This window comes from Panthera leo, chromosome D2 (assembly GCF_018350215.1).
Source record: "Panthera leo isolate Ple1 chromosome D2, P.leo_Ple1_pat1.1, whole genome shotgun sequence".
Taxonomy (NCBI): domain Eukaryota; kingdom Metazoa; phylum Chordata; class Mammalia; order Carnivora; family Felidae; genus Panthera; species Panthera leo.
In genome coordinates this window covers 10,348,688-10,637,045 of record NC_056689.1, presented here as the reverse complement: position 1 = coordinate 10,637,045, position 288,358 = coordinate 10,348,688, and the positions used below count along the sequence as shown (strand labels likewise).

The following is a 288,358-nucleotide window of genomic DNA, read 5'->3' as shown; positions in this document are numbered from 1 at the left end:
GGACTAGGAAAAGGTATCCTAATGGTCATTCCACTGATGGAGTAGGAAGGGGATGGAAAAAGGAGTTATAGAGGTAAAATAAATTCTTAACATGGTGCTTGGCACAGAATATATTAGGCACTCACAAAAATGCCTCTCTCTTTTCTTCTCCAATGTGGCATTTCTGTCACCCCCTGCATGGACAGGTAGACTAAAGTCACTTGCCATGATTTCAGACTTCATTCTATTTATTTCTTTGGGAATATACAAGTTCACTCTTATGGTCTGAAACCATAAATAGCTTGACACTCAATAAAGGTATGTCCAAAATATAAAATCAATCCTATAGAATTCGCAAAGCAACTCTAGGTCATGTCCAATGAGAGATAAATCTAGAGCCTGGGTTTAGCAATGCTCTGCCACACACCAGAGTTAAAGTGGCTTTCCTTGGAATGCTTACATAGAAAACGTGGCATATCATTCATTCGCTTATTTTCCAGAACCGTGGTGATAATTTCAAATTGTTTTAACTGCTGAGTTGAATTGATTAGTATTTTTGACGCTTGAATAGGTTGCTAGCATGTAAACACCAGGGAAGGAGATAAACCTTGTCATGGATTGTTATGTTTCTGTTTTTGATATATCCTTAATTCTCCTTTATATTTTCTGAAGAAAGCCTCACAGATAATGCTTCTCTCTAAATATAGAATAACATATTGAATTCTGTAAGGACTTCAGAGAATGACTTTAAAGACTGTTGTTCTATTCTACTTTATTTATTCTATTTTATTTTAATATTTTATTTTTTAAAGTGTTTATTTTAATTCCAGTTAGTGAACATACAGTGTTATATTAGCTGCAAGTGTACAATATTCACCACTTCCATACATCACCCAGTGCTCATCACAAGTGCCCTCCTTAACCCCCATCACCTGTTTCACCCATCCCCCAGCCACTCCCCTCTGGTGACCATCAGTTTGTTCTCTGTAGTTACAAGTCTGTTTCTTGGTTTGTTTCTCTTTCTTTCTTGTTTTCCCCCTTTGCTTATTTCACTTAGCATTATACTCTCCATACTAGGTAATATATTTTTTAAACTTTATTTATTTTGAGAGAGAGAGAGAGGGGGAGAGAGAGAATCAGAAGCAGACTCCATGCTGTCAGCAGGGAGCCCGACTCAGGGCTCCATTTCACGATTCCTGAGATCATGACCTGAGCCAAAGTCAAGAGTTGGAGGCTTCACTGACTGAGCCACCCAGGTGCCCCTATGCTAGGTAATATTTTAAATTCTTTTTTAATTTTCAAAGTTGAGTTACTTGTCACTTTATTTACTTTAACATTATTTTAAAATTTACACTTATTCAAAATAAGTCAAAGAAGGAATGCCTGGGTGGCTCAGTTGGTTAAGTGTCCGACTTTGGCTCAGGTCATGATCTTGTTTTTCGTGAGTTCGAGCCCCACGTCGGACTCTGTGCTGACAGCTCAGTCTGGAGCCTGCTTTGGATTCTATGTCTCCATCTCGCTCTGCTCCTCCCCCACTCACACTCTGTCTTTCTCTCAAAAATAAGTAAAGATTAAAAATTTAAAAAAAAGTCAAAGAAAGACTTCAGATTTCACTCATATGTAGGATTTAAGAAACAAAACAGATGAACAAAGGGGGAAAAAGAGAGAAAGGCAAACCATAAAAACAGACTCTTAACTATGGAGAACAAACTGAGGGTTGCTGGAGGGTAGGTGTGGTGGGGGAATGGGTCAATGGGTGATGGGCAGTAAGGAGGGCACTTGTGATAAGCACTGAGCGTTATATGTAAATGATGAATCGCTAAGTTCTACTCCTGAATCTAATATTACACTATATGTTAACTAAGTAGAATTTAAATAAAAACTTGAAATATAAAAATAAAATAAAATAAAATAAAATAAAATAAAATAAAATAAAATAAAATAAAATAAAATAAAATAAAATAAAATAAAATTTAGGCTTATTAAAGAGGTAATGGTGGTCCCACTGGCCAGATACTGTTTCTTGTGGTAGGGACTTCCTTTATATTCCTCCTGCCTTTTTCTTTATCTTCTCTGTCTACATTGCCTCCACATATTTGAAGTGGATTCTGGGGGAGAGTTATTATTCTACGTCTAAATGTGAATAGAGAATTCAGAGGGCAACATCTAGACCTTTCTATATTAGGGATGATTAGAATGGTACACTGCCAACCTGCAAAACAATAAAGAAAGCAATCATAGCCATAGTTCTGAAAGGTCAGGATGCTACAAGGAGGCAAAAAGGAACAATGGCGTAATTCTGCAAGCTAGCTACTGTGACTTTAGCAAGAAACTCCTGCCTTCTGGACCTAGTTTTTTCATCTATAAAGGAAAGCAATTAGAATTGATGATCTCAGAGACTGCTTTTGGCTCTGGGAGTCTATGATTCTCAACTGAAAATGAAAGCCAGTCACTGTTTGAGATTATAACAGGTGAGTTAAACCAGACAGCACGTGTCTTACTGGTGGCGTTTACCTTCAATGGTATCCTCAACTCTTTTGAGTAAATGCTCAAGTACAAACTAAGGTAAATCTCCAATATAATTTGGTTCTATCTAAAATTCTCTTATCTATTTTTTGCTTTTATGACACATAAGCAAAAAGGGGAAAGAAGACCAATTTCTTCTTGCTTTTTATCCAGTCACTGGGGAGAGATTAAACTGGGGACATGGAGACAGTTTGATTAGCAAACATAGTCCATGCCTAACACGCCAACTGGTCTACCCCAGCCTCTTGTGTTTATGTTTCTCTGAAGCAAAAAATTCAACATTGGGCATGTATGTAGGAGATTGAAAATGGTACTCTCAAAGTTATCAGGTCCTAATCCTTGAAATCTGTAAATGTTACCTTATTTGGAAAAAGGGATCTTTCCAGATGTGACTAATGAAAGATACTGAGATGGGGAGATTACTTTGGATTGAGGATGGGCCCTAATGCCATCACAAGTGTCCTTAGAAGCGAAAGGCAGGTTAGATTTTACAAACAGAAGAGGAGAAGGTCATATGAAGATAGAGGCAGAAATTGGAGAGACATGACAAATGCTAACAGGCCCTAGAAGCTGGAAGAAGCAGGGTATGATTTTCCCCTAGATCCTCCAGAGGGAGTGTGGTCTTGCCGACCAGTGATAGGCTCAGTGATACTTATTTTGGATTCCCAGCCTCTGAGACTATGAGAGAGAAATTTTCTGTTCTTTTAAGCCACCAAATGTGTAGTAATTTGTTACAGAGGCCACAGGGGGGAAAAAACATACAACAGATTTGGTGCTAGGAACTGGCATACTGCTGTATCAACTACCAAAAAATGTGGTCTTCAGAATTGGGTAGTGAGCAGATCACAGGAAAAGAAATAGGAATGACAGACCTGACTGAAAAGTCTAGAGACCTTGAATAAATTTAGAAGGAAACGAGGAAATCGTTATTTGACACTGTTACATTGCGGCCAAAAGCCCAGCTGAATTGTGTCCTATGGTTGTGTGGAAAACAGAATGTGTGAGTGATGAACTTGGATATTCAGCTGGGAAGATTTTCAAGCAAAGTGTTGAAGGTACTTCTTTGTTTCTTCTTGCTTCTTACAATAAAGTGTGATAGAAAAGGATCGTCAGACAAAAAGTAACCATCACCTGCTGATATTAAAATTCCGTACCTACGCAGAGTGCAGAAAATGCTAATATTAGGTGCTTCACTGTTAGGAAAGCATGCTCTGGAGGGAAGGCCAAGGATTTGGCTGGACAGCGTTTTGCATGATGAAGGTATTAGGTATGTGACTCATGGACTCAATCAACAATGTCAGCAAAAGCCAGGCATAGAGATGTGATTATCCATGAAGGATCTGTGGAGGACCCTCTTGTCTAATGGGGTAAATTCTCATGACATACACAGCAGAAGCTCAAGGATTTTGGAAATGTTACCTCATCGGAAACATTTGGATTGATTAAGGCAGGGACAAGATGAATTAAAAGAAGACTGTCCAGATTCTAAAATTTTATAGGCATGAAGCAGGTTTATAAAATAATTTTGCTGCAAACATGTGCTGTATATACATCAAAAAAAGGGGGCAACTTCCTAAGGCGAAGTCTTGAGCCCAGATGGTGGAGCTGTTGGTAGAGAGGGCAGAAGGATGAGCCACAGAAGATTTTCCCTGGGACTTGAAACCTAATGGTGCTTTCCCTACTGGATTTTCAAATTGCTTGGGACTGATGACTCATTTCTTCCTTCCATTTTCTCCCTTTTTGAATGGGAATAGAACTCTTGTGCAACACATGTTCCACTCTTGGATTTTGGGAATAAAAAACTTGTTTTCTAGCTTCCGACATCAGCCGATAGAGAAGAATTTTATCCTGTGGTGGATCACACCCAGAGTCTCACCTATATTTGGTTTAATGATTTAGATGATATTTGAGATTTTGGAGCTGATGACATTTGGATGAGATTTTAGACTTGGGTTGATACTATAATGGTCAGAGACTATGAGGGATGCTGGCATTGGGTGAATACATTTTGCATTACAAATGGAGGTGAATCTTTGGAGAACAGATAATAAACTGGCAGGCTGAAAAATGATCCCCTTGAAGTGTCAATTCCTAATCCCTGGAACCTATAAATGTTACCTTATTTGGAAAAATGTCTGTGAAGACGAAATTCAGATAGGTTCTTAAAACAGAGATAGGGAGATTATCCTGGATTACCTGGGTGGCTCCTAAATGCCATTTTAAGTGTCCTGCTAACAGAGAAGCAGAGATCCCACTACACAGAGAAAGGGAGGTGATGTGAAGTCAGAGCAGAGAGATTTTAAAAATAGAAGGATGTGGCATAAGACAAGGGATGCTGGAAGCCACTAGAACTGGAAGAAATAAGGAACAGATTCTTTCCTAGGGCTTCTAGGAGTATGCAGTGTGGCACTTCCAAAACTTCATTTTCAGCCAGTGGTACTTATTTCCAACTTCTGCCTTCCAGAAGCACGAGAGAATAAATTCCGTTTTGTTTTAAGCCACCACTGTGGTGATAATTTGTTATAGCAGGTGTGAGAAACTAACAGGGTGTGAAAAGAAACAAGTAATTCAGTAAGGTTTGACAGAGGATAAATGCTGAGATGAGACAGGACCCCAAGTATACTTCCAATTCCTAAATCTGTACTAGACCCCCCAGGACACCTGGGACCATGTCAAAGGGAAGAGTAAGAAGCAGGGTAGACTGGAATGACCCTTTCTAATTAGAGATATCTTGCCAGTTGTTTGATGGTTCTGGTAGTTCAGGAAACTCTGTGCAGTAGCACACTTCACGGGGTTCTTCTGGGAGTGGCCATCCGTAGTGTGCCAGTTTATGGGGTGTGGGGGGCAGGGTGGGACTACGGGAATGAGGTTTCTGAAGACCAGATGAGAAAGCTTTTTTTCCCTTACATTTCTAGAAGCGAGAGTCTGACCCAAATTCTTAAAAAAATTATTAGACTAGGCTAATTTTTTTTTTATGTGTCTCAGGCTATGTGCGATATATGCAAATAGTTTTACATGGGCTGAAGCAAGTTTTCTATTTATTTTCGAGTGACAACAAATAACCTAAATGAAGGCATATAAATAATCATTTGCTGGTACAATAGAGACTGTTAGCTGTTTACCAGAAACAAAACAAATTTACTTTTTCTTCCTCTAAGAGTGGATTGATTACATTTCCCTGATTTAACTGAAATTGGATGTGCCGTATAACTCGTGTCACTGAGCTCTGTCCGATGGGATGTAAGTGGAAATGATCGGTGTCATTTTTTTTTTTTTTTTGTATCCTTCCCTTGCTGTCTTCTCCTTCTACTGGTTGGATGTGCTTCAGGATGAGTGAGAACTGTAAGGATGCTGGGGTCACCAGGTGGACAGAACATAGGTCTCTAAATCACCATCTGGGGGAAAACCACGCATCACCAGGAACATATGCATCAGCCTATCATAAAGCAAAACATTTCTATTGCAATGAGCTATACACATATTTTAGGTCTATTTGCTCCTACACTCTAATATAGAAAGAGGCATCCTGAAGTAAGATGCTGTGCTAAATGTGATATGAGACGCTGGCCTTACTGTTGGATGGCTGGGACTGTCATATGACACATACTATACTCTGAGAAGTTGACAAAGCTTAGTCCCACATTTAGTAAAACACCCACCGTCCTAACTTACAGGCAGACCTTGTGACTGCCTGTAGCTCTGGGAGAACCATTTGGGAAGTGTTATTATAGTGACTTTATTTCCTGCCTTTGCTTAGATCTTTCACAGAAGGTGAGCTCCAGGAAAAAATCACGGGTTTAAGGACAAATATAGAAGGGAGAATAGAAAGTTGGGATATTGGGGGTTTTATAGTTGGAAAACCAAATGCTCCTAGTTCCCAAGCAGTGGGAGTTAAGGCCCCTTCCTGCTTTGCCCAGCCTGTTGAGATGCCTTTGAGATCACCGCTGTTAAGAAGCAAGCCAGAGAGGCAGAGATAGCGTGAGGAATAAATAGAAGAATGAAGACATAATATATTTCTAGAAAAGTAATTTGATCATGGATAATGGCACGTGGGACTGATTGGAAGCACACAGTTAGGAAACCTACCACACTTTAGAAAGAATTATATTTGCCACAGAGACCACAAGTCTAGCTTCAAAATCTTTTGATTGTTCAGAACTTTAAACAATCCTTAGGCCTCCACACTTGCATAAACTTAACCTGAAGAGCCCCTGAAAGTGCAGATTGCTGGGCTCGACCACTAGGGATTTTAAGGGGCAGGCAGAATAATGCCCCAACCTCCACCTGAAAGATGTCCACCAAAACTGTGATCGTGTGTGGGAAAAAGGACTTTGCAGGGGTGATTAAGCAGAGTGTCTTGAGATGGGAAGATAATCCTGGATCATTCAAGAGGACACCATGAAGTCCCAAGGGTCTTTCTAAGCAGAAGGGGGAGGCGGAAGGGTCAGGGAGAGTTTGAAGATCAGTCCCGATCACATGTTGGCACACTGGACAGACTACTGCTATTATTATGCTTCTTGTGCCCTACAAGATTGGCTCAGGAGCATAGCGGCCCCCAAAAGTACAAAAGGGCCTCATTAGTAGATTCAGGTGCAGCATGATAGGGAAGAGAAATATGGACAAATAAAAGTAAGACAAGGGCCAACTGTGAAATGGGGTGGGATGCTAGAAGAATCATCCTGGGGCTTCTCCCAGCTGTCTGGTTTTATCATCTTTATAAGTGCTTTGCCTCTTGTGAGAGTGTAAAACATTCATCCACTGGAGCTTGCTGGGGGTTTCAGCGGAGGAATGGTGCAAAACGTATAAAACAGTAGATGACAAGTTTCAGTGGATCACATCCAATTATCAACAGTTTCAGAGTGAAGGTAAGAATTGTTGAAAGAAGCACATCCAAGGGAAAATAAGAGTTTTCGTCCATAGAATAGGTATTGTGCCCTGCCTCAACATTTGTAATAAAGCAAAAGGGACTGCTAAGTAAATAAAGTTTCCATTCTTAAGTCCAGATAGAACTTCCCTCCTTTATCTTTTCTTCTTTTTAAAATTTTACTTTTATTTTTACTTTTTAATTTTATTTAAATCCAAGTTAGTTACCATATAGGGTAATATGTTTTCAGGAGTGGAATTTAGTGATTCATCACTTACATACAACACCCTGTGCTCATCCCAACAAGTGCCCTCCTTACTGCCCATCCCCCACTTAGCCCATCCCTCACCCAACACCCCTCCGGCGACCCCCAATTTGTTCTCTGTATTTAAGAGTCTCTTATGGTTTGTCTCCCTCCCTGTTTTTATATTATGTTTGCTTCCCTTCCTCTATGTTCGTCTGTTGTGTTTCTTAAATTCCACATATGAGTGAAATCATATGTTATTTATCTTTCCCTGACAGACTCATTTCGCTTAGCATGATACCCCCTAGTTCCGTCCACATTGTTGCAAACGGCAAGATTTCATTCTTTTTGATGGCCGAGTGATTTTCCATTGTATACGTACATACCACATCTTCTTCATCCATTCATCAGTTGATGGACATTTGGGCCCTTTCTATACTTTGGCTATTGTCCATAGTGCTGCTATCGACATTGGGCTGCATGGGCTTCGAATCAGCATTTTTGTATCTTTTCCCTCCTTTTTATAGAACTATTCTCTGCCTGATGTCCCTATACAACATCTGTTCATGGCATTACTGTATTTTCAGTTGCCCAGGCAGGAATCTTAGAATAATTTAATTTTTATTTCTCGTAAGCCTCTAATATCAGAAAAGCCATCTGTCCCTTAGATCTGTAATAGAACCCCATGCCAAATGCGTTGCATGCGTGTGTTTGGCACATATGCAGACATGCACAGGTTGCCTCTTTGCTTTTCAGCATTCTTATCCAACCTCTTATCACTTTCACGCGGCCTCTGATACAAGCTTCCTGTTTGGTGTCTTACACCAATCTGTGGTTCATGTCGCCACTGGATAAAGCTTGCCGCGTGAGCTGTTTGTTTCACTTAGTGATCTGAAGACTTCAATGACTCCCTCGTGCATATTAACCGAAGACAGCCTTTCGGTCCTACGTTTAGGATCCTCTACCATCCGAATCTAACTCCCTCGTCCAGCTTCATCATAATCATGCCTAAAAATATAGCTGACATTGTACCAAGTTCGATGACTCTCAGATTCAACCAAAATTTCTTTGCTTGCTTTGTATTCCTTGTCGCTTACTCGAATTAAATGTTTTAAATTTTCATTTAACCTCTGGAACGGTACTTGTTTAACTGTCCTAGTTTAGGTCACGCATCCTCCATAATTTTCCAAATTCCATTTATTTGAAAGAAAAGTTCTCCATCCGCACCAGTCAGTGATTCTTAATCATTCTCACTTCCATAGTAGTTGTTTGTAAATTGTCTTATCTCCTTTAATGGATTGTAACCTCTTTTTGGGCAAGCATCAGTCTTAATCATTTAAAAGTCCATCAAGGAGCCTAATGACTTGCACAAAAAGCTTAATAAATATTTGTTGAGTAGGTTAGTTGTTAGATGGGTAAATGAGTAAATGGAGTGAATTTAATGAAAGCTGGAATTTTATATCAGCAGCCTATGCTTATGATTCTCAAATGCAATCAGGCATTATAGTTGTATGTATGTGTGTGTGCATGCATGTGGATACATTATATACATACTCATATATATAGGTAGTTGGATATATACGTATGTATCCACACACATATTTCTGTATATGAACAAATACATACTTGGCTTACATGGAAACACATATATAGTTTTAAAGTGACATGCATTGAAGAAATTCAGATTTTACAGAACTCATATTGCAGAACTCATATATTAAATATTAAATATATATGTATATATATAAGTAATCAGAATTTTTTAATAAAATTTATTTTGAGAATATGCATACTATGCATATGCATTTAAAATTTTATTCCTTTTTTGGATGGTATCTTTAAACACTTATGTAAGGAATCACATCAAACACATTGGAATTGACCATTCTTCCCTGTGTCCTGCATTCTCATTTGTTCTGAATGAGGGCAATGGGACTTATTTATCAATCACCTTTCCCTTCTCTTTGGGGAAAATGCAGCATTTGTAGCAAATCATGATGTATCGGTAACTGAAGCCGAAACAGAACGTATAGCTCATTATGAGTAAGAGTCCAGAGGACAAGTGCAGCCTGATACAATAAGTATCAGATCGTAGTTGTATTGCATCCCGCCAAATGCGAGGTTCAAATTCCATAGGAACAGATGGGATTATAGCTTTGTTTATCACCTTGCCATTTTGTCATTCCATTTACCATGTAACAATTGTCAAATACAATGGGAAAGAGAAAATCTTCCCCTGAGGAATGCCATGCCATCACCCAGCTCTTTGCAGGGAGAGAACAGGATCAGAAGAGGTTATCGGAAGGAAATAGTGCTAATATATATGGGAAGATGGTAAATATATAGAATTTTTTTTGGCCCCATTGCATGAGTAACAGCACAAAACCTCAGGCTTTCCCCCTTGCGGAATGATTTACGTGCATGACTCATTTTTCTGGCAGTGTGTGTCCTATCTCCCCTTGTCTGCTTGCAAACAGATGACCTAAAACAGAAAAACTGGTTATAAGAGGGAGTAAATACATGTCACGATTAAGGAAAGCAAGAAAATTGAAGTAGAAAACAGACCAAGTTTACCCTTGCTTTGAATTGCTATTTCACAGAGATACAAAAATAATTTTACATTGTTTAATATGGAGAAGGAGTGTGAATGATGTGCTGTTTTCTACCAAATCTCCTAGGGCCTGTCGAATTTTACAACCCGTAAGGTATTTACATGCTCTGCCAATCTGATCCAAAACTAGGCCTTCAATCCCTCAGGAAGCATTCATTAGCATTATAAATTAGCCCAGCTCTCAATTTTTGTGTTGATTTACTTGTCTTTTTGGTCTCTCTTTACTTTGAGAGGTAATTTGAAACAATTTACAATATAAACACACATATGGAAGCTAAAAATAAGGACTGAAGTCAAGAAAACATGGAGGGGGGAAACGTATAAGAGAAATTCCAGAAGATGCTAAATTTCACCAGGAAACGAAGCATCTGAGTGAGGGGTCATCTTCTCCTTCTCTGTGGAGGATGCCCGATGGGAGCAGGGTTCCGAGACCTTGGGAGCCAACATATTTTGGTAGAAGCTGAAACGAGAAATTGTTGATGTTTTCTTTTCTCCTTGCTCTCTCTGAGCATTTAGTTAACTCTTGTCATTGAAATACCCAGCACATCCAGGCTTAAGCATGGTGAACCACGGGAATAGCAGTGGTCATGAGATCATGTCAGCACTGTCCAGTCATTGTTCTCTTCCTATCTCCAGAGCCTATTTTAAGATTTAAGTGCAGAAAGTGTGGATTTCCTTATGTTGCTGGAGGCCACCTTCCCCCTTGGGGAGAAAGACAACCACCAAGAGATTGGGAAGAGAGCATTTTTGGCTCAAAGTTTCCTGGTAACCAACATGGAGAAACATAACTTGCTAGAGAGTTTTCTTATCTGGTAAAATACACCAGATAAGTGTATTTTATAAGTGTTTGCTTTAGAAGAGCAAACCATTCCTTGGCTTTACATTCTAAAAGGATCTACTTTACATTTCATTTACTTTATACAGAGGATTTTAAATATCAAATTTGACAATATCTCCAACAGCGGGTTTGCTGGAAAGGCAAACATATTGTTTGATTTTTGCTTCAAACATAATCAAGCCTAGGGTTACGATGTTAGATTATAATTTGCTAACCTCCCCTGCTTTGTGATTATTCAGTATGTCTTAGACCACCTGGTCCTAAAACCATGTGTTTCTCACATACTTTAAATATTTTTTAAGTTCATTTATTTATTTTGAGAGAGAGAGAGAGTGTGTGTGTACAGGAGAGGCAGAGAGAGAGGGAGAGAGAGCATGAGCAGGGGAGGGGCAGAGAGAGAGAGGGGGAGAGAGAGAGAATCTTAAGCAGGCTCCTCACTGTCAGCATGGAGCCTGATGCAGGGCTCGATCTCAGGAACCCATGAGATCATAACCTGAGATGTAACCAGGAGTGGGATGCTTAACCGACTGAGCCACCTAGGCACCCTAGATTTTCCAAATATTTTAAATGGTCTTTCTCAAATATTAATTATGTCAACTCAACTTTGAGACAACCTGTTTATAATGCTCAGAAGAAATCAATTGGAAAATAAACATTTCCTTAATTTTCATAAGGAACATACATAAAAAAAGTATTAGAAAAAATCAGAGAGACACTGATGGGAAACAGATTCTAGTAATATGTACATTTAAATTTTTTGTTGTCCCATGATATCCCTTTCTCCAAGTCTGTTTTTTTTTTTCTGGGAATTTTCCCTGGTATGACATGCTATGAAAGTAATTAATCATAATCATAAGCATAATCATAGGGGTGCCTTGGTGGCTCAGTTGGTTAAGCAGATGACTTCAGCCTTAGGTCATGATATCATGGCTCATGAGTTTCAGCCCTGTGTCCGGCTCTGTGCTGACAGCTCACAGCCTGGAGCTGCTTCAGACTCTGTGTCTCCCTCCCTCTCTGCCCCTCTCCTGCTCATGCTCTCTCTCTCAAAAATAAAAAAACATAATAACAACAACAACAACAACAACAATAGTAATTCCAAAGTGCTATGGACAATATAAACTTTGGCTAAGTGTTGATTATTTTTGAGTGGGTACTTCCTTATTATATTGGCTCTTTCTATCACTATTTTCTGAAGCCCATTTAGATGAATATTCTTTCCTTTGATTCCCTAAAGTGAGCTGCATTAAAATGTAACAGTCCTCCCCCCCCCCCCACTTCTCCAAGAGTCTCTACCAGGTGAGCATAAATAAAATCAATTTAAAGGGTAATCAATTCAATTTCATGGCTTAGACTCTCTTTTGTATCAAACTTTTATTTCTTAAAGACCATAAATATTGCAGTGATCATAGTTAACAATTATTTGGTAAGGGCCGAGATGTTATGCTTTTGATATAGCCTGGGGTTAATGACAATATTATATAAAAGTTGTCAAAAAAGAAAACCAAATTTATTGTCAGAGTTGATTCTCTCTCATCCAGACATCTCCTAATAAATTTCGTTTTCCCTGAAGAGAGCAGTAGGATACTAGTTCCACACTAATTTTGATTTTGATTCCTCTATACCATTAATTTGTTCATCAGCAGTGACATGCCCTAAACTTCAGAGTGAATCTAGAGGTCTCCAGAGAATGAGTTAGTTAGGTCAGCAGAAAGGAGAGTATGTAAGGCTGAGTTTTCCAGCTTCTTTAAAATAGTGATAAACTCTTAATTAAGCTCATTCATTTTAAGGATACTAATATCCTCATTTTTACTTTGTAGATAGATTGCACAATGTGTTCTTGAAACAGTTGGAATAATTGTTGTTATTTCTTTCCAAAATCCTCCCAATAAAGGATATTTTTACGAAAAGGTAGCATTTACAGAAGTTGTTGTCAGAGGCTACAATAAACAGCATTTTGCTTTTGTTCATTTTTTTCTGCCAGTGGACAATATATGACTTCTGAATGGGCTTCAGTGTGAAAGATTTGGGTATAGCTCTCTATGTGTATGTATGTTTGTGTGTGTGTATGTGTGTGCATGTGCATTTAACCTTACACATGGAGAGCTTTGGCCTTTGCCTTGTTTTTTTTAAGCTTATTTATTTATTTTTGAGAGAGAGAGAGAGAGAGAGAGAGAGAGAGAGAGAGACACTGAGGGAGGGGCACAGAGAGAGGGAGAGAGAGAATCCCAAGCAGGCTCTACAATGACAGCTTGGAGCCTGACACATGGCTCCATCTCAAGAACTGTGAGATCATGACCTGAGCCGAAATCAAGAGTCAGATGCCTAACCTACTGAGCCACTCAGGCATCCCTTGGCCTTTGCCTTTGACCCCTGTTAGGTAATCTCTAAACCCTTGGAATGTCATTCCTTGATGTGAGTGTAGCAATACAGTTGAGAGTGGGGTTTGGTCATACCAGGCAGTCTAAGAATGTGATTTGGGGTAAGAGCTTTGGGTCACTCTTTCAACTTGACCTTTAGAGTAGCTGGAGACTGAGATGAGCCATGTGGACAATTAACCATACCTAAGTGATGGAGCCCCAATAAAGTCTCTAGACACCAAGACTTGGGTGAAGCTTCCTTAGTTGGCATCGCTCCATGATTATTGTCACACAGTGATACTAGAAAAGTAAAGATGCCCATGAATCCACTGAGAGGACAACTGGAAACTCCACATTTAGAATATTCCTGGACTCTGCCCTATGTTCCTCTTCCCTTGGCCAATATTAATCAGTATCCTTTAGCTGTAATAAACTATAGCCCGGTGTATAACCAATTTATGGAACCCTCTATTATTAACTAAAAGCCATGCCTAAAGGTATATAATTTGACTCTAAAATAATCTTTGGTTTGGATGAGTATTGTTGAAACACTTCTATTCCTACCTCAGCAAGTGTCATAAACTAAAGATTAAAAAGAATGGCTTTTAATCTTATAGCCATTAACATTTCTCTTATAGCAATTTATACTTATGGAAAGTAATACCTTCAGTGGAAGCAATGAACATTGGGATTCCAGACATAATTTCAGGCAAATGAGAAGAGGTAGGAGATACTTCTGGTATTTGTGCTGTTTGTCAAATATTCTTGGTTTTTCTTCTTCTAAACACATGGGTTTGTTTTTTTCTCTGCCTATTGGGGTTAGGCGGTCCTGTGTAGCAGTTCTGGCTTGAGTTGTGCATTAAAGACTCGTGTGTCACTTCTCAGCAGGAGCTCTTAGTTACTAGGGAAACCCAGCAGAACTCTGTCTCCCTCTTAGGTGTTGGCTTCTTCATCATTGTGGGTCCCTGAGGAGCTATAATGAGCAGCACACCCCTTCATCCCTGCAATAAACTGAAAGTGGGGACAAGAACAAGCTTTTTGACTCTGTATAACCCAGCCTATCCTGACTAATAGTGTGCGTGGGTGGGTGATGTGGTGGTTGGGGGTGTGTTTAACCTCTCAGAAAGTCCGATTCCTCACCCAGGAAATGGTGGTAGCGATCCTTACCTGGCTAATAGAGCTGGTGAAGGGGTTAAATCATCACAATGTGTATGAAATGCTTAACATGGATCTCAACACATGCAAGTAATCAATAAATAGTAGTCATCAGTATGGCACAATTTGATACTATAGCAACTCTTTGTGGATAAACTATCACGGAAAGTTTATGCCATACATCCAATCATGCATTTAAGAGAAATTCATCATTTTCTACTATCATAAAATCAGTATTTTTTTCTGAGGAAGTGGGGAGAGGGAAAGGGAGATAGATAATCTTAAGCAGGGCTCTATCTCATGACCATGAGATCATGACCTGAGCCAAAGTCAAGAGTCACATGCTTACCCAAATGAGCCACCACAGAGCCCCAGCAAATTTTTAAATATTAACGTTTGGCTAAGAAAGCAGTACTAAGTAAGTAAATCTGTTGAAAACAGTCAGATTTTCTGTGCTTTATGGACGGGTTTATGTTTTGAATCATCCACACTCATTCTCCTATTCCAGTGAATACACACTCATTCACTGGAAAAGAGCAAGACAAAGTTGAAATTAGAAGCTTCAGAACCAGGCATTCAGATTCAGCTCCCCAAATTAATAGTTTTGTGATGCTGGACAGTAAACCTAAACTCTCTGACCATTAGGTTGCTCATTTCAAAAAAAAAATGGCTAACACAATTTGGCTGACGAATAATGTATTTTGAGGGAGATATAGATATAGATATAGATATATAAATATAATCTATGTAATGTAATATGCATAATATATGTAATTATATATATTACATATACTAATATATTCAATATAATATAGGGAATAATATCTCAATATTTATCTACATCTATCTAATCTATCATCTATCCGTATCTATCTATCTGTCCATCTATCATCTGTCTATGCAATAGATATCTCTTTAATTTGCCAAAAACATCTCCTTTCTTCTGAAAGCAACAACTCTCATATCACTTTTGGGGAACGATTCCTGTTCTTAGCCCAAGCAGATGACCCCAGTGGGCCCTGCCAGTCCCAGAAGGTGCTCCCATCTCTCCCTCTCCCACCCCATCCTGGCCATGGAGATGGCACTTCCCCCCAGATTATGCAGTCTGCTTGGGATTTCACATTAGAGCCAGTAATGGAAGAGAGTCTCCTCATATCTGATTATAGAGCTAGAAAGATGAGCCAGTAGTTTGTGGCAGCCAAGTCCTAACTTCATGGGAAGAACTGGTCAGAGGATAAAGTCTTCAGATCAAGGCCAGAGGGAGAGATGGAGAATGGCCTGATGATGTGTGTTTTTAAATTTTCAATTATTCTTGAGTTCTTGTGATTTCCCTAATCTGACCTCAGTTCGTCTTTGTGAACCAGTACAATCCCTTTTTGCCTTAGCTAATTTGTCAGTTTTTGTTTTGTTTACCTGTTTTCATTTTTTGATCATTTTGAACCAAATGAACTCTAATACTCTTTAGTTCCTAACATATAGTGGTTGCTCAATGAATATTATTTTTTTCTTCTGTTTCCTGTCTTCTATCTACTGCATAATTGTATATAGAATAGAAGTTCCAAAATATGATACCCAAGACTCTTTTTAGGACGTTCAAATCAAAACTGGGAATTATTTTCTCTTTTTATGACATTGGCATTTGTGCCGATGGTTCCGAAACAATGGTGGTTAAATCTGCTGGTGCCGGAGCACAAATCAGGGCAGTGGCACCAAGCTTTACAAGGAACAATTGTATTTTTTCCCTCCATACACTTATAGGGGGTAAAAAAAAAAAGGTAGTTAGCTAGTTTCATGTAAGAATGTCCCCGATGAAGCAGCAAAAAATTACTAATTTTATTAAATCTTGACTCTTGAGTCATGCCTTTTCAATATTCTGGATGATGAAATAGGAATCACACAGTGAGTATTTCTGGTCTTCTTGAGAAAAAAACATTTGTAAGCTTGAGCTACAAGTTGCACTTGCTGCTATGTTCTGTCGGAAGAATGACTGACAGACTGACTTCAGGTATGCAGGTTTGGCTTCTTGCTTTAAGGACAATGACCAATAAAACTCAAGATTTCCAGCAAAAATTGGAATTCCAGAAAACTTGTATCTACCGCTGTGGACCTTCATCATGGGATTAGTGGTAATACGAACAGATGTAAAGTTTAATATTGTGTGATAAAAAGTGTCAACATTTAGAAGAGCTACATGACTTAGTGAACCGATATCTTCCAAACTGCCAACATACGATGTTACAAAATCATTCATCGGTAAGAGGTTCATTCACAGGCAAGACAGATCAATGGATTTTAAGGTAACCAAGTATGAAAAGTCTATTAGTATAGTCAGATTTGTCATCGCAACAAACGTTTAAGAAAGGACCGCTTACTGAATTTTTTGTGTAGTACTAAAGAAGAATATCTACAATTATCTCTAAAGGCTATTGAAAATTTCATTATTTTTCCAGTTACCTATCTGTGTGAGGCCACATATTTTTTTCATATACTTCAGGCAAAACACTATAGTGCAGCTGGTTGAATGGAGAAATAGATATAAAAATCTAATGGTGATCCAGCAACCCAGAAATTAAAGAATTATTCAGAAATACAAAAACCACCTTCTCTACTATTTTATATTGTTTAGGACATGTAAGTATTTTCATGCAATATTTATGTTAGCACGTTATGTGTGTCCTTTTTAAAATGTTTATTTATTTTGAGAGAAAGTGCAAGTGGGGGAGGAGCAGACAGAGAGAGGGAGACAGAGAATCTGAAGCAGGCTCCAAGCTGTCAGCACAGAGCCTGACTGTGGGGCTCAAACCTACAAACTGTGAGATCGTGACCTGAGCCAAAGTCAGACGCTTAGCCGACTGAGCCACCCAGGTGCCCTGTATGTGTCTTTTAAAAGAAATTAATACATAAATATTTTAAAAATATCTCAGTTTAAATTTCAAATATGGTGAATACAGATAAATAAAACCTACATAAAAGAAGCTCTTTGGGTTTTTCAATAATATTTAAGAGTGTAAACGCGTTTGAGACCGTGGAGTTTGGGCACCACTGACTTTGAATGTCTCTTCTCTGTCTGTTCCTTCATTTGATGCATGTCTAATGCCTACAAATGTATTTTTATACCTGCATATATTTGTTCCTGCTTGGAATAATACTTCCTCATTTGTGTGGCTTAATGAATTCTTTTGATCCTTAAAGACTCGATTAACAACTTGTTTTTCCACATTCTACCCTATTTTCTTTCATAATTATTTATAGAAATATATGATAGAACTTGCTACATTTAATTATTTTTTCCATGTCTCATGGCTCACTAGTCTGTGAGATCTCGAAGAATAGGTACTCTCTCAGTCATTTGTGCATCCACCTAGAAAAAGGTCCAAACCATCATGGGTACTCCACATCAATTTTATTCTCGAAGGACTGAAGTTTTAGGCTCAAGAACTCCATGCTCTTTTGTTCCTCTGCCGCAGAGCCCAGCTGATGACCATGACATTGGCAAAGTCATGTACCAACACCCAGATGCCAGGAATTGAGGCTCATGGCCAGACTTCAGAAGGAAACCCGTCACAAAAGGACTCACGCCATATTGTGGCAGGAGGGAAGCTGGACATCTTTAAGGATTTCCAGCACTTCTCAGGTGCCTGTCCTAGGCAGCATCCACTTTCCATTGACAGCCTTTACCCACGAAGTTACAACAAACAGGAATTATTCGGAAGCGCTCAGTCCAGTTAATGAAAAGAAAACCGCCAACTGGCATTATCTGCTGGAAGGGACACAGACACATGGCATGAGGGCTTTTCCAAAACTTTCTAATTGGATGAAAATGGGAACATTTCTCAAGATTAATAAGGGTGTCAAATCATGTCCAGCTGGCAGCTCTAGGAACTCACCGAGTGTTTAATCACACGACATGCAACCGTCACGGCCATGTTAAGTAGCACCCTGTAAACTTTGTTTTATGGAAGGCAGTTCTCCCAGAATGCTGAGCCTACTTCCACCTGTGATTGCTGACCGCTACCTAAGGCTGAAACCGATGGGAAATAGCAATCCTTTTCTGCGGAAGGCTTATCCAAAAGAAGCAAATATTGCTTAGAACCACAAGCCAATCTGACATCTTCCATGCTGTTCCCATCTGTTTCATATACTCATACTGGACAGTTTTCAAATGACAACAGATGTCCCCGCTAGAAAAAAAAAATTAATCAGCTGAAAAGTATGTCATTACCTAGCTAATTTTATAGTTCCAGAAGCCAGAAACTGTAGTGCTTTTGGTTATTGCCCTGATTCCTCGATTTAAAACCAACGCTCCTGTAAAAGAATGGTGTCTGCTTAGCTAGCTACCTAGAGTTTATTATATGAAACGTCTTTTAAACATAACTATCCAGATACGAAGGTTGCATCAAAAATTTTGGTCTTTAAATAGCCTAGTGATCAACGGTAGATAACACTCTATTTATGTTCATCCACCATCAGCCAATTTGCATTCTGTATAAAATTAAAGGGAGCATTGATAGGCAAAGCTACTTTATGCCCCCACCTCACCTTTTTTTCTCGCATCAGATTGGGTAAGTCAGGTACAATGTAGCAGTAGATGCCAAGCCTACCTGTGAGCATGTACTCAGCCCTGATAACCTGATGTCAGACTATCACTGCTGTGTAACTGAGGAAAAATCTAAACTATCTATGAGTTGGCTATCAGCTTGCGGTCTGCTAACTGGCAGGGAAGACCACCATACTTTTTCCATCAAAATAGTGAAAACCTCAGAATGTATATTCTTTTCAAGTGCACGCAGGAGTGTTTGCCAGTACAGAATAATATCCTGGGCCAGAAAAGTCTCAAAACACTTGAAAGAATTGAAATCATACAAAATACGTTCTTGGATCACAGCAGAATTAAACAATATTTTCTCCCAGGAGTTTATGGTGTCAGATCTTACGTTCAAGTCTTTAATCCATTTTGAATTAATTACAGTGACTGGTGTAAGACAGTGGTTTAGTTTAATTCTTCTGCATGTGACTGTCCAGTTTTCCTAGCACCATTTATTTATTTACATTTATTTATTTTGGAGAGACAGAAAGAGACAGAGCACAGGTGGGGGAGGGGCAGAGAGAGAATGAGACACAGAGCTGTAGGCACAGAGCCCAACGCAGGGCTTGAACTCACAAACCATGAGATCGTGACCTGAACCGAAGCTGGACACTTAACCAACTGAGCCACCCAGGCGCCCCTCCTAGTACCATTTATTGAAGAGACTGTCTTTTTCCCATCTATATTCTTGGCTCCTTTATCATAAATGAATTGACCATGTATGTGTGGGTTTATTTCCAGGCTTTCTGTTCTTTTCCATTGATCTCTATGTGTTTTCATGCCAATACCATACTGTTTTGATTACTATAGCTTTGTAACATAGTATGAAATCAGGGAGCATGATGTCTCCAGCTCTTTTCTCTTTCTCAAGCTTGCTTTGGCTCTCTGGGGCCATCTGTGATTCCATACAAATTTTAGGATTGGTTGTTGTTTTGGATTGCTTAAGACCCATTCCTCAGTTTGCCACAGCCTTGCAGGTCTCATGGTGTGAGCCCATTGTTCTTCAAAGCCAGATGTTTTGGGAGCTCATCTCTCAGGTGCTGGTCTTAACGTTGGGGCACCCAATGTGGGTTTGGAATGCTTTGCTCTTCAGGGAGAAGCTCCAGGTTTTGAGTTGCCTCCCAGTTGTGGGTCACTGTACCAGAGGAGGAGTCCATGGGCGGATTGTGTCTAAGCCTCTCCTATGTGCTTCGATATGGTTTCCCTGTCATTTTCCTGTTGAGAAGAGGCTGCTCCTCCAGTTTAAGCAAAGCCTAAGTTTAATCTAGCCTAGTACTTGAAATGTTGTCTAGGACTAGCAGCATAAAATCACTTGGGAGATGGTTAGAAGTGCAGGATCTCAGGCCCCATCCAGGCCTCCTAAAGTAGAATCTGTATTTTATCACGGTGCCCTAGGAGAGGGATGAAAATCAGACCTAAGAATTATTTTTAGAGAGGGTGAATAATTGCGGTTCTCTGTAGATAGATAGGGCTCAGCAGTGCTTAGGAATGTGCATCCCTCAGGCTTTACCTGTTCTCTGCCCACTGAGCATGGTCCATCCTTCTGCCTTCCAAGTTTTTGAGAGAGTAGCTACATTCTGTTCTATTTTCTTATTTCAAATTCCCTTATCCCTTTTAATATATTTAAAGGAATTTAAAATCGCTGGTCCCTTTGCTGCAGAGACTCATTTGATAAAAAAGCTGAATAAATTACTCCCTATCCTACAGATACACTTCTCCTTCTGGGATAAAATTGCTCACAAAGACTTTGGTGGTGCAAAATCATTTGAACAAAAAAAAAGTCTTCAAGATTACAGATTTGAACAGAAGCAGACATATTAGAACAGATGGACCATGTGTTTTAAATAGAATTAAAATAAACTAAAAGAGATTTATGCATCCAGCAATGAAGGAATACACATTTATTTCAAGCACACATTGAACATTTATAGAAAATGATTATTAGGATGTTGAAAAAAAAAACCCTCCATATACTTTAAAAATAGATCTCATACAGATCAAGATCTTTGATATCAAGATCTTTGACCACAAAATCATCAATGTAGAATTAAGTAATGAAAAGTAAGCTACAATAACAAAACCCTGAATATTTTGAAGTAAAAGTGAAACCTTCTGACTGATCCATGGGTTTATAAAATAATAAAAATATAAATTTAAACATTATTTAGGATTGAATGACTATGATAACTATTTGTATCGATGGGGGGGTGGGCTGTAATATCGTATGAAGGTACAAAGTTATAGCTTAAGTACTTTATAAAGAAGACTGCCTCAAAATTAATGATCTCCATCTATTTTTACATTTACATTGAAAACCCTAAAGAATATATAGATAAGTTATTTGAAACAGTAAGACAGTTTACAATATCAGTTGGATATAAGGTTAATGTAGAAATCTATTTATCAGCAGTAAATAATTAGGAAATATAATAAAGGGGAATATATTACTTATGAGACTATCAGACTATATATTAAAGAATCAGGAATAAATATAACAAAGCATGTTTAAGATCTTTACTGGGAAAAACTTTACTGAGACATACTGAAGAAGAATAAACGGATGGGCAGGTAAATCATGTTCATATATAGGAGGACTTGGTATTATGAAGTTGTCATTCTTTCTAAATTGATCTTTACATCGCATGCAATGTTGAACAGGATTTGTCAGGGAGCCTACACATAATTCTACAATGTCCAAGCAGTGTGTGTGTGTGTGTGTGTGTGTGTGTGTGTGTGTGTGTGTGTGTGTGTTTGTGTGTACACATATATGTATGTAGAGGTAGAATAATTACTTTGACTTTTTATTAAGTGGCAGCATATGTGACTGGTTTTTGCTCAAGAAAAGCAAACTAACCAATAGGATACATCAGAGACTGACTGATGCACGTAGGTAGAGATATTAAATATATGCCAAAGGTAGTATGTCCGATGAGTAGGGAACGCATGAAGAGATGTTTCAATAAATTGAGTTGGAAAAATAACTTATGTGGAAAAATGTTGGAATTGGATTCCTACCACACACCATTAAAACACTCACCTCCAGGTGTGCCTGGGTGGCTCAGTCATGATCCCAGGGTCGTGGGATCAAGCCCCCTGTTGGGCTCTGTGCTGAATGTGAAGTCTGCTTAAGATTTTCTCTCTCCCTCTGCCCCCTCCCTCCCGCTCACACTCTGTTTCTCTAAAATAAAAAATGAAATAAAATGAAATGATAACCGCCCTATAGATTTAGGAGTAAATCTAAAAAACATAACATTTGAGCACTGAAAAAAATTGTAAATGAATATTGTTAGAGCTCAGAATATGGGTATTGTCTTGAATAAGGCATGGTTCAATTTTCTATAAAAGACAAGTTTACTAAACTTAAAATACCAAGACTAATCACTTTTGTTCATCAAATACTAATTTTCATATTAAAGAAATTTCAAACCTAAGTTACAAACCAGAAAAAGATATTCACAATACACATAACTAGATTAGTATCAAGAATATATGAGCACAGGTAATCCATCAGGAAAAAAAGGCAAGGGAATAAATAAATGGAGAGAAGTTCAAGATTATTGGTCACCAGGGGAATGTAATTCAAGACCATAATTAAGTAGCATTTTATAACCATCCTATTGGCAAAATGAAAAATTTTGTTAATACCAAGTGTAAGAGAGATGTGGGTCCCTAGAATCTGCTATACTTTGCTTGTGGGAAAGTAAATAGAAATCTAAACTCACTGTGCAGACACTATGAAAACATTTTTTGACATTGCCTCCTAAAGTCAAGCATTTATATATGCTATGATTTAGCTGTTCAGCATCTAGGTACATGTCTAAAAGGAACTTTTGCCTTAATAGGAGACATGTATAAGAATATTCATGGAAACACTTTAAAAAAAAATTAATGTTTATTTATTTTTGAGAGACAGAGACAGAGCATGAGCAGGGAAGGGGTAGAGAGACAGAGAGAGAGAGGGAGGCACAGAATCTGAAGCAGGCTCCAGGCTCTGAGCTGTCAGCGCAGAGCCTGATGTGGGGCTTGAACCCACAAACAATGAGATCATGACCTGAGCTGAAGTCAGATGCTCGACCGACTGAGCCACCCAGATGCCCAACACTGTTTTCATAAAAACAGAAACAACTCAATTCTTCTATGTGAGAAAATGGAAGAATAAACTGTGTTATATTCCTACAATGAAATATTATACAGGCAGTCAATATGAGTAAGCTACAATGAGACAATGTATGGTAAATCTTACTATCAGAATAGTCAGTGGAAAAACTCCAAAAGGAGTACAGAATGATATCCTTTTTATAAAGCTAACAGTATGCAAAATATACTCTTAACTATATAGATAGACATGATAAAATTATATATCTAGAGAACAATGAAATAAGCATGAAATTCAGAATGATGCTACATCAGACAGGAAGACGAAATATTTAGATATAGGTGAAGATCTTGGCTTTGTGTTTTGGTTGGAGGGCTTAGGTCTGTTTGCTATATTATTTAAAATAACTTGGTAACTAGCTAAATAATTAAATAGGCACATGAATGGATTAATGATGAGATTGTGTCATGAAAACAGGATTATAAGGAATCTAACTAGGTCCTGATTAAGTCCAAAATAACAACAGAAAAACAACCACCTCCAATTAGAAAGAATCCATTGACAATGAGAGTTTGAATGTGCAGGAAATCGAAGCGATTAACAGTAGGGTAAGATCCTTCCTTGAGATGGCAAGAGAGGGTTAGATACTAAATGCCATTTTTGGTGGGACCAGTGCAATCCACTTTATTGTGGCAGAAGGGAGGGAGAGCAAGATGTTCTTAAAATTGAATAGGTTTGGCTGTTTGGCGTATGAAGATACTGAAATGCCCATTACCAGAGACTGGAAGTTTAGGGTCTCCACTACATAACAAATTCGTTCTCAATCACGGAGGTGATGGGATAGTCTGTGTACTTTTGGTTGGTTTGTGATACCATGGGTCTCACCAGTAAAGAAATGGCATTATCAATGCATGTACATAACAAAAATGTACTTGGTGGGAAAGAAAGGGTTTAAAATTAAGAAATATGCATATATACATTTTTTTTGGTTAAATTTAAACTTTTAGGAGAGAATTATTTAAATTACCTTATTGCAAAGAAGATCATTTGAACTAGGATTTTTGAATATGAAATAGCACACAAATATTTGCATATAAATTGAAGAGGTAAAAAATAAGATATTGAATGTGTATTTTATATATTAAAAGGGGAATGGCAAGGCTTCAGGCCATATGATTTTTACTTTGAAACTTTTATAAATATTTATATATTAAGGAGATAAGGTTATCTATAAAATTAAGACTTTTAAAAAGTTAAATTAGTTCAATCAATATTCTCAAAATCAATCAGGCATTAAAGCAGACATGCAGATTGAAAAGAGGGAGACAAAATTTTTTCAAAATGATTTTAAAGAAGGCAAAGACTTATTAACATTATAAGACATCTTGGTACTTATTTTTTTAAAAATTCCGACCAAAAATATAACAAGTTTACTGCATATTATTAAAAAGTATCTTCTCAAGATGTGACAAATTCTCTAATATTTTGGGATACTTTGTTTATTTGTTTAAAATGACAAATGTCACATCATACTTAATTTAGGAGAATTTTATTCCTCACTATCTCTTTTTAGGTTCATTACCAATTATATCTAATCAAGATTATTACTCTATTGGAGGAAAAAAAGGAATCTTTGTTGAATGACATCTAGGCCAGGGGTTGGCAAACTCTTTCCTAATGGCGATATCGTGATTGCCATCTCTTTTGGAACACTGCAGTATTCAAGAATGACTTTATAAATCAAAATCAAAATAGTAGTCTGACATATGGAAATTCAAATGCCATTGTCCCTAAAGGAACTTCTATTGGTACATAGCCCTCCCCATTCATTCACAACTGATGGCTCCTGTTTTGCTACTAGGGAGTAGTTGAGACAGAGACCATGTGACGTGCAAAGCCTCAAATATTCGTTCCATGGCCCTGTACAGAAAAGGTTGGCCAACCCCTCATTGAGGGGATTCAAAATTTAGATATTGTGCCTAGAAAATGTTAAATTTCTGATTGACATTCTCTAGGACAAAGCAGATTCTGTTTCGGAAAATAAAGTTATCCTATTATTTGTTTGTAGAATGCCCTTTAATCCCTTAAGTTGCTGAACTTTGATGTCACAGCCTCGCAGCCACCATTATGTTTTAGACTTTATACAGAGAATTTTATATAAATACTTCCTGAATCCATTTTTCCACCCCAAATACTTGCATCTGTTTTTAACCACCTTCCCACTGTTCAGGCCACTACACAAATTTTTCCTCCCTTAGCTGTACTTATTACCATTCAAATGCAACCTCGTTTAGCAAACATCTGCCATCAGCTGGCATTTCCTATCTCCTCCATTAACGTCTTCATTCAACAACTAAGTGCACACCTAAATCTTTCTTTTTTCACATCCTTTTACTAAGAATTCATGACATCTAAAAATAGAATTATAATCATGACCACACATTTCTTATTGGGACTTTAACATACATGTGATATCAGTTGCCGATTGAACTCTCAGAATGCCCTGAAGATACTGTTCACTACATTATAATATTCTTTTTTTTTTTTTTAATGAGACAGAGCACATGTACAAGCTGGGGAGGGGTAGAGGGAGAGGGAGAGAGAGGATCTTAAGCAGGCTCCCTGCTTAGCACAGAGCCTGATGCTTTGAGATTATGACCTGAGCAGAAATCAAGAGTCCAATGCTGAACCAATTGAGCCACCCAGGCGCTCCCAATATAGTATTCTTTTAACAAAAAGTTCCTAAAATAAACATCTTACTCCATACTGGAAATAGTTGCGTTTCTACTTAGCAGTTCATCTGTTTTAGCCTTCTGCACACTGTTAAGTACCTAATTTTATTTCCTTTTTTGCTTCGACTGCTAGAAAGTGTATGGGTTCATCTTACATCTGTTCTGCTAGAAAACTTCATTTCTAACATCTTCCACTCATTTTTATTTTGATGTATTTTATATATATTTATAAACCACCATGTGTTCTTGCTGGAAAAACTTACATTGTAAATAAACAATTTAAAGCATACATAAAAATTATTTATTGAGTGCCAATAATGTGCTAGGAATTTTCTATAGGCTGCATAATAGTAATGATAATAATCTCTATCATACATTAGACAAACTCACAAGTTTTGTGGGACCTAAAACTTATTTAGGGGACCCTTTTAATAAAGTGAATATGAAAAGTACGCTACTTGTGTAAACATTCAAAGATGCCAGACCATATTATCCCGTTGATAGAGACCCCCAATGCCTTGGAAGGCGCATTTGCGAGTGAGGGGCCCTGACTTAAATTTTGTTAGCTCAAGGTTAGTCTGCCTCTGCATGTATTGATGGTTTATGCTGTGTGAGTCACTTGTCATACACTGTACCATGTAATGTTGGAATAAGTTTACAGGGAAATGGTCTGAGAGAGTGGGATGGTTGCTTTTATGTGTCAGTTTGACTGGGCTAAAGGATGCCCAGAAACCTAGTAGAACATGATTTCTAGGTGTGCCTGTAGGTGTCTCTTGAATAGGTTAGTATTTGAATTGGTAAACTGAGTAAAGAAGATCCTCTCTGGGGCATCTGGGTGGCTCAGTCAGTTAAGCATCTGACTTTGACACAGGTCATGATCTCATGGTTATGAGTTTGAGCCCTGTGTCAGGCTCCGTGCTGACAGCTCAGAGCCTGGAGCTGCTTCAGATTCTGTGTCTCCCTCGCTCTCTGCCCCTCCCCACTCATTCTCTTTCTTTCTCAAAAATAAACATTAAAAAAAAAGAAGATCCCCTTCACCAATATGTGGGCATCATCCAATCTGTTGAGAGCCTGAACAGAATACAAAGGCACAGGAAGAAGGAATTCTCACTCTCTCATCTTTCGCTCATGGCCATCCATGTTCCTGGCTCTCAGACCTAGTCTTGGAGATATTTACATCACTGGCTCCCCTGTTTCTCAGGCCTTAGGGTTTGGACTGGGGCTACACCACGAGCTTTCCTGGGCCTCCAGCTTGCAGACGGCAGACTCTGGGACTTCTCAGTCTCCACAATTCTGAGCCAATCCTTCATAATGAACCTCTTTCTATATATCCAAATATACCTACTAATTCTGTTTCTCCAGAGAACCCTCACTAATACAGGGAGGTAACATGATTTTTCAAGGTCAGAGGATTGGTAGATGTGTATTGGAACACTGATCTGTTTGGATCACAAGCCCATTTATTTAAACCATATTTTTTGAGGACCTTACTTACCAGAAAGGCTGCTAAGCTTGGGGATGCTGTGACAAAGCAGATGGCTGTGGTCCCTGTTCTTATAAAGTTTCCTGGGCTATTATTTCTATGACAGGAGCTGATCATTCAACAACTCATTTATTCTTAACCTTCGTGTTAAAAAAGAACAAGGTAAGATACACTTTAAAGATTTCTGTTCAACTAAAATTTAGTGGACATTTTACACTTCATTGGCTTTGCTGAAATAACTGAAAGAGAAACACTCATTTCCTTTTGTTAATTATCAGCACAGATTGGTATTTTATGGATCTAAGTATGATCGTTAAAGATATATAGATAATTGTTCATGAATAGAATCTATTTTGTTTTCCAAGTATTTGACTTTTCAATTGGACTCAGAAGCTGATGAGTAGTGTGATCTTTCTTGTATGGTTAACTATTTTTTATCATCTTTGAGTACACTATAGAAAGTGATTAAAAAGATCTTTAGAATCAAACGTCATGTCCTGAATCCTGGTTTTCACTTCTTCTCCTTACTTGGGGAGCTCTTAGCTTAAGCTCCTTGCAAGGCAGTAGGACTAAGATGTATCCAGAAACCTGGAAAGCCTAGAAACTCAGATTCCTGGATCCGCGTCCTAGACCACCGGCTCAGATTCCTGGAGACGGAGCTGAATTTTAAACCAAAGTCTTAGGTGACTTTGATGCGTGTGGACCACATTCCACAGTGTGCAGAGCTCAGCTTAAAGATAGTCATGAGTTCAGAATTATTGTGAAATTTCAGGGTAAAAACCAAAAATCCGATGATTTGAATTTAAAATTATTAACTAATTTGATCAGATCGAGAGGCTGTGGAAAGCTTCCATCCTCTCCTTTCTGTGCATTTTCTCTTTCTTCATTTGCACATCACTGTTCTGTCCTCGACCCCTCTCTGTAGTCGCTCACTGCGCACTATGTATTGGTGTTTCCGGGGATCCACTCTCCCTTCCTATATTTTGTCACTATCTTTGGACAATCCTGTCACTCCTCTGAGTGCTCATGGGCTACTGCTCAGAGATTAGATCCACGGTTTCTGACATTTGACTTCTAGTCAGTTCTGTGATGGTTTGAATGACTCCAAACCTCAAACCCGACCCTTCCAAAGTTGAAATTAATGTCGACCTGCCAACACAAAAATTTATTCCTTCTTCTAAATTGTCTGTGTCAGTTTTAATCAACTCACCACGGTGCATCCATTCTGCCCAACGAGGAAGTTATTTTTTTTCCTTCATAGCCTCTCACCCTTTATGTCAAATCCATTGGAAAAATCCTATCAATTCTTGTTCTTAAGAAAACAAAACAAGACGACAACAACAAAAAAACACTCATTTTTTTTTCACAGTTTCCACCACATCTTATCGAAGGCCTCATAATTTCTTACTGATGTTACTGTAATGGTTTCTTGTTCTGGCAACTTTTTGCTGGTAATGTGTGCCTCAAAACCATTCTCCACACTGCTGCCAGGTTGATCTTCCTAAAATGCAATGCTGATCACTTATTCCATTGCTTAAAATTCCTAAACAGCTCTCCAATGCTGCCAGGATAAATTCATCCCCCCTGGCAGGACACTGTCTACCTGCTGTGTACCTGTCTGGTCTCATTTCTCACTATTCTGCCTTTGACACTCACTGAATTCCTGGAAGGTTATATTCAGAATGCACTACATTTCAGATCGTTACACATTTTGTCCACGTTGCTGTGATTGCCCTTACCCTTTTCTCCGACTGCCCCTTATTTTGCTACTTATGCGTGGAGGGGAGGTATCCCACAGCAGGAGACAGTTAGGTGTGGGGACCACCATCTAGAAAAGGAGGAGGGCAAAACTCCCAAAGGGGAGGAGCTTTTGCATCTAGGTGATGTTGCTCAGCACCCTGGCCGGGACTCTTCTTTTCAGACAGCTCTTAATGGGGGTATCTGCTTGGGACTTGTGGGTTTATCCTATCTATGGGTAGCAGGCATAGGGTACAGTTATGCAAGGTTTACAAAGCAGGGAGACTCTAAATGGCTAAAAATCTGCTTGAGTGATGTTTAACAACTGATATATAAAAATTTGAATTTGTCACTGGTGGGCAAATAGGTCTCAGAGCACTGTAAAGAAATACCCAGCCAGAGCTCCTGGGGGGGCTCAGTAGGTCAAGCTTCCGGCTCTTGGTTTCAATTCGGGCTATGATCTCACAGCTTGGGAGTTCGAGCCCTGCCTCGGGCTCTGTGCTGTTCGTGCAGAGCCTACTTCAGATTTTCTCCCACTCTCTCTGTGGCTCCCCTGCTCCTGTGTGCTCACTCTCTCTCTTTCTCTCAAAGTAAATAAATGAACTTAAAAAATATAAAGAAATACACAGCCAAGGGTTAGTAGACAAGGGCAAGCTTTGGCTCCTTTGTATGAGTGTCTCTGATATGGCAACACCTTTATCACACTGTACTATTATTAGATTTTACCTGTTTATGTCTCTGATAATATGAATTCCTTGAGAGTAGAAATGACCTTTTACTGTTTCTAATGTGGACTTCGTAGGACCTAGAGTAGTGTTTGATATAAAGTGAGGCACTGACACATGTCTGTTTCATGAAGAATTTTATGTATCACTGAATTCCTCCAGAGGTGATCATCCATCTGGATGTCACCAGAAAGTTTCACCTATGTGGAAACACATGATTTAAGCTAGTGAAAGATTTGTATTCATGCAAGACTTGGTGATTTAATTCCAATAAGTTGAAATAAAAGCAGTTCTTTCCTAAAATACAACTTGCTTATAGAAATAACGTGTTAAACTCAGAATATATGCTAAGGGACCGAGAATATTTTATTCAGATTCCAGTCCTTCTACACTCCAGAAGAGAATGCCTAGTATGCCCTACGTGGGGCTTGATTCTACGACCCTGAGATCATGACCTGAGCCGAACTCAAGAGCTGGACGCTTAACCAACTGAACTATCCAGGTGCCCCTATCAGTATTTTATTTTTATTTTTTAATTAATTTTTAAAATGTTTATTTATTTATTTTTAGAGAGAGAGAGAGAGAGATCACGTGCATGTGAATGAGTAGGGGAGGGGCATAGAGAGAAAGAGAGAGAGAGAGAGAGAGAGAGAGAGAATCCTAAGCAGGCTCTGCACTATCAGCACAGTCTGACATGGGGCTCAAACTCACAAACCATGAGATCATGACCTGAGCCCAAGTCAAAGAGTCAGACACTTAACCAACTGAGCCACCCAGGCACCCCTAAATAACCTTGCTCCCCAAAGCAATTTATACATTGTGTCTTTTATCTTGTCCCTCAAATGATATTCTAAGCACACTGGCTTTTTATGGATGAAGTTAAACTTCATTACAAGTCCAATCTCATCTTAAATTTGAAATTTGTGTTATCTCAACAAAATCTGGTTTAATTTGAGACATGCTAGGTATAATAATATCCAAAGAAGAACTCATTAATTTGAACTCGCTTCCAAATAGTGGTAATGGCTAGCTTATTTCCAAACTAGCTCAAAGTTAGGTTTTTTTCATCAGAGAGATATATTTTAATCATCTAGTCTAAGAAAAATCTCCTTATATCTACCTTTATTTCATTTCTTTATTAAAGTTCATATTACTTATCAGTGCTTTTTCTCTAAATCTGTAGTGCTTAGTTTGTGATTTCTCCCTCCTTCCCTCCCTTGCCTCTCTTCCTTCTTCCCTGCCTTCCTTTCTGCCTTCCACCCTGTCTCCTTTTCTCCCTCTCTCCCTCCCTCCCTCCCTTCCTTTCTTCCTTCCTTTCTTCCTTCCTCTCTTCCTTCCTTCCTCCCTCCCTTCCTTCCTTTCTTCCTTTCCTCCTTCCCTCTTTTCCTTCCTTCCTTCCTTCCTTCCTTCCTTCCTTCCTTCCTTCCTCCTTCCTCCTTCCTTCCTTCCTTCCTTTGGTCTCCTACTAGAATGTAGGTTCCATCTGTCTTACCCATGGGCACATTTCCAGCACTCAACACAGTGCCTATCCCATCGGACACCCTCATTAATATTTATGAAGGGAGCCCACTGCATTCCCTTTTCGTACTTTATTGTCATGCATCCTGCTTGACCATGGCTATGTAAGTAGTGGACCAGGACTCAGGTTATACAGGTTATACTTATTCAACAGAGAAAAGTTCACACAAGGCAAGGGGCTGAGACCTATGAGTGTAGTGCTCTTGCATTTAGTTTTAACCAACTGAGTCAACCTCCACTGACATTTATAACTATCAGCTCTGAACAATCCAAGGAGGAACATCTTATGTGAGAATGGAATGTATATCTCACTTTAAGTCTGAACGTATGAGGAGAAATCATCTTAGAAATTGCAACTTTGCATTTGAAATATTAGAAGCCTGTTTAGTTACTGGGCTAAGTGTCAAGAAAGACACACACACACACACACACACACACACACACACACACACACACAAAATTATTTTATGTTCGGAAGATGTGTAATATAGCCAGGATTTGACAATCCCATTCTATCTGATTCTTCTGTCTTTTATCAGTCCTGTCACATTTTATTTCACCATTTTATTGGAACAAATATATGCAAGATCGCTTTCAACATCTGCATGACCTTGTTGAGCAGACAAACATTGAGGAAAAATGGAACCTTGACTTTCTAGATGAAATGAGCTTATTGTAGCTATTTGTATTATGGTAGTTCTTTTTAAGAGAACGTGTCACCCTTTATTGAATGAAAATGAGCTGCATGAATAATGTTCACATCCAAAAAAAAGATTAATGTCAATAGAGGCAGCTTGATTATATCTAACTTTTTAAAATTTTTTTCCGAGATTTCTTTGGACAGTAGAAAACTTTTATTTTTGAAATATCTCCTTCTGTCTATAAGGGCAGAACAAAAAGTGTAAATGTAAGAATATAAATTTCATAGAAGCAAAATAATTTTGGGGGGGGAGAAATTGGGAAGCAGATGAAGCCAATGATGAGATATTTTAGTGCCCGAAAGAAGTAAGATTATAAAATAAAATTCTCCCTACCTAAAAAACTAAGAGCATAAAAGAAAGAATTTTCCCTAATAATTCTATGCTGAGCCATATAATCTAGTTAGAACCTGAATATATAGTTGTATTTACTAATGAAAAAGTGTCACCTTTTAAATCCCTTCTTCCTTACTGACTTGCATGCTTAGAATTTAGTACTGATAATATCATAATACTTCAGTCATATTAATCAGCAGTGGAAGACACACAACAAATTGTGTTTGTATAATGGATGGCATGGAAGACAGTTTCTATCTTATTTGATCCTCCAGCCATTGGCAACACAGATATTACCCTCCTTTCATTACATACAAAGAGATGAACGGTCAGAGAGGGTAAAAGATGTGCCCGAAGTGACAGTGGGCATGAATCTCGAAGTTCTGATTTTGGAGTCCAGGGCTCTTGTTCCCACGAGTGGTGCTGCTTTCCTTCTGGACGAAGCCATACGTGTTAGAAGCAGCCTGGGATGCCCTGCCTTTCCAGTATCACATTCTGCCTGCTGTGTGGACACCTACCTCTATGACGGTTTTATGTTTTATTCCAATTTGTCTCTCGCACACTGCATTGTCTTAGAACATTGTCCATGTTCTAAGACACCATTTCCTGGCCCTCTGGAAGATGTAACAGTGGCCATAGTGAGCCCCTGTGTGGTACACACCTTGTTTTCTCCTGCTCTGCACTTTACCGCTACGAGTAATCCTTTCGTGTTTGCCCTACCGAAAATAAGGTCTACGTGATTTGTATTTTTGCATTTAAGAAAGCAACAAATGGTATCATACTACACATAAGAAAGAGCTTTTATTCCATCATAAAAATTATCAGATAAAATATAGGCTGCCCTGGTCAATGTGAATTTCAAATAAAGCAGCAAATTTCTTATTTTTTAAAATATTTTTTAATGTTTGTTTATTTTTGAGAGAGAGAGAGAAAGTGAGAGAAAGAGCGAGCGAGTGAGCACGAGTGGGGGAGGGGCGGAGAGAGAGGGAGACACAGTGTCTGAAGCAGGCTCCAGGCTCCAAGGTGTCAGCACAGAGCCCAATGCAGGACTGGAACTCATGAAACATGAGATCATGACCTGGGCTGAAGTCAGCTGCTTAACCGACTGAGCCACCCAGGTGCCCCCAGCAAGTTCATTTTTTAGTATATGTATATCCCAAACATTCATGCTTATACTGAAAAATGATTGTTTATTTGGGATGCGAATATAACTGTGTGTCCTTTTCTAAATCTAACAAATCTAACAAATCTAAAGGAAGTAGGACTGTTTTCCAAGTCACCTCAGATCTCATTTAATAGTTTTAGTGTCGGAGAATCTACAGATAGGATTAGAATATGTGAGAGCACACAGAGGGATATTCATGAACAGCATTTTACATGTCAAAAAAGATCTTTGCTTCCGATCCAGCAGCTGATGATTTGAGAATTCACCAAGACCACACGTTGAAGCCGAAAGCTGTATTATAACAGATGGGACATTAGCCTGCTTTCCATTATTAAACTGGGAAGTGAGTATGCTGTGTAGTTGAAAATATCTGCGATAAAATAAAAGTACGTTTCTGTGCCTCAGTAGATTTCAAATTAAAAAATTTATATTACGACCTATGGCAGCTTTCCTGTTAACATATTACTGTTTTAAATTACCGGGTATGCTTTACTATCAACTTGTGACTTCAGCAAAGAAAATGTGCACATTATTGGTTGCATCTCAGACTGCCCTACATTAATCCAGGGCACTTGTGTGGTACTTCTCACGTGCATGACCCCGGGCAGGCACCGTGGTGGGTGCAAGGCTGAGGTTCATTATGGACTCATAACCAAAAAAGTACGGTCTTTGTCAAATAAGGTGTCAATTGAATACCCGATTTTCATAGTCTCTCTTTTCACTTTCCACAAATTTTCACTTTTTGGCACCTTCGGTTTTGTGTGTTTGAGCACCCCATTTCTGTCTTCCATAGCTACAGTTCTCATTCTGCTTCTTAAAAAGTTTCTTCACTTGAGACGTTACTTTCTTCTCATGCTTGTCTGCACACCCTTTCCTGCATGCCCAGCAGTATCCATTCTCCTTTGTGCAACTTCCCGTGTGGCTTTTATTTCTGTGGGGATTATTCTCGTACTCTAATTCAATCAATTTTACTTAGTAAGACTGACTGCTTCCTCACTTACTGAGTAAGGTATTCCTACTTGGCGTATCTATTGTTGTTAGGCTGAACAGACATTTCTAGCCATTAAAAATCTGAAGAACTTGTGTCAATCATATTTAAGTAATCTTATGATTATCACCAAGAAAGATCAGTGACATAGTGTTTCCTTGAGGGCATTTGTAGGTGTGAGTTAACGTTGCTTTTTCAAAATGTGGGGATGTGGTAATTTAATTACATATTAATATTTGTTGTTGCCTTAAAGGGATATTTAACAGACTAAAAAAATAAGCCACTTAAAAAAATTTTTTTAATGTTTGTTTGTTTGTTTGTTTATTTGAGAGGGAGAGAGACAGAGTGTAAGTGGGGGAGGGGCAGAGAGAGGCGGAGACACAGAATCTAAAGCAGGCTTCAGTCTCCGAGCTGTCAGTGCGGAGCCCGATGCAGGACTCTACCCACAAAGCGTGAGTTCATGACCTGAGCCAAAGTTGGACGCTTAATGGACTGAGCCACCCAGGCATCCCAATGAGCCTCTTTTTACTTGGCCATTATAGAATTAAATGCATTAAATCCCAGACTTGGGAGGCATCTTAACAGAAATTTGAGTCCACAAATGACAAAAACCGGGAAGTCTACTCATTATTACATTATTAGTTCTGTTAGGGCTAATTCATTAGCACTCCATATTAGTCAAGATTCTTCAAAACAAGAGAACCGATAGGATATATATTTATATTAAAATATGCAAATATTTATAATTTATATTTTAAAATAATCATATAATAACATATATACAAAAAGTGTGTATGGATGTGTATTTGTAGTTACAATTTTATGTAAATATCTCCAGTAATAGGAATCATGTGATGTTCTTGGGCCAAGATAATCTCAACTCCCTGAAATATTAAAATACAGATCCATATTTCCCCAACCAAATGCATTCAAAGGCACTGCATTGCATAAAATAATACATGAAGAATATATTTAAAAATTGACCTGCGGGGCACCTGGGTGACTCAGTCAGTTAAACATCTGACTTCGGCTCTGGTCATGATCTCATATGAACATGATCTCACATTCAAGCCCAGCGTTGGGCTCAGTGCTGACAGCTCAGAGCCTGGAGCCTGCTTTGGATTCTGTGTCTCCCTCTCTTTCTGCTCCTCCCCACTCATGCTCTCTCTCCCTCTCTCTCAAAAATAAATAATAAAGATTAAAAATAATTAAATAAATAAAAATTGACCTGGGAATCTTTAGGCAACATTAGTCATTGCAGAACTTATAGAGGGTCCTCCTCCAAAAAAAAAAAAAAAAAAAAAAAAAATTAAAAATACAAGTACAATATTAAGTACAGAAGAAGTAAATATTTACTTAAAATAAAAGCCACAATGAAGTGCTGATTTTGAAAAACTGCCAAATTCTACAAACATCACTGAAATCCAGAAAATAACAATAATTTCATTAATTGCCTGACTCATCTCTATACACTTTGTTCTACATTTCTGGAGCACATGTATTTTATCGGCCTCTCTGTGCAACTGTGATGGTCTGATACCATTCTGGTGGACAGAACAAAATGATCACTCAGTCTTTAGCATAGTTGATCAGTTATCGTCTCATTAATGGGAGTTTAGAAAAGTTTCACCTTTACAACTCAATGTCAGTAAGTGTTGCAGCCAAATTTGGAAAAACATGTATCAAGTTTTTCTCATATATAAGTAGTATGAGGGGTTTCGGGGCATTACAAGATTTTGCCCTGAGAACTATCATAAATATTTTTTCAGTTATCTACATCCATTAATCATCAGTATCCTTGGTGTAGGGATACATTATGAATTTTATGTTATTTTCATCAGTGTTGGATGGGTGAAGGGTATTAAGGAGGGCCCTTGTTATGATGAACACTGGGTGTTGTATGTAAAACCAAAAATTCCACTATAAAATTTCCTAAACCCCAAATTATACTATATGTTAATGAACTATAACATTTTGGAAAAAAAAAATAACCTTTTTTATTGTGTTCATATGATTCATTCTTGTCTGTTAATTGGATTTATGGAAGAAGCCAAAGCCTAGTCATTATTTTGTTCACAATTTATCTCTTGTTTGTAATGCATTGCTGCTTTTGGTATGACCTGAAAAAAGAATATCTTGTTTATAATTGGCTTCTTGATATCAGACCATTTGTTTTAATTTCATCACCCATTTTTATTACCTTTATTTCATCTTCTACTTTTTCATCAGAATTTTGTCTTTGTTCTGTAATAAATACATTTGAGGATGACAAACCTCTTAAATTTCTCACATTTAAAAAAATGGAAATGTCCCAAATGTCCTTCTAAATTGTAGTTAAAATGGCATATTTCCCATTTCCCTTTAGCTGGATTTCAGAAATGCTTCTGGCTACTTCAAAGCCTCTTGATATGAGGGAAGTAGAGAAGGGGAAAGTCAAAATAAAAAGAGACAGCGGCATTAACCAATTGCAGCAAAAATATCTTAGCATTTCAATTTCACAAAAACATGAGCATGTGAACCTGCTAAGCTTCTTCCAGGGTCTTGAAAGAAGCCCTCACAAATGTGGAGGCCTAAAGGCTAAGCTTCATTAGCTTCATGGAAAATCTGCTCTGAGTGAGACACTATACTTAAAGAAGACAAATTCTTACACATTATTTACTTATACCTTGAACTGTTCCTGAGAAAAAAAGAGGCCACAATTACCATTCCTGCTTCAGTCTAGATTCAAAAGAAGTTGCTAACACCTGCCACACTCCAATCACAAAAATTAACTCAAAATGGGTTCCAGCCTAAATGTGTAAGACGTGAAACCATACAGATCTTACAAGAAAACAGTGGTAAATCTTCATGACCTTAAATTTGGAAGTGGATTCTTAGATATAAGGTCAACCGCATGGGAAACAAAAGAAAAGATAGATGACCTGGACATCATCAAATTAAAAATTTCTCTGCATAAGCATACATTATCAAGAGGGTGAAGGGGCAACCTACAGAATGTGAGAACATTTGCAGATCGTATCTGATAAGGGTTTAATATCCCAAATGAATAACCACTCCTGAACAAAACAAAGCAAGACAACCCCCCCAAAACAATGGTTAAAGGATTTAATAGACATTTCTCCAAAGTGTACAGGGGGCCGATGGCACATGTGAACATGCTCAACATTATTAGTCATTAGGGAAGTGAAAGTCAAAACCATGACATGCCATTTTTTGATGGCTATGCTTACAAAATATAAATATGTAATTTTAAAGAAAGAACATCACCGATTTTGGCAAGAACGCAGAAGAAATGGAAACTTCATGTGTTTCTAGGGAAAATGAAACATGGCACAGCCACTGTGGAAAATACTTGGGTGGTTCCTCAAACACTAACCACAGAATTACCATAAGATTCAGCAAGTCAGTTCCTGAGTGTATTCCAAAAGAATAAAAAATGTTGCTTCAATGCAACATTACTCACAATAGCTAAAAGGTAGAAACAACCCAAATATCCATTGACAATCGAATGGATAAACAAAATGTGATATATGTATATGTGTGTATATATATATATGCAATAGAATATTATTTGGCCATGGAAAGAATGAAGTTCTGATACACACTACCACATGGATGAACCTTGAAAATATCACGCCAGGTAAAAAAAAAAAAAATAGCCAGACACAAAAGGACAAATATTACATGATTCCATGTAAATGAAATATCTACAATAGGCAAATTCATAGAGACAGAAAGTAGAATCAAAGTTTCAAAGGGCTGGGAGAAAGGGGGAAGGAGGGGAGTTATTGATTAGTGGTTACAGGGTTTCTATTGAGGGGAGGATGAAAAAATGTTTGAAACAGTGATAATGATTCCACAACATTGTAAATGTACATACTCCTGAATTATAGACTTCAAAATGGTTAAAATCACAAATCTTATATATATTTTACCACACCAAAATTTTTTTAATATTTTTTTTTGAGACACAGAGAGAGAGAGGGGGAGGGAGGGAGGGAGAGTGCAAGTAGGGGAGGTGCAGAGAGAGAGAGGGTGACAGAGAATCCAAAGCAGGCTCTGGGCTGACAGAAGGGAACCCAATGCAGGGCTCGAACTCACAAACCATGAGATCATGACCTAGCTGATGTCAGATGCTCAACTGACTGCGTTACCCCAGGCACTCCCCACCAAAATTGTTTTTGAAGAACTTTGTTGATTGACAACTTATGAGCCTGTAAATACTTTGTGTAAAAATATACTGAAATACCTCACTTTGATTTTACCTTAAACGAGAATCAAGTAAGGGGCCTAGATGTGACCCATGGGACTTGTAGAGTCTCTAACGGTGGCTTCAGCCATCAACTGTGACTGCCTCTGTCTCACATTCAGCTGCCGTCACCTAACACCGTATTCTTTTTTGCCACAATGTTGTCATGGTTTTAAAGAAAGTGCAAAGTTTCAAATGTTCTTGATATTCTTTTTGTCTTACCAAATTTTTATGATTCATAGAAAGTTATTTGGTTGAGTCTGTCTCTGAGTCCACATCTGAGTCTCTAATTGACAATTCACTACAGTCTCTTTGTGAAAAAAATGAAAGCGAACAAATCAAGAAACACCCTTTCTTATTTTCCTCTGAGCCTGATGTATGTTTTCAGAGTTGTAATATATAAAAGTGTTATCTATTTTATATACTTGTGACAGTGACAAAATAATGCAACTAGAATATAATTCATACACACCCCCAAAGCAACCACCCCTTACTTTGACTATTAAATACCTACACGTGATAAAAATTATTGTTACCTGATATATTTTTATTTTTTTATTGTTTATTTGAGAGAGAGAGAGAGACACAGTGTGAGCAGGGGAGGGGCAGAGAGAGAGGGAGACACAAAATCCAAAGCAAGCTCCAGGCTCTGAGCTGTCAGCGCAGGGCTCAAACTCACGAACTGCAAGGTCATGACCTGAGCTGAAGTTGGACCCCTAACTGACTGAGCCATCCAGGTGCCCCATTAATATATTTTGAAAGTGAAGTCCTTCTTATTTTATCTAGTTTTTATTTGATAAGAATCGGTACATGTCCACCCTCGATAGAAAGCCATCTCCCCAGGCCCATGTGCTGGGTTAGGTAAATCACCATGACTGCCTACATATGTTTAAACTTTTTATTTGTGGGGTTTGTATATTTTCTTTTCTTTCAATTATGTGATACTTGAGATCAGGGTGATGTGTTTGTCGTTCATCTTTATATACCCATATCACACCTCAGATTAAATAGAGAATAGATTTGAAGTAGGCGTGAATCCACTCACTGAAAATATTTAATATCTATTGAAGTTCTTTTTTTCTATACTTTTTTTTTTTTACAATTTTTCCTATGTTAAGAAAAAACAGCTCATAAACCAAAGCTTTCCTCAGAAAAAAAAAAAATTAGAGGCTTATATGGGTTAAAATGAAAATATGAGGATTATTCAAATAATTTGAATTTTTTTAAAGTTATTTATTTATTTTAAGGGGCACCTGGGTGGCTCAGTTACTTGGGCATCTGACTTCAACCCAGGTCATGATCTCACTGTTCCCTAGTTGAAGCCCCGCATCAGGCCCTGTGCTGACAGCTCAGAGACTGGAGCCTGCTTCAGATTCTGTGTCCCCCCCCCCCCCCCCCCGCCCCATCCCTGTCCCACTTGTGCTCTGTCTCTCTCTCTCTCTCTCTCAAAAATAAAGAAATATTAAAAAAAATAAGTTAATTATTTTGAGAGAGCCAGAGTGGGGGAGGGGCAGAGAGAGAGGGAGGGAGAGAATCCCAAGCAGGCTCTGTGCTGTCGGCACAGAACCCAACATGGCACTTGATCTCACAAATTGAGACATCATGATCTGAGCTGAAATCAAGAGTCAGAGGCTTAATCGACTGAGCCACCAGGTGCCCCTATACTTGTTTTCTAACTTACAAATTTTATAAAATGATGCACATTGAGAAGGATTTATACTGTTTGTTGCTTAGGGTGCAAGGGGTGCAATATTATCTGGCTAGTATTCCCTTTATCTTTATTATTTATGATTAAGTACCATTGCAGCCCTCCATTTTTTAAAGGGTCATTGGGTTACCCTGTGAATTCTTATTTCTTTGTTGCAGGGTTTCTTACCATGTGGGACTGTCTTACTATTTTGATGTGTATTTGCTCTATTCAGTTAGGTTATGAGAGGGGGGCGGTTACCTGAATCCTCTCGTTGCCAACTTGCAGAGAAAGCGAATACGCATCTTGGGCGTTGCGTTGGGGGTCGCCAGACCACCCTCACATCTGGTGATTTGCTGGGAGGACTCACAGGATGCAGCGTACGATCATACTCATGGCTAAGATACATTACAGGGAAAGGATTCAGTGAAAATCAGCACAGGAAAAGGCACATGGGGCCAATTCCAGAGGAAACCGGGTGCGAACATCCAGTCTTCTCACAGTAGAGTCATTAACAACACCCTTACGTCCTGGAACATTGAATTGTGACAGCAACTGTGAAGCATCCTCCCCTGGGGAGGCTCATTAGGGACTCCATGCCCAGGGTTTTATTGAGGGCCGGTCATGTAGGCACCCACTGCTGAGTGTGAACCAACACTCCCAGGAGGAAAGCCGAGGAGGGACAACCACGTTGGTTACACTGACATTTCACTAGCACGAACACAGGCACAGGAGGACCTTCTCGTTAGTTAGGCAGTGCTGGGAACTGGCCTGGAATCCCAGTTCCTGGTCACTGGCCAAGGGCTCCCCTGGCAAGCTGGCATTGCTCAGTGGGGCAGTCTTGGGTCCTGCCGCATCAACGCTCCACCGCACAAGTGTGCTGCTCTAACCCTGTTCCCAGAGCCCGCGACATCAAATACGGGAGAATGATCTCAAAATTGGAGGTGAAAGACATTTTGCAGGTTGGATTCTCAGGTACATTCTGATAAAATTCCTCCCAATTTATATTTTCTGTGGAATGTGGATTACTACCGTGATAGAACTGATGGTACCATGACACCGTGATAGTAGGCAATGCAAACTTTTTATAAAAGGACACATTTTTTTGATTATATAAACCTTTGAAGTAGATTTCAGGTATTATATAGCCTCTTAACTCTGCTTTATTCATGGTACATAGCACACTTTATGTGGTATATTTTTACTAGTGTTTTTTTTTTAAATGTTATATTCACTAGAAACTGGACCGGTGTTTGGGCCATCGTAGACACTCAATAAATATATATTGATTGCCACATGAATGACACCAGCCATCACCATGAAGGCTGATAGACCTCTGTGATGATTAGTTTCTGTCTTTGTGTTATTTTAATAGTATTTAATGCATTTAGTAACAGGAATTAACATATCTCCCACAAATTGGTATTGAATTAGTTTTTGAAGATGTGTTTTTGTTTTGTTTTAATCTTTCCTCTTTTTTCAGCTCTTGTACTTTCCAAGGTATAGGGAGAACAATAACTAATTTATTAAAGGCAGGCATCTTGTAGTGTTCTATGAATCACTAGGGATGGAGATACATGTGTATGTATATATATGTATACATGTGTATATATGAATATGTGTGTATGTGTATGTTTGTATATATGATGTGTATATGTATATACACATGTGTATATTATGTATGTATATGCGTGTACATGTGCATATATGTATATGTGCATATATATGTATATGTGCATATATGTGTATGTGTATATATGATGTGTACACATGTGTATATATTATATATATATATATGTATATGTGTATGTATGTATATGTGTCTGCATATATATGCTCATAAAATTAATGGATACCCTTTTTTTAAAGTTCTCAATGGCCTTTTGTATTACAACTTTGAAAACCAAGTCCATCGATGTTGACTGGTATTTTTTCACTTACTGTTCTATTCCTAGTTTCCAACAAATTGTCAACAATATGGAGGAAGCTCAATGACATTTACTAAAAGTTGAATTTTACAACTGTTATCTAAGATAACACCATGACCAAAAAGAAATTTCTACCTTCCCCTTAGGCCAGACTGATATATTTTTCCTAACTCTAGCCTCAAAAGAGAAGTGGTATTGGGGTGCCTGGGTGGGTCAGTCAGTTGGGTGTCTGACTTCGGCTCAGGTCATGATCTCGCAATTTGTGGCTTTGAGCCCTGCTATGGGCTTTGTGCTGATAGCTCGGAGCCTGGAGCCTGCTTCAGATTCTGTGTCTCCCCCTCTCTCTGCCCTTCCTCTGCTTGCTTTCTGTCCCCCTCTCAAAAATAAGTAAACGTTTAAAATTTTAATAAAAAAAAAGAGAAGTGGTATTAATACTATTAAATCTCAGGCGGTAATTGAACTACGTTTCAGTGAGTGCTATCACTGTGCCTTCAGTATCATGAGTCCACATACTAATAATGGCAGTACTTGCAAATACATAACTCTCACTACATATCACTGTTACAGACCTTTTACAAATATTAACTCCATTCATTTTTACAAAAGTAAGGTAGGTTTTTAGGTAGGAGTGAGGTAGGTATGCTTTTACCCCTATTTTGCAGATAAGGAGACTGAGGAATAGAGTGTGAAGAACTTACTTGCTCAAGGTCACACGATGTGTTTTTGAATCTGCCTCTAGAATCCACACTGCTAACTGCCAGTTGTGCTGGCTTTCTTCGATCTGTGTGTCAGGATTGCTAAATTGAGTCTATGTTGTCCTTGAGTTTTGTCAGGCCAGGACGCACCCATCCCACATTTGAGGTTTGAAGGAGTTAGCGAGCTTCCTTTAGACCTACGATGTGTTCTCACATTACTCTTTATCAGACTCTACTAGGTTCTGAGGGAAAAAAAAGAAAAAAATCAGTTTGGTGATTTTTTTTTTTTGCTCTACGCCATAACCAATGTATTCTACTTGTATATTTCAAAATGGTTAGAAATTTACATAATCATATGAAAGGAAAATAAAATATTTTCTATCCTTATTTTTGCAGTTTAAAAGTATATCTACCTTTGATACATATTTATTGCAGGTTTCTTTCATATTTCTGCATTCTATAAAAACCATATTTTCATCTGTGACACCTTAATGAAACACCACTATTGAAGTAACCATTACCTTTCCAACCTTCCAGTTTTCAGCAGATATGCCTTGAGTGACAGAGTAACCCGCATTACTTATAAAATGAGGAATTCTCATAAAAATGTAGTAGGTTTTTGGGTTTGTGCAATTGTAATAATTGTGACTGTTATAAAATAAGATGATATCTATACTTCTTTCCCTTTCAAAATAATATTTTGGAGTGAATTGGAAGTGATAAATTTTCTATATGATGAAAACTCAGAACAGTAGGGACAATTATCATCCCAATGAATGTATAATCATCTTGTCATACTTGCAGATTGGCTGGCACTATTTATAGCTGACAGAGAACAAAACTCTGCCTGATATTCTCTTATACTATACTATAAAACCACCATTTCAAAATATAAAAGAAGTGGCAAGCTTTGTTTATCTGTGTGGCTTATTGATGTGTTTTCTCTCTTGTCAGTAGACCTGTGAGCAGCCCAGGCCTCCTGTCAGTGAATCCATCCGCTGGGGTTCCAGGGAGAGGAAACCATCATTGTCTATAACAGCGTCCTTTGAATTAGGGTGGGTCAGTTTTAACTCCGTGCATTTCAACCCCACTGGAAAGCACTGTCAAACTGAAACACTATTCTTCACCTGTGTTATTGTGTATGTTGTTTTCTTTTTTTTGTTAAAGCTTTATTTATTTATTTGAGAGAGAGAGAGAACATAAGCCATGGAGGGGCAGAGAGAAAGAGACGGAGACACAGGATCCCAAGCAGGCTCCAGGCTCTGAGCTGTCAGCACAGAGCTCAATGTGGGGCTCAAACCCACAAACCATGAGATCATGACCTGAGCTGAAGTCAGACGCTTAACAGACTGAGCCGCCCAGGTGCCCCTGTGTATGTTGTTTTCTTGCTGTAGCTGAGTAATGCCTGCAGGTGGAAAACCTGGTAACTCTCTTGACTATTGATGAGTTTTTCCATCAAAAGCTGTGGTCATAGGAGAAACAGAGATTCCTGATTCAAGCAAAAGGCCTAGCCTGGTAAATTATACCCCCTCTTCTCACTTAGAGCCACAATAAATAACTGCTCTGTAAATCTTGATGCTAGCAATCCTGGGTAATATTGACTGAGAGGTGTGTCCATAGCTCAGGTGTATTCAGCACACATCGTCTATGCTGGAGTCTCAACTGGTACTCACAGTTTATCGATGGTGTCAAATTATAGTGTGCCATTTCTTTGAAAAAGACAGAGACATGGACAAAAATGGAATGCATTTGGATTGTGATACTGTAATCTGTTCTTTTGCATTCCTTCTTTTATTAGATTATGTCCCCCCCTTATTTATTTATTTATTTATTTATTTATTTATTTATGAGAGCGAGAGAGGGAGGGAGAACATGGAACATGTGTGCTCATGTATGCATGAGTGGTAGAGGGGCTGAGAGAGAGATTCCACACCCAGCAGGAAGCCAACTCAGCACTCAGTCTCAAAGACCGTGAAATCATGACCTGAGCCAAAATCAAGAGTCAGATGCTTAACTAAGGCACCCAGGCACCCCATTTTATGTGCCCCGTGTTACCACCTGGTGAAATATTTATTAGACATCAGAAGATGAAGCCAAACACAGCATAGAGTAAAATATAGGCTTTGGACACAGGCAGACCTGTGTGTATTCATGCTCATTTATTCACTAAACAAATATTTATGGCCATTCTACTCTGTGCAAACATTATTTTATGCATAGGATAGAGCAGAGAAAAAAAATTTTGCTGTATGTGTAATCTTGAGATCATCACGTAACTTCTGTGAACCTCAATTTTGTCATAAATGTGGGATTATAATACTCAACATCTGAGCATTATGGGGATAATATAAACAACAAATTTATTGGTCCTGGCATATAGTTGGTAGAAAAAACCATTTAGGTAAATGGTGTGATTATTTAAATAATACTAGCCACTTTTTGTATTACTATTTCTAGTGTATTAGTAATGACACAAAGGGAGAGAAAAATTTAAAAACTTAAATTATTCATATAAAAATGGTATGAACAATGTGTATCTATTTGCTTGTCTTACTAGATAAAGCTGGCACAAGTTCCGAAAAACTCACTTAGGATTGTGTCATGTCACTTAAAAAAAATTTTTAATGTTTATTTTTGAGAGAGAGACAGAGTGTGAGCAGGGGAGGGGCAGAGAGAGAGGGAGACACAGAATCGGAAGCAGGCTCCAGGCTCTGAGCTGTCAGCATAGAGTCTGACGTGGGACTCCAACTCACGAACTGCGAGATCACGTCCTGAGCCGAGGTCAGACACTCAACCGACTGAGCCACCCAGGCACCCCTGTCATGTTACCTTAGAAAGAGGAGTTTTATATTTCAAATGAAAGGAGTGAAATCAAATGTAATTTGACTTTTCTTCACGGGTTTCCACCCAACATAAGGCACAGTGATTTATGGTAAGTGGATTAAGATGGACCGTATGTTTTCGTGCCCTTCCGCGACAATCCTGTGTGGCTTATTAATATTCAGTTATGATAGTTGTAAGAGGCAGGTGGTATCAGGAACTTGCAAAAGACCTGATTGTACTGATTCTTCCATTTGGATTGAAAGGCACTGATATGCAGTCAACATGCTCTTTTGGTGACATTGCCAGAGACTGAGTAACTACAGGAAACAGACATCCTGGGGTAGATCACACTCAGAGACACTGTAAAATCTGTACACTCACCAGTGTTTCAGGGGTTGCATCTAGTGTTTTTCATTAAATTATAGACCTTCATAATCTTGGGGCTGCATTTTACTTATTCTCAGCCAACTCACTGCTCTGGAGTTGGGAAACCAGAGAAAAGCTGCAGGTAGCAAATGATTTCCTTAAGATTGAAGTGAAAACTCATCTCTTGCAAAGGGAAGCTCTGTGGTCCTATGAGAAAATGATTCTACACTGGGCTGCTGTCGAAGCAGGAAGTAACTAGTGCTGAGCTGAGTAGAAATATGGTGGCTAGTGTGGGTGAGTAGAAAGGGTAGGAGGTGGGGGTAAGGGTGCTGCAGGGGACCGGAAGAGGGTGACCTGGATTAGCCTCAGAGCTGAAAGCCTTCTCCAGTAGCAGTTTGTAAAGTCTTCCTAGAAAGGCATGTTTATGCGTGAGCTGCACTCATTGGAAGGGCAACTCTTTTAACAATCGGATTGATCACTTGTTCCATCATATGATGTTCCTCAATAGTATTCGCGGGGTTGACCTAAAATTTGACTGTGAACCTGAGAATTGACCCCTGCAGCTTCAGTGCCCTTGGGGCTCTGGCAGAGTTAGCCTCTCAGCTTTGAGAGATCTCCACTTCCCTTTGGGTTAGAGGCGTCCTCTCTGGAAGTCCTATTTCATCCCGTTCCTTTTCCCAGCCACATTTCAGCGACAATCTACTTAGAACTGAACTGTCATCTCAACCCTGCAACCAATACCATTGACTATGGGAAAGTTACTTGATCTGAGTATGAGCTTCCTCCCCTATTGGGGAAGAGTTATATAGGATAATCACTTGATCTTTCTAAACAGTGAGAAAACCATATCCTAATGGTGTATTCTTTTTAAATTCTTTTTTTTTTTAATTTTTTTTTTAACGTTTATTTTTGAGACAGAGACAGAGCATGAACGGGGGAGGGGCAGAGAGAGAGGGAGACACAGAATCAGAAGCAGGCTCCAGGCTCTGAGCCATCAGCCCAGAGCCAGATGCGGGGCTTGAACTCACGGACCGTGAGATCGTGACCTGAGCTGAAGTCGGATGCTTAACCGACTGAGCCACCCAGGCGCCCCCTAATGATGTATTCTTACAGTGTCTTAGAATAAATGATTTATTAAACTAGGATAAAGTAACTAAACTGTTATTCCTCATCTCCCTTCTTCTGTCGTTCAGAAGAGAATTCTGGCAAGTTGTTTATTAGTATTTGTGAAGTTTCCACCTCATGCCAATCAACTGTAGAGCATCCTATAATTGTGAGTTATTACTTTATTTTTTTAAGTTTATTTATTTATTTTGAAAGAGAGAGAGAGAGAGAGAGTGCATGAGTGGGGTACGGACAGAGAGAGAGAGAGAGAGAGAGAGAGAGAGAGAATCCCAAGCAGGCCCAGGCTGTCAGCACAGAGCCAGATGCGGAGCTCAATCTCACAAACCTTGAGATCATGACCTGAGCCAAAATCAAGAGTTGGACACTTAACCGCCTGAGTCACCCGGGTGCCCCTTCCTTTAGCTTTTCATCAGTGTAGGTCTGCTGGCACCAGATGCCCTGTTTTTGTTTGTCTGCGAGTCTATTTCTCCTTCACTTTTTTTAAGAGTATTTCCACTGGGTAAATAATTCTGAGTTCACAGATTTTTTTTTTTTGTTCTCACTTTAAAGTATCTGGTCTTCCTTCTCACATGACATCTGATGAAAAGCCCATGGTAATTTTTATACTTGTTTCTCTGTAAGTGATGTGATTCCCTCTCCTATTGTTCCAAGATTTTTTCTTTATATTTGATTTTCATCAGTTTGAAGATGACTTGCCAAGATGAGCTTTTTGTTGGGGTTTTTGTCCTGCTTGGTGATCTCTGAGGTTCTTGAACTCACGGTTTGCTATCTGTCACTAATTTTGGAAAACACTCAGTGCAATATTGTGGTTTATAATAAGGAATTATGCATTTACTCCACACATAGAGCTCTTAAAACCTTTGGAGTTTCCGAAGTGTAGAATGCTATTAAAGTGTCTTTTGTTATGTTAGTGAGGCAACTTCTGGAAAGCTCCTAGTTAACCTAAGGAGGTGGGGGGCAGGGTGGGGGGGCAGGGGTCGGGGGAAGGTTGGTCACCAGAGGAACCAAACATGTGATGAGAGGGTAGAATTTTCAATCCTACCCCAGACCTCCAGGGAGGAGAGAGAGGCCAGAGATTGAGTTCACATCAGTAATGGCCAAAGATTTGGCCTGTATATATCACTCCTGTATAAGTAAACCTTCATTAAAAATATAAAAGGAGGGGATTCAGAGAGCTTCTGGATTGGTGAGCGTGTGGAGATTTGGGGGGAGTGGCACACCCAGAGAGTATGGAATCTCCACACCCTTTCCACATACTTTGTGCTGCACATGCCCTCCATGTGACTGCCCTGAGTTAATACATTTTTGTAATAAATTGGTCATGTAATAAGTAAAATGTTTCTTTCAGTTCTGTGAGCTATTCTAGTACATTAAACCCAAGGAGGGGGTCTTTGTAACCTCATCTATAGCAGGGTGGACAAAAGCACAGGTGATGACCTGGATTAGTAATTGGTGTCTAAAGTCTCATAGGACTGAGCCCTGAACCTGTGGGATCTGATGCTATCTTCAGGTAGACAGTGTCAGAATAGAATTAATTGCTTGGTGATGTGGAAAACACACACACACACACACACACACACACACACACACACACACACTGTAATTGGTGTCAGAATCAGACCAGGACATTGTGATGAGGGAGCATAAGGCAAGCTGACCCCTTGCAAACAACACCACCCTCCCCCGACCCCCACCCCAGGTGGGACATGTGTGATATTCCTCGGGCACTCCTGGCTGCCCAAGAACAAAGGAAAGGAAAGAAAACAAATAGTTAACTATAGAGATGACAATTGTGTAGGACAGGAGTCTCCATCAGTTTACAAATATCGTAGTAAATTGCAAGAAAAAGGCAATCTTATCAATGGCCGAATCTCCAGAAACCTATAGACTCAGTTTCCTGGAGCCCCAACATCACCCCTCCATAGTGATGTGGGGAACAAAGGCAAGAAAAAAATGGCAGGTAAAATTAAATTTCTTTATAAACCTGCAGCCCATGGACAAATACTGGAGGCAAACACAGAGTAGAACATTTCTCCAGGAACCCCCTACTGTCCCAATGTTAATGCCTTACTAGAAGGAAAACAACCTTGACAATAGCAAGGCCCCTGGCATCTTAAGAGTCCTTTTTAGCATATGAAAGTCTTTCTGGAGCCCCCCCTTTTGTCTTTAGCTCCCCCAACTCCATAGTCTATAACCAGTCAGTCTTCACAACCTCAGTGCAGCTCTTCCTACCCACAGTTCCCATCCCAGAGCTTTCATGAAATCACCTTTTTTGCATCAAAGATGACTCAATTCTTTCTGGGCCATTGGCATCTTACCTGAACCCCCACCACTCCAAGCCTCATCAGTTGTTTTCTTAAGTATTTATTCTGCCCTCTTCTCTCTTATTTTCCTTCTGGGATTCCAATGCCATATATGTTAGACCTTTTGGTATTGTTTCATAGCTTTCAAGATGCTCTGGGTTTTGTTTTCGTTTTGTTCTATTTACTCTTTTTCCTCTTCGCGTTTCAGTTTGGGTAATTTCCATTAACTTATCTTCAGCTCAGTGATTTCCTAGTTGAACCATCTGATGAGCTTATCAAAGTTATTAGTTATCTTTATTACTAATGAGAGAGCATAAGGCAAGCTGATACCCTCCAAACCCCCTCCCCACCTCAGGTGGGGTAAGGGGGACTTCCTCAGGCACTCCTGTCTGCCCTAAAGCTAAAAAAGGAAAAAAACAAAACAAAACAAAACAAATGGTTAACAAATTAGTTTACAAATGTCTTAGTAAATCTTATCAAAGTCTAACCTCCAGAAACCCATAGACTCAGCTTCCTGGAACCCTAACATTACCCTCCCTTCCATAGTGGTGTGGGGAATAGAGGCAAGAGGAAAATGTAAATAAAATTCAATTTCCTTATAACTTGCAGCCTAATGACAAATACTTGGGGCAGGCTGGGTATATAACATTTCTCTAGGAACTTTTAAGGCTATGCTAGGAGGAAAAACAACCTTAGCTTGACGGTTAGGCCTCCATTAGCCTAAGAGTCCTCTTTAGCATATGAAAGTCCTTTTGGAGGCCTTCCTTTTGCCTTGACCTCTCCCAACTACAGATTGTATAATCAGTCTCTTCTCACAACCCCAGTGCAGCTCTTCCTGCCCTTGAGTCCTGTCCCAAGCTTTCATAGAATCACCTTTTTGCACCAAAGACAAGGACATCTCAAGAATTCATTCTTGGCTTTTGGCTCTGGATCCCCACCACCACTCCAAAACTGCATCAATTACCAATTTTCTTTAATCCTAGCATTTTGATTTGAATCATTTCTTCTAGTTTAATCTCTGGGCTGAAATTACCTATCTGATCTTTAATGTCACTTATTTTTCCATCAGAGCATTTAATATATTAATCATAGTCGTTTTGAATTTCCTATCTGATAATTCCCACATCTGTGTCATTACTTAGTCTGCACTGGATGACTGTTTTGTTTCTTTAGACTGTGTGTATGTGTGTGTGTGTGTGTGTGTGTGTGTGTGTGTGTGTGTGTTTTCTTTTTCTTTTTCTTTTCCTTGACCTTTTGTGTGTCTTGTAATTTTTGGTTGAAAGGCAGACATGCTATATAAGACAGTGAATACTGAGATAAGTACTTTTATATGCTTAGAGGTGAGCACACTGTTCTCTCTGCTACATCTCTGATGTGGGGATAATGATATGGGGGTAAAGCAGGTCAATATAACCATTTAGTGTTTGCTGGGGTCTTCATTTTTTTCCAAGTCAGTAATCTCTGTCTTGTTGAGCACAGTATACAAACAAAAGCATATATGTGAACTTTAGTCTTGGAATAAAATGTGCTATACTAACAGTGTAAATATTACAATTTAGAAAAAAACAGGCGGTGTTTGGCCAAGGATGAGAAGTTGGGGAATGATGGGGGTGATTATTTAAAGGTTATGGTGTTTCTGTTTGACATGATACAAAGTCATGGAAATGGACAGTGGTGATGTTTGAACAACTTGCAAATGGATTAATTCCACTGAATTAACACTTCAAATGGGTCAAATGGCACATTTTATTTGAGGTCTATTTTACTACAATAAAAAAGTGATTTTTTAAAAAGTAGTAAATATGTTTATGCTTGATTCTCTGTAGGTATTATTTTATCACAATTTAAAAGCCATGGACTGTGTTTTCTGAATACAAACTGTATACAAGGGAATGAGTTCATTACTCATAATACCAGGTCTTACTCAATGATCATAAAATTTATTGAAGCAAAACTGCTGGTTTTCTTTGTCCATACTCTGACAATTTTATGAACTCATGCTTGTATCTTCATATTCCATCTTTCAGTCTTATGCCTTGGGGTGTTCTGATTCCCATGATGTCTTTATTTAGTTAGTTATTGGTTGAAGTGTCTGTGTTGTCTTATCATGCATGAATCTTTTTTCCTTTAAATTTTTTTAATGTTTATTTATTTTTAAGAAAGAGAGAGACTGAGAGTGAGTAGGGGAGGGGCAAAGAGAGAAGGAGACAAGAATCCAAAGCAGGCACCAGGCTCTGAGATGTCAGCACAGAGCCTGACCTGGGGCTCGAACCCACAAACTGTGTGATCATGACTTGAGCCAAAGTTGGACGCTTAGCTGACTGAGCCACCCAGGTATCCCGATTCTTTTTTTCTTTAATCCATGATTTTGACCATCAGCTGTTTTCGTTTCTACTGCGATACAAGAATTTTTGACACGTTGAAGGTTTTGCTGATTTTTTTTATTTTACTTTATATTTCTTGCTTCCACTAGAATACTTCCTGTCATATTTGACTATTCTGCATTAATAATTCTGAAAACATACAAATATTATCTGAAAATAAACATACCAAAAATAATACAGATACATTTCAAAATTATTTCGTATTGAGTTATGTAATTGTATAATCAAATTATTCTCATGCTACAAACATTGACCCTATAACATGTGTAGGTGGATAGATAGATAGATAGATAGATAGATAGATATACAGACTGATTTATTTTTTCTGGACATTGCATTTTATTTTTTCATTTCCAGCCTCACTGAGGTATAAATGACACATAAAATCAAAATATATTTAAAGTATACTGGATATATGTATATATTGTGAAATGATTAACAATTATTCAGCAAGCCAGAGAACCAGGGAAATGATGGACTATTGTCCCAAAGAACCATCTCCCCCAGCATGAGATGTGAGTTTCTTTTACATTAGGGGGAGGGGTAAGGGGGTTGGAGTCAAAAGGTGACTGACGGGAAGGTTGTATAACCTCTTTTTCCTTGGTCAGATGATCTTTGTGTACAGGAATCTGGCCATGTCGTCCTTGTAAATCTTAAACATGGTATAGTCATTTCTGTACATACTTCCTTATCTCCTTGAGTCACGTAGGTTTTGGGTAAAAACAGTTTTCTGCAAATCTCAGCTGTAAGCAAAATTCCTTCAATGACTAACATGCCTACCTGTAGGGCTAAGCAGAAGTTTCTAAGCTATAGGTCACGGCTGAGAAGGAAACAGAGTCAGCCTTGCTAAGTTTCTCCTTGTTACAAAATGGTGCAAGCTGTATATAATCCCCTTAAACGTTTCAAAAGCCAAAAAAAAAAAAAAATCAGAGCAGAATGGGTGATTTGTACTTTGTTTACAGGAGAATTCATTTAGAAACCCCATGCTTGAGGATAATTGTAAATAAAAGCCAATTTAATCAATCATGTTGTATGTTCAAATGAGTGGATATTTGATAACTTTTTCATTCTTTGTAAAGAATGGTTCTTTTTAAAACAAAAGACTTCCCCAAAGTTCAGCTGTTATTTGATTAGCAATACTAAGGTGTGGGGGGGGGGGCGGGAAGACAGGATTGTTGGCCCAAACTGGGGTGGGGGTAGGGAATCAAAACATCTTTACAACATATTCCAGTTTGGGAAGAGGTCAGGAACTTACAGTCATCTGCGATGAATTTGAGTAAATTTATATTGCAAAACTTAATGACCATTCCTGTGGTACAATCCATAGGTACCCAGAGAGTATTGTTCACTAACGTAGGACATAGTATGTTAAAGAGAGGAGCTAACATTTATGGAGTGCCGATGCCATGTAAAGCATACTGCTTGATTTATTTTTCAAAACAATCCTGCAATGTAGATATCGCATTTCCATTTTATAAGTATTGCACTAGGTACAGAAATCCTACCACACTCTGGTTTCAATCAGCAACCAAGAGTGGAGAGCCCAGATGCTCACATACACTACCACAGGAAGCCTCCATCTATGGACTCCCTCCATCTCTGTTTATAGATTATGAAGCACACACCATGCGAGTAATCTTTTGGTGTAGGGAAAAGTAAATACTACAACCCAATTATGATGCAATCTATTATCATAAAGATTCTATTTAGACACAATCATAAAGAGATATGTTTCTCTATATGCCTTTAAATCCTATGTTTAACACAACATTCATAAAAGGGTTCCATCATATTTGACCGTGTAAGGAAATGCTTGCATCTTTGATTATCAACCTATCTGATTAAAAAAATAATAATAATAAGACAAATTTTTTTAGAGCAGTTTTAGGTTTGCAACAAAATTTAGAGGAAAGTTCAGAGATTTCCCATACAGCCCTGCCCCCCACGCATGCATAGCTCACCCATAGCTCATGCATAGCATGGTGAGCCCACATGGCTCACCAGAGTGGTGCATTTATGACCAAGATAAACCTACGTTGACACATTGTAATCACCCAGAGTCCACAGTTTACTTTAGGGTTCATGCTTGGTGTTGTGCATTCTATGGTTTGGACAAATGGATAAAGTCATATACATTACACAGAGTATTTTTCACTTCCCTAAAAAGCCTCTGTGCTCTGTTCATTTCTCCCTCTCCCTCTCCCTCTCTCTCTCTCCCTTTCTCTCTCTCTCTCTCTCTCTCTCTCTCTCTCTCTCTCCCTCTCTCCCTCTCTCCCTCTCTCCCTCTCTCTCCCTCATCCCTGGCAACCATTGATCTTTTTACTGTCTCCATAGTGTTGCCTTTTCCAGAATGCACCATATAGTTGGAACCTTCAACATCTTTTTAAACACAAATATATTGCATCCTTCACACTGATTTTTCTCTCTTTTTCTGAAATATTTTCACTCAAATAAATGCTCTGAATCCTTTGCTCGCCCATGTTTTATTCCCAAAGCCAGCTAACTATGTGTCTTGTGCAAGTGAGTCATAACAATCTTAAAGTTTTGGGGGGAGATGGAGGGTTTCACACTGCCTGTGTGAGTGTCCTTCTCACACTTTCGCCCTCCCCTCCATGTTGAGTTAAGCATGAGGCCTCACTTGACAGGTTTTCTGACAGTTTCTTTGGCATGGAGAACGGAGTCTATTTGGAGATTCTTAAAGTGTTTCTCAAAAATGGTAAGCTGAAATCTACCTACAATTCCAATAGGTCTGTGAATGTGTACACTTGCTATTTGTATGTTTTAAACAGTGTCTTCAAAAATCAGAACATTATAGGGGCGCCTGGGTGGCTCAGTTGGTTGAGCGGCCGACTTCAGCTCGGGTCATGATCTCGCGGTCCATGAGTTCGAGCCCCGCGTCAGGCTCTGTGCTGACAGCTCAGAGCCTGGAGCCTGTTTTGGATTCTGTGTCTCCCTCTCTCTGACCCTCCCCCGTTCATGCTCTGTCTCTCTCTGTCTCAAAAATAAATAAACGTTAAAAAAAATATTAAAAAAAAAATCAGAACATTATATTTGCATTCCGTGAGTTCTATTAGAAGTTTTAATAGGAATGAATGGTTTAAAAAAAAAAAAACCTGCATACACTTGCTATTATTTGAATCTTGGTTTTATACCAGAAACGCAGACTACTCATGGTAGTACTTCCTGAAATTTTCAGACCAGATAACTTCGAAGTACCTATATGTTTCTGGGCTGCGAGAAACAGATTAAAAAACAAAGTGCAGGTGTCAAAACTGCTTTGTGTCAAAACTATTTTCAGTGATGATTCATATGTCACTTGAAGGCAGTGTTTTTGGGTCTGTGACTCGATATGCAGTAAGTCCTTGGATGGAAATGACAGGAGAAAAAAAAAAAGAATTGCGTATTTCCAGATTATCATGATTGTTAAACCACTCCTAATTCTGATTTTATGTGAAGGGATTGAGAGAGGAATCCAACGGCAAATGAATGGAAGGTAAGGTGAGTGGAAGAGTGGAATTGAGGTCATCAGCATAAATATGTTACAACTTTGAAAATAGCAAATCCATGATGTGTATTTGTGGATGTATTACCGCATGTATTTATGTTGATGCTGTTGCTTTGATCGGAATCTATCTTTAGAGGAGTGTAGATATTTTCATCCAGAAGCTCTTAGGTAATGTGTTCCAGTCCTTCTATAAAGTGCTTCTTCAGAGTAACCTCCAAGTAGGTAGATGTCTTTGGAGGACCCTGGCGTATAGCACCCCCTGTGGCCAATTGCTAAATATGTCTTTGAACATTTTTATCATACGCGGAACCAAACCTAGAAATGTAGGACATCTGAACAAACATTCAAGGCTCTCCTTTCCCCAGTTGTCAACGTATCGGAGGAATTGAATTACTGCAGTTATTCACTCTCACCATACGTGTTGCATGAGCAGGTGTAATCTGCTCATTCAACTACTGACCCTACATACATTTCCTAAACTAACAGCACACAAGACATAGCAACGTTGTTGTAAAATAAGGCCTTCCTGAAAAAGATACAATTATCATTGTGTTTTTAAACACTGAAAAACATCATTTTGAGATTTTTCTAGAAGTCCATTTCTTAGAGATTCCTGCTATAATGGTCAAGTCCTCTTCCAAAATGGCTCATAAAACTTGAGATGTCTTTATTCATTGCATACGAGGCAATTGGGGTAGGGAATCCTATCATATAATAAATAGATGGGAAGGCACATTTTCTTTCTTTTTTTTTAATGTTTATGTATTAATTTTTGAGTGAGAGAGAGAACACACGTGGGGCAGCGGCAGATAGAGAGGGAGACACAGAATCCGAAGCAGGCTCCAGGCTCTGAGCTGTCAGCACAGAGCCCAATGTGGGGTTCAAACCCATGAACTATGAGATCATGACTTGAGCGAAGTCAGAAGCTTAATCGACTGAGCCACCCAGGCGCCCCGCCAAAGCACATTTTCAAGGTTACACAGACCAGTGTAAAAATAATATCTTTGGTTTCTCCACTTACAACTTTTGCTTTTTTGTCATTTTCTTTGGGGAAATGACACTAATAAGGTTAATATGTTTATTTACTCATGTTTATATTCCCAGAATAAATCCAAATCCCAACATTAAAAAACAAATTCTAATTTTTGATTGAAGATAAAAAAGTGACCTCTTCATTTTCACAGAAAATACTTGCAGCTAATGTGTAATTATATCTCAATTCCTCTCACGTTTGAATAATTGGTACAGAACAATAAAAGAAAACGTTGCCCTTGAGAGCAATTGACATTTTGCACTCAGCTAATATCACTAAAGCATCTTAATTATATGCAAAATTCTCTCAATCAGTAGCTTGCATTTGAAAAGAAATGCATAGCCAACTACTTTTGTGTTTAGGAACCATGGTAACAATAGGTTTATCTCTGTGTGGTGTGTGAGTTTTCACACGTGACTGCACATTTATTTATCTTCACAATTGCACTCTAATTGTTTATTGATGGACTTAAAACTTCTATAGACACAGATCCTGAGAGATGTTGAGTGGTTTCGGTAAGGTGCTAGGGGGGGTCAGTGACTTGGGGAGGGTTGGTGAAATTTGGTGTTGCTCACTCAGCCTGATAAAAGTGTCGCATAAAAGAAACAATGAATGCGGAAGGGCATCGGAAAATGTGAAGTTCTATACAATTTTCTCTTTCTATCCTTTTCTCTCCCCTTCATATATGAGTGATGTCTACGGATTCCATTGCTATCGGCTCCAAAGCTATGGAGGACCGTTTATTTTCTTCCCTTACGGAAACTGTCCAACTGTTTTGCTTCATAGAAGCTATCACATATCAGCAGTGATGATCTCAGAAGGAGTAGGACACTGTTTCCTGTATCAGAGTGTGCAGGTGCGTGCACATGCTTGTGGAATGTAGGGGAGCCAGAGGAGGGTGCCTCGGCTCCCCCTTGCCTGCAGGGGGTGATGTGGAGCTACAAAGCCCATCTCCCCTTTGGCCAAGGAGCAACCAGTGAGCCAAAGAGAAGCAGGATAGAATAAAGCTAGCGGCCGAAAACCTACCGCCTTTGCTCTGGTACCTGCAGCAGATTCGTGAGTCGCCCACATCTCTTTTTTTTTTAAGATTTTTTTTTTTGAGAGAGTGCATGAGCAGGGGAGAGGGGGGAGGGAGGGAGGCGGAGAGAGAGAGAAAGAGAGAGAGAGAGAGAGAGAGAGAGAGAGAGAGAGAGAGAACCTTAAGCAGGCTCCACTTGGAGCACAGAGCCAGACTCGAGGTTCTATCCCATGACCCTGGGATCACGTCTTGAGCCCAAATCAAGTCAGATGCTCCACCCACTGAGCCACCCCAAGCGCCCCCCGCCCAAGAGGGCTTTTTTTATGGTGATTGTGGAAGCCTGCCTGTGTAGAGAAAACTCTGAACTGAACAGCAGTCCAGTCCACCAATTCCTTTTTGGTGGAATGGAATTAGGTACAAACGCTACACCTTCTTCCTAACCTACCAGTATCATTTACTCCTATGTGTTTTTATTTTGTTTTGCGTTTGTCCACTGAGAATTACTTGTACCTGAAGGTATTATAGAATGTGACGTTATATTTTCTGAATAACTTTATAAATACGGGATGCACAAAGCAGTTCCCTCTTTCACAGTGGGAGTGATTGTCTTGACCTTGCTGTCACAGGGGCCATTTTCGTCATTTGAGCTGCCAAAGAAGTGTGGTGGTGGAAGATAACTTGGAGGAGGAAATGGAGTTGAGTATGCCTCTAATGATTTTTTAAAAACCCTACAATTGCCAATATACTGTACATTACTTCCATTTTTTTCTAATTGAATTATTATAGTGTCAGCCTGATAGAAATGTCTGTGTGTGTCTCAGCTTTAGAATAAGAATAGATAAAACTTTTAGAGTGCTTGCTTGCTATTACCTGCCACGTCCTTAGCTAAGCATATATGTAACTATATAACTATATATATAAATATATATATATATATATATATATATATATATATATATATATATATATATATGTATTTTATGCATATATATAGTCATTTAACTGTCAAACAGTTCCTGAGGTGAAAATTATAATTATCCACCCCTTTACAGAACGGGAAACTAAGGCACAGTTTCGGTAACTTGCCCAAGATCACACAGCACCTTCAGGGTCAGAATTGCAACTAACAAGGGACTGGGAATCCCTGGTCTTCCCCGTATACGTATATTGCTCTCCCTGCCTTGCACACTTTCATTCTGACCACATGTGAGCTAGGATTTCAAAAGCTGAACATTTTAAGAGAAATACAACATAACGTGCTATGCAATTCAGTATTGAGCAGATTCAGTTTCAATGAGAAAAAGATCTCTATTATTTTCATTTCTCAAGCCTTTTGTTTTTTCCAGGCTGTCAAATAACACTGTATTTTCATTTTCTTTGTTCCACTGTTAATGCAATAGACCTGCACTACAAAATGTTTGAGATGAAGAACAAAGTAGCACAAATATAATCACTGTAACATGTAGAGGTCACTGCATGAATCAGTTCTCTGCAACTTACGTATTTATTTTTACATTTATTTTTGAGAGAGAGAGAGACAGAATGCAAGTGGGTCAGGGGCAGAGAGAGAGGGAGACACAGAATCCGAAGCAGGCTCCACGCTCTGAGCCGTCAGCACAGAGCCCAACACGGGGCTTGGACTCATAAATCATGAGATCGTGATCTGAACCAAAGTCAGACGCTCAACCGACTGAGCCACCCAGGCGCCCCATGTTCCCTGCAACTTTTACATATCATGAAACACAAGGAAATTATATTTGTGCAATTAAATAGAAACCTTTCAGGATATTTGTAATGTTTTCTCAGCTTACTAGTATGTCTTTCCCGACACGGGTTGGGATAGTCTGTCGTATGTGAATGTGGTCCCATCCATGCTGCCATGTGCTTTTTGTCCTTATTTTTAGTCTACATAATCCCATATAATTATATGCTATGCTTAAATTAACATTTACCTTACTGATGAACATTTTGATGATTTCCTCGTTTTAAAACATGTAAATTTTCAATGAACAACTGTAGCCAAAAGAATTTATCTGTAAAAGTCAAATTTGGGGCTCCTGGGTGGGTCGGTTGGTTAAGTGGCCCACTTCGGCTCAGGTCATGATCTCACAGCTTGTGAGTTTGAGCCCTGCGTGGGGCTCTGTGCTGACAGCTCGGAGCCTGGAGCCTGCTTCAGATTGTGCGTCTCCCTCTCTCTCTGCCCCCACCCACTCACGCTCTGTCTCTCTGTCCTTCAAAAATAAAAAAAAAACACACAAAAGTATCAAATTTAATTTTAATTAAAATCTTAGAGTGCATTTTCTTTAACTGCATTTCCAGAAATGATAATCCATTCAGAGTTATGAGGTAGCATGCCTTATTTGTATGTAATAGAAATCCAAGTAAACTGGCTTTAAGGATACAGATGACGCACATTCTTGGCTATCCAGAAATCCTATTTGATTAAAGTTCTGAGTCTAGTGCTAAGCCTCGTTTCTGTTGTTGTTGCTGTTTCTTCCTTTCATCTCTGGCAACTTTTCCTCAGTCTGGATTCCCTTATGGCAGAAAACAGCATGCAGTAGGTCTAGATAGCTCAGCATATACAACTCCATCCAGAGGACAGGCGGGCTTTGTTGCCATAGCTCTTTGGAAAAGATGCAAAACAAAAACAAAGAAAAAACTTCTCTCCTTGAAACCCCTAGCCAGTGTTTCCTGCAGTCACACTAGTGTGTGGCCCTTCTTAGACCAATATTTATGATCAAGAGCGGGGAGTCAGAGGATTATCTTTCTATGAAAGTTAGTGTTTTGTCATGACTGCACCAAAATTAAGAGATTTTTGATTTGTTAGTGTAGTGACAATGCTGTCCCAAACCGTCTTAAATATACAATGGCTAAGACATGGGTGCACTTGACCGATAGTTACCTCTTCACTAAACAGTGGCTCGGGGACCCAGGTTTCACTCATTGTGTCCCTCTGCCACCTTCAGCATGTGGTTTCCAAGGTCACCATGCTCACTGCCTTAAGCCAGCTGACACAGGGAGGCTTGTATGGGAATGCTTCTAAGGACTAAACTTTCGATGCACATAACTTCCAGTTACATCCGGTTGGCTTGGACTCAGCGACTCAGCCCCATCTAAGTGGAAAGGAGGCTGGGATGAATATCTTAGCTGTGGGCCCAACAACAAGAAGAAACCTGTTTGGTGAAGAGTATGGCAGTCTGTGCCGCACTCGGTCCAGGGAATTATGCCCCACACTTGCAGGTATGGATGACATCATCTTTCCTCACCGCCCATGGTGTGTGCGGGGCAGAGTGGGTACCAGAATTAATTCTGGTGTCATTTTCACAAGAAGCAAAAAAGTATCGGCATTTCATGGCTGTTGCTTACATATGACAAATTGATATCTATGGATTCCATTTCTATAATCCTTAAAGCTATGTAGGACGTTTATTTTTTCCCATATGGTCCATCTCTAGTTTCCCATCTAGTCCTAACCATACTCAGAGTGGCAATGAATAAATGAATAAATGTACTATTTTTATTTCATCCGAACCAATCTTGCAGATTGTAATTAAAATATTTTCGGTAATTTAACAAGTTAAGAAATTATAGCTCATTATTGTTTGAGGGTTTATTTCTTTGACTATTAGCTAAATATATAGTGGTGTTCAAGCCTGCTTCTGATACTAAGTCTATTTTTCTCATGTACAGTGCATTAATAATCTCTTCCATGTATTTATTAGGGTTTAGCTAAGACCTGTAATTTAAACTATGTTTGGAATAAAACTTAACAATTTGCAACTGAAAATTGTAATTGTACTATATATTACCCTAGTGATTCTATTTGCTAACTATGTAAATATATAAATTAATGATTTACTAAGGCATATTGCATTTATACCCACCTTAAATACTTACTAGATCTCAAAAAATCAATCAAACAAGCAAACAAAAACCCCGAAAGGCATCTCTCTCTTTGTCCAATGACAACTTCTTTTGGTTCTAACCATTTCATTTTTACTGGGGCATGCATTGTTAGTTTTCCTCATTTATTATTTGACCTCAGCCTGCTCCTCTTCCTTGTTTTCTTTTCCTCAGTCTAGAAAAGCTAAGACTGTTGGACATACGTTCCCCAAATTTAACAAAAACAAATACTGAAAACCAAAGACAGAATTTCTTCCTACCTCTCTGTCACCTTCTATTTACTGCCCTGTCTTCTTCTTTCCCTTCCATGAGCAGTCTGCAGGTGCCGTCTTCTCGACTTAACATCCTACTCATACTCCACTTTAGTTTCACTTAAAAAAATTTTTTTTCAAATTTTATTTCTTTCTTTTGAGAGACAGAGAGAGTGTGAGCAGGGGAGGGGCAAAGCGGGGGGTGGGAGGGAAGAATCCCAAGCAGGCTGTCAGCAGAGGGCCTAACATGGGGCTCAATCCCATGAACTGTGAGATCATGACCTGAGCTGCAATCGAGAGTAGGTCACTTAACCAACTGAGCCACCCAGGCGCCCCTTCAGTTTCACTTCTTACCAAACTGCACAATGAAAGCGATCTCGGGGCGCCTGGGTGGCTCAGTCGGTTAAGCGTCCGACTTCAGCTCAGGTCACGATCTCACGGTCCGTGAGTTCGAGCCCTGCATTGGGCTCTGGGCTGATGGCTCAGAGCCTGGAGCCTGCTTCCGATTCTGTGTCTCCCTCTCTCTCTGCCCCTCCCCCGTTCATGCTCTGTCTCTCTCTGTCTCAAAAATAAATAAACGTTAAAAAAAAAAAAGAAAGCGATCTCAATATATTGGTTACTCACTCTTGACTGCCATTCTCAGTGGAAGTAGGTTGGTCCCACCTTCCCATGGTTATCATGGCCTCCTCTCTGAAGCTCTGTTTCCCGAAGGCTAATGTGAAAGCACTTTCCTTTTCTCTGCCTCACTCTTAAGGCTCTCATTTCCCCTCTAACTACTCTTTTAGTGGACAGGGTTCCATTCTTTCTGTGACCACCATTCCTTCTGACTCTACATAGTCCCTAGGAAAACATTCTACTTGTATGGCTTCGACTACATCCTTCTATTTTCCCTTGACTCACTCCTTTACCAATCTCATTCAGTCTTGTGACTTTAAATATGATCTCTACAACTTACACATTCCAAATGTATGTTCCCAGCCTGCCCTGCTCCCACACACTTGTAAATGCCACACTCCTATAAATTCAATGGTCCCATGATATCTCCGAGTAGGATGTCTGAGTCTTTGTGATGGTTAATGAAGTCTCCTTAAGTTAAAAAGGTCCAGGGGCGCCTGGGTGGCTTGGTCGGTTAAGCGTCCGACTTCGGCTCAGGTCATGATCTCACGGTCCGTGAGTTCGAGCCCCGCATCGGGCTCTGTGCTGGCAGCTCAGAGCCTGGAGCCTGTTTCAGATTCTGTGTCTCCCTCTCTCTCTGCCCCTCCCCTGTTCATGCTCTGTCTCTGTCTCAAAAATAAATAAACGTTAAAAAAAAATTAAAAAATAAAAATAAAAAGGTCCAAAGCTGGGATCTTCATCTCTGTTTCATCCCTAATTATGTTCCTCTATTGGTCCTTCTCATGTCAGCATAAAACAGTTCCATCCTTTCAGTTGGTCCAGAAAAAATCCGGTCTTATCCCATATTCTGCCACTGTGTTTTATTACCTATCCATTCCAGTAGCAATTTCTGTTACTATTACCCTCAAAATATGTCCAGAGATTAACTGCTTGTCAGGCCTCTGCCATCATCATGGGGACTAGACCACCAATACTTTTTGCTTGGGTAAATGTATCATTCTCCTAACTTTATTTAGTACTTTCCCCATCCCCCTCTTCAGTGTATTCTCAATGTTGTGAGAGTCTATCAAAATAAAAGGCAGATCTTATCACTGCTTTGATCAGTTCCTTCCCATAGAGAGAAAGCCAAAATTTCACCATCAACCGTATCTCCCACTGCTCACTCTCTTATCCTCCTCCCTTTGTTTCTCACCAACCACAGTGGTCCTTGTGTAGATGAGGAACGGTCCCATTTTGGGATGAGGGATGGTCCTACCTTGGAGCTTGCATTCAGTGCTCTGTCTACCTGTGATGTTCTTCATCCCATATCCTCATGGCTTACTTCTTCCTTACGTCCTTCAGGTATTTCTTCAAATGTCTCTTTCTCAGGGAGGTCTTCCCCAAGCACTTTATTTAAAATTTCATCTCCTCTTGGTATATGAAAATCTATACATCTGTCATATCTATATCTGTCTACATCTGTATTTTATTTTCCCCCTCACTAGATTGCAAGCTCCACAAGGCAAGGATTTTTTTTTACTGGTTTATTATTATCTCTAGAGCATAGTAAGGGACCTGACCCCTAGTAACAAGTGCTCAGTAAATATTTGGTGGATGAATGAAACAGGTGTTCCTATTCACTAATCTTTCACTGGTGTCTATTCATATCCATGTGCAAATACATGTATATATGTACATTTGTGTGTGTACTAATCTTTATATATGTACATATTTATATGTGTATGCATATACACATATATTTACACACACATACACACATATAGAATTTATCTTTTGTATCTCATAATACTTCAAAGTCAGTACATACTGAATTGAACTCATTACCATTTACCTGAAATGATGCTTCTTTTATTTTTCCCTTCAATTATGCCAGAACTTGCTGTTATAATATGAATATGTCCTAAGAATCTAATGTATAGCATGGTGACTGTAGTTAATAATCCTGTAACGTGTCCTTGAAATTTTTTAAGAGAGTAGATTCTAAATGTTCTCATCACACACACAAAATAACTATGTCAGTTGATGAATATGCTAATTAACTTAATTGCAATAATCATTTCCCAATGTGTATGTATATTAAATCATCATATCGTATACCCTAATATATACAATTTCTATTTGTCAATTATACCTCCATAAAGCTGGGAAAAAAGGAAAAGAAAGGTAAGAAAAGCAACTTTAGAATCATTTTTACTCCTTCCCCTTCCACAGGATTGCAGTATTCAAGCATTGTTGATTGTACCCCAGAATATCTCTGGAGTATTAGCTTTTCCCCATTTCTGCCATGAATGCTATAACTGGGACCCTCATCATCTCCAGTAAATAGTAACTTCACTTTAAATTTTCTTGCACAGATCTCTGTGATGTTGAAAAGCAACGCATGTAACAGTCTTAAGAAGGGGATGTCGTCTAAATATGCCTTTGCAAAAACTCCTGCATTGGAATTCAAAGAGGTTGTAGAAACACACTGCCAGGCAATAGACTAGTAGTACATTGGGCTGTACAAGAAACCAAAGGAATCTCATATCTGTCAACTGTTACCCTTTGGGTTTGGTTCTGTTTTCAGGGAAATTGTAACAAGTGACCTTTAAATAAGCATGGCAGAAGGAAGACATTCTGTAATTTTTGTGAAATGGATAGAAACAAGTAGACAAAAGACTGATCCAGGCGTTTGAGATGAAAAAGGTCAGAACCTGTGCTGTTGTGCAGAGTTAATAAATGATATTTGTAAATTTATGGATATGTCGAGCAAATTTAAAAGGACAGAGTGATTTAATCAACCCATAGCTAGACTTAAGTTTAATAATTTTTATACCATCTACTTGTGTTTGACATATATGTATGAAATGATAAAGGATAACATTTTATTTTTTTATTTTTTAATATTTATTTTTGAGAGAGAGGGCAAAAGTGTGAGCAGGGGAGGGGCGGAGAACGAGAGAGAGACAGAGGATCCAAAGCAGGCTCCGTGCTGACAACAGCGAGCCTGATGTGGGGATTTAACTCACGAAATGCAAAACCATGACCTGAGCTGAAGTCAGATGCCCAACTGACTGTGCCCAACCCAGGCACCCCAAGGATAACATTTTAAAGAGTTACTAGAGAATAATTCCTGTTTTTTCCTCTTTGACTTGCTTTTCCAACAGTTATTCATTCAATAAAAACAAGTATTCAGGAGGTCCTATAAGTAATAAATATACAGTTTTGAGCAAAACATAATTGTTTCTGCCCTCTGAGGGCTTTAGAAGCCTCACTATAAGTTTAGTGAAAGAGACAGACGGGTGAGTGATTGCACACTCTAACACACAGGCAACAGTGACTAAAAGATAAGTAGCTTTGAAGGATAAAAAACAAAAATGGAGAACAGCCAGGAAATGGGGGATGAATTGTGTGTGGGGTTCGGAAAGAGATTCTTTGAGGAAAGCACTCAAATTTGAGTAGAGCTTAGAGTAAGAGTAGGAGTTAGTTAGCCAAATGAACAGGGAAGGGAAAGGGCATCCCATGCAGAAGAAACATGTGTGTGAGGTCCTGAATATACGGGAAGGGAGCTCAATGAGCTTGGGAGACAGTTGCTCGGGATGAGGTAAGAGGGGGCGCAGGGGCCACGTATGCCAGGGCCTTGGAGGCTGTGGGGAGAAGTTGGGGAATTATTAGAAGCACAACAAAATTCCATAAAAGGGTTTTAAATAGGGTTACATATGTCGCAGATTGGTTTGTTAATCCCTCTAGTGGCTACTTGACAAATAATTTGGATGAGGGCCAGTCAGCACTCTACCACATTCTAGAGCAGTGCATCCCTTGGGGATTTTCTGAAAATCCAGAGTCTTACTCCGCAGATCTAGAGTAGGGTCCAAGAACCTGCATTTCTAATAAGCAACAGTGATGCTAACGGCTGCTGTTCTGTACAACACATTTTGCATAGTAATGTGCTGATGGCAGCAACAGAGAAAGTTCTCCCTGAAGCCATCACTTTCCTATCAAGATGAAAGAAGCCATTAAAAAAAAATGCTTATTTATTCTTGAGAGAGAGAGAGAGCAAGAGAGTGAGTATGAGCAGGGGAGGGGCAGAGAGAAAGAGTGGGACACAGAATGTGAAGCAGACTCCAGGCTCCAAGCTGTCCAAGCTCCAGAGCCCAATGCAGGGCTTGAACCCACGAGCCGTGAGATCATGACCTGAGCCGAAGTCAGACGCTTAACCCACTGAGCCACCCAGGTGCCCCCAAACAGCCATTTTTTAAAGCATATCTTTCCAGTCAACTCCCTGAGTGAGTTGATCCTATCCATGTTTACGTGTTTTTTAATTTTTAAACTTTTTAATTTTTCAACTTTTATTTTAGACAGTGCGAGCAGGGAAGAGGGGCAGAGGGAAAGAGGGAGAATCTTTACATCATATCTAAGAAGGAAGAAAGACAAATTTCCTCTCTTCTAGGCAATCTTTTTTTCTTTTTTGCTGAGATGGCAAAGAATGCAGTGATTTGTCTGGTTTTGTTCTCATTTCACTAAAATTTTAGAATTAAAACATGGCACTTATTTCATCCCCCCTTTTTGATATAAAATATTCGCTTACTCAATTCCCTGCCCACATGGGGATTGTGGCTTAGGTATTCTTAACAACTGAATTCACTCTCCATAGCTGGATAGGTGTGGTGAGGGTATAAATTAATATCCCATTTATGAAACCGATTGCTTATTGTGAGAAAGTAATTGTGTGTCCTCAAAACACAGGACTTTAGTAACATTATTAGGTGTATATTACACAAAGGTGAACCGTTTGAGAAGTGCCATTTAAAACAAATGTTGTCGGGGCGCCTGGGTGGCTCAGTCGGTCGAGCGGCCGACTTCGGCTCGGGTCATGATCTCGCGGTCCGTGAGTTCGAGCCCCACGTTGGGCTCTGTGCTGACAGCTTGGAGCCCAGAGCCTGTTTCAGATTCTGTGTCTCCCTCTCTCTGACCCACCCCCGTTCATGCTCTGTCTCTCTCTGTCTCAAAAAGAAATAAACATTAAAAAAAAATTAAAAAAAAAAAACAAAACAAATGTTGTCTTGGGGCCCCTGGGTGGCTCAGTCAGTTGAGCATCTGAGTCTTGATTTCGGCTCAGGTTCTGATCCCAGGGTCCTGAAATGGAGGAGCCCAACTCCAACTGGGCATGGAGCCTGCTTGAGAGTCTCTCTCTCTCTCTCTCTCTCTCTCTCTCTCTCCCCCCCACCCCTCTCCCTCACTCCCTCTGCTCCTCCCCTGCTCACTCTCTCTCAAAAAAAAAAAAAAAAAAAAAAAAAAGAAGAAAAAGAAGAAGTCCTATCTTTGTTTAAAATATGTTTTGGGGGCACCTGGGTGGCTCAGTCAGTTGAGCATCCGACTTCAGCTCAGGTCATGTTCTCACGGTTTGTGAGTTTGAGCCCCGTGTCGGGATTCTGTGCTGACAGCTCAGAGCCCGGAGCCTGCTTCAGATTCTGTGTCTCCCTTTCTCTCCCTGCCCCTCCCCCACTGTGCTCTGTCTCCTTCTCTCAAAAATAAACATTAAAAAATATGTTTTAATCATTAAATGTGTCACCATATTAATAAGTAGCAGTATGTGCAGTGGCTAGGCCCATCAATGTGAGGATAAAATGAAAAATACATCCATGTTTACATAGCATTTATAGCACCACCATTGTTACGGGAACTCTATTATAATTATTTGCTGTTTTCATTACTTTAACAGTTTGAGTCTATGGTTATAATGAAGAAGATATATCTAAATTTTACCTTAAAATATTTATTATAAGTAAAAATCTGCACTACAGGAAAACATTTATTATAGTTTAAAAATATTATTTTAATGATTGTTATTTAATGCTTAATTTGGCTACGTAACAGTGGTTTTTTTTTTCCAAATCAGTCCAAATTAGTTGTAAACACTGATCTACTCACTAACACAGAAAATAGAAACTTCTCTGCAATAGTTATTCAAATACTTTGATAATAAATGCATCTCACATTTCTTCTCTATGTGATTTTGCTTCTCATTATGGAATCCAAAAGATCGTAAGGAAAATCATTGGCGCATGTGTGTTAACCTTAGTTAATCAGAGTACAGTCATATTTTTAAAGTGCGGTAAGGGAGACTGAGAAGTACCCCACCCCTCAATGTGTCCCTGTTTGAAAGAGATTGCATTTTCCATTGCTGTTAAAAATTCCACCAATGACAGATCATTTAATTTTCCTTTTTTTTTTTTTTAATTAATGTTAATTTACTTTTAAGAGAGAGACAGAGTGTGAGTGGTGGACGGGCAGAGAGAGAGAGACAGACACACACAGAATTCAAAGCAGGTTCCAGGCTCTGAGCTGTCAGCACAGAGTCTGACATGGGGCTCGAACTCACAGACCGTGAGAACATGACCTGAGCTGAAGTCGGATGCTCAACCAACTGAGCTGTCAGCACAGAGCCGGACACGGGACCCGAACCCATGAGCTGTGAGATCCTGACCTGAGCTGAAGTTAGATGCTTAACCAACTGAACCACCAAGGCACCCCAATTTACCCCCCCCCCCCCTTTTTAGAGTTGAAGCATAGTTGACATACAATGTTATAGTAGTTTCAGGTGACAACCTAGCGAATTGACAATTGTATATTTCATGCACTGTTTACCACAGTGAGTGTAGCTAACATCTGTCACCATACAATGTTACTACGATATCACTGACTGTTCCTCCTATGCTATACTTTTTCATCCCTGTGAGTTACTTATTTTGTAACTGGAAGTTTGTACTTCTTCATCCCCTTCACCTATTTTGCCCACCCCGCCCTCCTCCTTTTGGTAACCAACAGTGTGTCCTCCATATTTACGAGTTTGTTTCTGTTATTTGGCTTTTTGTTGTTTTTTCTTCTTTTGCTAAATTTTTCTTTTAATGCCTAAAGAGGATTAATCAAACTGCAGGGAAGAAGGGGTCAGGGGAGGATTTGGTAATGAGCAAGAAAGGCAAGGCAGGCCAGGGCTCCTTGGTGAGGCCATCTGGGCTGATGGAGAGCGGCATAAGGCTAAAGAATGCACGGTGCTGGGAAGGGAGTGTGAGGCCAGCACATCAGAAAACAGAGGAAGAGGGTTAAGTGGTGTCAAAAATTAGCTTTTCTTAGCATCCAGTTTTGCCTCAGACAAGCTCTGTTCTTTTGTAGTCATCATTCATTTTCAGGTATACTGGTCCTTCTCTCTTCGGCAGGGAGGAGCATGGCCCACAGGGCCATGAGTTGAAGACAGACACTCTGCATGGAGGCTTGCCGGGAGCACACCCACAGATTCCCAAGGGTGGGGTACTAGGTTGGGAGGTAATGCTGACAGGTGTGAAGGCCCATCAACAGTGTGCCCGAGGATGCAGAGCACTGGGGTGCATAGGGAATCTGCTTGGCTTGAGAAAAGAGGTAGACAGATCACATAAATCAAAATACGGAGGATGGTGATAAAAGCCAAGCTTACCATTGCTGGAGAAGGTATTTACAAACAAAGCTGAAAAAATATCCTGAAGCGATGGAATGTAACTGGAAGTATTGGTATGAACCAATATTAAAATATATCTGTATTTATATATTGTTAAAATATATAAATATGGATAAAATATATCTGTATTTATATCTATATCTGTATCTATATAGAGATATAGGGATGCAGAATTAGAGATACCTGTATGTACATGTGCGTATGTATGTATGTGTGTGCATGCATGCATATGTGTACTTCCTGGCTGTGTCCACTGAACAGGCCTAGACATGCTGACACTCTCATAGCAATGATCACAATAAGCATATAGTACTTGGTTTCCAAATACAAATCCTACACTGAGCCAAGAATCTTTGGAGGAATCGTTGATACCCAGGCTAGGGCAAATTCTCTTGGAATGTCTTATGTCAGAAAATGAGAAAATGCTTAACAAATGATAGGAACATGCCACAATGCCACTTTGGGTACACTCACTGGCCAAATTGAGGATAGTTGGAGCTACAAAATAGGTAATAATAGTGATGGAATATAACCCATTGAATAAAAATTAGAATTTGTGAGTCTATACCGATATTGACTGGCTGAATGAGTCAGTAAGTACTTGGGAAAAGTTAAAGATCTTCCATACAGTAGAATGCTAATAATAAATGTAAGAAAAAATAATGGAATCCAAAGACATCACGGGCCCACTATCACTGTGGCAATTGATTCAGGTGGGCGTCGTCGATGGAGGTTGAGCTGATGGGTGGTGGTTCGATGGGGAGTGGGATATTGCCAGAATCCTTGACTATCTCCCCATAGCTGGAATATATCAGTTACAAAAAGAGGAGGAGGAAGGGGAATATATAGAGAAACCTGGTTGAATGAACATCACCAGGTGTTAAAGGTTAACCTCCTGACTGGTAAGCTGTATCACCATCGTGGGGTCCTGATGTGAAGCATGGAAAAAATGCACGACTTCTGTGGTTTTCCTGCCAAGTAAACATGTCCTGAGTCTAGTAATGAGGAAACCTTAGGTGGACCCAGATTCAGGGCCATCCGACAATATTTAAGAGCTATATCCTTTAGAACTCTGAGGCTCGAAAAGAACACAGAAGATGGAGGAGATTTTCTAGTTAGGAGAAAACTGAAGAGGCATGACAGCTAAATGCAATGTGTGTTCTTGAATGGAAATCTGAACCTGAAAGAAAATAGAGATTTCACTGGAATCATTGGTAAAATTTGAATGACATCTAAGGATTGGAAGGTGATGTCATATCACTGATGATGTCCTAACTTGGAGGGTTATATTATGAGGGTAATGAGACATCAGGACCATAACTTGCTCAAATGGTCAACAAATAATGCTAGTAACAATATACACACACACACACACATATGTTATGTCTGAGGACAAGTAAAGTTAATAGCTGGGGAAGTCTTCGTATAATCTATTTCAAATATGGCGGTGTTGACTAAGATCTATAGGTACAATTGTGACTTGAAATCTAACTCAGGATCAATATTCATTACCACATTTCAGCACAGTGTGTTTTTTTTGCTAGCGTTTGCACTGTTCTCTGGAATGCCTTTCCTCATTTCTGACTTGGCTTTTAAATTGGACCTGAAGTCTTTTTGACAATGTGACTATATTTCTCAGACTTGTGATACATCAACCTCTGGCCTTTCCCAGCCACACAGTCAGGCCAGAGCATGTGAAGTTATTTCAGTGGGCTTATAGCAGTGTATTGCTGATCACCGCTGGTAATTGCTGCACTACAGCCTTAGAAAACTCACTGGAGGCAAAAGAATGTGGGAGCTGGAAGAGACCTTGCAGGATGATGCAATCCAGCATCATCATTTATATTCGTATTTATAGGGGCACCTGGGTGACTCAGTCGGTTGAGTGTCCGACTTAGGCTCAGGTCATGATCTCGTGATCGTGGGTTCGAGCCCTGCGTGGGGCTCTGTGCTGACAGCTCAGAGCTGTGGCCTTCTTTGAATTGCATCTCCCTCTCTCCCTGCCCCTCCCCTGCTCATGCTCTGCCTCTCTCTGTCTTTCAAAAAATAAAATAAAACATTAAAAAACTATATTCATATTCATATTGGTTATAGAGCCGAGCAAACTGGACCCCAGAGATCTCATGTAATTATCCTCATATCACCTGTGTAATTGATGACAGAATCATTAGGAATGCCCTGGTCTATGACTCCTAGTCCGGTGCTCCTCAACAGCTGCTATGTAGGAATGCAGCATTCAGTTCACGGCCTCAGAAGTGTAGCCATCTATGTGACTTGAAAGCCAGCACACGGTGGTGCACGTTTGTACTCACTTGGATGAACCAATCTATCAGGCCTGTGAGAGTTTTGAGATGAAGGACCTGGACATTGGGTGTTCTGTGTGTTTATGCCACCACCCCTGCTTCTTTGTTGCTCCTCTGATGCTCTGGGCAAACTCCAGCCTAAGGGCCAGTCTTAGTCAGTGTAAGATGCTGTAACAAGGTGCCATGGCCTGAGTGGCTTAAACACAGACATCTGTTTTCAGAGTTCTGCGGGCTGAAACTCCGGGATCACGGTGCCAGCATGGCTGAGCTCTGATAAGAGCTCTCGTCCTGGCTTGTAGACGACTACCTTCTTCTTGTGTCCTCACATGGTAGAGACAGAGAGAAAGAGCTCTGCTCTCCTCCTCCTCCTCCTCCTCCTCCTCCTCCTCCTCCTCCTCCTCCTCCTCCTCCTCCTCCTCCTTCTTCTCCTCCTCCTTCTTCTTCCTTATTTCTTTATTTATTTGTTTTAATTTTTTAATTTTTTTAATAGGAAAATCTTTTTTTTTACTATTTTTAATTTTATTTATTTTTGAGAGAGAGAGAGAGAGACAAAGCATGAGTAGGGGAGGGGCAGAGAGAGAGAGAGAGGGAGACACAGAATCTGAAGCAGGCTCTAGGCTCTGAGCTGTCAGCACAGAGCCCCACGTGGGGCTCAAACTCACAAACTGAGATCATGACCTGAGCTGAGATCTAGAGTCTGACGCTTAACCAACTGAGCCACCCAGGCGTCCCTCTTCATCTTCTTATAAGGACACTAATTTCATCATGGAAGCTCTTCTCTCATGACCTCCTCTAAAAGCCCCACCTCCAAATGCCATCACATTGCGAGTTAGGACTTCAACATATGGATTTGGAGGGGACACAGCATTCAGTCCATAGCAAGGCCTTTGCTCTTGCCATTCCCTCTATCTGGTACGCTCCTCCCCAGAGAACTTCCTGCTGACTTCCTCCTCCTTTTAGCCATATCGCACCCTCTTGGTATGACGTACACTGACCATCATATTTAATTCTATAAATTGCAGCATTCACTTCTTTTTTTTTTTTAATTTTTTTTAACGTTTATTTATTTTTGAGACAGAGAGAGACAGAGCATGAACGGGGGAGGGGCAGAGACAGAGGGAGACACAGAATCCGAAACAGGCTCCGGGCTCTGAGCTGTCAGCACAGAGCCTGACGCGGGGCTTGAACTCACGGACCGCGAGATCATGACCTGAGCCGAAGTCGGACACTTAACCGACTGAGCCACCCAGGCGCCCCTGCAGCATTCACTTCTGTATCATCCCTGATTCTCTTACTTGTTCTACTTTTTCTTTTTTGCATCAGCTTAAAGTTTATCTATTATTTTTTTTATTTATTGTATGTTTCCCTAATCATAATATAGGATCCAGAAAAACAAGGATCTTTGTTTTATTGACTGAGGTATCCCAAGCCCACAGATCAATGTCTTGTACATAATTTGTGCACAATACACATTTATTGAGAGAACCCATTGGAATTGTTCCACCTATCCAATCACTGGAAAAGGAAATAGAATTGCCCTGATAGGTATAGACATGTGGTTCTCAAAGTGTGGTTCCCACACCAGCAGCTTTACCATTATCTGAGAATGGGTTAGAAATGCACACTCTTGCCCACCCCCCCCCCCCCCCCCCGCAAGAACTACTGGATCAGAACTTCTGGGTGTGAGGCTGAACAATTTGTATTTTAACAAGGTGTTCATGTTGACTCTGATGCAGGCTCAAGTCTGAAATCCACTGGTTTCCAAAACCACTGACCCTTATCAGCAATCTGAACAAAATCAGTGGCAGGTGGGTAGGTAACAACAACATGTACCATTAAATTTTATTTTTATTTTGAGAGAGAGAATGCAAGCAAGGGGCGGGGGAGCAGAAAAAGGGAGACAGAATCCTAAGCAGGCTCCGAGCTGTCAGCACAGAGCCTGATACAGGGTTCTTACTCACAAATAGTGAGATCATGAGCCAAAATCAAGAGTTGGACATTCAACTGACTAATCCACACAGGTGCCCATCCATGTTTTTAAATTTGTAACTAACAAGTATGTTCTTGAGAAATCAGAGAGTCAACCTCTATGAAACACAAACAGATTATAAGGAGCATCTTCAGGGCTATGACTGTGGGGAGGAACGTTCCCTAGCTTGGCTTCTGTCATTCCTGTTGAGGCTACAGGGGGGAAGCTGGTGCTAAAATTGGCCCATTTTTCTCTCTCCTCCTTCCCCAGCTTGTCCTGCACTATGGTATCCCTGACCTCTGTGCCTATCTCACTGTGGCCCCGAATCAGCCACTTCATATGTCTGTGCCCGCTTTCTCATTTGTGAAATGAAAGGGTTGGCTTAGATGATCTTCCGAGTTTCTCTGCATTACTTATAAATTGTACCTTTCTGTTCCTTGGGGGCAATCTGGAGGGGGCTGCATAAAACATACCCCTACTTTTTTAAAGTTTATTTATTTATTTTTGAGACAGAGACGGCGTGATGGGGGAGGGCAAAGAGAGAGAGAGAGAGAGAATTCCCAAGCAGCCTCCGCCCTGTCAGCATGGAGCCCTATGTGGGGCTTAAACTCACGAAATCATGAGATCATGAGCCGAGCTGAAATCAAGAGTCAGATGCTTAACCAATTGAGCCATCCCAGGCACCCCAATACACCCCTATTTTAAGTCAACTCCAGATTTAATCAGAGACGTGAGGACACAACCAGGCTCTCTTTTGGAATCAAGATATGTTATTATTAATTTGTTTAAACATTGTTTTACTAATACAACAACTATTTCTTGAGATCCCACCATGTCAGTCATTTTGCCATTTGAAGTCACTAAAACTGAAAGAAATGTTCTTTCATTTCATCCTTTTCAGTGTGTCAGAAAATGAATACATGTTCATTTAGCTGTATTAAAGATGTGCAGCCAAGTGAAATGCCTAGTTCATTTTATGTGAGATCAAACTATATCAATTCATTGTGGTAACATGCATGATAAGAAGAAATCTGAATGCCTATACAGAATATCTTGATGAATCAGATACTGTGCCATAATCGCCTAAAGATTACATGGGTTCTTGCAGGCAAATGACTCCAAACCATTGCCAGGATATGTATTGGCATAGCCAGAGGATTGCTTCAAGGGGCAGGGATTGGAGAAGCATAGGCTACCAAAGACAAATGGTTAAAAATACAACTCTCCATTCCCTTAGTTCAAGATTCCCATTCCTCTGTGGAAGTTTCCCCTGTGATTCTGACTCTGGTTTACACCAGGCTGGGCTGGTGAGTGGCTGTGGGGAGTAGGGTCACCAGGCTGGCATTTCTCAGATGACTGGACTTGGATAACCGCCTGGGAACGTAAAGCTGTCTTTACCTCTTCCCATTAAGTTCTACTGTCTGATCCCATGTGGAAGGCTTTCATTACTCTATTTCTTTTGACGATTCTATGTAATCTGAATGGACTCTGGAGTGAATTGCACCAGGATCTAGACGTATTTTGTAGTGAAGTATCCTGTGTCAGTTCTCCGTGACAGAAAGAAGTGTGTTCTGGTAAAATTTTGACATGTACATACCTACACATATGCACACATGCATACACACACCCCTGGCGGGGAGCCTTCCTCACAAATGCGCATGCATTTGTAGGTCCTTATTGATCATGTGCATAACATTTATTCAGTACTCCATCAGTAACGGGCAAGGGACTGATGGCGTCACCAAGGGACAGAAAGTAAGTTGATATCACTTAATAATTCCTTCCAAAGAATCAGGCCACCGTAGCCATGAAGCAGTTTATTAACACAGCAAATTTGAGAATACATTTTAAATTCCAATTGTAATGATATTTTGTCTAGAGGACATTGATTTTGTTTCACCATGCTGCTTCTGTAAATGGAAGGGAAACAAAATTATGACTCAAATTACTAACATAATGAAAAATCATTTCATTCCTTCTTCTTATTTGGACTGACACCTGGGGAAGAGCTCTGCAGAGGGAGGAGGGCAAATCCTCATTAACCATCTGTTAAGTGCTTGAGATTATAAAGTCACCGGGGGTAATATTTAATATTACTTACCATGCAGAACCTGCTTTAGTCAAGATAAATAACGGAGTTTTAAACAGGGAGAAGAGCTGTTTTATTGAAAGGGCTTTTGAAAGGGTTATAGTTACAGGTAGTTCAGAAGTGTTGACAAGTAAGGTTGGCACAGCTGAACATTTGAGACCTGTCAGAGCTAACAGATTCAGAGCATGACACATCGGATTGAAGGGAGCTGAAATGTATTCAGTGGATGCGCTTTTTTCTCCAGATCGGTTGGCTGGGCTTTGCACAGGGTGAAAATAAGTATTCTGTGTGCTGCCTGTCACAGTCTGATGCCCTCATATTGGATGTGATCTGGGTTTTACATTTCAAACTTTCCCACCGACTCCTTTTGTTTTCTATCGTGAGCGTGCTGGGTTAGAGGTATAAGACCTTAGAGTTCCAACCCGGGTTTCTAAGTCCAAATTCGCCCCTCCAGGGAAGATCTTTTGGATTTATCAATCAGAATTCTGGCAGGAGGCCCAGGACCCATCAGATCAGATCCTGAAGACAGTGTAATGAAGGGATGATTTACAAGGGTAAATGTGTTCAGGGTTTAGGAAGTCGATAGGGGATGCTGAGGCATCCGGGGACTAGTAACTGTGGCAACTGGGAGCCCATTTCCATTTGTAGACCCTTGGGAGGTAAAAGCTGGAACCACAGAGAAGTGGCTGTCCTAGAAAGTCCTTTAGTCCCACGGATGCAGCCTCCTCTGAAACCAGAGGAGAGAAGAGAGCTGGGGAAGCAATACCCAGAATTCGGTCTGCTACCACCACAGAAGCTCCTTCTGGTGCATCCCATTGACAGAACTTAATAGAAAGTAAGAAGGCAAGGGAGCCAGGAGGATGACATCATAGAGGGGTCCCCAAGAACACAGCGCAGAGAATGCAAAAGGGTGAGGTGGAAAATGAGGCTAACAAGTGAGGTGGATAAGGCTGGATAGAAGAGAGAGTGTCATGAATAATCCAGGCCCCTTTTGGACATTGTTCTGAAGAGATAAGCTTACCTGGTCAGGACACAATGCAAGTGAACCGAGACTCTTCTCTTTGGCTTTACATGAAGGTATTATTTTCATTCTGAAGTTTATAAAGTCAACAGAAGGGTCAGTTGAGAGGAACTAGACCCACATGGTTGAAGGAACTACACAAACAAGTTATAGCAGTTTTTCTGCCTTTCCATCTACCTATTCCCTTTCAGTCACAAACAAACAAAAAAGTTTAATTTAGGAAGTTGGGGAGAGTATCCAGTCATTGTGGGACACAGAAGTGCTTTTAAAGAAATTCTGTTGTTGGCAGGAGTAGGGAAATGTGGACTTGACTGTGCATGGAAACCCAGGGCTCATCCTTAGTGATTCAAGTTCCAGGCTGATGGCAGAATAACTTAGATTCTTCCAGGTGGTGGACCTAACGTTGCCTGAACAGCCTCCTGTCCTCATCAGGATTGGCTTAGCACCAGGGCAAGATTATGGGTGGAGACCAAAGTCTCTAGTTACCGTAGCTAAAAGTGGTGGAGACACGGCACCATCAACAGTCTTTCAAGATGCTTGAGGAGATACAGCAGTTCTTTTTATGCAACCTAAGTGCTGTCTGCTGGCTTTACAATAAATGAGTCCTTGTGACGTTCTCAATTCAAAACATTCAAATTTCTTAAACATACTGAGTAAAATTTCTTCTTCTGACCTCTATAGATAAAATAAAAAATCATTTTGTCAGTACATGTCAATCACAGCAGCATATAACTGACCTAGACATTACATTTCTAGTATTTTAACAATTTACTTCTGAAGGGTCAAGACACCATTGTTTTAATTTTTAAGTTGTACTCTATATTAGAATATTTTTAAGTCAGAAGGTGCACATTAAAAAAAAACCCTCCACGATACCATCATTTAATTAAAACATTCTGGTTCCTTATTTAACAAATATGACAAATGTAACAAAAATTAATTCTGCCAACAATGAGACAGTGCTGAATGGGAGTTCTGTCTTCCTGTGCTCTAAATTAGATCTGACTTAAAAAAGTAACTCATTTTGTAAAGAAAGGGAGGTAATTGACCTAACTGAAAAGAAATTTACAGGATATTTAACACTGTACATTACTTAGTTTGTTGAAATTAGTTAACAGATATATTATAAAAGTTAAATGAAATTTTATGGCTTTCAATAACATCTTTTTTCCAAGATACACATCCAATAGTCAGATTGTTTTGTCAACATTTGTTTAGAATCATTACATTTATTTATGTTATTTTATCTATCATTCCTATATTATATAGTTTACAAAACTTATATTTTATCTAGTTACTTTAGGGTCCCTATAGACACCTCTATATTATTGCCAGTATTCACGAACTGTAAAAATTTTAAAAATTTAAGAGATGTATTTGCTACCTATCCTCTTTGAGAATAGGAGGTTAAAATAAATGATATATTTTACTGCTTCTTAGAATGTTGTAGATTGCACAACAAAGCAAATGCTTTGGCTGTAGAATGAATGTTCCAATTAGAAAAATTATTTTGTTTTCATTTGTAAAATAGTGCACCCACTGTGGAAAATAGTTTGACAATTTCTCAAAAAGTTAAACGTAGCACTACCATATTGACCCAGCAAGAACCTCTGAGTTACATATCAAAAAAAAAAAAAAAAATTGAAAGTAGGGACTTGAATACATAGCTGAACAGCCATGTCCATTTGTAGCAATATTCACAATAGCCAAAAGGTGAAAGCAACCTCTAATGTCCATCAACAAATGAATAGATAAACAAAATGCAGTATACACACAATATATAATAGCATTCAGTCATGAAAAAGAATGAAATTTTGATGTATGCTGCAACATGGTTGAACCTTCAAAACATTGGGTTAAGTAAAATAAGGCAGACACAGAAAGACAAATACTATATGATTTCACTTACTGGAGGTATATAAAATAGGAAAATTCATAGAGACAGAAAGCAGAATAAGGTTACCAGATGCTGGGAGGAGGAGAAAAAGAGGAGTAATCGTTTAATGAGTACAGAGTTAATGTACGTTGGGGATGATGAAGTCTTGGATAGAGATAGCAGTGATGGGAGCACAGCACTGAGAATGTAATTAATGCCACTGAATTACACACTTTTAAATGGTTACAATGATAAATACTACATATATATATATATATATATATATATATATATTCACAAAAATAAATTTTAAAGATTTCAGCTTACTCTAACAGATACTTGTTAATGAAAACTATGCATGGCACTGTCATTCTCTTTTCCTTCTACACATTTACAATCTCATGTGACAGATGATGAAGAATCACAAGAAATTTAAGAAGGATTGGTATTGGCTTGTGGGGAACTGGGTGATGGAGAAAGGACCTGGTGGATGATTAGATGAGGTTTGAAGGATACCTTAAATGCTAATGACAGTTGTGACTAGGCAAACAGAAGGAACATCGTGAGAAGGAACACTGAGGCAAGAAATAGTTCATTATTAAAGAAGCGTGGGGTGCTTGGAAAGAAGTAAGAAAGAAGGCTATAAGCAGAGAGGCATTTTGAGAAATGAGATTATGGAGCTCTACTGCTGATAGTCTAGAGCTTTTTGACCTAGGACCAATTTCAGTTGCTATCTTCCACTCAGTTCTGTGGGAGATCGGGCATGGTATTGGTAGTATTAAGAACCACAGTGAAATATACATTTCCTAGCTTAGTTCCATGACTACCCAGATGCATCTATAATATTCTGTAATTTACTCCTCTTGAGCTAAGATATCACCGTCTCAGGTTTATTACACATCAGTAACTGGTGAGCAGCATCAGAGTCCCCCTCTACCAAAGATGTCCATTCCATAATCTGGAAGAACATAAATATGGATATGAATATGTTACTAGATGCCAGTAGTTTCCCTCCCCAAATTGTGACAACCAAACATGTCCCCAAATATTGCCAGAGGTTCCCTGATGGAGCAAATTAGTGCCCAGTTGAGAACTAGACCCTTCCTTAGGGATGTGAAGTTATCACTAGCATCCTTGATTTTTTTTAAAGTAAGATTTCATTTTTTAGAGGAGTTTTGGGTTCACAGTGAAATTAAGGGAAAGCTACAGAGACTTTCTACACATCCCCTGCCCCACACATGCATAGCCTCCCCTATTATCAACACCTCCCACCAAAGTGGTACATTTGTATAAGTGATTCTTAATATTTTTAGTTTCAACTCAAGATGTTGCCTGAAATCTTTAGACTGTAGAAAGATTAAAACTATAGAGATTTCCCCCAAAAGGAAATATCTTCAATGTAATCCTCACACCAATTAGGCAGGCTTTGCTAAGAAAAGAGGATGGGGGAAGAACTCTGAGCTCTGTGTGTAAATCAAATCCCTCCCCATCTTCATGTGCTACAAAGATCCTGAAGAGGCAGAACAAAGATGGATTTCCATGACAAAAGAGGAGATTCTCTTCAGTCATGACAGGGTTTAAGAATTAAGGATGTGAATTCAAGGAATGGATTTTGTGCAAGGATGTGGCATGAAATATACCAGACAAGACTGTTTCAGGGGACATAAGGTTTACTTTCAGGGGAATGATGTCATCAAGATGGTGCCATAGGTATTCCCAATTTCAGCCTTCTTCTAGAAGACCAACTAGCAACTATCCTTAGATGAAACACCACTGTGAAAATCCCAGAACCAGGTGTGCACAACTCTTCTCCCAGGCCAGCATAGTGCAATATTGAGAGCCAGCCCGCCACCCTCCCAACGCTGCCCCAAGCCTATAGTTTTTCCAAAGAGGAAAAAGAAAACCCACAGTGAATATAGAGCTTCCCCAGAATTATAGGTTGCTTCCCGGAAGGTTCACTCAGGTCTCACCTCATGGGGACCACTGGGGGACCCAATGGAGCTGGCCACTGGGTATCTGGTAACAATGCAGAATACATCATTGGGAAAATGCAATATCTTCAATAAATGGTGCATAGAAAACTGGATAGCCACATGCAAAAGAAAGAAACTGAACCCCTATATTATAGCAGTTACAAAAATTAACTTAAATAGGATTAAAGGTTTAAATATGAAACCTGAAACCATAAAACTCCTAGGAGAAAACAAGGGGGAAAAAAGTTCCTTGACATGTCTTGGCAATGATTTTCTGAATATGACACTAAAAGCATAACCAACAAAAGCACTGGGACTACATCAAGTACATCTTCTGCACAGCAAAAGAAATGATCAGCAAAATGAAAAGACAACCTACAGGATAAGAAAATATATTCATAAATCATTATCTGATAGGAAGTCAATATCCAAAATATAAGCAACTGATTTCAGTCATATGTAGAATTTAAGAAACAAATGAACAAAGGAGAAAAGGAAAGAGAGAGAGAGAGAGAGAGAGAGAGAAACCAAGAAACAGACTCTTAACTACAGAGAACAAACTGATGGTCACCAGAAGGGAGTGGGCTGTGGGGGGGGATGGGTGAAGTACGGGATGGGTACTAAAGAGGGCACTTGTCGTGATGAGCACTGGGTGTTGTATTCAAGTGTGGAATCAATAAATTATATACCTAATATATTATACCTAATAATATACCTAATAATTATATACCTAACTAATTATTACACTGTATGGTAACTAACCAGAATTTAAATTTAAAAACTTGAAAAAAAAACCCACAAAATGTAAACAACACATACAACTTGGCAGCTAAAAACATACATCACTAATCATCAGGGAAATTCAAGTCAAAACCATAATGAGATACCACCACGCACCTCTTAGGACGGCTATCACCAAAAAGACAGGAGATAACAAATGATGGTGAGGTTGTGGAGAAAAGGGAACATTTATGTATCGTTGATGGGAATGTGAGTTGATACAACCACTCCGGAAAACAGTGTGGAGGTTCCTCAAAAATTTTAAAGCAGAGCTATGATATAATCCAGCAATCCCACTTCTGGATACATATTTGAAGGAACTGAAATCACTATCTTAAAGAGATATCCACACTCCCATTTTTGTTACAACATTATTTACAATAACCAAGATATGGCAATGACCCAAGTTTCTGTCAACGATGAATGGATTATATGTATATGTATACGTATACGTATACGTATACGTGTATGTATATGTATACACACAATGTAATATTGTTTAGCCCTACAAAAAGGAAATCCTGCCATTCATGACAACACAGATAGACTAGGGCATTATGCTAAGTGAAACAAGTCAGAAAACAACAAGTATTTAGGCTTTTCTATGGTTTATGTTGTTCCTTCCACAAGTGTAGAGAATAGAGAACCCATGGTTAAGGGCTGATTCAGCCCACACAGTGTGTGTGTGTGTGTGTGTGTGTGTGTGTGTGTGTGTGTGTGTGTTGTAGATGCAGTGAGGAGAGGATACAACATCTTTTATCAACTGAATGGTTGGACCCATATGTGCTCGGAAATTCCTCTCCAGCAGACCCAGCCTCAGAATGACATAATTTTGATGTTTGGATACCAAGATTCTGATGGGCAAAGAGTGGTGACAGGCTTATTACTGTATGTGATCTGCCTCCACATGTGTTCCCTGTACCCCGGTCATGTGCAAGTGACAAGTCTGTGGAAATGCACCTGATTCAGTTCCCTTTTGCCTTTTGGGGTTCCTGTGTCTTGTTCCCTAAAGTGAACTCCAATACACGAGGTGCCCTGCTTTCTAACACCAAGATGTAACCTAGAAACCTCTGAACTTGGGAAATAGAATCCACAATGGTCTTTGTGACTATTTAATGCTTTTTATTGTCTAAAGCAGTTTGTTAAAGCTGCTAAATTCAGAGATTGTCAACTACGGTGAAGTGGGGAAAGTGTGGGAGGTGGATGTTGCCAGGCTAAGTGCCCTGCTCATTGTATAAGCTTGGGCACAGGGCTCCAGTCTTGAAACACTGCATGGAACGATTCAGGCTACAAGAAGAATGTCAAGGCTACAAAAAATGGCCAAAATGAGTAAGAGTTTCTACTTTCAGATTTCTAGTAAGGTCTATAGCAAGGGCTTTCCCTCTCCTTAACATAAGACTCACAGAGGTGCCTGGGTGGTTCAGTCAGTTAAGTATCTGACTCTTGATTTTGGCTCAGGTCATGATATCACGGTTCATGAGTTCAAGTCCTACATCGGGATCTGTGCTGACAGTGTGGAGTCGGCTTAGGATTTTCTCTCTCCCTCCCTGCCCCTCCTCTGCACTCTCTCTCTGTCTCTGTCTTTGTCTCTCTCTCTCTCTTTCTCTCTCAAAAAATAAATAAACTAACAAAACAAGTGGCTCACAGAACCTGTAGGATTTTTTTTTTTATTTTTTTTTGATTTTTTTTTAATTTTTTTTTTATTTTTTTATTTAAAAAAAAAATTTTTTTTTTTAACGTTTATTTATTTTTGAGACAGAGAGAGACAGCATGAACAGGGGAGGGTCAGAGAGAGAGAGAGGGAGACACAGAATCCGAAACAGGCTCCAGGCTCTGAGCTGTCAGCACAGAGCCCGACGCGGGGCTTGAACTCACGGACCGTGAGATCATGACCTGAGCCGAAGTCAGACGCTTAACCGACTGAGCCACCCAGGCGCCCCAGGATTTTTTTTTTTTTTTTAAATCAAATTCAGACTGTATGAGACTGGCCAGCCTCTCACATACTCAGTCACTGAACTTTGTACTTCCATTTTCCCTTAAGTAATTTAATCCTTTTGGGGATGAAACTGTTGAGTGAAGCCCATTTGCCTTTCCCCAAATTCAACATATTAACTCTCTCCTGAAGGCCCTCCTCTTCAAAAGTAATTCCGGGATTTGAAGGGTGTCCTCACAAGCCACAGAGGAGCCAAAAGTTAGGTCTTCTCTCATGATTGCCACGTTACTGAATTTAATCCATGAAATTTAAATGTTAATCATTTTATTTCATTCGTTATGCTCCCATGTGCCAAAGAGTCAAATTTAGCCCTGAAACAACCAGAGATTAAATAGGACTCTGTGAATGGTCAGGGCCGTTTAATTTTGAGAAAGACCCTAACTGCATTTGAAGATTAATTTAGAATTTCTATCTCTGTAGATGACCTGTGAGTCAGCACCGTGGACACTGAGTGGAAAGCTGATGTTTCCTGAAATTCTTTTGCTCTCTAAATATCTAAGCATTTTGCAAATAACCAGTTTGATGCTGGGTTTAATATTTCTGTCTGGGATTGGCCTTCAGCAAAACTCCTGGGCAGAAAATGATATTTAATTACCCTTCCGCCCTTACTTTAAGCACTGAAGTTTCATTTGCTATGTTCTCTCCTCTCAAAGCTTTGGTCTTTGCCCATTGGGGAGAGATCTGACACCCTTTTGACAGCACTGTATTATTCCTGTGGAAGCAATATAAATGCCTTCTACAGAATAGCATTTTCTAGAAGCAGAAGACTTTTCACTTGTACCGTCTCACTTGTTTCTCTCAACAATCTCCTGGGCACACACTGGGTGTGCCAGGTCACATGTCCTTGTGAAACAGCAGAGGCCACTCTCAGAGGTCTCCCAACCTCTGAGATTGGGTGATTTTTCTTCCTCTTCTGATACTTCTTGGCTTTTGGCTTTGGGTAATCTGGGGGTCCTCTCTGGGCTTTGATTCTCAGGTGTGACCTGGGATGTCTGGCAGTAGGGTGGGTGTGGTGGTGCACCAGATCATCTGAGTCCCACCCCGGCTGTCATGTCCAATTATGGCTGAAGGGAGACTAGAATCCAGCTCTCTGGATACCACTACCTGTGGTAGGCAGAATAATGGTCTCTCAGAGATATCCACACTGTGATTCCCCAGAACCTGTGGATGTGTTACCCACAAAGTAACATGTGCCTGCAAAAGAGTTTTGCAGATGTGGTTAAGTGATGGATCTTGAGATGGGAGAGATTACCCTGGATGACCAGGGACATCGATATAATCACCAGGGTCCTTATAAGAGAGAGGCAGGAGGGTCAGAGTCAGAGAGAGAAGATATACATATGAAAGCAGGGATCATAAAGGAGAGAAGATGTTGGTTTTAAAGGTGGGGGTGGGGGCAGCTGGGTGGCTCAGTTGGTTGGGCATCTGACTTTTGATTTCTGCTCAGGTCATGATCTTACAGTTTGTGAGATCCAGCCCCACCTTGGGCTCTATGCTGACAGCGTCGGGCCTGCTTGGGGTTCTCTCTGTCCTCTCTCTCTGTCCCTGCCCCTGCTCATGCGGGCTTGCATTCTCTCTCTCATCAAAATAAGTAAATAAATAAACATTAAAAAAAAAGTGGAGGGAAAGAGCAGAAGGCTAGGAATGCAAGTGTCCTCTAAAAGCTAGAAAAGGCAAGGAGACAGATTCTCCCCTGCAGCCTCCTGCAGGAATGCAGCCTGGCCAAACCTTGATCTTAGCCATGTGAAATTGATTTTGGATTTCTGACTTTCATAAATGTAAGGTAGTAGATCCATATTGTTTTAAGGCACAAAGTCTGTTGTAATTTGTTATAGAAGCAGTAGGAAACTGATATACTATCCCAGCCTTCAAAGCAACCCAGATGTTTCAGGATAGTGCTATTACTGACATTCCTTCATAATTTTATGTATCTGTATCTATATATATTCTCTATATTAGCTGCTACAAGAATTAACATCTTTAAGTGGCTTCATGTATTTGTTTTCTACTTTCCCTTCAGCAATTACATGAGGAGGCTAAGAAGGACCCTCCCTAGTGGTCTCAGTTAATGAGTTTTACTTGATTCATTCAATTCATAAAACACAGAGGATATAGATGGATGAAGATACTCACAGATGTGGAAGACAGAACAGAAAAAGGCATATTGAAATCTTAGCTCTTTCAAGGGCAGCACATCGGCTAGGAGATAACATCAGAACTAGAGGAAACTGATTTGACCCTGCGATTATTTGTTTCTGTGACTTGTTTACACAGATAGTGATCCAGGTCATAATGCCAAGTTTCATTTGGGTGAACTTTGGTCACCCCAAATCACTGAAATTGTCACATTACTGAAATATGCTTGACAGAAGACATGTAGGTGATCTCATGGCACCTTTATTTTATAGTTAATTCCAAAGAAACAAAATCATTTTAGAGCAAATAATTTTACATTAAAATTGACATAACAGAGTTAATTGCCTCAAAGCCGTGATAGTGTGGCAGAGTAAGAGACTGAAGTGTATTTTGACTGAAGAGTAAGCCCATATAGATTAAATATAGCTTCTTCATTTAAAAACAGAACTTCATAAGCACTTTCTCTCCTTGAAATTTTAGAGGAACTTGCTAGGAGAATGAGGAAGATAAGAATGGTATCAGCATCTTTTGTGCTTTTTAATGATTTTGTTTTCAAGGTTAAAGGTTCATTTATTTTGTGGAAACACCAGTGGAAGCACACTGTTTCTTGCACACTCGTGCTTCCCTCAGCTCCTTTTCCAGCCCCATAGGAGTGAGGTGATGAAGGAATCAGGGCTGAGTATTTTACCCAGAGGCCCTCAGCAGAGAGGGAGTGGGTAGTAGGGCTTTCAGAAACCAGTGGTTCTTGAGTCAGGTGTCGAGGGTTGAATCTCATGCCCCACACAACTTTCTACTGTCTCATCATTAGGCAAGTCTCTTAAACTCATGAAGCCTCCCTTTCCTCTATTTAAAAGGAGGACATTAAAATCAATGCCTATTGGGGTGCCCGGGTGGCTCAGTAAGTTGGGTGTCCGACTTTGGCTCAGGTCATGATCTCATGGTTTATGGGTTTGGGCCCTGCATCGGGCTCTGTGCTGACAGCTTGGAGGCTGTTTCTGATTCTGTGTCCCCCTCACACTCTATCTCTCAAAAATGAATAATAAACATTAAAAAAATTTTAAATTAATTCCTGCTTTACAGGTTTATAGTGAGGATTACATATATGTAACCTACTCAGGGCATATATGTTACATATATGTAACCTACTTAGGGCACCATTAGGCACATGGTCAGCATTCTATAAACTGGTGTTATTATTCCCCAGGAAGGAGTCCATGAGGAGAGTGCTTTTGAACACTTCTTCACAATAGAATTGTAGGTTCTGTAGAACTCAAAGAAGGTTCCTACATTGTCCCTGTCAACCAACAAGCTATTGGGTGAGCTTGGGATGCTACACTCAGGGCAAGTTAAATAGTAATAGGGAGCAGAGTAGTATAGGGATGCCAAAAATGGGGAACCAATGGAACATACAGGATGCGTAGTTTCAAGAGAAAAAGTCTTCAGTAGTTATTTCAAACTTCCTGCACAACTTTCTCTCCCTTAGATTCCCTTATAGCCCCAAAGTGTTATTTACAGCAACAAAAGCCATTGTCCCATGCTCTGCCTTTTCTTGTCCTATTGTTAGGTCCACCTGAAATTATTGTCTTTAGTCTTAAATATTTTGTAATATCCTTTTCTCATCAGTGTAATTAGTAGATGAAGTCTGAATTCTTTACCTTAATTTTAAGATAAACTTGAGTTTATGTGTTCATTTTAATGTTTCACGAATTGGGATGTCTTACAAGCAACACTTTAAATTTGTGAACTCAAGTCTCAAATAGGATTTTGCCATCACCCAGCAGGTCCACTGAACTCCTCCAGCATATTCACCTTCTCATTCACCAGAATGACAGATTTATTATTAATTTCCTCCTCAGACATCCAATACCCAGTCTCCTTTCCCTCCTTCTTTGATGGACTCGCTTCATTTTTAAATAACGCAAATTTAGATGTTAACCCCACCTGCCCATTATGAAGTTTGTCAATCCATATGCGTCCAGAGATGTGCTCTCTTTCATACTTTGAATATTTACTAAGGTAGGTTGAGACATAAGTGAAAGAGCTCGAGCATGTCAGTGGCTTCCCATGTGACGTGCTATTTATCTCACATGGAGTCCAGTCCAGTGGAGCTTTTGTGCGACTTTCTGTGCAGCTCTCCTTCAACCAATGCTTTAGAGATTCACATCATTTTCCTGTTGTGAGGCCATCTTCAATACATGGCTTCTGTGGTCACCATAAAGGCAAAGACTGATGGCAGAGAAGGCCTAACAACTCTAGCTATGAAGTGACACTTCACTTATTTCTGTGTTCCTTTTGTTGCAGCCAATCACGCGGCCCTCTTTAGATGCAAGATACATGGAAAGTATAGTTGTATGATCAGAGAGAGGAATTAGCTTAGCGCATGGTTGGCTACATTGCAGGTGATGTATTCTTGCTCGTATAAAATGCAAACTCCTTCACTTGTCCTCTGTGTCGTATTCTTGGTCAACTTATTAGAAACTTTACTTTTAATATTATTACTTCTCCCTCCTGAGCAATTTTTCTTCTTCCATTAATTCAATACCATTAGTATAGAAATATGCTCTAGTAATCTCCTATCATAAAAACCAAAAACATTAACAAAGTACAATTCTTTGGTTCTCTCTTCCTCTTCAACTACCAGGTTTCTGATTGCATTCACACTTCTCCATCAAGAATCCCATTTGACTGTGCCTTCTGTTTCCTGACAGGATGCTATGTGATTCAGTCCCTGATAGGCCTTCTACAGAAGGGAGATCTTGGGTGTGGAAACTCACCTTAGAAACTAAGGTCTTCTATTTACATTTGTCACAATGGTGGTAGAGAATAGACACAGTTGGATACATTTCAGAAATAAAAAGTTGTGAAATCTGAAATTCAATATGGTTGTGCTAGCTTGTGACAAAGAATAACTACTTCATGCTGTGCAAAGGCAATCCTATGATCATTACCTCTTCTCTTACATCAGCAAATTTTACCTGCTCTACAAAATCATTGCCATCAATACTTCTTTTTTTTTTTTTTAAATTGACATTTGTTTATTTTTGAGAAACAGAGAGAGATAGAGCACAGGCTGGGGAGGGACAGAGAGAGAGGGAGACACAGAATCCGAAGCAGGCTCCAGGCTCTGAGCTGTCAGCACAGAGCCTGACGTGGGGCTCAAACTCACAGACTGTGAAATCATGACCTGAGCCGAAGTCAGACGCTTAACTGACTGAGCCACCCAGGTGCCCCTGTCACCAATGCTTCCTAAAAACAAACAAACAACAAACAAAAGCAATAACATAGAACTTTTCCTTGACCATGCATCTCTATTTAACCATCATTCTGTTATCCAGTGCCATTTAAAACTTGCTGAAGGAGTTTATACTCTTCCTTTGCTTCCTCATTATTATTTTCTCTGTTCTGTCCCATTTCATAGAACTTCTATCTCTACTTCTCCATAGACATTGCCAAAGATCTTAAACGTTAACAAATTCACGGGTGACTTCTGTTTTATTTCATAAGCAATTATTCTCTAAATCCTGGAGTCCCTGAGAGCTTTGTCATGACTGGGGCTTCTCTACTCTAACCACATTCTCTTCTTTATCCAAACAAAGCTTTAAGTGCTTTTTTATATACTGATATCTTCTCAACCTGTAGCTCCAGCCAAGATCAATCCTAGAACTCTAAAATCATATATCAACTGCTTACGCTTGATGTATTTATTTGCTATCCAACATGTGTGTCTACCTTACCATGGCCAAAGAAGAATTCTTGATGTATCCCCAGAGATCCACCTCCTCCTGGGGTCTTCATGCCGATAATTGGTACCACTGCCCGCTAAAATGGCCAATCAAGATGAATTCACCCTGAGTCATCTAATTTCCTCACTCCTACGTTCAGTGTATCAGCCAGTCATGCTAAGTCCTGTTACATGCAGGTCAAAAAACATACTCTAAACCCACTGCTTCTCTCCATATCCACGAATATCATCCAGGGAATGGCAGGGTGGTTAATAAGCTAGATTATTGCCGAATTGCCCTCACTGGTCTTTCTCCTTCCACTTTTGCAGCACTGGTCATTAACCAGTTGTGTATAAATGTCAGTTGTGCCATATTACTCCCCAAATTACTCCTATCATATGTAGAATGGTACCTGATCTCCTTAACCTGTGGGGAGATGCCCACCTGTGATGCAGCCTCTTTGTCTCTTGAGTTTCAGCTCTACCTCCTTCGTCTCTCATCCACCACACTCCAGAAACACTCGCTTTATTTTTATTCCTTATAAACGACTTCATTCCATCCACAGGCTGCCGCTACTCCTGATGCTGAAGCTTTATTCTTTTGCCTGGCTGGTTCCTTCTTGTTATTTAGACTCCAGGTTAAATGACAGAGAGGCAGAGAGTAATTCAGGAATTACTAATTACTGATGAATATTAATTACCAATGTTAATTAATTTCTAATAGTGCTACTAATGATACTACTTAGCAATGACTAATTACTACATTTTTAGTGTAATGAAACCATCCAATCATTCACTAATATATCGTCTTATTTTAATTTGGTGCAAACCCTTATCACAATTAATTAGGTTACTTGCTTTTTGTGTATCTCCACCCCCTAAAAACTATCTGTTAGTAAAGATCTTGTCTACTTTGTTACCTATTGATTTCTCCAAAGCTTAGGACAATTCCTGGAATATTGCAGGTATGCCATAAATTTTTTCCGAAACACTGAAATGAAACTATGGTCAATACAGGATTAACATTGTATCTTCCAAGAAGTCATTACCTTGTGAATGCTTTGTCTTCGTTGGATTTTTGGGAAACACTGGGATGCAGATTGGCTATTTTAGGAAGTAGTTGGCATCAGTGATTAATATTAGGAAGGTATTGTGGGTTGAATTTTGCCCTACCCCCAAATTCGTAGTCCCTCAGAATGTGACTTTATTAGGAAATAGGGTCATTACAGATATAGTTAGTTAAGATGAGGTCAAATAGGTAGGGTAGGTCCCTGATTGAATATGACTGGTGTCGTTAAAAAGGGAAATTTAGACAGACATCACATCATGAGAAAGCTGTGTGCAGATGAAGGCAGAGGTCAGATGATGCAGCAGAAACCAAGGAACACCAAATATGGTCAAAGCCAACCAAAGAAGCAGAGATCAGATTCTTCCGTAGAAGATTCACAGAGCAACATCCAACACATTGATCTCAGGCTTGAGACAATGCTTGTCTGTTTTTATGTCACCCACTTTGAGGTACTTTGTTGGGGCAGCCTTAGCAAACTAATACAGAGGGTCATTCAGAGTTCTTTCAATTGAGGCAACAGGATGTGGCTCTTGTACCCCTACATCGACCAGTGGATGCAGTTTGTCAGTGGAAAGTGGTAAAACCTTGAGTCGGCACCTTTCCGTAGCTGAGGGCAAGCGGTAGAGAGATTGTGAGTAGCCAGCGAGCAGGACCCCCAACAGCTGTGAGGGTGGGACGCACAGAGCTCCTCGGCGTTGCCACTGGAATGTATTTGCTCTGTATCATAAGTTGATAGGCCTTGCTGGCTGGTTTCTTGGGGAACTGACCAAAGGGAAACCCAAAGGATAGGCTGCAGCCCTCACTGCGACAGCTGCTCTTGAGAACACAGTGGCTCTTTGTCTCTCACCACCCACTCCAGATTCTCCAGCCCTTGTGTAACAACACTGGCCCAGGGACTCCTGAGAGACCCTCCAGGGCATCCCTGAGATGCCAAGCCGACTCCTTCCTGTGCCCACAGCAGCCCTACCTCCTTCTGATAATCTGCGTCAATGCTTAGCCGGTTGGGTTCCACCCTTCGTTGCCTGAGGAACCTGAAGTTGACCAGAGAGCAACCACACCATAAAGACTGATGGGGCCTTCCTGTGCCCCCCCCCCCCCCCCCAGTGAAATCACTCCTTCTGTAGGAACCACTGGAGCTGCGTGCTGATGGAAACGCCCCTTTGAGTCTACACAGTCCGTATGCTACCGAGCACCTACACCTGGCTAATGTACCCAAGGAACTGAAATTTTGATTTATTTTGATTCATTTAAATGTAGTGGATTACAGTAATGGGTAGGGCTCCTCTGGCCATGCAGTAGCTTGTCACTTTGATCTCTGTGTCTAGGGCTTGATCAGTTTTTTCTGCTCTCTTATGCTGTCATAATGAGATGAGGGGAGAATGTCTGCTTCGCAGGCTTTCACACTTCACCTTGCACTGCTGATCAGTCACCCTCAGGCTTTCCTGGTCTTTCCCCAGTGGCTTGATAACTTTCCGTACCACTCACCTGGTTCTTCTGTCCTTGCAATGACTGCTGCAAATGCATCGGCTGGTGGTGTCCCCTCCACTGGTCTCCCACCTCAGTTGTCACCATGGGGATGACAACTCAGTACAATTACACCTTGCACAGAGTTCCTGGGCCTCTGCTCAGTGCCAGCTTGCAGTCCTCGGGGCCAGGAGGCAGGCAGGGGGTGCTCAGTCAGCCTGCCTTGGAATTGGGCTCCTGGGATCACTCCTGCCCTGACTCTGTCAGGCTGGCTTCTCTAGGAGACATCCCAAAGGGAGTTTTGCACGCTGGAGGCTCAGGGGGGGCATTCTCGGGAACGCAGCCTACAAGGAGGTGAGGCAGGGGAGCAAGAGAACTGTGTGTGATTCAGCTCTTAAGTGAGGCCTCAGGGGATCCCATGGAGCTGGGATGGTCGCTCAGAGTTGTAAATTGAGGCGCCAGAGGCCTTGGAGCCCCACATCGACCAGTCATTGTATGAAAGGCAGCTCCCTTTGAGCGCAGTTCTGAGACAGGGCCTTAGCCATGAGCTGTCTGTCGCAGCCTGCACTCAGACAACTGGGGAAGGTTGCCTCAGTCCTGAAAAGGGGATTCGGATGGCTCACCATGATGCACCCTCAATGTTTATTATAACCAAAGTACTTTAAAGCGGAGAAGCTATGGTGTACGAAGAAAGATTCTGGAAGTGTAGCAATCTGACCCCAGCCTATGATGCCAGTGTTCATGGAGAGCTGATAAGGCCTCTCAGCTTCGAACTCTGCCGCCACATCAGGAAGTAATCCGGTGGTGGTGGTAGTAGTAATCTGGTAATCTTGGCATCTGGGAGGGGAGTGACCTGGTATAAGTTGTGCCTCTTTCTACCTCTTGGGATTGTTGTGGGCATTGAACAGGTTAGTACACAGAAAGGGATGAAGAAAGTGCCCTTTGTGTGGTCAGTAAAAATTAGTATAGAAAACTAGTGCTTTCATCATTGATATTTGGTAGACAGACGGACTGGGTTTTCTAGTCCCTTGAGTTCTGTGTAGTTCTGTTGTTGTTTTTGTTGTTTTCTCAACAATATCCAGTGTAAGAAATAGCACACTGTTTGCCTTATTTTTATTTAAATTCATTTATTGTACTGTGAAGCATTGTAAACCTACATACCTACCCTTGCTATCAGGCCATGTTTGTTTGCTTGTTTATTTATTTAGAGAGAGAGTGGGGGGAGGGGCAGAGAGAGAGAGAGAGAGGGAGAGAGAGAATTCCAAGCAGGCTCCAAGCTCGGTGTGGAGCCCGATGTGGGGCTTGATCTCCGGACCATGAGATCATGACCAGAGCCCAAATCAAGTGTCAGACACTCAACCGACTGAGCCTCCCAGGCGCCCTTTATCTTTGCTTGTAACAGACTCAAAGAGTCTCAAAGAAAATAACAGACTCAAATGAGCCTCTGGCATGCCCTTCCCTGTTGCCATTTCATTTCACTCTCAGGTTCAGAGAAGACTAATCTTCTGAAATCAATGTCATTATTTCCTTGTAGAATATTGTCTATCATATTTCACAATTAATGTGAAGTGTATCAAATACCATGCATCCTTTTTCAAATTACTTTTCAAATTCAAAATTACATTTTTGAGGTAATTGAATAATATAGTATTGTGATGCATTTATCTGCTCTGGTTTTGGTGAGCAATTTGGTCATTTACAATGTTGCAGTGAATAGTCTTTCCAATATCTCCTTGAATGTATATACATATATATTGAACGTATCAATCAATGCCTCTGGTCTAGAGTATGAAATTAGAAATGTAATCACTTCTTCAATGCAGTGCAAGTTGACAAGATTTGGAGGATTTACTGCTAAACCTGATGCACAGGTTCACAATCCCATCAGCAGTGTGAGAAGAGATGTTTCCAATCTTTATCTACACCTGGTACTATCAGACATCAGTATTTTTTTCTGTTCCAGTGGGTGAAATGCATCAATTATTTTAATTTGTTCTTCTCTGATTTTTAGTGAAGTTGAATACCTTTTCATTTGAGTATTAGGCGTATGTTAAATTGCTTATTCATATCCTTTGTGATTTCTCTATTTTTTGTCTTTATTAATTTATAGGAGTTATTTTTAGGTGTAGAGTATGGAACCTCTGTCATTTACATGGACAGCAAATATATTTTCCTTGTCTGAAGTTGCTTATTCACTTTATTTACTGTGCCTTTTTTTATACCATTTAAAAATAGTCATATTTATCACTATACCATTATTATCATTATCATGGTGTTATTGTTTGTACTTCTGATGCTCTGCTGAATAAATTCTTTCCTACTTTAGAGTCATACAAATATCCATTTACAGTTTTTCCTAAGCATATAAAGTGAAATGAGGTTTTTTGTTTGTGGCTTAATTGTTTTGTTTATGTTTATGCACCCTTAAATAAAAGTGATTAGATCTACAATTTACTTGCAACTGATTTTGTTGTTTAGAGTGTAGTAGGGCTCAGATTTTCCTGTGGATAAGTAGTTACCCAACCACCGTCTACTTCACTGACCTTTCTTTCCCCATACATCTGCAATTCTATCCCTACTGTATATTTCATTTCCATATCAGCATGTATCTGGGGTCTATGCTGTTCCAGTAATGTATTTTTCTAAACCTGCAGCAAAATTACTTGTAGTTTTGGGATAAGTCTTGCATTCTCTATAGGCATGTCCCACAACCTTATTTTTTCTTTCCTGAAAATTATATTTACTTTTCTTGGGCATTTACTGGGGGTGGGATTAGAGGGCAGAAAAAGGTTCTTCCCATTTCTTTAAACTAGGAGACATCAGGATGCACTCATATGTTGTTGATTTTGTGTAAATTATTAAACCTTCCATCCAATGTACATGTAGTGGTGCCCCAGAATAGACCAGAAATAGAACGTTTGTGGAGAGAATAACACTTCTTTCAAGATTTCTCCTACACTTACCCCTCCAATTTACCACATTTCTCTCTTTAAAAATATCTTCTTCTCTTATCCCATTGCCATCAAACACAGTGGGTTTGTGAAAGATTTGAAGTGAGTAGATGGTTTTTTTTTGTTTGTTTTATTTTGTTTTTAGTGCAGCATAGAGAGGAATAGGATGAAATCTTATTTGTATGGAAATAGAATTTTAAAATATTATGTCTAAATTAATCATTCAAGCATATATAAATAATAATGAAAAGATACAACAGAGACATCTATGAAAACTAAATATGTGTTCATCAAATCAATTCATATAATAGCCTGAAATTAATACAGTTTTCAAACCTTGCTGATTTTTTTATTTGAGTATAGTTGACACAGAACATTAACATTAGTTTCAGGTATGCAACATAGTGATTCAATATCTCTATATGTTCTATCTGTCATCATACAACACTTTTACAGTACCATCTGCTATATTCCCTATGCTGTGTTTTTTTACACCCATGACTTATTCATTCCATAATTGGGAGACTTTTATCTCTCACTCCCTTTCACCCATTTTGCCAGTCTCCCCAGTCTGCCAACCATCAGCTTGTTCTCTGTATTTGTGGGTCTGATTTTGCTTTTTGTTTTTGTTTTTTTTTTTTTTTTTTCAGTATATGAAATTTATTGTCAAATTGGTTTCCATACAACACCCAGTGCTCATCCCAAAAGGTGCCCTCCTAAATACCCATCACCCACCCTTCCCGCCCTCCCACCCCCCATCAACCTTCAGTTTGTTCTCAGTTTAAGAGTGTGTTATGCTTTGGCTCTCTCCCACTCTAACCTCCTGCTTTTTGCTTGTTTACTCATTTGTTTTTTTTTTCTTTTTTTTTGATTCCACATATAAGTGAAACCACATAATATTTGTCTTTCTCTGACTTATTTCACTTAGTGTAATACCCTCCAGGTCCGTCTGTGTTGATGCAAATGGCAACATCTCCATCTTTTTTTATGGCCGAGTAATATTCCATTGCATATATATACCACATCTTTATCCATTCCTCTATCAATGGACAGTTGGGTTGCTTTAGTATTTGGCTATTGTAAATAATGCTGCAACAAATGTAAGGGTACATATATATTTTCCAGTTACTGTTTTCCTTTTCTTTGGGTAAATCCCCAATAGTGGAATTATTAGATCATATGATATTTCTATTTTTAACTTTTTTGAGGAACCTCCATACTGTTTTCCACACTAGCTGCATCAATGTCCATTCCCAAGAACAGTACATGAGGATTTCTTTTTCTCCGTATCTTTGCCAGCACTTGTTATTTCTTGTCTTTTTGATTCGGCCATTCTGACAGGTGTAAGGTGATATGTCACTGTGGTTTTGACTTGCATTTCTCTTATGGTGAGTGATGTTGAGCAACTTTTCATGTGTTTGTTGGCCATCTGTATGTCTTCTTTGGAAAAATGTCTATTAAGGTCCATTTTAAGCAGATGATGATGATTATTATTATTATTATTATTTGTTGTTGTTGTTGTTGTTTTGGTGTTGAGTTATAGAAGTTCTTTATATATTTGTAACTTACTAGATACATCATTTGAAAAAATATCTTCTCCCATTCAGTAGGTTCACTATTTGTTATGTTGCTAAAAATGTTTTATATGAGTAATCAAACTAGGGTGGTTGATGAATGCAGTATAATTTACTTACAGTTCAAATAAATTAGGGATTCAAAGTAGTGTTAATTATTGGTTATTTTATAAGAAAGTGGCAGAGCATCAGGAAAAAACAGCGTCAGACAAGACCATTACAAATGACCTTCTGTTTTAGTCCAAAATGTAGTTTCAACATATCTAAAGCAGTTTTCAAAATTACTAGCTTTTATCACTCATATTTATTATTTTTATTTAATAGGCTCCCAACTATGTGATTTTAGGAAAAGTCTTTAATATTAGTTTCTATTTTACAGATGGAAAAAAATGGAGATACCAAATTACTTATGGTTTGGAAAAGACTACAAACGTGGTTTGGTAGAAGTCAGTGTTTAAGTTTGTCCTCTGTTCTTGCTTATTTTAGAACTTATGTTTTTGTCATTTTTGCCTCTGGTATTAATCATATTTTCCTTACTTATAAAAATGAGTGACTATCTACTGCTTACCTTAACAATAAAATTATATCTTTTAATAGCTAAGAAAATTAGATATTTTCACAGTAATCCTTCAATATTTCTTCCAGGATAAATGTCCTATTTATTTGCTTTCATTTAAACAAATCAAATAAAGTAAAACAAATAAATGGCTCATTTATTTCTCTCTAAGCTGACTTTGGTATGTGCATATCCCCCTGGACCTTTTACTTATTTCCTCTATTTCCCTATTGGTCAATATCTTGCCCTTTTGCACTTCTAATAAGTGACATATTGAGGAAGGAAATGCAGTAACTATTTGATTCTTGCTGCCAAGACTAATAACAGTCACTCTAGTAGAATATTGATGTGTTTATCTAAAATGAGCTTTTTTTTTTTGGATTACCAGTGCATTTCATTTATCATAGTATCCCAGTCCTCCATTACCACAAGTAACAGAGTTGATGCTCATTTAATCATCTCTTCAAATATGCAGGTCATTCCAGAACTAAACTGTAAGTAAAAGAAATGGATATTGCTGTAATTAAATAGGTAAATTGGCAGAGGGCATAGTATACAAGATAAATTAGGAAGCAATTGACAGTAAGTACAATTTTTTTTCCCTGACATCAGAAACACAGCATGAAGAAAGCCAATTAAATCGAACATCTCATCAACCTATTAACAAGTATACAATTACACTTCAGGGTTTATTTTTCCAACATTTGATTTAAAGCACAGTGTTAGGGAAGTGATAGGTAGGTAGGTAGGTAGGTAGGTAGATATACATATCTACATATTTTGACTTGACAGCTTGCATCTAAATAGCCTGTTGCTACTTAGCCTAGGGATTTAAAACAAATCAAGTCAAACCATGGGAAGATGTCTGATACACTAGATAATAGCAGGAGGTGGTCTTTTGGCCATTACAGAGTCAAAAAAAATTTGGAATCTGAGTGATTTTACACGGAATAAAATCCTTTGGTGTTTTGGAACTCCATAGCCCCCACTCTTGCATGTTGTCTTGTACTCACACGCTTCTTTCACTTGCCTTCCCAGGCTGACCCTCGAAGTCCTTTGAGTGCATTACTGCCTGTTCTAGATAACTTAGATCTTCTCTAAAGAGTTCAAAGCCTCAACTGCTATTTCTTTGGGGACAATTTCTGTAATCACAACTCACCACTTGATCTACCTGAGGTGTCATTTTAATAACCAGAAAACTAGAGCAAAAAATTACATACTAGAATGTGCCTTAAAGCGATAGAAGGTCCAGGAAGGGAAAAAAGGTAAAAGTGGGGAAAGTTTCTTTTCTTTCTTTCAGTTCTTCCAAACCAAAGTAGACCAAACAAATTCAATTTTCCCCTGAGGAAAAAAGTAAATGGTACAATTAAATACTTATCGCCCCCCCCCCAAAAAAATATTCCTAAAAGATATTTCATATTCTTAGCCATTTCTCTGTTGTAGGTAACATCCTTTACCCTGAGGCTATGAGACAATCAAGACCCTGATCCATTCAATCATCAGTCCGTCATGTAACATGTTCTGTTTGACATGGACAGGTTTGTGGGCATAACATCGTAAGGCCAGAAAGGGACCCTGCCTTCATGAAATGTGCAGTCTATTTAGAAGACCAGAAATAAGTGAAATGTTTACACACACACACACACACACACACACACACACACACACACACAATAACTGTGCTAAATTCTCAAGTAGTGCATGGTGTTATGAGAGCCTATAAAAAGGACATTTGATTCTGGGAAGTTGGCAAAGACTTCCTTAGCAGGTAATACTTGAGCTGAGATTTTAAGGATGAATAGGCATTAAGTAGGTAAAGTTAGATGTTTAGATGAACAGGCATTGATGGGCTAAGCTAAGAATTTGGATTGGCCCATGCATTTCAGTTAGAATATTTGCAGAAAATGACCATTCTTCAAATTCTTCAATTTCAGTAACTTAAATCTTTATTCCCTTAGTGTCCCTCACTCATGGTACCTCCAGGGACCTTGGCCACCTTCATGATTTCTCCATGAAAGCCTCCCTCCTCTTACCTTCCTCTCCTTTTTTCTCCCACTCTCTCTGTTCTGTATGCCTGTCTCTCCGCCCATCTCTCCCTGTTCCTTTACTCTATCAGCTACCATGTCAGTACCTGATCTCAATTAGACACCTCTTCTTATAGATAGTCATTTTATAAATCATTCTGTAACATGTCTATGTCATGCCCTGTAATGGCTGCTTGATTGATTTTTCACTTCCCTCAAAGGTCCAATCTCATTTTCCAAGATGGCCTCTCTTCCTACTCCCAGAAGAGAAAGAACGAATTTGATTTCAATTTTTAAAAGTTTTTTGGGGGCGCTTGGGTGGCTCAGTTGGTTAAGCGTCCGACTTCAGTTCAGATCATGATCTCACAGCTTGTGGGTTCAAGCCCTGCATCGGGCTCTGTGCTGACAGCTTAGAGCCTGGAGCCTGCTTCCAATTCTGTGTCTCCCTCTCTCTCTGCCCCTCCCCCACTCATACTCTGTCTCTCTCTCTTAAAAATAAATAAAAATTAAAAAAAAATTTTTTAAGTTTTGCCCTTCCACCTCAAAATTCCCCAGTGTCATTACTAATTACTCTACCTTCCTAGTTACAAAAGAAAAAAAAAAAGACATTTTCCTTTCTAAAGCTGTCACCTGCCTACTCTCTTCACAACTCTAGACCTAAATCCATGAAACATTCTCCCTTTTCCTTTTCTCTTACACCTTAAACTTGGCCTTGCTACTGGCTTTTTACCATATCACTCAAGTGTTCTCTTCCTTTTTCTCCCCCCTCCCCATACATATGCACAAAAACTTCCTTGTCTGTTTCAAGTTTCCCTTTTAACTATAATCCGTCACTTTCTCTTTATGTCTCTTTAAGCTGCCCACTTTCTGACAATATAATAGGATTTTTTTTCTTCACTTCTTCCACTTTTTAGTACATCAAATAATATTTCCACCTTTTAGCATTTTACTCTTTTGAGCTGCACTTTCTTATTATTTCAGTAAATAAGGTTGTTTACATCTTTTCCATGTTTCCAGAGAAGCTTTGGCTCCACTCCTGACTGAAGTGAGAATTGTCATGATAAAATATATGACAACAGATTCTGTTCAAGTTCAAGGGAAAGAAGACACATGGGTGGTTGATAACACACATATGGTTCATATACCAAGACCACACAGAAGGAGCCAATTCTCTCAACTATGGACATTGGTTTTATAAAAGAAAAAGCCAATTCTCTCTCTTTCTTAAATTTTACTTTAGAGACACAGGGAGAGAGTGTGTGTGTGAGTGGGGGAGAGAAGAAAAGGGGGACAGAGAGAGAATCTTAAACAAGCTCCATGCCCAGTGCAGAGCCTCTGATGCTGGGATCACAACCTGAGCTGAAATCAAGAGGCTGATGCTCAACTGACTGAGCCACCCAGGCTCCCCATCAATTCTCTTTTCAGTCAATTTTGGAGAACATACAATTATAGCAAATATATTTAGTCTGAGTGCAAAGGTATTTTCAACAGGCAATTTTGTTCCCTAAATAATTTTTTGTTATTCTTTAGACAAAGCAGCATCGCTAAGAGGTTTTATTTTATTTTATTTTATTTTATTTATTTATTTATTTATTTATTTATTTATTTATTTATTTATTTTTTTGCTAAGAGGTATTTTGACATCTGATCTGCCGATGGAACTGACATACAGATGCTTGGAGCACAGTGTGACAATTTGCTAAATGAGGCAAAGGCCAATGCAAGTATCTATGTGAGGATCTAAACCTGGGGTGGGGTGGGGCACTTGGACAGAGTAAAGAAGGCAGGAAACAGCAGAAGCAAACATCAAGGTGATTGGGATGAGTCCTAGGTCTCCTGACTTATTCCCTGAGTTTCTTAGTCTCACCCTCCATACTCTTTAGATGGTCTGTTTTCTCTTCACTGCTTCTCCCACTGAGGAAGACCTATTACTTGCAGTAAAGGATTTTGAGGGTCTCATTAAGAAAATTCATTATTAGGGTGCCTGGGTGGTTCGGTAGGTTAAGCGTTTGACTTCGGCTCAGGTCGTGATCTCACGCTTCGTGAATTCAAGTCCCACATCAGGCTTTCTGCTGTCAGAGCAGAGCCCACTTCTGATCATCTGTCCCCCTCTCTTTCTTCCCCCCCAACTTGTGCTCTTTCAAAAACAAATAAACATTAAAAAGCAATATTCAGTATTGCCTCAAAAAGTTTGTGATATCAAGATAGATTCCTAGAGATAACATTGATTTCTAACTCTATTCACTAAAGGCTACTCTGAGAGTTGGAAAATTTTTCTTGGCGAAAAAAATACTGTTCACTTCTCTCATACAGGTAATAGTCTTGTCATTTTACTCAAGCTTTACAGAGTTCATTTAATACATTTCAATTTCCTGTTTTAATTTCTTGGCAGGATATCATAACACTAGCCTTTGTTTTTGTATGAGAAAGCCCTTTCATGGTTCCCACTGTGTGCCAGTTTTATGTAGGGGAGATGTCGGTGAAACCATCTCCTGTGGTTGGTCCCCACTCTCTGCTCCTTCCTTTATAGTCTCACACTTGGAGAACTCACCTACTCTTACAGGTTCACATTCAGTGGCTACATACACAGATGATTCCAGCCTTCAACTCACAGGAAATTCCACTCTTATGTCTCAAAGTACACATTGGACCTTTACACTTTTATGTAAATCTTTCTTCATAAATCAGTATACATCAGATTAGTCTCCATGTTCTCTCTATTAGTGGGTACTACAAAATTATGAATTGTATTCCATGATGAAGACACTGACACACAGATATTTATTTAAAAACCTTTCCTGGGACACCTGGGTGGCTCAGCTGGTTAAGCACCCAACTCTTGGTTTTGGCTCAGGTCATGGTCTCATGGTTCATGAGTTCGAGCCCCACAACAGCTCTGTGCTGACAGTGCAGAGCCTGCTTGGGATTCTTTCTCTCTTGATGTCTCTCTGCCCCTCTGACTCTCTCTCTCAAAAACAAACAAATAAACAAACACATTTTATTTAAAATAAAATAAAACAAAATGAAATAAAATAAAATAAAATAGAATAAAATAAAACATTTCCTCAGATAATAAATTATACCATTTGCTTCGTCTGGACAGCTGTAAGATCTCAGGCAAGTTACTGCTGAGGTTTGGCGGTGTAGGCCCCCCAAAGTCTCCTGGGCTCTGAAGCCAAATCTGGTCTATATCCTGCTGAGAGCAGTCTGTGTGAAGTGAGTTTGTCAGGCGTGAGGAGTAGCCTTGTGTTACTGAACCAACTTTTGTAATCAAATAGTCTTGATACTGGATAGAGAGGCTACTTAGAAACTTAGTGCTTATTTCTTCCAAAGTTACTTATCCATTATTAAAAAAAAAAAAAAAAAAGCCTCCTGCACATTTGCACCAGATTGAAAGTTAATAGAAAGTTCTTCCTCCAGATATGTCTTTAGGTGAACCTGCCTTATGTGTTCCAAATTAGATTCTCTCCTCAATTTCCTTGTCTCTTCTAAGGATATTACCATTTTTCCAATTACTTTCACTCAAAACCTTGGAGTTCTCTCTGACAGATCTCTGCTTTTCTCAGGATGTCAAAAAATTAAAAACTTCTTGCTGTTCCCCCTGACACCTTCTAAATCTGGGCCTATAGTGATTCATTTTTATTCCACTCAGCAAACCATTTGACTGGATTTCAAGAATATTGTCCCCACACCAAAACTCATCTGTAATTATGACACCAAAAAATATCTCTCAAACAATATGTCACTCCTCGGCTGAAAAATCTAAATTCTGCCTCTGTTACGTTTCAAATCAAGACTCTCCTTGCAAAGGTCTCCAAACTCTTTATTTGCCCTGTTTTCCATCTTATTTCCCAATCTTTTATTTATTTTTTATACTTTTTAACGTTTATTTAGTTTTGAGAGAGACAGAGAAAGAGTGTGAGCTGGGGAGGGGCAGAGAGAGAGGGAGACACAGAATCTGAAGAAGGCTCCAGGCTCTGAGCTGTCAGCACAGACCCCTATGTGGGGCTCAAGCTCACAAGCTGCAAGATCATGACCTGAGCTGAAGTTGGCCGCTTAATCATCTGAGCCACCCAGGTGCCTCTTGCCGCCAGTCTTTTCTAATGTGAAGCCTCTATTCCAGTAGGGCCAGTATCCTGATTCTCCTTGGATCCAGAGTTTTTGTTTTTGTTTTTTTCTTCCTTTAAATTCTTTCCATCTCTCAGTGCCCTGATTCGATCCCATATCAAATTTGAAGCTTAGACATCCAGCCTAGTAGTTATCAACAAGCTCTCAACATCTCTCGACTCCTACATTAACCCCAGCCCTAGTCTAAATAGGCACTAATTATATCCTAAAGAGAGTATAGTTATATGGTAAAAAGCTGCCTCAGCACATAAAATTTACCCTAGAGTCGGCTGGGTCTTGGGTATCTCAGACCCTCATATTTTGCTGCCTGGCGACCTACCTCTCCAGCCTTATCCTTTATTTCTGAACCACAGTCTTTTCTCCCCTTTTACTAAATCTGACTATGTATGTCGCAGACTATGAGTCTGGAGTTCTCTCTTGTCCAGAAAGAGAGTGGATGCAGAATTGAATATGAGAGAGGCTAATGTCCAGGAGGAGACAAGAGCCCTGAACAGGGGTTTCGTCTCCATACTTACTGAGCTCACAAGATATTACTCACGTGGTGAACGTGAAGAAAACAAGATCTTACACATGTGAATATGAAGAAAACAATCAGACAGTAATTGTTAACTTGTGTGTGTAAGAAACAAAGGGTCTTGGGGGGCAAGTGGAGTTTGTGGCCAGAGTACAATAGTATATTGGCATCAGATGGAAAGTAATTTTCTGCAGATGATCTAACAGGTTACTCATGATCCCATTACAATATCTCACTAGCTAATCTCGGGTGCTTTCACCCTGCGGTGGTGGCTTTCCTCCCTAAGCCCTTTTCTAACCCATTTATGTAAGTAGAATCTATTTCCCCACACACACATAAAAATGAAATTTCTTTTGGTTCTTCCTTTTGATCCCTGTTTCAAATTCTAATCTAGAAACACAGTCCTACCTTATAACTGTGCCTAATGTGGACTCCCTTGGGCATCACAACTCAGTTGAAACATAAGAGTGTTTTCCTGTGACCAGAATGGACTGAAGTCTATAGAACAGACACGGATTCCTTGAAATAGATAAACAAACCAACAAATCCTAATAAGTTGGTTAATTCCTGAAGCAACATATCAAAATGAGATGAAACCAGATTAAGTATGGTTTCCTCATTCAATATGGGTATTGAGAGTTTCAGACTAAAATTGTAAGATTAAATTTTGGTAGAATTCCTTTAACATGAAGATTGTACATTGGTAAACTTTTTGAAGAAACTTTTCTTTTCTGTGTCTTCACAAGCCATGGCACAAAGCACAATACCCTTTAATTAGTTTGTATTTTTATTTTAATTATCTGAGACAGGGGTTGGCAATAAGCACCTGATAGATAAAATCTGGATCACTGCCTGTTTTTGTAAATAAACTTTTATTGGAACACAGACTTACCCACAATTTACATACTATTATTTGCATATTATCTGTGGCTGCTTTTTCCCAAGGATTGCAGAGTTGAGTAGCTGTGATAGAGACCATGTGGCTGCAAAGCCTGAAATATTTACTCTCTGGCTTTTTAGAGAAAAGTTTGTCTTGCCCATTTTAAGAAGATACTATGACAAAAATATATATATACTATATAAATTTTGATATATATATGGATAGGCTTCTGGCATTGAAATGATATGTATCATAAGACAACAATTTTGAGTTGGCAAATGCAAAATGAATAGCAGTGCAAATAATCACTCAAGAACCAAATCAAATTTATCCTCTTCTGTAAGGTTTTTCCTACTCTTTCAGCTAAGTTCTCTTTTGCCCTCTTTTGTGCTAGACAATATCATTACAGCGAAGAAACATTAATGGTTGTTTCAGTGTTTGGCTTTCTAATTATGATCTTTACCAGGAGAAGGAGCATATTTTTTTCATCTCTACTCATTCTAATACTTACAAGTAGAACTAAGTAAATGCTAAATGTTCAATAACTGTTGGTCCAGGAAAATTATGAATTGATGATTAAGTAAGAAACTGCAGTCCTATGAAAGATTGTTTTCAAAATTTCTCTTCATCTCATTCCTTCAGAATTTGGGGAAATATTCTCAATACATGGGCTAACTTGGCATGGTTCGAAATGATGAGGCAATCTTATTTGTAAATATGACCTGAAGACATGACAAAGGTTGAAATTACGAATAGTTTCATATAGTAGATACTTAAAGGTTAATAGATAAATGCAATTAATTGAATATATTATATTGGTGGGTAATTCCTGTCCTGTTTTGAAAATAACAGTGTTGTCTATGCCAAGCAGATGTGCCGTAAACATCAAAGATAGGCATAGATAGGATAGGATATTGATTTATCTAGGGGTGCCTGGGTGGCTGAGTCAGTTAAGCATCTGACTTTGGCTCGGGTCATGATCTCACGGCTTGTGGGTTTGAGCCCTGCATCGGGTTCTGTGCTGACAGCTCAGAGCCTGGAGCCTGCTTCAGATTCTGTGTCTCCCTCTTTCTCTGATGCTCCCCCACTCAAAATTTGTCTCTTTCTCTCTCAAAAATAAGTAAATGGACATGAAAAATTTAAATAAATAATATTGTTTTATCTTGATATAAGAAACCTAATACTCCTACAAATTGGGTCATTTGGCAAGTTTCAGTAACTTTATGTTAATCTCTATATTTTTATAACTGTCAATATCTGATCATTGATCATATGTCAGAGACTGGATTATATGCATTTAATTTAAAAAATGTATCCAATAACTCTCTGAAGTAAACATGTTTAGTTTTCTTTTGTAGGTTAGGAAACTCTTATAAATGTGTAATTTGCCATAGGCAAAGTAGATGGGAGGTGAGAGACCGAATCTTGTTATTAGCATCTGCTTTTCCCTGTCACTGACTACCAAGGTTAATTCAGTTAAATCGTCTAATCTTCCCTGGAAAGGTGAGTGTCCCTTTACTAGTCAATGCATATCATTACTCCAAGTGCAAGTTGGTATTTTCATTTTCTACTGCTGTCATAACACATTAATGCAAATTCAGTTATATAAATAAAAACAAACAAAAACAAAACACCACAAGTTTATTATCTCACAGATCTGTAGGTCAGAATGCTGGGTCCAGTTGTATGTAGCTCAGGCTAGGTCCTTTGTTTAGAATATCACAAGGTCAAAATCAATTTCCAATGATTCATGCCTTCTTTCTGGAGGCTCTGGGAATGGATCTGTGTCCCAAGCTCATCCGTTCAGATTGTTGGCCAATCTGATTGTTCCCTGTGGTTGGGGAACTGAGGTCCCTGTTTCCTTGCAGACTCTTGGATGGGAGGCTCTCCTGATTCCTTATGGCCACCCGTGCTCCTAGTAACATTGAACCCCCTCTCCCACCCCCACCCAACTTCAAATCAGCCACAGCTCCATGGAATCCTTCTCATGCTTGAATCATCTCTCTGACTTGACCTTTTGCTACAATTCTCTTACCACCATCCAGAGAATTTTTTTCATTTTTTAATGGTTCATGTGATTAGACTGGACTGACCTGGATAATCCAGAAGACCTCCCTCTTTTAAGGTTCATGGCTTTAGTTACACACTTTGCCGTGGAACATAACATAGTCACAGGTTCCAGAGATTAAGGAATATCTTTGGGATCGACATTTTTGGGGGCTATTCTGCCTACCACACTTGGAAGGACACCTTTTTTGGATAGAGAATTCTCTGAAGAAAGGTTATGTATGTCAATATTGGCTTAGCTGTGTTGTAATAACAACTTCAGATGCTCAATGGCTTATGAAAACGTGATCATGAGTTATCAAAGTTTGGTTTCTGTTGTGCCCTGCATCATCTTCTCTCTAGGACCCTAAGTGACAAAGCGTCCTTTTTCTGGAACATTGCCAGTGATGATGGCAGAGTAAAAGAGACGTAATGAGCCACCTAATGCTTCTGCCCAGAAATGATACACATCACTTCTCACATGTTATGGGCTGAAGCAAGTCACATGGTTTGTCTAACCACCCAACCTTTACCTCCAGCCCCCAGAAAGTCAATGGAAACAGGAAAATGGGATATTTGGTGCAAAACAATAGAATCTATGATAACATATACAAGCTTCTTGTCATTGCCTGATCTTCTGTTTCACTAGTGCTCAAACAACCCATCCTGATGCCTTATTGTTAGAAGAGGATACATAGAATTACAAGGATGCTTTATTCCCAGTATTGAGAGGACATGTAGACTATTCAGACTAGCTAGTTAGTACCTGGGGCGGGGGGAAGGGATGTAAAACAGTTAACAGAAGGAATGCCTTTAGTAAGAACACTAAGTAAGCCAAAATTATGAACATATTGTAAGGAAAGCAAAAGAAAAAAAGTGATCTTATATTTCCCAAAGTCCTACGTAGCAACAAAACCAGAGAATGTCAAGAAATAATTGAGGAAATGCTGATAGCCTTCCAAATTGAAGACATTTTAAATGTGAAGGATTAAAGTTGAATTGTGTTCTATGTTATCCAAATAATCTCCCCATCTTAACTTTTGAAATCAGCACGACATTGCTCTAATCGTCAAATAAATACCAGTTTGTCTTTACGCGGCGGGGGGGAGCATTGCACAAAGAGTATCTAACATTTATTTAGCATTTCCCTGGAGCCTTACCCAGTAGAATGAAAGTTCTTGCGTTCTCTTTCTGTTTTGCACTGAGCACAGCTGGTATCATTCAAACCTTAAAGGACTAAGAGTGTGGATACTAGTAGGCACAGGTAGGGTGCCTGGGGGAGCCAGGAGCTAGAAGCTAGAAGCCTGTTGGGCTGCAGTTTGCCATGAGGGAAAGACTTTGAAGAGAGAGGCTGTTGTGCATGCTTCTGTTACTGTGAATTTATGCATTCACCCTTCCTACAAACAATTAATGTCCTGATAGCATGTGGAAGACTAACACATACAAGGTTTTTATGGAGGTTGCAGAGATCTATAAAAAACTGATCTGGACTTGAAGAAACATTTTATCTCTTCAGGTTCTGTGTCTCCCCTCTCTCTGCCCCTCCCCAGCTCATGCTCTGTCTGTCTGTCTCTCTCTCTCAAAAATAAACACTAAATTAAAAAAAAAAAAAAGAAACATTTTATCTCTGCTGCTTTGGGCTCCTTTGGAGTTTATGTCTATGTGAGCAATTCAGTTGACTTTTACATTATGTGGATCATTGCTAAATATTTATGAACTATAACCTTATGAACTGTAACATGCACACTTTTAGTTGAATGGTGACCCCTCTTTGAAATTCTGATTTCTGTGGTCACTCTGAGTGATGTAGCCCTACCTATTCTCTGTTCCTTTAGACCTCCTTTTCAGGAACTTGTTACAACACCTGTATATGACTTGTGGAGTTATATGTATTATCCTTCCTGCCCTTTTGTGAGAGAGCTCACTGAGGGCAGGGAAAAAGTCCCTGACTCACGGTTGCAGTCCACATCTGGCCTGGCAAAGTATCTTGCACTTAGAAACAACAATAACACCAACACAGCAGAAGCAACGTGTCAAATTAATGTGAATTTATATGGAATGAAGTTGTATATTAATGCAGAATTTTAGAGGTGTGAGGGGCACCTGCATGGCTCAGACAGTTAAGCATTCGACTTTGGCTCAGGTTGTGATCTCACGGTTTGTGAGTTAAAACTCTGCATCGGGCACTGTGCTGACAGCTCAGAGCCTGGAACCTGCTTTGCATTCTCTGTCTCCTTCTCTCTCTGCCCCTCCCCTGTTCATGCTCTGTCTCTGTCTCTCTCAGAAATTAAAATAAATAAATAAATAAACAAACAAATAAATAAATAAATAAATTTTAGAAATTTAGAGATGTGGGCCATGTCTAGAAGCACTATGAAATCAAAAGAAATAATAAGTATAGGTCATTGTCAGATCTTTGGAATTAAGCTACAGAGAATAGTGTTCAATGGCAATGAGAATAGGGTAAAAAATTGTGGCCTACTTCTTTTGAATCAGCGATATAGAGTACATTCAGATGTTGGAATGCCAGGCTACAGAAGAAATGATCTCTTTTAAACCCCAAGATTAACCCAAAGAGTAGAGACATGCAAAGACACATTTCCTAGACAAGGAATCTTAGCCTGGGATTCCCAGAATGTATGTACAGAGGGAGAGAGTTTATGTGCTATGGTTTTCTGGAAAGCCTAACCCAGAAAGCAGAAGTGGGAGGTAAGTAGACTGAGACAGGGAAGGGGGGAGAGCCAATGCAAAGATGAGTTATAGAACTGACCACTTGATAAGATGGCACCATGCAGCTCATCTCTCAGAGGGCAAAGGGTGAGTTTTCCACTAACTCCCTTTATCTACTTTAGCTACCAGTCCCCTTTTCCAATTGCTTAAATGTTCATCCTGCAAGACACTAACCTCTGAACCTCCAGGTTGAGCCTGTGTGAGTGAGCATGAGCGCCAAGCAGGACCCTGAAGCAGCATTGAGAGGGAAGCCAGTGGTGGTGGGCTAGGCGTGTGCCAGGAAGGCAAGATGTGAGGTCCTGTTAGACTGCATCCGTGTGGACACAGAGCCCACCAAGAGCCAGGACAGAGACAGGGGAGCTCAGGAGCCTAAGACGTATCTAAAACCTGCTTTGCGAGAAAACCGCCAGGGGATTAGCAGAAGGGAGTCTCCGGAGTCAAGCGCAGACTAGAGGCCCACGGAAGAGGGTAGGAAGGGCAGCGAGGCGGTGCGCGCTCCACGGACTGGCGGGAGGGAGCCGGGGCGGAGGGGCGGCTCGCCGGCCAAGCAGAGCCCGAGTCTGGCTGGCAAAAGCGGAGGGGCCGGACAGACTGTGTTCCGACAGCAAGCGCGACTTAGCGTCTGGGAGGTCATAAGTTAACAGCTCTGCTCGGAAAGCGGGAAGGCTGGAGGACAAAGGGAGGGAGAGCTGCTGAGCCCCCGGACGGCAGAGCTCAGCTTGGCGGGGAACAAAGGCGCCAGTGCCATCTCCCCCGCCCATCCCCCAGCCAAAATCCCAAAGGGAACCAGTTCCTGCCAGAGAACTTGCTCGCTCCGCGCAAACACCCAACTCTGTGCTTCTGCGGAGCCAAACCTCCGGCAGCGGATCTGACTCCCTCCCGCTGCCACAGGGCTCCTCCTGAAGTGGATTACCTAAGGAGAAGCGAGCTAAGCCTGCCCCTCCAGCCCCCGTGCACCTTGCCTACCCACCCCAGCTAATACGCCAGATCCCCAGCAACACAAGCCTGGCAGTGTGCAAGTAGCCCAGACGGGACACGCCACCCCACAGTGAATCCCGCCCCTAGGAGAGGGGAAGAGAAGGCACACACCAGTCTGACTGTGGCCCCAGCAGTGGGCTGGGGGCAGACATCGGGTCGGACTGCGGCCCCGCCCACTAACTCCAGTTATACACCACAGCACAGGGGAAGTGCACTGCAGGTCCTCACCACGCCAGGGACTCTCCAAAATGACCAAACGGAAGAATTCCCCTCAGAAGAATCTCCAGGAAATAACAACAGCTAATGAACTGATCAAAAAGGATTTAAATAATATAACAGAAAGTGAATTTAGAATAATAGTCATAAAATTAATCGCTGGGCTTGAAAACAGTATACAGGACAGCAGAGAATCTCTTGCCACAAAGATCGAGGGACTAAGGAACAGTCACGAGGAGTTGAAAAACGCTTTAAACGAATTGCAAAACAAAATGGAATCCACGATGGCTCGGCTTGAAGAGGCAGAGGAGAGAATAGGTGAACTAGAAGATAAAGTTATGGAGAAAGAGGAAGCTGAAAGAAAGAGAGATAAAAAAATCCAGGAGTATGAGGGGAAAATTAGAGAACTAAGTGATACACTAAAAAAAAATAATATACGCATAATTGGTATCCCAGAGGAGGAAGAGAGAGGGAAGGGTGCTGAAGGGGTACTTGAACAAATTATAGCTGAGAACTTCCCTGAACTGGGGAAGGAAAAAGGCATTGAGATCCAAGAGGCACAGAGAACTCCCTTCAGACGTAACTTGAATCGATCTTCTGCACGACATATCATAGTGAAACTGGCAAAATACAAGGATAAAGAGAAAATTCTGAAAGCAGCAAGGGATAAACGTGCCCTCACATATAAAGGGAGACCTATAAGACTCGTGACTGATCTCTCCTTTGAAACTTGGCAGGCCAGAAAGGCTTGGCACGATATCTACAGTGTGCTAAACAGAAAAAATATGCAGCCGAGAATCCTTTATCCAGCAAGTCTGTCATTTAGAATAGAAGGAGAGATAAAGGTCTTCCCAAACAAACAAAAACTGAAGGAATTTGTCACCACGAAACCAGCCCTACAAGAGATCCTAAGGGGGATCCTGTGAGACAAAGTACCAGAGACATCACTACAAGCATAAAACATACAGACATCACAATGACTCTAAACCCATATCTTTCTATAATAACACTGAATGTAAATGGATTAAATGCGCCAACTAAAAGACATAGGGTATCAGAATGGATAAAAAAACAAGACCCATCTATTTGCTGTCTACAAGAGACTCATTTTAGATCTGAGGACACCTTTAGATTGAGAGTGAGGGGATGGAGAACTATTTATCATGCTCCTGGAAGCCAAAAGAAAGCTGGAGTAGCCATACTTATATCAGACAAACTAGACTTTAAATTAAAGGCTGTAACAAGAGATGAAGAAGGGCATTATATAATAATCACAGGGTCTATCCACCAGGAAGAGCTAACTATTATAAATGTCTATGCGCCAAATACCCGAGCCCCCAGATATATAAAACAATTACTCATAAACATAAGCAACCTTATTGATAAGAATGTGGTCATTGCAGGGGACTTTAACACCCCACTTACAGAAATGGATAGATCATCTAGACACACAGTCAATAAAGAAACAAGGGCCCTGAATGATACATTGGATCAGATGGACTTGACAGATATATTTAGAACTCTGCATCCCAAAGCAACAGAATATACTTTCTTCTCGAGTGCACATGGAACATTCTCCAAGATAGATCATATACTGGGTCACAAAACAGCCCTTCATAAGTTTACAAGAATTGAAATTATACCATGCATACTTTCAGACCACAATGCTATGAAGCTTGAAATCAACCACAGGAAAAAGTCTGGAAAACCTCCAAAAGCATGGAGGTTAAAGAACACCCTACTAACGAATGAGTGGGTCAACCAGGCAATTAGAGAAGAAATTAAAATATATATGGAAACAAACGAAAATGAAAATACAACAATCCAAACGCTTTGGGATGCAGCGAAGGCAGTCCTGAGAGGAAAATACATTGCAATCCAGGCCTATCTCAAGAAACAAGAAAAATCCCAAATACAAAATCTAACAGCACACCTAAAGGAAATAGAAGCAGAACAGCAAAGGCAGCCTAAACCCAGCAGAAGAAGAGAAATCATAAAGATCAGAGCAGAAATAAACAATATAGAATCTAAAAAAACTGTAGAGCAGATCAACGAAACCAAGAGTTGGTTTTTTGAAAAAATAAACAAAATTGACAAACCTCTAGCCAGGCTTCTCAAAAAGAAAAGGGAGATGACCCAAATAGATAAAATCATGAATGAAAATGGAATGATTACAACCAATCCCTCAGAGATACAAACAATTATCAGGGAATACTATGAAAAATTATATGCCAGCAAATTGGACAACCTGGAAGAAATGGACAAATTTCTAAACACCCACACTCTTCCAAAACTCAATCAGGAGGAAATAGAAAGCTTGAACAGACCCATAACCAGCGAAGAAATTGAATCGGTTATCAAAAATCTCCCAACAAATAAGAGTCCAGGACCAGATGGCTTCCCAGGGGAGTTCTACCAGACATTTAAAGCAGAGATAATACCTATCCTTCTCAAGCTATTCCAAGAAATAGAAAGGGAAGGAGAACTTCCAGACTCATTCTATGAAGCCAGTATTACTTTGATTCCTAAACCAGACAGAGACCCAGTAAAAAAAGAGAACTACAGGCCAATATCCCTGATGAATATGGATGCAAAAATTCTTAATAAGATACTAGCTAATCGAATTCAACAGCATATAAAAAGAATTATTCACCATGATCAAGTGGGATTCATTCCTGGGATGCAGGGCTGGTTCAACATTCGCAAATCGATCAACGTGATACATCACATTAACAAAAAAAAAGAGAAGAACCATATGATCCTGTCAATCGATGCAGAAAAGGCCTTTGACAAAATCCAGCACCCTTTCTTAATAAAAACCCTTGAGAAAGTCGGGATAGAAGGAACATACTTAAAGATCATAAAGGCCATTTATGAAAAGCCCACAGCTAACATCATCCTCAACGGGGAAAAACTGAGAGCTTTTTCCCTGAGATCAGGAACACGACAGGGATGCCCACTGTCACCGCTGCTGTTTAATATAGTGCTGGAAGTTCTAGCATCAGCAATCAGACAACAAAAGGAAATCAAAGGCATCAAAATTGGCAAAGATGAAGTCAAGCTTTCGCTTTTTGCAGATGACATGATATTATACATGGAAAATCCGATAGACTCCACCAAAAGTCTGCTAGAACTGATACATGAATTCAGCAAAGTTGCAGGATACAAAATCAATGTGCAGAAATCAGTTGCATTCTTATACACTAACAATGAAGCAACAGAAAGACAAATGAAGAAACTGATCCCATTCACAATTGCACCAAGAAGCATAAAATACCTAGGAATAAATCTAACCAAAGATGTAAAAGATCTGTATGCTGAAAACTATAGAAAGCTTATGCAGGTAATTGAAGAAGATATAAAGAAATGGAAAGACATTCCCTGCTCATGGATTGGAAGAATAAATATTGTCAAAATGTCAATACTACCCAAAGCTATCTACACATTCAATGCAATCCCAATCAAAATTGCACCAGCATTCTTCTCGAAACTAGAACAAGCAATCCTAAAATTCATATGGAACCACAAAAGGCCCCGAATAGCCAAAGTCATTTTGAAGAAGAAGACCAAAGCAGGAGGCATCACAATCCCAGACTTTAGCCTCTACTACAAAGCTGTCATCATCAAGACAGCATGGTATTGGCATAAAAACAGACACATAGACCAATGGAATAGAATAGAAACCCCAGAACTAGACCCACAAACGTATGGCCAACTCATCTTTGACAAAGCAGGAAAGAACATCCAATGGAAAAAAGACAGTCTCTTTAACAAATGGTGCTGGGAGAACTGGACAGCAACATGCAGAAGGTTGAAACTAGACCACTTTCTCACACCATTCACAAAAATAAACTCAAAATGGATAAAGGACCTGAATGTGAGACAGGAAACCATCAAAACCTTAGAGGAGAAAGCAGGAAAAGACCTCTCTGACCTCAGCCGTAGCAATCTCTTACTCGGCACATCCCCAAAGGCAAGGGAATTAAAAGCAAAAGTGAATTACTGGGACCTTATGAAGATAAAAAGCTTCTGCACAGCAAAGGAAACAACCAACAAAACTAAAAGGCAACCAACGGAATGGGAAAAGATATTTGCAAATGACACATCGGACAAAGGGCTAGTATCCAAAATCTATAAAGAGCTCATCAAACTCCACACCCGAAAAACAAATAACCCAGTGAAGAAATGGGCAGAAAACATGAATAGACACTTCTCTAAAGAAGACATCCGGATGGCCAACAGGCACATGAAAAGATGTTCAACGTCGCTCCTTATCAGGGAAATACAAATCAAAACCACACTCAGATACCACCTCACGCCAGTCAGAGTGGCCAAAATGAAGAAATCAGGAGACTATAGATGCTGGCGAGGATGTGGAGAAACAGGAACCCTCTTGCACTGTTGGTGGGAATGCAAATTGGTGCAGCCGCTCTGGAAAGCAGTGTGGAGGTTCCTCAGAAAATTAAAAATAGACCTACCCTATGACCCAGCAATAGCACTGCTAGGAATTTATCCAAGGGATACAGGAGTACTGATGCATAGGGGCACCTGTACCCCAATGTTTATAGCGGCACTCTCAACAATAGCCAAATTATGGAAAGAGCCTAAATGTCCATCAACTGATGAATGGATAAAGAAACTGTGGTTTATATACACAATGGAATACTACGTGGCAATGAGAAAAAATGAAATATGGCCTTTTGTAGCAACATGGATGGAACTGGAGAGTGTGATGCTAAGTGAAATAAGCCATACAGAGAAAGACAGATACCATATGGTTTCACTCTTATGTGGATCCTGAGAAACATAACAGAAACCCATGGGGGAGGGGAAGGAAAAAAAAAAAAAAAAAAAAGAGGTTAGAGTGGGAGAGAGCCAAAGCATTAGAGACTGTTAAAAAACTGAGAACAAACTGAGGGTTGATGGGGGGTGGGAGGGAGGGCAGGGTGGGAGGGAGAACAGGGTGGGTGATGGGTATTGAGGAGGGCACCTTTTGGGATGAGCACTGGGTGTTGTATGGAAACCAATTTGACAGTAAATTTCATATATTAAAAAATAAAAAAAAATAAATAAAAAGAAAAAATAAATAAAATAAAATGTTCTAAAAAAAAAAAATAAAAAAAAAAAAAATAAATAAAACCTGCTTTGCGACTTCCCTGGAAGAATGCACTTAGGATTCATTGCCCATCCTTAATGAGCTCATGTAGTCTATGAACATGAATCCCTTCCCTCCATCCTCCAGATTTTAAAAGGAGAAAATTCAACTAGGCCTTCAGAGCGTATTTCTAAATGAAAAAGTTGTACGTTTAGCATTTAAGGTGCATAAAGTTTAATGCAATTTTAAGTAGGTGTTTTATAAGCTCTTTAATTAGTAGAAATATGTTAACGCTTTTCACGTGGGATAAGGTCCAATAGTAATTTCCTTAAAGACCAAATGGTGAGAAAATAATCCATGTAAGGAAGAAAAAAAAAAAGCCCCGACTCTTTTAATTTGGCATCTATAAGAAAATCTTGCTTGTTAAGGATAATTGCAACCACAGGTATGTGATGAAACTGTCATCTGAAATCATTTGATAGTGCAACTTAAGAGCGGTGACAAGTAGGTTTGCTCACAGTGTGCTCTACGCCTTTTAAAGCCATTCTTTCATTAATTGTTGAATGTGCTTTGACAGGTACAGTTCTGGTCTCAGCCTATTTTAAAAGCAATAATCAATATGTAATTACCTTAGATTTTGCAGTATAGAGGGGAGCAGATAACTAAGCAAGCAGTTATGACACAGCAGAGTGATCCAGTAGGAGTGAGCAAAGGGAATGGGGGGTCAATAGATGGGGCACCAATTCCTGGCTATTGGGCCCCATAAGAGGACTCTAGAGGAGCTGATAGCCAAGTAGGGGACTTTAAAGGAAAGCTGGAGGCTGACAGTCATTGGAATTGGGGAAGGGGGCGTTGGGAGGTCTCCTTGGAGAGAAGGAGCAGGTACAGAGGCCATTTTAGGAAAATGTGAACTACAGAGGACTGCAAATAATAATTAGGGCTGGAAATACAAATATGAGTTTTATCAGGAAGGGCAACCCATAAGGAGCTTTCATGCATAAATTCATGAGTCACCGGAGGATCTCAAGGAAGAGACTGGAACATTCAGATTTGTACCTTTCAAAGATCACTTTGACAGTTGACCGGAGCGAGATAGGAAGAGAAGTTATGAGGTGGTTGTTATAACCCAGTAAAGAAACAGTCTTAAACTGAGGTGTTAGCAGCAGGGGTGGGGATATGTGATTTGTTTTATGAGAGTCCACATAACTTGGGGACATAGTGAATGAACTGGAAGAGAAGAGATGAGTCAAAATTTCTGGTCAGAGCAACTCAAGGGATGGTATTGTTCATCATTGGAATGCGGGAAGAGGCATAGGGTTAGGGGAAGTGATCCTGGGGCAAGGAAGTAGAGAATGGGATCACTTAAGAAATTTCACTTGTTCAATAATGTTTAATAATTATTTTTTTTGTCAATGGCCTGAACCAGACTGACTTTTTCAGTGTATTGTAAATAAAGTAATAATTTTATGTGACTGTACTATAAAATCAAGGTTGACATGAGATGTTCATGGAATTAGCCAATCATTTAATCCATCCAAATTTCTTATTTTATTAAAATTTTTTAATGTTTATTTATTTTTGATAGAGAGAGAGAATGGGGGAGGACAGAGAGAGAGGGAGACACAGAATCTGAAGCAGGCTCCGGGTCTGAGCTGTCAGCACAGAGCCCAATGTGAGGCTTGAACCCATGAACTGCAAGATCATGACCTCAGCTGAAGTCAGACGCTTAACCCACTGAGCCACCCAGGCGCCCCTAATCCATCCAAATTTCAAACTTTAAGCCCAATATTTATAACATATGCAAGAAATTCTGAATTGTCCTCTTTTCTTCTATAGCTATTTCTATATAGATGTTGAAATGTATTTTCACAGAATTATTTGAATTTATTTATTGTTTTGTGCAACAATACAGTGATTTTATTGTCCTACAACATGGCGTTAGAATTGGTGTAGCTCAAAACCATATATGATTTAATATTCCTTGGTACATGTTGCCTTTGGTCATTATTCTCATGATTTTCTGTCTTCCTCTCTGTCTCTGTTTCTATGTGTCTATATCTGTATCTATTTCTATATATCTATATCTATATCTATATCTATATCTATATCTATATCTATATCTGTATCTATATCTATCTATATCATCTCTATGTCTCTCTTTTTTTTATTTTTTATTTTTTGGCACTTTCTTACTTGCCAACACACACAGCACTCCAGGATCATCTTGTATTTTTCCTACTGCAGTCCTGGAATCAACCGTCTCGCCAATGAGCCTTGGATCCCATATTGCAGCATGGTTATTTAGAAACAAGAACCTAAGCACCAGATATGCTCACTGTTGCAACACCACCTCTTCAAACATCCTACAATGAAGAGAACTAGGATATACACGCCTTTATAACACCTCATGCATATGCATACAACTACATTTCTGTGTCTATTGGTATCTGTATGTTAAATTATGAGCCCATATTAATACCTCTGACTCCAGTCCAGCATGATAGAGTTCATTCTAGCTTTCCCACTTTTCTTATTTTTAACTTCTTTCTTCAAAATTAAGAAACCCAGCTTTCATCATCTACCACACATTATTAATCTATTCAGTCCTGATACATAATTAAAATAATGTTAAGATTCATAATCCAAACCCCTGTGAGAAACAAATTTACGAACTACAGTATAGTGTTTGTGTAGAGTTTTTTTTTCTTTAGCATTACAGTATCTAGTCAAAATTGTATTTTTTCAGTTAGCTAAGTCATTTATTTCTTCCACATATCTTTAAGTATGATTATGTGATTCATTTGTAATGCACTTTTTTCACAATCTGGTAGATCTTTAAAAATTAACACATAGTAAAATTCGCTTTTTGTGATATACAGTTCAATCAGTTTAGACTAGTGTTTGGAACTGTATACGCATTACTGTACTTCATACAAAACAATACCAACACCCCTAAATTCTCCTGTGATATCCCTTCATGGACACCTTCTTCCCTCCACTCCTGACCTCAACAATAACTGATTGCCTTAGGATACACTTTTTATTTTTCCAGAGTGTCAGAAAAAATGGAATAATAGGATATGTAACTTATACGGTCTTGCCACTTTCACTTAGCAAAATGCATTTAAGATTCATCCATGTTGTCTGATTAATACTTTTTTATTGCCTACTAAGTATGTATTGCCAAGTGTGAACATACATTTTCATTTCTCTTTGGTATACAGCTAGATTTGGTATTGCTCTTCTAAATATTCTTTAGAATTTTCTATATAAACAATCGTGTTGTCTGTGAATAGAGACAATTTTATGTTTTTATTTGTATGACTTTATTTTTCTTGTCTTATTGCATTAGCAAGAACTTCTATTATAATAGAAAATAGGTGTGGTGAGAGAAGACATCCTTTTCTTGTTTCCAAACTTAATAGAAAAATTTCAGTCTCTCCATTAATTATAATATTAACACTGAAGTATTTTCTAGAATCATTTTGTTAGGTTAGGGGATTTCCTTCTCTTCCTAGGTTGCTACAAGTTTTTGTTTTATCGAGAAAGGATATTGAATTTTGTCAAAGGATTTTTCTGTAATGAGAAGGTCATGTGTTTTGTACTTCCTCAGTGTTTTAATGTGGTGAATTACATCGACTGATTTTTGAAAGTTGAAGGAGGGTATCTTAAATTTTTTTTTAGTTTTTATTTAAATTCCAGTTAGTTAACATACAGTATAATATTAGTTTCTGATGTACAATTTAGTGATTCAGCACTTCCATACAATATCTGGTGCTTATCCCAAGTGCATTCCCTAGTCCACAGCACCTATTTCACCCATGCCACCACCAGCTTCCTCTCTGGTAACCATCAGTTTATTCTCTATTTTTAAGCATCTGTTTTGTGGCTTTCCTCTTTATTTTCTTCTCCTATGATCATTTGTTTTCTTTCTTAAATTCCACACATGAGTGAAATTATATGGTCTTTGTCTTTCTCTGACTGACTTATTTTGCTTGGCATAATACTCTCTAGCTCCACTCATGTGGTTGCAAATGGTAATATTTCATTCCTTTTTATTTTTATTATTTTTATGGTTGAGTAATATTACACACACACACACACACACACACACACATACACACCACATCTTCTTTATCCATCCATCAGTTGCTGGACTTTTGGGCTCTTTCCATAATCTGGCTATTGTAGATAATGTTGTTATAAACATTGGGGTGCATGTATCCCTTTGAATCATTTTTGTATTTTGGGGGGAAAATACCTCATGGTGCAATTGTTGGATCATAGGATAGTTCTATTTTTTAAGTTTTTGAGGAAACTCCATACTGTTTTCCATAGTGGCCGCAACGGTTTGCATTCTCACCAACAGTGTAAGAGGCTTCCCCTTTCTCTTCCCTTTCTCATCCTTGCCAACATCTATTGTTTCTTGTGTTGTTGGTTTTAGCCATTCTGACAGGTGTGAGGTGCTATCTCATTGAAGTTTTACTTGTATTTCCCTGATGATGAGTGATGTTGAGCATCTTTTCATGTGGTTGTTGACCATGTGTCTGTTAGATGTCTTTTTTTGAAAAATGTCTATTTATGTCTTCTGTCCATCTTTAAACTGGGTTATTTGGTATTTGGGGGTTGAGTTTTATAAGTTCTTTATATATTTTAGATACTAACTTTTTATCAGATATGTCATTTGCAAATATCTTCTCCCATTCTGTAGGTTGCCTTTTAGTTTTGTTGATTGTTTCCTTCACTGTGCAGAAGCTGTTTATTTCTGTTTATACTTTCTCACCTCCCATTCACCTTTCAACAGATTTCTGTTTATCACCCATGCCGCTCACTTCATAGAACTCTGTTAAAATAATGGTCTTCATACTATATCATCTTTTCACTCCTTATTTTACATGTTATGTTTTAATAATGACCATATTCTAGAAATGTTTCCTGGTTTTCTATTTTTATTCTATGGTCACTGCTCACCAGTTTCCTTTGTTCTACAGGTGTATATGTTCCTTAGAATTGCATTTCTTGCCCTGTGTGCTTATTTTATTTTTTAGTTTTTTTGTTTACTGTCTAAGTCTGTTTTTCAGAAATCATATTCATGTGGGTGCCTCTCAAACCTGAATCTCCATCCTAGAACTCTCTCTGGTGAGTTCTGTATCCAACACATTCATTGGAAATCATTTAGCGATCAACATAAATCACCAAACTGATTATGTTACCCTGCTTCCCTTTTTCAGAGTTCCCTATTACTTGGGATTCTCTCTCTCTCCCTCCATCTCTCTGCCCCTCCCTGCCTCTCTCTCTCTCTCTCTCTCTCTCTCTCTGTCTCACTCTCTGTCTCTCAAAAAATATAAACTAAAAATAAATGAATAAACATATAAATAAATAAATGAACAAATTCCTTCTATTTTTAAAGCTCAGACTATTTCACTTTCTTTGTAAGGCCTCAGAACTAACCTCTCTGCCTGATCCATGACAGGATAATAATGATTTGTTTCTTTGCATACTCATTGTACCTGTTCATGGCACAATTTTATGCTGTAATAATTTAATTTTCATGCAATAATTGATTTACATATTTATTGTATACACACATACACACACATACATCTTAACTATGCCTTGTGAAGGAAGGTACTAAATTGATCCCTTAGCACCTAAAAAGGCCCTGCTACCTAGTTGTGAATAAATGTGTATGTTTTGAATGAATAACCCTAACCCTTGACCTAGAGTTTTGCCCTTATTTAAGATTGTTTAAATATTTATTTATTTATTTATTTTTGAGAGAGAGACGCACACACAGACAGAGTGTGAGGGGGAGAGGGCAGATAGAGAGGGAGACACAGTCTCTGAAGAAGGCTCCAGGCTCTGAACTGTCAGCACAGAGCCCCATGTGGGGCTTTAACTCAGGAACCATGAGATAGTGACCCGAGCCGAAGTCGGATGCTTGACTGACTGAACCACCCAGGCGCCCCTAGAGTTTTGCCCTTATGAAAGCAATACTGAATTCTGAAAATGTCAGCACTTTTGGTTGTAGTTCAGACCCTCTTAAGGTAAATTTTTGTGGGAATATGGCCAGCAAGCTAATGTGGGATGTTCTTTGAGAAAGAGAGGAAACTCGAACAGCAAGCTGTGGTGTTGAGGGCCAAGTTGGAACCCAACGGCATTAAATAAATCTGGGTTAGATAAGGCCTTCCTCAGCATGGAAAGTTTATCAGATATAGAGGGCACCGGAAATGTGAGAGGGCTTTGCCAAACGGTGGCAATCTAGAGGCTGCCAATAACATATATGCGTCATTTTGGAGTTATTGTCCCTCAGCTAATGGCTTCCTTATATCGTATGCCTCTATGAAAAACTTCTGGAGGCTGTGGGTCTGAGATGACTCACATCCTAAAGATTAAGTACCATTTCTAATGAACTGATGACTGATACACCATAAAATCAATGCTGCATCACAGCCCAGCTTCCTTCTTACAAATGTTTGAAAGGACATTTCTTAAACTTTACCCCTTATGCCTAAGGCAAACTAAACTTCTCCTTTTATATTTTAAAATCTACATTAAAGATAAAGTATAAATTCAGTACTGCTTTGTGAGTCATTTGCTTAATTTTATTAAAATATGGGCCAAAGAGAAAATATGGGTCAAATATCTCATACTGAAAAAAGTATGAATGACATTTTATTTAAACTTATACTTTCAAAATCAAGGTCATTTTTTCTGGTAGTATGCATGAAGCTGTGATACTATAACTACAGTAGAAAACTCTTAACACTTCTTCACTGAATCTACTCTGTGGATTAATTGATGCTGTGTGCCTCTCTCTAAAGTGTAAGGACTGGTACCTACCGCACACTGAAACTTGTGTCTAGAAGACTATGCCCTAAAGCAGATGCTGGCAAAAATGGACCTTAAAAAAAAACTCAGCCCACTGCCTGTTTGTGCAAATAAAGTTTTATTGGAACACATCCGTGACCATTTACTCACTTATTGTCTATGGCTACCCTTGTACTAAAACACTAGAGTTGAATTGTTGTGACAGAGACCTTCTCAACCTCGAAGCTAAAGGTATTCAGTATTTGACCATTAACAGAAAGTTTGTTATCCCCGTACTAGAAGATTTCCACTTTGTGAAATGTATGAAGCAATTATGTTGTTCCTGATCCTTATCATCATGTTTGTTCTTGTAGATATTCATGTAGAAAATTCAGGATTCTAAGATTTCTTTACAATTTTCTCTGATTTTGTCTCTATGCCATGGGACTGAAGCCTAAATTTGTAAACAACATATTAGAGGTTCAATTTTCAGACACACTACACACACACACACACACACACACACACACACACACACACACACACGAATGTTCTGGAACTGTCATCAGTAGAAACATAGTCAATGAATGAACTTGGCCTTCCATTGAAGATTTTCAGACATTTTCCATTTTTACACCAAAATATGGGTGTTAGGCATTAAGAGAAAAAGCAACTTACTGAGCCCTAATTAGTTAAAAAATTGCCCACTAATCTACCTGTGCTAAAAATAAGTTAAAGTTGGTTAATCTCAATTGAAGTAGAATTTCAAACTATAGATCAAATGTGTCTAAAGTTTACTTTCATAACAGGGAAATCAGGATAGAATCAAAATAAATTTAAAAATTATAAGTCACAGGAACCACCTGTAACAAGGCATCCAAAACTTATATATATTTTTTGTATTGTTGAAATTATCAGAAAATCACTAAACCTTAAGTCTTTCAAAACTTTTTATGGTTTATCTTTTCTAATTTACTATTAAAAAATCAGTATGGATCAACACTAGATCATTTGAAGGTTTTCACAGATTTATACATTGTGTTAAATACTTAAAGAAAAAAAATTACATAAAAGAACATTTCTAGATAGCATTTCTTTCCTTCCCAGTTTTTGAAGAATTAGTCATTTCTTTACCACCTCATGTTATTACTGATTTAACAGGATCAATAAGCCGTGGAAACATTGAAAAAGATGATATATAAACAACATTCTGAACTATATTTTTGAAAAATTTAGAAGAAAATTTTTACAGAATTGTTAAAAAGTAATCAAGACTTTTTGTCTTGATGTTTGCTTTTGTTACATTAGTGAAGAATGATATTCCCACTAAATTTGCTAAAACTTATAGAAAACTTGGCATAAGGGTGACAACTCTACAGAAATATCATGTACTACAAAGAGATAATGAAGAATTCATGTTCCTTATTAATCTCAGTGAAAGTTTCAGTCACGTACAGGAAGATGACATATAATAATGGACATGATTATTTTAAATTCAGGATAAAGTTGAAACAGTGTGGGGAGCAAAAGAAACAGACGAATCTACGTATGAAGAAGAAGGAGGGTAAGGAGGAGGGAGAAGAGGGTGAGGAGAGATCAAAGTAAGAGAAAATAATTTCTCAGTTGGGAGCCAGAGCTATTCCAGTTCCCACTGGAACAACAGAAATCAAGGCAATGATTTCATTGATGAGAAAAGATGAATTTGATAAGCATCTTTACTGAAATTTTAATTTGTAAAAACAATAATCAAAATTGTTGTTTTATGATATGTAAGTAAAACCTTTTCAATTAATTACTGGTATCATTTAAGAATTTGAAGGCTATATAGATGAAATTTCAGGGAATATTAATAGAATGATGGATCTTAGAGTAACTGGGGACTCTGTAGGTTATCTTAATCAATCTGCCATACAGTACTGACAATACAACCCCATTTTTGGTTTAGCTCCTTAGACTGCATCATAGTTGAATAGGGAGTTTCCAAAGAGGAAAGACTAACTCCCAGTGGGACTAACTCCAAGTTAGAACACTTATAAGGAGAAAGAGAAATCAGATTCTGAGAATTCAAATATCAATAACAAACAGAAAGGACAGGAGCCATTTTTCAATAGGAAATAGAGCCAGGACTAAGAAAGTAGGCATATTTGAAACAGAGAGAGAGACCCATCTCATGATCTTAAGGATATGCTGTGGCCATGGCTCACATCTGTTACTCACTGGGCCCATGGACGTCTGGAAGTTTGGGGCTAGCTCAAGGAAACCTGGATCAGAGTGCCTACATGTTCTCTACATTACATTTCTGAAAAATCACAGAGCTTCTGGTCTGATATTTCCAGTAGCAATTGGAAACTAATTTTTACTACTTTGTTAGGATGCTATTCTTTGTGTTCACCCCAAATTCTCACAATTCTAAACATGTATCTATCTGAAGGAGCTATGCAAAACAAGCTTGGTCCTTTCTCTGTAGGAGGACTTTTAAATATTAAATATTAACACTTAATGTTCTCCAGATTTTTCGTTTTTCAGGTTAAATATCTTAATTTGTGTGTACTCATTTGTGTACATACTTCAGTTTCTCTATGTGTTATCTAGAAATGAACATCGTACAACATTGTTATTGGAGGAAGTGGGATTGTTACTTCCAAACTGGAGACTGTGCTCTCTTCCTATAATACTGTTGAAGGTTATAGCAGGTATTTTTAGGAGTCAGGCATCAGAATTGCTTCAGATTGAACTAATAGTAAACAATCAATTACTGACAGTAAACCTTATTCTCACACTGCCATTGGTCAGTAAGCTAAGTTTCCTTCATCTTATGCATACGTAGCTGACCATTTGAGCTTATTTTCTTGAGTCAATATGTAAAAAACAGTTAACAGTATTTGTTCACCGATAACCTGAGAATATTTAGAATTGTGATGTAGCTATTTAAAAAGTTAATGTGATGACAGTAATTGAGGGCATTTTGTCTGGAGAAGTTGAGAGGATAATTTGTGTTCAAGTATTTAGGGATTAGTCATACGAAGAGATAGGGGAGGTCAAATTGCCTTTAGCTTCAGAGGATAAACTTGGTAACAGAATATCTGGGTTTAAATGCTTGTTCTGTTCTCTTACTGTCCTTGTACATTTGGGGAGCTTATATCCTCTCTGAATTTATTTGTCCTGGTTTGCAGGAAGGCAATTAAAAAAAATGACCTCAATGTGTTGATGAAGTTCATGTATTTTAATTTGTTTAAGGTAATAGAAGTGTGTTTACTTGGGCAAGTCACTTAGATTCTCTAAGCTTATTTTTCTCATCTGCTAAATATGTGTTCATTTATGCCTTCATTTCCCTGGTCACTTTTGTCTCCTGGAACAATAATCGTTGTCTTCTCAAGTCACAGAGACCTCCATGTTTCTCTAGGGTCTCTTTCTCTGCATTGTGTTGCAGAAACGTCTTCCAGGTGACCTGAGATGGTGGCAAAAATCATGTCCTTTGCGTCCCTTCTAAATAGCTGTTTCATTTTTGTTTTCCTGGGTTATGAGTTTAAATCAGTGGGAAAAATATTCTGACAAATTTTACTATTTTCATGGACAAAAGTGGACATTTCAGGATTTCTTTAGTGCTTTATTCAAAAAACGTGCACTTAATTCTTCATCGACCATAGAGTGTGCTAGCGTAGATAATTTGGAAACGAATACAATAGAATCTCTTTTTTCAAGGATCTGAAAACCCCAGGGTAACACAAAGACAAAAACAAAAATGGCATACACAATAATAAGTAAAATACGATGTGCTATATGCTAACTGGAATACGTTACTTATAAAATTATTTGCAAAAAGAGTGCCTCAATGATATCAATTGGTTGTCATGGAAGACATGGGAGCAGCCTTCCCAGAGGGGTGATATACTTAATACTTGATATACTTGAACGAAGAGTGGAAAGCATTTAATAAATGGAGAAGAGATGGCAAGTCTTCGTTAAATCCCCCCAATCTTTTCAGTCCGAATTTGTTGCCTATTCTTCTGTGTTTTGTTTTCAGATTTATGGTATCAATTATCCCTGATTGCTTTATAGTATGACTGTGTGGGTGACTAACCGTATCACTTCTCAAACAGCAGACTTCTTGAGAGCAGGAACTGCATCTAAGATGATTCATCTTTGCCTCCCTCTCCTTCAGATTCAAGTTTAAAGTCCTAATCTGGTCATGAATCTTCTGCCTTCTTGCCACATGCAGCAAAATCTGAGAAAATATTTATGAGATGAGACAGAAACTTGGTATTAAATTCAATAGAGGATGAAGGGTCAGGGAAGGATCGAAAGCATCAAATATCATTAAATTACAGGTCAAATCTCATTATAATATGCATGGAGTAGTTTGCACATTATCTGTGTCGTACAATATTTGTCGTGTTAGGAACTTCTTGAAATCCGATCAGCAATGGACTGTTGATAATCTTTTCACTAATTAGAGATGTTCAATGTTGTAGTATCTGTTTAACAAGGTTTGACCTTCACTAAACCTCATTTATGTGGATGTTTTCTACAGAAACAGACAGATGCTTATCGTTGTGTGAGAAGGTTTGAAAATGAGTGGGAATATTTAGCATCTGTGAAGGACTTAGGAGGAGAAGAGATCAAGAGAAATATAGGAACAATTACAACCTTCCCATTTAACCTGTAGAGTTTAGGGAAAATGTAACAAATACACTAAACAAAGGGAGATTATACATCAGTGTCTCAGTAAGTCAGAAAAGTTATACATTAGGCGAAAAAATTTGCTTACAAACCAATCAATAAAAATGTAGAATTTGGCACATTCTATCTAATACAAATAATACATATTAGTTTTGAATAATAATTAATACAGGGATATAATTATATTTTTTAAGGGAAAGAAGGTGTGATAGGTTGAGTAAGAGCCACCCTAATATATCAAGTCATGATCCCTGGGTTATGGAACTGTTGCTTTATTTGAAAAAAGAGTCTTTGCAGATGTGATCATGTTAAGGATCCTAAAATGATGAGATTATCCTGGGTCATCCAGGTGGACTAGAAATGCAAACCCACACGTCCTCCTAAGAGAGAGGCAAAAAGAGGGAACACAGAAGAGGCAATGTTACCACAAAGCCAGCGATTGGGGTGATGTGGCCACTAGTCAAGGAATACAGACAGCCACCAGTAGCTGGAAGAGACAGATTCCTTCTTAGAGACTTCAGAGGAAGTGTGGTCCTGCTGACACCTTGATTTTGAACTTAGGGCATTCAGAATGGTGAGATAATAAACATCTGTACTTTCTAGCTCTCCAGCTCGTGGCAGAGTGGCTCCAGAGAAACAGTACAGAAGCTTTCTGAGTTTTCTAAAGACAACATAAGGAATTACAATTAAAATCTAAACATAATTTTTAACTGCGCTGTATAATATAAACATGTAATGTCATAAACATTAAGACTTTGAAGCCATATGTAATTTATTATATAATGAGAATATGATTATCAAAATATAAAGATGAAAAAACTGAAGTCTGGATAGAGGAAGCTTTATAGCCTATTGATCTGAAATTAAACTCTGGACAGAGAGGTCTACCTTGACTCTAAAAGACATTCTCGAAAAGTTATGGGTGTGTTCAATATTATCAATTAGGTCATGTTTCAATTGTGGCTAATTATGGCATTAAATGTGAAATACATTGGGGTGCCTGGGTAGCTCAGTCAGAAAGCATCTGACTTTTGATCTCAGTTCAGGTCTTGACCTCACGATTGTGAGTTCAAGCCCCCCACACTGGGCTCCACGCTGGGTGCGAAGCCTACTTAAAAAAATGTCAAATACATAGATTATTAAATTTTCCCTAAGTGTACTGTATTGTCATTTGAGATTTATTTCACCACTTTTAGACATAATTAGAAACAGATATTTCCATTGTTTTGATCTAAGTTAATATTAGTCTTTCAAAATGGTACAAATTTAAATGGCAGTTATGAAATAAATGTCAATGAATTTGTTTTCTGTGATCTTACTAGAAATAACTTTCTCCCATAGTCTAAGATGGTTCCAAGATGCCCAGTTATGCACAACGCAAAGGTTTGAAAAAAAATCTAAAATGCTAGAGCTGATATTGCATGGGTTCCTCTTCAGACTGAAGAGGGGACCTCTTTTAACCTTAATTAGGGATTAAATTAAGGGACCTCATTTAATTTAATTTCATTAGGGGTTAAATTAAGGGACCTCATTTAACCTTAATTACCTGTTTAACTACCCTCTCTGCAGGGGCGCGGGGGTGGCTCAGCCGGTTAAGCACCTGACTTCAGCTCAGCCCATGATCTCACAGTTCATGAGTTCAAGCCCTGCGTCTGGCTCTGCACTGCCAGTGCAGAGCCTGCTTGGGATTCTCTCTCTCCCTACCCCACTTGCAGTCTCTCTCTCTCTCTCTCTCTCTCTCTCTCTCTCTCTGTCTCACACACACACACACACACACATGCAATCAATCAATCAAAACTGAAAAAAAAAAAAGGATTAAATGAAAAAAAAATACCCTTTCTCCAATATAGTCACATATGAAGGAGGTTAGGACCTCAGCATATGAATTTTGGAAGATACAATTCAACCATACAGATAGTTACATTTATATAAAGAATATTTGTATTTGTGTTTGGTAAGAATACACACATTCAAGTGTGTATTAGTCATGAAAAAGGGAGACTGGTTATCTATGGTTCTACCATGTGAAAAAAAACCCATTAAAATTCAGTATATATTTTTTCTCGCTCTTTATTATACAGATTATGGGAAAAGCCCAGTTCCAAAAAGATGATATTCTTCAGTGGTATATTACAGAAGAAATATTGCAATCTTCATTCGTTGCAAGGTATGAGCTGGTATTTCTTCCAAATGGGAGCAGAGAATTCAGATCCAATTATCCGCTGAATTTACAGTCTACTTTATGACCAATGGGAGTTCCAATTGTGCTTCCCTTAGACTGGATGATATGAACAATGGTATTTAAATCCATTGACTTTTTCAGGTGTAAATTAAAGTTTTTAAAAAGAATAGGTCTTGACAACATTTCCTAAGCTATATGGTGCAATATATTAATAGATACTACATATTAATAATTTCAGTTACCAAATAATTTTTGAAATTCTAGTTGAACAAAGCTGGCATTTCTACATTGGAGTATTCCTTAGAGCCTTTGGTTTTCTGATGTCAATGTAGGAGAATACAGTATGGGACGTTTATGAAACTAATTTGATCACAGAACATTTTGTCAAAGGAGTATCTCATACAGCGGGAAGCAAGAATGATGGAGGGTTTCTTACTACATATTATCCTTCTCTCTGTTAAAACTTTATGGGTATTCACTTTTTTATTTATTTCACTAATTACATGATGTCTTTTATTGTTATTAGAATTTATATACATATATATTGTCATGCACCCCCTGACTTCAATGTTCAGTGCTGGATTTCAGATTTTCAACTATTTATAGGTTATGAAACCATGGGTGTAAATAACATCTCTGGAATGAGAGGGAGAGTAGGGAGCCTCTGACTGCACTTCTTGGGGCGGGGGTTGGGGGAAGCAGTTTACCTTTAGCAGGATAGGCAGACTATGCCATCAGCCAGCTATGCAGAGGAGTGACCCAAGGGGCTGACAGAGAGGCAGAATACTGCTTTATAAAATAATCATCGAGGCGCCTGGGTGGCTCAGTCGGTTAAGCGGTTAAGCGTTTGACTTCCGCTCAGGTCATGATCTCACAGTTTGTGGGTTTGAGCCCTGCACCCGGCTCTGTGGCTCTGTGCTGGCAGCTCGGAGCCTGGAGCCTGCTTTGGATTCTGTCTCCCTCTCTCTCTGCCCCTCCCTTCCTCGCGCTCTCTCTCTGTCCCTCAGAAATGAATAGAAGTAAAAAAACAAACAAAACAAAAAACTTAAAAAAACTCTCATCAGCTTGAAGAGATGCTATTACTTGGGTATGAGCATTATTTTTTATGCAAGGAAACTGGATTTCAAAAGAATTCTGTAATTGGCCCAGAAGACCAGCAGCTGCTAAAAGTCACAAGCAGACTTCAAATACAAGGTTTGTGGTTTGGTTTTTTCCTTTGAAATCCTCACTGCTTTCAGTCCACTGCTAACTAACCTAAGATTTTGAACACGCTTCTAGAACCACAGAGTCACCGAGGTGGATTTTGGCTTGCTGAGTACGCTTCCCTTATCTTTAGAAAATCTGTCTTGCAGTGAATGGTATTATCTGTGGCGGGGTTTACCTAAGGTCACATAGCTAGTTAGTAAGTAAGCTTTTCCTATGAAAAGCACATTTCCAGACAGTCTAAAGAGTTCCACACTTCTACACAGTCAAAGAAATATTATCTAGTTATAAAGTGTTATATTTGCTAGGGAGCATTACAGTTCAAATTAATTATTTATTGTTTATGAATTTTTCTAAGTTTAAAGTTACAAAAGATCTTCAGATTCGTTAGCCTCAGTGAGTCATTACAGGTAAATTACATAAAACATAAAAATGTAAAGATACAAGATAGAAAAAATTTTAATAGGTGAAGGAGTTTTGTGATATAAGGACTGTAAAATGTGAATTTTTTCTTCAAGGAAAAATGCACAGCAACTTAACAGAGATGAGAATATGTGCGTAGGTCCTCCTTTTCTAGCATAATTCTGACATATTCCTGTTTGTGAGCAGAATAGATAGATAACTTCTGTAAATGTCAGCTGCAGCCATGACTCATTATTGTTGCTTCGGTGGGATAGATATTACTGCTAGAGAAAAAAAGCCAGTATATTCATTAATCAATCTTAAACTTTAATTATACTATTTCAGAATTATCACTGTGCCTAAATTTCAGCCATAGTGATTAAGAAAGCAGTAGTCTTTATTATTTATTATAATATTTTCCACTAATTTTTAAGATTAGAGTAGACCACATAAAGACTGTAATTAGCAGTATTTGTAAAAACGCACCAGAACGTCTCATTTGAGATCTAATTAAGACAATCCATAAGATAATTAATATAAAGTCACATTTTCGGTGAAAAAAAAGAGAGAAAAGAAAACCTTTCTCAGTTTGACATCTCAGAGCTGAAGCCATTTCAATCCTTTTCATCAAACAGCTTCTTTTGGCTAATAAAGACAACATTAAAAAACATGAGGTTTCACATTTATCCCCTTCTGTCTTCTAAGGTCTTTATCATTATGCATCATGACTTCAATATCTAGAAACCACAGGATTGTTATAGTAAGAATGAAATAACTAGAACATCATTTTAGACACATGCTGCAATTTGTAAGCTCAGTCAAAATAGTTTTTGTGATAGGTGGCTACTTGAAATTCAGATTTCAATTGCTACTCAGCCACACTTCAAAACAGAACAACTTAAATCCATAAAATTATCGTTAAAAAATATCATTTCAATACTCTCCAGCATAAATCATTGCATACTTAAAAGGGCTCTAGTAAACAAAAATTTAACAAATATTTCCACATCATATTTGGTGCAGCTCTGAATGTAGTTGAGTATACCAATCCATGTACAACCGTGTTTCATAGATGAATCCTGAAGATAAACCAAAAACTTACCTTCTATATCAGCCTGGCCATAATATGGGTAGCGGATTGAAAATAAGCCCTCCCCCCCCCCCAAAAAAAAAATTGTGCTGTCCAGTCCAGAGCAAAGAGCCCTGGAATAGAAATCAGGAAGAGTAGAGGTCTAGTTCTTGAAAATATTTAATTCCTGATATGAGAAAAGGAAAATTGCTTCAGTTCCCAAATCGGAGTGCTGAATGCCCCCACTTGTCAGATGAAGAAGACAAACTACCTCCCTCTGAAGTCCAAGTCCAAAGACTCTGTGATTTTTTTTCTTTTTCTTTTTTTTAAAGTGGTATGTATACAGGATTATTTATTTAGCAAATATGCATAGCATTTAACTTTGTTTCAGGCACTGTTCTAAGCACTTCACTGGGCACTTTTGTTAGGACCCTGCTTTTTTCCAAACATCGTTTACTGAGATATAATTCATACAGCATCCAATTTACCCATTGGAAGTGTACAATTCCATGGCTTTAAGTGTATTCCTACAATTGTGCATCCATTGCCATACTCAGTTTTGCAACATTTTCAGCCTCAGTAAGAAACCTGTGCACCTTGACCATCACTCCCTGTCCCCAATCTTCTCATCAGTCCCAGCCTTACAAAACCACGAAACCACCTCTGTCTCTATAGATTTGACTATTCTGAACATTTCATGTAAATGGAATCATATATATGTGGCCCTCTGTGGCTGGCTTCTTTCACACAGAATTGTATTTTTAAGGTTCATCCATCTTGTAGAATATTTCAGTATCAACAAAAGTCAGACCTTTTCTATTACTGCATGATATTCCATTATATTGATATATCACCTATATTTATCTATTCATCAACTGATTGACACTTTTTTTTGGCTACAATGAACAATGCTACTATGAATATTCATGTGCAGACTTTTTTGTTTATATTTATTTTTATTTTGGGGGGGTATGTAACTAGGAATAGGTTTGCTGGGTCACCTGGTAACTCTGTTTAGCTAACTTTGAGGAAAAGCCAGACTTTTTTCCAAAGGGCACCATTGCATATTTCTACCATCAGTATACTAACCTCTGTATCTCCATCTCCTTGGCTGTCTTCTAGCCATCCTAAGTGGGTGTGAAGTGGAATATCTCACTGTGGTTTTGATTTGTTTCTCTGAGGGCTAATAATGTTGAATACCTTTCCATGTGCTTATTAGTCAATTAAAAATCTTCTTTAGAGAAATCTCTATTCAGATTCTATGTCCATTTAAAAAATGGGTTGTCTTTGGAGCGCCCGGGTGGCTCGGTGGGGTAAGTGTCCGACTTCAGCTCAGGCCGTGATCCTCTGGACAGTTCCAAGCCCCACATCAGGCTCTGCAAAGACAGCTCAGAACCTGAAGCCTGCTTCAGATTCTGGGTCTCCTCTCTCTGCCCCTGACATGCTCACGCTGTCTCTTTCTCTCTCAACAATAAAAATAAAATAAAACATTTAAAAAATTGCTTTGTCTTTTTTTTTAATTGAGTGGTAAGTGTTCATTATGTATCATAGCTATAAGTCTCTTGTCAAATACATGATTTGCAGAGATTTTCTCCCATTCTGTGGTTGTTTTGTCACTTTACTGATGGTGTCTTTTGAAGCACAAAGCTTTTAATTTTGGTGAAGTCCAGTTGATGTATTTTTTTGTTGCCTGTGCTTTTGCTATTGCATTTAAGAAAACTTTGCCCAATCCTAGGCTCAACTGAATTTGCAATTCTCAAGAATTACAATGCAATTCTCAGAATTTCATTTCTGATTTTAATAATTTGTGTCTTCTCTTTCCCCTGGTCAGCCTGGCTGGAGATTTGTACATTTTATCAATCTGTTCAAAGAACAAGACTTTGGTTTCCTTGACTTGATTTATTGTTTTCCTGTTTTCAATCCTTTAGTTTTGCTCTTTTACCATTCATCAGTTGGTGGACATTCGAGCTGTTTCCATACTTTGGCTATTGTTGATAGCCTTGCTATAAACATTGGGGTACTTGTGCCCCTATGAATCAGCACTCATGTATCCTTTGGATAAATTCCCTGTAGTGCAGTTGCTGGGTCGTAGGGTAATTCTATTTTTAATTTTTTGAGGAACCTCCACACTGTTTTCCAGAGGGACTGCACCAGTTTGTTTTCCCACCACCAGGGCAAGAGGGTAATAATAATATATTAATATTAATTCATTGGGGTGCCTGGGTGCTCAGTCAGGCACTTAAGCATCCTACTACGGCTCAGGTCATGATCTCATAGTTCCTGAGTTTGAGCCCTGCATCGGGCTCTGTACTGAACAGCTCAGAACCTGGAGCCTGCTTCGAATTCTGTGTTTCCCCCTCTCTCTGCATCTCCCCTGCTCTCTCTCTCTCTCTCTCTCTCTCTCTCTCTCTCTCCTCCTCTCAAAAATAAATAAACATTAAAAAATTAAAAAAATATATTAGTTCATTAATTGTGACAAAATGTACTATACTAATGTAAGATGTCAATGATAGGGTATGTATCATGATATGTATAGATGCCATACATATAAGGCATCTATATTTGTATAAATTGCTACAAAATTTGATACATAAATACTAAAAGTATATATAAGTTAGTTTTTATGTCATTGCGGAAACTCTAATATGATACGAAGGTCTGAGCACATATTCAGTGTTAAAAGGTTCTTATTCCAAGTTCTCAGCTACTTTTTATTTTGTTCTGCTTCATTAGGCTTGATTTTATCTTACTGTGTTCGTTTCCTAAGATGTAGGCTACATCCTTTATTTTATATTTTAATTATTATTGACATATGTATTTAATGGTATGAATTTCCATCTAAGCACGCGTTTTGCTGCACCTCACAAATACTAACTTGTATTTTCATTTTCACTTAGCTGAATATATTATATCATCCTCTTAAGACTTATTCTTTGATCCAGGTGTTAGAAGTATCTTGTTTAATCCCCAATTATTTTGGAATTTTGCCACTCTCTTTCTATTGATTTCTAGTCTAATTCCATTGTAGAGTAAGAACATACTTTTTATGATTTCCATTTTTCTAATTGGTTAAGGTGTGTTGCCAGGCCCAGAATCTCATCTTCTCTATATTGGTGAATATTGCATGCAAGCTTGAAAATAATGGGCTTGTTGTGTAGAATATTCTATAAATATCAATTAGATTAGAAATCACTGATAGTACTTTTTCGAGACCTCTGTATCCTTACTGATTTTCTGTCTGCTTGATCTGTGAATTATTGACGGAAGGTATTGAAGTCTCCAACTCTAGCAGTGGGATTATCTATTTCCCCTTTCAGTTCTATGGGTTTTTCTCTCATGTATTTTGACATTCAGCTATTAGGTACATAAACCCTTGAGATTGTTATATCTTTTCATAGCATTGACCACTTTATTCTTATGTAAAGCTCCTCCTTAATACTGATAATCTTTCTTGTTCTGAAGTATGATTTGTCTAAGATTAATATAGCCACTCCAGCTTTCTTTTGCTTAGTGAAAGAATGGTATATCTTTCTCTATCCCTTTACTTTTATCCGAGTCTTCAGAGTTTGTCTTTTTAGAACACATATATTTGAGTCTTGTTTTCCTATCTAGGCTAATGATCGTATTTTCATTGCTATAGCGTTGGATTGATATCTACCCTGTTTGTAATTGTTCTCCATTAACTGAATATTTATGTTTTGTTTTCTTCTCCCTTCTCTGGGCCTAATCGAGGATTTATATAATTCAGATTTATCTCTTCTCTTAGCATATCAATTATAATTTAAAATAACCTATTGGTTGGCATGATCATAGGTCGGCTAACATAAATACTCATTCTAATAACACTGTGCTGCTCTCTGTTTAGTGATGATACATTGTAACAAAATCTTCCCAGTCCCTCCTTCACATCCTTTGTGACATGGATGTCATTCATTTCACTTATCCATGTACTATAACCACCCAATACATTGTTACTTTTATCTCTTTAAACAGAAATGCACCTTTTAGATATATTAAGGATAATAAAAATGAAATTTTTTATTTTACCCTCATTTATTTCTTATTGACACACTTATTTTTCTCAGGTACTTCCAACTCTCTTACATACATCCTTTTTTTTCTACTTGAAGAACTTTTAACATTTATTGAAAGAAGATCTCCTGGTGATGAATTCCCTCAGTTTGGTATATTTAAGAAAGTCTTTATTTCCCCATCAGTTTTTAAAAACAATTTCCCTGGATATAGAATTCTAAGTTGGTGGGGTGTTTCATTTCACTCTCTTCTTGTTTGCACCATTTCTGACAAGATGTCTGAATAACTTCTTATTCTTTTCCCTCTATACTTAAGATTCCTGTCTTCCCAGACTGCTTTCCAGACTTTTTCTCCTCTGTTATTTCAATCATATCTATGTTAGACATTTGTAAATCATTCTACAGGTCTTGAAATTTTTCTTCTCCCCTCCCAGCCCCCCATCTTTTTCCCTGTTTGCATTTATGTTTGAAAAATTTCTATTGACCTATCTTGTAGTTCTCTGATCCTTTCCTTGGCCCTGTCAGGACTACTGGTAAACCTGTAAAGGGTATCCTTCCTTTCTGTTCGTATGTTTGTTATTTCTACCATTTCCTTTTGATACTTTCTTAGAGTTTCCATTTCTCTGCATCATCATGCTGTGTATTACCTATTCTTACATGTTGTAACCTTCATAAATGTTTCTCTGGTGTTCCCCTCCAGCCCCACTGACCTCTGTTCTATTTCCTTGAATCCCTGTTGTCCCATTGACTACGTGTTTATTTTTGTTTTTGCTTTTCCTTCCTTAGTTGCAACAGAGAGGCTAAAGTGGGAGGAATAAAGAATAATGCTCTGCACAGTCCTTTACCCCAACAAGTAGGCCTTTGTTAAGAAGGATCCTGTGTGTTTTTCAAGGATTACTCTTTCCTTCCCCCTTCCCCCCCCCCCCCCCCCGCCAGAGCCACGATGAACTTCTTGGACCTTCACCATGAGACCCTGGTATTGTTTCTGAAGGTAAAGCCCACATTACCTTGGCCCACAACCTGTGCCCACCAGGAGGGCACACACTGGTTCCCACCTGCTCCAGCAATTTATCAGAATCACCATTTAAGTTCTATTGGTTAATAGCTCTAGTGGCTTCTGCTCCAGGTAAGGTGATCTCAACTGAGCCTCTCTAGATGCTCTGTCTCTCCAGATTTTGGGGTGGTTATTCACACTGCAACTCCATTTCTTTGATGGACTCATGAAAAGTCATTGTCCGGGTCTTTCTTAGCACGGAGTGATAATTTCTAAGAACTTTACATGTTGGACCTGAGACCAGAAATATCACTAATGATTTTATTTAAAAAAAAAAACCCAAGAACTTTAAAGATTAAAGTGTCTGGGAGAAAGAGAAAGAGAAAAAGAGAATGAGATTCCTTTAAAGACTAATGCACTTTAAAGACTAGGACATTTTAGGTTTAATTATGAATATTTATAGCTATTATTAAGTAAGAGATGGTTAGCTTATAAAGAGTTACAGAGTTATATAATGAATAGAGGTATAGCAACAGAGATCTACATAGTAGAAGTCAAAGACAACTTGGGTAGATGAGACATCATGCAAAGAACCAGTTTTCATATTTTAGCTCTTTGTTGATCTGATGGATATGTAATGTGATCCCTGATGATTTCTGCTTTCTGGTGTCCATATCTATTTGAAATCTCCTTATCAATGAAAGTGGAATCTATAACTTGATTCTAACCAAGATTATATGGTACAGGTGATGGGATTTTACTCCTATGATGTTATTACATTAGATAAGAATCTGTCTGAGCAGACTGTGAGAGCCTCTCAATGAAATTGAAGAAGCAAGGTGTCATGTTCTGAACTGCCTATGTTGAGGGACATGTGGTAGGAAACTGTGAGTGGCCTGTAGAGCTTAAGGCCACAATCTGCAAAAAGCCAGGGCCGTCAGTCATACATTGCCAAGAAAATGGATTCTGTCAATGTGTCATTCAGTTTGGAAGGCAGCTATGCTTGCCACTATACCACCAATGCCTGCTGAATGCCATTCAGTTGGAAAGAGATTCTTCCCCAGTCAAGCCTCCAAATGAAAACGCACTCTGGCCATCACCTTGACTGCAGTCTTGTGAAACACTATGTAGAGCGTCCAGCTAAACTATGCTCAGACTCCTGACCCACAGAACCTGTGAGGTAATATGTATCATTTTAGACCGCTAAGTTTGTGGCAATTTCTTACATGGCAGTAAAAAACCCATTGCAGGTGATAACAATGTTTATGGAATGATCTCTCTGATTCAGTTAGATCTTTATATTAAGAGGTTCTTGTTTAATTCAAAAGAGACCAGAAAATTATAATATATAGTGAAATTTATAGACTCCAAATGGAAATTTTATGTTTATGCTGTCAAAGACCCAGATGCCTTGTGGAATAATTGTTTTGTTTGACCCAGTATAATGGAAAGAGCACTGCTACAGGTTCTGAATAGATATGATTTATGATGGTTGCTACTGCTCCTCCCCAGATGTTTCCAGCTTTCTGAATTGCACGTCCTGACCTCTTTGTGAGTTAGCCATGGGATCATGTGATAAGCTCTGGGAAATTAGTTGACATTGTTCATTTTATGCTGAAGCACTTAATTCCTATTTCAAGATCTTCTGTTGTCTTAAAAGAAATGGTGACCTAGAGGGGTGCCTGGGTGGCTTAGTTGGTTGAATGTCTGACTCTTGATTTTGGCTCAGGTCAAGAACACAGAGGTGTGGGATTGAGCCCCACTTTGGGGCCCACTCTGATCATGGAGCCTGATTGGGATTCTCTCTCTCTCTTCCTCTGCCCCTCTCCCACACTCGTGATCTCTCTCTATATCTAAAATAAGAAAAGAAAAGTAATGATGAACTAGTGATGGTAGATGCTCCATCAGCCTGGATTCTTGACAAACTGGTGGGCAGACCCCTGCTATCAGCTCATGATAGACATACAGCATGAAAGAGAAATACACTTTCATCATGTTAAGTCACTGAAATTTTGGGTTTATTTTTTGCTGCAGCCTAACTTACCTATCCTAACTGATAGATGGTTCACATGTCTGCTTCACAATTTACTAGCTATGTGAAATTTAGCTAACGGCTCAACTTCTTTATTCTGTTTCCTTAGCTATACATTGGGGGGAATAATAGTATTTAGATTTTAGGGTTATTAAGACTAAATGAGATAAGATTAAAACAAAATTTTTTGGTTTATTTTTTGAGCAAAAACTTTATTTTTTAATGTTTATTTATTTTTGAGAGATAGAGAGGGACAGAGAGAGAGAGCACAAGCAGGGGAGGGCCAGAGAGAGAGGGGGGGAGACAAAGACTCTGAAGCAGGCTCCAGGCTCTGAGCTGTCAGCACAGAGCCTGACGTGGGGCTCGAACTCCTGAACTGTGAGATCATGACCTGAGCTGAAGTTAGACGCCCAACAGACTGAGCCACCCAGGTACCCCAATGAGATAAGATTTTTTTAAGTGGAATGGTGCAGATCTTGGTATGTAGTAGGGGTTCATTGCTGTAGTCACCATTCGAATCCTCTGATACCACTTTGTATATGACGTGGCTTTGCCTTTAAGCTCTATCTGGCCAAGACAAGAAGGGAAAGGATTCACAGAACACAGACTTCAGACCAGTAAGTCCAAAGTTACCTACAGAGTAGTTCCTAAAGGCAATTTTAGCATATTGTCTCTTTGTATTCCAAGTGTCTGATTTTCATCACATTTTATAAGCAGTCCTGATTTGACTATTGAATTCCAAAGAAAGGAATGGGTATGTGTATTTACTTTTATATTTTTTACTTAGTGTGGAAAATATTATATAACTATACTTACATACCAAAATTTGTATGAACAGATATTTATATTTATTTTTTCATAATTTTTAAAAAATATTTTTATTTATTTTTGAGATATAGAGAGACAGAGTGTAAGCTGGAGAGAGGCAGAGAGAGAGAGGGAGACACAGAATCTGAAGCAGGCTCCAGGCTCTGAACTGTCAACACAGAGCCCGACACGGGGCTTGAACTCATGAACCACAAAATCATGACCTGAGCTGAAGTTGGACACTTAACTGACTGAGACACCCAGGCACCCCAGAACAGATATTTATATTTAAATCTATCTCTAGGTTTACTCTTTTGAAAAATAAGGACCATGTTGTGACAAGGAAGGCAGGCTAAATAGTCAAGAAGCAGAAAGGGAACTGAAGCATCGTGGCTACTTTGAGGCAAAATTTTATTCTTTGAATGGTTCTGCATGCTTATATCTTTTAGACTGCATTATTTTCCTGATGTTACAAAGAGTATTGGCCAAGTGAGATTTGACATTTTACATACTCTTATGTAAGAAGTCTCAGCTGTGTTTACTTGCTAGAAAGGCAACAACATTTTCAGGCAATTTCTTAGGTCTTTAGTGTGAAAACAAAAGACAGAAGTGATCATACAAAATAAAAGTGATTATTAAATCAGGGCTCCTGGGTGGCTCAGTTGGTTAAGTGTCTGACTTCGGCTCAGGTCATGATCTCACGGTTCATGAGTTTGAGCCCCGCATCGGGCTCTGCACTGACAGCTGAGAGCTTATAGCCAGCTTCGGATTCTGGTTCTGCCTCTCTCTCTCTCTGCCCCTCTCCTGCTTGTGTACTCTCTCTCTCTCAAAAAAAAAAAAAACTTTAAAAAATTTTTAAAAAGTGATTATTAAGTCACCTGTGTGATAAATATTCATATTAAATTCTTTGAGTTTGAATTTAAGTTTGAAAAACAATGGAACTCTTCTAATTTATCACCAGATGTGTCACAAAGTATTTTCTATATTACCAGAAATTATGTGAAACCAGTGTCTATGTATAGCTTTTCAGTATTTTTATATCCATTATTTTATTTGATATGGAAAACAGTCATGGGAGATAGGCAAGACAGTCATTCTTGCCATTTTATGGATGAAATTGATGACTAGCCCAACGCTCCAGTGAGAGTTAGCCCCTAAAGCCCTTGTTCTTCTCTCTCAAAGCTTGTATGTGGGTGGGGGAGGTCTTGGGGGGGCAACAGTAAACAGGGTGGGGTTGGGGATCAACCATCACTCAGGGCATGGATTTACCTTGGATTCTTTATTCAGCCCATCAGCTGTATCCTATCAGTTTCCAAATTCTCATTTTTTCCCAAATAAATTTTACCATGTAATCATTTTTATCTCACATCTGAGTTACACAGAAATGTAATGAAGTCCTTGAGTGAGTGTAAGCCCTGACTCTATGTTGACTTTGGTGTTAAAGCAGCTTGCAGAATTCTTAGGGCATATGCCTTGTTGTCAGAAAGACCTAGTAACTACAACTAACTGGATGTAAACATCAAGAAATGAAAATTTCTCTTTCTCGGTCTCATAGCATATTTGAGATGATGTCACATAGTGTAACAGGCTGTTTCAAGAATTCAGTAAAATTCTAAGAGGGAAAGTGGTTAGTGTGGTACAGATGCATAGTAAATGCTTAGAACATGTTATCATTGTTGCTTTATTATTGGTTATGATTACCTCTTATCTGATCGCCCCTCCCCCCACTTCCAGGTTTACTCTTCTTTAGTGCTTGTAGTCTATTCTTGATCTTGGTAAAGATAAATGAAAACTAACGAAATGAGAAAAGCAAAGGCTATTTATTGAGAGCTTGCTATAGCAAGGAAGTCAGTCATCACCACGGACATTTGGGCAGAGACTAGAGACAGGCAGAAGAGTGAGAAAGCTTTATAATGGAAAAATGAGGAAACATCAGGTATGCCCTGATTGTAGGCTTTTGGCATCAGGAAGCTGGAGACAAGCTAACTCTCAACAAGGCATCCTGTGGTTAGGGGAACATATTTAGTTTTGCCTGGTTGGTCCTAAGCTGGGAGTAGGGACATACAAATTAGAAAAACTGTCAGTTATTAATCAAGTCCTGGCCACTTTGGGCCAATTTTATAGAAGCTATTGTTTGAGTTTTGGGTTGTTACTGGGGATAGCAGTCTGTCTTTTTATAAGTATGACCTATAGCAGCCTAGGCTGTTTATTATACATAAGTGGTTGCTTTCCTGGGCAAGATGCTGCAGGTTGTGGGTCAGAATTTTATTTTTTGCATATGGTCTGGCCATTGTCCATTTGTAGATTTAGTATTTCACCTTTCTCTCATAGTGATGCATCTAAGACACAGATTGTAGAGTACGCTTCTCTGCTTAAAACCCTTCAATGGCTCCCTGTGTCTTCAGGACAGATTCAAAGGCTCTGGGAAGGGCACGCAAGGACCTCTGTGGTCCTCCTCCTTCCTGTGTTTCCAGCTCCATCTAAGACCACTTTTGCAAGGAAGCAGTGTTGTGTCCTACAGCAAGGAGAAAACCATTGCACATGCTATGCTGCTTGTCAGCTCTGCTCATGGTTGTCCCTGCAGGGAACACCCTCCAGCCCATTGCTCTTGTCTTTCCCTTGACTTTCAGCTCAGCTCAGCCATCTTCTCCCACAGCCTTCACCCAAAGTCATTAGGCTCCTCATCTGCGCTCCTAGAACACTGTGTGCAAACTTATGCCTGACAATTTATCACATGATATTGCAATTCCATGTTCAAGTTTATCTCTCTCCCTTTCCAGACGACATGCTTCCTGAAGGTAAAAACTGCCTCATGTGTCCTCTTTCCCAGACCCTCACACACTTCCTGGCACGTGGCTGATGTACCGCACTGAATAAGAGGCAAGGATTAGGATCAACATTTTCATTTTCTGACTTCAGCCTGAGAGTTTTTTTTTTCAATATATCACATCTTATGAAAATGTGACATTAAAAATGAATGCTGGAAAATAAATTCAAGTGGTGGAGTGGAACCAAATGTGATTAAGACATTTCCAATCTGTCCTTTGTGACATTTTAGAAAATGTCTCTATTCTGAGGTTAAGTATCACTTGAGCAGTCCACAAACTGCAATTGGAAAGCAAAAGCTGTTCTTTGCCTGACAATCAAAAACAGATAAAGGGGTTCTCTCAGAAACATTTGATTGTGTCCAGGAATATAGATACTTGCCATTTTTCTGATTAAGACTTCAGTAGTGAGAGCCTGGGCACGTTGATGGAAGAGCCAACCTTCAGGCAAAGAGACAAAGCAAATCTTCTCAAAGGGAAAGACAGTGAGAAGGACCCTCCATTATACGGTGTGTTCTTGAAGGGGCTCTTCTCTGTGGAGGCCAGTCCTGCACAGACGTGAGGACTGCAGGACTGGAAACAGATTCACCGGGACCTTTGTCTCTAATTGGCTTCTGCTTTTCTTTCTCCCTTCTCCAGGTCACTGTTTTCTGCCAAATGTGGGTTACACTTATTCTAAAACCATGGTCTGCATCTGTTTTGTTTCCACTCCTGTCCAACCACCCACAGTTCTTCATGCACACTTCCGGTCGTGGCGTTCACCTGCTCCAAATGTCAAAGCTCCTCATGGCCCACACTATAGGCCCTGTGTCTACAATTTACCTTTCCATTTCCAGGTCACTATATAGCTGGTGACTTACACTCCAGATAAATTCATCTATGTACTTTTTTAGAATGTATCTTGCGTTGTCACCCGTGCGTGAAATTTCTCAACTTGAAATTTTCTGTGTGTCTATAAAGATTCACTGATCTCTCTATCCGAAAGTTGCCCAGATGGCAGAACGTTACACTTGGATAATTATATCCATCAATGGATTTTCAGTGACACAAGAGGCCATGTCTTGTATGCCTTTAATGTCCACAGAACTTTGCAAGGATGCTGTTTAAACCAGAAAGGAGCTGCCAAATGGTAAATCCTTAAGTGGCAAAAATGTGAGGAAGCATGTTGTTTGATATTGCCACAGAATAGTCATCTGGGGGAATAATAGGATATTGTAATGCAATGTTATTTCATCCAGAAGATATATTCTTCTAAATAAAAGTCAAGAGCCATAATAGAAAAGGAGAAAGAAAGTTTAATATTAGTTGACATGTTCAACATACATTCTGGCAGAATGTCCACTAGCAGAATTTGACTTGCAAGGCTCTGTACTGTAATTTCTGAAATTCCAGTATGTGAATCACAAATTTACTAACTTGGTGATAAAACCAAGTTGAACTGTATTTAGGGTTGTATGTTAATTGTAATTCAAAACTTTTGCTCTCTTAATGGTCTCTCTCCCTCTCTCTTTAAACATAGGTACTATTATTTAAATAACATATATGTGACCTTAATTTAATCACTGATTTTCTAGGGGGAATCCCTTTTGAATTTGTGGGAAGCAAAGGTTGCTGGGGCCGCCTGGATGGCTCAGGCGGTTACACGTCAGAATCTTGATTTAGGCTCAGGTCATGATCTCACAGTTCATGGGATCAAGTCCCACATCAGGCTCTGTGCTGACAGTGTGGGACCTGCTTGGGATTCTCTCTCTCTCTCTCTCTCTCTCTCTCTCTCCCCCCCCTCTCCCTCTCTCTCTGCCCCTCCCCTGCTCTTTCTCTCTCGCTCTCTCAAAATAAATAAATAAACATAAAAAAAAGCAAAAGTATCTCTACAAAGCCTCCGTCAGAGAGTGAATACAAACTCCAGTACATTTTCCACAACAATGAACGCCCAATGAGCTGGAAGGATTCCCTTGTTGTTGGGTGTTTTTGATTTGAAGCCTCATTACTTCTTCTTTATCATTAGGTAGCAAATGTACTTCATCCAAATTGAATTAATCAGTTATCTAATTAAAAGTTATATAATGTTTTTAGCAATTGAGGGAAATTGGGGGAGAGGTGAGGATGACAGATATTGATGTGCATAATTGGCAATATACCAATTAAACCAATCGAATTTGATAAATTGGATAAAGAGCTACCAGATCCAGGGATGTGTTTTATATTCCGCACCCTCCACCCCCTACCGCTGCTACAGCCATAATGCGAAGTGAAGAGAAATTCTTTCTGCAAATACACCCCACAATTAGTCATGACCGTTTCACACTGTAGTATGCCATGGAGCAACCTCATTAGGATGTTATACTTCGTGAATTTGGAGCGAACGAACAGAGCATTTGTTTTACCGAGGCATGGGCTCACCTGTTATTGAATGTGGCTCCAACATGATGCTTCATTGCATGCAGATATTATCATGCACCAACAACATGGTCTATTAGGAATGTTCAGAAATCCAAATTCAGTCAATCTTTATATAAATGGTGATCTAAATTTGAAAAAAAAAACAAAAAAAAATGAGAAACTTAGCTTTAAGCAGACAGATATGCACAGCGTGAATTTTAAACATTTTCTTCATTTTCTCAAGCATAGAGGACAAGTATTGCCAATTGCAATTCCAGAGTTTCCATTTGTCCCTCTCTTGCACGTGACAGCTGTGGCCATCTGACAGGCAGCACCCTGTTCCACCACTAACATCATTTTGCAAATCTTCACAGTTTTCCAGTAGCCACCACCCATAAAGTGGGTCAAACCTATTTTCCATTTTGAATTTACTGTCAGTTTTCCGTTGTATTAGATAGACCTATCAAAAACTATTCAACTCCTATGTTTCTGTATTTCCTATCAATTTTTGTCTTCAGTAATGCATTAGGTATTGAAAATACTGATCGAATAACTATAGAAGTGATGAATAAATGAGAAGGGACCTCATAGAATTTAGGAAGGGAGTGGGGAACAAACCATAAAGGGCTAATGCCACTCATTTCTTTTTTTTTAATTTTTAAAAAATGTTTATTTTTGAGAAGGAGACAGAGCATGAGCAGGGGAAGGGCAGAGAAAGAGGGAGACACAGAATTGGAAGCAGGCTCCGGTCTCTGAGCTGTCAGCACAGAGCCTGATGCGGGGTTTGAACCCATGAACTGAGATCATGAACTGAGCCAAAGTCAGATGCTCAACTGACTGAGCCACCCAGGCGCCCCTAATGTCACTCATTTGTTAAAGACAATCGCTTCAAAATTTTCTCTGAATCCACATAGCACACTTTGATGGGAGGGTGGAGGTGTGTACAAATATGTAAGGTAAGGTTACACTGCAGAAGTTCGCATCCACTCAGAACTGCACCAATTGAGTGACATTTGCTAAATGAGGGCCAGAAAGGGGCGCCTGGGTCTGGGCTGACAGCTCAGAGTCTGGAGCCTGCTTCCGATTCTGTGTCTCCCTCTCTCTCTGCCCCTCCCCCACTCACGCTCTGTCATTCTCTCTCTCTCTCTCTCTCTCTCTCTCTCAAAAATAAATAAACATTACAAAAAATTTAAACAGACCTCGTGTGCACCAGGAAGACATAGGGTGAGCATAGAACAAGTCAAATGCTCCACTCATAACCCTTCCCAAACCAGAGGATTGAGGCAGTCAGCATACATATTATGATTAGATGATCCAGACGGACAGATAGCTCTGGGTATTGTTCTCAATGCTCCTCATAATAAACACATTCCATTATGAACCACAAAACATTTGATTAGATATTAAATACACCCATCCAGTGCCTGGTGATGTGGTAGACACTTCGTAGATATTTACCGAGATAATTAATGACATTTAGCATGTTTTCTTTATTTAAAAACGTATTGGAGCTATTAAAATGCATGAACTATGCTAATCCCAGTTCTTATGTTACCTTGTATCATGTATCAACTACCCCATTCCCTCCAAGAAGGTAGGCACCTAATAATTGTTAAGTTTGACAAGACTGCAGCTATATAAATACAATACTCAGCAAAACGTTTCCGAAGAAATATAGCACGATGGTTGATTGTCACTTTTCTAGATGGTGAGGCTATGGATGATTATCAGCTTTATTCTTTTTTTAATATATTCTCACATTTTCTATAACAAACCTTAATTACTGATACTGGTTATGCATGCTTCATTAAAAGAAAATAAAAATGCTTCTACTGCTGAAACATTTGGCCAGTTAGTGACACAAATTTTGTTCCATATTTTGGTCCCATTTCAACGGAAGCTAAAAAATTGTAGCCAGGGAACTTTAGGTAAGTAACAAAAATGTATTTTAAGCATTAACAAGACTTAGTTCCCAATATATCATGCCTATTAAAAACAAAGAATGCAGGTCATTATGTCTCAGTCTCCGGGAATTGATGGAAATCTGTAGTAAACTTATGCTAAAACTATGGAAATAGTTGGAAAAAAAAATCACAGTGCAACCGTGGATTCTTCTCTAATAAACTATAGCTGCCAAGATTCAAGTGAAGCAATCCCTTCTCCATGGAGTCACTTTTATTAGTTGTATGAGTACTATTTTCTTCCTGGAGGGTTATTTATATAAGTGAGCATTATAGTCCCGCCACTGGCACTCAGGGACATGGTCAGGTACACTTGCACTTTGAGAATCAAGTCTTTGATTCTCCTATTCCTGACCGAATTACTACAAGTCAGACCATAGTGTGGAGGTGGATTTGGGGATAACCCACATGAAGCAAGATCCCTTAATATGCTGCAGCTGCACTGAGGTTTTCCTTTGAAGTCTGTTCAAGGAAAAGTTTTTGCTTTCCAACAACATAGGAATTATTCTCCTGGACTGTGCTTTGAGTTTACCGATTTGTGGAGGTTATATCTAGAGCAGAGCTACAGAGAATCACATTCAGCGAGCATCTAAGACCTCTGCCGTGTGGGAACCCTGTGCTGAGGTGCTGGAAGGCGGGGGCGAATGGCTGTAAAAAGAAGGGAGAATCAAGGACACGAAACACTTAACTGCCCTAAACGTACACTTTACTCTTTTTCTTCAATAGAAACGTTAAAATGTTAACTTATAAAAATATTTATAATCCTCTCACGTGCAAGTCTTCCTGTTGTTGGTTATAGTGATGATGATGACGGTGATGGTGATGATGGTGTTTTCTTTCTTTTTTTTTTTTTTTTTTTAATTTTTTTTTAATGTTTTTTATTTATTTTTGAGACAGAGAGAGACAGAGCATGAACGGGGGAGGGGCAGAGAGAGAGGGAGACACAGAATCGGAAGCAGGCTCCAGGCTCTGAGCCATCAGCCCAGAGGCCAACGCGGGGCTCGAACTCACGGACCGCGAGATCGTGACCTGAGCCGAAGTCGGACTCTTAACCGACTGAGCCACCCAGGCGCCCCGATGGTGTTTTCTTTAAACACTATCCATCTCTAGAGTTCTTTGAACCACTTTTTAAAGTTGAAGTATCATTTCCACGCAATATCCCGTTAGTTTCAGGTGTGTATCATAGTGATGTAATACTTTTACACATTATAAGATGATTCCCACGATAAGTAGCTACCATCTGTCACCATACAAAGTTTTTACAATACTATTGACTATGATGTGTGTTACATCCCCATGACTTGTTTTATAACTGAGAGCTTGTATATTTTCATCCCCTTCACCTATTTTCCTCAACCTCTCACCTTCCAACCCCTTTGGGTAACCAACATTTTTTCCCCTGTATCTATGAGTTTGTTTCTCTTTTATCTTGTATTTTGTTTGGTTTTTCAGATTCCACATATGAGTGAAGTCTCTCACTGCCTGACTTGTGCTTCATACCTCGGGCCACATAATCTCAGGGCTCAGAATGGGGTCAGTGAGCAATAGTCTCTTATTACTTTGACATTTGCCCCCACCAGTAGTCGCAGAGTCTCCAACCTTTGTGCAATGTCTGCATTTAGTTTTGTGAGTCTCTAGAGCACGTTTCAATGATGTTCGTGAGAAGGGCTTATTAAGTTCCAAGTGTAATCATCAATTCACTCTCCCATTTTGGCTCTATGCCTGGCTCCTCTGCTACCACTTACCACTACCACTGCAGATGCGCCCCTGGAGAGTGTCCAAGTAGCACATTCTTGATCTCTGGAATTACCAGCAGGATGATGGAGCTGTGTGCTGTGGGGAGAGTGCTGCGTCCACCATCAGCTGGTTTCACAATTTGTTACTCGCGCCTACACCCTGAAGTCTCGCGAAAGCAACGTGTCTCTTGGTTTGGATTTGCAGCCCCTTGGTCACTAAGGTTTAGTGCAAAGTCTGTGAAGTTTCGTGCAGGGGGACAAATGATTTTTGAGACAGAAATGGAATGTGTTGTCTGTTTACATTCTACTCAGAGCTCAGTCTCCTTCCATGAAAACCCCATTTCCTTCTTCAAGGTTAACCCACGATCCCCTAGGGTTCCATCAACTGGCTTGACAGAGGCAGTGGATCACTTTCTAACTTCTACTACATTGCAAAATGTAATTTATATTACATATTTTTATGTATATATATATATATATGTATAATATTTTAGGCCTAACTTTACTAATTATTCACTTCCACAAGCATACATAATTCTCACCTCTATGAATTTCTATTTTTGCATTTGTAAAACAGGGCAGAACTTCTCCCTGGGTAAGTTGTAAAAATGACATGATGTAACATATGCAGCATTTAAAGCACCGTTCTACCATGGTAAGACAGTAATATGGCAATGTGTTAGTACTGGGTGACACGGTGAACTGAGAATCCTCTAGAGGAACTCAGGGTGAATAAGTTCTCTGACCCAAACAAGGAAATAGTCTGGAGTTTCCCAGATCTCTCCTTGCTCCAGGATTTCCCTCTCCGGTGAAATAGTTACAAACATGGCAGTCCTTTTTCAGAAAGGGGAGAGTGATCATCCATAAGGCAACCAGATGCATGATATCAATATCACGTCTGTGAAGATTCTGGCCATCCGTTATCCTCATCAAGCTTATAGAATTCTACAGAATTCGATGACTTGTGGCCTTAGCACCAGGTCAGTGGAAATCAAGATGCTTTGTAATTTCATGGACTGGAAAGGTGGGGACATATCACTGGGTTCAGTTGAGGTGAATGAGATTTTTGGATGACCACGCATCATCCAGAAGGCTTTGATGTCTGCGCGTAGCCTTGGATTTCAGCTATTTTCAGGACTGCTAGAAAGAGAAATATGTAGGAAACATATATTTATCTTTGCTTTTCTCAAGCCTGAGCTCACTTCTTGGACATTAAGAGCCCACAAATATTTTCTACTTATTGAAATAAAGAGGCAAACGATGAAGTTTGCCTCGGGAAAGTCATTTACTGTGGGAGCATACCTATGATGCAATTTCACGTACTTGTCATGGCTGTTCATTTTCAAAGCAGGTACCTCCGGGCCTGCTGCCTGTTAAGCAAGCCTGCTGTATGTAAACCTTTCAGACAGCGGGGCACGTTGGCTCAGAGAGAAGGGCCAGCATTCTGATTGCTGTATGAATGGGGTACAGTTGCCCTGCGATTTCTCCATTATGAATATGCTGGTGACCCTGATTGAATTGTGCTATGATGTATTCCTTACGCATTTCCAGGCTTTTGTCCAATTGCCCTCATCCAATTCTCCAAGATGGTTGTTTCTGTATTACGGTTTTATCCCTCCCCCACCCCCGACATGTTCAGTTTAGTATACCCAGAGACCAATAAACTTGCCCCTCATTCTTAGAAATGCTGGCAATTCAGAACCTCATTTACTGAGGGTTTTGTCCTGCCACTTTCTGTTAAATGGAAGCAGCAGAAATGTGGATGAATGCCATTCAGACTCCGGCTCAAGACACTGCATTTCAGAGCTCGCGTGCTGCTGAAGAGAACAATCATTAGATAGGTCAGGCAAGCTCTGGATTTCAATCTGGGGAGTCTCACTGAATTTGAATTAGTTCTGTGGTTGTGAGGAAAGGGGTGTGATGTGCTATTCCCTACCAGCAACCTAAGGCTGAGAGGAAGATGGCAGGCGGGCTATGGGCGAGGATTCCAAACAGGGGCCAAGTCATGAAAGCGATTCTTCAATTCTGAGACATGCCACGAAAAGATCTTCCTCTTCTAAAAATTCAACAAAGGGTCCAACTCAAATGCTTATTGGAAAACAAAAGTGCTTGCAGGCAAGTAAAATCGTAAGTGGTGTCATGTATCGACTTGGAACAAAGGCAATGCACGCTTTCGTCAGACATCTATTCATGGATGCTTGAGGGGTGTCCAGTCTGCGCAGGCTGAAATTTCGTGTGATTGGAAGTCTGAAGTTTGTTGAAGTGGAGACAACACGTCCTGCAGAAATTGCAAGGCAGAGACCAATAGGTGAGGGATGAATCTGCTTTCGTTCGAAAGCTAAAGCTGAGGAGGAGCCTAAGAGCCTCTCCAGGGTTTACTGTGACCTTCAAACTCCCATCTCCGTAGGTCTATAATAAGAGAAGACTAAAGGATTTGGGAAACATTCATGGGAGTAAAAGATTGTCAGCCCCATGACAGTAGGGGAGTATTTTCTCTTCTGTCAGGGAGCGAGGAGTGTGTTCTCCAAGACCAGTTCAAAGGGAGAAGTCTCTAGAAGGTATGCACAGAGATGTGCTGGAGGTGTGTGGTCATGCACAATCATGGTATGGGGCAAGGTGAGAATGTTCAGGAAGGTCCTGAAGCATGTCCTGAGAAGTGAGGTGGATACAAGGGGGTACTGGTGCAGCTGGGAGATCCTGGCCAGGAGTGGAAGGCATGTGTAGTGAGGAGGGAGAAAGGGGGTGGGGACTGTACTTCCCCCCTGGGCAGGAATCCATATGTCTCCTGTGCACCAGCTGGGTGCTGTTAAAAGAGGCCGGTCCTGGGACAAGATTTTAGCAATAAAAGACAAAGAGGATGTGGAACCGGAGCTGGGCAAGGAAGCCTTGAGAGGTCTGGCAAAGTCCAGTGTGTGTCTGAAAGGTGCCTCTTGGAGAAACTCATCTGCTCTCTGACACGCGGCTTTTGAATCAAGGGTGCTGGCCGCTGAATGCATGAGTGTCAAAACCTTTCTGCCATTTCCTTCTGCTTCTCAGCCCTGCCACCCACTGTGTACCCCCATCAAGTGCAGCCCTACATGCACTGGTCAGTGACTCCGAGGACGAGCATCCGGATTGCACACCGGCAGTGTCTGTTGCACACCTAGTGCATGGTTAGCGCTCAAAGGGGAGGCTCCTATGAATATGACTACAATGACTCAGTGAGAGAGAGGAATATTTGCTTTACATATATCACTACAGGGTTTGATCTATAATAGGCACACCACTGAAAAATTCATCACGAAATGGATTTCTTTATAGAGAATGAAATTCAGACCTAATCCAACGAGATTTCTATTGCCTGAAAATTTTTTCCTGATGAGTTGTTAAAGCAAATAACTTATTAAAATCACAGAAACAAGGGGCATCTGGGTTACTCAGTCAGTTGAGCGTCCGACTTCAGCTCAGGTCATGATCTCAGGGTTCCTGAGTTCAAACCCCGCATCGGGCTCTGTGCTGTCAGTGCAGAGCCCATTTCAGATTCTCCGTCCTTCTCTCTCTCTCTGCCCCTCCCCGCTGTGCTCTCTCTCTAAAAAATAAATAAACCTTTAAAAAACAAATAAAATCATAGAAACAAGAAAAACAGAGATGAACAAGTTGCAAATGTGATTTTAAGCCATTCAGGTTTATTTTCAGTTCTGGTTGATTGGCATTAAAATCTAAAGGAAAAAAGGGGGGGAGAGTATGTGGAGCTAGGTCATATTGAACAGAAAAAATCACTTCTCTGCCACACAAAGTCTTTTCCTAATTCTTCTTCTTGATTTTTCATGCCATCTTTCCCAGTATTTTTGAAGTTGTATCTTCATGGGATTTTCTTCGTGTATTCAAATATTGATAGATTTGCTGCATATTGTGAGCCAGTGGACTGGCGTCAGACCTGTGCGTGTTACACCAAGGGAGTGCTTAGTGAGGAAGATGCAAGGCAGCAAGACAGCAACGCAAACTGCTTCTAGAAAATAGGGCGCCTAGGTGTCTCAGTCAGTTAAGCATCCAATTCTCAGTTTTGGCTCAGGTCATGATCTCACGGTTTCGTGGGTTCGAGCCCTACGTCAGGCTCTGGGTTGGCAGCTCAGAGCCTGGAGCCAACTTTGGATTCTGTGTCTCCCTCTCTCTCTGCCCCTACCCCTTCCCCCCTAAAAAACTTTTTTTAAGTGCTGTTAGAAGTCACAAAATGAGAACTGCTTGCAAAACATGCATGACTACCCGGCACAATGGGCGGTGCTTTCAACTTATAGTAGAGCTGAGAGTAAAACTGACTATGTGACTTTTTGTTATTTTCTTCCAAATATGTTATATTATTTAAAAAATAAGAGATCAGCAAACTTTGACATCTTGAGTTATACTCACTTGTCCAGTTTCATGCCCAGAGCATTGATTCTGAGGCGTCAGCTGCAGAATACGCTGAGGCCATATATTCCAAATCTCTGCAAGAACCCCCACAGAGGTGCATTTTATCCCTTCCACACAGCTTGCCCTTATACAGTCCTTTCCTCAGACAGCCAGACATTTATTCCTGGTAGTATAAAAAGATAAGGGTATATATCTTTCCTTTTCTTGACATGGAGTCAAGAAAATCCTCCTCCTTCTCCTCCTCTTCATCCTCCTCCTTCTTCTTCTTCTTCTTCTTCTTCTTCTTCTTCTTCTTCTTCTTCCTCTTCCTCTTCCTCTTCCTCTCCTTCTCCTTCTCCTTGTCCTTCTCCTTGTCCTTCTCCTTGTCCTTCTCCTTCTCCTTCTCTTTCTCCTTGTGGTAAATATCTGCTTTACAAAGAACCGAATGGTGTGCAGCATTTTTCAAGACTAAATGGCTCATTTTACTATTGACTGACTACCAGAAATCCTTCATTTATGATTTAAAAATTTTTTAAGTTTATTATTTATTTTGAGAAAGAGTGCAAGCAGGGGAAGGGCAGAGAGAGAGAGAGAGAGAGAGAGAGAGAGAGAGAGAGAGAGAATCCCAAGCAGGCTCCGCACTGCCAGCCTAGAGCTGATGCGGGGCTCGAACTCACAAACTGTGAGATCATGACCTGAGCTGAAATCAAGAGTTGGACACTTAACCAACTGAGCCACTTAGGTGCTACTAGATTTTTTTCATCAGAAATTCTTGACAGTAATGTCAAGTTGGGGTGTTCAAATCAAACTATCAATGAAATTACCTATAAACTCCTTAGAAACAGCAAATTGCTAATTAGAAAGTAAGGTGCTTCTTGGCCAACATCTAAGAGGAAATGAAGGAGCGTAATAGCCGGGGGACCTGATGACCACAGCCCTTTAGGCTTGAGGTTATTTGTGGATCTCAGAGATGGTGGGACCATGGTCTGTCTGCTCAAAAAGAGGTGTCAATGCTTTGCATTAATCTGAGATCCCAAAGTCAACTCTGTCAGAGTAGAGGTGAATTATATCTACATTTACACCTCACCCATCACAGGGGGCAGCAGGGAAATGGTTGCTTTGAACCATACACTGGGTTTCCACAGAAGCTGACGTTAGAGCTAGATTTGAGTGCAAGTGGTTTATTGGTAGGTGTAGTGGGTGCTGTATTATGCAGTCTATATTCCCCCTTCAGGAATGACATACTCATTCCATTATACCGAGGAGTCTAGGTTGCAGCTGGCTCTCAGGTGAGTCCCTATTCAGGACCTACACTCCGCTGAAGAGAGCTTCTCATGGGAGGTCATCCCCTCCCTGGCAGCAGCCCACACTCAGTGAGCGGTCTCTGCCAGGGGTACGCAGACCTGCCCTCTTTGTCTCAGTGTGGGAAATGTCTGAAGGCATTTAACTCTGGAGCTCCCTCCCTGTGGGGTCACTTGGGGCTTCAGGTGCAATTATATTAGGTTCAACTTTTATCTCTGCCCAATCCTGCTTCTTCTGTCTTCACATATGGAGAAAGTACTCTCCCGTAAGTCTTCTGTATATAACATCTCAGAACCTCAGGGTCTGTTTCCTGGGAAACCAAACTGACAGGAAGTGATCCCAGAGAGTGAGGCTGTGAGCCCAGGAAGGGAAGAGGGTCAATGTCAGTTGTGTAAAGCAACTGATTACTGCTCAGAATAACTGTGGCTCAGTCTCCCTGGGGAGCCTTGGGAGACACTGCAGAACTGTCCTTAGAAGGACAAGGTAACCAGTATTTTCCACCAACTTCCATTCGTCATGGATGGAAGGTTGTTTTCAGAGTTGTCCATGGCCACGTCCTCAGCATCTCCACCCTGTCTGCAAGATATACCAGCACTCCCCTGTGGTCAAAGAATGAATCTCTTACTTGTAGTAGGATGCCATCATCATGAATGGAAATGATGAGTTGTGATACAGTGTGGTCAGGATAGCGACGCCATTTACCATACCTTGATTCTATGTGAGCAGAGTAGAACAAGGGAAAAACTTGACCCCAAGTGGTTGTGGCAAAGATCCAGTTCTGACAGGAATTTACATCTTCCTTATGCACTGTCTCTCTGTGGTCCAGGGAACCCTACACAGGAACTTGCTCTAAGCGGTTCTAGACTGTCAGTGCCTCCATGAGCCTGACAGAAAGAAATTCAAACCTACTACAAAGGAAGAATCTTTCATCCTAGACTTGGCAAATCTCCACCTGCATATTTTAAAAGAACGACATGGAGAAAAAAATTTTTTTAAAAATCAAGTTAAGAAGGCGTTAATGAGGCACAGTGAGGGAAAACCTGTAGAAATAATAAAGAAAAAATAATATTTAGACTAATCAGGACTCAAGATATTGGACTTCAAATAGATTATGCAACAACTAGGTTATTGTGTATGGAGGGAAAAATAAAAGCTTGAGTGTATTTGGTGAGTAGAGAACTTTAAAAGATAACTAAGTATATTTGAAAAATTAGAACTTCTAGAAATTAAAGTAAAAAATGCAAAACAACCCAAAATTCAATACTCAGTGGAAGGATTAACAGCTGAATAGAACCTGCTGATAGTAAAAAAGATGATACGGAAAAAGGGTCAGAAAAAAATTATGAAGCATATAGTATAGAGGAACAAAAGAAACTGGAGAATATGAAAATGTGATAAGAAGACAAGGAAGGTGTGTGTGTTTCAGAGAAAAGGGAGGGGCTGAGAGATATTTGAAGAAATCATGGCCAACATTTGGCCAATACAATGCAATCTATAAACCTATAGATGCAAAAAGCTTAGAGAAGCCCAGGAAGAGAAATATAAAAAAAAATATGTCAAATCACATAATCTATTTTTCAAAACAAATGATGAAGAAAAGAAATCTTAAAATATGCAGAGAAAAAAAATGATGTTATATACAGAGGAATAAAGATAACACTTATAAGAGACTTTTTGTAAGAAACTATGAAACCCAGAAAAGAACAGAATCTTTGAAGAATTAAGAAAAAGCAGAGGGGGACACCTGGGTGGTTCATTTGGTTAGGCATCCAACCCTTGATTTTGGTTCAGGTCATGATCTCGAGGTTTGTGAGTTCGAGCCCTGGGTGGGGCTCTGTGCTGACAGCGTGGAGCCTGCTTGGGTTTCTCTCTCTCTCTCTCTCTCTCTCTCTCTCTCCTCTCTTTCACTCCCCCGTTCATGCATGCGTGCTCTCTCTCTCTCTCTCTCTCAAAAAAAAAAAAAAAAAGATTGTATTACACTTCTATACCCACAAAGAATATCTTTCAAACATGAAAGTAAAATAAAGTTGAATGAAAGAAGAAATATGAAGTGGTTTCCTTAGGTATTAGGAAATTGATATCACATGTAATTTAAACTCCACACAAATTGATTAACGGTACCAGAAATAGTAATGCGTGGCATGGTCACAGGGCAGAGTGCTAGTCAGTGCTATGAAGGAATAAACTACTGATGTACACAACAATGTAAATGAAACTTAAAAAAGATTTGCTGAATGATACATAATCATGTATCGTGTATTAATTTCATTTAAGTATGGCTCTAGGACAGGCAAAACTATTGTATCGTGAAAAATAGAAGAGCAGTACTTTTTTTGTGAGAGCGGAGGCACAGGGATTGATTGGAAAGGAATGTGAGGAAATTTTATATTTTTGTGGTAATATTTTATATGTTGATAATAGTTTGCATTTCAGAGGTGTATATATTTTTCAAAAGTCAATGTATACATCAGATTGGTTGACTTCATTTTAGTAAATTTCACATGTAAAGAAAAACTATAAGGAAGTATTGAACACTAGTTAATAATATGCATGCTGATTACCTATTGGGAGGTCTCTGGCTGTCTCCAGTTTCCTTTGAAATGTATGAAGAAAGGATGATTAATAGATTATACAAGGGTAAATAGCTGTATGGATAAGCACTTGATAAAACATATAACAATAGGTTAAGTTAGAATCTAAATTGAAGGCATACAGGTGCTCATTGTAAAGTTATTTCAGTTTTGTTCTATAATTGAAATTCTTCATAATAAATTGTGAAAAACTAACAGCACAGAGTGAGAATGTTGACGCCAAGATTATAAATCTTTTAGAGGTTAATGCTGGAAATGCTTTTATGACATTGTGGATCTCTTACATAAGACAGGACATAAAAAGAACAAACCATAAAATAATGAATTGATAACATCAACCCCATTAAGTTTAACAGCTTCTCTTTTTCAACAGCATGAATAGAGCACAAAGATGTGCTACCGACTGCCAGGCGATATTTGCAACACATATAATTGATGAACTGGTTTCCAAACCACACGAAGAACTCTTACAAATCAATTTTTAAAAAATGGTCAGATAACACAACAGTAATTGGGTAGACAAAATAATTGGGTAGGCATTTGACCAAAAAGGCGAGCAAAACAGTTAACTTAATAAGTACAAACTAAAACCACAAAAAGATACCATAAGTATCTCAATAGATCATGTAAAATTACAGAGCGTAATAGAGATCATGATATTGAAGATGTGGACCAGTGAAACTATGATGCAGCATTTGTTGATATTTGGTAAAATTACTTTGGAAAACTATTTGCATTATCTAATAATGCCCAATATAAACATTCTATGGCATAACAGCTCTATCCCTCTATGCATATTCTAAACAAAATCTCACATATATGCACCAAACTGCATATAACATAAATATTCTGTCAGCTTTGTATACTCTAGCCCTTTCCCTAAAAAAAAAAACAAAACCCAAAACAAAACAAAAAAACAAAAAAAAAAAAAACCCAAAACTCAACAACTAACTAATCAAACAACCAAACACACAACGTGGACACAAATAAACATAACGTTGAACAAAAGTATCAAGAAACAAAACAAGACAAACGGCATGAGTTATTCATAAATAGCTCAAAAATAGGCAAGCCTAATCAATACTGTTTAGCATTGCATACCTAATTGGTAAAACCATACAGAAGAAAAATATGAAATGGTTATGACCAAGGTGAGGATAAGGGTCTCCCTCAAAGCTGTGGTGCTGTGATTGGGCAGAGCCCGCAGCAGGATGGTGGCTAATATTGGGGTGCTGGCATTGTTCTATTTCTTGACCTGTTGGGTATTTCCATGAGTGGTCATTTTATTTGTTAAAATATACATGTTTAATTCAGTCCTCTATATTATATTTCACACTATATTCTGTATTTAAAAATAAGCCAATAATGTTTTGATTCTATATTTTCTCATAATTTTTCTTGGACTAAAAGCTTATTCTGTCTACGGTTTCTCTAGTGACCTTTAGAGCCACCTGTTCCCAGACACCCCCCCCCCAAACACTTATTTTATAGGATGCTATGAGGCAGAGGGGAACAACCCAGAGAAGGGTACCCCAAGGACAATTTGCTGCCATGTCAGTGATGATTTGCCCCTTAGAGTCACGATTTGGCTATAAATCCTGACGTCTCCCTCCAAATAAATCAGTGTGCCCATTGTATGCCAGGTTTCCATGTGATCTGGCTGATATTGTGAGCACCTTTCCATCACCAAGATTCTCTGCCATATTTGATTTGGTCCTCAAGCCTACCAGAATGTGGTTGGTGTTCCTGGGGATGCATAATCAAGTAGTAATAATAATAATGGTAACAAATAGCAATAACAAATAACAATAAAAACTATTTTGAAAAGCCAGCTAATGCTTACTGAGCACTTTCTGTGTGCAGGGAGTATTTAATTGCTTTATGCATGTTACCTCTTTTCATCCTTCATAGTGATTCTATGAAGTAGGAGCAATTATTTGTCTCATTTTGTACTTTAGAAAACTGAGGCACAGACAAGTAAAGTAACCTGCTGGAAACCCAGAGCATGTAAGTCATGGATCAGAGCTGGAGTTCTAACTCAGATGTTTGCCCCCGCACTGCCCACTCTCGACTACTATGCTATTTGGTAAGAAGCGAGTCTTTAGATATCCTTACTTTTTGCACCTGTGTTAGTTAATTTCTAATACAACATAGGGAATTAAGTGATACATACACTTTAAATGTTCATCAACATTGCACACAAAGCATATCTTCACAATATGGAAGGAAGGTTGAATGGTTTCATATTACCTGTGGAAGAGTTAATACTAAGGGATGAGTTTATTTATTTTCTTTTAATTCCAGTTAGTTAACATACAGTGTTATATTATTTTTGGGTGCACAATAAGGGATGAGTTTTGAATTGAAGTGACTAAAACCAGATTTTAGATCACTTCACTGGCAAATGGTAGATGGCTCCATAATTCTACAAATAATAAATTAACCTTCAATTATATAAAGAAGGTTTAAATGCCAAGTTGAATAAGTTAACTACCTCTGTTCCAAATGAGCCACAGAGTTTAAGGAAAAAAGAAGTTTTTCTTTGCTAGTATTCATCTCTATTTTATTTTTCCCTAGCCTAATACAACTATCATTTTTTCAAATATCACTTTGAGTTGCCAGAATGTCGCTTAGTGGTTGTTGGATTTTTTTTTTCTGTTATCTTTTTTATAACAAACTTGGCTCCTCGCTCTGTGCTTCCTGATATTAATGAAGCTAGCATTTCTGCACTGCTTCCAAACCCAAACATGAGCACCCTAATGGTGCACACTTCTCAAGGAGGCTTGGAAACTCACCCAGAATGTGAATTATCTGGCTCTGAGCGAGGGCTTCTCATATGAGGTGGAGAGGCAGAGAGCCAGGTTCTGCGGGTCTGAGGAATATCCCACATGCACAGCGTTTCCACAAAGTGCTAGAATCAGGAGTTAAAGAATCCTTTAAACCTGTAAGTCCTTCACCCCCTTCACAGGCTTAGAGTTAAATGATCCAGCCCCAGTTCTGTGGCTGTTGATCCATGGGGGGGCCTGAGAACTAATTTACTGTGAAATGCAGAAGAGAACCAAAAGGTCTTACTTATGTATTTGTGGAAAAGTCATGAAGACGAAATGCCACTCCTGAAATACATGCCAGAAGGAGAAGACGAGCTGAGCAATGAAGCAAGGCTTTGTTTGTTGACTTTCGGCCAATAAACAGTCACAAGCTGACACTGACAAGGGCAAGGTGGTCTGAGTGGAAGTGACAGGCAAAACCTTTGCCACAAATAATCAAAATAGTAGAAAAGGTGGTATTAATCGAGTACCTGTGCAGTTCACATAGGTTGCTACTTTTACTCCTTTACCTGTGGTTTTCCAAAGGAAGAGACTGAAATGAAGCTTTATACCCAGGGTGAAACCTGTAGCATGTGGTTGGTCCTTGATGCTCTGTGTTGCAGCAAATTACACCCACCCTTTATTTTCTTTAAATTTCTTTAAAGTTTTTATTATTTTTGGAGACACAGGGACAGTGTGAGTGGGGAAGAGGCAGAGAGAATCCCACACAGGCTCCACACTGTCAGCACAGAGCCTGCCGTGGAGCTCGAACTCACAAGATCATGATCTGAGCTGAAACCAAGAATCAGAAGCTTAACCCATTGAGCCACCCAGGTGCTCCTACACCCACCCCTTTATTTTATTTTATTTTTTAAAAATTTTTGAACATTTATTTTGAGAGACAGAGAGAGAGAGAAAGAGAGAGTGAGCCAGGAAGGGGCAGAGAGAGAGGGAGACAGGGAATCTGAAGCAGGCTCTAGGCTCCGAGCTGTCAGCACAGAGCCTGATGTGGGGCTTGAACTCAAGAAACGTGAGATCACGACTGGAGCGGAAGTCACTTAACCAACTGAGCCACCCAGGCGCCCCAATTTTATACTTTTAAACTGTAATGCATCCCCTACTCAAGATCTTGACTTCAGCTACTCATCCTTTTCTCTCTTTGCATTACTAAAGTTTCTTCCCCTGCTGGATCACTGCTATCAATGTAAGACCATACTGCAGGGCGCCTGGATGGCACAGTGGGTTAAATTCCTGACTCTTGGTTTTGGCTCAGATCATGATCTCAAGGCTCCTGAGTTTGAGCCCCATATCAGGCTCTGCACATCTGGCAGTCGGGAACCTGCTTGGCATTCTGCCTCTCTCCCTCCCAGACTTATGCCATCTCTCTCTCTCTCTCTCTCTCTCTCTCTCTCTCTCTCTCTCTCTCTCAAAAAATAAATAAATAAATAAATAAATAAATAAACTTAAAAAAAGAATATACTGCAATATCTTCCATTAAAAATTAACAAAAATACCACAGTCACTTCAGGCCTTGTCCCATTGATGCTGACGGGCTGGGTCCAAGGACCCAGAGGGGGTCCCGCAGGACTAAGCCAAGAGGGTTCTTGGCTTCACACAGGGTAGAAATCAAACGTGAGGTGAGGGCAGAACTTACTGAAGGTGAAGAGAGAGTACAGACACAGATGGAGTTTGTGGGAGACTCGAAGGAAAGGATCGTGAGTGTTGTCTTTGCTTTGGGGGTCTGGGGTTTTAATGACAGTTGTGGTCAGGTGCATGTGTCCTCTCTGGAATCCAGGAACTGCTCAGTCAAGGACGAGTGCTCTGGTGTCCTTCATATGTCACTTATGCCCTGGAGCCAGAAGTCTTGGTCTCAAGGTGCTTAGACTCAGAGGTCCCGGAGAAGGTTTATGATGAGCCCACCCTGTCACTCCTTAGATATCATCTGTGGTGCTGGCGGACTCCAGAGAAATCATTAACTCCTTGACCTTTACAAGGAGGCCATCTACTATATGTATATGTGTAAGGCAGGGGTGCAGGTCCTAGCAAGAACAGAAGCAGGAAAAAAAGCAAAGGAAAAAAAGTGGCTTATTTTTCTTTTATAGGGTCCCTTCAGTTTCCCTGAGTCACCATTTGTGTTGTCCCCTCACCCACCCCATCCCTGACACCAAACTCCATGAAAGGGTTGTAGGGTTATGGTGGTTGGTCTCTCCAACTCTTCTCTTTTGTTCATTATATTCCAATTGCTCTCCTTCTTCCTCTTTCCACCAAGTGGCTCTTTTCATGGTCACCACAGCACCCATGCTGTTAATCCAATGATCAACATCCCTCCTTCACCATACGTGATTTATCAGTATATGATAGATCTAAACAGTATGTCTTGCCCACCTCAAAAGACTCTCTTCACGTGGCTTCCAGGACATCATACTCTCCTAATTTTTATCCCACTGATCTGGCCTTGCAGGTTTCTCATCTATTCTCAATGTTCAAACACCACAGCGTTTCAGTGTTTGGGTTTCTGATGGTTTCCCGTTACCCACCCTCACTCACGTGGTGACCACATCCAGTCTCAATCCTTTAAAATGCAATCGATAGGGGCGCCTGGGTGGCTCAGTAGGTTAAGTGTCTGACTTTGGTTCAGGTCATGATCTCATGGTCCGTGAGTTCAAGCCCCACACTGGGCTCTGCGCTGTCAGCTCAGAGCCTGGAGCCTGTTTCAGATTCTGTGTCTCCCTCTCTCTGCCCCTCCCTCCCTCAAAAATAAACATTTAAAAATAAATAAATAAAATACATTCTGTAAACCAATGTCTCCCATATGTTTTACCTCTCTCCTGCCCCTCCCCTGATCTCCTGACACATATTTCCAACTGTTCACTCTATATCTCCTCTTGGGAGGATATGGAGTCCTTTTAAATTTATATATACAAATCCAAACTCCTAAACCTAATCCTTTCATTGTCTTACCCCTTTCAGTATGTGGCAACTCATCCTTCCAGGCTTTTTGTCCTAAATCTTGGCACTCTGACCCTTGCTTTTTCTTCAAAGATCTACCAGGAAATACTCTTGGCTGTATTTTTTAAATATATCTAGAATCTACCCATTTCTGGTTAGAAATGGTGTACTTTCCAATTTGTAATGTCCCTACAATATGAGCTTATTCTGTCCTCATAACAGAGCTGTGACCCACATATAAAAAATTATGTCTATTCATACATAAATAATATACTATGAAGAGTTAAGTACCTTGCTCAAGATTAGGTAGACATTCCTAAGTCCTATCCTTCCAAGTCCATGTTACTGCATAATTCAATGAAAATATAAATCATGATAAATTCCTTATGAAATTTGTAGAAAATCCCCCTAAACGTTTTGTCTACTACATATTGATCAAAAACAAAGTTGTACAAATACCCAGAAGTACTTTTATTCCTTTCTCTCTTAGCATTTGCAATAGATTCACTAAAGATTATCGGGTGCTGCACTGAATGCTCTAGAGACAGACCAATATAACATGCATGGGATTTATTCTTTTTATTTTTTTAAAGTTTATTTATTTTGAGAGAGAGAGAGCAGAGACAGGACAGAGAGAGGGAGAGAGAGAATCCCAAGCAGGCTCTGCACCATCAGTGCAGAGCCCAACTTGGGGTTTGAACTCACTAACCATGAGACTGTGACCTGAGCCAAAACCAAGAGTCAGATGCTTAACTGACTGAGCCACCCAGACACGTGGGATTTATTCTTAAGAATTTTGCTATCTTTGGTCCACGTAAACTTTTGCAAACTGAAGGTACACGCTTAACACTATTTTTATTTATGATCACATTAAAAGTAACTTGTTATAAGCTGAGATTTTAGATTTGCAAGATCTTTTGGCTTTATTTTTTTAATGTTTATTTATTTTGAGGGAGAGAGAGAGTAGGGGAGGGGCAGAGAGAGAGAGAGAGAGAGAGAATTCCAAGCAGGCTCTGAGCTGTCAGCATGATCTCAAGAACTCTGAGATCATGACCTGAACCAAAATCAAGAGTCGGACACTCAACTGACTGAGCCACCCAGGTGCCCCAAAATCGAGTGGTTTTAAACCATTGAAATCTATCATTGGAAAGCTTTTCCTAGAGCTAAAGGGTGACCTATTAGCTTTTCACAGAAATGCACAGAAGGCAATGCAAAAAGAAAGGAAGTTGAGAGCACTGTTGGCATCAGTATGAAGGAAGGATTGGGGTGAATCTGGTGTGATTTGGGAGCAGGTGTGAAACAGAAGAGACTCTATATCTCTGGAACAAGGTGAAATGCATCCCTGGTTCCCTCACCTTTTATGTTGCCACTCCTTGTATATTTCTTAGATGTTTCTAGCCTCTCATTACTCCAGTCTTTCCCAGTTCTGAATTCTCCTTTGACTTTCATTATAGGATATTTTCTAGAAATTACATAGGAGGCATAGATACTAATAGGAGGTTCCCACTATTTTTAGGCAAAAGCTTGTGGCTCCCATTTTTCTGGACACCAATCTTTGACCTTCCTGTAATCACGTTGATTGTTTCTATCCCTGCCTGCCTTCTCTGTATCCATTGTCTCCGAGGCCAGTGCACTGCAGCTGCCTCCTCTATGTAATTCAGCAAACGTTCAGAGAGACCGAACTGTGAACACAATTGTTTCTAGCTGTAAATAGAAGCAAGTTGCTTTGTGTGTTTCTGGGTAATTTCATCTGTGGTTTCCATTCAGATAACTTCACAAATGTTCTTGTCTCAGAAACAATTTACTTCCTTCCTCTTTTGCCCCTGTCTGGCTAAAATGTATGTTTTGCCGTGAACTTGGCAAAAACTTTTATTTAACTTGGCTAATTCCAGCTCTTCATTCGGTCCTTTTTTATGTGATGCATAAAACTTTGAACAGCGGAAGGTGGCAAGTTACTTTGGAAAGGCAGGCACTGTGTCTTACCCACTCTGGTGACCCTGCAGTCCTGCCAGAGCACCTACAGGTTGCACAAGTAGGGGCGCCTGGGTGGCTCAGTCGGTTGAGCGTCTGACTTCAACTCTTGATCTCACGGTCTGTGAGTTCGAGCCCTGCCTCGGCTCCGTGCTGACAGCTCAGAGTCTGGAGCCTGCTTCCGATCCTGTGTCTCCCTCTCTCTCTGCCTCTCCCCCATTCTCACTTTGTCTCACTCTGTCTCTCAAAAATAAATAAATGTAAAAAAAATTTTTTAAAAAGATTGCACAAGTAGACACCTGTGAGCTTCATGACAATATTTTTACATCCTGCCACACTTATCACAGTGTGAACATAATGCACATCTCAACCTGTGGCCTCTTTTTTTTTTTTTTAACATCTATTCATTTTTGAGAGACAGAGAGAGAGAGAGAGAGAGAGAGACAGAGCATGAGTGGGGGAGGGGCAGAGAGAGAGGGAGACACAGAATCTGAAGCAGGCTCCAGGCTCCAGCAGAGAGCCTGACCAGAGCTCGAACCCACAAACCAAAGATCATGACCCAAGCTGCAGTTGGATGCTCAACCGACTGAGCCACCCAGACGCACCTCCTTTTTTTTTTTTTTAATTCTAATTTGTCTATGTCTCAGTGTCCTTTTCAAATTTTCTTTTGTGTAACCTAGTCCTGCAACAGCTAGCAATAAGCTTTAAAAAAAATGCCTATTTAATTATTTATTTATTTATTGGGGGGAGGGGCAGAAAGAGAGAGAGGGAGAGAGAGAAAGAATCCCAAGCAGACTCTGCGCTGTCAGCACAGAACCCGATGCCGGGTTCCATCTCACGAACCATGAGATCATGACCTGAGCTGAAATCAAGGGTCGGACGCTTAGATGCTTAGCTGACTGAGCCACCCACGTGCCCCAACAGTAATATTTTCTCAATATATTAGCCCAGTTAATGCATTATGCATTGATTAAACGATATAAGGTAAAAAAAATACATGAAAGTTTTTGGTAAAATTTTTGAGTATTTACAGTGCTAATCAGTTAAACGATAATGACTATTAACTAGCTGGTAACTAGTAACTTCATCTTGTGGTATTTGTACTACTTCTCGTGCATTATCTTATTTAGTCCTCAGGACAGCTCACTGTAAAGAATAATCTGGAAGGGGGATACAGTGACTAAATAACCTGCCAAAGATCCCAGACATAACAGAAAATGGTGTCGAATTCCAACCGAAAGTGTATCTCGATCCAGAGTTTTCCGTCCTTAGTCTAAACTGTATTTCTTCAAAAGATGCTACATTAAGGTCTACACCCTTGAGGAACTTCACAGGGGTGGGTAAAATGCATCCGAATCCCAGGTTGGACAGAGCAATTCAATTCAATAATTTCTACTTTGAAAATATGTGTAGGACATTACATTTCTCTAGGGAATTTCTATATAATCATGATTCCATCTCTTCCTATATAAAAGTTTTTAAAAAACCTTAAAAACAAGTAGGGCTCTCCTGTGAGAAGATTATGGTAAATTCAGTTAAGGGTGTTTGCCTTGGGAATCCTAGGGAAGGCAAGAATGTATTTTGTAGAGAATGCAGCTTGATGGGGAGAGAGCAAAAGGAGAGGGAAAGTTCCAGCAGTGTCCTTGCTAACAGTGTTGCAATATTTTACTATGTGGGCAGGAGTCTGACAAAGGGGAAGAGAAAGGAAAGAAAGAATGACATTCCAGACAGGAGGAGGGATATGAAGTGAGGTGCAGACATGAGAAATTTACAAAACTCTATAAGCTGGAATTGGACGAGACTGAGAGAGCATGGAGCCTAATTTTTGAAAAGAAAAATGTCTGAGTAAGTAATTTTTTTAATATGTAGCTTGGAGAAGAAGAAACGAGTTAAATCCAAACACAGCAGCAGAACGCTGTGTGTCCGTGATGGCAGCCAGCGGTAAGATCGGAAGGTATCGGGTCCTGTCTACAAGGCAGAAATAACCATGGCTTTCTTAGGGTACATGATGTTGAATTTTAAATAGTATATTTAATTCCAATATTATTGACATGTATTAACTTTAATGCCAGTTGTGCTAAAGCCCCACATAGTCAGTTACACTTGTGTCAACCCAACTGTTCCACGGGACACATTAAGGATCTAGACCCAGCAGGCAGAAGGCTTCCTGAGGGCAGGAGAATAGGATTACCCTTTACCTCACATTTTACCCCTTTGCTGCAGCCACTCGTGGGACTGCATAAGCAGGTGACTCATTTCATTTTCTGAGGTCACCCTTGTACCGTCAGAGAGCATCATTGCTGTTTTCTCCTTCCCAAGGGACAACCCCTCCCCACTCCAGAATATTAATTTAAGCAGAGCTACAAGATGCAGGGGTCACAGAGTAGGCTTACAGAAGCAGTGTCATCCTTTCAGAGATTTTTGAAAGCGAATTTGTAACTGTAAAGAATTTGCAACAGTAACAACAGAGAGGTACCTTCCAAGCATAATTTACAGAGTTATCTTGGTTTCGTTAGTTGTTGTTTGGTGAGTTAAAGCATGTTGTGTTAAAATATTATCCTCAAAGAACCAAGAGTCACTTTGATGAATTCTGTTTTATGTCTATTGCAACACCGTACTCACTGGGGAACTTTATAAATATTACTCTAATTCTTTAGTATCTATTGCTATGTGAGACTCAGAAGCTTTTATTAATTCATGATGTGATTCAAGCTAGATGTGAAGTTATGGGGATAGGAAGATTCGTAAGTATCTTTGGCTCCAGATCTCTCATGTAATATAGACTATAGAGAAAAAAAGGACCTTCCTACAGTCGTGTCCACCAGTCAAGAGACATGGATTGAATAACTGTTTTGTGTAGCACACAGTGCAAGGTAGAGAGAGGCACTGTGAGAAGAAGACACAAATTCTACCCCCACAAAGACTTACAACTAGCATAACAGAGGAAGGTGCTTTTGTGTTTAAAATATGACCAATCACTTTTCTCAACAGCTCTGGGAGGTACTGTTCTTGCTTCCATTTCGAATTGCTAAGAGCCCAAAGTAATAGAACTTTTTTTTTTAATGTTTCAAATTTTTATTTAAGTTCTAGTTAGTTAACATAAAGATAATGTTAGTTTCAGGAGTAGAATTTAGTGATTCATCACTTCCATATAACACCCAGTGCTCATCCTTAATAACCATCACCCATTTAGCCCATCCCCCACCCACCTCCCCTCCAGCGTCCCTCAGTTTATTCCCTATAGTTACGGTAAGAGTCTCTTATGGTTTGCCTAACTCTCTCTCTCTCTCTCTGTCTTTTTTGTTTGTTTGTTTGTTTTCCCTTATGTTCTTTTTTTTGTTTCTTAAATTGTACATATGAGTGAAATCATATTGGTATTTGTTGTCCTCTGAATAACTTACTTTGCTTGGCATAATACACTGTAGCTCTAGCCATGTTATTGCAAATGGTGAGGTTTCATTCTTTTTGATGGCTGAGAAATATTTCATTATATATGAATATATGTGTGTGTGTGTGTGTGTGTGTGTGTGTGTATCTCACGTCTTCATCCATTCATCAGTCAATACACATTTGACCCTTTCCCATAATTTGGCTATTGTTCATAATGTCGCTGTAAACATCAGGGCTCATGTGCCCCACTGAATCAGTATTTTTGTATCCTTTGGGTAAAAATCTGTAGCGCAATTGCTGGGTCATAGGGTAGTTCTAATGCAACATTTTTTAAATGTTTATTTATTTTTGAGAGAGAGACAGAGCACGAGCAGGGGAGGGGCAGGGAGAGAGGGAGACGCAGAATCTGAAGCAGGCTCCAGGCTTTGAGTTGTCAGCCCAAAACCCAACGCGGGGCTCCAACTCACGGACCGACTCACGGGCCGCAAGATCGTGACCTGAGCTGAAGTCGGATGCTTAACCGACTGAGCCACCCAGGTGCCCCTCTTAAAGTGTTCTAGCCATATGTATTGATCTAATGACAAAAAAAAATGTATTTGGTCATCTATTGATAAGAAAACAATTTAACCTCCATAAGGACTTTTTTTTCTCCTATTACTGAATCTTTATTCCTCAATCCTTGATTCAAGGTAAGCTGGAGAATGTTAGTTTATTTCCATCTTCGGTAAATATATTCCTTTTTAAAAGTACAATGTTTTATTTACCTTATCAAACCTTTTGGTTCCAGGTTGAAATTACGTGCATGTGTGCGCGCGCGCGCGCACACACACACACACACACACACACACACACACACTTAAAAAAATGTATGTTACTGTTCAATCCCTGATGACAGTTACATCCAGTTTCATGTGCAGACAGCTGCAGCAGGCCAGTTTACTAGATTGTTCTGCTTAATCATTGCTAATACCGCTCTTTAAAAACCTCATACTGTCAAGGTTCAGTTAAGAAAGTAAAAAAAGAACTGGAAAATGTATTCCGAACCCTTGAAATAGCATCAATTCACTCACAGTTACTGCTCATACAAAATGCTAACTGGCACTGATCTGACTTGTGACAGAAAGCATCAGATAAAGAGCAACATTGTCACTTACATTGTATGTAAGCAAGTTCACACCAGTCATCCTTGCTATAGAGGGAATTGTTTTTCAGGTTTCTGGTGTTAATAATTCTCTTAATCTGATCCAGAATCAAAAGACTTCAGGGACTCATGTAAGTTAATAAAAGTCGTACGGTAACAATGTCAGTATCATGGGAAGTCAAACTTTCATGCAGCTGGTTAACCATTTGTCTCCCAATTTTGCTAAGTTTGTAAATATACCTTTGTAGGATGTCAAATAACCATTAATTGTTTGGTGGCATTGAATGTTCTTAATGCCTTATCAGACAGCCAGGTTGGGACAGTTATACAAAGTCCTACCAAAGCCTGTTCACCAAAACTTTCTCTCAATAATTTGGAAATACATCGATAGACGTCCACTATCAACCCGCATTAAGATTTGCTCTGTGCATACCACCCTCTGCAGTTACTATAATATTACTCCAAGCTGACGAACCATAAGTAAATTTGTTTGGAGTGGCATGATAGAGTGAACATAGCTGGATAATTATTAATTAGCTAGAAAACCAGGCCAAGGAGTTCTCTTAAGAAGTGACATGAAAGGTATATATAAAGAAAGAAACATGAAGCCTTCTAAGGACTTGCCTTATTAGAGAAAAGATAAAGATACTGATAACTCCAAAAAAAAATCAGTCAACTCACTGATAGGTTTTAAGTTAAGCTACACTGTCAGAACTAAAATATAACATGTGACTTTTATTTTATTATTTTTTTATGTTTATTTTTTAAATTTTATTTTTATTTTTTAAAATTTACATCCAAATTAGTTAGCATATAGTGAAACAATGATTTCGGGAGTAGATTCCTTAATGCCCCTTACCCATTTACCCCATCCCCCTCCCACAATCCCTCCAGGAACCCTCAGTTTGTTCTCCATATTTATGAGTCTCTTCTGTTTTGTCCCCCTCCCTGTTTTTATATTATTTTTATTTCTCTTCCCTTATGTTCATCTGTTTTGTCTCTTAAAGTCCTCATATGAGTGACGTCATATGATTTTTGTCTTTCTCTAACTGACTAACTTCACTTAGCATAATACCCTCCAGTTCCATCCACATAGTTGCAAATGGCAAGATTTCATTCTTTTTGATTGCCGAGTAATATATATATATATATATATATATATATATATATATATATATATATATATATATATACACACCACATTTTCTTTATCCAGTCATCCATCGATGGACATTTGGGCTCCTTCCATACTTTGGCTATTGTTGATAGTGCTGCTATAAACATGGGGATACATGTGTCCCTTCGAAACAGCACACCTGTATCCCATGGATAAATGCCTAGTAGTGCAATTGCTGGGTCGTAGGGTAGTTCTATTTTTAGTTTTTTGAGGAACCTCCATACTGTTTTCCAGAATGGCTACACCAGCTTGCATTGCCACCAACAATGCAAAAGAGATCCTCTTTCTCTGCATCCTCGCCAACATCTGTTGTTGCCTGAGTTGTTAATGTTACCAATTCTGACAGGTGTCAGGTGGTATCTCATTGTGGTTTTGATTTCTAGTTCCCTGATGATGAGTGATGTTGAGCATTTATTCATGTGTCAGTTGGCCATCTGGATGTCTTCTTTGCAGAAGTGTCTATTCATGTCTTTTGCCCATTTCTTCACTGGATTATTTGTGTTTTGGGTGTTGAGTTTGATAAGTTCTTTATAGATGTTGGATACTAACCCTTTATCTGATCTGTCATTTGCAAATATCTTCTCCCATTCTGTCAGTTGCCTTTTAGTTTTGCTGATTGTTTCCTTCACTGTGCAGAAGATTTTATTTTGATGAGGTCCCAGTAGTTCATTTTTGCTTTTGTTTCCTTTGCCTCTGGAGATGTGTTGAGTAAGAAGTGCTGTGGCCAAGATCAAAGAGGATTTTGCCTGCTTTCTCCTCGAGGATTTTGATGGCTTCCTGTCTTACATTGAAGTCTTTCATCCATTTTGAGTTTATTTTTGTGTATGGTGTAAGAAAGTGGTCCAGGTTCATTCTTCTGCATGTCGCTGTCCAGTTTTCCCAGCACCACTTGTGGAAGAGACTGTCTTTATTCCATTGGATATTCTTTCCTGCTTTGTCAAAGATTAGTTGCCCATATGTTTGTGGGTCCATTTCTGGGTTCTCTATTCTTTTCCATTGATATGAGTGTCTGCTCTTTGCCAGTACCATACTGTCTTGATGATTACAGCTTTGTAGTATAGCTTGCAGTCTGGGATTGTGATGCCTCCTGCTTTGGTTTTCTTTTTCAAAATCTCTTTGGCTATTCGGGGTCTTTTCTGGTTCCATACAAATTGTAGGATTATTTCTTCTAGCTCTGTGAAGAATGCTGGCGTTACTTTCATAGGGATTGTATTGAATATGTAGATTGCTTTGGGTAGTATCGACATTTTAACAATATTTGTTCTTCCTATCCAGGAGCTTGGAATCTTTTTCCATTTTTTTGTCTTCTTCAATTTCTTTCATAAGCTTTCTATAGTTTTCAGTGTATAGATTTTTCACCTTTTGGTTAGATTTATTCCTAGGTATTTTATGGTTTTTTGTGCAATTGTAAATGTGATCAATTCCTTGATTTCTCTTTGTGTCGCTTCATTGTTGGTGTATAGGAATGCAACCGATTTCTGTACATTGATTTTGTATACTGCAACTTTGCTGAATTCATGAATCAATTCTGGCAGTTTTTGGGTGGAATCTTTTGGGTTTTCCATAGAGTATCATGTCATCTGTGAAAAGTGAAAGTTGGACCTCCTCCTGGCCGATTTGGATGCCTTTTATTTGTTTGTGTTGTCTGACTGCAGAGGCTAAGACTTCCAATACTATGTTGAATAACAGTGGCGAAAGTGGACATCCCTGTCTTGTTCCTGACCTTGGAGGAAACCTCTCAGTTTTTCCCCATTGAGGATGATATTAGCATTGGGTCGTTCATATATGGCTTTTATGATCTCAAGGTATGATCCTTCTATCCCTACTTTCTTGAGCGTTTTCACCAAGAAAGAATGCTGTATTTTGTCAAATGCTTTCTCTGTAACTATTGAGAGGATCATATGGTTCTTGCCCTTTCTTTTACTGATGTGATGAATCACATTAATTCACTTGCGGATATTGAACCAGCCCTGCATCCCAGGTGTAAATCCCGCTTGGTCGTGGTGAATAATTTTTTTAATGTATTGTTGGATCCAGTTGGCTAATATCTTGTTGAGGATTTCTGTGTCAATGTTCATCAGAGAAATTGGTCTATAGTTCTCCTTTTTAGTGGGGTCTCTGTCTAGTTTTGGAATCAAGATAATGCTGGCTTCATAGAAAGAGTTTGGAAGTTTTCCTTTCATTTCTATTCTTTGGAACAGTTTCAAGAGAATAGGTGTTAACTCTTCATTTAATGTTTGGTAGAATTCCCCTGGAAAGCCATCTGGCCCTGGACTCTTGTTTGTTGGCATATTTGATTACTAATTCGATTTCCTTACTGGTTATGGGACTGTTCAAATTTTCTATTTCTTCCTGTTTTAGTTTTGGTAGTGTGTATGTTTCTAGGAATTTGTCCATTTCTTCCAGATTATCCATTTTATTGGCATATAATTGCTCATAATATGCATAATATATAATTGCTCATAATGGTTGTGATCTCTCCTCTTTCATTCTTGATTTTATTTATTTGGGTCCTTTCCTTTTTCTTTTTGATCAAGCTGGCTAGTGGCTTATCAGTTTTGTTACTTCTTTCAAAAAACCAGCTTCTGGTTTCATTGATCTGTTCTGTTTTTTTGGTTTGGATAGCATTAATTTCTGCTCTAATCTTTGTTATTTCCTGTGTTCTTCTGGTTTTGGGTTTTATTTGCTGTTCTTTTTCCAGCTCTTTAAGGCGTAAGGTTAGGTTGTGTACCTGAGATCTTTCTTCTTTCTTTAGGAAGGCCTGGATTGCTATATACTTTCCTCTTATGATTGCCTTTGCTGTGTCCCTGAGGTTTTGGGTTGTGGTGCTATCATTTTCATTGACTTCCATCTATTTTTTAATTTCCTCTGTAACTGCTTGGTTAGCCCATTCATTCTTTAGTAGGATGTTCTTCAGTCTCCAAGTATCTGTTACCTTTCAAAATTTTTTCTTGTGGTTGATTTCGGGTTTCATAGTGCTGTGGTCTGAAAATATGCACGGTATGATCTCTATCTTTTTGTACTTACATAGGGCTGATTTGTGTCCCAGTGTATGGTCTATTTTGGAGAACGTTCCATGTGCACTGGAGAAGAATGTATATTCTGCTTTAGGATGAAGTGTTCTGAATATTTCTTTTAAGTCCATGTGGTCCAGTGTGTCATTCAAAGCCATTGTTTCCTTGTTGATTTTTTGATTAGATGATCTGTCCGTTGTTGTCAGTGGGGTGTTGAAGTCTCCTACTATTATGGTATTACTATCGATGAGTTTCTTTATGTTTGTGATTAATTGATTTACATATTTGGGTGCATCCACATTTGGCGCATAAATGTTTACAATTGTTAGGCCTTCTTGGTCTATAGACCCTTTGATTATGATATAATGCCTTTCTGCATCTCTTGATACAGTCTTTATTTTAAAGTCTAGATTATCTGATATAAGTATGGCTACTCCAGCTTTCTTTTATTGACGATTAGCATGCTAGATGGTTCTCCATCCCCTTATTTTCAATCTGAAGGTGTCTTTAGGTCTAAAGTGGGTCTCTTGTAAACAGCATATAGATGGATCTTGTTTTCTTATCCACTCTGTTACCATGTCTTTAGATTGGAGCATTGAGGCCATTGACGTTTAGAGTGAGTACTGAAAGATACGAATTTATTGCCATTATGATGCTTGTAGAGTTGGAGTTTCTGGTGGTGTTCTCTTGTCCTTTCTAATCTTTTGTTACTTTTCATATATATATATATATTTTTTTTTTTTTCATCTTTTCTCCCCTCAGAAAGTCCCCCTTCAAGTTTTTTGCAGGGCTGGTTTAGTGGTCACAAACTCCTTTAATTTTTGTTTGTCTGGGAAATTTTTATCTCTCCTATTTTGAATGACAGCCTTGCTGGATAAAGAATTCTTGGCTGCATATTTTTCTGATTCAGCACATTGAATATATCCTGCCACTTCTTTCTAGCCTGCCAAGTTTCTGTGGATAGGTCTGTTGCAAACCTGATCTGTCTTCCCTGGTATGTTAGGGACTTTCTTTCCCTTGCTGCTTTCATGATTCTTTCCTTGCCTGAGTATTTTGTGAATTTGACTATGATATACCTTGTTGATGGTCAGTTTTTGTTGAATCTAATAGGGGTCCTCTGTGCTTCCTGGATTTTGATGTCTGTGTCTTTCTCCAGGTTAGGAAAAGTTTTCTGCTATGATTTGCTCACATAACCCTTCTACCCCTATTTCTCTTTCTTCCTCTTCTGGGACCCCTATGATTCTGATGTTGTTCCTTTTTAATGAGTCACTGATTTCTCTAAATCTTAAATAGTGCTCTTTTGCCTTAATCTCTCTCATTTTTTCTGCTTCATTATTCTCTATAAGTTTGTCCTCTATATCGCTGATTCTCAGTTCTGCTTTGTCCATCCTTGCTGCTGATGCATCTGTCCGTGATTGCAGCTCAGTTATAGCATTTTTAATTTCATTCTGGCTATTTTTTACTTCTTTTATCTCTGCAGAAAGGGATTCTAATCTATTTTCGACTCCAGCTCGTATTCTTATTTTCATGATTCTATATACTGGTTCAGACATCTTGCTTGTATCTATGTTGGTTAAATCCCTGGCTGTCGTTTCTTCATGCTCTTTCTTTTGTGGTAAATTCCTTCATTTTATCATTTTAAAGAGAGAAAAGGAATTAATGAGCCAGAAAAATTGAAATTAAAAAATATTAAAATTAAAAACACACACACAAATTGAATAGATGATGCTAGATCTTAGGTGTGTTTTGGTCTGGGTATTGAAAGTGGTTTGACAGATTAGAGAAAAAAAAGGGACGGGGAAGAAAAAAAGGAAATTGTTTGAGAATTTGAAATAATGAATACACTGAAGTAGACTATAATGAGATGATGGGGGTAAAATAGAATTTGAAAAAATATACACAAAAGTAAAGAATAGTAGAAAAAATTAAAGAAAAATATTTTTAAAAAAATAAAAATAAATATGAATTTTTCCTTTTCTGTATTTAAGAAGAAAGAAAAACAAAAAAGAGAAAAAAGATAAAAAAGAAAAAAAAGAAAAAAATCGTTTGAAAATTTGGAAGTGTGAATACACTGTAGTAGACTTAAATAAAATGATGGAAGTAAAGTAGAATTTGAAAAACTTACATAAAAACAAAAAATATATAGTACTAAAAATTAATTAGAAATATTTTAATAGAAATTGAAAGTAAAAATGAAGTTTTTCTCTTTCTGCACTCAAGAAAGACAAGAAACAAAAAGAGAAAAAAAGAAAAAAAAAGAAAAAAAAGGTAATTGAAAATTTGAAAAGGTGAATATACTGAAGGAAACTTAAATAAAATGTTGGAAATAAAGTAGAATTTGAAAAAATTTACACAAAAGTAAAAAATATAATAATACACAAAAGTAAAAAATATAATAATAAAAAATAAATAAAGATACTTTTTTTTACGTTTATTTATTTTTGAGACAGAGAGAGACAGAGCATGAACAGGCGAGGGTCAGAGAGAGAGGGAGACACAGAATCTGAAACAGACTCCAGGCTCTGAGCTGTCAGCACAGAGCCCGATGCGGGGCTCGAACTAAGGCACTGCTAGATCATGACCTGAGCTGAAGTTGGACGCCCAACCGACTGAGCCACCCAGGCGCCCCATGATACTTTTAATAAAATTTAAAATAAAAATGAATTTTTTCTTTTTCTGTATTCAAGAAAAAGAATTGTAAAAGAGAGAAAAAATAAAGAAACAAAAGGAAGAAAATTGAATAGATGAACCTGCTAACAGATTGAAGTAGGACTGAAATTGCTTTGTTTTCCCCTAAAGTCAGTCTATGTAGCTCTTTATAGTCCATAAATTAAGCAGGCGGTGAGACTTGTGTTCCTGAAGAGGGAAGTTGGCCCAGTTGGGCGGGGCTCAGCGTAACAGCTCCACTCTCCACTAGATGGCGCCGCTCGCCTACTGGGGTGGATTGTTGCGGTGCTTGTAGGTGCCTGTGCGCATGCTTGGGAGCGGTTAAAAAAAAGAAAACAAAACACCCAGCTACCCATTCTGTTCTTCTGGATCAGCAATCGCGCACCTGTCCTCTGTCTTCAGCTCTAGTCCACTCCCTGCTTTTTCACTCTCCGTGACTAGGCCCCAGGCAGTACCTCTCTCCCGAGTTTTGTCCGAGATGCAGCTGTTTTCCCCAGCCCCTTACTTCTGAAGGACCGAGGCTTTGACCCGCTCCGCCCCTCTGCGGGAGGGTCTCCCCGAGCAATGGCCGAATGTCGGCTGCACCCAGGAACGCTTGCTGACCCTGCTGCTGCTGGTGCCCCGAGACTGAGGCCAGGTGCCACCCGCCCCAGAAAAAGTTCGCGAGACAGTGTAGCAGCAGCATTTCAGGGATTATGGAAAATCACAACACACATCTGGCACCGGGCTTCACCCTTAACAACCTTCCCCAGCACCAGCGAACGTGGCCATCTTCCTGGGTCTGCTGGGACCAGGTGGCTTCAACCGTCTCCACCAAGTGTCCTTCCAGCAGTGGAACCGCTTTTCCCCGTGTGGCCCAAGAACCTCCCAGAACCCACTCTGTTCCTGGGGATTCGCCCTTCCCATCAGAGCACCACCAGGTAGGGAGCTGCAGAGATGCAGACAATGCGCTCTCCTTGTTTACGGTCTTAATGGCATTTAAACCCTCTCCTTTCTCCTTTCTCCTTTGTCCCTTTTTGGTTTAGTCCCTGTGCCTGTTTCCAATTTTCTACTTTCTCTCCGGCTGCTTTTGGGGAGGGGTGCTTTTCCCGCATTCTTCCCCCCTCCCCAGTCTCCGTCCTCTCTCTACCCACAAATGCAGTTTCCTAACTTCCAAGGCTTCTCACTCCCCAAATTCACCTCTCCGTGCTGCATACCTGCTGAATTCTGTGGTTCAGGTTGTGCAGATTGTTGTGTTAATCCTCCAATCAGTTTTCTAGGTGTGTAGGATGGGTTAGTATTGGTCTGGCTGTATTTCATGGACATGAGACACACAAAAAGCTTCCATACTGTTCTGCCATCTTGGCTCCTCGTACCACCCCCCCCCCCATGTTTATTTTTGAGAGAGGCAGAGCACTAGGGGAGGGGAAGAGACAGAGAGGGGGGCACAGAATCTGAAGCAGGCTCCAGGACTCGAACTCACAAATCATGAGATCATGACTTGAGCCAAAGTCGGACACTTAACTGACTGAGCTACCTAGGCGCCCCAATGTATAACTTTTAAATCAGTAGCACATAAGTTGATTTATCTGATAGAAAATATAAATGAAGAAATAACAAATCGAAGGTAAATATTGTTAAATGAAAATATGAATGACATCACCAAATCTTAGTATGACAATAAACATAATAGTTGTTAACAAGTTAAACTCACTAGGTAAAGCAGAGAGACGCTTAGAGCCATTTGAAAAATATAAAAGCCAACAAATCATAAGATACACTAAAGAGCAAAAAGACATACAGTGTGAAATAGGGCAAAATTATAACATTGATGATAAGAAATTTTGATGAAAAAACATAAGAATGGACTTCAAATGGCCAGATTATGAGGAGATTTGCATGAGGAAATTAATGTTCCTCAAAAGGTGCCACAGGTCAATTGTAAAAATGGCTGTAAATTGTAAGGATAGCCTGATGCCATGTTGTGTGATGCCTGTTAAGGCTCCTTGCCTGGTGCTTCCTCATGGGCTCAGGAGCAATGTGGTTTTAGTGAAAGAGAGAGAAATGATATATAAATTTAAATCCATTGACTTTCCCTCACCAAGGTTGAAATGGTTAACGCCACTACCGATCCCCAATCTGCAAAGAGCAGAGACAAAGCTGAGACCTCAATAAAGCACCTTGTGTTTCAGCCACGTGAGGCCAAGTTGCTCCTATTAGATAAAGGGAAAAACAGGTTTCCTTCATGAAGAAGAGAAAGTGTGTGTCACTTCAAGAGTTGTTTATTCTTGATATGGGATTGCTTACCTTGACCATAAAGAATCAGCCGGCGTCATGACCCAGAGAATAACTGAATGCCTTGTTCACCACCAGCAGTGTCTCACACAACAATTGTTCTGAATAAAGAGCTTATTTTATAAAGAAATAGAAGAGATAATCAGCTCACAACCATGGGATTAATTGATACTATCCTGCCCTTTTAGGTAAAAACACCTCAGCTAAATACAATGATGAACAGATCTATTGAATACGTAGTTTGTGCAAGGCTGTGGTGCTGTTCTATGAGACACAGTATATGCTCTGAACAAGCAACTGGTATTTGGAACCGTTTCTCTCAGAGCTAGATCTCATGGGTCCGGAAGCCAAAGGTTAGATGTAGGGAGTGTCACCCTATTATATCGTGCCTAGCTCATAACATTTTTGCTTTTTATCCTGTATATTTGGGCTCAGTTGCAAGAAAAAAATGGTTCCACTGCAGGATATACGATAGTTGCATTAATTGGAAATTAAGGCTGCCACCTGGCCATTGTGGCTCCTTGTGTCACTGGACCAATAAGTACCACAGGGTGGTTCTTGTGTTGACCGGCTATTACCTCTGATTATTGAGGGGAAATTGGATTTCCACCACATAATGGGTGCTGGGAAAAGTATGAGGACACCCTCTGGGAGTCCTTCTAATATTTCCAGCCTAGTGGTAAATAGGATGGACACCTACATCAACCCAGTGTCGAGACTGCTTTGGGCTGACCCTTTAAGAGTCAAGAACTAGGTCACTTCACAAATGAAAGATCTTCAAACCATTGAGATGCAGACTAAAGTCAAGAGAACAGAGGTTGGTTGTGGAGGAGTGACATTATAAATACTTCTTATCTTCTCTTGACAAGTAGCAGAAACAAAGACTCTACTAACTAGCCCCATTTCCTTCCTTTCCTTGATAAACATATACTTTCATTTATTCATATAGCTCTCTGCATCTACTGTGTTACTGAGGACCTTCCCAGGTACCAAACACACAGCTTGGAGTAGAACAAAGCCCCACCCACCCCCCACACACCAGTGACTCTTGATTTTCGTGGAACTGACAAACGATAGCTGATGAAACATATAGGTACAAAATGTACTGTTGGATAGTAATATGAGCCACAAAAATTTTTTTTCACGGATTTTGTATCTCTGCATAATCGTTCCTTGAGTAATTCCTATTAATTCGAAAATACTTTTTAAGAAGTTGGACTGATTCACCAGGAAGCATGTGTAAATAGGTATCTGCACGCGCGCGCGCGCACACACACACACACACACTACACTTACATGACACTTTAATGATTTGTCTTAAGAAGTAAATTATTTCCATCATTTGGTGCCTTGTCTCAAACTCTTTAGGAAGCCATTCTCAGCCAACCAGACAATAAGGAAGCCATCAATCTGCAGTAATGAAGAAACTCATTACATAATTCATTTTATTTTATGCTCCTATAATCAGTCTTCTCTGAAAATCCATTAAGATTTAATCCAAAAATTCATTCTCCAAGGAAGGTCAAGGGACTTCAGAGCACAGAAAACCTCAAGGTTAACCTTAAGAAAATACATCGTCTCTGAAAGATTGAGCTCTGTTGTTTTGGCATCTCAGGTCTCCTTTTGTCAGTCAGGAACGGGGCCCTCAGGGTTTCATACACGTTGCACTAAACCATTGTACTTGTAAACGCCGATAAATCTCGATGGACTTCTCCAATTTAACTTCTGAATTGAACAGTTTTCCATCCCTCCTCCCCATGTCCATCTCTGTCCATTGGTCTCTTTGTTATGGCACCTTAAGAAATACCAGGGTAAGGCGTGTACATTGCTTCTATGTTCCAGAAAGCTGTTTTCAAAAGCAAAACGTTTGAGGCAAAGTGAAATCTCACAGCACATTTCCTTAAATTTCTTCTGTACAATAGGAGGTACCATTTTGTTGAGAAGTTTGGTAGGTTTTTTGGCAAACAAATGTAATCTGAGGAATTTGTGTTAAATCTACTGTTGTTATTCATTTCCATTAATTAAAAATTTTGATGTTTATTTTTGAGAAAGAGAGAGAGAGACAGAGCGTGAGTGTGGGAGGGACAGGGAGACAGAGAGAGGACAGGGACAGAGAGAGGGAGACTGAATTGGAAGCAGGCTCCAGGCTCTGAGCTGTCAGCACAGAGCCCCACAAGGGACCCCAACTCACGAACCGTGACATCATGACCTGAGCTAAAGATGGACACTTAGCTGACTGAGCCACCCAGGTGCCCCCTTTTCCATTAATTTTTAAACTCAAGGTCTATACTTATGGAGGAGTAAACCATAAACAGTAAAGAATAATCTCTGAATCTGACAGTGCCTGAGAAAACGCATGTTAATCCTTTTGGTAAATTTATTTTCCTTTTCTTTTCTTTGGTGGGGGGAGGGATGTCAGATTTCAACCTTCTCTTTCTAAAGAGGAGAGGGCAATGGGAAACAACTTTCACTTCTAATTAACTATAAAAAAAACAATGATCTTCTGTAGGATAGGAATTTCTCACAATAGTCTTCAATTATTTTGACCAAGAATGGAGTTTTGAATCATTACTCAGAAATTTAATAAAGAGCAAACAGTTTCAGCTGGGCATTTTTAAAACTTCATTTTATTTTATTTTAATTCTAAGACAGATAACCTACAGTGTTACATTAGTTCCAGATGTACAATATAGTAATTCAACAATTCCATACATCACCCAGTGCTTTATAACTGCTGAACTCCTCTGATGATAAAATGACCCAGCACAGACCCGGCCACTAGAAGGCGCTATGAAATGCAATACCGTAACTGCAGACTAGCACAGTTCACTGTGCTGTTGTCTCTCCCTGTATCCTTGTCATGACTTTTTGTTTTTAATTCAAGATAATTTCATTTCATACTTCATGTCCAAGTTCCTAGTCTGATCATTTTAGTGTATACCAGAGGCAGTGTAGGGTCTGGAGGAGAATTTTAGGATTGTTGAGGCTTAGATTGGGTAATCAACAGTACCAACCTTCAGTAAAATTAGAACAGTTATCTTCCCTTATTAAAATTTGTGCCGTATTTCCCTTCACTCTCTCCCCACCTTCCGTTCATCAGTGAACCCTTGCTCTTCTCCTGCTCCCTTTGTTTTCCTCCCATTATCTCAAATCTTATTGAAGGCTCCATGCTCAAAATTACTCCATATATGGGGCACCTGGGTGGCTCAGTCGGTTAAGCATCCGATTTTGTCTCAGGTCATGATCTCACGGATAGTGGGTTCAAGCCCTGTGTTGGGCTCTGTACTGACAACTCAGAGCCTAGAGCCTGATTTGGATTGTGTCTCCTTCTGTCTCTCTGCTTTTCCCCTACTTGTGTTCTTTCTCTTTCTGAAATAATAAATAAATAAGCTTTATAAAAAAATTACTCCATATTCTACCCTTAACTGCATCAAAAAAAAGAAGTAATTCAACAAATTATGTACAGAAAAGTGTATGACTAAGTTGCATTTCGTTAAAATGTGAAATAGTTTTAGTCACTGTTGAGGGTTAGGTTTGTAGTAATGTGCAATTATTATTTAAAGAGTTATTTCACAGAATGAGCAAAATATTTTGAAGCATGAGGACTTTTCCATACACCTTAAGTCGGAAATAGTGGTAGTGAATTCCTTCACTTCTAAATGAATTCAATTTAGTTCAGAAGTGTATGCAAGAAATAGGAATTTCTTCCTTTTTAAAACCTTGGGGCACCTGGATGGCTCAGTTGATTAAGTGTCTGACTTAAGGTCAGGTCATGATCTCACAGTTCATGTGTTCAAGCCCTGTGTTGGGCTCTGTGCTGACAGCTCGGAGCCTGGAGCCTGCTTCAGGTTCTGTGTCTCCCTCTCTCTCTGCCCCTCCCCCATTCACACTCTGTGTCTCTCCCTGTCTCTAAAAATAAAAATAAATGTTAAAAAAATAAATAAGTAAAAAGAAATAAAATAAAACTTCATTTAATTTTAGACGTCCAGCCTTCATCTGTCACTGATCAGCCTGTACTGCTGAGAAATACACTGTGTTCCTCAGGGTTTGATTTTCACTGAAGTTCCAAGGTCTATTCAAAGCCATAGCACTGGACACCGGAGAGCCCTCTGATGTTGCCCGAGGACATCCAGTCCCACCCAGTCTTGAATTTCCCCATTGCCTTGATGTTCTCTGCTTCTAGGCCACTCTTGGGAAAGAGAAGGCTTTGGTGGGACTAGAAACATCTGTACTGCATTGCATTCTCCCCACGTGCCCCACATCGGCATTTTTGCTTAGGCGTTCCTCCATTACCACTGTGCAAGATCTGGATGGGGAAGAGGGCACCCAGATGCGTGGGTAAATTAATTGACCTGTCTCTCTTCTTCCCTCCCTAGTTTCAGGGACATTCACCTTTTTGCCTCCGACTTCACAATATCACTCTTGCTCATAACCTACCTCCGGTAACCAGTAACCGGTCTTTCAATGCATTAGGCCCCGTAGTAAGGCCTAGGAAAAGCCATGGAACTCAAGTGATTGTTCTTTATAACCTGGCTACATCACAGAGACACGAATTGTGAAAATGTACCGTCTGCTGCTTGAAGTGCAAGAGAGGGTGCAGAGAACTCAGACTTGTCCAGGTTGACGTAAGGAATTGACTGTGCCTTCCTAAATTCAGCTGGTATAACATTGTAAATAATGTGAGTGTATGCATAGCATAAAGTGGCTTTTCTCACACTATCTGGGAGAAAAGCTTGCCAGTTCCCTCTACTGCGATTCCTTCCCGGTGTTTGTTGCTGGTTCCTTTTTACTTCATCTCTACATTTGGGGGTCCTCAAGGCTCAGTCATCACCCTGTTCTCTTTTCTGTCTTGTATTATCACTGACCCCAATGATTTAAGATATGACACACAGAGGGGCGCCTGGGTGGCTCAGTTGGTTGAGTGACCGACTTTGGCTCACGTCATGATCTCGCGGTTCGTGAGTTCGAGCCCCGCGTCAGACTCTGTGCTGACAGCTCAGAGCCTGGAGCCTGCTTCTGACCCTGTGTCTCCGTCTCTCTCTGCTCCTGTCCCACTCGTGCTCTGTCTCTCTCCATCTCAGAAATAAATAAACATTAAAAAATTTTTTTAAAGATACGACACACAGGGGAGCTGGGTGGCTCCATCACTTGAGTGTCCAACTACTGACTCGGGTCATGATTTCACGGTTCATGAATTCGAGCCCTGCATCAGGCTCGCTGCTGTCAGCACAAAGCCTGCTTCAGATCCTCTCTGCCCCCTCTCTCTGCCCCTCCCCTGCCAGCATGCTTTCTCTCAAAAATAAATAAGCATTAGAAAAATAAAATAAAATATGACACACATTCTCACAGCTTCTAATTTTTCTCAGATGCTTCCTCTAAGATCCAATTTAACATACAATTGCCTACCTCTTATTTCCAAAGTAATTCTCCCAGACACTTTGAGTTAAATCCTTGGTACATCTCCTTCCAAATCTTTCCTCCCTATCTTCCAAAACTCACTTGTCTCTGACTCTTCATTTTCTTCATCCCTCACGTTGGATTACTCAGATCCTTAATCTGTGTCCTAAAATACACCTCAAATCCACTCAATTGTTTTTTATCTTCATGAAAGTTAGGATTTGAATGTCTATTCTACTTACTACTGGGGCCCAGAGCATGGAAGAGCTCAAAAGTACCTAGTAGTTGCTTCATAAATATTTTTTGAATGACTGAATGAATGAATTCAAGCAACAAATACACTGTGGATTCTGCTAGAGAAACATTGTCTTCCAGAGTTTCTCATATGTTTAGCTTTCCAATTAGAGTTCTGGATTGAATAAGATTTCTTCCTGGTTTTAAAAACTTATACACACCTGTAGAAGGTAGATTGTTTATTATCTATTTATCTATTATTCCATCTATCTATAATCTATTAGATAGATATCAAATCAGTATTAATTGGGTAATATAAATGATGTCTGAATTGCAGTATTAAAGCTGGTATTTCCATTGAGGAACTAGTAAAATAAATATTCATTTCTTTATCAAATATTTTTGGCTTTAAATGTGCATAAATCCAAAACAATAAAAGACCATTCTTTGGATGTCATGAGATTCCAAGTATTTATTTAATCCTTCTTTTGATCCCACTCTTCCCATTGACAGAAAGATGGGGCATAGCATATGTGACATTGACCTAATTAATCAGACTAGATTAGGGAGTGGGCCAAATTGGGGTCACCTGAGATTTTCATTCTAAAAAAAGGACTTTCTCATGAGATTTAACCAGTTTTTCAAAGATTAAACAGCTGACGTGGCCCTTCTCTAACTTCTCTGAAATACACAATATCCCTTGTTTGCATTATAAATATTTTCATCAATATGGAATTTAGGAGAAGTGGTATTATTTTGACACCACTGTAAAAATGAAATCTATAAAATAACTTCAAGAGATATGTCTATGTAAATTTGGATACAAGGCTTTTTGTTTGTTTCTTTGTTTCTTAACAACCTGAACTCGATGCCATAATTCAATATTTAAATTTCAGTCATTAAATGGGATAGAAAGTTTTGTTTTCCAATTTCATTTCATTTTTTTTTCATTCAATATGTATGTGTGTATAGACATATAATATACTTATGTATATTATGTACACACATATGTATTTATTATTTAAACTCGATTTAGTTAACATGCAGTGTAGTCTTGGCTTCAGGAGTAGAATCCAGGGATTCATCTCTTACATATGACACCCAGTGCTCATCCCATAAAGTGCCCTCATTAATGCCCATTACCCCTTTAACTCCTTGCCCCCCCCACTTGTTTTCTGTATTTAAGAGTCTTGTATGGTTTGCCTCCCTCTCTGTTTTTATGTTATTGTTCCTTCCCTTCCCCTATATTCATCTGTTGTGTTTCTCAAATACCACATATGAATTAAATCATATGATATTTATATTTCTCTGTCCTGTTTCACTTAGTGTAATGCATTCTAGTTCCATCCATGTTGTTGCAAATGGCAAGATGTCAGTTTTTCATCTGTGAGTAGTATTCCACTATATATGCACATATATATATATATATATATATATATGTGTGTGTGTGTGTGTATATATACACACACGCATATACACACACACACATATACATACACTACATCTTTATCCATTCATCAATCGATAGACATTTGGGCTCTTTCCATAATTTGATGATTGTAGACAGTGTTGCTATTAACATTGGGGGTGCAATTGCCCCTTCAAATCAGCAGTTTTGTATCCTTTGGATAAACACCTAGTAATGCAATTGCTGGGTTGTAGGGTAGTTCTATTTTTAATTTCAGTTTTCATTCCCACCAATAATGCAAGAGGTTTCCCCTTTCTCTCCATCTTTGCCAACATTGTTGTTTCCTGAATTGTTAATTTTAGCCATTCTGACAGAAGTGAGGTGATATCTCATTGTGGTTTTGATTTGCAGTTCCCTGATGATAAGTGACATTGAGCATCTTTTCATGTGTCTTTTAGCCATCTGGATGTCTTCTTTGGGAAAGTATCTGTTCATGTCTTCTGCCCATTTCCTAACTGGGTTATTTGGTTTTTGGGTGTTGAGTTTGATAAGTTCTTTATAGATTTTGGATACTAACTCTTTATCTGATATGTCATTTGCAAATATCTTTTCCCATTATGTCAGTTGCCTTTTAGTTTTGATGATTGTTTCTTTCTCTGTGTAGAAGCTTTTTATCTTGATGAGGTCCCAATAGTTCATTTTTACTTTTGTTTTCCTTGCCTTCAGAGATGTGTTGAGTAAGAAGTTTCTCTGGCCAGGGTCAAAAAGGTTGCTGTCTGTTTTCTCCTGTAGAATTTTGATGGTTTTCTTCTGTCTCACATTTAGATATTTTATCCATTTTGAGTTTATTTTTGTGTATGGTGCAAGAAAGTGCTCCAGGTTCATTCTTCTGCATGTCGCTGTCCAGTTTTCCCAACACCATTTGCTGAAGAGACTGTCTTTTTTCATTTTTTTTAATGTTTATTTATATTTGACAGAGAGAGAGAGACAGAGCATGAGTAGAGGAGGGGAAGACAGAGAGGGAGACACAGAATCTGAAGCAGGCTCCAGGCTCTGTCTGAGCTGTCAGCACAGAGCCCGATGCAGAGCTCGAACTCACATGATCTCACGCGAGATCATGACCTGAGCCGAAGTCGGAAACTTAACTGACTGAGCCACCCAGGCGCCCCAAGAGACTTTTTTCCATTGGATATTCTTTCCTGCTTTGTCAAAGATTAGTTGGCCATACATTGGTGGGTCCATTTCTGGGTTCTTTATTCTGTTCTATCAATCTATGTGTCTGTTTTTGTGCCAGTACCATGATGTCTTGATGATTATAGCTTTGTAATAGAGCTTGAAGTCTGGGATTGTGATGCCTCCAGGTTTGGTTTTCTTTTGCAACATTACTTTGGATATTCAGGGTCTTTTCTGGTTTTATACAAATTTCAGTGTTGTTTGTTCTAGCTATGTGAAAAGTGCCAGAGTTATTTTGACAGGGATTTTATTGAATGTGTAGGTTGCTTTGGGTAGTATTGACATTTTAACAATATTTGTTCTTCCTATCTATCAGCATGAAATATTTTTTCCATTTCTTTGTGTCTTCTTCAATTTCTTTCATAAGCTTTCTATAGTTTTCAGCATACAGATATTTTACCTCTTTAGTTACATTTATTCCTAGGTATCTTATGGTTTTTGGTGCAATTGTAAATGGCATAGATTCCTTGATTTCTCCTTCTGCTTCATCATTATTGGTGTATAGAAATGCAAGAGACTTCTGTACATTGATTTTATATCCTGCGACTTTGCTGAATCCATGTATCAGTTCTTTAGTTTTTTGGTAGGGTCTTTCGGGTTTTCCATGCAGAGTATCATGTCATCTGCGAAGAGTGAAAATCTGACTTCTTCCTTGCCAATTTGGATGCCTTTACTTTCTTTTTGTTGTCTAGTTGCTGAGGCTAGGACTTCCAGTACTATGTTGAACAGCAGTGGTGAGAGTGGACATCCTTGTTGTGTTCCTGATCTTAGGGGAAAAGCTCTCAGTTTTTTTCCTAATGAGGATGATATCATTTGTGGGCCTCTAATATATGGCTTTTATGATGTTAAGGTATGTTCCTTCTATCCCTACTTTCTTGAGAGTTTTTTATTAAGAAAGGATGCTGTATTTTGTGAAGTGCTTTCTCTGCATTTATTGCAAGGATCATATAGTTTTTATCCCTTCTTTTATTAATGTGGTGTATCACGTTGATTGATTTGTGAATATTGAACCAGCCCTGCAGCCCAGGAATGAATCCCACTTGATCATTGTGTATGATTCTTTTAATGTACTGTTGAACTCTATTTGCTAGTATCTTGTTGAGAATTTTTGCATCCAGATTCATCAGGGATATTGGCCTGGAATTCTCCTTTTTTGTGGGGTCTTTCTCTGGTTTTGGAATCAAGGTAATGCTGGCTTCACAGAATGAGTTTGGAAGCTTTCCTTCCATTTCTAGTTTTTGGAAGAGTTTGAGGAGAATAGGAATTAACTCTTCTTTAAATGTCTGGTTGAATTCCCCTGGGAAGCCATATGGCCCAGGACTCTTATTTGTTGGGACATTTTTGATAATTGATTCATTCAATTTCTTTGCTGATTATCAGCCTGTTCAAATTTTCTATTTCTTCCTGTTTACGTTTTGGTAATGTGTGAGTGTCTAGGAGTTTGTTCACTTCTTCCCGATCACCCAGTTGGCATATAATTTTTCACACTATTCTCTTATAATTTTTTGTATTTCTGTGGTGTTGGTTGTGATCTCTCCTCTTTCCCTTGTGATTTTATCTATTTGGGTCCTTTCTCTTTTCTTTTTGATAAGTCTGGCTAGGGGCTTATTAATTGTGTTTTTTTCTTTAAAAAAAAACAGCTCTTAGTTTCATTTCAATACAGTCATTTATATGAAGACACAGTCAAGCTTGCTAAAGACTGGGTGGCAAAAGTAAGAGGTAGAATCAGAAAGTAGTAAATGTAGGACAGCAAAGATTTCCTTATTATATAATGATATGGGAAATTTTTACGTGCTGAAAAGACATAGTGTCTACTTCCCTATTGTTGTGTTATGAAATGTTTCCATGGTATTAAGCTCTCTCTGCTGGCTAATTCCCCACTCTGTCTATACCACAGGACCTCCACGCCTCATGATGTGTATACCCTTCCTTGTGTCCTGACCCATACACCCTTCGCACTGGATGTGTGTTGATTGTATGGGGATGGTCAATTGAGGTGATGACATGCTTACCCAAGTCTGTCTCATTATTTCACCAGTTCTCGTAATTCAGGCCAGCCTGGTACTCTGAATCTGGTCAGCTACCGTGTAACATACTTGAATGTGGGCTTTCATACCGCATTTCTGGGTCACCGTAGCTACTACCACCAGTGGTTCCTGAACTCTCTTCCATTCATCTTTGCAGCGGTGCCCCAGCTCTGGTCTTCCTATATCCAACGCATTTTTTCATCATCGCCACATTTTACTTGAAAATAAAATTTTGATTATTTCACTCCACACTATAGACTCATCCAGGTTCCGTGAATCCTCAGGATGAAGTTCAAATTTTTAACACAGCTCACAAGACCCTTTATTACCTGACACAGATTTCCACCTCCAGACACCATTTTTGCTCCTTTTGCCGTGCCTTCTGTGTGTTTACAGGCTTGGCTCATTGTGTTCCCTAATGGTGTCTCTCACCAGCTGGTCCTGACTCTGCTCTTCCCACCATGAATATTGACCCAGATCATTTTGTTATGTGGTTCTCAGTGTAGGCATTACTTAATCTTTGAAATTACTCTGAAGATCTGTGTCTGAATTTGGCACCCATAACACCTTTAGTTTCCCTATTATAGCTTAATACACTATAGTGAGTTATTTCCCCCATATTTTCTGGAAGACATTTGTTTTCCCCTTTGGTGCACTCACCATATTTTTCTAAAACATGTGTTTGGTGAAGGCAGTGACCAGGGGTGTGCTGGTGAATGTTAGGGAGCTGACTACATGGAAAGAAAAAACAACAAAATACAAAATAAAACAAATAACAGAACAGCCACCCTGACTTCTGACTGTTTCTGTGGTTTCAGGGCTAATTCCAAGCTATGGACTGTGACATAACTGAATGCAGAATCGAGAAGAGACACACACAGTCTGCCAGAGAGCCAGCTCTGATAGATAGATCACTGTGGCATGTTAGTTACTTACTCAAAAACAACCCACTTACTACATGCCTATTAGAATGACAAAACAAGACAAGGAAGCAAACAACAACAACAATAATACCCACAAAACTCTGTCATACAAACTGCTTGCAAGGAGGTAGAGTAACCCTCATATTTTGTTGGCAGGAATGCCAAATAGAACTGCTGGTTTGAAAGCAGGTTAATAGTTTCTTATAAAGATTAACATATATTGACCATGTAGCCCATCAACCCTACTGCTACGTTTTCATATAAGACAAATGGAAGCATACAGTCCCATAAAAACTTATAAGAAAGTTTGTAGGAGTTTTATCTATACTCTAAAAAAAACTGGACAAACCCCAAATGTCCTTCAGTTTATGACTGGATAAAAAACTAGGTATGTTCGCTCAAGAAAATACTACTTGATAATAAAATGGAATATCAATATATTCACCAACATATACAGCATATGCATTATGCTAAGTGAAATAAGCCAGATTCAAATGGTTATACTGTATGATACCATTTATTTGATGGTCTAAAAAACACAAAATGGGGATAGAAAATAGCATGGTGTTTTTCAGGTGGTAGGTATGGGATGATATTGACAACAAAGGGGAACAAAAGAAAAATTTGGATAATGGAAATTTTCTATATATTGATTGCTATGGTGGTGACATGGCTGAAGGTATCTATCAAAACTCATAGATTTGTACAATCAAAAGTGAGTGTAAATTATACCTCAATAAACTAGACGGGGGGGGGAACTATTTGTAAAGAGACAGGAAGGGAGGAAGGAAGGAAGGGAGGAAGGGAAGGAAAGAAGTCTGATGTATCACTACTAGGCTGATTTTGGGGAGAGTTATATTAAAATGAAAAATCAATATGATAAAACATGTGACAGTATTCCAGTTTATATTAACTTTATATTATGCTACTTTGGGTTAGTTTCCCATTGTCAAGTGTATCTGGTATAAAAATGTAAGCCAAGGTGACAGGTAAAAGTTTGATGGTAAGTGTCCCAAATAATGGAATGCTTTTTGTTGTTGTGTTGTTTTGTTTTGTTTTGTTTTTTCGTTTGGCTTCAAATCATGGATCCACTTAACACCAAACCCCACAAAGAAACCTTTATTTAAAAGTCAACCCATAGCTCGGCTGCCATCAGGCTGAGTCCTCCTACTTCCTCCAGAAAAAAATGGTCCATTTCTTGTGAGAGAAGCCCAGTGCTTAAAAAATTAAAGACAGTGACAGGCAGTCTAGGAAATAAATAAGTAAACACATCTATTAAATATATCAAATATTGGCCTCTGTGCCCTTCAAGAGATGCTATTAGGAGGGGGAAAATAAGAAAGTTGCAAAAGAAAAAAATAACTGACTTTGCTCCCGCAGCCTCCCAGGGCAGTTCTGCTACAAGGCATTGCTTCCAGCAACATAATCGCTACAAAGCACAAACACGTTTATTTGCTCCCCCCGGGTATTAGAGATCTGTAGCCTTCGAATGTTCCTCTTCTATTAAAATAAAATCCTGGAAATTTTCTGCCTTCTATAAAAATGACCAGTTAGTGGTTGAAATTTCTTTCCCATTGACCTTTCTGGGGCACCAGTTGAAAGACCCATCTCCCTGCTTTTCTCCCCCCTCAATTTGGTGTTCCAGCTGTCCCCAACCATGTGCCTCCCTGCACTGTTCCATGAACTGAACAGAATATGACTACAATTGAATAGCAGTAGTTTGTGTGTTGCTTGGTGTAGAAATCAAGCTCAGTTTGATAAATTTATAGTCCTGCAAGATGTTTTAAATAATACCTTTGTAGAGAATTAAGAAGCATAAGAATTTGTCGTAGCAAATGCAAATGGCTCAAATGATAGGTATGGTGACTACAAGGCATGAACATAGCAATTAGCCATCTCATAGTTGAAATAAAGCAGCCGAAACAAACAAACAAGCAAAAAAGGCGTTCTCTTTCTTTTTGACACCATGCTCATAAGTATCTTCATTGCTATGAATTTTTCCCAGATACAATAAGAGGAAAACTGGTTTATGTACCCATCTGTGATCAGGTTCATTAGCAGAGGGCCTGAGACCTTCTGAGGTCACTGAAACAACTGCATTTCTGGATGAACAATTCTGAAAACCATACTAATGTTTTTGGAAACAGCACCAAATACCACAGCCATAAATGGCCTCAGCAGAGAAGCAACAGATCCCCTATACTATTCCTCTCTTTCATTAGTACATTGGTATTATTTCTTTGCTCACTTTGAAATATATCTGGACTGCCAAATTTGATAAAACAACATTACTCTCTGTTGCTTTCAGCAGACACAAAACATGACAAAAACTACATATAGTAAAGGGTTTTTTACTTTGAGATATACATATGAATTGTCCGTATAAACATTGCATCTGAAAAAACCCATGAAGACCTCTAAAAACACTACAACCATTTGCAAAATGTTTGCATTTTTCTCAAATCAATACGAGATTCTCATACAACAAAAATGCACAGATTTTAAGCATGCAGCTCAATGAGTTTAGTGCGCACTCTTGTAAAGACCTGCCAAGAAAGAGATAAGCCATCTTGTTTGTTCCAGAAAGTTCTCTTATGCCCACTTTCCAGTCAGTTCTCCTACTCCATGCTCAGAGGTCATATTGTTTTAATTTGTATCTAATTTCCATTCTTAGTTCTGTATGTTCTAGAACTTCATAAATATATGCAGATTTCATAAGTATGTGCTCTTTTGTCTCTGGATCCTTTCCCTGACGTTGTTGGGGCATCAAGAGTTCATTCTGTCTTATTGTTAAACTATGTCACTTTTTTTCCCCCGTTGAATCATTGATGGACATTTGAGTTACTTGTAGTTTGTGGACAGTTTTAATAAAGCCTCTATGAATGTTCGCGTACAAGCATGGGAGCGGGAGCATGTGTTTTAATTTATCTTTTGTAAATGTCTGGGGGTGGAATGATGGGCATATATGTGATTCACTTTATTTAGAGAGCCAAGCTGCTATTTATTTATTTATTTATTTATTTATTTATTTATTTATTTTTGCTTTTAACGTTTATTGATTTTTGAGACAGAGACAGAGCATGAACGGGGGAGGGTCAGAGAGAGGGAGACACAGAATCTGAAACAGGCTCCAGGCTCTGAGCTGTCAGCACAGAGCCTGACGCGGGGCTTGAACTCACTGACCGTGAGATCATGACCTGAGCCGAAGTCGGCCGCTTAACCGACTGAGCCACCCAGGCGCCCCTATTTTTGCTTTTAACTACATTTTTAAAACTTTTATTTATTTTTATTTTTTTCCTTAAATATGAAATTTATTGTCAAATTGGTTTCCATACAACACCCAGTGCTCATTCCAACAGGTGCCCTCCTCAGTACCCATCACCCACCCTTCCCTCCCTCCCACCCTCCCCTCCCTCCCACCCTCCATCAACCCTCAGTTTGTTCTCAGTTTTTAAGAGTCTCTTATGTTTTGGCTCCCTCCCTCTCTAACCTCTTTTTTTTTTTCCTTCCCCTCTCCCATGGTCTTCTGTTAACTTTCTCAGGATCCACATAAGAGTGAATACATATGGTATCTGTCTTTCTCTGTATGACTTATTTCACTTAGCATAACACTCTCCAGTTCCATCCACGTTGCACAGAAGACCCCGAATAGCCAAAGTAATTTTGAAGAAGACCAAAGAAGGAGGCATCACAACTCCAGACCTTAGCCTCTACTACAAAGCTGTAATCATCAAGACAGCATGGTATGGGCACAAAAACAGACACAGACCAATGGAATAGAATGAAACACCAGAACTAGACCCACAAAAGTATGGCCAACTAATCTTTGACAAAGCAGGAAAGAATATCCAATGGAAAAAAAAAAGACAGTCTCTTTAACCAAGCTGCTTTTTAAAGTAAATGTACCAGTTCACTCTCCCAGAAGCTAAACATGAGGATTGCTTCACATTCTCCCTGACACTTAGTATTGCTAGTCTTTCCTTTTTTTTAAGTAATTTTTTAAAAAAAATTAACATTTATTCATTTTTGAGAGATAGAAAGAGACAGAGCATGAGAGGGAGAGGAGCAGAGAGAGAGGGAGACACAACATCTGAAGCTGGCTTCAGGCTCTGAGCTGTCAGCACAGGGCCCTATATGGGGCTCAAACCCATGAACCGTGAGATCATAACCTGAGCTGAAGTCAGATGCTTAACTGACTGAGTCACCCAGGTGCCCCAGTTTTGCTAGCCTTTAAAACTTCTGGTAGGTTACTGGGGCTTAACGATCTCTCATCAGGGTTTTAATTTGCATTGCTCCCCATGGCTAAAGACATTGGGGATCTTTTCAGATGCTTATGTTCAGACTTTCTCTTGTGAACCCTGTTCAAGTACTTGACCATTTATAAAACTGGTTTGTGGTCTCTGTCATTACTGTTACCATGATCTGTGCCCTCTGTGTTCATCAGTACAGCCAGGGATTTATAAATTTTGTTCCTCTTTTCAAAGAACCGGCTTTTGCTTTTAATTATCTTTATTGTTGTCTGTTCCCTAGTTTCTTTATTTGTGCTCTTACCTTTATATTCTTTTTCTTCAAAGTACTTTTTATTTGTTTTGCTTTTTTTTTCCTCTAGCTGCCTCAAATATAATCTTAGGTCATTGACTTTAGATTTTTCTTCTTTTCAATATAAACTTTTAAGTTATAAATGTCTAAAAAGCATAGCATTTCCTGCAGCCTCCAAATTTTGGTGTTTTATTTTCATTGTTATGGAGTTCAGAATATTGTGTTCAGTTTTTTATAGTTTATTTATTTATTTTTAGAGAGAGAGAGAGAGAGAGCCAGAGCCAGTGGGGGAAGGGCAGAGAGGGGGGGGGGGGGGGGGGAGAGAGAGAATCCCAAGCAGGCTCCGCGCTGTCAGCACAGAGCCCTATGTGGGGTTCTAACCCACAGATCATGAGATCATGACCTGAGCTGAAATCAAGAGTTGGATGCTTAACCAACTGAGCCACCCAGGTGCCCCCGGAATACTTTTATAATTTTCTCCATCATATTTTATCTTTGACTCATCTTTATAATTTATACATATTTGGTTTTATTTGTGGTTTGCTACTTATGGTGATTAATATTTAGTTTGATTCTTTCATGGTCAGAAAATATTCTTCATACAGCCTTCAGTTACAATCAGTCAGACTTGTTTTATAGCCTAGCATATCATTCGTTGTGGTGAACACATTCTGCACACTTGAAAAGAATGTGTGTGGTTTTCTCAAGTGTTGGTTTCTGGAATATTAGTGTTCTATATCAGTGAGATTAATGAGGCCTAGGCATCCTGTTACTTGGCTGTGATACTACACTGAAGCATGGAGGGTACAAAAATACGTAAGCCTTATAGATGTTACACTATACTAAAAACCTTCATAAAATTATATAGACTATGCTAACTTCCTCAAAAAAATTTATTTAGGTCTTGTATTTAATTACTTTATTCTCTAGATCCTTAGGCACAGTTTTGCAAAAATACTGCAATTAATGTGGCAGTTAACATGGACCTTACATTATGAGTTGTTTCTATTTTGGGAAAGCCAAGTGGATATTAATATCTTGATGATTTTCACTACTAAATACTGAAAATATGCCATGTTGTATTTGCTCTTATCTTGTCGATCTAGGTTTTGTTTTCTTCTGGAATCAGGAAATCATTCTCTGATGTGATTTTGGTTCTAGACCCATGGCTAGAAATGATGTACATTGCAAATACCTGCATTTTTGACCTGTCTTATATGGCAGGTGAAAGAACATCATTCATTATCCCAATGGGTTATAATCTATTACTATTATTCCCTTCACTGTTCCAATACTCCCAAATTCTGCTAGTAGGGGCCCCTTCGAAGTAATCTTTGTGGGTTTTTTTGACATGTTCCCATCCTTATCAGAGAATTTCTGTGTTAGCACCAGAAGATGTTCTATGCTCATCTTGTATTCTTTGAGCCACTTTATGGATTCAGCCATTCTTTCAGAGAGTCCTGCTTCCTTTTATTGGAACACTGTATGTAGAGATTAAACCGAGGCATGCTTTATGCCCACTGCTAAAGGTTCATGTGCGTGTGTGTGCGTATGTGCATACACACATCCAACATACACACATCTGTGTATCTACCTCCAGCAATGTCTCTCCATCTTCATAGGGACAAGTATTGTCCCACTTGTTTACCTGTCCAGGAACAGAATATGGAACTAAGAAACACATCCACGCATACATGCAGGCTTTGGCATGTAACAAAGATGGCTTTACAGACCAGACAGAAAAGACCAAATGATTAATAAATGATACTGGGCAAAATTTTTTTTCAATATGTGAGCAAAACAAAAATGGATCCTCATTTTGCATTATGTGCACAGATGTATTTTATGTAATTAAAGGCTTAAATGTGGGAAAGGCTTATATGTGGGAAGAATAACTTCAAAATCATTAGCGGCAAAATAAAAGAATATGTATATGAATGACTACAGGGTAGAGAATCACTTAACAAGACACAAACACCAAAAATCGTAGAAAGATTTGAAATTCATTTCCTTAAATTTTTAAAAATGTGCTGCACATACCACATGAATATGGTGAAAATATAAAACCAAGTTACACATCATCAGAAGATACTTCTGATTTTTATAACTAGAAAAGAGGTATAAATTAAAATGTACTAACAATTTTTGTACTTACATTGGGAAAAGAAAAGCCAGTTAATTAGAGGAATGGACAAAGCACAAGAAGGATTTAGCAGAAGAGCAAACACAGACGGGGAATAAAAACGTAAGCATGTTCAACCTCACTAGTAATTAAGAAATTGTATATTGAGTCCACAAAAAATATTATTCTAAATCCAGTAGACCTGGGAAATTACAAAAAAGCTGTCAAATCCAGTTACTGGAGATTTCATGCTTAATGCTAATTCTTATTTTTTTTAATTTCAAAACATATCTGTTAAAACCATGTTCAGAGACAATTTTCTTGTGAAGTTGAATATACTTTCCACTCCTGGATATCATCTACAGAGACATTCTTGCTCTCATGCTCCAAATGCTGATTTCAAGAGTGGGGTCCTATCATCACAACTCATTATAACACAAGAAATGCCTTAAGTGTACAGTAACACACAAATTAAAAAATAAATGATGGTGTTGTCATATAATAAAAATGTATTCAGTAAATAAAATGAATAACAGCAAAAGCGTCATAATACATTAACCATAATCACTTTTCTTTTTTATTTTAATTTTTTTTGGGGGGGGCAGGGCATGCGTGGGGGAGGGGCAGAGAAAGAGGGAGACACAGAATCTGAAGCAGGCTCCAAGCTCTGAGCTGTCAGCACAGAGCCTGATGCAGAGTTCAAACCCACGAGCCGTGAGATCATGACCTGAGCCAAAGTTGGATGCCTAATCGACTGAGCCCCCCAAGTGCCCCAACAATCACTTTTCTGACTGAAAAAGCATTGCAGTGGTATACAGAGTACAATTCCTATTATTGTAGAAGCTGAGAGCACATGAAACTAAATACTAAATACATTGTTAATTATATATATATATGTAAATGGTATATACTAAATAATGAATACATTCTATATGCATATATAGATTTAATGACTTATTTCATATTTAGTTTTAGTATTACATAAGTGTATAGTGTATATACATACACTTACATACTTGCATTATACACACATTATACATTGAGTTATTGGCATATATACATATATACACATAGATATATACATGTAGATCTATATAAATAGACATGCAGATATAGAGATATATAAAATTTATAAAGTTTAAATTATAAATTTTATAAAGTTATAAAATATAATTTTTCATTATAAGGAAAAGCAATGGAATATTAACATAATATTCAGGATAGTGTTTTCCCTGGGAGGGAGAGGAAAGAGATGAAGTTAAGGATGGGAATGCAGGCACATCGGCGATAATGGAAATGATCAATATCTTCACCTGGATGGCAGGTACACAGCTTTTTATTCCTTGATATTTGCCTTACTATATAGTGACGTGTGAAAATATGTGTGTTTTTTTATATTTGTTCTTTATTTTATATTCTATATTTCACTGAGAAGTACATAATATTCTCTAAAATGCTTTTAGAAATAGTAAATGGGGGGGAATCTGAGGGGCTCCGTCGGTTAAGCATCCAACTTTGGCTCAGGTCATGATGTCACAGTCCGTGAGTTCAGGCCCTGTGTCGGGCTCTGTGCTGACAGCTCAGAGCCTGGAGCGTGCTTTGAATTCTGTGTCTCCCTCTCTCTCTGCCTCTTCCTGCTTATACTCTGTTCCTCTCTGTGTCTCAAAAATAAATAAATGTAAAAAAAAAAATAGAATTAGTAAATGGGTCCTTCAAGCCTCAAATAACTTTGGGAAAATAAACATTCGCCCAAATAGTGATGAAATAGGAATAAAAATAATAAAAATACTTTCTAGATTCTTAAGGTAAGAATAAAATAAGTTGGAAGAAAATGCTTGTTTTGCTTTTACTGGAAAGGGTTGAAAAACACATGAAGTATCTTTTCCGTATCTGTCAAGGTTATCAAAAGTTAAAATAACTCTATCCTTAATTAACTCACCATCCAGAACAGTGTGACATGCAGAGGTTTCAGGGAAAGGAAATAGAATTCTTCTCAGGGGCCATCTGATTAAAGGAAACACATTTCTGGGGAACAATAACCTTTGTCATTATTGTCGTTGGAGCTGAGCTGTGTGCTTGCAGCAGGGGCTTTTACTCAATAGCATGACAAAGTTCAACTTTTTAAGGGAATGCAAAAACATGCAGATATTTTGGTCACCTTAATTTAAAGAGTATTGGGAATCATTTACGTACGGGGTTCTCAGCCTTCTTTTACCTACTGAATTAATATTCTACTCAGTCAACGGCAAGCCATCTCTCTAATGACAACTCGAGGCAATTCTATTCTACTTTGAGTTTAGTAGATACAGGGGCACTGGTCATTTGTTTCTTCCAACCCAAATGCCCTCTGTATTCAGCTAGTAGATATTTATGGAGCAGCTTTTACTTTTCAGACACTAATTAAAGCCCCAAATTTCAACTTCCTCTTCCTTGTATAGAAATTACTGATTTTGCTGGCTTCTCTGCTTAGGATCAAATCAAACGTAGACTTATTTTCTTCAAGTTGGGGCTTCTTTGGGGGGGGGGGGGTCAATAAATGACACTTTTAGGTTTTCATCCAAGTAAGAAACAAGCTTCAAAAGTAAGACAGAAGTATCAGAAAGAAGGAGATGAAGCAGTAGCCTTATTACTAACAGAACACTTACTACCAATAGTTTTACCAAAGAATGTGCTCCCGCTCCCTGTACAGGTAAATCAGGGACAGACGATGACATAAGAGTGTTCCTCGCAACACCTTAACTTGGCATGTTAATTTCCTAAGACGTTGGAAGGAATATTCTCATCTTCTCTCCCTGCTGTGGGGACAGTTTTGGTGTCACAACTAGGGAAGGGGGTAAAACGGCATCTGATGAGTAGAGGCCAGTGATCTAAGAAACATCATCTAATGCATGGGGCAATTCCTTACAGCAAAGAACTCCCTGCTCCAACATGTTAATAACGCTGATGTTGAGAAGCCCCCTTTCCACTGTGGCAATAGCTACATCTTACATTAAGTTTCCACGTTCTTTTCTTCCAGGACAACTTCCTTCTTTCACTTTCTTAGACTTCAAATATTTACTGAGTATCTAATATGATGCTAGATGCTGTTCTAAGAGCATTGGTGAGCAAGAGAGAACCAATGGTGAGCAAGAGAGACCAAAAAATTGCTTTGGCTGGAACAACATAGAATATACATATGCTCATGCACACACCTACTAATATATACACACAAACACATATTCTTGCACACATTTGTTCACTTAATTTTTCAATTTTCATCTGTAGCTACTTAGCCATTCTCATCCTCCTTTTCTTCTGTAATACAAATAATACAGGAGATTCATGTGTGCAATACCCTTGAGTAGGTAAATCTAGACTATAGTACTTTTCATTTCTGGAAATAACATAAATGTTTGGTTAAGATGTCAGTTTGCAGCAAGCTGGCTCTACGTGATTGAGAATACTTCTTAAAAGGACACAATTCTCAGGGGCACCTGGCTGGCTCAGTTGGTTAAACATCCAACTCATGATTTTGGCTCAGGTCATGATCTCATGGTTCGTGAGTTTGAGCCCAGTGTCGGTGGGAAGCCTGCTTAGGATTCTCTCTCTCTGTGCTCCTCTCCTGCTCGTGCTCTCTCTCTCTCTCTCTCTCAAAATAAGTAAACATAAAAAAGACATAGAACTCTCAGATCATTTTAATGAATGTAATTAATTTATAACCTGAAAATTTTATTAGTTATGTCAGATTAAACCTGATATATCGTAAACATGAGCACAATATATCCAACGGTCCCCAAACTGTAGCTGGGAACTGCTGGGGGGACGCATTGACTTATTTACTTCTCAAAGTCTTTCAAGTCAAATTTGTTAAGTAGCTGAGCCACAGAGTGGCCATGGCTGATCATGGGTCCTTGTTCAGGAGTGTCTGTGATGTTGTGAAGCCCCTAAATGTTGGAAACAAACAAGCAAACAAAAAACACCTGGGTATATGTTCCACTGGAGTAATTTCATTTCGCTATTCTCATCCTCTGTGCTCCATCCGTGAAAACTTCACTCGTGCCAAATATGGAGTCACTAATCTCGAAGTTGTTTGCCAGATTAATTATTGAGCACAATGCTAGGGCTGGGTGAAGTCTTATTTCTTGGAGTTCTCTCTTTTCACATTTTGTTTCTTGTAAAACAAACTTTTCTCTTCCTCCTCCATTTGTGTTCCTTCCTACCTGAGCCATTAAACACCATTTTCCTAAATATTCCCCAGTCACCCCAAGAACAAAATGCGGAATTTATAAACAGGGGTATTGTTAAGGTTGGATGACTATGTGCTCTCTTTACTCAGATATAGTTATCTGTGGATTATCTGCTAGCGAATCTCCCCCTATGGAATAGAAAACTGTGGGAAATCTGGTGAACTTTGCTATTCCTATACATTTGTTTTCTCATTTCAATTTGTGTGGAAAGAACATTGAAATAAGCTCTTTTCACATAGGGATTGGTACTTAACAGTCATACGGGCTCTTACTGGCAAATAACAGAAACTTAGGATGCGTAACAGGTCATAGAAGTAGAGATTAGATAATTGAGTTCAACCTCATCTAAATAATTCTGGTTTGTCTCATAAATCTAATTCAAATGGACATTTTAATATAATTATATTTTATGTGAACTACCACATATAGTATATATACGAAGTATATATAGTACTATTCATATAAAGTGTGCGGGTATGGGTATATATATAAACCCACACGCATATAGCCGGATTTATAGTTGTCTGTTTAAATTAGGCCACAGTAAATGATGCTCACCTGTGTTTGCATGTAATGTCTCCAGAAGTGTTATATTTAAATGAATAGTTATGGCTATATGCAATTTATGAAAGAGGCATCAATGTATTTCTCTCGTATGTAAAAATATTTAAATATCCGAATGATTACTATGACCATACTTACAACCTGCATATTGATGAAGAAGAAGAAAATTCAACAACCAACAGCTTCATTGGCCAACTTTTGAATGAGAATGCAAGGGAAAATATATCCATGTATATGGAGCTCTATGAAACAATAATTATAAATATATGACTATTTTTATTATATGACATACCAGCTGGTTATATATGCATAATAGATATAATTTTAGATTATAAGCCTGGTGCCTGGCTACTTCAGAAGAAGGTCAGTTTTTGGTTGTCTTTCACTTCTTTCCTTTTGTTTTGGATTTAATTTTAACGTAAGCGGTATTTACAGATTCATCTCTATTACTTTGTGTTTATATTTTCAACTCCTCCAATTGTATTTCACACTGGTGTATCCGCTTGACATCTTCAGGTCTCTTCAGTTAAAAAATGTTTATAATTATAAACAGGTATTTGTCTCGTCATAAATATAATACGACATTCTACTTGGGATTCAATATAATTTTCTTCCTCTACTGCAAGGAAAAAGTTTTGCTTTATATTTTCTCTTAAATGCAAGCCAATACTACATTTCTTAAAACACATTTATTTTAAGCAAAATATCATAAAATGAGTCAGTCTCAGTAAAACTACTTCCCTTCTCTCATCGTTCAAATATGTGGTTGACCAGATCATGCTGTTTGAAGAGGTAGGTCATATCATAAGTGATATATACATATAAGCATCATTTGGCTTTTCAGTAACTACAGAAGAGGGGGAGAGTTTAATTTCATTTTTTCAGGTTTTTTAAGATATAACTGACATACAACATAACGGTTTAATTTTAAATATACAGATTGTAATAAAAAATTGTAACTACCTACCAAATGATGTCGTTGTGTGTGTGTATGTGTGCATATGTGTGCAGGGGAGGGGGGTTAATAAGTGAGGAAATAAAGCTGGAGTGTTTTCCTCAAGAGGAAAAGAAGAAATTGTCTTTCTAAATTGAAATGATGTAGACCAAAAAGTAAATTAAAGCCTGCGGGGTTTTAGAATTTACTTTGAAAGAATTTGTTTCTAATACCTTGTCATCAAAACTGATTTGGAGCAATTATAACACAAGGCAAGTATTGCACAATCTTCTTGTCTATCAGAATTCAAAACACAGGAAATTTCAGATAATTTAATAAACATAAAATGGGATGATAAAAGGAACCCAATTATGAGAATGAACACTCTCAACCATCGACAAGTAATACTGAGATAATTGAATAATTCTAAAGGGTACGAATGGCAAATTTTAAACAGCAAATCATTAAATGGCAACGTAGAATGAGTGGAAAATGAAAAGCCATTGAGAAGAGGGTTATTTGAAAGTTTTTAAAACTATAAAGTTAACTTCTGGGAGACAGAATCCACAAGATGTAAAACTATAGAAATTCTGTCTCCGTGAATATGAGCTGCAAAAATACGATAGTTAACTAAGGGTGGGTGTATGTTGGTCACTGAAGCCACTCTCTGGCCAATCTCTAACTAACACTTTGACTTCAGTTTGGTTGTGCTTTGCTTCTTTGAGCACCCAGTACTGATTTTTCTCTATTTTCCTTTCTTCACCAAATGTATGCAACACAATTTACCTTGTATTCCCTATGATTTTTTCCTACTTTCAAACTTTTTTCTATTTTCATCTTATCTGTCAAATCGCATTACTTATGGATGCTACCCTAAGTATGCTACCTTATATTTCTCTGTACTTCTCCATATTTCAGCGCCTCCTTAGATATGTAAATAGTTAATGGGACATAATTCTACCTCACATTTGCCTTTTCTAAGCTTAAGTAACAAAATATTTCCTTTCATACCCCATAAACTCTATTTCTTGTTGCCTTTTTCATTCGTGACTTCGAGAGAATGAGAGCGAGAGGGGCAGAGAGAGCGAAAGAGGGAGAGAGAGAGAGAAAGGATGCTAAGCAGGGTCTGCACTGTCAGCGCAGAGCCCAATACAGGGCTCAAACTCACGAACTGTAAGATCATTACCTGAGCTGAAATCCAGTCAGACACTTAAGGGACTGAGCCACCCAGGCACCCCTATTTCCTGTTGCCTTTTTAGGTGAAAAAAAAATTAAAATTTTCTCATTTGCACATTCAGTGATTAAATTTTGCTTTAAATAAAGCCCTTTGAGGGCTTTCAATGGAACAGCGTGGATTTGTTCACAAAAAATAGATCTTTAATACCAGAGAGGGATTAGCAAGCACACTGGGGCATGTTGCCCCGATCCAATCAAGAATTGCAATTACAACATGATCTGAGTGCCTCTGCATGCCAGGATCTCAGACGCATTCCCATAAGAGCAGGGCACTTCTGATGCTTTCAATTCATTGCTCTGATATACTTGGTTAGCACATAAATAATTTTGTTCTATGTATCAGTCTGAATCTTTGTTCTTCATCATTAAAGTTCCACATTTAATTATAGGCTATTTATTTTTTAAAAAAGCTAAGGATGTCAAAGTCTCCATTGACTTTTTATGAAGTAGCCTATTAAAATAATTTCAAGCTAAAATCCCTCCGTTGTCTCTTGGATGGCTGAAGTTCCATATGCTATCTACAATTCTTATCATAAATCTCAAAATACAGTTACTCAACTTTAATAGTTCTTTGTAAATGTTGTCATCTTCATATGGGCAAACTGTATTATATACATCATTAATCTCATTCCAATCAAGTAATTGAAATGCAATTTTAAGTGATTATTCTTTTTGATTATGAACTTGCACTGGAAGACACATAATGCTTCTCCAGTGTTTTCTCCTTCTTGTCTTGCTTTATTCTGTGACTGGTTTGTTTTCCCTTTTAAAAGTACAGAAAACTTCACTTAAGGTCAAAATATATTTCCACCAGGTTCTCAAGTGATTCTTTGGTTTCCTAATAGTACTCATTTCTTGATCATGAGATTGGCTTTTGCCCTTCTCCTGAGAGAATCTGTCATGGCTTCCCTTTTCATGGTATATTGGATCCTAGATCTTTCTATAAGCTTCCTCTCATCAAGAGCAATCGACTCTCATCAAGATACTGTGACAACTCTAATTGTCATTTCATCATCTATTTTATACTTATCATTGCTTCTTCCAAGTAAATTTGTTCTACCACTTATAGTATCCTTTGGTAATATTTCTCTGCGACCCAAAGATATAGCTGTGGCGGGGTGGGGTGGGGTGGGGTGGGGAGGAGGGCTGGTTCAGTCTTCAATTAAAGATTCAAAGGAATTCCTCTGTTTTAGACATTACTTTAAGTGAATTACCTGAAACCAGTTATCATTTTATTGAGGTCATTTTATTTAATGATCAGATTTTCTGCCCTGGTAAGGAAGGTTTATTCAATTCCCATCACAATTGTATAATGGAATCCTACTGCAATATATAATAAAATGTTATACAGATAGATAAATATATGCATGTTACTACAGCTATTCAAGTTCATCCTCTCCTCTGGACATCTATCCTTCTACTCATATGTTACTTAAAGCAATCATGTTTATCAATATATAATTATCCAATAAATATTTATTGAACACTTATCCTATGACAAGTAGCTTGCAAAATTCTGGAAGTAAAAAATATGAATATGATTTACTTCTTACCTTCAAAAACCTGGTCATGAACCCAGTTTCATAAGCCAAAGAATTTAGACCCTACCTTGTTAGAAAGGAGTTATCATTAGAAAGTTTTAGCAGAGATGTTTGAAATAGTTACTTTCTTTTTTAAGAAGAAAACTGAGGACAGACTGAATCGGCAAGCTTCAAAGTGGAGACGATGTCAGTAAGAGATGTAGTAAATGAAAAACTATTCTAGGTATTTAAATCAAAAGGAAATTAATAGAAGGGAATGAGGGTTTGCAATACCGTTGGAAAGGTTTCAGGGACTTGTTCTAGGCAAAACTACGGGGCTGACTTTCAAAATAACAAAACTTTAGGGTAACTGCTATCCCATATTGTGTTAAAAATAAGGAGTATGGCCTCTGCCTCACCCCTGCCTTCCTAAGATTATGTGAATGCATCTAGCTGTTGAGATTCCGGACCCTGGGTTTCAAGGAGTCTGGGACGTGTATTTTCAGCTTTCTAAATTCTTCTATCAGATTAAAGTCAAAGTTGAAACTGAGTCAGACAATCAAGCTTATGCAGTACTGGGTGGTCACTAATAGTACAGGTTGAGGGGATGATGGGTGCCTGATTTAAGGAAGCATTAGTAGAGACAAAGCGCAGAGAGTAGATTAGTGTAACATCACTTAGCGAGAGACTTCTTACAGGTAAGAAAATGAGAGCTGCTGAGGACAACTTTGGGTTTATGGTCTGGATAGGAAGACAGAAATAGGGAATGCATAAAATAGAAGGGTGGTAGACTATGATGTGTCTAATTGGAAAGCATTTTAATGAGATGAAGAGATAAATAATTGCTTATATTCATTATCTATTGCTATACAACATATTACCCCAGAACTTAGTGACCTAAAATAACACACATGTATCACCTCACAGTTTCTGTGACTCAGCCATCCAGGCACTAGTCAGTTAGTTGGGCCCTTTATCTCTCCACCTACCATATGTCTACAGTCAAGGTGTCGTAAGCCAGTGCCTCAATCTTAAATGGAAGCTCTACTGGGGAAGGATCCACTTCCAAGCTTACTGGTGATTACTTACTCAGTAAGTTCTTGGAAAGGTCCTGAGCTGAGTGCCTCCACTCCCTTCACTGATGTTGCTTCATAGTATTTGCGATGCTGTTAGTTTCTCTTGTCCTAGTCTACATTCTTATTTCCTATTTTTAGAAGCCTTTGCATAAGCATCAGACTTAATCTCAATCAATAATGATTTGGAAAAACAATGTGAGGAAATCCGTGGTCAATAAAATCAATTTTCTTGATAAGGTTTTAGCAGAAGCTTCTGAATTTAGGGTATGGCGGTGCCAGAGTTTATGAGTAGTTCAGAACTTTCCACCATTATCAGCAGCAATGAGGTTTTCGGTGGTGCAATCCCATCTCAAAGATGTCATTAATTTTGAACTTGTGGTGTTGTTTAAGGCAGTAATTTAAAAAATTTGCACAGCATATAGTGAACTATCAATAATTGGTCATTTTTATGCATGATTAAGAGTCGTGGTGTTTATGAAAATCATTAAGGAAAAACCAAAACTTTGTTTTGTCTGTACTGATTACTATTCTTCATTTCTCCATGACTCTTTTTCTTTCTCTTTCCTTCCTTCCTACCTTCAGTTCTCCCTTTGATGAATGCTGTGGGTTAGCTCCTCTGTGCCTGTTTCTTCACATGGCCTGTGAAGTCAATTAAACTTTTCAAATTTAACATGCATTTTAACTGCAAGATGTTTTTTTTCCTTGGTGTGCTATTTCCCCTAAAGATAAGCAATGCAAAAAATTCACCTGAGGATATGCCTTGATAGAAATGATTCTTCAGTTGTAGCAACTTGATAACCTTTACTCTCCCTCTAAGAGCCCCTTCCCTGAGTGAGTACTCAGCCATGTTAGCAGTATCTAAACCCCTATTGTTCTGTATTTATATATTCTCTTAGACTGGAGAAGAATGGGCAGGCAGACCATCACTCAATTATTTTCTCGCTGTGCCACAGTTATGTATGAATATATGGATTCTACTTTCTACTATTTAAAGGGTCTTCCTGAAGTTTCTATGTGGCTCAGAGTTCTGGTAAAGACCTACAAAACTTTACATTTGTTTTTATAAAGACGGCTTATTTTGTGAGAAACAGACATTTATTTAATTGAGTTTTAGATTGATGAATAAATTCACCCATGCATGTGTTTATTTCATACACTCATAATCTGGATAGCGTCGTAAGGAATAATAAAAGGCATGAGGCCCTGCCATCATATTACCGAGAATTTCATATTTTATGTGCTACATATTGGCTTAAAAATGAGTTTTGTTTCATTCTGTATGAAGTTCCAAATCTCTTTCCCTTTCTAAGCTTTCTGTCACAATATTTTTACTCCATATTTCATCACTGGATCAAAAAATGTAGCATCCAACTTATCTTTCTGAGACCTAATGCAAAAGTCCTCTCGAGCTGCCTTATGGATTTCAGAATGGGTCTGACATATTTGGAATGAAATTAATTCAGTGTCTCTTTCCCTCTGGGAATGTTTGATATCACCTCTATCTGTATGTAGATAGATACAAATAGATAGTGATATAGGTATAGATGCTAAAACATAATACATTTATACACACATATATATATATGATTTATATGTCACATACATCTATTTATAGTAGTTAGCTCTTCCTAGTTGAAATTCATCAAGTTAGAGACAAACTATTCAGTCATTAAAAGCATTTATGTAGTGTTACAAATTCCTAAATGGTGACATTGCTCTAAGCAAACTAAATCACCTTAACACAAGTTTTTGATATTTCAAAAATTATATAATTTCCCTGAGTGTGTTAACCTGCTTTAATTCAAGAAGGAATATATAATAAGTAAAAATATAAATAAAAAATACATCAGATTTGTGTAAAATAATCCTATTCAATTGGAAAAATACTTCTGCTCAGGAGACTGAAGATTTGTACAGAATTAAGAGTTTGTATTTTTCTATTTCCTACTGAAAAATTTTTTTGTTTTTATTAACTGAAACGAGTCTTAGAAAGCACTTATACTCAGTAGTTTATTATTTGTTATCATATTGGTACTTTCCCCTGAACCACTAATTATTTACATTTCACCCATGATGTACGATGTAGTGAGGGAATAGATAGTCAAATGCTAACTGTGGAAATTTGAAAGAAAAGGCCAAACATTGCCTCCTAAAATCAAAGCATAAATAGGAAGAACTACATAAACACAACATGCCATAAAATAATTCTCAATTATGCACAATCCAAATGACCGTATTGTTAAATAAAACTAGTCATTTATAATTATATTAAATAAAAATAACAAATGAATAAAGCGTCAAAATGGGACGTTCTTTTAATGCTAAACCCTTGGTGTCCCTGAGGTCAAGATACATGGATTCTGGGTGGCTTAATTGGGTAAGGGTCTGACTCTTGATTTTGGCTCAGGTCATGATCCCAGGATTGTGGGATGAGTCCCACATTGAACTGTTGCTGACAGCGAGAATCTGCTTGGGATTCTCTCTCTCTCTCTCTCTCTCTCTCTTTCTCTCTTTCTCTCTTTCTCTCTCTTTCTGCCCGTCCCCTGCTCATGCACGTACTCTCACTCTCTCTCTTTCAAAATACATAAATAAACTTAAAATACATGGATTCCAACTCCCAAATTATCAATGGACATTTTTTTTTCATTTCAATATTTCATGGTATATTATTTTCAATAATTTACTCAGGTGAATATTAGTTTTCAAAATTTCTTGAATGGGAATAATAATATCCACCTAGCAGTATCTTTCAGTGGTATAACAAAGAAAATACATATGCATTTCACCATGCCTGGTTTAATTGCCAACACATGGTGGCTACCCTTGCACAATAGCTAGAGTGATAACCTTTGTAAACAAGATTCTTGTTTTAATTTTTTTAAGTTTTTTATGTTTATTTATTTTTGAGAGAGAGAGAGAGACAGAGAGGCAGAGAGGGAGAGAGAGAGGGAGACACAGAATCTGAAGCAGGCTCCAGGCTCTGAGCTGTCATCACAGAGCCCGATGCGGGGCTCAAACTCATGAACCATGAGATCATGACCTGAGCCGAAGTCAGATGCTTAACTGACTGAGCCATCCAGGCGCCCCAATATTCTTGCTTTATATGTTAAATTCTCTTCCTGATCTTCTTACTTCTTTCCCTGTCTCTTTCTCTTTACTCCTTCTTCCTTCCTTTCTACTTGTCATGCCGTAGTTACGTCTTCCTTGACTTTTCCAAGGCACTGATACCATATAACAAACAATGAAACAGATTTTGTCTGCAAGAAGAATACACAATCTATTAGAATCTATAACTCATCTCAGCCCCACCCCCATGTACTCGAGGAATAGAAAATAATACATTGTGAGAAATGAATAATTAAATAAATGAATATTGGATGAGACTGGCTATTTGCAGGTGTCACATTAAAAGACAAAAATTTTAAGGTTATAAAGAGGAAGAAAAAAGAAATTGATGAATCTGAGCACTTGACTAAATATCAATTCAAGTTATAGCCTAAATCATGCTATCTCCTTATAGAAAAAAAAGTTGCTATAGACTGAATTTGTGTGTCACCAAAATAAATTTATTGAAGCCTACTTCCAAAGTGATGGCATCGGTGGGGAGAGACTTTGGAAAGTGATTAGGTCACTAGGGTGGTGCCCTCATAAAGGGATTTGTACTTGAGGCCCTACAGAGCCCCGTAAGCCTTTCTACCATGGGAGTACACAGCAAGAACACTGTCTATGAAGCAGTTCTACCAGACACCAAATCTGCCAGAGTCTTCATCTCTGACTTCCTGGCCTCCAGAACAATGGGAAATCAATTTCTGTTCTACACAAGCCATTGGCCAACGGGTGTTGCTGTAGCAGCCCAAATGGGCTAAGCCCATCTACTCACACAAGCAGAACATACAGACTTTCCCAAGGGAAGCCTAATGCCCACTGTCTAGTGGGAAAGGTTGTATTGCCTGCTTCAAAGTTTTGTGTCTTTTGCTAATTTCACAACTAAATTAGTAATTCCATTATAAATCAGTGATTTCCATTATTTCATTACGTCTTCATTAAGCATCCTTCGAAGTTTAGATGTCAGAAAGTCCCAGGAAAAGGCATGGTCCCCGGAGTTGAAAAGACCTGTTGTTCTATGTCATCTCTGTTCTGCCTGTTCCCTCAGGTGTGGGCACGCCTCCAAGCAACCTCTTATTTTTCAGATCTTAAATCATCACTTCTTCAAAGAGTTCTTTCATCACTAATCATTTTTCATCCAGACCCCAATCTATAACTCTCAAAACAGTCTGCAGTTTCTTTCAGAGAAAGTAACAAAATTAAGAATTGTATTTGTGCAATGACCTATGTAATAACTGCATCACCCACTATCAGAATGTGACTTCAATGGACAGATTTTATTTTGTCTACAACTATATTTTCAGTATTTAGCACTCAGTACCCAGTATATAGCTGACATTCAATAAATAATATATTTTCTTTATTTTAAGAATTTGTCTTGGGACGCTGGGGTGGCTGAGTCAGTTAAGCATCCAACTCTTGATTTTGGCTCAGGTCATCATCTCGTGGTTTGTGGGTTCGAGCCCCACGATGGGCTCTGCACTGACAGTAAGAGGCCTGCTCGGGATTCCCTTTCTCTGTCCATCCACTGCTTGCTTGCACTCTAAATAAATAAGTAAGTGAATGAATAAATAAATAAATAAAACAAGTTTTTTTATGTAAAAGACACCATATATATGAGAAAAAAACCTTCCAAGGGATGCAAACAATTAAAAAATGTATATATGAATCAATTAAAAGACTCATTCCAATTTTGAAAATGTTAACATCTGAAAATGATTTAGCTTGAAAAAAAGTTTAATTTATTGGATATAGAGAATCATAGGTCATATAGGGTCTATAGTAAGAAAAAAATCACAATATTCAAAATAGATGAAAAGGTATCCTAAAAAAACCCCACAAACTTGGAAAGGTAATTTGAAATAAATTTACCTACAATTTTAAGAGATATCAAAAGTGTTCTTTAAAATTTGACTGGCTGGTAGTTTTTAATGAAATGAATTCCTTTTCTTCTGATTCAAATATAAAATATATTTTTTCTAGTACAATTGAAAAAAGAGATGAAATTGAGAATAATAAAATCCATTAATAATGCCAGTACTGAGAAAAGCCCTTGTAAATGCTGAAACATATTTCTTTTCAATATATTTTCTATTCATAGTGTGCATGTGAGAATGAGTCTAAACCATGCAGGTGTCATACAGTATATTCATGCATAATCAATATATTGGAACCTGCTTGTGGTTTTGGGCTTTTCCCCAAGGATTTTCTACCTTTCTCAAGGCTGTGTGGCCAGCTATCTGGTATCCTACAATAATTTCTCCCCTAAAATAATGAAGTTTTTTTTTTTCTGTTGCTAAAGAACAAATCGATACTGATTCTGTCTGCATTCAAATAGCCTTTTCTTCTTCTATCATTCTGTCTTGAGGGTAACTGTGGTTTACTTAAACTTTTTATTTAACTTTACTTATTTATTTTGAGAGAGAGAGCAAGGGTGCGCACGGGATAGGGGCAGAGAGAGAGAGAGAGAGAGAGGGAGAGAAAGAATCCCAAGCAGCCTCTGTCAGCACAGAGCCCAATGTGGGACTCGAACTCATGAACTGTGAGATCAGGACCTGAGCCGAAATCAAGAGTTGGACAGTTAATAACTGAGCCACCCAGGTGCCCCAAGGGTAACTGGTTTAAAGAGACAGAATAAAATTTGCTTTTACTCCTTCTCTTAGCTTCATAGGTGACCTCCCTAACCCCTCCTTGCACTTCTGCTCTTTAGGGAAACCCTAACACAAACGATCAAGGTTTGCTGACTTCATCATGCCCTTGGAGCCTGTCATCGACATTGAAGAATTAAAGACTCATTTCCATGAAAAACTGTCACAACCATTAGCTAGTTCAAGTCTAAGCATCCTCTGCCCAACCCTGACCTTTTGGTTAAATTCAAGAGCTGAGGTTGGGGTGGGGTTGAAAGTGCTTTGGATCGCTTTCATTTGGATGGTGGTTGGAGTTTTAGTAGTGGATGAATGAGCACTTTCTTTTCTCTCTAAGATTGGTCTTAAAGTGATCTTGGTATAAAAGCTCTGTTGAACAGGATCTTATGCATTATTTCCCTTCCCTCGGGTGCTGCCATCCCTCTCAGAGCCAGGTGACTTGTTTCTACTGAATATTGGTCTTTGCACATCTTGCTACCATTCCTCACCCATGCAAACCTCTCCATGCCTCCAAACCCCAGTCTTGGTGAGTGTCTTGATGAGTGTCTTGGCCCCAATGTGTCTTTTTGTTTTCTACCTCCCCAGGGTAGCCATGCTCTTCCATGGTCCCTCTCCACAGATTCCCTTCATTTTCTGTCTCCTGGGGCTGGCAGGGTCAGACTAGAGTCCCCCAGGTTCTCCTCACCCTCCTGGGTGCCCACCCTCCAGGTGCAAGCAGGTCTCCCATTGATGCAGATCCCCAAGGCCCAGTCAGTGTGGCAACACAGGTGCCCCATCTGGCCAAGTGAGCTGTGCCTCCTGTCTCCCATGTGGGCCTTGGGCCCCCTAACCCACTCCTGAGGTCCCTAAGGGCCCAAGGGCCCGGGTGCAGCTGAGGATAGGGCTTCTCAGCAGCCTATGCAAGACTAACGGGCTGCATCTTGAAGATGGGACAAATGGAGGAAACTTGAAACACAGACTGGACTTTCAAATGCCTGGAAATAGGCATTTCTAATGACCAAAAAACAAGGAGACCAGCTCAAGGATTAATCCAAGGTACTAGAAAACAAGCACCAATTCATTTTACAATTTTTCTTGCAAATGCCGAAAATAAAATGTGAAAGCTGGGCTTCTAATACGAATCCAAACCCAAAGTTGTTTGTTCTTCTTTTTTAAACTACTGCTATGTTTCAAATCCATCTTTAAAATCAATCTTGGACAACGAGGACATCTATAATTAGATATCCACAACTTTCCATTTAAAAAGCGTGAAAAAAACACTTGTATACAAAAACTTCATATGCATCTATGGAACTGAGTGAAAGATTTGCAAATATCAAACAATCCATAGTATGAAGCAACGACAAGTAAAAGTGGGGTACAGCAGTGATGTGGTATTCCTAAAAGAGTAATAGTATGCATCTAATATTTAGCCAAGAATGAGAACGTGTCGTAATATGTGGGATATGCTTATACCAAAAAATATTTTGTTGTTTCTCTGAAATTAAAATGAAACTGGGTGTCTGCATTTTAACTGGGAACCTTACTAGCAATCCTACTAGTAAGTAAGTGAGGGCTTTGGTGTTCTTCCTGAGTGACTTGGGAAATCACCTAAGTAATGGAGTGACAAAGTCAGATCTAGGTTTTGAACATTTGTTCTCCTTCTGCCAAGAGGTAACTACTTCTTACTAATTTTGGATTCATTTTTTATTGTTTTCCTTGCAAAATTTAAGAGTGTGTGTGTGTGTGTGTGTGTGTGTGTGTGTGGTTTTACGTCTTTCTTCCATAAAAGCTTACTCAAAAGGCAACTCGACCTCAAAAGTAGAGGCGGGATCGAAAAACAAGCAAATTAGGTCCTCTTCCCATCTATACCAAATACAGCAAAACCTTGGATTGCGAGTAACCTGTTCTGTGAGTGCTCCTCATGATAAGCAAACATTTCTAATAAATTTTAACTGATCAGTGAGCAATGTCTTGCGGTACTAGGAGTACATGATGCTGGATGTCACATGATCACAACTGAGCCAATGGCTCTTCTCTCTCTTTCTCTCTCTCTCACTGTGGGATTGTGGGTTTGGTCTCCCATGCTCAGATGCTCAGTCTCAGACTACAACGTTTGGCAGAAATCAGTGATTTTTCAGGACGTTGGAAGGTGCCCACAACGGGCACGAGTGTATTTTTTGTCGCTTTAAAGCACCTGTGGACAGTCCTTTGCTCTTCCACGCAAGACTAAGCTTAGGAATGCTTTGCTTCAATCTAGGTCATTGGCTAGGTTCCTTGTTAAAGTTGCACGAAAAGAAAAAGATTCCGTTGAACCAACAAACAGCAGTGATTCCATCAGTGATAGTGAAAGTTGTCCTACACAATTACCCTCCTCTCTCTTGTCTCCTTCACACCAGCCACAAAGGTTTTCAAAGGTTAAGTGCGGATTAAGTGTTTTTTTCTTGATATTTTGTATTTTCTTTATTATTTTATATTACATTACAGTATTGTAATCATCTTTATATGAATATTTTTGGGTTGTGGAATGAATCATCTGAGTTTCCATCATTTCTTATGGGGAAATTTGCTTTGATATACAAGTGCTTTGGATTACATGCATGTTTCTGGAACGCATGCTCGCAAACCAAGGTATTACTATACCTTTAAAAGGTTGCTTTTTCTGTTTGGGGAATGATTAAAGCCAAAATATAAATTTTTTAAAAATATATATATCTAATATAGATTCACACACTTCTCTAACTATATTACAAAGCGGTATGCAGCCATTTTTGTACTATTAATAAAGAAAATAAAAATTTTAATTCATTAAAATCTTGTTTATTTCATGTTTATTCTGTTGTTTTTTTTAAAATTTTATTTAAGTTCAAGTTAGTTAACATACAGTGTAGTACTGGATTCAGGAGTAGAACCCAGTGATTCATCACTTACATAGAACACCCAGTGCTCATCCCAACAAGTGCCCTCCTTAGTGCCTATCACCCATCTGGCCCATCCCCCATCCACCCCTCCTAGTAACCTTCAGTTTGTTCTCTGTGTTTAAGAGACTCTAATGGTTTGCCTCCCTCTCTGTTCTACCTTATTTATTTTTCCTTTCCTTCTCCCATGTTCATCTGTTGTGTTTCTTAAATTTTACATATGAGTGAAATCATATGCTATTTATCTTTCTCTGATTCATTTCACTTAGCATAATACACTAGTCTTCTGTTTTGTAATGTACATAATATTGTTTTGTCTATGATTATAATTAACAACAGCCAACTATGTAATAAATACATAAATGAATTAATAAATGAAGATATTCTTATGCTCCAACTACTTTAGTGATGAGAGATACAATAAGAAAGGTTTAGAATCTATTCTGAATGTGCAGTTTAACTTAGCCTCTCACTTTTGTCTGGTACAGTTGGTGTGTGAAAGACCTATCCTCCAATACTTTAAAGTTACTTCTCATTCTTACACACAAGATTGACTCCTCCGTGTGACCCAATCTTCCCACTCCCAAGCTTGAATCCGTGACTACATTTTGTAAGTTTCCATAATGAATGTATACAATAGAGTTACATCAGATACACTTTGAAGAAGACAAATAGGATTTAGACCCCCGCTTTCAAAACTTCTTAGTTGCAAATGCATTTCCCTTTTGGATGATGCCATACATAGAATGGTTATCAACCTTGATCATCTTCCTTAGCGTTTGGAGGATTTTTATTTTATAAAACAGAGTGTCTATGGCACTTACTCCCTTTATCCTACCACCACGTCCCCATAATCCTTTTGCTTGAGTGACAAGACTTAACATATTGATTTCTTGCTGACGGAAGAGGGAAACTGTATCAGTGGGTAATCTTTTTATCACTCTGGTCAAACAATTATTCTTAGTTGTGAAATTGCCAAAGAAATTTCATACTGCTCCTACACTCACACCGTAAGTATCAGAGAAACGACTCGGTGAGCCTCTTCCGTCATGTTTTCTAGAGTACTGTGTTTCTATATTGAGCTATTATATAATTTTTCATTTTTTTAAATCGATTGAGGAATATTTTAAGTGCAATACTTGCATTAGTATGAAGAATACACTTCGAAGAGCTTTGACACACGTATTCTCCTGTGGGAGGAAAAACACAACACAATAAAATACAGAGCTTTTCCTTTAATCCCCAAAGTTTTCTCATGCTCCACTGTGGTCTGTCCCTTATGCTACTGCAAACCCCAGCAACTACAATCTGCTTTTTGTCAATATGGATTAGTTCACGGTTGCTAGAAAGCTGTAGAAATAGGATCAGAAATAGAGTCACTCTTTTTTTTTTCCTGGCCTGATTTGTTTAAATCAGCGAAACCTTAAAATTTATCTGTGTTGCTACATTTATCAGTAGTTCATGCTTTCATTTTTATTGCTGAGTAGCATTTCATCATATGCACGTATTACCTTTGTTTATCTATTCATTGTATGGACATATTACCTTTTGTTTATCTATTCATTGTATGGAGACGTTATCTTTTGTTTATCCATTTATCTGTTGCTAAGATATTTAAGTTGTTACCAGATGTTGGCTGCTATAAATAGAGCTTCCACAAGCATTCACGTGCCAGTCTTGGATGGTCATGCTTTTTTTTTTTCCCTTGGGTGAATAACTAGCAATGGAATGAATTGAGCATGTTGTGGTTATAACTTAATTTTTTAAGAAACTGATAAATGATTTTGCATTGCCACCAGTAGTAAATGAATGATCCAGTATATCTACTTCCTTACATGTACTTGATACTTGATATCTTCAGGCTTCTTCTTCTTTTTTTTTTTTTTAAGTTTATTTATTTATTTTGAGAGAGAGAGAGAGAGAGAGAGTGGGAGTGAGGAAGGGGCTGAGCAAGGGGGAGAGAGAGAATCCCAAGCAGGCTCTGTACTGTCAATGCAGAGCACAATGCAGGGCTTGAACCCACAGACCTCGAGATTGTGGCCTGAGCCGAAATCATGACCCAGATGCTTAACTGACTGAGCCACCCAGGGACCCCGGTATCTTCAGGCTTCTTAACTTGTTGTGTAACACTGAAATTAAAAAAAAATCTTTAAAAAATGTATCAAATCAATTATTGGGATACTTAGTGGGTGTTCTCATATGATAAAAACATGTAAATGATGGAAAGCCCCTCAGAGCCAACTTCTGGGGTCCATATTCAAACAGCAGAATTGAGAATGAGAAAATAAAAAGTTCCTACATTCCTACACATACTCTCCAGCCCTTGTCCCAAGACACAATGTATTAGTCTACCACCATACTCCTCTGAACATGCCCAATCTCAGAAGCCAAGATACAGTATATGAAGAATGGAGACCTTTCATTACAGATAGGAGTCTAGTAAAGATAGTCCTAAAGTCTTTGGGCTGAGTGTGTCTATCTTTATATGTGAAAAATGCCTTTAGATCTCTGTAGAATAAATAACTTTGTTAGGTATATCTTCAGTTAAAGGACTGTCAAATGCCAAAAGAAGAAAGAGGGAGGAGGAGGAGAAGCAGAAGAAAGAAAGAAAGAAAGAAAGAAAGAAAGAAAGAAAGAAAGAAAGAAAAGAAAAGAAGAGAAAAGGAAAGAAAAGGAAAGGAAAGAAAAGAAAAGAAAAGAAAAGAAAAAAAAAAGAATGAGAGGGAGGGAAGAAGGAAGGCTGGAAAGAAGGAAGGCAGGAAGAAAAGGAAGAAAAGGAAGGAAGGAAGGAAGGAAGGAAGGAAGGAAGGAAGGAAGGAAGCCAGATTATAAAGAAACAATAGCATTTTTGGAGGATATAATTCTCTAACAGTTCATACTTTCTAAGTGGTGTGGTCTGTATGTTGAATATACTCATGTGAATTACTGTCCTTAATCATATTTCCTGTATTGTACCTGATACACTGTTTCTTGATGATTTCCTTCGGGCACTGATGTGTATACCTGTCTCTGTTTCAATTTGTGAAATTCCTGATTGCCAACACAATGGAGTCTAAACTTACAATCCTGGCTTATATATTTTTTTAACATTCTAGGCTCAACCTATTTTTTTTCTCGGTTTCACATTCCCTTAATTCTGTTAAAACAACCTTTGAAATGTCTAACTGGACAATGTGTCTGTCAATCTTCCTATGCCTTGATCCTACACTGTTTCAGCACTAACTGGAATTTCCTTCACTAATTTGCTCCCTTCCCTCTCAAGTTAAAGGTCCTCTGTCTCACATTTGAAGACTCATTCTCCCTTATTGATATATTTCTCATGGCATGAACCATATTCCTCCCCATTATTATGGCTTTGATGCAAGCCTTACCTCATTCCTGAGATCATAACCTAATGCACTGTTGCTGGGATGGCAATGTACCCTCTACCTCTTTTGAACTCACATAAATTTCCCTCACATGTAGTTATTTCTATGTGCCTCCCATGGCATGTTCTTTTTTCTATAGAACAGGGACCATAAACCTTCTTTCATGCACTGCAGTGCTGGTGTTTGTACCTAATGTTAGCTCAATGAAATAGCTCAAAAAGCATATTTCTGAGTTATCCCTCTGTTGCACTAATGTCTTGTCAGGTGGAATAAAAGTATATTAAATTCAGTGGGCTCTAGGCTTCTGACTGGTTCCCTGAACATATGAAAACATTAGTTTAGACTATGGAATTTAATCATACTTAATCAGAATATTGGTTGGCAGTTTACTTTTCTTTCCATAGAAACTTCAAGCCAATGCTTAATATTTAAAAAGAGAATTAATGTTTTTATTTTATTTTTGAGAGAGACAGAAAGACAATACAAGCAGCTGAGTGGTGGGGAGATGGGGAGGGAGACACAGAATCCAAAGCAGCCTCCCGGCTCTGAGCTGTCCGCACAGAGCCCGACACGGGGTTCAAATTCACAAACTGTGAGATCATGACCTGAGCCGAAGTCAGACACCCAACTGACTGAGCCACCCAAGCACCTCACCAATACTTAATATTTTAAATGAAAATTAAAAAAAAAATCAATGTTACTTATATATAATAACCGAAGTTATTTTAGGCTAATATGCTTTTCTCTGATTCCTTTTTCTTCAGAGGACATAAATTAAGAATTGTATGAGAGTATATATTAATGGGTTGAGTGCCCCATGAATAGTAAAGTCCCCCAAAAAAGAGAATACCAATTCTGTGTAAGCAAGATATGTTATTTATTTTTAATTTGAGTATAGGTGACACATAATGTTACATTAGCATCAGGTGTACAACATGGTGATTTTATAGCTCCAGGTCCACAAATATAGCTAGGTGACACCATTGTAATGTCCCTGACTATGTTCCCTGTGCTGTACCTATTATTCCCGTGACCTACTCATTCTATAACTGAAAGCCTGTATCTCCCACTCCCCTTTGTCCATTTTGCCCATCCTTCTAACCCCTTTCCCTTTGGCAACCACCTGTTTGCTCTCTGTATTTGTAGGTCTGATTCTGCTCTTTGTTTTTCCATTTATTTGTTTTGATTTTAGATTCCACATGTGAATTCAATCATAAAATAGAAAAAATTTCATATCATCTAATAATTCCACTACTGGGCATTCACCCAAAGAAAATGAAAATACTAATTTGAAAAGATATATGCACCTCTATGCTTATTGCAGCATTATTTGCACTATCCAAGATATGGAAGTGACCCAAGTGTCTATCTGTAGATGAGTGGGCAAAGAAGTGACATATATATAATTACACAACCATAAAAAGGGATAAGATCTTAACATTTGCAACAATGTGGATGGACACCTAGAGGCCATTATGCTAGGTGAAGAGGTCAGATTAAGATACAGTATTTAAATACAAATTTAATATTATTTGATTTGACTAAGTGTAGTAAGAATTTCATATTTAGTATTGTTTTAATGGAATAAGTATATTGTTTTGCTGAACAGCCATTCTGACCCCATTTCAATGAATTAAAACTATAGGCAAACAACAAAACAAAGCATTCTTACATCTCCAAAGTTCCCAGATGATATTGATATATAAAATTAATTACAATCTATTGACTATCTGATTCATAGAACTGTTGGGAACCCATCTTGAGAAATATTATTATGGCAATAGACTCATCTAGGGACTGGGATGATATTGACTTAAAGAATTTGAAAAACATAAAATGTATAAGTAATCTTTAAGTATTAGCAACTTTGTTATTTAAGAATTTTTTTAATGTTTTAATTTATTTTGAGAGAAAGAGAGATTATGAGCAGGGAAGGGGCAGAAAGGGAGAGAGAGAACCCCAACCAGGTGCTGCAGTGTCAGCGCAGAGTGGATGTGGGGCTTAAACTCACAAACCATGAGATCATGACCTGAGCCTAAGTCAAGAGTTGGTCACTTAAGTGACTGAGCCACCCAGGTGCCCCAGGAATTTTGTTATTTTTAAAGTAAGACATTTAAAAATATTTAAATATCTTATGATGCTCAAAGAACATCCTTGTGTACTATTGCAAGGAGATCTGTAGGATGAATTCATAACAGTGACATTTCAGCAGAAAAGGCATACACCATCTTTCTTTTATTGATATTAACAGATTTCCTCCAAACAGGTCCCACCAATTTATATTTATATTCAAGATTATGTGTTTAACCCCATTCTCCCAAGAACTGTGTTTTATCAAGCTTAAAAGAAGTTTGCCAGTCTTTTTACAAAATGTTCCTTTATTTATTTTGAGTGGGGGGCAGAGAGAGGGGGAGAGAGAATCCCAAGTAGGCTCTGCACCATCAGCACAGAGCCTGATACGGAGCTTGATCTCACAAACCGTGAGATCGTGGTCTGAGTAGAAATCAAGAGTCAGATATTTAACCAACTGAGCCCCCAGGTGCCCCAGTCTTACATACAAAGAATCAGACATATCTCTTTCCCTTTCTTTTCTCCCCAGATATATCCTGCTCATATAAGCATGCATATTTTCTCAGACAAATGTTATCATTTTGTCAACAAAATCTTTGCCCAAATGGTATCTTTGGTATTTTCACTCAAATCCCATAACATTTATGGGCAAATATGTAGGGAATTGACCTTCTAAATCATTTTTTCTGTTTATCAATTCATACCATTTCTTGTTCAGTAGAGTTTTGATATTGCTAATAAGTACATTTTCATTGCCATAAAAATGAGTAGTATCTATGTCTATGAGTAGACATAGATAATGTCTGATGCTAAACAATGTTAACCATGTCAACATCAGTGAACACCTCAATATTTTCATCGCCTATGTTACTCCTTCTAGACTATCAGGCCCTTAAAGAGTATTTGCTCAAAGATATCCCAAGTGAATAATTTCTATTATTATCTAAGTTTTAGTTCCAGATCTTCTTTGCAGATGAGCTAAGCCCAATTTTGCATAAACCTTTTGAATACATTTTACACCTTTGACTTAGCACTTATAATGGAAGGCACTGAACCCTGGACTCTGAACCCTGCATGACCTTGCTAAGAAGGGGCACCTGGCCAAGACAATTAAATGTTACTAAATGAGCTCTGTAAGAGAAGAGGAAAAGTTTAATTACTAACACAGAATTTCAAAAGATAATTTTTGCCTAGACTATTACTTATTATTCCTTTATTCATCTAACTGAACACCCTAACCACTATTTCTCTGGCTTACCTGTATTTTCATCATATAGCACTGTTTCCCTGGGGGTAGACTGCAGGTCTGAATGCACTCATGGCGACATATACAATCATCTGGGCTCTAACACTTGTCCTGAAAGCATGACTTTGTTCCAGTACAGTTGATAAATTGTGGAACACTTAGCACCTAATGCATGTTACCTGTGATTTTGCCTGTGGGAAGCACTAAGTGAACACAGAAAACTGCCCCCAGCGGAACCCAGCCATGTAGCAATGCACAAACATACACACCAACGCATCGTGAGCCACTACCAGCTCCTCCCTTTACCGCGTGTGTTATGAGCCATATTACCCCCATCCGACTTCTTCCAACTTCCTATCTGCCTTCACATATCCTTCTCTTCTCCACCTCACAGCGACTCATGAACTGCAGCCCTTCCAACAGCCACCTCCACAGCACATTTCAAGTCTTTTTCAAGTTTAGGTGTTAGTTCGTTGGGTTATTTAGGTATTTCTTAAATACATATATATCTACCGGGTTTTTTTTTAGATTTATTTGTTTTTCCTGTATACTGATGGAGTTTTGAGTTTTGCACCCTATGCCACTTTTCTGATAAGCCCCGTGGTTTTATGGCTCAGTTTTACATGGTGCAGCAACTATTAGGAATGCAAATGTCTCCTTATACCAGAACTGACTGTGTTTATTCTACTCCTAGGTGAACCCTTCATCCTCAGCTCTAGTCTTATAAATTAGGTAGCATGTTGCCCTCCGGAACACAGTGCCTTACATAAATTGGATATTTGCTCCAGCTTTATTGCAAATATATATGTATATAAACATAGCTTGTTCTTTCCTGTTGCCATGCCTTTTTTTTAATCAAGACTTCCCACCTGACATGCAGTGTCCTTTCTCTCTGCCTACTCAAATATGACTCAACTTTTAAGACCCATTCAAATTTCAAACACTACATTGAGCCTTTTTTGACAACCCCAAATAGAAATGATAGCATCTTCCCCTGTGCTTATAAAAGTGCTATTTCTGCCATCAAGTTAAATCGTGCTTATCAAAAAATTAGAAAAATAAATTAAATATAATAATGGTTATCATAACAGTTTCTCCTATTGTATCTAGTATCTTATTTTTTCAGATGTATTATAAGTCCCTTGAGAGGAGGTCATATGTGCAGCGTGCCTTTATATGTCTCACCATGCGAAGCACAAAGTATTGAAGATGATCAGTACTGAATAAATATTTTGAGTTGTGGTAAAAGTGGTAGATCGGCCCAATAATTATTAAAAAGTGAAATTGACTTAAGTGTCTGTGGAAGCCAGCAGAACTCCTTGCGATGAAAATATAAACTATTTATGGGGCTCCTGGGTGGCTCGGTCAGCTAAGTGTCTGACTCTTGGTTTCAGCTCAGGTCATGATCTCACGTTTGTGAGATCAAGCCCCACGTTGGGCTGTGCACTGACAGCAAGGAATTTGCTTGGGGAACTCTCTCCCTCTCTATCTGCCCCTCCCATCTCACTCTCCTCTCTCTCTCTCTCTCTCTCTCTCTCTCTCTCTCTCAAAAATAAAGAAATAAACTTGAAAAACACATATAAACTTTATCTTTTATTTGTTTGTAAGAAGGAGGGAAAGTACTGACACACAGAATTGAATACCAAGACAATTTCCTGGGCACACTCCTAACAAGCAACCCTTTGGAAGGTTTTTCAAAATACTGTAAACATGTGAATAGGTTCTCTCTGATTCTCTCCTCTATACTGGGCTACAGTTTTAAACATGGCCTGGCTCCCTGATGGCCCTCAAAAATCTCTCTTCCTTTCTCTATTGGACTTCTTATGTGGCCACTGAGCTCAGAAATATTCCCCATTTGTTTATTTATTTATGTATTTAATGTGTATTTATTTTTCAGAGAGAGACAGGGACAGCAAAAAGAAAGGAAAGAAATCTCTGTATCATGTGGCTTAGCCCACTGAAATTTTATATTAAATTTTGGAGACAGACTTCAGCTAATGATAAAATAAAACCTTATCTTCTACTGGGAGGAATTATTCTCTCGATAGAACACATATCATTTACAGAACCTATATACAGATATTTACATTTGCTCAGGGGCATTAACTGAGAGGTCATTTGTTTAGGGCAAAACAAATTTGTTATATACTCTTATTACATAAGAATGGTTCATCAGTTTATACATTAACCATGGCTAGAATTTGTATATGTGTTTAGGTTTGCAACTAAATTGTAGAAATATTCTTTTTTTTTCTTTCAATATTCTAACATTCTGCTTTAAGTTTTTCTAAATGTAATAGTCTAAATCAAGTTAATTTATTTAAATATTTTAATTCTTTTAATGTTTACTTTTGAGAGAGAGAGTGAAAGAGAGAGAGTGCCAGCGAGGTAGGGACAGAGAGAGAGGAAGAGACAGAATCTGAAGTTGACTCCAGGTTCTGAGCCATCAGCACAGGGCCTGACGCGGGGGTCAAACTCATGAACTGCAAGATCATGACCTGAGCTAAAGTCGGAAGCTTAACCAACTTAGCCATTCAGGTGCCCCTTGAATGTTAAAAAATCATATTTATAAGTCTCAAGCCCTTTTCTTGAATCTCACATATAAGCTTGTACCTGCAAATTACTCCAAATGAACATGGCAGGTGGTTATGCTAAATAAAAGTCAGAGTCTGTACTTCCTGAGTACTGGTTCTGTAATGTTCAAAATCATGGCAAGTTGAGATCCCACACATAAGAGGAATTCCGATTTGGTGCTGTCCAGATTTTGCCATTATGTCTTTGTTTCTTATGTCTCCTAGAGGCTGTTTAGAGGAAGAAAAATAAATTAATTTTAAGTAAGTCACTTTGTGTGATGATGGGATGGCTCTGGCTGTTATTGATGGGTAAATTACTAACGTGCATGAAGAAAGTTAATGAATTTAAATCAGTGATCTTGTCTCCATCTCTCAGTTCTAGTTAGGACATTTACACATTCTCAAGAAGTTGATAGAAAGTAGGACCCTACTATGGCCAGTATTGATAAATTTCAATAAGGTGTTTACAATTGTTCATTAAAATTATTAATCTTGCTTGTGTAATCCGGAAAATTTGCCTGATTGGACTGACCTCTAAATCCCTTAAATTCACTTAATGGTCTGAAATGAGAAAATCTTATAAAGTCCCTAAATTTATGAGTATTACCACTATAACATACGAGTGGTGGATGGTGTAGCCAATTTCTTCCCTGTCACAGTTTCTGTGCACTTTTGTCTCTGAGGTGTAAGAAACTGGATGTTTTATTGGTTAAAATGGGCAATAACTTATTTTCCCACTATATTAGTGAAAGTATAAATTGAAAGTTGTAAAATATGTATCCAAACTAATAAAACATGAAATCCATGTAAAGTCTAGTGACATTAATACTTTGACTGTCAGCTATTCCTAAGGGGTTGTATCAACCATGACTCACAATAATAAATGTAAAAATATGCTACAAAATCACATGAATTATTCATTTTTGCAGTAATAAATAGATGTTTCTTTCTTCTTCACCATCTGAATTAATGAAATGAAAAGGAACTTCTTTCATAATTAGGATTCATTTGTTACAGGTGGGTGTACCACTGACAATCTCCAGAATTGATAATCCATGTATCAATATGATTTGTGAGAAAAGAGTTATGGGGTTGAGTTTATTTATTTCAAGGAGAAAACTGGAAATTATTTCAAAACTGTTTGCATAAAAACAAGGTTGAAGAAAAACTTACACTAAACATAGTGGAAAACACTTCACTGGATTCTTCTAAAAAAAAGTGGGGGGATCTAAATTTTCTGATTGTCCAGTCTGTTGTGGAACAGAGGCATGAGCATGTTGGAAAATTTCCCAGGTACCTACGAGGTATGACCTGGGTGGGAAGCCACAGTCCTGATCCAGTGTCCACAAGAGAATTGCTGAGGTGGATGGTCCTGAGGAAGCTAGAAAGTCATGTTCATTCATAGAACTCCAGGAGAAGGGGAGATTTCACCTTACCAAGAGTCAATCTTCTGGTTATTACTTACTGTAGGCTTCCAGAAAAATATAATGTTCATTTAGCACAACTTACCGCAAAAGTTGTCTTACACCTTTTCCTGGTGAAAAGATATCATGCAGCAGTTACTTGAGCTTACCTGAGTTTACCTCAGATATTACAATGCATCTGTCAGTGGCTCCTAAAACTTAACATAGTGGTTAATCAATCATACACTTAGTGCGCTGAGTTTCTCTGGGACAGTGTACCAATACTTATGTAGAATCTGAAGCAAAAAGATTGCTGGACAAACAAGATAAGTGCCATTAGAAGGTTGGAAATTCCATTATATATGACAAAGTTTTCCCACCCCAAAGTATATGATTTTTAATTGGCAATTAACTAGAGTTAAGCTCTCTGGAGTTATGTGTTGTTTTAGAGTTGCATATAACTTTTTTTTAAATTGTGAAATCAAATTTTCACAGGAGAAGTATGTTGGGAATTCTAGTAGTCTGCCATTAAGTTGCCAAATAATCTAAGGAACACGTCCTTCATAAATAAGGTCATTCCATTTCTTTATCTCCACTGGAAATAGACCAATACAAATGATCAGATTGTGAAATGTGGACTTGCTGTGTGGAATAAATTGGCTCCATTATTAATTTTACTTTGTTGGGCTGTGTTGTCTAAGTCTGTGTGTGTGTGTGTGTGTGTGTGTGTGTGTGTGTGTGTGTGTGTATGAGAAAAAGATTGGAGTGGGCTACCAAAGGCACTTTACCCTCAAGAATACAAAAGAGTGCTTTTGAGTTTTAACAAGATAAGAAGTATAGAGCTACATGCATAAGCTTAATAGTGAAATCAAGTTATTCATATCAGTAAACCATAGCCTATACTATGGATTAACTGACAACTGAGAAAACAAAGTCTTTAGAAATCTGAAGAACTGTTACTGAGGGTTACATTTATTTAAATACACATGTCTGTTGAAATCTTTGCAAAAGGACCATATGTATATGTAGGACTAAAATAAATGTCACTTGCTGAATTAAGAACCCTGTCCCTTTTAAATTCTGTTTAACAAAAAAAAATTTCGCTCAGTCAGTTAAGCGTCCCACTTCGGCTCAGGTTATAATCTCACAGTTCATGAGTTCAAGCCCTGTGTCAGGCTCAATGCTTACAGCCCGGAGCCTGCAGCCTGCTTCAGATTCTGTGTCTCCTTCTCTCTCTGCCCCTCCCCTGCACACGCTGTCTGTCTCTGTCTCTCAAAAATAAATAAACTTTAAAAAATAAAAAAAAACCATTCTACTTTCTGCATTTTTAAATTGATGCAACTACTGGGATGATGAGCAGAGGAGCTGGGGAAGGCTGAAATCTGCAAACCAGTTCCGGTGTGGGGGAAGCATGTCTGTCTTCATCCTTTGTGTTCTTGGATTAGAATGGTGATCTGGGGGCACCTGGGTGACTCAGTCAGTTAAGTGTCTGACTCTTGATTCTAGCTCAGGTCATAATCTCCAGGTTCCTGAGGTCCAAGCCCTTTGTTGTAGGGCTCTGTGCTGACAGCTCAGGGCATGCTTGGCATTCTCTCTTTCCCCCTTTCTGCCCCTCCCCCACTCACACTCTCTAAAATAAACAAAGTTAAAAAAATGGTGATCTGAACTCTTGGTATATTTATGATGAAAATTACATCATATTTGGCTATTTTTATTGGGGCTAATTCATAATATCCTGTGACCAATGGAGATACTCTGACATTTGGATAAAAATGATTATGCCCAAACATAATCTCTGCATTTCAACCACATTTACAGTCATGACATGGTCAATAATACTGTTAAAATCTGTGTGTGTGTGTGTGTGTGTGTGTGTGTGTGTGTGTGTGTGTGTGTGTGTGTATGTGTAGTATTGTTGCTATTAATGGCTTGGTCTCATTTCATAGCTGTAATCATATAGTCAGAATGTGAAAGTTGGGAGTACTGTCTTCAAAAATTGCTTGGTTCAACATTCTCCCCACTGCAACACAAACGAGTTTGAAAGATCTTCCTTTTAAAAGGTTAAAAATGTCTGGGCCTGGAAAAGAGCAATGTTTCAAACAGAAAATAGTAGCAGTAGAGAGTATCAAAGAACTATGAGAAAGAAACACAACCATTGGAGAAGATTGGATTTATGGTATGTTTTTAGCTGAATCTTTGTTTCTAAGATGGTTGTGAACGTAGGCCTGCAGCTCTAAAGCTATGTACTGGTTACTAGCTTCCATTCCTTCATTCGCAAACATGTATCAAGGACCTATTACGTGCTCGTGTTCTAGTAGGGTGACACCCAATAACTATATCAGCACACATATGAGTAGATTGGTTCGTCAGTAATGTGTGACAGTAGTTTTTCTCCGCAGTTAAGTCTGTGGCTGGCATGAAGTGGATTCTCTGTACATGTTTGTTGAATGAGTGGATCTAGTGTGTTTCGTGCTGAAACTAGGTACATGTGAAATTCATCATTTTTATTTTGAAGTGTGAATAAAAATTTACACTTTGTAAGACTTCACCCTGATTGTTAGTAATCTTGGCAAAGTAAAATGAAACTAAAGGGAAGAAAATTTTCACACAAAAATTTATATTTAAATTGGGTCAAATAAAACAGAATTGATGGTTGCATTTTAAGACGTTCTTAGAGCCTGAAGACAACATTGCAGCCAGAGAAGCCAAAGTGTATGGTAGCTTTGATATAATATTCCGTTGGCATCAAAAACAGCATATCCCAGCTAATTAACTTTTTTTATGTTTTATATATTTAAAGATAGAATGCAGTGAAAAATGTTTTACATCCAAATAGTATGTATTTCATTCATTTTTAAGTTAACAGAAAATAAACTAAAAATATTCAGAAAGCAATACTCATCATTCTGTAACCAAATGACACATTATACATTGTTCTTTCCTATCAATCTTTGTTAGTCTTACTATCCATCTTTATTCATGTAAGGAACTCATTAGTGCTTAGAAGGATATAATGCATTAAACGACATGATTAAACAACTTATCTGTATTTTAATATGCAATGCAACTTCTAGCCCAATTTTAATTGCTTATAAACTTCAGAAGAAACATGTTCCAAGAAGCTCTTTTATTCCAAGTCACTGATAACACAAATTCTCAGTGTAAATATGAGTCATTCGATGACAAGCAAAATACAGGAATGCTCAACCAGATCTCAGCCATCACCCAGTGTCTATCACTGTCTTTGAAACAGCTCCTACAAAGCAAATATTTTTTTCTTTTGAGACGATTTTCAGAAGCTGAGCATTTGAGAAAGGATATCTGGCTGTTAGAATGCATGGATGACCTTTTATGTAGTTATTCCTTAGGAACTAGATAGCCATGTTTTTAGTACCCTTGCTTCAAAGCCTTAATTCAGTCTGGAGCTGTTTTTGCTATGTATGAAAATGGAAATTCTTTTGAATTTCAATGATATCACAAAAACTCCCCAAAGATACCAGGGTTAGGCTCCACCAAGTTTTCCCTCTATTTCATAATTTGGTGAAACAGTTTCAAAACAAGCAAAAAATACTTCCTTAGACAATATATTCCCAGATTGCAGATAACCATGCCAGTGCTGATACTCCAATCATAGACAGTGCAGCTCTAAGCCATGCAAAATATAAGTGGTGGGAAAACTAAGTACGTGATGATATATTAGAGGTCAAGTGTAGTAGTGGTGTACTTTGAAATTCTCAAGAAGTGAATTTCTAAAATTTAATAATACATTATTTGTAGGAAACCTTGTGATGTTCAAAAAGTGTAAGCCTCGTAAAAAGTGTAAGCCTCCAGTCTAGTGAAGAATCCTCTTACCATATGAATAAATCTCTTCCACACTACATCTCTTCTCTTCAACTAGGTGATAAATATTTAAATTTGGGGATATGTAACTTAAAAAGCAGAACTGAGTGATTGATAAATATTTAAATTTGGGGATATGTATCTTAAAAAGCAGAACTGAGTGATTCAATGATCTGGATCATGTTCACAGACATGGAAGCAAAATCCTCATTGGAAAACTTCAATGAACCTGATGGGGGCAACTAATGATTTATCTGGAAGTTCACCTCAGGATTCTACCACTCCAGTGCTACTTCCAGTGAATATACATTGGTCCTCCAAGCTTCGCTTCCTATCTCTCTTATATCAGACAGGAGCACTGTTAGGTGGGAGGAGGGATCATGTTGCAGTCTGTTACTTTTAGGCAGATTTGCAAGCAGTTTTCAAGCACCATTATTTGCACAAACATTAAAATAATTCAGAATATTTACTACAATGGGCTTGGTGTTTGCTTTCTTTAACTTAATTTGCCACTCACCTCTATCCCTTTTTTCATCCATTTATATCTTTATCTTGAGAGATTGATTAGCAAATGATGAGAAATCATAACATTTCAAAACTTACGCTGATTTCTTAAAATATTAACATTACATAAAGCTGGGGAATCCTACGTATGCAATGTAGAAATTCAGTAAATGTTTATTGACTAGCAAATGATATGAGGTGATTTTGGCTCCTAATTTTGGGAAACACACATATGAATAGTAGAAAAAAGTAAGTTTAAGCAGTTCAAAACTTCCCTGACCTTGATTTTGATAGTGGCAACTCAAGCAAAAATTAACTACATGCGTCTGAGGCACGTATGTACTTTTAAAGCCTGTGTAAGAGGAAAGTATTGGATGAAGTTACTTCCACAGTTAGAAGTTTGTTACCCATCTTTTTCATATTATTAACAAGAAGATACAATTTGAAAATGGTTGAAAATATTTTAAATTATGACATAATTTTTGTTTTCTAGAAAGTTAAAGAAAATAAAGATTCTGTCTCGAGATAAAACTAAGTTAAAAGATGTATGAAAATCATAAGGGATAAAAATAATTGTTAAAGAGATAGTTGCACTTAAATTTTGTACAAAAAGAAAATATGTTCAAATACCAACTACCTAGCATATCAATTATTTTTTATAATTACTAAGGATTAAGAATCTGTAGTAGATTGCATTAAAAAATGTAATTCTAAGTCCTATATTTTACATTTCCTCAGATGGATGGCATGCTCTGTAACCGAATGTGTATTTTCTTAAGAAGCTTAATGTGCAGAAAGAAACCAGCTTCTTTCCAAATTTTGAGCTTTGATTTATCCACAATAGTAACCAAGAGAAGGAAAATCACTGATGCATGTATGTTAATCTCAGTAAATTGAAATTCACAATTTTCTATGCTGATATATCAGTTAAGAGGCTACTTTCTTTTCTCATCCAAGTTCAGATACGTGAGCTAAGCAAACATATCAAAATTATAAATCTCAAAAATTTGGAATTTACTAGAACATATAACCCCTAAAGCAGGACTAATAGAGTTACTTACATGCTATCTAAAGAGGGGAAATCCAACAATAAATATAAACCATAGATAAAGAGAGTGTATTCCATAATAGAACACATGATTTTCAAGTACTCTAGAGAAATTTGCATTAATTACAGTAGAAGTTGAAGCGAATACTCATTAATTTCTTACTTTAGTGTGTTAATTTTAAACTAAACGGATTTATATATTTTTAATGATCTACACAGGTAGTAAGCTTAGTTTAAGATATTCTGTTTACCCCAAATATGTAGATATTATATAAGAAAGTCAAAGAAAGTCCATTCCTTTTTATAAAGTAGACATGGAAAAGGACCTAAGACAATACCTGAATAATAGATATAACGTTAAAAAGATGTGCTGTCCCTGTCATAGCTGCCTCTTGCCATTTGAGTATGAAGAGAAAATGCACTAGATTCTATCTACATAGATGTATTAGACTCTATCTACATAGATCTCCTTCTTTGAGCCAAGATCTATTCCGGGCAATAAAAGAAAATTAAGAGAGCAAATGTGTGATTGTCTCAAGAAAATTAAATGAAACCTAGAATCAATGGATGAGAAAGATCAAAGAAAGTACAAGACACAACTTAGAGTAATAAAGCATGAGCCAAATTAAAGAAATAATAAAAAGTTTGGAATTTATTATTAGAAGTTCTTAAGAACTAAATCAATACTTCCTAAAATAAAATTTGGTTGCTCTGAAAACACACGAATTCTAAGGTAACCCCGGTATACTCTCAAGAGATGAATTTGCATCCTTCACACAACATTCAGAGCTCATGGGGAGTGATGGTAATCAATTCATCTCTTGTTTACTTCTTGGTTTTCTTTCTTGTCTCATTGAAAAAAAACCTCTCAACAGGCTTTAAATCATCCTGCCTTTCATTTTAACTGACTCTGCCACATGAAAAATATTTACTAGTTGTATATAGTTCTCTATGTGTTAGCATTTTTATCTTTTTGGCCAAAAATAAAAAGTTAATGTGATTTCAGCTCAAATTCAAAATTAGGAAGGTAAGAGTTTGAAGACTGTACTTTGAATATACTGGAAGTGGAATAATACTGACCAAAATATATTTAAGTTATACTGAGTTCTTGACTTGCCAAAAAAAAAAAAAAAAAAAAACAAAAAAAAACAAAGGTAATGGAAACCTTCATAATAAAAGCACTAAAATAATTTCATACTTTGAATATCTTATCTGTGATTTTTTATTAGCTATTATGTATCAGTAACATGTATGCTGGATTCCCTTTATTAACATGAAAGGAATCAGATAGGGAATATAGAACAAACGTATTACTTGAAGGAATCACTTTCTACATTCTATCAAGGAAATAGTCTTTAATGTATCATTAAAATTAAAAGTGATAATTTTCCATTAAGCCAAGAAATAGGGGTATTTGCTGGAAAATAAGTTAATAGATTCAAAAGTTGCGAACTGTTCTCATTAACAGCATTTCTTAGCAAGCGAGCATTGCTACAGAGATGTTTTATTTGAGAAAATACTTCCCAGCAGATGGGCATTTTCATACTTGCCCATTCTGCCTTCATTTTGTTCTACAGAATCCTACGGGGGAAGGAGTATGGAGGAAAGAGATAATTTGAAAGTATTGTTAAGTGGTACAAAGGAAATAAATTCAGTTGGAATTGGTTCAGCTCAGCACTAATCAGGCTGCTTGGGGTGCTTCCTCAGTGACAGAGAAGATTGCCCAGGGAACAAATCCTCATCACAATGCTGGTAGGTGAAAAGCATTTCCATGCTACAAAGCTGCCACTGAAATATTTACTGGTCAAGGGAAGCAACTTATCTAATACTACATTCTAGCAAGAGATCAGTTTTTCTATTGTAGAAAACAAGCATTAAATTGCTCAGTTACTCTATGGTTGGTTAAGCATCTAGCATTAGTTTTGAATAAGTTGATCAGAGCTCATTTATTTCTTCAAGTGAGTTGATTCAAATACTAGAAAATGTCTGATAGTACCAATGGCTGAGACAATATTTGGGTGGCAGAGAGTTATATCTATTTATATCTCTGTCTATAGATAACTATGTTACTAGGTAGATCTATATGTCTACAAGAGTCATTATTGACTATTAGGCATGCTTTTTCTGAGGATAAAAAAGGTAAATAAAAACACAAACCAAAGCCAATTTCTTTAGGCTTTTTCTTTCAACGCAAATATGTCTTGGTCTCAATTTAGATTTGTTTTCAAGACCCTTCCCGGAGGGTGTCACTTCAGATTACCTGCTGTGGTTGCCAAACACGTTCAGTCCCCGTTGTCTGACCAGGACAGGGCTGAGATACAGCTCTGACTTCCAGAAATGAGAACAGCTGAGTCTGTGAGAATTTTGCAGGGCTCAGCGAGGAAAGCAGAAAGAAGGAGGGAGTTCCTGAAGAACTATTGTCTTCAGTTTTGCACACCAGGATTTCTAAAAGTTTAGAGAAGAGTTCAGCTTGGCTTGACTTTGACTTTCCATCAGGGAAGTTTTGTGGATAATAAATGTCCTTCCCTGGGCTCTGGCCTGAATTTATCTAATAAAGAAACAAGTCCTGGAGTTTCTTCTATTTATTTATTTTATATTCTATTTATTTTTTAACTTGTTATTGTATTTGTCATAAACAGAGTTTATCCATAAAACTGATGAAAATTATAATTTCAAAATGTATCTACTATATTCTGCACAACACCGTGCCCTAGACACTGTGACAGATGTTTGCATATATTTACTGTAATATATATTTTTAATTTAGGTAGATATTCATATCTTCATTTTAAAAATACAGGGCTATAAAGTGATTATCAATTTATTTATTCGCGCATTTTACCAATATTTATTAAAGCTGTATTTTTTGGTAGATAAGAAATAAAATAGAATACCCATTCTTGCCTTCATGGGGTTTACCTTTTTGTTTTGTTAGGAGACAGGAATAATAAATAATTACAAATTATAATAAAAGTTACAGAGGAAATAAAATCGTGAGATAAAGAACTATTGAAGCAACTTCTTTACGTGGAACGGTTACATTTAAAGGAACAAATAGGGCACCTGGGTGGCTCAGTCAGTTAAGCATCTGACTTCGGCTCAGGTCATGATCTTGTGGTTCATGAGTTTGAGTCCCACATCGGGCTGTGTGCTGACAGCTTAGATCTGCTTTGGATTCTGTGTCTTCCTCTCTCTCTGCCCCCTTCCTCTCTCTCTCTCTCTCAAAAATAAATATACATTTAAAATGTTTTGTTTTTTAATTTACAGGAACAAATAATAAGTAAAGGATGAGTTGATGTGTAATTTGGGAGAAAGGACATTATAGGCATTGTTGATCCCATGTACAAAGACCCTGCATTGGACAAGAGTGAGACCAATTCAGGGAAATAAAAAGGAACCCCGAGTGGGTGAGAGACAGTGGCACTCCATGAGAAGCCAGTTAGATAGCCAGGTGTAAGTTCAAGCTGGAAAAGCATTTCAGTTTACCAGAGAACTTTAATTAGGAAAATCTCATGGTCTTCTTTAGCTTTTTAAGAGCACCAATCTTGCCGTTCGGTGAAAAAAAAAAAGCATGACCCAATCACAGAAGTTATGAGACTAAGTTAAAAGGAGGCCTGAAAGCTGTCCCCAAAGAGTGGCATCACTTAGCGGTTGAGTGGAAAAGAGAACAAAGTCAGTTTAGAAAGAGCAGGAAAAGGAAGTGATACGAATGCCCAAAATGTTAAGAATATTTCAAGAAGGAGAGAGTGGCCATCTCTAAGATTATGCGGAGGTCACATAATTTGAAGACAAAGAATTACATCACAAAAAGCATTGATTATATTGAGAAGTTTCAGAAGAGAAGGGTGTGTGGAAGAGGTCGGTACTACCTGCTCTCAGTAGGATGGGGTCCTCTCTACCAGCCCTGCAGTCCGTGATCTGGTCCCCAAATCCCATACTACCACTTGCCTTCTTGGACACTCCGGCTACTCACTGTGCAGTACTGAGTTTTCTGGGAAATAGAAGCTGAGACGGAGCTCTGAGTACAAAAGATACAATGGGGATTTAAAACTCCACCCTCCTAAACTAAAGAGACCGCCGAGGACGTTAGAATCATTAAGAAAAGAAGAGAACAAGTTTATTTCCCCATCATAGGCATATTCCAAATCTTTCTTTCTTTCCTAGTGAATCATTTCCATTAGTCCAAAAGATAACTGTAATTTCTACCAATAATTTTGTTTTTATATTTGGCCCCATATATACCTCTTTTCCTCCACTTTCTGTACTTCCTTTTGGAAAAACGTCTTTCCATGTGTCACGCAATTTGGATATGCCTCCTGTCTTCCTGAGTCTTCCTTTAACTCTCCTTTTCTGGCTCTTCCTCCCCTTCCATCCCTCCAAATTTGATGTGTCCAATATGGTAGCCACTAACCACATGTGTTTAATTAGATTTAAATTAATTAAAATTAAATTTTAGTTTCCCCAGTCACATGGGAGTCACATTTTAAGTGCTTAATAACCACATGTATTTAATGGCTGCTCTGTTAGTCATTTCCGTTATCACACAAAGTTCTACCGAACAGCCCAGAATATAATCGACTCAAAATCTTTGTGTGTTTACTAAGTATCCCACACCCGATACATCAAAATCAGACTTCTGTGTCCCTCTTCAACCTGGTTCTCATAGCCATCTTCATCTCATTAAGTAGCACTAGTAGAAACCCAGTTACTCGGCCAAAAAAACTACGTGTTATTTTTGCCTCAGTTTTCCTGCTTATCACCTGGTATTAAATTTATCAGCCTATCCTGTGAGCTTTAACTTAAAAATGCATCCAGTATTCAACTGCATCTCATTGCCTCCACTTGCCAAAGTGTTAGACTAATCTACTAATTTTCTCACCTACTAACATTCTAATTTGTATTCACCCTGCTGTGCTTCCCTTATACACTTAATGTACACACAGCAACAGAGTTAGCTTTTAAAAATGTAAATCATTGGCATCTGGGTGGTTCAATTGGTTAAGCGACCAACTTCGGTTCGGGTCACAATCTCATGGATCGTGAGTTCCAGCCCTGTGTCGGGCTCACACCGTTCTCTCTCTCTCTCTCTCTCTCTCTCAAAAATAAATAAACATTAAAAAAATTAAAAAGGTAAATCAGACTACATCACTTGCTTTTCAAAACCCTCCAATGGCCTACCAGCCCATTTGGGATACAATCCAAACTCTTTGCTTCTCTTGTAAGTCCTGCATGAAATTATCCCTTCCTAGATCTCAAGACGTCTTGTACCGCATGCACCATTCTTCCCCCTCTACCCACTGCTACCCTCTTCTGCTCAGCCCCACTGGTTTTCTTGTTGGTTTCTCTAACACTTCCCTGCTTCAGAGTGCTTACGTTGGCTATTCTCACTATCTGACCTCTCTCCCCCTAGACAGTCATTTAGTGTATCCGTTTACTTCAGTTGGGTCTCTGTTTAAATAGTTTCCTCAGAGTGGTCTTCAATGAAGACACTATAAAAAGTAATATTTCCTCCATCCTGGTGGGTAGTTCTTATCAATTTACCTGCTTTATTTTTCTTCTTAGAATTCATCACTGCCTTGAGTTACACTTCTTTATTTACTCTCTCTCTCTCCAACTAGAATGTCAACTCTGTGATGGCTTTGCCTTTCTCTTTCCCATTCACAGTGTTGACATAGAATGTGTGCTCGATAAATATCAGTGGAATTAATAAGTAAATGATGGCATTATCAAGGGATTTCAGGATGTGAATAAAAGGAAATATAGTCCAAGGAGGGTTGCATCTTTGGGATTTTGTTAGACTAGTGATAGGAAATGAAAAGAGGCATTTTGCTGATTAATGCTACAAGAGACAAAATCCAGTTCCTGTCCTGTTTGCCTGGAACAGCTTTGTGTTTCTGTTTCTAAAATGAAGGTGCACATACTGTGCACTGAAGGTGGTATAGGGAGTGTTGTTTTAAATAAAACACTGGAACGTGAGCAGTTGTTATAACTGATAGCTACTGGATATTACATTTCTCACTGGTACCATAGAACCAGGAGCAAAGGCATAAATATGTTCGATCACTATAAGCATTATCTGATAGTCTACCCATTAACAGTAACCATTATGGTTCCCCGTGTAGATGGCAGACATTCTAAAAAGTACAAAACTGTTGAAGTTATAGGGAACTATTTAAAAAAATATTTTTTTAATTTTTTTGTGATGATGATGGTATCGATGCATAACTTTAAATATGTGTTATTAGTCATAGAATACAGAGCTTTGTGTTTATGGCACTTGACAGTCAAGTTGGTTATTTAAAATGATACAGTGGGAGGGGCTCCTGGGTGGCTCAGTCAGTTAGGTGTCCAACTTCACCTCAGGTCATGATCTCACCGTTTGTGAGTTCGAGCCCCATGTCGGGCTCTGTGCTGACAGCTCAGAGCCTGAAGCCTGCTTTGGATTGTGTCTCCCTCTCTGTTCTTCCCCTGCTCATGCTCTGCCTCTCTCTCCTTCAAAAATAAACATTAAAAATTTTTTAAAAATAAAATGGTACAGTGGGGCCTGGGTGGCTCACTCAGTTAAGCATCCAACTCTTGGTTTCGGTTCAGGTCACGATCTCACAGTTCCTGAGTTCAATCCCCATATCTGGATCCATACTGACAGTGTAGAGCCTGCTTGGGATTCTCTGTCTCTCCTTCTCTCCCGCCACCCACCAGTACTCTCTGTCTCTATCTAAATAAATAAAGAAATAAATGCGTACATATATTCTAAAACCACATAATTAGATGGAACCCTACATTATATCATCTATAGGAAAGTTAATTATATCCATTCATTTCACATATTTTTTTATTGGCTGGTAAAAAGGAAATGGAGAAAGGAAAACTTTTTTATGCATAATTTTTATGCATAAATGATTAGTAACAATTTACAGTGTTTTCTTCTCTCTTCCTAGCTATTTCCCCCAATTTCAGAATTCTGGGGTAGCTCATTCTCCTTCAATTACATTAAATGAAAGAAAACAGGTTTTAGTAACTATTTATATGCATAATATGGCTCATTTAGTAACGATAATTTGAAGTTATTATAAAAGTCTGCTCCCCTACAAAACAAAACATGAAGTGTGTCTACAGATTCTATAATGTCGGTTTTTGTAATTAAGTTTGGAAGATGCTTTGGTATTTATTGCTTGGAATCCTTGCAACTACTTGTTCAATATGTACGAACTTTTATTCTGTGGGACAAAAATCACACATGTAGTTTAGAACTTGTTCAATATAAGGCGTTCAAGTTCTATCTACATGATAAAACTTAGGGAAAATAATCCATTTAATATTTTTTAACTGAAAAAAAACAGATATTAAAATTCAGGGCCAGCAACGTTTTAGCTTTGAGATTTAAAGTTGGAAAATGAGGATTTTTTTTCTTCCTCAAGGCAATGGTTCAGAGCTTCGACTCTAACAGATGACCCATTGACTTAGCCATCTTCCTCCCTAGAACTACATGTCTTGAATTGTACTCAGAGTTTTATGACCCCCAGTGTTTTAGTCTCTGTTTTAGAACTGTGCTTTCAGTATTGAGTTTTTGTGATCCAGAATAGGGATCTTGAGGAGTCAGTCATCCCAGGGCACTGCTGTCTATGGCTTACTTACTAGCCACGCATGCTGGCAATTATCATCATCGCTTTACCTGCTCAACTCCTCCATTTCAGCTTTAAAAACTTAGTTAATGATGCAATATAGGAAGTACAGAAATAAAGCCCAGTGAGAACCACAGAGTAAAAACTCCATCATAAAATGTCTTTCCTCTTTAATCCTACATGAAATGCATGAAACTTATAGAATGCCTGAGTTTTATAATTTGTATACAGATGAGCAGCATGGTATGTTGGAAAGAGTCCTACAGAGAAGTCAGGAACCCTGGGAACCAGTCCCATTCCTGCTTCTGAAAGACTTGTATGATCCGGGTAACATGTTAACCCTGTCTTGCCATTAACTCAACATGAGAAAAATGTAAGGGGTAACAAGATTTCTTTAAAGATGGTGGTGATTTCTGAAGTTAGTGTGTAAATTTATCTGAGCCTAGAGGGGCTGTGTCTGCATAATCAAGAACATATATGATGGACAGACGGAAATGATACAATGAAGGAGAATTTCCTTGTGAAACAAAAATGTGTCCCACACATGGAGAGAGACAATGATGATCACAGCATGTGTCTTCTGTCAAGTTGGTGCATGTTCTAGAAAGTCTCCTTGAGTCCCATATGAAATTTATTGTGACAGTTAATGTGGCCAGCAATCCTCAACCAATACATCCTCCAAAGTTAGAATTTTATTTGCAAAAATTGAAGGTGCTTTCATAACTGTAAGAAGTTAGCCAGTTTTCTAATTAATTTAGCAGTCTTATTAGGTATCCTTTTAAAAACTGATGACATAAATCCCCACTTTTCAAATCCTTTTTTAAATAGCTTCTTAATCTCTCTGCTGGTCCATTTGTTAATGAGATAAGTAGAACAAATAATGCTGTTTGGGAACTGTGCTGTCATATTCTTTTTTTTTTTTTTAACATTTATTTATTTTTGAGAGAGAGACAGAGAGCAAGCAGGGGAGGCGCAGGGAAAAAGGGAGACACAGAATCGGAAGCAGGCTCCAGGATCTGAGCGGTCAAGAGAGAGCCCAATGTGGAGTTCAAACTCAGAAACTATAAGATCATGACCTGAGCTGTAGTCGGACACTTAACTGACTGAGCCACCCAGGCGCACCTGTGCTATCATATTCTTTTTTTTTTTTCAATATATGAAGTTTATTGTCAAATTGGTTTCCATACAACACCCAGTGCTCATCCCAAAAGGTGCCCTCCTCAATACCCATCACCCACCCTCCCCTCCCTCCCACCCCCCATCAACCCTCAGTTTGTTCTCAGTCCTCAAGAGTCTCTTATGCTTTGGCTCTCTCCCACTCTAACCTCCTTTTTTTTCTTTTTTTTTTCCCTTCCCCTCCCCCATGGGTTTCTGTTAAGTTTCTCAGGATCCACATAAGAGTGAAACCATATGGTATCTGTCTTTCTCTGTATGGCTTATTTCACTTAGCATAACACTCTCCAGTTCCATCCATGTTTCTACAAAGGGCCATATTTCATTCTTTCTCATTGCCACGTAGTACTCCATTGTGTATATAAACCACAATTTCTTTATCCATTCATCAGTTGATGGACATTTAGGCTCTTTCCATCATTTGGCTATTGTTGAGAGTGCTGCTATAAACATTGGGGTGCAAGTGCCCCTGTGCATCAGTACTCCTGTATCCCTTGGGTAAATTCCTAGCAGTGCTATTGCTGGGTCATAGGGTAGGTCTATTTTTAATTTTTTGAGGAACCTCCACACTGTTTTCCAGAGTGGCTGCAGGAGTTTGCATTCCCACCAACAGTGCAAGAGGGTTCCCGTTTCTCCACGTCCTCTCCAGCATCTATAGTCTCCCGATTTGTTCATTTTGGCCACTCTGACTGGCGTGAGGTGATATCTGAGTGTGGTTTTGATTTGTATTTCCCTGATGAGGAGCGGCGTTGAGCATCTTTTCATGTGCCTGTTGGCCATCCGGATGTCTTCTTTAGAGAAGTGTCTATTCATGTCTTCTGCCCATTTCTTCACTGGGTTACTTGTCTTTCGGGTGTGGAGTTTGGTGAGCTCTTTATCATATTCTTGATGCACTTAGCATGAAATGACATTTAGAGTGTATTCATCAAATAAATTAACCTGTTGTTTTACTGTAATGATGTTTTGGCAAGATGATGCTTGCCTTATTTTTTTTTTAAGTACATACCTGTGTTAAAATATTTCAAAGAATCAAATGTTGCTCCCTGAACACATCAGCAGATCCCAGATGCCAGGGCCACCACTGTGGGCTCATTCACTTGCCTTGTCTCTTTCAAAGTTGCTTCTTCTGCTGGGAACTTGTCTTGGGAGCTTGACCATAATTTTGTCATTGAGACAGCAGCATCTGATTTGCAAATAGCGTAAGTCTCTGTTCTGTAATCCAGCAATGCTGGAGAAGGAAGGAGGTACAGACTTCAAGAAAATCCCTCCTGCATAAGGGGAAGGAGTTAGCTTCATTGTATGATAATTCCTGCAGTGCTCAGCCATCTGTGAAAAGCATCCTTTCACTGGGTTGTGAAGTGTGCATTTATTAGCTGCTTCCCCATGACTGAATCACTTAACTTGATTATACCCCAGCAATTCAAGTGCTTTGTAGTAGTAACATGGAGAAGGTTTTGCTTTGAATTTTTGGCCTCTTGACATTGGTTTCTGCTCAATAGAATCAGAGCTTGGCAGTCCTGTTTCATGAAGTGCATTACCCAGAGCCGGAAAACAATGTATCATCGAGAACGTGTGTTTACCCTGGCTTTCTCCAAGCTCAACTTGAATTGCCATATGGTCAATGTGACAGGTTGAGTGATCATTGAATATTGACGGGGCTTTGACTGCAAAATCTAGCATGCTGCTGGCAATTTGGTATCATTCTCATGGCATTCTAATGACACTACTTTCAAATGTATTTCCAGGCCAATTGATTTTTTTTCTCCCCATTATCACATGGCTGTTTAAAATGGCAAGTATACGTTCTAGCTGGACTTCCCATCACACTGCCTTATTTCCTCTTACCATGCAATGCTGATTCATCCTCCAAGCAAAAATGCTTGCGATATCCTACATAGGGCGAGTTTCCTCTCCTTTCTGCCTGTTATTAGAGGAATGAGGTACAGTTCACCTTGGCATCCCTAGTACCTAGCTGCATGCCTGGTGCCTACTGTGTACTTGATAACCGTGAATTATGTTGAGTTGTATATTCTTGTATACCAACTGTTTTCAATTCTTTACTTCAAAATATACTTCAATATCAGATTCCTCGAGTTATTCTGTCTCCATTCTTTGTTGTTGTTGTTTATTTATTTTTGAGAGAGAGAGAGAGAGAGAGAGAGAGAGAGAGAGAAACAGCGTTGAGTGGGGTAGTGGCAGAGAGAGAGGGAGACGCAGAATCCAAAGCAGGCTCCAGGCTCCCAGCTGTCAGAACAGAGCTCAATGCAGGGCTCAAACCCACGAACCGTGAAGTCATGACCTGAGCCAAAGTCCGACACTCAACCGACTGAGCCACCCAAGCACCCCTTTCTTATGTCTCTTTACACAGGTACTATCTGCATGGACCACAGGCATGGAAATGTTTTATTATTTTGTGCTTGTTTCTATATTTCCTAATATTTTGCAAAATGTTGCAATTTAGGATGTTAGATTTAGCCCTCTCGTTCCTTAAGATAGTACACATTGTACAGTGGTCATTCCGTGTGTTCTTTGACCGCAAGACATACACACCAAGCCCCACAAGAAAGCAAACTGCCAGGATTTTTCTATATTCTAACTAGGAAATGGAGTGTCTTTTATTTTCTAAGCTCTATTTCCATTTCCTTTCTGACTGATTTTCAATCCATAGGATACTCCCAATTCCCAGATACTATTTTCTGAGGCTATGGACTTAGTAAAAATCATGCTTCTCTGAACAGAGCTAATTTGATGTGCCTGGAGAGGCATGATTAACTGTGGAAGGCCCTGCTTTGTATTCAATTGGTTGATGAGTTTAGTTTTTCAAGGCAGAGGAATGATACCAGCCAGCAAACTTTAGGAAGTGTACATATGCTTTTCTATTTGCTGGGTTCCACTGATTCTTCAGAATAGGAAGTTTTCCTGTAATTCTTCCTGTAGGCTCAAAGCAAATCAGCATTCCATAGCTCACTCATTGCAAATTGCCAATTTATCATTAAGTTCAAATACTTGTTCTGTGTTACTTTAAAAATGAATCCGAATCTTTGATGTGCCAACATTCCTATGCTTTTGAAGTGTCTAGAAACTTGATAACATGTTTTCTGTAACTCTTAACACTATTTCTAGAGTACAGTGTGGTATTGGCACCCATAGCCATTTAACATTTTAGGACTTTGTAGCTAATTGAGGGAAGGAGATCTGCCTTTGCAAGGAAATACCCGGAAAAGACATCACGCATCAGAAGATAAATAAGGTTTGGCTGAAAGCACTCTATACAACTAACTGTTAATGGAAAAGTTAGAAGCAAAACTACTGAACTGATCTCTTAAAGCAGGTTTCTAAGTTACAAAATATAAATGATTAATACTATGTGAAATAATAGAGTTCTGTTGTATGGATGTGGTCAGAACTCAAACCATGCACTAATATGGATTTTGCAGAAACTTTAGATTTTTTTCAAAACTTCCAACTGTGTTCCTTTCTAATTGTTTTTTTACTGTTTATTTTTGAGAGAGAGAGAGAGAGAGAGAGAGCGAGCATGAGCAGGGGAAGGGGCAGAGAGAGAGGGAGACATGGAATCTGAAGCAGGCTTCAGGCTCCGAGCTGTCAGCACAGAGCTTGACACGGGGCTTGATTAAACTCCCGACCTGTGAGATCATGACCTGAACTGAAGTCAGACACTTAACCGACCAAGCCTCCCAGGCCCTCCTCAACTGTGTTCCTTTCTATTGTGCACATGGGCACTACCAGATCACTCACAGTTGATGGAAATGTCTCCTACCAGACAAGCCATAGAGTGAGCCCCAGCCAGGGACGATATGAGGGTTCTAACTCTGCTCAGAGCCCAGGCAATTCTCCACCTGCCAGTTAACCAGCTTATTCACAGAAATGAAATATTTAGGCAAAATGGCATAAAGTCTACTTATTTTCTAATCCAAAGAATCCATAGCATTTCAAAAATAAGTGAATATTCCTGCCTGAAGAAAATTCTTTCTCATTTTTCCCCTTCCCCCTCTGCTAAATGAATGCAGAGTACAGATCTGAGCAACTACAAGGCATCCTTATGTTTAATCCATTTAAAAAGTCTTAACATTTAGCAGAATTATCCTGATGGATTGCTTCTTTACATTTTTAATAAGTTATTGATAGCAAATTAAGTATCAATGAGTCAGGTCTTTTCCACTGCAGGTGGGAAAACAAAATTGGGAGAGTATCGATTTTCTAGAAGACTTAAAGGAAATCTTATGTACCTTGACCTCCTCCACTTCTGAGTTCTCTGACAGTTTTCTAAGGACACAAAGAATTCATAGTCTCACTGAAAAGGAGGTCCACTGTGTGCTCCTGAAATCACAACTTTAATAAAAGAGTTCAGAAAATCAGCCATTGGTAGAGAGTATGTCTCCCAGCTGCCCAGGAAGGGGGAGCAAAAGATCATGTGTGTCTCCAGCTGTTACAGAGTTTGATGCAAGGGAGCCCCTTCTGACACGCTCATTGTGAGAGCCCAAAGCCTGGCCATTTTGTGGCACAAAGCACAGTAACACAGTTTTGCATTCTTTCCATGCTCAAACTCAGAGGCTGAGGGGATAATTCAGGATCACCTTGTGTCACAAGGTTGTAGCAGGAAGATTCTTAGAGATAATTTTGGTCCATTTGTATCAAATAGAGAATTGGAATGTCTAGGTGTTAGGAGACTATCCCATGGCCATACATTTAGGGAATGTTGAGACCAGTGGCAATATGCTTGTCTCCCCAGTGAGGGTCCTTCACAATGCCCTGTGCTTTCCTTGTCCCAGGAGGTAGTCTCGTGTGTTTTAAGGGAAGAGTCTATTACAACAATGCTTGTCTTCCAAAGTTGCTCACTTCCTTGGGTCAGGCACCTGGAGATCCCAGGTCAGGGATCTTGGAGGTAAGAGTTGACTTAGCTTTAGACTAGATTCAAGACCTTCACATCTCACACTTAACTGGTTTGTACCAATGATAGCCATAGAGTCTTTGCCTCAAGGTATTCCCTGTAATGCCAGAGGAATCAGGATTAGGGTTCTCTCTAACATATCACTTCCTTGTACGCAAGTCTTCACCAAATCCCTTCACCTACTGAACAAAGCAGCAAATGTCGCAAGCTGACTTTTATTTTTTATTGTTTTAAGCTAATTTTTAAGGTCTTCTGGTCTAAAAGTCCTCTCCAACTACTTTCTTAAATGAACCCTATTTTAATGAATTGGTTGTTGTACCACATCTCACTGTAACTTCCACGTTCTCCTCTCTGAAAATCCAATAAAGCAGCAAGAATATATAGTGAAAATAGACACATGGGCAGAGAGAGGAAGAGAGATGAGAGACAGAGAGAGACAGAGACAGACACACAGACGGAGAGCACTGAAGGATGCTATGAAACTGTGAGAAGACGTTTATATTCCCCTAAACAAAGAGCCTGGTAGATATGAATGCTTCCTATTCCTCTTATCGTTGTGAATTTGCCTTGAATTTCTACTGTATATTTTCTTTTTTTTTTAAAGTGTATTAATTTTGAGTGCACACGCGTGAGAGAGAGAAAGAGAACAAGCAGGGGAGGGGCAGAGAGAGAGGGAGACAGAGAATCCTAAGCAGGCTCCACACTGTCAGCACAGAGACCAACGTGGGGCTCAAACTCATAAACCGTGAGATCATGAGCTGAGCCAAAACCAAGAGTCTACGCTTCACCCACTGAGCCACCCAGGTGCCCCACTACCGTACATTTTCTGAAAGATGTAAAAATGAACACAGAAATGTTATCCCCAATATGCTAAAACTACCAAATATAAAATTGCTGAGATATAAGAGCCCCGAGTAGGTAAACAAAATAAGTAGATGTTCACTTTTACAATGAATAAATCACTGAACCCTCAATTAAAGTTATTACCCAGAGAAAAAATTTGTGATGGCATGCCTCGTTGTTTTTTTTTTTTTAATTTATGGTACAAACGACACACAGATTTATTTTTGCATAAGTAATAGATTATTTGGCACCAAGTAAACTGAATATTAAATCAAGTATAACATATCATATATATATGAAAAAAATATATATTTTGTTGTGAAAATAACATTGAATTCAGTATCTCCCTCTTCAAACTATAAACAACAGCACCAACACTATTCCAATTACTGCTATATTCTTATTATTCCTTATATTATTAATATTATTAACAATTAACAACGGTGTAAAGACTCATGCTATGAGAAATATACCACCGTAATTCTCTCCTAGGTGAGATAAAAGTTCTTTGCATTAATTTTGATAATCTTAGAGGCTTGTAGTATTTAATATCAAAGTTTTGAGAGAAGTAAGAAAGAGAAATTTTCTTATTAAACTTTTAATTAGATACTTTCAGACACATATGAGAATTAAGGAATGCTTTAAGCTTAAAACATTGTTTCATGTACTTCACGGAGAAAAGAGAGAAATAATAGCCTCCAAAAATAGCCAATACAGAGCAGTTCACTGATTAACTTACAGTGTTTCTTGTGTTCCATTTTTTATTTATCCAATGGTGGGAATCACCACAACCTTGAGGTGCTATATTATGATTATAGCAGCTGAACATTGCTGGGTCCACCATGCATTTTTTCCGATTGTCTTCAAACAGCTTCCCAGAAAAGAACAAAGAAAACCTAGTGAAATGTCTGACAGATGGGAACACAGATGCGAAGCCAAGTCACAGAGGAGTCAAGATTTCAGTGGAGATGAATTTGGGTTCTGCTCCTGGGGATAGAGATTAAACCACTCAATCACGGCACTGAGTGCCCAGAAAAAGGAATCAGATTAATTTTAGGTCCACAGAGATGAAGATAAAAATTCAGAATCTACTAAATAGACAGCATAGAATCAATAAAGAAATAAGATGTAAATTTAATGTGCTGAATGCTCCAAATACCTAGCTATTAAATTAAAATTTGTTTGGATTGGAAGATATACAAAATATTTTTGTATAATTGTTCTCAAAGGAAATTAAATGTTCAAAACACGTTTGTTCCAATAAAATTTCTTAATTATTTTCTACTTCACTACTTGTGAAGTGTCTCCTCCATTTACATGTTCAATAATGTATAGGAGAAAATGATAGGAGTTATATCAGCATCTACACCAAGGCTCTTTCAATATCAAATTGAAACAAGTGTTGATTTTTATCATTTAATAGTAAGTGAACAATTTCTTTTCATGTGAAGAAAATCTCTTAAACTTTCTTTTCCTCTTCTCCCCTCCCCTCCCCTTCTTTCCCTTCCCCTCCCTTCCTTTTCCCTCCCCTCCCCTCCTCTTCCCTCCTGTTCTCTCTCTGTCTCTCTCTCTCCCTCCCCTCTTCCTTCCTTCCTTCCTTCCTTCCTTCCTTCCTTCCTTCCTTCCTTCCTTCCTTTATTTTTATAAAATAATGCCAGGAGTAAAATATACTTGAAGTATGTAATTCATGACTAGATTTATCATCTCTTGGTATTTCAACACAATGAAATATATACTTGGTAATAAATATATGTTGACCCTACAATTTTTGAGTACCTATTTTTTAAATTTTTTTAATGTTTATTTATTTTTGAGAGAGAGAGAGAGAGAGGCCGTGAGCAAGGGAGGGGCAGAGAGAGAGAGAGAGGGAGACAGTTGAACGAAAGTAGGCTCTGCGCTGTCAGTGCAAAGCTAGACATGGGGCTGGAACCCAGGAACCATGAGATCATGACCTGAGCTGAAGTCAGACACTCAACCGACTGAGCCACCCATGCACCCCAAGTACCTATTTTAAATTATGTGCAGAAAGTGGAGCCCTACAATGCTTTCATTTAATTACATTTAATAATCTCAAGCCAGAGATGGAGAAATCTCTGGTTTCCTTCAAGTCTTAAAATTTAATTCTAGTCAAAATACAACATGAACAAATATAATCTCTGAATAAACAAGCTCATTCCAAATGCCTATCACAGTACCTGCTGTGAGGTACCTGCTCAGGGTATATGCTCAACGGTACCAATTGAAACGTAGTTATTGCCTAGGAATGAGGCAAAGATGGAGAAGGATGGGAAATTAGGAAAATACTAGTTACAAAGATGTATGAATTTGTGTGCATATTGATTAATATGCCAGTAGGTAAAGCATTTCAGACAACTGTCTAAAGCCAGAAGAGATAGGAAACTGTATTTCCTTTTTACAATTGGGGAGCAAGGAGGTGAATCTTAAGTCTCATAAAAGGACAGAGTAGTACTCAGGTCTTAGGAACCATAAACTCATGCTTAGCTAATAGACATCGCTTTCTATGTTATGTGCATGTGTGTGTATGTGTGTGTGCATCTGCGGTTGTAAAAGTTTTTGTGCATACAATTTCCATACAATTTGCATACAATTAATTTAATATTTATATGCCTATGTTGTCCTAATCATAGAGATAGCTTCCCAAGAACTTTTATTTACTACTTGGGTTTTTAACAAATTCTTATTATAAATTTCCACTTGCTACCTTGCTTATATATTACTCAACTTCTCAGAGGGGGAAAAAAAGGTTATTCTTTAGCTGTGAGCTTAGGATTGCTTCTTTTTCCAGGACTCAGAAGAACTGCTGGCTGCACTAAATCCCTCTAAATAAGTATTTTATACTGAGTCACAAATAAATAATGCTGTAATTTTTTTTTTAATTTGAGAGAGAAAGCACATGAAAAGTTGGGGGGAGGGGCAGAGGGAGGGAGAGAATCTCAATCAGGCTCCACACTAAGTGCAGAGCCTGATGTGGGGCTCAATTCCATGACCCTATGATCATGGCCTGAGCTGAAGTCAAGAGTTGGAGGCTCGACCGAGCCATCCAGATGCCCCTGTAAAATTTCTTAAATCCTGTATAACTGTTTCGAGAGTCACGTTAGCATAATGCACACTCTACAAGTGTGTCTCTTCTTCGTTGTTCTTTACTGAGATATAAATGGACTCCAGGCACAGAGCAGAAGCTGTCTCCTCCACACACGCCTCTCATATTAGCAAAACCCAATTCCCCTCCCTGCCGCCATGTTTTCAGGACTGGAGGAGTCACTTCTCTTTAATTTATGTAAACTAGAGTTAAACATTGCAGAAAAATCTTAGAAAGGCATTCTGTGACACAAGACAAAATTGAGATGGGTAATGTGGAGAACCATGAGGGATAGAAACCTAACACAAATATATATTCATTCTGCTAATGTGCTGAGCATTATCTAGTGTTTCCAATTCATCAGTATACAAAGTAATTCTAGTTCATGCTGTGCACTTGCCTCCTTTAGAAACTTTGTTATTAGACAACATACGGCATCAAATCAAATCAGACCTAGAAGAATCATAGATCTAACCACTACCAAATTTTACCATTAACGCAAAGGATACAGGCAATTGCAAGAAACAGGAATAAATGTGGAGAAGTCTAAGACCAGCAATGTGAGATCCCTCTCTTCTTCCCTTACCACTTGCTCTATTTAAAAGTTAACATGTGAGGGTCTAATAGGGCATCAGGGCATCACTTGCACAAAGTGAGCCCCTTTGGTATGGGCCATCTCCTTTTAATATTCCATTAACCTAGTTTGTACATTCTGCTGAAAGTATTTGATAGTGCTCAAAAGTTTGAGCTATTCAGATGTTTTATTGTAAAATAATGATACGTGTATAGCAATTTTGAAAATTGCAAAAATTATTGGAAGATAAAAAGTGAAAAAAATTCCACTTGTACATCTAGGGATAACTGGTTATTTATGTCCAATAAAGCTTGTGTGTGTGTGTGCATGTGTGCGTGTGTGTGTGTGTGTGTGTGTGTGTGTATGTGCATGTGGGTGTAAATTTGCTTTTTACTTATCCTTTTATTATAAGAGTTTTTCATGACATCAAACTTTCATTGCATGGTGTTCCAATGTATAAATCTTGTATCTACTATCATTTTTTTCTGTCAAGATTAAATTGGTTTCCAATATAACTTGTTTATGCTAATGTAGTACTATACTGAAGATTTTTAATCATATATCTTTGGGTACATCTGATTATTTTATTTGAAAATTCCTATATGAAATATTCACAGTGAATGGGTTTTAATTAAATATTATGGAATGTTCACATAAATTTACACCACCACAAGAGTATGCTGGTGCCATTGCACTATAACCATCTTATAATTGTGTATTATTTTTATTTATTTTTAAGTTTTTATTCGAATTCTAGTTAGTTAACATATAGTGTCATATTGGTTCCCAAAGTAGAATTTAGTGATTCATCACTTACATGTAACACTGAGTGCTCATCCCAACAGGTGCCCTCCTTAAAGCCCATAACCCATTTAGCCCATCCCCCGACACACCTGCTTTCCAGCAACCCTCAGTTTGTCCTCTGTATTTAAGAGTCTCTTATGGTTTGTCTCCCTCTCTGTTTTTATGTTATTTTATTTTTCTTTCCCTTCCCCTATGTTCATCTGTTTTGTTTTTTTAAATTCAACCTATGAGTGAAATTGTATGGTATTTTTCAGACTGACTTATTTCACTTAGCACAATATACCCTAGGCCCATCTACTTTGTTGTAAATGGCAAGATTTCATTCTTTTTGATTGCTGAGTAATATTTTGTTATACACACACACACACACACACACACACACACACACACACACCACATCTTCTTTATCCACTCATCAGTCGGTGGACATTTGGGCTGTTTCTATAATTTGGCTCTTTTAGATAGTGCTGCTATAAACATCGGGGTGCATGTGCCCCTTCGAATCAGTATTTTTGTATCCTTTGGGTAAATACCTTGTAGTGCAATTGCTGAGTCATAGTGTAGTTCTATTTTTCACTTTTTGAGGAATCTCCATATTGTTTTCCAGAGTGGCTGCACCAGTTTGCATTCCCACCAATAGTGTAAGAGGGTTCCCCTTTCTCTGCATCCTCATCAACACCTGTTGTTTCTTGTGCTATTAATTTTAGCTTTTCTGACAGGTGTAAGGTGGTATCTCATCATGGTTTTTATTTGTATTTATTTCTCTGATGATGAGTGATGTTGACCCTTGGAAAAATGTCTATTCATGTTTTCTGCCCATTTCTTAACTGGATTTGTATATTATTTTTTAAAAATATCTAAGCACTAGAGTGTTAATATTATACTATTTTCCATTTATTTGATTAGTAGTATGGTATTTTAAATGCATATTTTTATTGTTATGTCTAAAGAGTGTGGATGATTATTTTATTCATGGCTTTTCCTAAATGTTCCTTAAAGAAGCTCCACCAATTACATACCAATATGGAGGAACACCTCATTTTTAAGAATAAATATTGAATTGTAATAAGTAATACTTCATAATATTAAATGTCTTTAAAGTAGGACATTTTATAATTTTATACATCATTGTATCCAATAATATATAGTGTATTTATATATCATAAATTATATTTATGTAAGAGTTATGAATGTATTGTACATTGTATTATGTATTTTATATAAATAAAATGTACAATATTATAAATATATAAATATAAAATATTTTACAGAAAATTAAATGAAGTAGGTACATAGTGATATGTTTACATTATATATTTCATAGTTTGTAAGTATTATTAATTTTATATGATATATACTACATAAAATATATTGCATTATAAACATTTTTCAAGTATTTGTTAACTCATTCAGTTGTTGTTTAGTTGATCCGTGGTTGTTTTTTTTTAATGTATTTTCGAATTTTCCTATAGTTAAATATATATAATTATACTTATAAGTATAAATAATTAAATAATAAATATAAATTATGAATAAGTATAAATAAGTATAATATATACTTATTTCCCATGAATTTCTTCTTTAAAATCATTCCAATTCAAATAGCTGTTAAACATTGATTTTCTTTGAGTTGTAGCATTGATTTACTCTTCATAATGTTGGTAATTCTTTGGAAATGATTTGACTGGTGTTAGCTAGAGAATATTTTCCCAATGTCATTGTAATATACACATTAATGATGTTGTTATTACAGCACTATTCAAAACAGGCTGGCTATCACTGCTACAAAATATCCTCTTATTATAATCTTATGTTTGTTCCTGGGATTTTTCCTATTCCCTTTCACTATCTATGTGTGCAGGAGCTCCACAGCATGGATAATTGTGACTTAATAAAATTTTCAAAATGTAGTGTTAAATATTGTTATTTATTTTCCAAACTTTCTAATCTATTCCTAAGTCTTTGTCGAGGAAACCTAGAATAACTTGGTCATGTTTCTTTTCTTATTTATTTATTTATTTATTTTATTTATAGAAAGAGAGAGAGAGAGAGCAGGGGAGGGGTAGAGAGAAAGACAATCCCAAGCAGGCTCCATGCTCAGTGCAAAGCCCAACACGACTGTCAATCCCACCAACTGTGAGAACATGACACGAGCCGAAATCCAGAGTTGGTTGCATAACTGACTGAGCCACCCAGGTGCCCCCATCACATTTCTTCTTATTCCCACCACCATTAAGATTTTGTTTGAACTCCTGTTAAATTTCTGAGTTGGAGGGGCGCCTGGATGGCTCAGTCGGTTGAGCGTCCGACTTCGGCTCAGGTCACGATCTCGCGGTCCGCGAGTTCGAGCCCCGGGTCGGGCTCTGGGCTGATGGCTCAGAGCCTGGAGCCTGGTTCTGATTCTGTGTCTCCCTCTCTCTCTGCCCCTCCCCCGTTCATGCTCTGTCTCTCTCTGTCCCAAAAATAAATAAACGTTAAAAAAAAAAATTAAAAAAAAAATTTCTGAGTTGGAGATGAAAAATTACAAATAGAAAACAATGTCTGTTGACTCTGATTGGGGTCAGATTTCATCTTGAAAGTAAAGCTATTTTCCTGCCAGAAGGAAGAGTTGGATAATAATCAGGAGGGTATGAAACAATGTAGATATGAAGTCATAACTTATTTTCCCCAAGCAAGCTAAAGGTGCTTTTCCTAACTCTCATGTGTAAGCTAGGGCAGAGGGAGGAGTTCGGATTCACTGTTTGATAAAGTCTGCATTCTAGATCAAACTCCTCTCCTTCTGGTGTGGGATGAGTAATGAATAAGAAAGAATCTTTCCAGGAATCCCTGGGTCGATCATGTGTGTGCACATGTGTGAAGGGAAAGGAGACAGCCATTAACCAGCCGGCATCTAACTCTGGATGATGTGGTTAGTATGCCTTTCTTCATACCACTGTCTCAGAAAGATACTGGATCCCAGAAGGGAGAAATAACCTCTTTCAAGTAGAGACTCGACAGCCCTTTGCTGAAGAGTCATGTACATTTCAAAAAAAAAAATTAGACAAAAATTAAGGATAATGCATTTTAAATTTTAAATAAGGAATGATTTATTTACTGAGTATAATCATAAAATAAAAGACTAGTTTTTTTCTATGGCAAAGTAAAAAAAAAAAAGCCTTGTTTATTTACATGCTTTAGAAAGTGAAGGTATTTTTCACACATATAACAGACACATTATTGTTCTAAAATATATTTTAGAGCTACCACAAAGCAATAAGTTAATAATATGGGCAAAAATACAAAATCCACAGGAAAGTCAACAAGAATACTCGTAAACATATGAAAACATGGTCAACCTCAGTAATGATTAGGAAAATTGAAATTACTGACAAATTAAATAGTTGTTTTTACATTCTGGTTTATGAAATGAAAACGTGTGATAGGGCTAAGTGTTGGCAGGCTCTGTAGGCTGCCAGAAATCATTGTATGTGTCTGGAAGGAGTTTACCCTCTCTACCTTGGAGGTATGACCATATCTAGAATTATAAAAGAAAAAAACCACACATACATATAATAAGAGATAGCCACAGCAGTGTTCATAACAGCATTGTTAATAATTGTAAAGATTATTTTAAAAATCGAGATTCTGGGGCGCCTGGGTGGCTCAGTCGGTTGGGCGTCCGACTTCGGCTCAGGTCATGATCTCACGGTCCGTGAGTTCGAGCCGCGCGTCGGGCTCTGTGCTGACAGCTCAGAGCCTGGAGCCTGTTTCGGATTCTGTGTCTCTGACCTTCCCCCATTCATGCTCTGTCTCTCTCTGTCTCAAAAATGAATAAACGTTAAAAAAAAAATTTAAAAATCGAGATTCCATCAATTGGCAACTGGATAAAAAGTTGTACATTCCTAAAGGAGAGAAGTCGTAAGGGGCAAACGAATGAACTAGAGCTACCCCTTTAACATGCATGACTCCTACAAACACACTTTGGAAAAGAAAAAAAAATGAGATTGCATGTAATATTCTTTATACAAGAATAAAATGGAAAAAGTAACGTTCCAAGATAAGAGTATTGTGATACACTTTTGGGTAAAAGTTCTTAGTTCACCTAAATGTATATTCCATAGTGGTTACTTGCCAGGGAGGTAATGGGAGGCAGTGGGAAAGGGAATATACAAAGAACATATTTTTGTAGTGGAATATTGTTATTCTTAAGTTCTAGAACTTGTTATATAGTTAGTTTTCCTGACGACCTGGAATCTTCTGCTCCCATAACATTCTCCTCAGGATCAATTCACACCACTTGGCCCTGTTAAAGTGAAGTCATTGGGTATAACCTCCTGTGTGTTTCTCAAGGGACCGGCAGAGTGTCATTGTGTCCACTTTCACGCTAACCAACATTCTGAGAGACTGAAAAGTTGAATGACACAGTGCTTGAAAAGTCGTTTCCATTCCCAAAACCTCTGCTACTTGTCCTCAGTGTCTCCATTCCCCCAAATCCTAGAAAAATCCTTCCCTGCTTATTTCAAAGCACTTCCGTTAGAAGCTCTCTTCTCTACCAGTTAGTAAAAATAAACCTTCCTTTCCTTCAGGTTTCCTTGTCTAAAACGACTCTTTTTAATTTTTATCATTTTTTTAATGTTTGTTTATTTTTGAGAGAAAGAGAGAGAGAGAGAGAGAGAGAGAGACAGAGTGCAAGAGGGCGAGTGGCAGAGAGAGGGGGAGACACAGAATCCAAGGCAGGCTCCAGACTCTGAGCTGTCAGCAGAGAGCCTGATGTAGGGCTCAAACTTAACAACTGTGAGATCATGACCTGAGCTGAAGTTGGATGCTCAACCAACTGAACCACCCCAGTCACCCTTGAAACAACAATTTATGCATCTTTTTTTGTATCTTAATTATTTCATAGCAAATAAATAGAATTTTTTAACTAAAACAGTCAGTTAGGGGCACCTGGGTGGCTCAGTCCAGTTAGTGTCTGTTGATTTTGGCTCAGGTCATGATCTCACAGTTCATGAGTCCGAGCCCCACTTGGGGCTCTGTGTGGAAAGTGCAGAGCCTGCTTGGGATTCTCTTTATGTCCCCTTCTTTCTCTCTGCCCCTCCCCCACCTGTCTCAATAAAAGGATAAACATTTTAATTAATTAATTAATAAAAGAATCAGTTAGTAGTTCCTTCAGGTGCAATTCCTTGTGGAGGGTGTTAATCAAGGATAGATCATAATTTCTTGCGCCTTGCTTGCCTTCACCTTTCCCAAAAGTTCCTCCTCTCCTCTCCTCCAGGCAGCCATCTTGGTATCTCTCCCTCCCACAGCAAACCATCACTACCTTCTCCAACTTTGATTCTAGGCCGCAGAAAGCTTTCCATCTATGACTCTGATACGGAGGCTGCAGATGTTTTCCCTGAGGCTTGGACTTGGGTAGATGCTCTAGTGGCTACAAATTCCTATTGCTTTCCTAGGGGGACAGGCTTCTCTTCCCATTTTCTTGTTCACCCCCCACCAGATGTTTTGTGTGGTGTAGTAGCAGTGGCAGAGTATTGCAGAAGAGACAGCCTGGGGCCAATTTCTGGAGCCTGGCAACGTGGGTGTGGGGAAGATACTTAATCCTTGCTAACCCAAGTGTCTGCTGCAGACATGTGACTGACGATACCAGTATGCAAGTGAGAACATGCATTAATGCCCATACAGTGTTCACTTTGTCACTAGATTTAGTTCTGAAAACATCTCATACAGGGCTTTTCCCTGCATTTTATTGTTGACTTCTTTCAGCACTGGATGAAACATATTGAAGTGTGAAATGGTCAATTATAAGTGGATAAAAAAATCGCTTAGATAAAATATTGTTAAACTGTGTGGCTGCCTTCTTTATCTCAAGGCCGGGCGTATAGGAATGCAATGATTTGGCACTTTGGGAAGATGATTTTATGAACAAATTCACAGTTGCCAAGACCAAAAGACCTCATAAGTCAATTTCATGCTGAGTTGTTTAAAACCATTTTCACATCAAACATGTCATAACTTTCCTACTTTGCAAATACCTTGCAAAGTTTGAATTTATGTGAGGTAGACCTTGCATGATTTATTTCTTCTTTAATCCCTTTGGGGAATTAATTTAACCTGTGGAAATACTCTCAAACATTCACACTGATGAAAATAGATTCAGGAAGGGATATCAAGAATATAATTTTAAATGTCTTTCAATAAATAACCCTAAAACTTGAAACATATATCACACTTTGAGGCATATCCTGTGTTTGCCAAAATATCATTTATGAAATCTATGATTCCTGCATTGACCGAGGGCTTCATTAAGTATCTTGTTTGAGATTCTCTAGCCAATGGAAGTATTAAGAAGTGCCTTTCTCATGTTATATTAGAAAGAGTTCTGGAGTATTTCATTCCTTTTAGGTCATAGCAGATCTGAATTTATGACAGTGTGAGCTGGTATTTCCTGGGACATCTGCTCTGCAATTAGAATTTTGTTTGGGGTTAGCTTTACCCGAGATTGAGAAGCAAATGAACTTTCTTTTCATAAATCTGCTATTCATTCTTCAAGTATTAATCTGTCAACCTTAACATATCCTCAGTTAGTAATCTTTGTGAAGTTTTGGGGAGTTTAGTGACCAGCAGATCTAAGAGTGTAAAAACTCAATGCAAACCATAGCTATCATCTCTTTGATGTTTCAACAGAGATTTGTGAGCAAACAGCAGTGGCAAAGAGAATTACCTTCCCCATGTGTTGGCCAGTACGCCTAACCTCCAAAGTCCTGGTTCTATTACCATGGCTGGCAGAGACACAGTGAAGACTATTGTAGTTCACAGATGGACATGAGAACCAGAGGGTGGAAGAGACGGGGGGGAAAGGAACACAGAAATAGAGGACACAGAAGCAGAGACAAAGACAGAAAATGACCAGATAGAGAGACAGAGAGAAAGAGAGAGGACACACAGTCAGAACTGGAACTGTCTGTGAGATAAGCAGAAAAGATATTAGCCATTAATTATGCTCATGGCCCTTAGCACATTGTCCATCACCTAGAATTTTCCCGTGTCTGTGAGATAAGCAGAAAAGATATTAGCCATTAATTATGCTCATGGCCCTTAGCACAGTGTCCATCACCTAGAATTTTCTCGAAGTGAAGCCTAGAGCAAGATAAGAAGAACCCTACTGATCCTTTTTCTTAGCTGTCAAGGAAGGTGATGATTGTTTACATACTAAGATGTTGAGTAATCTCAGTACTCTGCGTTTAAATACGGTGATTTCAAGTACACTAACAAACTTGCGCTGAAATGTCTGAAATATTGGAAAGAAAATAATTTTTTTTTGAAAAATACATTCACTTCGATTGAAAATAAAATCCAGTTCTGAATATTTTATCATTTAGTCACCTGGGATCATTTCTGATTTTCAACCGGCAGCCAGGGTATTCCATTTCCATTAACTTGTCACCGAGAGAACAACTTCTGCAAATATTGTGGCAAACTGTGTGTATTTGCATGTTTGCTGTGTCTTTGCACATGGGCAAATAGGGTTTGGAAAAGAGAAAAAGAACATTTTGTCATTTTTTCCCTCTATCATTTGTTTGCATAGGAAAAAAAAAAAAAGGAAATATGTAAGACTGACCTCCCTGAAAGTCTGAAATTGTCTCCCTGGAAATTACCTTTGCATTTTAAACAGTTGCTTATGCCTTGGTGACTTAACCTTTCTTCAGCTCAGAAAAAAAATGTTGAAATGTAAAAAAACTAGAGCTTGGTTTATGAAATTCAGAAAATTTTACTTAAAAACAGTATTTTAGAGTTAATTCAATAATTTGAAAAAGTAAAGAAAACCTTGAATTGAGATCTGACTTTCCTTTTTGTTCTGTTTCTAGAAGTATGTCTACCATTTGTCATTCTTTGTTTATAAGCAAATTCGGTATCTTTAATAAACTACGAATTTGTCCAACCACAAAGTTAACTTTGCACTGATTAAGATCATTCTGGCGTCACAAGTGTATGGAAATTTTAAAATTGAAGAGTTATACTGTCAAACTCCATAGGGCTTCTAGATCAACGGAAAGGTGATATGTTTTCAGATAGCTAATTGGGTCAATTTGGATAATGTACATCTCTATATCAAGTAATTTGGCCAAGGGATTAGAAACGTCAATGAATATGCAGTTCTGGATCTATGGGTAGAATTAATAAACCCATATACTATGGAATAAAGTGTTGGAAGAAAGGTTTTAGCAAAGAAAAATGTATTGCTGCTCTCAAGATAAGGTACATAGATACTAGATCGCAGATACAGCAAATATTGTAACAAAGGCATTGCTGCAAATCTTTTTCCTGGCTTATCCATTTATTCTTGCTAAAATCAGCAATATATATATTGTATATTTATATATTTAATAAATATACATGTATTTATCTATTATTTATATTATATATATTTATATTGATATATTTAATAAATATATGTATATTTATTATATATATATGTATACATTTATCACATTTCTTTGTTTGCTGTGACATGAGGGTGAGAAATGCTTGCCAGAAATATCACAGCAACAACTTCACCTGTGTCTCTCCCACTTTGATCCAACCTGTCTCCATTTGCCCTAGGAGGAACGCGATTCTGAAATACCGTACCAAATACATAAGCAGTCGATGGAAAGCCAGCACTGCTGAAGAGGAACCAAAATGAATGAATGGCAAATCTTCTTTTGACATTTCTATCACCTTTCTGCCTTCGTTAATATTCCTCTTCCTCAGCGTGAGATGATACATAGGAATGTCAACAACTTGCCATGTATTTCCATCTCCAAATATGTGCCTTTCATCAATCTGCTGCTTACAATCCAACTGACTTGAGATCTACATCCCAAGAAATGGATAATTTATCATAAAAATGAAGAAGGGAAATAATTCAAAGACTTCAGGTCCAGTGATTAATCTTTGAACGGGAGAGGTCTTTGTTAAATTCTGTGCCTAGGAGTGGGCTGGGGGTAGCCTGAGGCAGGCTGCAGCTCTGAATCAAATCCCTCACCCCCACCTCACCCCTGCCAGAATAGCACTCATTAAGTTTGTTATATACTTTGACTTTTGGGCCATACTTTCTAAAGTTTGACCTTCTAGGAGGTTCCTAGCGAAACCCCTTAAGTATGGCAATTTCTGCTGTATTCTCTCTTTACTAAACCTTTTTAGACTGTAGGGGAAGAAAACCTATGGTGGATAGGTCTGAAGCTGGCTTCAGGCTCTGAGCCGTCAGCACAGAGAGGATGGGTTTGTTATCTTGTTTTACTCACTGATGGATACCCAACACTTAACACAATAGATACAGTAGGTCCTCAGTAAAATTTTATTGAATGACTATTTAGAGAAAAAAGGTCAAGCAGTGGTAAGTGCCATGCAGATAATTTGAATGGGATGATATGATACTGAATTGGACAGTGCTTGTATATTGTCATTAGTGGACATCTTTTTGATGAGATAATGTATTGACTGAGATCTCATGACAAGGCTCTCAAAGCATTTATTATTTTAAAGTGAATTTCCCTTAAGATTTTAAGGAAAAATCATGTTTTATAGATAGCCATGCATCCCACCTATAAAGGTCTGCCTTTTATACATTTTACTACTACAGAAAATAAAAATAAGCAATATTGTTTTCAAGCCCTTAAATATAAGAGGACTTTAAATATTTACATTTAGAGAAACTTAAGGAATTTAAGGAACAAGGAAATAGAGGTTTCCTATGTACTACTCAAGGAAGAACTAATCCTGGCAGGATTTGATGTTTTTCTTCCCTTCAACGACTTTTTAAAAACTCTTTAATGTAGATGTTTTTACTGCCTATATTTCTATAATTTAGCTATATCTTTCTAAAAGCTGCCTTACTCACATTTGTAATTTCTTTGTTCTTGTCCATAACATTTCTATCGCAAATGCTCATTCTGGAAATTTGTGTCCTGCTTACCATTGAGGTCCTGCTTACCTGCTTACCAATTGTGTCCTGCTTACCTTCATATGCAGAGGTCTGATTTTGCATCTAAACTTTTCTGTCAATTGAAAAGTCGAAGATTGACTTGTCTAGGTAGGATTATAACAAGCATCACACTTATTGTAAAACTAATCTCTTTGGAGGCACATGAGACGACATCATGGCTATGAAAGAGACAAAACCATCTGCATTATTCGCTGAATTGATGTAACAACCCCAGAAATGTTCTATGGACTCAGTCCTGAATTCCACCAACACCATTATCTTGTTTCTGTTTGGCACAGACACCTTTATGGTTGACATTTAGATAGCATTCTCAAAAACTAGATATAAGTGTCAAATAATTATTTAAACCTATCGTGGATTTAGTTTCCATAAGTGTTCCTAAATCTTTATTTCAAGTTTGCCATATGTGTGTAATGTTAAAACCCCAATGACTAATAGATAAGGCGTGTATATCAAATGTTAATATCCAATGTGCAAATAGTGCCTCTTTTTTACTTTTTTTTCTCTCTGTAAGCCTACCTATTTTGAGCTTTGAGAAGTTTTCTCTCCAGGGGTGCCTGGGTGGCTCAGTCAGTTGAACGGCGGACTTTGGCTCAGGTCATGATCTCACAGTTGGTGAGTTTGAGCCCCGCATTGGGCTCTGTGCTGACAGTGGGGTGTCTGCTTGGGATTCTCTCTCTCCCGTCTCTCTCAGTCACTACCCTACTCGTGCTTTCTCTCTCTCTCTCTCTCAAAACAAACAAACAAACAAACAAACAAACAAAAACAAACAAAAAACTTTTAAAAACAAAAAGAAGTTCTCTTTGTTTAAAACAATGGACACTTTTCATGTACTTGGTTCTACTCTAAATGCTTAAGCATAGTAATGCATTTAATGGTCATAAACAATCCAAGGGAGATATAACGTTACCCTTATGTTGCAAATGGGGAAGGAAGCACAAAGAGATGAAAAAACATGACTAAGGGTGTCAAACTGGGAAGTGGGCAGAGGCAGGGGCTATAATCTTCAGCACTGGCATTCTTTTATTATAGTATCTTAGAACTGGCTTAAAATAATCTATATCCACCTTATCCATTCTCTTGAATCATATCTTCCACCATTTTAAAAATGTTTCTGGCTAAAGAATTCTGATTTTTATTTTGACTCACTTTATGTAGAAGCTTCTCCGTGGAAATTTATCATTTCATCTTTATCATTTTCTGAATTTTATCTGTGTCCATTTTTTCATTTTTTGTGTAAGAGAAATAGGTCTAGATTGAAGATATATAGAGTCATGAACATGGATGGGAAACTACTACCTGTTGAAATTTTTATATAAAAACTAATATTGTGGCTCCTGGGGGGCTCAGTCAGTTAAGTGTCTGACTCTTGATTTCAGCTCAGGACATGATCTCATGGTTGATGAGATCGAGCCCTGCATCAGGGTCTGCGCTGACAATGCAGAGCCTGCTTCAGATTCTCTCTCTCTCCTCTCTCTTTGCCCCTGCCCCGTTGGCACTCTCTCTCTTTCAAAATAAATAAATGAACACTTGCATTGGTCTTATTTCTTATAAAAACTCTTCTTTTCCCAGTTGGCTCATTTTTGTGATCTTTATCACCCTTATTTATTTATCATCCAACTCAATCATCTCCGAACTTCCTCCATGAGAGAAGTTTAAATAAAGCAATAAGTTTGGATGCATAAGTAGTTAATTGACATTTGTACAGCTCCGTAATGGTGCAAACATTTTAACGTGTATTTCAGTCTTGTTTCACTTAACCCTGTGAAGTCTCTGGATAGATAGTGTTATCTCAGTTTGCAGAACACAAGATGGTGGGTCAGACTGTTTAAACGACATAATGTTCTATAGTTATTAGAAGGGTGGAATTAGAACACAAGCCCAAACACCGTATCACAACAACACGTCTCTTCATGTTTCTTTCTTACCAACTAATCATGCATCAGAAAACTATATTGTTGCATAACGCTAGAAAATAGATGCTCATTTGAGTTTATGTACTTCACCCCCTTGAAGTGGTGGTTAGATACATAGAGAAAACACATGGAAATAGTTTCCGGGTAGAAGGTTCTTTGCAATCAGCTAATCCAAACATACCACTTTGCAGATAAAAATACACACACACACACACACACACACACACACACCCACATCAACCACTCTGATGATTCAGAAGAGTATATATTTTTAAGTGACACAATTTGGCAAAGGCCCCACAGTTTTTTTTCCCAAAGAAGAGAGATAATTAATATTCATTGAAAGAACAAATGAGGGAAGATATTCCTTAGGACTCTAAGATGTTTCTGAAGTACATTTAACACCTAGAGAAGAGTCTGGGTTGACAGAGCCACAGCAGGTCCCTTTAAGTGGCTTACCAATCAAGAAGTGTATTTTTATTTTTATTTATTTATTTATTTATTTATTTATTTATTTTTTAGGAAGTGTACCTTTTAAAGTGGAGTCAGCTTATCACTGAAATGTCAACAACAGGGGTCTGGTGGCCACATCTAGTCTTACAGGTAAGAACCAATCCTGCAGTTTCGTCTCAAACACCTCTGGAGCTTGAAACATGTTCATCTGGATGAATGGCCTGAGAAAGAGTTAACTTTTATTAGTGAAAGTGACCAGGACAGGCTTACCCTGATGTGACCTCACAGTGCCAACTCCTCATAAACCTTCTAATCTTAATGCTGTGAGCTTTCCACTGCTACAGAAATTATCTTTTTGTTTTAATTATTAAATTGACTTCAAGACTTGAAGACCAAGTTCATATACACAGATATGTACTTAGAGATATTTATCTCCAAATGATATGATAATGAGTGTTTACAAGCCATTCATTATAAATTCTGGAACCACAAAGAACAGTGGAGAAAAAGCTTTCAGTGGGCGATTGTAGTTAGTTTATCATGAACATTCTGGCTTAGGTGTGCAACTTGAGAGCAGGTTAGGGTAAACTGAGCAAGATCTAGAAGGCTCTGGGCAACTAGACACATTTGGTGCCAGAAATGAGAAAAGGGATATGGTCACAAGGAAAAGATCTTGAAGCAATAGGTGACATCCTGTTTCATCTAGCTCAGCTATGACTTTATGTATATTTTTGACCCTGGTAAATATGTGCTACGTAAAATTATATAAGTTAAAAACGCGTGTTTTTCATTATTTGTGAGTAATGCAGAAAGTCAATAACCATAGTCATTTGTAATTTTCCTGAGTTGAGATTTAAATCCAAGTGGTTGGGCATGGGACTGAGACATGAAGAGTCACTTAAGAGAAATCCAGGCAGCCGTCACATTCTCATGTCAGGGAGGTCACTATTTCCCTTAATCATCTTGTCAGCAGTAATTCTTCTGAAATGGTATTTAGACAGTAGTCAAGGTTTAAAAGGAAGGATTCTTAGTTGGAACAAAGAAGCTCGAGATCTGTTAAAAAGAGGATGTGCTTTTTTTTAATCTTATTTTTCCTTCCCTGCCCTGAAGTTCATCTATTGAGTTTCTCAAATGCCACATATGAGTGAAATCATACGATATCTGCCTTTCTCTGCCTTATTCCGCTTAGCATAATACCTTCCAGTTCCATCCATGTTGTTGCAAATGGAAAGATTTCATTTTTTCATTGTGAAGGGAGGCAAATCATAAGAGACTCTTAAATACAGACAACAAACTGAGGGTTGTTGGAGGGGGTAGGGTGTAGAGACGGGCTAAATGAGTGGAGTATTAAGGAGGGCACTTTTCGGGATGAGCACTGAGGGTCATATGTAAGAAAAGAATCACTAGGTTGTATTCCTGAAGCCAAGATTACACTGTATATTAGGTAACTTAAATATATAGAAGAAGAAGAAGAAGAAGAAGAAGAAGAAGAAGAAGAAGAAGAAGAAGAAGAAGAAAGAAGGAAACGGAAAGGAAAGAAAAAAAGAAAAGAAAAGAGAATGTGCACTGGTGATTCAGATCTATTTTGTGAATTAAACCAAGGTAGGCTCTACCCAAAGCATTGTGATCGAGGCAGTTTGCCAAAAGTCAAGTACCATGTTAACTTTTGGTATTAAGCTGTGGGCAGAAACATAGAAACTCTGACAGATTTGTAACTGCATGCAAATGAGAGATCTGGAGAAAGTCTTTGGGAATATTCTGGGACAAAAGTCTGAACTTTTTCTATTCTTACAACAAACTGTACTAGGTAGGATTTTGTTTTCTCAGTAAATCCATTTTTTTTAAATTTAACATTCATTTATTTTTGAAAGACAGAGAGATACAGTGTGAGCAGGGGAAGGGCAGAGAGAGGGACACACAGAATCCAAAGCAGGCTCCAGGCTTCGCCGAGCTGTCAGCACAGAGCCCGATGCAGAGCCTGAACCCACAAACTGTGAGATCATGACCTGAGCCAAAGTCGGACGCCCAACCGACTGAGCCACCCAGGCTTCCCTTAGTAAATCCATTTGTAAGGATGAATGCAAATATGAAGGTAGACAATAACTATTGTTTTATCTTGAGCTGGAATGGCAATAGCTTTAGTCAAAAAGATATTCATAGTATTGGCCCTTGGAGTGTTAGATTCGATGGATGGGGCACTGCTTCTGAAAATCAGAAGCTCATTCTACGTTTGTCCACCAAGCTGACAAGCATACTCCAAAGACTGTTCTCAATGCAAAATTCCATCCTGAGGGAGGAAAGTAATGCCATGCAGAAGGGGATGACACATTATGAATTGCAATCCGCAGAAGTCACCGCAGTCCTAATTATTCCCTCCACTAATTTCACAGAAAGTAAGCTGAGCAATTCTCTATGTAGAAGCTTCAATCCAGTCACGATTAAATCATATGAATTGGGAAAAGTAAATCAAATCCTTTTTCACTCAGGGCATAACCATCCTCAGATAAAAGGCAAATCACCCACTAAATTAATAGTAAGATTAGTTACGCCCAATGCAAAACCCGAAAGTATTTGCAAATATGACACCTTCTAAATATGAAATTCAAGGCTAAGCAATTCCTGAGAGGTGTGGGTTTTCTCCTTTGCAGTTTTAATTAACACAATTTATTGTTATTCTCTGCCTTACAAAAAGAAAAAAAAGGTTACTTTACAAGCTCTCCTACCATAATTCTCTCAACATGTGAAAAGTTTTACTTGATACCAGTAACTGTTTAAAGAATTTGCTTTATTTTTAGGGGCGCCTGGGTGGCTCAGTCAGTTAAGCGTCCGACTTTGACTCAGGTCATGATATCACATCTCACAAGTTCGAGCCCCGAGTCAGGCTCTGTGCTGCCAGCTCAGAGCCTGGAGCCTGCTTCGGATTCTGTGTCTCCCTCTCTCTCTGTCCCTTCCCTGCTCGCATTCTGTCTGTCTCTCTAAAAAAATAAACATTAAAACATTTTTTTTAAAAAAGAATCTGTTTTACTTTTAAAAACTTATTTACTGTTTTGGCCACTGAGGCTCTTACTCATTGAAATTCAATCACTGGTATTTAATTTCTTCTTCTCTCTGGAAGCATAATACTTGGAAAGAGCTTACGTAAAATTAATTTTTAGGGATGATTACCACCGGAATTCAATATGCTGTTTTAACTTAGAATATAAAATAATGATTAGTAAAGGAAATGCAACATGGTTTTCTCCATTATCTCTTTTGTCTTAAACATTTATGTCTGTGTTCATTTAAATGTATAGTTTTGTTACAAAAACTCATCCTTCCCTTGTCTACACCCTGCAATTGCATACAATTAATAAATAATGGGGTGGGATTTCTCTTTATTTTTTTAACTTAAAACTGAGTGACTGAAATGTGTGCAATTAAGTAGCTTCTTGTACACTTTAACCCAATACCACTTAATCTAGGGATGTTTCCTCAATGGGAGATGATGATTTCTTAATTTTTAAACAAATGTTCTTGAAATCCCTTAACATGTCAGTTTTTAGAAATAAGAATATTAAAGGGTGCCTGGGTGGCTCAGTCGCTTAAGCTGACTCTTTCTGACTCTTGGTTTCGGCTCAGGTCATGATCTCATGGTTTCGTGAGCTCGAGTTCTGCCTTGAGCTCTGTGCTGGCAGTGTGGAGCCTGCTTGGGATCCTGTCTCTCCCTCCCTCTCTCTCGCTGCTCCTCTCCCACTCTGTCTCTGCCTCTCTCAAAATAAATAAATAAACTTTTTAAAAGGGAGAAAAAATAATATTAAAAAGTAATAGTCCTAAGTACTTTTTATCACATGGTTGAATCCCTATGATGTTCAAATGCTTTCTACAATTTCTCCAAGTCTGAGGGTTCTGATTCCAATATTGCCTAAGAATTAAAAGCACAGGCTGGAATTCTGTCTACCCCTTGCATGCTAACTGGCAAGCTACTTTCCTCACCTTTCCTTAAGGCCACACCTGCAGCCTCCCCAAAGGCCCTGATGTTTCTACCAGCACATGCTTCACGGTCTGTTCTGTGCTCATTCTGTCTTTATCACTCTGTTCAAAGTTTATCCAGCTTTCACTGTTGCCCAGTTTCAAAGCAATGCCAACATTTCATGATTTTGTAATGGCAGCCCCCAGTTTCTGGGTTCTAAACTCTGTATTAGTTATCTATCATTGCATAACAAATTACCCACCAAATTTAGTAGCTTAGAACAATAAACATTTATGGCCTCATAGATTCTGTGAATCATGAATTGGGGAATGATTCAGCTGGAGGTTCCAGATCAGAGTTTCTCATGAGATTGTAGCCAAGTCTGGCTAGGGCTGTGATCATCTGACGGTTGGATCGGGACTGGAAGGTCTTCTTCTACGCTCACATGGCTGTGAGCCAGGGTCCCCAGATTCTCACCATGCACACCTTTCCAAGGGGCAGCTAGAATGGCCCCACAGCACAGCTTCTGGCTTTCTGCAAAGAAAGTAATCCAACAGAGAGAAAAAGGAGATCGAGAGAGAGAGCCCAAAGAAGAATCTGTAAACTTCTATGATCTACACTTGGGATTTCACATCAACACTTCTCATATTTTATTTATGAGAAATGAATCACTAAGTACAGACCATACTCAAGAGGACAGGAATTAAGGTCTACTTCTTTGAAGGAACAAGAATCAAAGAATTTGTGAAAATGTCTGAAAGCACTAGAGGAGGATTAAATAATTGGTATGAACTTTAAGATAATTTGGCATATGTATGAAAACATAAAATGTACTTTCTTTTGACCCTCTATTCTACTTCTAAATAGTTTCACATGGAGATCTTGAAAAAAGTGGAATATATATATATATATATATTTTTTTTTTTCATAATAGACTATCATGTAAAAATATGAAGATCAGCATTTTAAGTATAATCTTATTTAAATATGTGTATGGAGTATGTGCATGTACAGAAATATTTCTGGAAGAATGTTTGCAAACACATTTACATTTATGAACTTTTAGATATAAAAGCAGGATTTCAGGTAATTTTTTTTTTACTTACACATTTATTTTTTGACTTTTAATGAGTAAGAGTTAACAATTATGGTCAGAAGATAAAGCCACTTTTCTTTATTATTAAAAAAACATGGGGACAGCTGGGTGGCTCAGTCAGTTGAGCATCTGACTCTTGATTTTGGCTCAGGTGATGATCTCATGATTCATGGCTTTGAGCCCCACGTTGGGCTCTTTGCTGAGCATGGAGTCTGCTTGGGATTCTTTCTCTCTCTCCCTCTGCCCCTGTCCCCTGCTCATGCCCTCTCTCTCTCTCTCTCTCTCAAATAAATAAATAAGTACAATATGAAATCAAAATGGCAAAAATTTGTATGTCTACAATGAAAAGTTTTATGTGTGTCAGTTAAACAATGGAAATATAAAATAGTGAATTGTTATAAAGAATTAATATTTCTTTTTTTTTTAATTTTTTTTAACGTTTATTTATTTTTGAGACAGAGAGAGACAGAGCATGAACGGGGGAGGGTCACAGAGAGAGGGAGACACAGAATCTGAAACAGGCTCCAGGCTCTGAGCTGTCAGCACAGAGCCCGACGCGGGGCTCGAACCCACGGACCGTGAGATCATGACCCGAGCCGAAGTCGGACGCTCAACCGACCGAGCCACCCAGGCGCCCCTAAAGAATTAATATTTCTAATTAATAAGTAAAATTAATTAGGAAAATCAAAACTTTAGACCTCAAAATAAATACAAATAGGCAAGTAAAAATATTTAATTTTTTAATGTTTATTTATTTTTGAGAGTGAGAGAGACAGAGCATGAGCAGGGGAGAGGCAGAGAGAGAGGGAAACACAGATTCCAGAGCAGGCTTCAGGCTCTGAGCTGTCAGCACAGAGCCCAATGCAGGGCTCGAACTCACTGACCGCAAGATCATGACCTGAGCAGACATTCAACAGACAGAGGCACCCAGGTGCCCCGAGGCAAGTAAAAATATTTATAGTCAAGGACTTACACGTTGCTAAACTCAATGAACATATTTGTCTCACTTTAGTGATCAGTCAGCAGCATGTGGTAGAGTTTATAATGCCTTCCTCCTTGAAATTATTTTTCCCATTGATTTCTGATGCATCATATTCTTGTGGTTTTGGTTTTGTTTTCCTACCAAAATGATAGTTCCTTTCCCTTAGAGGGGAGCATTTTTTTTTTTTTTCATTTTAAACAAGATCAAGTTTCTACAAAACCAGTAGGTGTAGTAATGCCTAAAGTGATAGGAGAGGAAATCTTAAGGGTTTAATTCATAGGAGCTTTAAGTGGGTAAATTCAAGTGGGTTCACTGTTTAATCCGTAATTCAGGCAATGTTCCCTTGGGCAAGTCACTTTTCTCATGTGAGAAGAATTGGATATAAGGATTGAGAAGATAGGTTTAAAAGGCCAATTTTCAAACTTCAAGTACATCACAATCGTTTCGGGATCATAGAAAAAAGACACATTATTTGATTTCACCACCCAAAGATTGATTTCATACATTTGAAGTGTTGCCTAGGGATGTTCAGCCTTGGCAACCTGGGGAGCCCAAATGGCTCTCCCTATATTCCGAGCTGTTCATGTGCTTTAAAGTCAAGTTTGTCATGACTGGCAGAGCTGCTTCTGAAGAGGTAGCTTAATTGGCCCTAACCTTCCACCTGGCAGGTGTGAAGATTGGATGGACAGAAGATGAACATCACAGTGTCTTTTCCAGTACAGGGCAGGTAGCACACAGGAGAGGTAGATCTGTCAGCGCCATCAACTGGGAAAAGAAGGAAGAAAACTAGCATGTATTGGGTCTTGCTGAGCATTATACGCTGTGATTCCCAAATGCCCAGTCATCGCAATGACCTGATGTTGAATGAAGGGTTAGCGTTCTGGCTTTTTTCTTTGTTTCTTTCTTTCTTTCTTTCTTTCTTTCTTTCTTTCTTTCTTTCTTCCTTCCTTCCTTCCTTTCTTTTTCTTTCTTTCTTTCTTTCTTTCTTTCTTTCTTTCTTTCTTCCTTTTTCTTTCTTTCTCTTTCTTCCTTTCTTCTTTCTTTCTTTCTTTCTTTCTTCTTTCTTTCTACAAAACAATGAGGAGCTGAGGCAGATGAAATGGTGTCTCTCACCCAAATGCTGATGTTTCTTCTTTTGCACGTTTTCCCCATTTGAGACATGTTAGATAATGTATGTTGGAGGAAGACAGAGATTTGGGGCTTTAAGAGTTGGTGAAGTTTAAGTGTAAGGAAGCTCTGAAGCTCTGTGTATCAGAAGCCAAAGAAGAAAATCCTTCAGAGCAGTGGAAACATAACAACATTCCTAGTCCTAACCAAACAGGTGGGGAACACATCATCTTTTGTATGCCAGTTCGACTGAATGTGTGTGGAAAATTGAAGATATTATCTGATTGGTAGGAAAACACAGGAAAGACCTAGGTAATTCTAGCCCCCCAACTGTTCACCTTTCTAAATTATGTGGAATACAGGTTACCCATAACTGACTGGGGATACAAAATCCAGTCTTTCCTCCACTCAATTTATAAAACTCGGCTAATTTGTCTGCAGAAATTATAATTAGGAAAAATTGTGCATGGAAAGATAGTTTAAAGTTGAATGTGGATAGCTGAGAAAAGTAATATACACAATTGCAAGGAAGAAATATGAAAATTTGGTTGTTCTACTTCTCTACTCTATTATTAACCATAGATGTTTGGCCAAATTTTAATTTATATTTAAAACTATTAACTAGTTTGCAAAGCAGAATAGCTATTTATATTTTTCTCCTCAGTACGATTACTTTGGTGATCCATGAATGAAATCTACCTGTAAGGTTTACAGACTCTTAGCAGGACATTACAGACATATGGCAACTAACCAATTCCCTTAATTTTTTTAAAAACTTTTTTAACGTTTATTCATTTTTTGAGAGACAGAGAGAGACAGAGCACAAGCGGGAGAGGGGCAGAGAGAGAGGGAGTCACAGAATCCGAAGTAGGCTCCAGGTTCCATGCTGTCAGCACAGAGCCCAGTGCAGGGTTCAAACCCAAGAACTGCCAGGTCATGACTCAAGCCAAAGTCAGACATTCAACAGACTGAGCCACCCAGGCACCTGATTCCCACCCCATCCCAACCCACCCCACACACACCTTTTTTTAAGTTTATTTTATTTAGTTTGAGAAAGAGAGAAAATATAAGTCATGGAGGGGCAAAAAAAGAGAGAGAGTGAGAGAGAGAGAAAATCCCAACCAGACTGCACTGTCAGCATGGAGCCCCACACGGGGCTCTAACTCGTGAACTGTGGTCATGACCTGACCCATAGTCTGAGGCTTAACCAACTGATTCACCCAGGTGCTCTCTAACCAATTCCCAAAGTTAGTTGGTTTATTTTACTTTAACTTATTTTACCTTCTTTTTATTTATTTATTTTTGAGAGAGAGAGAGACAGAGAGAGACAGAGAGACAGATAGTGCAAATGGAGGAGGGGCAAAGAGAGAAAAAGAGAGAGAATCCCAAGCAAGCTCCACACCATCAGCACAGAGTCCAACACAGGGCTCGGTCCCACCAACCGTGAGATCATGACCTAGCTGAAATCAAGAGTTAGATGCTTAAGAGACTGAGGTCCCCCATACTCCTCTGTTTTAATTTAACTTCTGACATCTAGAATGGAAACTATACCTGGAAGTTATTCTAAGGTAAATAAGATTTGGGAATCTAATATACAGTATGGTGACTAAAAAAGGAAGTATTCTGTAAATACTTCACATGAATATCCTGCAGGTATTTTTTTTATTTTTTTAATTTGTTTTTAATGTTTATTTATTATTTTTGAGAGAGAGAGAGAGAGACAGAGTGTGAGTGGGGGAGGGGCAGAGAGAGAGGGAGACACGAATCTGAAACAGGCTCCAGACTCTGAGCTGTCAGCACAACGCCTGATGTGGGGCTCAAACTCATGAACTGAGATCATGACCTGAGCCGAAGTCGGAAGCTCAGCCGACTGAGCCACCCAGTCACCCCTCTGCAGGTATTTTTAATGAAATTAGAAGCACGGAGATTCAGAATGCCCTGTGATAAGGAAGAAATGCATTGGAATTTCAAGTTATTTTTCTCATTCACCCTTTCCACCACCATTCAATCAGAAGTCAGTAATAATCTTTTATCGCTTTAAATTTTATTATTATTATTAAAAATATCTGCTTTCTTTTGTTCCATTCTCTCTTTTCCTCTATTCTGAAGCCACTCTAGTATGGGTATTAAAGTTCCGAATCTATCTAGAATCTTTTTTTTTTTTTAATTTTTTTTTTTTTAACGTTTATTTTTGAGACAGAGAGAGACAGAGCATGAACGGGGGAGGGTCAGAGAGAGAGGGAGACACAGAATCTGAAACAGGCTCCAGGCTCTGAGCTGTCAGCACAGAGCCCGACGCGGGGCTCGAACTCACGGACCGGGAGATCATGACCTGAGCCGAAGTCGGACGCCCAACCGACTGAGCCACCCAGGCGCCCCTAGAATCTTTTTTTAAAATATTTTCCATATAGGGTCTTTTTAATATTATTACATTGAAATTTTGTATGCTGGTGAATTTTTTGGTTTGATATTTTAGCTTCCCTCTCCACTTTTTGGCCATGTTATTAGTCTATTTAACTGAGTTATTCACTTATCAACTCATTTATTTCAACCATCATATTTTAATTTCCAAAATTTGGCAATACATTTTATTTCTTTTGTGGATGGATTATTTATCTATAGTTGGGGGGGGCGTACACTTAAATTCCTTTGTGGGGTTTTTTTTTCTCTTGAGGGATATTTTCTGTTTGCTGAGTGTTTTGCCTCCTGTTCATGGTGGTCGTTTTCCTTTGGTGCTCTTTGTACTCATCTTATTGAGAATTTCTCTGTCTCCGGGGATCCTGTCTCTGTTGGTAACAGCTGGTCTGCAGTGATTGTGGTAAATGGACATCGGGGGAGCAGAAGTACCTGGTGTGCCAATAGACCCTTCCTTGTGTAGAGTCCCGCACATGCTTGTTGACCCATTCACATGCCATGTGCTTTCCTGTGACTGGATCAGGTTGTTTTGAGCAGGAAAAGTGGGGGGCTAGGCTGATAAATTGGGAGGAAGGGATGTAAAAAATAGTCCCTAGCGTTTTTATTTTGTCAAAGAGTTAAGGCACAGTTATCAGCTGACAGTGAGAGTTGAAGGGTAGGGTTAGAAATCTAAGAAAAGAAATGATCAATATTGGGGTACCGGGGAGGCTCAGTCAGTTGAGCATCTGACTTCAGCTCAAGTCATGATCTCCCACCTTGTGGGTTCCAGCCCCGCCTCAGGCTCTGTGCTGTCAGCACAGAGCCTGAAACCTGCTTCAGATTCTGTGTCTCCCTCTCTCTCTGCTCCTCCCTCACTCACAGTCTGTCTCTCTCTCCTTCAAAAATAAGTAAACATTAAAAAAAAAAAGAGAGATGATCAATATTTGTTGTAAAGTTTAGAGAATGCCGAAATAACAGTAAGTACAGAGCATTTACACAAGCTTTACATCGTTTAACTCATTCAACCCTCACAACATAACTTGTGGCACTTTCTGTTTTAGCATCCTTATTTTGAGTTGAAAATATGGTGTGGAAGTTGCTTGGGTAAGTCTTAAGGAAATGCAGAATCTGTTATCTCAGTCAATGTGCCACACCGTGCTCTACCCTTGAGTGTGCATTTGAGAATTGGGGCCATGAAGGCTGAGGGAGACTTGGCAGCATCCTGGTCTTTTTTTTTTTTTTTTCCTTTGGCTGCTGTGCTTATGTAGTAGTCCTTGCACTACTTTTGCAGTACACCCTTGCTTGTGGGTAGTCCTTGCACAAGGACAGTGGAGATGAATGCTTAGCATGTTTGCCCATGAACCCATGTTAGGCAAGTAAGAAAGGGAGGGTAGTAAGGGTATGACAGATACAGACATGCCACTCCGCTTAGTGCCCTGGAGGTCTCCGTGAAGAGGCACTTAGATGGAGCACACCGGATGTGTCAAGATAAAAGATGGCCAACAGGAAGTAAATCATTTGACGTCAAGATCGCAGGAGCTTACAAAGATCTAGACTGATAAACCTCAATAGAAAAAAAGAACTTGATAATAGGTGAAATGTTTATTTCCAGGAAGGTAATTAGATACATTTCCGTTATGTAAGTTTGATTGGATATTAACCATTGAAAAGATATGAAACTTTTTAATCTCCATGATTCTAAAAATATCTTAACATAATTTCTCAAGAGCATGATGAGCATGAGAGCCTCACAGGCTTAGAAACTCCTTAATTCAATGCTTGTGTATAAGGATCTACCGCGAGGCACAAATCAGAGATGTTGAAAAAGATTCATGCACAGAAAATGGCAAAAGATGATTCGTAACTCATAACTAAGAGCCATCCAAATGGTCAAACTCAGGGAATAGTTACCAAAATTTACCCACAGATGGAACAGGATGTTGCTATTAAATATCATATTTGTGGCATACATTTAATTTCAGAGGAAAATCTTAATGCTAAATAATGAGAATACAAACATATGGGTTTTTTAAGGCTTATTTATTTATTTTGGAGAGAATGGTGGGAAGGGGCAGAGAGAGAGAGAGAGAGAGAGAGAATCTCAAGCAGGCTCCACACTGTCAGCACAGAGCCAGACATGCGGCTTGAACTCACGAGCCATGAGATCATGACCTGAGCCAAAATCAAAAGTCAGACGTTTAACAAACTGAGCCACCAAGGAGCCCCAACATATATTTTCTAAATAAAATTTATTACTTTGATTATAGAATACATAATGCAAAGTAAATTATGAAGAGTTAGATCAGGATAAATTATTCCAGAAGTCAAACATCAGTGCTTCTTGTGTTGAAACAATTCCTTAATGAGAATGCAGGTTATTTTGTTTCTCAAAACATAGTCTTTGTATTAGATCTGTGTATCTCTCCACCGGACCTCCTCAGTGCATATTAGTGTTGTAGTCCCTTCAAAGTCTTGTGTGAAATATGAACTAACAGCAACAAAAAAAATCTTACTTTTACCTGACTTTTGGATTTACTACAATATGACACATTTTCTAATGTCTTATCATCCTCCAGAATATTTAAAATTGAATATATATTTAATGATTATAAATTTAGACATACAAAAGAAGGCAACGTATAAATATCATCATGTAAAATGCATTAGGTCTATGCAGTCACAGAGTGACTATTAGTATCAGTTAATTAATATTTTGATCACACGTCCTATGTGCTATTTTAAAATCTTTTTTGCCCATGCAATGCCCTAGTAATACCTTCTTCAGTTGTATCCAGCCACAAAATAAATATTAAGTATTGCTAGCCTAAATATCTTGTAAATGTCTGATTAGAAAATGTCTAAATCTGGGGGCACCTGCCTGGCTTTGTCAGTAGAGCTTGTAGACTCTAGATCTCAGGATCGTGAGTTCAAGCCCCACGTTGGGTGGGGAGCCTACTTAAAATTAAAAAAAAAAAATCTGTATCTGAAAAGATGGCTGAATCATAACATTTTTTGTTATTTGTTAGGCATTGTGTCACCTTGGACTACCTTGGACTTTTAGTATAATAGAAATGTTAGAGATGAAACAAATGAATAAGTCAATGACTCAAACTTATTAGCTCCTATTGTTCAGGGAGTTGTTAAATCAGAATTTCAGCATGTTCTGGTATGAACTGACTTATTCATAAGGAGGAAACTAGCATTTGGAATCCTGAAGTGGCTAAATGCAATGAAGACTTTTACTACTGACAAATGTACTACTTAACAATAACAATAAAACCTTACATTACCTTTTTCATTCTTTTTAATAAATTGAGACATAAATGGCATACAACGTGATGGTAATTTCTGTTGTACACCATAATGATTTGGGACACGTATACACTGACAAATGATCACCACAAGAAGTCTAGTTAACTGCCATCGTCATATATAGATACATTTTTTTAAAGATCTCTCTTAGCAACTTACAAATATACAATACAGTATTATGAAGTATATAGTCACCATGTTGTCACATGTTAATGTCTCCAGAATTTATTGATCTTGTAACTGGAAGTTTCTACTTTTTGACCATCTTTCCTTCCTTCCTTCCTTCCTTCCTTCCTTCCTTCCTTCCTTCCTTCCTTCCTTCCTTCTTTCCTTCCTTCCTTTCTTCCTTCTTTCCTTCCTTCCTTCCTTCCTTCCTTTCTTTCATTCTTTCTTTCATTAGATTTTCTCTATTTAGGGGGCACCTGGGTGGCTCAGTCGGTTGGGCGTCCAACTTCAGCTCAGGTCACGATCTCGCAGTCCGTGAGTTCGAGCCCCGCATCGGGCTCTGGGCTGATGGCTCGGAGCCTGGAGCCTGCTTCTGATTTCTGTGTCTCCCTCTCTCTCTGCCCCTCCCCCATTCATGCTCTCTCTCTGTCTCAAAAAATAAATAAACATTAAAAAAATTAAAAAAAAAAAAGTAAAATAATTCCAGGGCATTGGGGTGGCTCAGTTGATTAAGCATCTGACTTCGGCTCAAGTCATGATCTCACAGTTCGTGGGTTTGAGCTCCGCATTGGTTTCTGTGCTGACAGCTGGGAGCCTGGAGCCTGCTTCGGGTTCTGTGTCTCCCTCTCTCTCTGCCCCTCCCCTGCTCATGCTCTGTCTCTCTCTCAAAAATAAACAAACATTAAAAAAATTTATATAATAGTCCCAAATGTTCTATTATTTTCCAAAATACCAGTTTTTACAATAAATCCTCAGAAACATTTCTTGGGAGTACTCATCACATACAGTCTAGCATTAAGCCAATATCATGTAATTACTCCAATTCCCTGTGAGCATAGCTATTTCTACTCTCAAGGAGTCAGGCAATCTGTGAGGTGATAGGACATAAAGTTTGGATAACCTTTTTTTTTCTTTTTTAAGTTTATTTATTTATTTTGAGACAGAGACAGCGTGAGTGGAGGAGGGGCAGAGAGAGAGGGAGACAGAGAATCCCAAGCAGGCTCCAGGCTCTGAGCTGTCAGCACAGAGACCAATGTGGGGCTCGAACTCACAAACCGTGAGATCATGACCTGAGCTGAAACCAAGAGTCGAATGCTCAACTGACTGAGCCACCCAGGTACCCCAAGTTTGGATAGCTTTTGAATAGCTAATCAGATGCTTGTTTTGGAAGGCAGATTTTTTCCCTTAATTTAGCTCAAGATATTATATACCTGATTATTACATTTGTGTGTGGTATATTTTTGATTGAGAGGTACATACTTTAAAATTTCTAGCTGTGTAAAAATCGTTCCGACTCCTGGTTAAGAGATGCATATTTATTTTATCCCAGATTCTTGTGTTCCCCTGCCCACCACTCAGTTCCCAGGTGGTTTGCAAAATACCCTGGGGCATATTCTTTTCCCTTCAGTTTACTCAATAAGTTTAGGACGTTGTTCTTTTGCTATTGTACACATTGTACACATATTATTACTAACCTGCACATGGATATTTAGCCAGTCACAATAATAGGAGTGTTATGCTGTAAATGATATGGTGATTATATTTTCTGATTAAAAGTAGTATGATTGAAAATGACACTGAGGTGAATGTTTTAAATTGAACCATGGCTTTTGCAGAGAGAGTACGAATCATGAAGCCTTCAGAACGCAGCTCTTGTTATGTGTGAACATTGGGGAAAAACCTTTCCTGACTTTTGAAATTTTCATACAGCCACATTGACTGTAACTTCACATGACTATAACTGCCACTTTTTTTTTTTTAATTTTTTTTTTCAACGTTTTTTATTTATTTTTGGGACAGAGAGAGACAGAGCATGAACGGGGGAGGGGCAGAGAGAGAGGGAGACACAGAATCGGAAACAGGCTCCAGGCTCTGAGCCATCAGCCCAGAGCCTGACGCGGGGCTCGAACTCACAGACCGCGAGATCGTGACCTGGCTGAAGTCGGACGCTTAACCGACTGCGCCACCCAGGCGCCCCATATAAGTGCCACTTTTTAATTTTTTTAATGCTTATTTATTTTTGAGAGAGAGAAAGAGAGAGAGAGAGAGAGAGAGAGAGAGAGGCAGAGCACAAGCAGGGGAGGGGCAGAGAGAGGGAGGAAGACACAGAATCTGAAGCAGCCTCCAGGCTCTGAGCTGTCAGCACAGAGCCTGAAGTGGGGCTCGAACTCACGTACCGCGAGATCATGACCCAAGCCAAAGTTGGACGTTTAACCGACTGAGCCACCCAGGCACCCCTTTAATTTGTTTGTTTGTTTGTTTGTTTGTTTTTAGTTTGGAGTACAAACTTCTGATTACAAGCCTCCTCTCTGGGAGCTTTAAAGGTTAATAGTCCCAGCCAGTCTTGTTGAAAAACCTCACTCAGATGTAGCTTCAAGGGTAGAAAGATCACAGGTTTGTGGGATTTGGGGACTGTACAATTTCTTTAATATTTAAAAGGCTTCCAGGAAATTCATTTCCAGTAGTAATATGGTAAATCAAGTTAGTTACCAGTAGAAAACAACTCATAGTTAAGTGTTGATAAAAGTATCAACAAACAAACTTGGTTTAGAAGAATTCATCATGCCTGAACATAGGTGAAGGCACCTCCAGAAGGCAAAACTCATTGAGTTGAATTTAGCACCCTGACAGTTGGGGGTTTTCATGATTTCACTACAGGCAAGGGGGGCTTGTCCATGATGAAGAGGGCATCAGGAGACTTTTGTCTCCCCACCTATTAATTCCAGAGCTATGACTTTATGGTAAAAGAGAACCAAACTAAATCTCCTCCATTCCCTTTCTCCAGGCAACTAAGAAAAAATCACTTTGGTGTTAGAACACGAGAAAAAGATCCAGCCAGTGAGCCCTTATGTAACATCCTATCACCTGGATTTTGCACTGCCTTAGATATCTGTCAGAAACGAATGCAGATCCTCATTAGAAGAATGCAAATAATTCATCCTCAGTTCTAAAAATATACTATAAATATTTGTACAAGGAGGCTAGTCATGGTAGATGCTGATTAGGCCAATTTTGTCTGCTTGCTGGCAATGAATGGAGTTAGGATAGGCTCCATCCGCCCAGAGAGACCTGGAATCAGAGGCCCCATCCTTGCTGATGGTTATGTTCCAAAGGAATGTTTTTCAGTTCCTTGAGGAAAACACTACTGCATGGTGGGAGATACAGCCCAAAGAGACAAAGGAAGAATTCACAATTGCAAATCCTTTTTGGAAAGTGACCAGGAGCCTATCCCCAGGTGTTGGCTTGAACAAACACCAAATTCTTTTGGAGGCCTTGAGCTTTCTTAGGAGAACACTTTATGAGGGGCTGGGTCATCCTAGCCATGCAGTGTTAAGCTGTTGGAAACTTGTATTATTTTTAAGTCTTTTAATGTGGGAGGAGTGTGAATGGATAAAATCTTTTGTGTTGAGCATCTGTAGTTTTTGTAGGGCCATGTCGAAGCCCAGTTGAGAAGATGAGTCAGAGGAGCCTGGTTAGTTTGTTCAAAGAGAAAACCTCTGTCGGTGTATTTCGACAGCTGTACAAGGTTCACTATATGTTTTTATGTATGTTTACATTATAAATAGTATATTCGTCAAATTACAAAAGTTTTAAATACTTTTTTAAAGTTAAGATTTTTGCTTTATTTATTTACTTTTAATTTTATTTTTTATTTTTTTAAAATTTACATCCAAATTAGCATCTAGTGCAACAATGATTTCAGGAGTAGATTCCTTAGTGCCCCTTACCCATTTAGTCCATCCCCCCCTCCCACAACCCCTCCAATAACCCTCAGTTTGTTCTCCATATTTATGAGTCTCTTCTGTTTTGTCCCCCTCCCTGTTTTTATATTATTTTTGTTTCCCTTCCCTTATGTTCATCTGTTTTGTCTCTTGAAGTCCTCATATGAGTGAAGTCACATGATTTTTGTCTTTCTCTGACTACTTTCTCTTAGCGTAATGTCCTCCAGTTCCATCCACGTAGTTGCAAATGGCAAGATTTCATTTTTTGATTGCCGCGTAATACTCCAATGTGGTGTGTGTGTGTGTGTGTATACATATATGTGTGTATATATATGTACACACACACACACACACACACACACACACACACACACATATATATACACATATATATACCACATTTTCTTTATCCAGTCATCCATTGATGGACATTTGGGCTCTTTCCATACTTTGGCTATTATTGATAGTGCTGCTATAAACATGGAGATGCATGTGTCCCTTCGAAACAGCACACCTGTATCCCTTGGATAAATGCCTAGTAGTGCAATTGCTGGGTCGTAGGGTAGTTCTATTTTTAGTTTTTTGAGGAACCTCCATACTGTTTTCCAGAGTGGCTGCACCAGCTTGCATTGCCACCAACAATGCAAAAGAGATCCTCTTTTTCCACATCCTTGCCAACATCTGTTGCCTGAGTTGTTCATGTTAGCCATTCTGACAGGTGTGAGGTAAGGTGTGGTTTTGATTTGTGTTTCCCTGATGATGAGTGATGTTGAGCATTTTTTCATGTGTCAGTTGGCCATCTGGATGTCTTCTTCAGAGAAGTGTCTATTCATGTCTTTTGCCCATTTCTTCACTGGATTATTTGTTTTTTGGGTGTTGAGTTTGATAAGTTCTTTATAGATGTTGGATACTAACCCTTTATCTGATCTGTCATTTGCAAATATCTTCTCCCATTCTGTCAGTTGCCTTTTAGTTTTGCTGATTGTTTCCTTCACTGTGCAGAAGATTTTATGTTGATGAGGTCCCAGTAGTTCATTTTTGCTTTTGTTTCCTTTGCCTCTGGAGATGTGTTGAGTAAGAGTGCTGTGGCCAAGATCAAAGAGGATTTTGCCTGGTTTCCCCTCAAGGATTTTGATGGCTTCCTGTCTCACATTTAGGTCTTTCATCCATTCTGAGTTTATTTTTGTGCATGGTGTAAGAAAGTGGTCTAGGTTCATTCTTCTGCATGTCGCTGTCCAGTTTTCCCAGCACCACTTGCTGAAGACACTGTCTTTATTCCATTGGATATTCTTTCCTGCTTTGTCAAAGATTAGTTGCCCATATGTTTGTGGGTCCATTTCTGGGTTCTCTGTTCTGTTCCATTGATCTGAGTGTCTGTTCTTGTGCCAGTACCATACTGTCTTGATGACAGCTTTATAGTTAAGCTGCAGTCTGGGATTGTGATGCCTCCTGTTTTGATTTTCTTTTTCAAAATCTCTTTGGCTATTCGGGGTCTTTTCTGATTCCATACAAATTTTAGGATTATTTGTTCTAGCTCTGTGAAGAATGCTGGTGTTACTTTGATAGGGATTGCATTGAATATGTAGATTGCTTTGGGTAGTACTGACATTTTAAAAAATATTTGTTCTTCTTATTCAGGAGCTTGGAATCTTTTTCCATTTTTTTTTTTGTCTTCTTCAATTTCTTTCATAAGCTTTCTATAGTTTTCAATGTATAGATTTTTCACCTCTTTGGTTAGATTTATTCCTAGGTATTTTATGGTTTTTTGTGCAACTGTAAATGGGATGCAATTTTGCTGAATTCTTTTATGAGTTTTATGAGTCTCTTCTGTTTTGTCCCCCTCCCTGTTTTTATATTATTTTTGTTTCCCTTCCCTTATGTTCATCTGTTTTCTCTCTTGAAGTCCTCATATGAGTGAAGTCACATGATTTTTGTCTTTCTCTGACTGACTACTTTCTCTGCAATTTTGCTGAATTCATGAATCAATTCTAGCAGTTTTTGGGTGGAATCTTTTGGATTTTCCATATAGAGTATCATGTCATCTGCAAAGAGTGAAAGTTTGACCTTCTCCTGGCCGATTTGGATGACTTTTATTTCTTTGTGTTATAGAAATCAGCCTCTCTGATTGCAGAGGCTAAGACTTCCAATACTATGTTGAATAACAGTGGTGAGAGTGGACATCCCTGTCTTGTTCCTGACCTTAGGCAGAAAGCTCTCAGTTGTTCCCCTTGAGGATGATATTAGCATTGGGTCATTCTTATATGGCTTTTATGATCTCAAGGTATGCTTCTTCTATCCCTACTTTCTTGAGGGTTTTCATCAAGAAAGGATGCTGTATTTTGTCAAATGCTTTCTCTGCATCTATTGAGAGGATCATATGGTTCTTGTCCTTTCTTTTATTGATGTGATGAATCACGTTAATTGTTTTGTGGATATTAAACCAGCCCTGCATCTCAGGTATAAATCCCGCTTGGTCTTGGGGAATAACTTTTTTAATGTATTGTTGGATCCGGTTGGCTAATATCTTGTTGAGGATTTCTGCATCCATGTTCATCAGAGAAATTGGTCTATAGTTTTCCTTTTTAGTGTGGTCTCTGTCTGATTTTGGAATCAAGGTAATACTGGCTTCATAGAGAGAGTTTGGAAGTTTTCATTCCATTTCTATTTTTTGGAACAGTTTCAAGAGAATAGGTGTTAACTCTTCCCTAAATGTTTGGTAGAATTCCCCTAGAAATCCATCTGGCCCTGGACTCTTGTTTTTTGGGGAGGTTTTTGATTATTGTTTTGATTTCCTTACTGGTTATGGATCTGTTCAAATTTTCTATTTCTTCCTGTTTCAGTGATGGTAGTTTACATATTTCTAGGAATTTGTCCATTTCTTTCAGATTGCCCATTTTATTGGTGTATAGTTCCTCATAATATTCTCTTATTATTGTTTTTATTTCTTCTGTGTTGGTTGTGATCTCTCCTCTTTCATTCTTGAGTTAATTTATTTGGGTCCTTTTGTCTTTCTTTTTCATCCAACTGACCAGAGGTTTATCAATTTTGTTAATTCTTTCAAAGAACCAGCTTCTGGTTTCATTGATCTGCTCTAATGTTTTTTTCTTTGTTTCGATAGTATTGATTTCGTCTCTAATCTTTGTTATTTCCTGTCTTCTGCTGGTTTGGGGTTTTATTTGCTGTTCTTTCTCCAGCTCCTTAAGGTGTAAGGTTAGGTTGTGTATCTGAGATCTTTAGGAAGTCTGGATTGCTATATACTTCCCTCTTATGACCGCCTTTGCTGCATCCCAGAGGTTTTGGGCTGTGGTGTTATCATTTTCATTGACTTCCATATACTTTTTAATTTCCTCTTTAACTGCTTGGTTAGCCCATTCATTCTTTAGTAGGATGTTCTTCAGTCTCCAAGTATTTGTTTCCTTTCCAAATTTTTTCTTGTGGTTGATTTCAAGTTTCATAGCATTGTGGTCTGGAAACATGCACGGTATGATCTCAATCTTTTTGTGCTTCTTAGGGCTGATTTGTGTCCCAGTATATGGTCTATTCTGGAGAACGTTCTATGTGCACTGGAAAAGAATGTATATTCTGCTGCTTGAGGATGAAATGTTCTGAATGTATCTGCTAAGTCCATGTGGTCCAGTGTGTCATTCAAAGTCATTGATTCCTTGTTGATTTTTTGATTAGATGGTCTGTCCATTGCTGTGAGTGGGGTGTTGAAGTCTCCTACTATTATGGTATTACTATTGATGAGTTTCTTGATGTTTATGATTAATTGATTTATATATTTGGGTGCATCCACATTTAGCACATAAATTGTTAGGTCTTCTTGGTGGATAAACCCCATGATTATGATATAATGCCCTTCTGCATCTCTTGATATAGTCTTTGTTTTAAAGTCAAGATTGTCTGATATAAGTATGGCTACTCCAGCTTTCTTTTATTGACCATTAGCATGCTAGATTGTTCTCTATCCCCTTATTTTCAATCTGAAGGTGCTTTTGGTCTAAAGTGGGTCTCTTGTAAATAGCATATAGATGGATCTTGTTTTCTTATCCATTCTGTTACCCTATGTCTTTTTATTGGAGCATTGAGTCCATTGACGTTTAGAGTGAGTACTGAAAGATATGAATTTATTGCCATTATGATGCTTGTAGAGTTGGAGTTTCTGGTGGTGCTCTCTGGTCCTTTGTACTCTTTGTTGCTTTTATTATATATATGTATATATACGTATATATATACGTATATGTATATATATATACATGTATATACGTATATATACATGTATATATATATACATGTATATATACGTATATATATACGTATATATACGTATATATATTTCCTCTTTTCTCTCCTCAGAGAGTCTTCCTCAAAATTTCTTGCAGGGCTGGGTTAGTGGTCACAAACTCCTTTAATTTTTGTTTGTCTAGGAAACCTTTTATCTTTCCTTCTATTTTGAATGACAGCCTTGCTAGATAAAGAATTCTTGGCTGCATATTTTTCTGATTCAGCACACTGAATATATCCTGCCACTCCTTTCTGGCCTGCCAAGTTTCTGTGGATAGGTCTGCTGTGAACCTGATCTGTCTTCCCTTGTATGTTAGGGACTTTTTTTTTCCCTTGCTGCTTTCATCATCCTCTCCTTGCCTGAGTATTTTGTGAATTTGACTATGATATGCCTTGTTGATGGTCAGTTTTTGTTGACTCTAACAGGGATCTTCTGTGCTTTCTGGATTTTGATGTCTGTGTCTTTCTCCAGGTTAGGAAAGTTTTCTGCTATGATTTGCTCACATAACCCTTCTACCCCTATTTCTCTCTCTTCCTCTTCTGGGCCCCTATGATTCTGACTTTGTTCCTTTTTAACGAGTCACTGATTTCTCTAATTCTTAAATTGTGCTCTTTTGCCTTAATCTCCCTCATTTTTTCTGCTTTGTTATTCTCTATAAGTTTGCCCTCTGTATCACTGATTCTCTGTTGTGCCTCATCCATCCTTGCCGCCGCTGCATCCATCCATGATTACAGCTCAGTTATAGCATTTTTAATTTCATTCTGGCTATTTTTTACTTCTTTTATCTCTGCATAAAGGGATTCTAATCCATTTTCAACTCCAGCTAGTGTTCTTATTATCGTGATTCTAAATTCTTGTTCAGACATCTTGCTTGTGTCTGTGTTGGTTAAATCCTTGGCTGTCGTTTCTCTGTGCTCTTTCTTTTGGGGTGAATTCCTTCGTTTTGTCATTTTAAAGGGAGAAAAGGAATTAATGAGGCAGAAAAATTGAAGTAAAACAATTAAATTAAAAAATATTAAAATTAAAAGTTAAACACACACACACACACACACACACACACAAATAAAATAGATGATGCTAGGTCCTAGGTGTGTTTTGGTCTGGGTGTTGAAAGTGGTTTGACAGATTAGAGAAAAAAGGGGGGGAGGGAGGGAAAAAAAGGAAATCGTTTGAGAACTTGAAAAAATGAATACACTGAAGTAGACTAAAATGAGATGATGGGGGTAAAATAGAATTTGAAAAAATATACACAAAAGTAAAGAATATAGTAGAAAAAAATTAAAGAAAAATATTTTTAATAAAAATTAAAATAAATATGAATTTTTTTCTTTTTCTGTGTTCAAGAAAAAAGAAAAGCAATAAAAAAAGAGAAAAAAGATTTTAAGAAAGAAAAAAGGAAATCATCTGAAAATTTGAAAAAGTGAATACAGTGTAGTAGACCAAACCAAAATAATGAAGTAAAATAGAATTTGAAAAACTTTACATAAAAGCAAAAAATATAGTAATAAAAACTTAATAAAAAATATTTTTAGTAGAAATTGAAAGTAAAAATGAAGTTTTTCTCTTTCTGCATTCAAGAAAAAGAAACAAAATAAAAAAGAGAAAAAAGAAAAAGAAAGAAAAAAAGGAAATTGAAAATTTGAAAAGGTGAATACACTGAAGTAGACTAAAATAAAACGATGGAAATAAAATGTAATTTGAAAAAAATCACACAAAACTAAAAAATATAGTAATAAAAATTAAAAAAATATTTTTAATAAAAATTTAAAATAAAAATAAATTTTTTCTTTATTCAAGAAAAAGAAAAGAATTGTAAAAGAGAAAAAAAGAAAAAAAAGAAAGAAAATTGAATAGATGAACCTGCTAACAGATTGAAGTAGGACTGAAATTGCTTTGTTTTCCCCCGGAAGTCAGTCTATGTAGTATTTTATAGTCCATAAACTAAGCCGGTGGTGAGGCTTGTGTTCTTGAGGAGGGAAGTTGGCCCAGTTGGTCAGGGCTCGGTGTAATGGCTCTACTGTCCACTAGATGGCGCTGCTCGCCTGCTCGGGTGGAGTGTTGCGTAGCTCTTAGGTGCGTATGCGCATGCGCGGGACCAGTAAAAATGGCGCCACCCAGTTACCCATTCTGTTTTACCGGATCAGAAATCGCGCACCCGTCCTCTGCCTTCTGCTCTCATCCACTCCCCGCTTTTTCACTCTCCGTGACCAGGCCCCAGGCAGTACTTCTCTCCTGAGTTCTGTCTCAGACGTGGCTGTTTTCCCCAGCCCCTTACTTCTGAAGGACTTTGGCTTTGACCCGTTCCGCCCTCTGCGGGAGGGTCTCACCCAGCAATGGCCGAATGAGCAATGGCCGAGTGTCGGCCGCACCCAGGAACGCTTGCTGGACCCTGCTGCTGCCGGTGCCCGAGACTGCGGCCGGGTGCCAGCCGCCCCAGAAAAAGTTCGTGAGATGGTGTAGCAAGTGCTTTTCAGGGATTATGGAAAATCACAACACACATCTGGCACCAGGCTTCAGCCTTAAGGACCTTGTCCCCGCCCCAGCGAATGTGGCCGTTTTCTGGGGTCTGCGGGGACCAGGGAGCTTCAACCGTCTCCACCAAGTGTCCTTCCAGCAGTGGAACCGCTTTTCCCCGTGTGGCCCGAGAACCTCCCGGACCCCACCCTGCTCCTGGGGATTCGCCCTTCCCATCAGAGCACCGCCAGGTAGGGAGCTGCGGAGTTGCAGCCTTTGCGTCCCCCTTGTTTACAGTTTTAATGGAATTGAAACCCTCTCCTTTCTCCTTTCTCCCCTTTTAGTTTAGTCCCTGCATCTGTTTCCAATTTTCCACTTTCTCTCCAGCTGCTTTTGAGGAGGGGTGCTTTTCCCCCATTCTCCCTCCCTCCCCCCCCGCCTCGTGCTCTCTCAGCCCACAAAAGCGATTCCCTAACTTCCGCGGTTTCTCGCTCCCCAAATTCACCTCTCCGCGCCGCATACCTGCTGAATTCTGTGGTTCAGGTTGTACAGATTGTTGTGTGAATCCTCCAATCAGTTTTCTAGGTGTGTAGGATGGGTTAGTGTTGGTCTGCCTGTGTTTCATGGATGCGAGACGCACAAAAAACTTCCATGCTCTTCCGCCATCTTGGCTCCTCCCCTAAAATATTTTTTAGTGTTTATTTATATTTGAGAGAGAGACAGAGACCGAGACAGACCACAAGTGGGGGAAGGGTAGAGAGAGAGGAGACAGTATCTGAAGCAGGTTCCAGGCTCTGAGCTGTCAGCACAGAGCCGGACGCAGTGCTCAAACCCACAAACCATGAGATCATGACCTGAGCTGAAGTCAGATGTCCATCCGACTGAGCCACCCAGGCAACCCTAAAATATTTTTGATGGTTTCTAAGACTTTTCTTAAAGTCTTTTGTCTTTTATATTCTCTTATTTCACCAAGACATTTCTGCCTGTGGATTTCTTCATGCCTTCCCTGCTTTGGGTTTGCTTAATTTTTAAATTAATTTGAAAGTCCTTACTCATTGCCAGTGAAATATTTTCCCTTCTCTACTATCTCTGCCACGTCTTTCTCATCTGGTTATATATACATCCATTCAGTGAGTTTATAACTTTCATTTATATCTTTAAAATAAGGAATTAAATCGAATGAACAATATCTCAAAATTCCCACATGTAAAGTGTTTTGATGTCTTCTACTGTTTCTGTTTGTTTTTGCTTAGGGTGTCTGGCTCCTTGAATCACTGATTTTTACAAAAGTTAGCAGCCAGAGGCAATACATTTTTTTTTGTGGGCTTTTAGAGTGGTAAATTTTCATTACATGATGTTGATGGTTACCTGTAACTAAAAATATTAAGATTGTTATGAATACAAAACCTATGAATTCTTGATGTATGTATATATGTGTATGCATACATGTGTGTAACACAGTAGAGTGTATTCTGTGAATTAGAGAACTGCTTTCAAAATAAAACTGCAACTTTACCATTTAAATTCATTTGCAGCATAAACATTAAGAATATATTGGGGCGCCTGGGTGGCTCAGTTGGTTAAGCGGCCGACTTCGGCTCTGGTAATGATCTCGCAGTCTGTGAGTTACAGCCCCGCGTCGGGCTCTGTGCTGCCAGCTCAGAGCCTGGAGCCTGTTTCAGATTCTGTGTCTCCCTCTCTCTGACCCTCCCCTGTTCATGCTCTGTCTCTCCCTGTCTCAAAAATAAATAAAACGTTAAAAAAAAATTACAAAAAAAAAGAATATAAAAGGGGTGCCTACGTCTGGGTGGCTCAGTCGGTTAAGCATCTGACTTCAGCTCAGTTCATGATCTCCCAGTTTCTGGGTTCAAGCCCCATGTCAGGCTTTGTGCTGACAGCTCAGGGCCTGGAGCCTGCTTCGGATTCTGTGTCTCCCTCTCTTGCTGCCCCTCCTCTGCCTTTCTTTCTCTCAAAGATAAACATGAAAAAAAAAGTACTAAAAAAATAAAAATAAATAATTATCCCCATGTTGATGATAAAATAAAAGTTCATGGAGGTTTAGTGTTTATCTGTGCACACTAACATAATGATCCATCCCATTGTTGCCTAGCAAACCTTTCATAGCATCTTACAAGAGAAATGTGTTCCTTGTTTTAATGAACCAATGATAGTCTCTGCTCTCAGAGGAGTATGATATCAGTGACATCAGCGATAATCTATTATATCAGAGGGGCACGTTCTCCTTCTGTGATATTTGTATACTTCCACCCCAAATTGTCACAGGTAGAAGACATTTTAGTCTTTATGCTTAACATTGAACCGGTCTTGTATACCTTGCTTCAACTGTGATTGGCAATGAGGGCTCCTGTGCCCGTAACAGAGATCACTTACACAGTTTCTCTCCCAACAGCTCTGCTCTTCCTCCAGTGCCTCATCCCACGTTGCTCTGTCTCCTAGGAATCACACCGAAGTCATTTTCTCCACATAGTTTCTCACCATAATTGTTTTCTAGCACTGGAACTGTCAGGAGTCATTGCGGATGTCAGGGGAAACAC

At 38.7% G+C, this 288,358-nt stretch overlaps 1 long non-coding RNA gene across 1 annotated transcript; it reads left to right on the top strand.

Annotated features, from left to right (window-relative positions):
* Positions 1–129,677: 129,677 nt before the first annotated feature.
* Positions 129,678–262,645, top strand: LOC122201667. The gene is made up of 3 exons (XR_006194289.1): positions 129,678–129,736; positions 159,410–159,537; positions 262,407–262,645. It is a non-coding gene; the product is annotated as an uncharacterized LOC122201667 (long non-coding RNA).
* The last annotated feature ends 25,713 nt before the right edge of the window (positions 262,646–288,358 follow it).